This window comes from Serinus canaria, chromosome 1, assembly GCF_022539315.1.
Source record: "Serinus canaria isolate serCan28SL12 chromosome 1, serCan2020, whole genome shotgun sequence".
NCBI lineage: Eukaryota > Metazoa > Chordata > Aves > Passeriformes > Fringillidae > Serinus > Serinus canaria.
The window spans coordinates 84,580,388-84,868,745 of NC_066313.1; the positions used below are offsets into that span (position 1 = coordinate 84,580,388).

The window sequence follows — 288,358 nt, forward strand, 5'->3', positions numbered from 1 at the left end:
ACTGTTTCCTGACTGTCTGCATTGAAAACTGTGTGTGAGGTTGAACAAAACTTAATTTTGGTCTAGTTCAGCGTCTATGGTAAGTTTTGGTGGCAATCAGCCCCATTATTTTTCCTTCAATTTCAGGACCATATTCTTTGGATGGTGCATTCAGGTGTTCCTTCAGACATTTCATTTTAATTCTCAGGAATCTGAAATTTCAAATGCATTTCATCAATATAAAACATATTCTGAAGCAATTTATTCTGTTTTCAGACCTGTCACTTCAATGTTCAGTCTTGACAAAATGAGAAGTTCTGCACTGAGGTAATGCATGCAGAACAGAAGGCCAGACTCACCTGCCCAGATGAGTCTGACCTAATAAGCCTTATAGAGGGGTATTTAGCTGCTGATAGAGATGCCTAAATTTAGTTGAATGCAATAGAGATATGTCTATGTGAGCAATATATCTAAGCTTCCACTAGAGTAAATGGAAGTTTAGTCAACAGGGAATGGATCATGAAAAATCATATTGTTTGAAGGTAAATTCCACCACTTGCTTAGCTGAACTACCCCAGCTCCATTGACTGTAGTCTTTAGATCTCCACTGGCTATTGCAGAAGCCTAGGTAGACAGGTAGACACAATTTGGATTCTTTGAATGGGGAGCTGAAGTAATTATTTATTTCAGCTAAAGTCTATAACATTATAAATAATTAGTCCATGCTGGATGGATTTGGTATGTTTAAGAGTCTCAGATTTCCCCCACACCAGACCATTGCTCTTCCTTCTGTGAAAGGAACAATTTCTTCAGGAAAGCTCAATGCTTTCAGTTGCATACGGTTTGCTGTATTTCCTTTGTTACATCATCTGGCAGCTCCCTCCTTGGTACAGAGAGGACTTTGGCATCAGGAAGCCTGACCAGCTTTTGACAACCAAGTGAATTCCTGAGGTTGCACATAAGTTTTCTTCCTGACTTTGGAAGATTTTTTAGATCCTGGGTATTGCCTCTGTGAAAAGAGATACACTATGGCTATGTTTACATAAACAGCTTACAATTTCCAGATGTATTGCAGTTATTGTCTGAAAGTCTCTAATGCTGATTAAATCTCAAGTCCTGCATTCACATCTGGCTCCAAGAGGGCACGGGTGCAGTACCTGTAGTGCTAGTGTGTGGTACCATTTCAATGGAGAGTGTAGCTGGAGCCAAGGCTCAGACTGCAGTTCTTCCTCACTCGGTCAAGGTAGTGTAAACAAACTGATCCACCAGACCAAGATAAGGCATAGCATCACATACATGAGAACTGAAAGCAAACTCGAGTACACCCATGAAGACATGGCTGACTTTGATTATTACAACGAAAAATAAATACAAAGCAGCACTAGCATGTGTTTCTCCCTGAGTATTATTGAAGGACCAGTTTAGCTGATTGTGCTCTGCCCCATCAAACAGCAGGGGTTTCTCAATGCCCCATCTTTAGCAGCTAAAGACCAAGGGAGAGGGGTTTATATAATTTCACTGTGCTACATTTATCTTTACCTGGCAATGATTTTGTCATGCTGGCTGAGTGCTGCACGTTCTGTACCTCATCTTCAGGATCATGTCTCTGCATTTAGAGCTTTGAACATAACAATGTCAGATCTTCTGAAGGGAGATAAAGTTGTCTCATCCCTTTCCCATAAAACACATAGAATCATGTAATCTTTTGACTCAGGTCCCATGTCCTCATCCTTCAGCTACAGCATAATTCATCTTTCTTTTCCTCCTCTCTTGACAATTATTTGTTGATGCTTATCTGATGAGCAGGAAGAGATTTGGGGATGGGGGGAAATCTGCGAGCTGGGGAGGTGAAGTGACCTTCTGGTGACAATAAAGCAGCTGACTGAACTTCAGACTTATGCTGAAGTATCCAGGGCCTCAGCAAAGTGCTTACATCACAAGGTCACATCACTTCCCTGAAAGTTTTAGTCCATACCTCCTGCCAGACTTCTGTGCATCTCATCCCATCTTCTTGATCTCTCCTTTTCTCAACACCTCACATGTCCTTCAGTGGCCTCTTCAGCCATACTTCATGACTTGCTAATATACTGCCAATACCCTTTTCTCTACCTGCCTTTCCCAAGGCCTCCTTCTTAACCAGGCAGGAATGAATGGCTCCATGCCATCTTGCCATGTTGGTCGCGTATTGTTGCAATTGTACAACACACTCAGATTTCTGTTTGAATAGCAAAATGTTACTCAGCTTCCACTGTGAATAGTGGCTGCCTGGGGCAGGCATGCTCACAAAAAAAGATCTTAGTTCTCTATCTAAAAAAAAAAAAATCAAAGAAAGGCAGAAGTCAAAAGCTCATCATGCCCCAAAGAAATGTCTGTATCTCCATGGAAGAGTTCCAAGTATATAAGCCAAGCTGAAGTGGTAAGGGTAGTAAATTTTCAGATCAAAGGTTTTTAAAACATGAAGTTCTGTTTGTGTGATGCAGACCAGAGCTCTTTTTGTGCTTCTCAGAAGTAGCAAACAGGCCAGCACACTCATGCCAATAAAGCATTAACATCAGCTTTTGAAAGCTGAATGCCACTGCTGATTATTGCAAGAAGACCTGGAGCAGAGCTTATTTTAATTGAAATGAAGCTTTCAGGCCATTTCACTCACTCTCATAAACCAGCTGGAGATACTTAGGCACATCTTTGGAAAGGCATTTTTAGGCACGAGTTCAATATTTGTACCCCATGTCACTTGGCTTGGGGTTGTCAGACTAATCACAGGGTGGTGGCAGGGAGCACGGGCCAATGCTGCAGGAAAAAATGGTGGAAAACCTGAGAGTGGGCATCAGCTGGGGAATTTGGGGAGTTTTGTGGTTCACTTAGTGGAACCAAGTGGGAAATAGGTATCGGTTATGCTGGAAGTAGGAAATGTTGGGCTGAAACTTAGGTCATCACTGCTGGTTTTCTATAGTGCCATATCAATCTAACCTAGTAGTAGCGGCACAGATTAGATTAAATTTGTGAGATTTACATTAATACATCTAGCAAGGATTGCAAATGAAAAAGGAAGTGGGTAATTACGATATTTACAACCGATTTCAAGTAATGCAAACATCTCACTGCATCTTTAAGGGCAGGGAGGATATTTTTAAACAAACAGGCTTCCTTCCTGCAAGTAATAGATTGTAATAGCAACTGGCAGAAGGATTCATCTATTTTAGTTGTTCTCATGGTTTCATCAGTTTTAGCTCTAACAAAAACATTTAAAAGAAGGGAGTACATTCTATTGCAAGGAAATTGTGGAGGGATTTATTTATTCTATTCTATCCTGTCATACTTTTTTTTTTTAGCAAGTTTAGAACATTTTGAAATATTTCCTTTTGCTGTTCAAGCTTTCTGTGATTGATCCCCCTCCTCCCCCCGGCATGGTTGTTTTTTGCATACATACTTAAATATAGCCCCTCCAGAAATCTTGGAAGTTACAGTGAATAAGAATACATTTTCCATTTAGCAATACTCTAGCCATTGTTTTCTTTCAATACAGTGAAATATGTAGATAAATTAAGACAAATTTCTATTACTTTGGATTCAGACAGGCTATTTTATAAATAAAAGGTAGGTGGAACGAACTGTTCTTGAGCTCATGTTACTGAACTACTATGCATCTCAGAAGGTCTTAAAGACACAAGAGCCTGTGTTAGCAAATATTAGTGAAGGAAAAGCAAGAACACCATCATGCAACTGTACAGATTTATTGTGTGTGCACTTGAATTGCTTGTTTACACTACATGCAGTCCTGGTCCTCACCTTACAGGAAATACTGGGGAAAAGCATTCAGAGAAGAATCACATGGATGATCAAAAACACAGAGCAATTTCCATACTAGGAAAAGTGATGACTTAGAGGGAATATGCCATATGTCTATAAAACCACACAGAGGGTGAAGAAAGACTGATTGTTCTCCTTCTCGTCCAACCCAAGAACAAAAAGGTACCAAATAACACCAGTAGGTCCAAATTGAGCAAAACCAGATGGCTCTTCACAAAATGTATAGTTAAGCTGTGGGGTTCCCTGCAGGAAGATGTTGCTTATGGTGGTTACATGGGCATATGGGAAGTTCCTGAGCATAAACCATTGATGGCTGAGAAAGCACTCCAGGGAAGTGCATGCCTGTGCTATTCCTACTCACCTCCTCAGACTACTCTTTCTGGCCAGAGTTAGAGGCAGCATACTTTGGTCTGGCCCTGCATTTCTGTTCTTATTTTCATAATTGCTTCTTGATAAAACCACCTGAGTCCCTTTCTTTGCCCCTATATACATACCCAAACTCAGGTAGGAGTAGGACTGCTGTTGCAGATGTCTGTTTCTAACAAGGTGATGAAGTAAATGATTTACTAAAATACATGCAGCAAATCTAATCAGCAAACTGTGTTGGCATCAAGAACAGGAAAAGATTATAAGAGTGTCAAGAACGAAGCAGTAATTCAGTTACTTTAGGGTCTTGCAACAACTGACACTACAACAACACAACATAACATGTGAAAATCATTTTGAAATTGTTTTTAAAAGGAAAAGTGTTTCTCCATGTGAAGTGACAGCTATTGCACTTATAGATGATGCACGGCTCTTGTCTACAATCCAGCCTGGCAGAAATACATTCTTGACCAATGTTAGCATTAAGAATTTTGAGACTCACTCCTCATCCAAATCACAAAGGTGCTAACTTCCCCTTGGAGACATGCTTCCTACACAGATCCTATAAATAACCCTTTGGAAAATATTTTGGTCTATTTAACATTTTATTAAAAGCATTGTGTAAAATGTATTCTCTGTTACTCTGCACTGTTCATCTGCATGTAATACCAATGGTAATTGATTTTCTGATGGTGCATGAACTGCTAATGTAAAATGTCTGCAGAAGACTTAAAGGTGAAATCTATTCTCCCTGCAGAATGCCTTTATAATCTGGTTTTACACAGGAGAAGTGTATCTTAAAGGAACCAGAGGGCAATGCAGTTCCTGCATCCTACTTACTCCTCCAACCTATGGTGAGGAGGTAGGCACTAGCCAGCCTCATCCTAACCCAAGCAGAGGGGGCAGCATCAGCCAGACACTGGTGACAATTTAAAATCTTTCATCCAGTGTTAAATTCCTAACACAATTTTGCACCAGCAGCTCATTTACATGCATATTATTCACTTAGGCTGTGTGCTTGCATCCACACATGCCACTGCGTTTTCATCTCTGCACTCACCACATCCATTTCCTGCAAACCTTCTGGCTGCTCCCAGTGGCATGTAGAGGGAGGACATTGGCTGCCTCATTGGGCTGTCTGTGCACAATTGGTGCCACCACACTAGGATCAAGCCCTGCAGGCTGAAACAGCTCACTGCCTTCTCAGCAAACAGAGCTGGGGGCAAACACTATCTGCTGATGCTGGAACTCTGCAATTACTTCCGAAATATAACCTAATTACAGTTGCTGAAGAATTTTTCCCCATCCTCTCTGGCTCATTTACAGTTCTCCTACATTCTCCTTTATGTCTCCTTCCTTTGAGTCAATATTTACCTTTTTAACACTTTCTCTTCCTCTGCTTCCTTTCCTCCTGCAATGCTCTGTGAAAGGAGAATATCGCAGCCTCTGCTAGAAGCTTTATTTGTGCACTACCTGCTCTAGAGATGGAAGCCAAATGCACCCTTCAAGTTCTTACAGCCCCATCTCTGACTTTGCAAAATCAAGGGAACACCTGGTTTTGCATTACTGAAATGGTTTTGTTTGTATTTTGTCAGTCTCCTGGGGCAGTCACAATGAAATGAGAGCCACATTTGCATCAATATGAGGGTGAGGAGCTGACAGCCACAAAAAGGAAGAGCAGTTCATGAACTTGCCCATTTTCATTGACAATAGAGAAAGGACATAATCTAGCTTAAAGGAAAAAGTTTTCTGAAGTTTTGGGGTTTTTTAACAGTATGACTATGCTCAAACTAAGACTTTGAAACAGCAAATAATTTTAAAATGTGTGGTTTAATTTAGGAGGGGTTTTTTTAATTGTTACCAGGAATTCAGTATCTGAGCAAGGATGAGCCCAAGGAAGAACACACCTAAGGCCTCATTGACATCTAGTGCCCATGGACAGCAGTAGTTTAAAAGAGATTGAAAGATACAAAGAAGAGACAAATCTGATAACAGCACATAAATTCAGACTTCCACACTGTCTTGACATGATAGTTGTTTACTACTTTGAGAACCATAGATGACAGAGCTGAATATGTGTGGACAGATTCTATGCCCCTGAGTTTGAATATTTCTTTTTGTTTCTTTTGTTCTTTACTAAACTTCCACATTTAAATCATCCATATTTCTAGCAGCATGTGTTGTGACTAGCAATAGCATCATGAGATTAAGGTAGGTGCAAGAGCAGAGTGTCGCACAGAATCAAAGCAAGCTGAGATGAATTTGAAAGAGGGAGTGTGTGATGATGAGTAGTATAACTCCAAATATGTGAGCAAAATTGGTACCCAGAAAAAAAGAAGAGGGAGAGCAGTTATCAAGATTATTTGAAAAACTGTCAAATCCTTACTGTGATGATGAAATCCAGGCCTAATCCAGCTTCTGCTGAAATCACTGGAGATGGTGATCAGGCTGTTTCATGAAAGGAGAGAGGCAATGGTTCTTTCTGCTCATCAAGACCTTCTGCATAAGATAGAAGGTCTCGTAAAACTGGCCAGGAACTAAAACTTTTATACAGTTCCACAGGAATACATGCCTGCCAAAAAAGTACTAACACAGTGCAATAGTAATGTAAGATGTAAAATGTAATAACTATTAGCAATAGTCTTTTATTCTCACTCAAGATTAGGACAAAGATGCTGTGTTTGCATTCAGACTTCTCCCAGCTGTTCTTAATTCAGTTGTAGCACTACAACCCCTTATTATCTTCTATTTCACTGGGACTTCCAGAGCAAAAATAGCAGATCCCTTACTCCTGGGTTCGAGCTTGAGCTTCCTTTTCTTGAACAGCTCTCAAATCTGAACAAACTCCATCAGCCTGATTTGAGACCAGAGCCTTTTTCACAGGCACAGACATGCCTTAGTTTCTTATTCCTAATTAACCAGCACAGTCACACTGAAACTGGACGTATTCCCATGAGATGTATTCCCATTCTGTTAGGAGTGAACCAAAGGTCTTGTATGGGTGCACTGGCACAAAGACCCCTGTCAGCCAGAGGGTAAGAGGATCATCTCTTTCCCACACGAGAAGGAATTATTTCCACAGCCTTGAGCTTTGGCTCACCAGGCTGACACACACACATGCAGTATGCTCCATGGCAATTGAGTGCACACGTACAGCTCATGCTGTCTGAAAGTTCTTCCCAGAAAAGATGCAAATGCTCAGCCACAAGATTGCCAGCAAGCTTTAGGGCTTTCTGGGCACCCAGCAGACAATCTCAGCCCTTCCAAACCATTCAATGGTTTGCAACTAATTTTTCAACCCATACCTTCTTCTTCCCCACTCTTTGCAATAACCACTTAAAAGAAACTTACAACCCCTTTTTTGAATAAGCTGAGAAAGTCAAACCCTCAGGTAGATTGTACACCTGGCACTGTACACCTTAGTTCTTCCATGAAAACCCTGGCAATGGATTTTTTTTTTTTTCAAACCAGGTCTGACTGAAGTAAGTTCAAATCAGCAAATTCTCTCTTCTCTTGTAATAACCATGCAGAAAAACAAGAAGTTTGGTTTTCTAGGGGAACAGCTCCTGACGACCCATCAAACATGCTTGGGGCAGCAAGCCCAAGCATCCAGTGCTGGGGGCAGCTCCAGTAGGATGCATCTGAAGTCCATTTCACTGTGGAATCTCCCTGCTTTAAAGACTGTGCTGCTGGTTGATAAGTATGCACTACCTCTCCCTCCCTCAGGAAGCTGAAAGCCGCAGAATGAAAAATAATGCTGATCCCCAGAAGACTATTCGGCCCTGCAGAAATTTCTAACAAAATTGGTTACAGAAGTACATTACCCAAAGAAGGAGCTCCTCACATCTGTCCTTGTGCTCCCATGCTTGCCTCCCCCAGTCAGTCTGTCTGGAAATAAGCATAGAGCTCCCGGCAGACACAGCTGGTTTGACTTCTCTGACTAACATGAGACGTTAGATTTATTTGCCATTTATTTGTTCCAGTTGCTCTCGCTTTCAACGTGGAAGGTAAGAAAAATGGTCCAAAGTCTGTTGTGCCCCTTAATTAGTATGAATCAAATGAATCCTTGTCCATTTCCTTGCTTTCTTGAAAACTAAAGAGAAGAGTTTTAGTGGAATTGGTCAGGTCTTTGTGGGTTCTTTATTTTTTTTCTATCATGGTCCTCTGCCCTACAGTGCCATCTCTGACTTTTGCACCACTGCTGCCATTTATGTTGATTAGAGGATGATTATTTGGGAGAACCCTATTTACCTCTACACAAACACTAATCTGAATGTAGGCTTCACATTTAAATTACGGGCTGCAAATGGCATCCTGTTTTCCCACAACAGCTACTGGTGTCTGCTGAAAATTAAAAGCCTTTATATAGTACAGGCAATCAGAGAATCATCACAGAGCCTTTTGGTTTGAAAGTACCTTAAAGATCATCCTGCCATGGGCATCTTCCATTAGACAAAGCTGATGAAAGCTCCATCCTAGTTGGCCTTGAACACTGTGAGGATGGGGCATCCACAACTTCTTCGGCAACATGTTTAAGTGCCTCACCACCCTCACAGTAAAAAAAAAAAATAAAAATCACCTAATATTTCATCTAAACCTGTCCTCTTTCATTTTAAAGCCTTTATCCCTTGTCCTATCACTACATGCTCTTGCAAAAAGTGACTCTGCTGCTCTCCTGCGGGCCCCCTTTAGGTACTTGGGACACCTCTGCTTCCAGATTGTGGTGGCCAGGCTCTGACCCTGAAGCCAAGGGATGTCCAAGGTAGGTCTTGTGCCAAGGGTTACGCCTTGCAGTAGCAGCACCTCCTAAATTTAACTCCTGGCAGCAAGAGAAAGCAAACCAGCAGAGTTAAACACAGTGTGTCTGGGTTGAACTCACACCCAACCCAAATCCCTCCCATGGTCTTGCCACAATGGAGCAGCAGAGTCCCTGGGGCGCTGCAGTCCTCTCAGGCTCTTCCCCTTGGCCTTCTGGCTGGAAGACACCTAGCCTGTGGTTCACGGCCTATTGAAAACCCTCTTGCCTTGTTTCTGGGCCATGAAGGTTGGCCAGCCTATTCTAGTAGAAACAAAAGGGATTGTGTCTTTGGATCACAGGCTCCTGGTGTCTCATAAGTTGCTTACTAATATTTCATTATTATTAAAAGATTTCATTATTTAAAATTGAACGCTGGGCTCCTTGCCTAAAGTTCTTACGTGTAGCATCTAGCATAACCCTTTGGTTAATTTCCAACCCAAACACGGTATTGACAGTATTTGGTTATTTTCCATGTGTCACTGGATGGAGAGAAAGGCTTTGTGTTTTGAATGGCTGGTATTTCACAACGGGATTCAGGTATGAGCTGGGAAATGCCTGCCTCACCCTCAGCCGTTCTGCTCTTTGTTGCCCTAATTAAAGTTTACTCTGGTAACCTAGGGAATGAATTAAGAAACAAACCTCAACCAGTCTCACTTGTTCACTTGTGCAATGGTGTCCTTAGAAACTCACAGGGAAGATGTTAAAATGCAGCACGATAGATGCAATTTTGTACATGAGCCCCTGTGTGTCTCTGATTGCATTTCTCAGCCTGGTATTTTCCTTAAGGTACTTGGTTTCCCAGTTTCTGAAAGCACAGGGTTGGTTTGGGGAAAGAATTTTGGTAGGTTTTCAAAAGGACTGGAATATCAAATCACGTAGTGTATGTAATCATGGGAAGCTCTTTTTCTCTAACCTTACAAGGCTTGAAGATTTTATGTTATACTTCATTGTGCAACACAAGAAAAGTACCTCAGGAAAAGAAATGTCTTTTATTCCACTCCCCATGTATCTGATGCTTTATTCCCTCAGGCACTACTTGTTTGCCAAAGGATTGTTTAACCACTGTTTGACAATTTCCAAATGGGAAAAAATGCTGGGTTTCATCCAAAGGAAGGGAGGAGCTTTTTGAAGTTTTGTATTTAATCTTGGTTAAAAGTAAACAACTTTACCCTTTTGACATTAGTCATGCCTGTTGTATAAAGTATGGTGTAAAAGGGCTCAGCAAAGGACCACAACATTTTTCCATACTTTGTAGTTATTCACATTTGCATTGGGGATTGAATTGGGGATCAAATAACTAGCTCGATAACGGGCATGGCAGGAGGCGAACATCACAGTGGGGTAACTGGGTGAGCTGGGTGGTGGGGGTAGTAGGAGAAGCAGGACAGCTCCCCTCAGGGGCCAGGTAGCTGGAACAACCATCAGTCCACATGCTGCACCCATACACGCATACCCGGAGTGGGCAATGTTCTCTGCTGGTGGATATTTTGCGAGGATTAACACATCTTTACAAAAGGAGGCATCGGGGGACATGGGGAAACAGCGCCCGGCCAACCACACAAACTCTGCTGGAAGAGGCATGGCTGTGCAGTCAGGCCTTTTGAAAAGGACACAGCTTGCACCTCGATACGGGGGATTTCCCTCCCCAGCAAAACCCTCCTCTGAACATTAAAAAATACAACTCTCCCGAAAGCACATACAGTATCCCGGGGAGAAACTCCTTCTGCCCGTGAAAGAGCTGTCTGCCAGCAGTGCCAGCAAGCCCCGGATACACAGGTGGTGCGAGTGAGTCGGCGGGCAGGGGATAATAGCCAGCGAGGCCCGGGGGCTCCCGGGGCTGCGCCGCCGGAAGGCGCGGGGAGCGCGGCCGGGAGCGGCGGGCTCTGCCCGAGCCGTGCCCCCGCTCCCCGGCCACTTCTGCCTTCCGTGGGAAAGAAGGGCAACTCCGGAGCCGCCGCCTGCAGCCAGCAGGAGTGCCCGGCGAGGCTAGAGTAAAGCTCTGATCGCCAGCTCCTACCGGGCTCGAGCACACCGCCTTCTCTCTTACTGGCCACTTTGCAGGATGAGTATTAGAAGAAAAAAAAAAAAAAGGCGGAAAAAAAAAAAAAAAAAAGCAAAACAGGGAATAAAAAGAATGACCTACTTTGAAACAAGAAAAAAAAAAAAAAGCGCTCTCTGTCAAGGTTTTGCTCCAATTGCCTGTGCGCCGTTGCATAACCAGATCGGGAGCTCCTGCCTGTGCCCGGCGAGGCCGTGAGCCTGCCCCGGGGCAGCGCAGTGCCGTGCCCCGCTCCAGCCCGGTTCCTGCCGCCACCACCGCCGGGACAGCGGGCACGGACAGGGCGCGGGATCGCCCCCCGAAGCGGGGGCAGAGCGGGGAGGGCGTCCCGAGCCCGCCGAGCGGAGCCGCGCAGGGGTCCCGCCGGATCGCCCACGGAGCCAGGGCCGGGCACCGGGCGCAGTCCTGCTCGGCGGGGCAGGCGGCGCCGCCGGGGCTCCCGGGGTCAGGCTACCGAGCCGTCCGCCGGTGGGGAGCGGGAATATCGCTACAGACATATGTAAACGTGGGCACGCCGGGGTTCGCTCGCGGCGGCGATGTGAAACCATCCTTGATGCGGGGCTGGCTCTTTGGTTGAGGGTTTTTTTTCCTGCTTCCCCTTTCGTTCTCTTTCCAGCTTCTCCTTTTCTTGGATCCTCGCCTGTCTCCTCCCACAGAACGAGAGAGAGAGAGAGAAAAAAAAAAAGGTCACGTATGTTTGGAAAAATATGTAGGTCAGTGGAACATTCCCTGCACTTGTGCACAGGAGCCGGGGCGGGAGAGCTCCTCCGCAGCCCTCTCGCTACCCACCGCCCCAGCCCGGCCCTCCCGGCGCCCACCGTGGCTAGGGGGGCGCCTAGCGCCGGGGTCCCTTTCCCCCTGCCTGACCCATTTTGAGCAACAGTCTCGCGTTTGGGTGCCCCCCGGTCCTCACCCCCCCTCCCAGCTTCCCCCGCTCCCTGCCGGAGAAGGCGACGAGCGGCGGAGGAAACCGACACGAGAGATCCTCTGCCGCCGGTGCCGCGGCTGCGCCCATGGGCACGGGGCGCGGGGCGCGCCCCCGCAGAGCCGCCGGCTGAGGGCGCGGGGCGGTGGCCCGGCGGCGGGGGCAGGCGAGGGGAGGCGGCGGCGGGCGGCGATGAAGGGCCGGCGGAGAGGATGCCCCCGCCTCGCCCGCCGGGCTCCAACTTCGTGGAGAACTATCGACCCCGCAGCCCCCGCGCCCGCCCTGCCTCTCCAGGCCGCGCGTCCAACTTAATGCCCCAGCGGGAGCCCCAGCCAGCAGCCCCCCCGGCCTCTGGCCTCCGTACTCCCCCGCAGCAGCCCGGGCTCCCGGCGGCCTCCCGGTGCCGGCGGAGCCCCTGGCCCCGGCGCGCGTGGGTCCCGCGGCGCCCGGGGCGGCGGCAGAGCGGCATGCGGCGGCCCCGCGCACCATGAGACAGGGCACCGGCGGCAGGCAGGAGGCGGGCAGCGTCCCCGGCTCCTCGTCGGCGAGGAAGAGTTTGCCGGCTCCCGAGGCCGGCCTCCTGCGCGGCTGGAGCAGCGGCGGCCGCTGCCGCAACGGCACCGGGAGGCACCGGAAAAGCAGCGGCATCCAGCTCGCCGGCACCGGCACCGGCGGCGGTTCCCGCGCCCAGGTGGCCACCGCGGACAGCAGCAGCAGCAGCAGCGGTGGCGGCGGCGGCTGGGGCTTCCCCGCCGCGCTCCCGCAGCACCGGCACCCCAGGTAACGCGCGACCGTGCGGCCCCGACCCTGCCTCCGTCCCGTGGGGCGCCCACCGGCGACACCCGCCCGGGGGGCGCCTGCTCAGGGCACCCACGCGAGATGCTCGGCCACGCGTAACTCCCGCGGCGGCGGCCGGGGTCAGCTCCGCGGTGTCCCCGCGGGGGTCACGGACATGCCCGGTGGTGCGGGGTGGCGTGGTTCTGCCTCGGGAAAGTTTCCGTGGGGAGCTCGCTTATGTCCGGCGTGTCTGTCCTGGCCGGGCCGGCGGGGTCCGGCCGGGCGGGCCCCTCCGTTTGGAAAATAAGTTGCCCCCTAAGCAGTCCTCCTCGCCATCTCGTTTTGGTATGGTTGGACGTTTCCTGACTTTGGGGGTTCCTATGAGCTAGACTGGAACAGGGTCTGCGATTTGACCGGGCGCTGTTTGCGCAAGGAAAACTTCCCGTCGGACCAGTGGGGATTTTGAATGGGTGAAAGCTCCTGGGGGGAGCAGGGGTTGTGTGGTGTGCTGGGAGAGCCCTCCTGCTGCAGCGGCCCTGCGCAGAACTCCCCTCCCGCGTGTTTGCATCCGTGCGTGGAACGGGGCAAACCTTAAACACACGGCAGAACGGCAGCGCCGGATTCACACGGAGCTGTGCCGTGGTGTTTTCCTCTATGGTCACTAGCCTGATTTGGCAATTAACAAGCACGCTCATCCAGAAACTTTGCTCCGTACTCCCTAGCTGTCTACAGGATGGCAGCTTACTTTCACTCAAGTGACTCAGAAATAATTAGCGGTTATAAGCGTTACAGCCAGCAGAGGAACTTGGATTTTTTTGATGGCGCTAAACCTCCAGAAGGGCTGTAGGGATCTCTCGGATGGGCACAGCCAACCTGAGCATTCAGTTCAACAAGTGGTTGCCTCTTGAAGTGGAAAACTATCTAATTTACCTCAGTGTGAGGTGTTAATGCCCTAAACTGTGGGTTTAGTTTCTTTGGTGGTGCTAAATAATTAGAGATCACGGTGTCCAGACATAGCCAGCTCATCCACTGATCCTCGTCTGATTCTGAGAGCTGTCAGCTGGTGGAGGGCCCAATCCTGCATACATTTCAGTAGATGAATATGAACACAGGGTTGCTCTGCAGAGATGGCCAGGAGAATCTGGAGAATGTGATTGCCAAACTGTACATTATTTCACTAAAGATGTGAAAATGAAGGTTTTCTAGAACTAGGTATGTGACATCAGGGTGATTCCCTACTTTTGTGCCCTGCACCAAAGCTTGGAGAAAGTGAGCTTTCCTAAATTAATTTTCCATCCCAAATAAAGGTGCCTTTCTGCACATTTGCAGGGTTGAATCCACAGAATTACGATTTTTTTTTGCCCAGATCTCTACCCTGAAACATGCAAGAGCCCTTGAAGGAGTTGTTTTTTCATGATAGGCAGCGATGTTGTCTACAGTTAAAATTAGCTAGTGCTTTCTAGTACAATGCTGTGCTGTCAGGTGATTATGCATTTGCCAAGCTTAAGCCTAGGCTGGTATTTTGCAGTTCAGTGTCTGCTGAAGACAGACTGTCTTTGGGAACTTTCAGATTAAATGGTTTGGTTATTTCTGAGAACATGGTAAGACGAAAACTTGTTCTTTGACCATGTATTTGATGAAGATGGTTTAGGTTTACATCGTGCATTAGGAGACCTTGATTTATCTGGGTATCTGAATTTTTTTTTCAGTATGCTGAGAAACACTTTCTTTGAGACCTAAATTCTTGTGGCATCGCGTTTTGGAGGAGGGAAAAGATATTTTGCTTGGGATCATCTTGTGATGGGGGTGTGCCTTTTGTTGATCCTCTGAGAATCTTCCAGAATTTCTCTCCAGTATAATTTTATCACAATGCTCAGGGTGTGTGCTCTTGGGAGAGGACTTGTTGAGGGCTTGACCACTGCACTCATTTGAAGGTGCTCTCAGCACAAGGCTGAACAGCTGAACATCCCAGCACTGTTAGGAGCTGAGCAACTGCTCCCCTTCCTGGGAAGGATGAGAGCCCTCCAGTTGGTGGCTGATGGGCTGAGTGGTCTTTCCCCCCAGTTATTCTTTCAGAGTGTTGCTTCTACAGGGAGCACAGGAGGGAGAATTAAAGACTTTCTCAGCTGCATCTTCAGTAGCAGAGTGTGCCTGGTGATGCATTGGGAGGGTGAAAGAGGAAACTGTTTAATTCACTTGCATGGTGACAAGAAATTGTGGGACTAGAACTGTCCCACTTCTGAGAAGAAGTACTGGTGATGGATACATGGAGAAATTGAAGAGCAGAGAATTGAGACAAAGGATTTGTGGGGTCATAGATGACAAATCTTGGGAACAAGGTGCAGGGAACTGTAGATAGAGGTGGTAACCCCAGGTCAAGAGAAGGAATGGTGGAAAGAAGGAAGTTGACCCTTTTGACCCTTGCCGTGTACAGGGACAGGAGATCTGAGCATGCAAAAACACAGTGGTTTCCATTCTTTCAATAACCAGAGCATGATACTACTACTTTTTCATCCTTCTCATTTTCCTCCTGACACTGCTTGCTCTGCGTTTCAGCCCCTGCTTCTGCTTCTTTCCCTCTCCCCTGGATTGGTAAATGTCATTCAGTTAAAAATAACAGCCAAATACACATTTTATGTGCATTTAATTGCTTTTCTTTTCTGTGTTAGATGAACTTAGGTAACTTACATTTGGATTTATAGTTTTGTGTCTAGGCTCTTAGGGGATATGCACTTGAATTGCAGATTTTTTAGAGGGATCATTATCTGTATTAAAAAATAATTTTCCTGGATTTGGCTTAACTGTCAATCCTTGATCTTAATAAAACTTCTTGAAAAGGTAGGCTGAGGCCACGAAAATATTTGTATTTTAACAAATTTAATTCAGTAGGTAATCTACATCAGCTGATAGACTGATGAGTCTGACTACTGAAGTTTGAAAAGGAAGCACGTGTAATAGCATTTAAGCAGAATGCATAGGTGGTGGTGGATTTATTTATGCAGTTCTGCTTTTGGTATTGCTGTTTTTTGGGAGGGACTAAAGCCACTGTGACATGCTATGGGACACAGAATATATACATATATATATATATATATATATATATATATATATATATATATAATGTATGCATGTATGTATGGAAAACAGTATATTGCCAGCTGAATTCAAAATTACAAGAGCTGCAGGGCAGGAAAGGCAAGGGGGTATCAAGGGATGTGGGTCATGTAGGCTCATGCTCTGAATAAGGAGCTGAGAAGCTGCAGATGTGGTTCATTCTCTGCTCCTTGCATTCATCTCGTGGTGGCTCTGGGATGTTGGCAGATTAGATTGAGGGATGTAGGGGAATGGCTTTCTTGGCCTCGTCCCCATGAATTTGATGTACATTTTGGGGATAGAGGGGTAAATACTGGTTTTTATGCTTCTCTTCCTGTGTCTCTTCCCCCTGAAGGCAAACTATGAGGCGCAGCTCAGTCCAACCAAAACGTTGGTTTTAATTACTCTTTGGTAAAGACACTTCTGTTGCTTTATCCAAAGACCATGGCAGAAATCAGTGTTTATTGCAGGCTGCCTGCCACATTTGGGAAGAATAGTCTTATGCGTTCCCAGTGCTAGTTTTAATCCTGCTTCTGTCTGAAAATCCACCTGTGACTTCAGCAAAATAAAGCTCTCACAAAACTTAGGTCACTGGTGAGCTTGGACCTTTGTTACTAGGAAATAGTATTGCCATACTATAATAACAGATTTATAGTACCCCATCTGTCTGCTGTTTCTTGTCCTCTCCTTTACCTGCCAGCACTTTGAAGCAGGTTTGTCATCTCTCTCCTGTGTCATTGTGGCAGGTAGCAAGCCTTGAGCATCAAGATACTCCAAAAATGACCATGTAAATGGTGGGAACAGGGTGGTTATCTAACCTTCTCCTGCTTGGGCACAAGTCTGTGTAAAACAGCTGGGCTTTTGCTGGCCTGATTATGACAGAAGGTGTTTTTCAGCTGTTTTACTACCGTTCTTTGGGATCTGCATAAAATAGAAGATTTCTAGCCAAGTGGAATGATCATACAGGAAAAAAAAATTAGAGGATGTGTATGTACGTTTGAGATAAGAATTGAAATTTGGAAATTTGGAAATTCAGGTATGAAACCTCTAATTTCAAAATGTTCAGGAAGTGCTGGCGTGACAGAGTGTCATCTACTGGGATAGTTCAGTCAGCCTTTCTCCTTGAGTATCTCCATGTGATATAAATGTAATATGCATGTCAGTTTGAAAATAAATAGAAGAAAATATATCTATAATCAAAGAAATTATTTGGTACAGGTCACTGAAGGTGCCAAAGCTTAGACAAAAGCTTCCATGGACAGCTCGGAAAGAAAAAAATCAATGCAATGTGCAGGTGTGAGTTAAAAACCAAAGGGAACTAGAACATTAAGATTGTTTTTAAAAGGATGGAAAATTATAAAAAAGAATGCTCATTATTTCACTGTAGCAGCTGTAATGTGCCCTATCTTCAGTGTCCTGTGCTGTTGATTCCCCCACATCAGCGATGGATAATGGCGAGGGAGAAGGTTTGGAGGGACGTAGCAAAGGTAATCAGAGAAAGAGTGACTCCTGTCTCAGGAGTGACAATGCTGATAAAGTGGTGCAACACACATCTGTAAAATTAAGCAAAGCACGGAGAAGGCAAACCAGGAATGACTGATCACAGCCATGGCAGCAGAGGGCCCTGGGCAGGCAGTTGCAGGAATGGAAACAAAAGGAGATTGCTCTTCACATGGCATGGTCAGACTGCTGAGCTCCTCACCACAGGATGTGGATGCTGAGAGGTTACATCAGCTAATGAGGTGACTGGATGAGTTCATGGAAGAGAAATCCATCAAGGGCTATTAAATTTAAAACCACTGCCTCTGGCATAGGAAGTTTTGAGCTGCATATTTTGGAAGGTTGGTGAGTATCCTGAAGAAATATCATCACTGGTTTGCCTTGTTCTTGTACTTGCTCTGCAGCACATGTGTCTGGCCATGGCCAAGAGGGGCTGCTGAGCCAGGTGGTCTCCCTGTGTCATCTCTGCAAAACAAAGTGGACCAGCATCTGGCCCCCCTCAGTTCCCAAGGCCAAGATTCTATTGATGGCTTGTACCTTCCCTGCTCAGGGCTGGCCCCATTACAGGTCATCTGCCATGGGACATGCTGGTTGGGAGGAGGTAGTTGAAGTGCTCCAAAGAAGAGCCAAGGCATGGTCCAGAACTGTACCCCAAAAAGCAGTGTACACTGCTTGAATGCCCTCCTTGGTGTCCTGTTGTGGAGCTATGCAGTCATGGTGGGGATTATATTCTTGGGTTCAAGTAGGTTCAGAAAGCAGTTCATTCAGGGAAGCAATCCCACCTGAAGGCATTGAATAACGAGAAACAATGCCTGGCTGAAGAAGTCCCTGCTGGGAGACTGTAATATTGCTACATGCCTGACCTGCTGACACAGGCTTACCCAGCCTTCCCTGTTGCTCGGTGTCAGGGAGAGGATTTTGGCCAAGGTGGACATCTTCTCTGAGGAGGCGTTGCTGTAGTTAGAGTTTCATCTGTCTCTACAAGACCAGACCTTGACATTCTGTACTGAGAATTAAATTTCTTCAGTTATCCACTGAATTTAAGCACTGGTTAAAACAGAAATGTTGTGTTGACTGCTGTTTATTAACCCAGACAATTTGCTTAATCATCTGAAAGGCAGATTTTAGAGCCATGGATTGTATTTTTGATGGCTGTGCTAAACCAAAGTCTGTATTGCTGTTTACTTAAGCAATGGTCAAAGCACAGTGTAATAAAGCACAGCTCACACCGATGGCATTTTGCTGCCTTTTGGTTGAGGTCTGTTGCTATTAAAGCAACAAGCACCAATCCCAAACTCAGCAATGTCTTAAGCCCTTTTGGTAGTTTCCTAAACTTTCCAGACACTAACTGATACAGAAACTCCAATGCAGCGCTTAATGGAGCTCACAACTGCCTAGCTGTATATTTTTGGGCTACCTTATGTAATAAAATGGCAGGCCCTTGCACTGCCTGCACAAACAAGGTTGCATAAGCAGCCTGGGGAAACAACTGGAGCTCCAAGAGCCCTCCTGAATCCTGCACGTCTTGTTTGATCTCATTTAACATTATTTAATAAGCAATATTAACCTTTTCCTCTCTTCCCCCTTAAATTATCTAGAATCGGTGATACTGACTTAATTTCATGCACAGACCTCACTTTTTAGAGAAGTCATCAAACTTTCCAGTCAATTGAGCAGCCTGATGTCTGGATAGCCTTGAATTTTCTGTAATCAGCACTCAATCTAGTTAAAAATAAAAAGATGTTAAAAACAAAGCCTTGAACAGGAAAGTACTTGTTTTTCACTCTCATTTCTAATTTGGTAACCATTCCTAAAGTTCATCACTATGGTTTGTTCTATCAAGGGATAAACAATTTATTATTCAAGCAGCTTTGGAGTTTTTTCCTTTAAAAACAGACAGTGTTATTCAACCATTGGGAAGAAAACCAGCATAAGAGAATTGTAATCAATTTTAACAGGCTTGCAGATGGCAATGAATTTCTTTAAGCATAATGTTATTCCTGCAAACAGTAATAATTGAGTTTGATAATTTATTATCATTTTATCATCGATAAGCAGACATAAGCAGATGTTTTTCTCTTGATTCCCTCTATTAGGTGTGTCAAACTTTTAAGCTGGAGAACAGTTTTAATAAGGCAGCTTCCACCTGTAATCTCTAAATCAACAGGTGGATGTAACTGTGCAAAACCTGAGCATTCCTGGTTATCTGATTGAGTCAGCAGCTGAATAAATCTGACTTTGAACATGTCCTAGACTTATTGGTTTGGGTGGGACACCTCTCATTAATACTTTGGGAGAATTGACATATTTCCCATGTTATGCATAAGAACAGTATGCTTGCAAAATCTAGTCAATACTGTGTGCAGCATGATCAGCTAGAGATAGGATATTTCTCTGTTATTTTTAATTCTCATACAAAATATCTGCCTCTATGTTTTCATTGGTAATTCTATGGATTTTCCTTGTGGTATTTTGTCTGTTCCTGGTTTTGACATATAAAACAGGAAAAGGTTTTAAATTGGAGGCTTTGTATTAGACATACCCACATTCCAGTTACACTTCCAGCGAGGGTTCTTTTAGTTTATAATTTATAAAGGGGAAGACAGCTATATGATTTCTACATGGACCATTAAGGCCACTATTTACTCTGGCAAAATCTTTATCCTGCTCATCAGATAAACAAGGAGTTGTTATAATTTGCTTTATTTTTGGCTGTGAAGATGAGAAGAATATTTTATTCTCCAATCTACTTCTTAATGCTTTTTTTTTTTCATGTAGTAATACAATATTTGGGAAAAATAGTTTCACATAAACAGCCTAATCAAACAATAGTTCTGTAAAGCAGCTGGGTGCATTTCCAACAATTTCAGCAAGAGCAAGACTGATGAAAAATAAATAGGTCACTCATAGTCATTCCTGTATTTATATTTTTTTATAAGAAGGACTGAAGAATCTTCTTTGTTTTTGGGCTGCCACTGAAGTCGATGGAAGCTTTGCTGGAATAATTCTGGGCCTTTAATTTGATTGTTTGTAGAGTGGCACCAGTCTTTTTTTTTCCATCTTTTTTCTTTCTTTCCAGCACAAAGGACCCTATTGTCAGCTGACACATACTGATGTAACTCAGTTCGTTGTAGCAATTACATTTATACTGCCTGGCTTCTAACACCGTATTTATTAAAAATGCATCATCTTTTTCAACAACAGAATATCTTGTTATATCTTACTGTTATTCAAGTATAAGAAATGAAGCTGCATTTGGTGCCTGTCCTGCTGTCCTCATTAAGGCAGAACTCCCACTGCCATTAAGGCGAAAATCAAGAAGAGTTCAACTAACAGAAAATTACTGACCTGAGTTTCTAAAAGGTCTGAACTTTCTCACTTTCTGGGTTGATTTTATTTTTTAATTTAATTTTAAATTTTTATCTCACCTTGTATTCTAACTCTTCCCTCTCCTTTTATATTTCTGGTTTTGAATCTTTAACTTCCTTTACTAGGATCTTTTTTTCTTTTTACATCTCTCAGGTCTTAGCACCTTCTACTTTCCACCTTGCCCTCCCCTCCTTTCTTCTCTCCTCTTACTGTCTCACACTCTCTTTCAGTCTATTATTCTCACCTTCACTGACTACAGCACTGTAAAAAGTTGATATACATCATACATGTTTCCAGTAATTTCATTTAGCTTGTTTAGACCCCTTCTATGTACAGGTGCTTATTTTAAGGTACTTGCCTTAGGGCAAAGCAGCAGTTTGTAAGATTGGTGATCCAGGCAGAGATTTATTTGCACAATATTCATCTCAGTAATCCTTCCTCTTCTTCTGGGCAGAGAATTTCTTCTGAAGTATTGATGCAGGGTTTCAGTAAATTGAGTTTTGGACTGATAAAATAAACATTTGGCATAGTATTTCCGTCAGAAAAAAATACTTGCGGATTTTGAAGTCTGTGTAAAAGGGGTTTTGTTGAGGGTGACAAAACTGGAAATCTCCAGAGAAATGGGGTTTATTCATAATTCTTCTACTGTGCAATGTTATGAGCTTAGACCACATATATAATGCTTTCTGTGCATCACTTCTCTGATCTGTAAACTAGGACAGCTTTGCAGAGTATTGTAGGGTATGAACAATTCTGGGTGTCAGTCAAAACCAGGTGTCGGAGGGGGGCACGAAGCAGGGGGCTCTGGCATGCTAAACAGGCCATTGACAGGAAGAGGAGCTACAGTAAGGGGGGTTTTGGGTGTTGATCCACCTCTGTGGTTAGGATACATCAGGCAGTACCTTGTCATTTTGCTTCCAGCTGTGCAGCACCTGATGGCTTGGGAGTTCTCCCTGTATGTCCCGGCTCCATTGGTTTTCTGTACAGTGGCTCGGGTCCCCCCCTCACCCTGCTACCTCTTAATTGTTTGCATTTTCAGATGGAAAGCCTTTGGAGGGTGCCAGGTATTGTTATTTTCTTGCAAATCTGACTGAAAGTTGTGTTCTTTGTCACAAGACCTAATTCATGCTTGTGAAATAAATAGTAGGTATATGGCTTCTTAATGTATAGTGTAGCATTTCAAGCTAAAGTTACCAGCTTTCTGCTTCTCAGCATCTGGATCCCTGCAGACATGCTTCTTAAAGTAAAAGACATAACACTAAACTTGCTTATTCTCCCTTAAAGAAGCAAATACGTTTTGTCTTATGGGAATGATAAAATATAATTTTTCATGGTGCCCAATTGCCTGTTATTCTGGCAAACCTAAAACGAATCCAAAACTGCAGGCTATATATAGAGAGTAATGACAGTTAAAGAAGCCTGTCTTCTTTGATGCAATTTCTGTTTGATTTTCTTAAAACCCTCCTCTTCCCAAGACCCATTTCCACTACATCTGAACAATAGATTTATTGTTGTCAACTGAATGAGAAATTTGATAAAGATAGCTTTTCTATTTCCATTAAAAATAGATGATTTCTCTGAGGGCTGAAGGATGTAAGTTCAATTTTTAAGTCTGAATTTCATATTTCATTTGACCAGTCTGTAATATATATATATTTTCTAAGTCCTGATTGGCATTAGACATGGCATCTTTCTCTGCATATTTTTTCTTGCCATATTTTTTCAGTGTGAAGCTATTAGAGGGTCATTGCTCTGGTTAATGAAAGAGGGCTGACATTCTTTGTAAGTTGTGAGTGTTTAAATATTCCTCTATGCAAATTTTCCCCTTTAATGAAAAAGTTTAAAGAGACATCTTAAAAATTTTTATTTAACAGTGTTGAAAAATTCAGGTTACATTCATTCGTAATCTATGATATCCAGTGGTACGAGGTGATGACACATTTCAAATTTGCTACTGTATAATTAAGAGGGGATTCCATATAGGAGATGTAAGCATAAAAATCGGGTATGGCTCTTCATGATACTGCTGGTTTTGCTGCTGAATTCTTCAGTGGTTTTGTTAGAGTGTATAATCAGTTACGCTTGTGCTGATTTAATCAATTATTCTTGTGCACAAACAAACAAACAAACACACACAAAACCCAGCTAATTTCAGACTGTCTTTGAAACATCAGAGCTAGAGATTTCACTTAGAGTGAAAGAAAATATTATTTTCAAGCCCCTAGAATGATTTTAAAAATGGCAAAGATATATTTGGGAACTATCATACTTTTGGGTACCAGCAGCTGTATATCCTTATGCAAAAGTGGATTTGGCTGAAAGACCAATTCATAAATATTGTGTTTGAAGATTGCAGCAGGCTTTCATATTTTCAAGACATAATGTAAAATGTGCAACATTTTTTTCTTTGCTTCAAGAAGTTTGAGTTTAAACAGCTTGGTCTCCCAAGTCTAATGAATAATGGCCAACAAACAAAAGTATCCATGGCTTCTTGAATCATGGGGGCTGGAGACCATTCTGTCTGTGGAAGCAGAAAGGTCAGCCTGCTGTGGTCAGCTTGAACACCCTCCTGCGTACTGCCAAACTGTGAAGTGGCTTGGCGGCGGAAGATGCCAATAAATAACTTGACACTGGCACTCCATGACTTCACATCTTGTGGTCTATGAGCTTCCAGGCAAGCAACAGCCTGCTCCTAGCTGCATTGCTTGGAGAAACCAAGGGAGTCGGGGGAACGTCTCATTTTTCTGCTGGAAAGTAAATCTATTTTTTTTCCTTTTTTGTAGTCCTCCTCTGCCTTGATCTGCTGTTTGGGGAAGTGAGGGGTGTAGTGGGGGAGGTAAGACTTATCTTTGATCTGATGGCTCCTTTCGTTCTGGGCTGCTCTCCAGGAAAAAATTTTTCCCCCTTTGGGATACAGTGCTTTTCATGGCAGAGGCTCTGCAAACAGGAGTGCTGTGGAAGATCCTGACTTTGCCTGACATGCGTTTGACATTTTCGCACGAATTCAGCAGAGCAGCTTTATTCAGGTAAACACTTAAGCACATGCTTTTCATTACTCTGAATTTCATCTGAGTTTCTTTCCTGAATATGGAAAGACTTAAGCACATATTTAGGGGCTGAACAGGTCTCCAGTCTGACTCATGTACAGAGCAGCAAGGATGGGTTGGATGGAAAGGGAGCAGTCATCGTGGTAGCACAGCAGCTGTGAAGTAAGATGTACTGTCTGAAAATCAGAATGCTACAAAGGGGCCTTGTTCTTTTTGTCTGTGTATGTTCTCAAGAAGAGGAGCAGGCCTGAACTTTCTGCTTTTGTCTACCCATTTGTTCTTCTGTTTCTCCTTGTTTTGAATTACTCTGCATATGGCTTGGATGATGTGATGAAGGTTTATAATTAGAATTTTTTGGTTGCTCTGCAACCTCATGTTTGTCAGTTTTAAGATTCACCCATCTGGCACCCCATGAAGAGGACAGTGTTCTTTTGCAGAATACTTTTGGCTATCTGCATGTGAAGACGGTGCTGTATGCTAAGTCCTCTGAGGATTTCTCACGTTGCATCAGCCACAGAAGGTTTCTGAAATTTATTAAGTATTTGTCAACAGTGAACACATACCCAAACCTTTGGCTCTTTCTAGCTACTTCATTCATGAAAAATGTTTTTCACAGTTTTGTGTGCAAAACTTAAAGTGACTCAGGCACTGATGTAACCTTTCTCGCTTCTTTTGAGGATCTGAATTATGAATCTAGATTAATGTTTTGCAACACTGAGAAGGAAAGAGAAAGGCACTGCAGAGACAGCTCAGAAATGGCTGTGCAGGAAGGTTGTTTTGGTGAGCCAGATCTTGTCTGTTCTTAAACATCTTTGCAGATACTAGCACATAAGGTAAGGTGATAACTTCCTCTAACAGATATGTGTTATGTGCAGGTACTTTACTGGCGAAATGAAACTCTTTCCCTGAGCAGAATGAGCTATCCTAGCAAAGGAATGCTGCAGGGGAGCATAGTAGAGTTGGCAAAAAAATGTTTCCAGCACAGGGTCTCTTGAAGGTTCCTTTCACATTCCTCACTGACAGTGTCCCCCAAAATTCGAAATAGAGACTACACCTGAATAGAATATGGATAATGGGTTTCAAAACCTCAACTGATGAATAGCCTTAATTGTTGCATTTCTTCTTGCATGTTGACTTGAGCGTGACTACAGTAGAAGTCGCTTGTTTTGGGGGTATTGTAATGTAGGAAATGTCTCACTTCAGGCCAGCCCTTTTTTTTGCATTTTATTCTGGAGTTAATAATCTTTTAGAAGTTTCTTCCTAGTCTTGTTTCATAGCTAGTATGCAGGTTTCTTTTGGAGAAATAGATTTGATGTGAATCTCCTCTCACTCTGCTAAAGAATGACACCTCTTGCGAACAATTGTCTTAAAGAGCAGAGCAGTAACTGGGAGTCATAAGATGTTTCTGGCATGAACTCAGGCAGCACTGGCCGTATAGTGTATTTTTCCGTTTAGGACTGATTTCCCATTGCTTCTTCAAATCTTACCCATTTTGGCTAAACCCATAATTGCAAGACTGCTTTTATCCATTGTATTGAATTTGCATGGAAACGTTGTAGGGAAGGCTGTAGGTGTGTATTTTCTGAGAAACTGCTAGAAACTTCTCTGTCTGACGGAGCCAATGCCAAGTGGCTCCAAGGCAGAGCCACTGCTGGCCAAGACCGAGCCATTCAGCAAAAGTATTAATGATTTTGGGATAACATACGTAAGAAGGAAAAAACCAGTTATGGGCAGGAGTATCTGTGGCCAGAGAAGAGAGGAATGAAAATAAATGAGAGAAACAGCTCTGCAGACACCAAAGGTGCTGAAGAAAGAGGGGGAGAAGGTGCTTCAGGAGCTGAGATTCTCCTGCAGGCTGTGCTGAGGACCACGGTACGGCAGCTGTGCCCCTGCAGTCCTTGGGGGTCCACAGGGAGCAGATACCACCTGCAGCCTCTGAAGGATTGCATGTCACAGCAGGTGGATGTGCAAAAGAGGCTGTGAGCCCATGGGGAGCCCACACAGGAGCAGGCGTCAGGCAGGACCTGTGGATCCATGGAGAGAAGAGCCCATAGTAGAGCAGCTTTGCTGGCAGGACTTGTGACCCCATGGGGAACTCACACTGGAGCAGTCCATTCCTGAAGGCCTGCACCCTGTGGTAAAGGGACCCTCACTGGAGTGGTTAGTGAGGAACTGAACCCTGTGGGAAGGATTCCAGTTGGAGTTCTCCATGAACTGTCTCTGGTGGGAGGGACTCCACACTGGAGCAGGGGAGGGGCTCTTTTCCCTTAGGGGGAAGCAGTGGCAGAAGCAAAATGTGATGAACTAACTGCAGCCCCCATTCCCTGTCTCCCCATGCCACTGGTGGGTAGGAGTTAGAGAGTCAGAAATAAAATTAAGCCTGGAAAGGAGGGAGTGGTGGCAGGAAGGTGGTGTTAAGATTTGTTTTACTTCTCATGATCCTACTCTGATTTGATTAGCAATAAATTCAAATAATTTCCCGAAACTGAGTCTCTTTTGCCCCAGACAGTCACTCATGGGTGATCTCCAGTCTCTCTCTCCATCTTCAACTCTTGAACCTTTCATTACATTTTGTGTCTGCCATCCAGCTGAGGAGAGGAGTAATAGAGCAGCTTTGGTGAGCACCTGGCATGTCAAACCACCACATCCATGTACAGCTCTGCTGCTACTGCAAAAGATGGTGCTGCCTTACTCCCAACTCTAGACACCAGTGTGTCAGAGCAGAAAACTGATCTTGCTGAAATTCAGCCTTTTATTTATGTGGATGAGTTAATTGTCAGCTGTTGCATTTTCCTTTAGCTGGATTACTGTGCAGCCGCACAAGCTGCAGAAGTGAGAGGCAGACAAAGGATCTCCTTTGGAACCAGTGTGGGTTTAAGCCACTTTAGAGTAACTGCTGAACTTTTTACATTTCTGGATGAGAGGAGAAGTGGGGCTTGAGGGGAGCTGAGTGAAGAAATGGAGGCAAGGCAGAGACTCAGTTTGTGCAGGTCAGGCAAGGACATGATGCACTGGGGTGAAAAATGGACCAGCAGAAGTGGGAACAGTGAGCATGGATGGAGTTGAAAATGATGACCGGTAGGAGAAGGAACATGGACAGGGAGCAAGGGAGACAAAGAAATTTCAGCTGTAACCCATGGCAGTGAGGAAAAAGAAGAGATGGAAAAGAAGCCCTTAGTACAAGCTTGGCTAAGGAGGGAGTGGTGTGATCTACTGGAAAGAGAGGATGTCATGAAGGGAGCAAGTGTGGAGCTGAGCCTGGAAGAGGGAGATCGGGTGGAAACATGGGAGGAAGAGGTTGGAGGAGGAAGGTCTTTGCACTGAGAAGTCTGAAAGTGGTGTTCTTAGGAAGTACCTGGGACTTGGACAGCCAGAAATAGAGATGAGCATGTGCTCATCCTGCAGTGTATAACTGGGGTCAGGAGGAATCTGAGGTACAGAGGGAGGCATCAAGCTGACGGTCAGGAAGGACAGGCAGAAAAAGCTGGCCCATGTGGGCTTCTGAGCATCCCAGTGCTGGCAAATGTGCCCCTCTGTGGTGCCTCAAAGCCCAGCAGGAGACCCATCTTTTCCCTACCTCTTACTGCAGCCCATTGTCCCTTCCTGCAGCAGGACCCTGTGACTACTCTAGCTGATGCAGCTTGTTAGATGTAATGAGTGGAAGGCTGCTGATATTTTGGAAGTATCACAACAATGCCAAATAGTGAGGTTTTCCATTTTTTTAAAGACCAAGCAAAGTCACACACTCACAGAAACTGCCATGAATGCTAACTGCTATGGGTGCAAAGCTGAGCACTCAGAAGTGAAGAAATAGTATAATTAAGTCTGCCTGTGTAATTTTGACTTACTCCCTTCCTGTATATTTATTGTTATGCTGTACTTAATGGTTTAGTAATTACAAAAATCAAATAATTTTTTTGTTTAGTTGTGCTGGTCACTATAAGTCAGCTTAATTCACTGGCAGTTCACAATCAGTTCACTAAGTCACTTCACAACTACTGGCATGAGCTGGGATGGGCAGGGGAAGGATGAGAGCACTTCTATGCCAGCAGTGCTAGCTTAGCCTGGCCCAAACCAATACTCAAATAACAACATTATTCTCAATGTAGTTGGGTGAAAGCTTCAGATTTATTAAACATTGGCCAATTCAGGCAGATTTTTAAATGAGGATATCCTTGTTGCAAAGAGCACACACACCTGCAAAGCAAAGACTTAACTTTTCTCATGAATATATAATCTCTACTTCTTAACTCTTCTGGCTGAAAATAGGAATCATCAAAATTCCCAGGCAGACACCAGACTGCAGAATTTCAACCCAAGTAGTTTAATCATGGAAATATTCTGTATAACCAAGTGTGGTGGTTTCTTCTAAGATTCTTGAAACTGGAAGAACTAGGCAAGGCTTCCTGGCAGGCTGTGTCCCCACACTGCTCCCTAGAAAAGGCAGAAGCTGAGAGAGCTCCAATGAGGCTAGTCCTATATAAAATCCATATTTCCTGCACACTTTCTTGTTTGTTTTCAGGTGTTTCTACTGCTAGAAAACACTGGGTTTGGTATGTTTAAATCATCATCTTGAGATTTTAAGTTATGCATTTTATCTGGTATAAGGAAATCAATAAAGATTTTTCCTTACTAATAAGTACTAACTTTTATGACTACCTTGGTCATGCAATTTTCATTTTAAAGAACTGTGCACCATTTTTGTATCTTAGAAAATATCAGTTGCTCAAGTTCAGAATTATAAAAAGCTTTAACAGTTCTTTCTGATAGAAATTATTTCAAGATTGTCAGTATGTTACCAAACTCTTGAGATCAAACAGATTTTCTAATTAGTTTTTTGATCTTCTAATTGCATCTTTTAGAAGCAGATTGACAGGCATTAATGGCAGTTTTAATGTATATTTATAATTTATCTACAAAACCTTGTGTAGAAGTACTTTCATTGTCTGTCTGGATACTCCTTAAGCTAAGGAAACACAGTCTTTAAGAATCTTGCATTATCTTACTTGCTGAGCTAGAATTACGTTTTGTAATATACCTTTGACTAAAGGTATTAAAACTTGTGCTTAAGTTTGAAGCTATTTTTATTGCTAAAGTGACTTGATTACCCTCATGCATCAATGTCTTCAAGAGAGTAATAGGTCTTGTTTCTATCATATATTTTTACACTCCAAGCCTATATGTATGCAAAGTAGCATTCTTTAGTTGTGAGCTCTTTCAGAACAAAGCTTTACACCTTTCTGCTGTGCAAGGCTGGAAAACTCTGAAAAGCAGAATAATGTAAACAGTAAGAATAAAAACCTTTGTGATGTCCATATGTCACATCCTGTCAGATTGATGCATTGACTTGCCAGATTACAGGTTTCAGTCAGCAAAAAGCAAGGCAAAGTGGTGAACAAAAGTTTGACCTGGTTTTCCATGTAATTAAAATAGGAGATTTAAACTGATGGAAGGCAGTAGACTTGGCTGAAAAAATTGAAAGCAAATCAGTTACCTGTTAGATAACTCTTCAGGAGAGAATAATTCTTTCATTTATCTTGGTGTTTGGAGACCAAAAGCTCACCCATGGACTTCTGAGGGATCCAGTTACCATCTGAAGTCCATCTATAATGGCTGCAATAAATACATTGTTGTCATGGTAATACAGTGATCAAAGTCTGAGGGAAAAACTCTAGCATTTCTGTGGTTCATAATAAGATGAAAGAAAGACTTGACAAGAAATAAGACTGATTTTTTGCTTGTTTGTTTGTTTTCCTCTGAACTCACTTCAGCAGGCCGATGTCCTTTATATGTTGGGGGTCCCAGAGCTGAGGTCAATATTCCAGAGCCCAGTAGAGGGACATAATTGCCTCCTTTGACCTTAGTCACACTTCTTTTGGTGCAGCCTAGGATATGGTTGACTTTCAGGGCAGTAAGCACACAAATCTTTTTCCTCAGGGCTGTTCTTAATCCATTCTATGCCCAGTCTACGTTTGTGTTTGGGATTGCCTTACCCTGGTACAGGACCTTGCACATGGCCTTGTTGAACTTCATGAGACTTGCACAGACCCACCTCTCAAGCCTGTCCAGGTCCCTGTGGGTGGTTTCCCTTCCCTCCAGTGTGTCAGCTGCACCACACACCCCGGCATTTTTGGCAGACTTACGGAGGGTGCACTGAGTGCCACTGCAAAGATGTTGAACAGCACTGGTCCCAGTACTGCTCCCCAGGGAATGCTACTTGTCCACTTGCTCAGCTGGCTGTTGACCTCAAAGCTTTCAGTGCAACCATTTAGCCACTTCCTTACCCACTGAGTGGCTGACTTATCTTATCCGTGTCTGTCCAGTGCATGGACAAAGACATGGTGCTGGACAGTGTCAAACGCTTTGCACAAGCCCATGTAGATGTCATCTGCTCTTCCCTCATCCACCACTGCTGTAACACTCTTGCAGAGGGTGACTAAATTTATCAGGCACAATTTACCATCTTGGCTTATCAGTCACCTCCTTATTTTCCATGTGCCTTTGCATAGTGAGACTGACTGGCCTGTAGTTCCCAGAGTTGTTTTTTTTTTTATTTTTAATACATGGGAACCTTCCCAGAAAGATACTCTGAATTTTAATTTAAAATTAAACTATTTCAATTTAGCAGTGTAATCTTGCATAGTTACTCTGATATTGTTAGTACTCAGAAGGAATAATGCTGTCATTGTTGCCTGGGAAATGTGATAGTCTTCTTTCACAATACAATTTCTAGTTTTCATGGCAAAATTGACACAAACTCACCCAACTGAATCATAAAATCATTGAATCACCAAGGTTGGAAGAGACCGATAAGGTCATCCAGTCCAACTAAACCACTAACCCACATCACCCAGCACCAGATCCACACACCTGTTAGACACCTCCAGCAATGGTGACTCCGCCACCTCCCTGAGCAACCAATTCCAATGTCTGACAACACACACAGTCAGGGTTTTTCTTTTTTTTAATATCTAATCTGAATCTCCCGTGTCAGCTTACGACTGTTTCCTCTGGTCCTCTCACTGAAGGCACAGCAGAAGAGATCGGCCCCCACCTCACTACATTTCCTTTCAGGCAGTTGTAGAGAGTGATGATGTTCCCCCTGAACCTCCTCTTCTTGAGCCTAAACAAGCACAAAATTGGGCCTCCCTGCAAGGCCATGCAGGGAAGTTGCTATGATCAGCTGAGAGGATTCATAGTGATGTTCATACTGACAACTGGAAGATGGGGTTTCACAACAGACTACAACTTATTTAAGTCCACTCTACCACCACAAGTGCACTTTGGTGGAGGAGGACCCAGTCCCATTTATGAATGCCAGATTTCCCTCCCCTGTTCCCTGCTCCTAGATGGGTACTCCTGCCAGTTGCCTTTGCTGTCCTACCTAATGAGGCTTCTGAAGAAGCCCTTTCTCTATCAGAAAATAAAAGAAAAAAGTAAAGGATGGCTGTTTGTTTTTTGGGGTTTTTTGCCAAATTACAGAATTTAGTGAGCTCACAGAAGGAACATGGACCAGCAATAAAGATAAGCAGTGCAGGAGAAGCAGGACAATCAACCACGTCTGTTTGGTGGCCATAAGCCAACTTGGCTGGCCCACTCTTCATTTCTTTGAGCATTCAAGATGTAGAGCCTGAACTGCCTGCTCACCTAGCAGGCAAAATGCATGTCCCCATGGAAGCTCAGGATAAAAGGGAGCCTTTTCAGTGCCTTAGTGAGGGCTGTGCTTAGGGCCATCTGTAAGGCAGGAATTTAAAGCCACAGTCCCTATGCATTTATGCAACAAATCTTCCCCTCTGGGTTATTAGTCCTACAGAATATTACCCAGCTCAGATCACCTCAGAGGAATCGTCTCCTTTGCCAGCATGCTCACAGTGTGTTTCTAGCCCCAGTCCAATATTACTTGCTCACAGTGAATACCTCATTATTCCAAAGCAGTGTCCTTCACTTCAGTGGTGTAGCCTAATGGCGTATGCCCATAAATCCAAATAGATCAAGCTGTGCAAGCTTTAGTCCCAGTGAAAGGGGATGACTCACCTGATGAAGTGCTCACTAGTCAAAGCAAAAGTAGCACAAAGGGAATCTGAAGTGGCAAAGTAGTCTTTTGTCAACAGGGACAGATTCTGACCTTCTTAATCACACTGAGTGTATCTTACAAGCAGTCCCATGAACGAGCTGAGACTACTTGTAGAGTAATAAAGTAGCTCTCCTAGGAGAAAGGGCACTGAATTCCAGCTCTAGGTCATTAAACTTGTGTTAAAGTCTCAGTCCATTTTGTTGGTGTCTCATGGTTAATGTTCCGTGACAGCCCTTTAATACACAAGAAAACAGCCTAATCTGAGAGCGCCCTCCTGGCGCGTTATAAATTTCATTGCTATTGACGAGACTATTGAAATTCCGATTACGATAAAAGATGTGAAATGTCACACGGCATGGTGATGATCAAATGCTGAGCACTCCCCTAGCTTACTTCCAGGAGCCTAGAGTAGGCACAGAGCCCATTGCCCAAAACCCTTAGATAAAGGCATAAATGTGGAGCGAAAGGTGAACAAAAGGGGAAATGCAAAGGGGAAAAAGTGCAAAAATGAAAATGATAAATTGAAATTTAACTTCGAAAGAGCTTGATTGTGTGAACAAAATTAATGAGAATGTGAAAACCTCCATGCAAGACTGAGGCAGCTTGCTTTTCTTTTTTTTTAACATAAGCAGTACAAAAAACTGAGTGCATGTGAGCCATCATGCATAAAATCTGTATAAATACTGTGACTACTAATCTGGAGCCATTGCTGGATTTTTAAGACAATCCTTTCCAAAAAAGAACTGGTGACCTTAATATTTTATTCAATAGTTAGTATGTCAAAAAACAATTTAACTTTGCTGACAAATGATAAGGAGGTACTTGTATTGCAGATATTAACTGCCTCATGCAGTTTTCAACCTAAACAATGTAAATCAAAAAGTAGTTTTGTCTGAGTAAGGACATTATGATATGCCCCAGAGGAATTAAAAGCCCAGGAAAGGAAATAGAAAAATCTAGAAAATGTAAAAACTACAATTTAATAGCATGTTTAAAACATATACTTATTTTAGAACATGGGCTCAACGTTTTCCTTTACTTGGGTTTTTAAGATGTACAAGTAAGAACCAGATGATGCACATTACTAAATCACAAAACAAAGATCGATAAACATATCTGCAAAACTTGCATTTTTCTTGGACTCCAGCCTGGCTAAAAAAAAAAAAATTAGAATAGGACAAAGAAATTAAAGTATTAAATGCACTTTTTTACCTCCAAATAGACTGTAAATCAAGCCTCAGGCAGCACTTAGCAGTATAGAATATCAAGCATCTAAAGGAAAGACCATTATATCTGAGTGGCAGTTACTGTTCTCATTTGTACAGTTTACTGTAAATATACAGCAGTGAACACTAATGCTCTTTGGTTAGATTTTTAAAACACAAGGAATACTGAAGTCAAAGGGACATGCTCAGTCTGACAGTCTGTTAATTTTTTAAGAATGAACTCAAAAGGATTTTAGACACTCCTAACCCCTGAATCTCCACCTTAAGCTTTTACACTTCTGCTCCTGAGTAATACATTATCTTTCTCCCCGTGTCTGACAGGGCCATACAAGCAGAGAACAATGCCAAGCCATGTGTCTGATAGCATAGTAAAATAAAGGGTCATTCTATAAACAAATTAAAGTTGTTGTTTGTTTTTTTAAATGACAAAGATGTCTTTATTTTTCTTCAGATCATAGAATCATAGAATGGTTTCAGCTGGAAGGGACCTTCAGGATCACCTAGTTTCAACTGCGTGCCATAAGCAGGGACCCCTCCCTCTAGACCAGGTTGCTCAGAGCTCCATTCTCCTGTCCTTGAACATTGCCAAAGGATGGGGCATCCGCAGCTTCTCTGGGCAGCCTGTTCCCATGTCTCACCACCCTCACAGCAAAGAATTTCTTTTGAACATTCAGTCCAAAGCTACCGTCTTTCAGTTTAAAGCCTATGGAATATCATCACTCCATGCCTATGTTGAAAAGTCCCATGCAGCTCTCTTGTCAGGCCCCTTCAGGCACAAGACAGCCGTAAGGTCTCCCTGAAGCCTTCTTTTCTCCAAGCTGAACAATCCCATCTCAGTCATCCTGTCTTCATAGGAGAGGTGTGGAATGATCCAGCCCTATAATCATCTGGACTTGCTCCAAAAGGTCCACATGCATCTAATGTTGGGGGCTCCAGGCCTGGATGGAATACTCTCCTTTGGTGAGGTGTCACCAGAGGGGAATAGAAGGACAGAATCACCTCCCTCAACCTGATGTTAAGACATGGTTGTCCTTGTACATTTTGCTGCCTCTTCCTTACTGCTTTGTTGCTCCCTGAAGGATTTGGTCCTGGAACCTGCATGGTTTGGGTATTGATATACCAATGATTTTATTGGGGAAATAAGGACTGTTTGGTCATGTTGTCTGCATGTGTGTCTGTGTATTTGTGTACAGATATGTTTGTGTGTCTTGTGAACTTGCTGGCCTATTTGTCAAGTTTGAGAGAAAGATAGAGATCTTGAAATTGTTTAATTTCTTCAGCTTTTATTACAATAGATACCTGTCCGTGCAGACACCAGAGAACCTACTCAAGAGCTTTCTGACAGCTTCACTGCTCAAAATTCTTTTATTTTCTGCAAATAATTCCTTTTGAATCTGAATGCAGTGGAGGATTAAGTGTCTCACATCTGAAGTGACTTGGGCTTCGTTTTAAAAAATAAACATTTTAGAAAGAAAATATTGGCAACTAGGAAAGAAGTAGGAACTGGTCAGAAATTGGGAAGAATGGATGGTGTTAGGACCAAGTGTCTTGAAGTCCGGGTGATAGCAGTTTTGGCAGATGAAGGATTATAGTAGTGGCTGTTCTGGAGAGATTTTTGTGCCTTGACTGCACACTTTGTCTCTTCTGGCCAAAAAAGAGAAATCACAAGTGAGAGGGGTTATTAATGAGAAATGCTTTATTACTTTCCTAGGGATAATAGATGATGTGAGAGAGCAATTGTCATGGAAAGCCAGAATCACTCTGAACACTGCAGCATTTAGACCTGCTCTTGGCTAATTGCTATTCCAGAGACGTACAAAATAAAAAAAGCTAGAAGACATGGTGCTGTTGATTACATCAGTTGGATCCACTGATCTGAGCACTCATGTGCAGCCAGCTGGCTCCTCTTTGAACTTTCTGAGGCCAGCCTTGCCTTTGGCACGTGAGCTGGGTGCAACAAGAAAGGCAAACACCATGAAAAAGTGAGGGGATAAAGAGACTGCCTGCTGAGCACTGAGTTTGCTGCTCACAGGGCTGCCGATAAATATCACAGGTTTTATCTGGAAGGTCTGAGGTCTTCCCCATCATGAATTTGTAATTTTTCTCCTCCTCCACTCCTTAACATTTCAGAGCAAGCAGAAGCTGGCTACTCTGCTTGCCCTAGATGAGTCACTCCTCCAGATAAGCCTGACTGACTTCAAAACTGAAGTTACTCTGCATCGAGTTGAGACAGAAAAAAGCAGACTGCAAATGAGGAAATGCTCCTGCCAAATTCCAGTACCCATCACATAAAGTAATGCTATTTCATGTGTGAGGTGACGTGCTGTTTTGAACTGACTTCAGCTGATCGTAAAACAAAAATGATATTGTAATTGTCACATAAAGGCTCCTGACATAGCAGGGGAGAAGACTTCAATCTGTCACAACCTGTTCTCTTTGAGGAAGAAAAGGTGACTGAGAAAGTGTTATTTGGCACAGAACAGTGAATCAGAAGCAGAAATACAGTCTTCTTTCATTTTTTTGGATGCGTTTACACTTGCTAATAGGCCACTTGGTGCTCTTAAAAAACTCAACTATTGGCTTCTACCTGGCAGCAGACTGAGAATCTACATTCCTAGGAACGTGCCAGAAAAATATAACTTGTTCAGAACCAAAAGTTTCAGTCAAGCGTGCAATGCAACAGTTTAAAACAGAGAATGTTTCACTGACCTGTGGACAGGATGCTCTCCATGTCCAATGCTGTGGCCAGGGAATTCCTGCATGGCTCTAAGGCAGGAAGATTGCCTTTGTGCTTTCCAATGCCTCCACTTCTGAAAGAACTCAGCCCACTTCTAGAAAACTTCTTAATGTGGAAACAAGGCTCAAAAAAGTTTCAAAGGTGGATATTCAAACACTCAGACTTCAGCTGGAATGCCTAGTTTATCATCAGGGAGGCTGGGGAGGAGTGGGAGAATGTAAGCACAGAGAGAAAGTGAACCTCCCTTCATAGGAGCCTCCTGAAGCTGAGCAGTACTGCTTTGCAGCAGTGCAATCAGGCAGTCACCTCACCAAAAAGGGGGTGAGCCAGGCCTTTTTCTAAGGAATTCTTCGACGAGTCAAAAACTGTCAAAAAACATTTGTTTGATATTTTTGTAGAGAAGAAAGAAAAATGTTCTGTGTAAAAATATTGAAAAACTCTTTACTATTCTAATGAGCATAGCCATAACCAGACAACAGTCTATCATCCTGAACAGAGGAACTTTTAGGACATAGTACTAAATGAATCTCTTCCATCTCTGCTTTTCCTAATCCTGACATGGGACACCTGATGGGTGTGCTAAATGGCCCACCCCCAGCAGAGACTGAAATACCCTCATTATGCATACGTGCTGGTAGTAAAATGGGTGCATGTCAATAAGGAATACCAGTCTCAAAGCTGCCCTCAGGCCTTTACTCCACACAGACCATCTTATTCTTGGGTAGAGAATATGAAAACTGAGATTAACATTTGGGTAATTGCTAGCAGTCACAAGGTCAGGAGAATTAAATTATTACTACAAGAGTTCACTGGGATCACTTCAATACTGGATGATGAGAGGAAAACCTGAGTTTGAAGCCCAGCTGTGGAGGAAAGGAGGAGACACTGGGCAACTTTAATGCAGTGTTTGCGAAGGAGATACTCTTAAGGTTTAGCTGTGGGAATACTGAACAAGGAGAAATATTAATGGATTGCAGAAGAATGACCAGAAGGCCAGTGTGAAGTGAGCACTGAGAGGATCAAAAGCTCTAAGGTGAAATTTGGCCCCATTGGGTTTGATGTAGGACAGGTAAGCAAGCTTGGGCATACACATGAAGTAGGGTTTTGGGAATGGGCAGTTTAGTTTGCTGGTGGATCCTGTACCTGTAGAGGGAGAGGCAGACAAGGCAGGAGTCAAACATCATAAATTTGCTCTTCTAACTGTTACAAGTCTCAGGTGATAATTAAAGATATAATAAGGCTTAGGATGGTGGCTGCAGTTAAAATCAGGCAGAAGTGAGCTGCTCGCTCTACTGGGACAATCAGCAGGAATTGTTGGGTTGAACTGAGGGTTTGGGACATCTGCTGAGAGACAGATGCTTTGCTGAGTTTTACTGTCTTCATCTTGATTGGGGTTAAGGGAAATGGGATCTGAAGAGTTTAATCAATTTTTGGTCAAAGGCCCAGGGTGCTAGGATGGCAGCAGGTTTCCCCAAGGAGCTTAGAGAAGATTAGTTTTCATTTGAAATTTGGAAGAACTGCAGAAACTGAAGCACCCCAGATTTGGAGCTAAAATGAATCCTCAGTCATTGTCTCATTCTTCTCCCAGCCCTACAGACCCAGTCAGATATGAGACTTTTATCAGTTTAATCTCTAAACCTAACTTGCACATCAAAAGAAGTTCACTTGCTCTTCCTCACAGTACAGATAACTGCCTGCCCTTCAGCCCCAATTCCAGTCCAGTGACCTTGCAGAGGCAGTGCTATTAACACTCCTGAAGCTGCTGATTCCACTACCCCGTCCTTTAAACCTAGCTCTGACACTAACCCTCATCCTTGGTATATTTTAGCAGCCTGTATCTACTCCAGGGTTATGCACAAACCCTTTGCTCTGCTGGCATTTGTGCTCAGTCCAGTTCAGTAAGTTTCTTGAGACTTTCTGACATTGCTCATCGTCATTCCCATCACAACATGGACACTTCTGCTGGACCCAAGACAAAGAAGGTGCTGGCCCCAGCATCTGTGATGTGAAACCTCCAGCCAGAAGGGGGTTTTTATTAGTGAAATTGAGACAATTCCAGAAGACAGGCAAGAGCCCTAAAAATCTTTGCTGATGAACACATCACATGCAAATGTAACAAAGCATAGAAAGCTATAAGCTGCTTTACTTCTCAGATCATTGGTTGATGATCCCTCTTTTTCATTACTCAGAAGGAGCAAGTCACTGACCAGATGCTGTTCTTTTCAGCAGCAGAGACAGGGTGTCAAGAAATGGTCCTCTTAAATGTTTCTTAAGGGGGTATCTTAGGGTCTGCTGCCTTAGATGGTATTATTCCCAAGCTACCTGCCTGCCAATTCTTGTTAGGTTCTACACAGCCACAGCCAGTGCATGATAGGCCTTGGCTCAATGTTTCTGTTTGGCAAGATCGTGAAGCCATACATGTGCTCGGGTCACTTTGTCCTGGTTTTTTATCTAAGCTTTTTCTTATCAACAGCACTTTCATTTCAGTAAGCTAGTAATAGTCCTGGAAAAATTTGATGTATCAGCATAAAGGCATCCCATGGTTAACAATTGAATTTGGAAGTGTATGCTGCACAAGGGTGAGCAATGAGGAAGTTGATGTGTTGGCTCAGGCTAAGGTATAGCCTTGTGTTTGCTCAGGGAGTCTAGTAGTGAGGTTTTGCTGTTGTCCTTATCTGAATCATCAGTTAAGCTCTTTGAGATCCAGTAATGAACTCAGTTCTTTGGGTCCAAACTCTAGTTCTACACCAAGCCATTAAACCCCAGACCAACATAACCTAAAGCACTTTATTCCCACTCAGCCCTACAGCTGATCACACTTTACTCTGTTTATGCTCTTCTGAGTTTTATGATCTTCCCAGCAATAGCACCTGCTTTTCATCCCCATCAGTCCTTAGCCCCAGTCTTAGCTCCAGCAAGAGTATTAAGAGACTTGAGCAAACTCAGGTCTTTCAGAAGTCATGAATACCAGCCTAGATCAAATCACAGCCTTTCAGTCTCGAGGAGCCAGCCAGAAACATTCAGCTCCAGCTTTTCCAAAGACCGAGACACCAGCTGATGCCATTCCTAAACTTGTATTAGTGTCCAGGTGGAGCAGCCTGTGCTGTCTTTGAGCCATGAACCCCTAAGGCAGACCGATGCTTTGGAAGCACTCAACAGCAGAAATGAGCTTTGTTTATGGTATCAAACTTGTCCTTTCAAAATGCCAGTGCAAGGTGCATTTTAGTTTGCCTTTTTGCTATAGCCCAAGCACAGGCCCTGAAGAGTGTCCTGTTTTTTCTTCTAGTTTTCTTTATGAAGAAGTACAGCATTAATTGCACATATAAGTCGAGAAATGCTTGTTAATAAAGTCTGCTCCTCTCAAAGCCTCATTGTAAAATGGACACCTCAAAAAACAGACATGTATGTCATGCTGTTGTTGGTATTTTGGCATTGCTTTTGAGAAAGCTGGAGTGCAGTAGTTTAGTCAAGGTCATGAGAGCTGTTCCGTTAGGATGATGCACATTTTCCTGGGCAAATAATCACAGTGCTATTTATCTCCAAGCTATATTTTCACAATAGAGTAGAATCAATGTATCTGATTCCAGTTCACATACATTCATTTTACTTACCAGTGGAAATTGATATTACTAGTCTTTGATAAGTACTTAAATTAATTCCTTCTAGACATTTCATTTAATGCCTTTCAGCCTGATGGAGTTAGATTAGCAGGACTAACTACTTAAGAGTACTGAAAAGAAAGTAAAACATTTTTAGGATTAGACATTTTTAGGATTTGAGACAGGTTTACACATTAGTATATTAAATCCACGCAGTGCAGCTGTTAAAAAGGGCTTCAGTTACTCCCTAATTAGAAACAAACCTTTGATAAGACAGTGTGTGCATCTCTAGACATGAGTTTCCTGTGGATGGAAGAACAGCATCACTATGCACACCAAGCTGCCACAATTATTTTAAATAGCTCTGTGATGTCCCCTCTTCTAGAGAAGGTAGCGTTCTCAGAGTAAGTGGCAATTTAAATGTGTTATTTTCCTTGTTTTGTTTAAGAGCCCTGTTCAGAGCAGCAGAGTTGCTTTCACTCAGCAGGACCATATTGTTGTCTGAAGCCTGGGATCAAGCACCCACAGGTCTCCAGTCACACCAGGGAGGTCAGATGTGAAGCACCACCACTATATAATTTTACTTGGCTCTCTTACTAGAAATTGTAGATCAGTTTCTTATTAGAAATTGTTGGTGCCTCAGTGTCTCCTGCCATTTTGGGGGAGAAGGGCCACAAAAGCTTTCTAATTGAAAGGCATGAACTGCTGTCCCCAGCTGGTCTGACAGAATGGGAAACTTGCAGGGGCAGTTCATGTGTTACCCACATCACCTCCTAGATCAGGGTCTCAAGATGTGATTACCCAGTGTGGGGGAAGAGGCAACAGGTAATTTCAGAGTTTTTACTCTGGTGGACACGGCCTGCAAGTAGCTTATGAGTTATGTGCAAATGAAACACATCTAAGAAATTCTGGAATATTTAAGTATCTTCCCAAATGTTCTTACTTTTTATTGGAAAGATCAGAAAATCTGAATTATTTCTTTAGAGATAAGATGTATTCCAGTTTTCCATAGAAGCAATGTCCCAAAGATTTCTTTGAAAGATACACTAAGTGTCTCTGATGTTGGTTTTTTCCATGAAAATATGCCATTTTTCAGACAGAGAATGCTATATCACCTGTTTGTCAGTTTTCTCCTTAATTTATATTTCATTAATAATATTTTGCACTTGCATTTATTTAAATGTGCAAGGCCTAGATATGTGAAGATCTGGAAACAATTACTGAAATCTTCAATTAAAAAAAAAAATCTCTACTTTTTATTCCCTCCTCCTCTTCCCTCCACACTCTCTCCACCCCATTACCCCCTAATGCAAAGTAGGAAATACAAGCTTGGAAAACTTGGAAAAAACTTGAATTGAATGTATTTGAGAGATACCTTTTGTCAGAATAAGCAGGAAAACGCAGTGTTCATCTGCTGAAATGTCACCCTTCATAGTACTTTTCATGCAAAAAAATATTTCCAGTTAAGCTACTATGAAGTCACTATACTATGTTAGCTGTGTGGATGTTTATTTTCCAAACATTTCTTCCAGGAATATGGGTTTGTTCTGTGTGGCTTTGTGCATTATAGCCTTAAATCTGCTTACTTCCCATCTCTGAGTCTTATGGAATCTTCTTGTTAATTGCTCAGTGATAGTGGCACCTTCCATTTCCATCTTTCTTGTTATTTAATTAGTCTTTTTACTGCTTTACAGATATGTCAACTAGGGAGAAATGTCATTGTGCACATTACATCTGTGTCTTTAGGATTGAGCATTTTTGGTGCCATTCACAAGCCGGGATTTTTCCCTTTTTCTTATATCTACATCTGGCAGTAGTCTATGTGCTAACAAAATTTGGCATAATAGAGTTTTTATTCTTAGAGAAGTAAATAAAAATTAGTTCTGAAGTGAAACTGCTGATACTTCAGTTTTCCCCTAAAGGGGAAAAAAGGCAAAATCTGTTACATTTTATATTTACAGTTATTTCCAGAATATTTAAATCTCTGGGTAGACTACAGTTTTAGCAGAATTCAGTGAGATATCCTTGACTCAGGATGCAGGTGTAAAGTAAGTGTGAAATTAGGGAGGAAAGTTTGTGAACATGCTATTGCTTCTGTCTTTCACTTGTTTACTCTTCCTTGTGCCGAGAACCAAAAAAATGAGGGTAGGAAAGGTCAGAGAGAGGAGATGAAGGAAGTGAGTCTCAGGGTTTCTTTAGCTTTCTTTGCTGCTCCAGGAAAAGCTTTTGCAATTCAAAGAGCGCACATTCAAACAAAAAGGCAGACCAGCAGTTGAGCAAGCTTATTTCTCAGCCCTAAAAGGTGCTGTCATAGGTGTGTGTTGTGGGCTGTAAGCGTCTTCATTTTAGGAAATAAGTAATGCCAAAGGGAAAGTTCCTATATTGGAGCAAAGGCCAACCTGCTTGTGTGGATGAGAAGAGGTGGATGGTGCTGTAAGGCTGGATATGCTTGTGGGAGTGCTTATTTGTACTGGGCAGTGGTGGCAGCTGTGATGAATGGAGAAGAGGGAAATAAAGCACTTCCAGAAACATTTTGGTGTTGAAACTTTTTGCCCAATTGCTCAAGACAACATATTTCTAAAAACAACAACCCAAAACCAAACTGAAGATAATTGCATTTGTGCAACTTGAGTTAGCTTAATGCAGTACTGTGTTCTCCTAGGTGTGTGTCTCTGCTATCCTGTGAAAACAAAATGGTTCTGTATCTGAGCTTTTTGTTGTGTTCCCTCTTTTCTGACTTGTCTCTTGAGAGTCATTCTCCTTAATCTTCTGAAGTGTGATGAATGCACATCAGCATTGCACAGCAGGCTAAAGAAAATTTAGTGATAAAGGGAAAATGTGGCACTTTTGTCCTGCAGGAACCCTAAATTAAACAAGTATAAAATCTGGGGGAGGTGGAAGAAAGTGGTAGAATGTTAAAGCACTTAGTCTCCTATTCCTTCTTGAGCTCTTTACTCTCCTGCTCTTTCTGTTAAGCACAAGCATCTCTCAGATTTTTTGCTTTCGGAGAAGAGTCATGTCTGCATTTGTAGCTAAGGAGCATCAAACTTGGCTTAATCAGAGTATTTTACAGTAAGTGAAATGTTGCTTGGTCTCTGGTGCGTAGCACAGCTTTCATTTAAACTAGAGGCTGACGTCCAGAAGAAACTCAGGCCAAGCTGCTTCTGCTCTGGCTTCATTCTCTTCCTATGCCCTTGGTGGCTGGCATGAGAGCCACAGGCTGCCCTGAGGTCCAAGAGCTTTCTTGCTCACCATGCTGTGTCCCAGCCTTGTGCTGGCAAGTAGGTGCAACATCTGCACCCATGAATCACAAGCCTCAGAAAGCAGGGTGGGCAAAGAGGGCTTAGACTGTTTCCCTCTCTGTTGTCTTACAGTTTCCTTTAAAACTGCACAGTCCTCCACAATGGGACAAAATACCTCATTATTTCTCAGCTCTCCTGAGGTTGCATGTTCTAGTGATGCCATTTGCCACCCACATGACAGGAGAGAAGATACAGGCAAGGGACGCAGTGCTTGGATTAGCTATTGCAGCCACCAAAGTGGTAAAGTTGCTTGTGCATGCCTAAGTAATGACAATGCTGAGGGTAGTGGAGAAGAGTCCCCCAGGAACAGAACATGAACATTAATTATAGGGGGGAAAATATATTATTAACATCAGACTGCACACTACAGGAGATCCCAGTGTGACTATTAAAGGAAATTAATTACCACCTCTTTTTACCTTTCAGATCAACTCTTCTTTATAATGAGAATAATTCCTTCATTGTTACCACTAGTATTATCAACTGTAGGAGAATAATTCTTTCTTCATATTCCATTCACAGCTATTGTGCATCTCTGTGTTTTGAAAATAAAAACTTCCAGTGGAGGTATTGCATCCCCTTTAAGGGGAAATTCCCCAGGCTCAGCTCAGGCTGTGTAAAATGGGGCAGTATGCTAAAATACTCTTCCTCTGCACTGATTCTTGCGAAATAGTAGTCTCTGTTTAAATTATTTTCCATGTAACCCACTACACTAAAATAGAGCAGCTAAGGAGATACTCTTTTTTAGACTACTCCAGCTTCACAACGCTCATTTCCAGATCCCAGTGTATTTTCCAAATACATTATGCGTGAACTCACATGAGAAATTTTTTCTGGCAAAGTCAGAATTGAGGTCAAAACTGGACTAAAAGAAAGCTCATTACAACTTTAACATCTGTAATCCACCCTGAGGAGAGAAATGAATGCAGCGAGCAGGCCATGGATGCATTGTTTCCATTGTACTCTTGATTAACTTATAATTCACAAGTGAGGGACTGTGAAGGAGACTACTGACTGATGGAAGGTCACCAATTCCAAGAGGAAATAAATGATATATAGGCATCCCATTCATCACTTTATTTGTGTAACAGCATTTGGGACTCTGTCTCTGTAGAATAAAGCCCATTTAAAATCTTTTAATATTTTTGCAAAGGCAAGACTGGGGAGCTTGTTTAATCTCAGTGACAAAAGAACCGTATGTAGAATCCACATCATCCCAGGGCAGGAGGTGACTTTTTCCTTGAAGAGGGTGCTAATTCCCCAAATTCCTCATGATTGTCCTTGGATAGAGGCCAGTAATTTTCGTGATTTTTTCCATGCTGTGTGAAGATCTGCTGCCACCGTATTATTTCTAGTGTAATAGTAATTCTAAGCTTTGCTGTAATGTTCACCTTTGCATTACAAGAAGCACTCACTTCTCAGAAAATTCTTTATTATAGCTGTGTTTTTAATTAATGTCAGGTTCCCAAATTCAGGTATAATATGAAGATATGGCATCAGTTGATCACTTTCTTTGTAGAAAAGCAGATAGCCAAATATCTGCAAACATGCATCAAGCTACTGAAGCAGTATCTCCCTTTACCACGTGGAAATGGAAGCAGTGAAACAGGAGCTAGTCTAAGCCTGGAAGCAGTAGGAAGAAGTCAGGATACTCCACTTGTAAAGGCTATAGGGAGTTTGAGTCAAATAAGAAAACCAGAAAGTGGGTGGTAATACAGGCATCAGGGCCAGATGAAGAAAAGCCCTTTGCATATATATCCCTATTTTTTCTTCTGTTACATAATACCGTGGCAATAGGGCAGCTAGACATGAATGAAATACTTTATTTTCTCTGCAGTTTATTGCAGAAATAATAAATGCTGTGCTGCACAGACTCAAATTGATGTATGTGATCTTCTGTGTTTTTGGTGGCTAATAGAATTGCTTTGGAGCAGGTCAGTGCACATTCACACTTTCAATTGCTTTGGACAAAAGCAAACTAAGTGTACCATGAAAAATGTCATCACGTAACATGGCATCAAAAAGATGATGTATGTCTTTACTGTGATATTTTTATTATGCCTCAGAGAAAATCCACTTTAATGCACAGCTGCAAAAAACCCCACTGGTCTTAGGGCAAAAAAGACACACACTAACCAGAATGGACTAGCATTTTCTGTCACATAAATTGGCAGAACTGCAAAAATGCATGAGATGGGACATAAGCCACATCTTTCTGAGTGTTTTGGGGAGGATTTTATTGGTAAATTTGAATTAATGAAGTCTTAATGCTGCATTTTGTTATAATGCCTGTTTGGGAGGACTGAAATGCTAGATAAAGAAACAAGGGAAAGCTATAGCATGTCTGCAGAATCTTAGGGTGTGGAGGAATCAAGGCACAATATTAACAAAAATTTTTAAACAGCGGAGGTCTTCTTTGTTCAGCCTACTGTGCAACAAATCCGACATTCAGTATGACCAAAAAAATCTTTAGCCAAATTTAATCTCTGTCCTATGTAGAGCATGCAGCATGATTGGAGCTGTCCTGAGTGGGCAAATTCTCACCCAAACCACAACTCCAGTTAGCAGGAAACCTCTTCATAAAAGAGGCAGCTGCTGTACTTAGTCATTCTAGCTCCATTTCAGTGACTCTGTGTGTAGCGCTAGATCACAATTCCAGGTCAGCTTTACAGAGCTTTAGCTCCACACATTTCAAAGGACTGACTGTTGTTTCTCACTGATGTGAGTAAGAGCAGTGACTGGCCTCATTTCTCTGTCCCAGCTGATGTGCTGGAGGATGCCAGTAGGCAAACGGTGTTTCCCTGAACCACACCTGGATGGGGATGGCTGCAGGAAGAGGCTGTTCTCACCCGAGGTGTGAGCGGACAGGAGGGCAGGTTCATGCACCAGAGAGAGGGCCAAAGTCCAGGCTGAGCCCAAGGTAATAGGTTTGATAGTTTAGGAACAAGGAAACAGCGGATACCTTTGAATGCACGTTAAGAGCAACCAGGTCAAAGACTTGGTTTGTGGTGTTTAGGTTTTGAGAGACACAAGAAGCAGCAGCCTGTCTTCTGGCACATGGCGCAAAGCTTCAGTCTCCATTTGAATATTCTTTGGGTTGACAACCTGTGATCCTTCTTTCAGATGTGTAGTGTTACTTTTTTTCCTTCCTGTGGTTTCCACATGACAGCAGCTGCTTCGGTCTGCAGTTTAGTTCTTCAGGAGTAGTCTAGAGGAAGAAAAGTGTCTGCATCTGTGAAAAGGATAGTACAGGAGGTCAGAGCACATCTGTTTCCCAGGGAGCCTTCTTAATGTACTTCAGCACTGACCCAAAGATACATTGCAATCCATGATAGTTGGTGCAATTCCTAGCAATACCTGGGTTTTCTTCCAAGGTTTCTTACCCAGCTTTGCCCAGTCTGTTATTGCTTGTCTGTACAATCGAAAATCATCCTAGCAGCCAACACAATATAGTTGAAAGCTAGCTATGAATTTAGAAGCTGTGCTAGCAGTTCAGAAATTTATTATCTTTTTATTTCTGGGTAATGGGCAAGTTAGAACCTTTCGATATTTCAGCAAAAGAGCAGCAGAAAATACCCCTGAGGACAAGCTGTCTGAGCTCTGATCCTGTATCTGAAGTCCAGTACCAATGTTTTCTCTCAAGAACAAAGTAATTCATTCAGCTAAAAGAGAGTGAGATTGACTTTGAAAATTAAAATCAATGCTTTAATTCAATACACATACAATTACCAGCTGTCAAATGGCATGTAATGCACTTTTACTGAAAAAAACAATGGCACAAAAGACGAGAAAGGAGGCTTTGACAAATGTTAGGATTCTCATAATGATGTTTTTTGTGTGGTTTTGAAAGCAAGACTGCAAAGTTAAGCGCTGTAGATGATAGGGCATTATGCAGAGGGCGTAAAAGGACCAATGGTGTTTTTCAGAACACATATCACTGCTCTCTGTAATGCTCTGTTGTCACAAATACATGGTGATTAGCTATTTATCAGCGTGAAAGCACATCATAAAACATTCCACATATCATTGAGTTTCTAATAATCTGTGTCACTGTGAAGATTAATACATTAAGTCAGTCCACAAACTTCATGAAATACATTCCTCTGCCAAGATTTGTGTTGGGTTTGGCAAATGAAGGATGAAACACTGATGAAATGGGAACTACTTTTGTTGACTAGTCTGTGAAATAACACATTTGTTTTTTCACTCTTTGACATGGTTTTGAGGGGATAATAAGGGTGCCCCTGGTAGTGCTGTCAGCTTCTGAAATACCTCACCTGCCTACTCTGCTACTAAGTTGTCAGACTGTTTTGGGCTGTGACTTACCTATATTCAACCCCTGCAGACTTTTTTGCTCTCTGAGGGCATGATAAAGACCAGCACTGCATATCAAGGTCCGTATTTTCAATTGTGGATGTCAAGACATCAACACTTAAATCTGTATTTACCCATTGGACTAACTACCCTCCCAAGCATCCACACGTCCTTCAGCTCCAGATTTATCACTGCCTCTATTGTCACATGTACTTTCCCAGAACTCCACTGTGTCTAAGGATACCCTGAAAATCATGTTTTATCTAAAAGACAACCAGTATAATTACTGTTTCTGAAAACAAACAAAATAAGAAACTAATCAGCCTTAACATTGCAAAAGGGGAATTGTCTCAAATCACAGAAGAACTCTGAAAATCCATCCACATATTAAGATGGCTGAATATACTGCCATCTCTAGCTTAACACCATGTGTTTGAATATGTTGCCCTGAGCCCACTCAGTACATGATTTGGAATTAGATGAATGATGACTCCAAAGAAAATACAACTTTCTCAGGTTAGAGTTTGACTGATGACACCTATCTCCAGTTCAGGGGGGAAGGTGGAAGTTCATTTAGATTGATTTATTAATGTTTTTTCAAGACGCAGTAATATACTTGATAATTAATGGCACAGAAATACGAGTTCAGCTGAAAACCTTCATAAATTAAAAGTATTTAATTTAATAGTAATTTAGAGGATTTTACAAAGTGCCAGAGCAAGATAACTGCATTTGCAGAGGAAGTAAGATTGAGAGAATTGTCTCCTAGACTGATGCAAGTAATGCATCTTTATAGCCATGTGGCTCAGAATTCAGTAGCAGTATTACAATCCTTCAGATCAACATTTCCATGAAGAGAGAGAAACTGTATCAGGAAAAATATTCTCTCGCATTTCACTCCTTGCTCTTTAGCTGCCTAGAAATTTACTGTGTGCTTCGCACGGTACGCAGTGAAGTATAGTTTAAGACTTCTGATTATTTCTCAGGAAAATGTCAGTTTGAAAATAGCTTAGAACAAGACAGTGGAGTAAGTGAAGCCCAGCTGCAACAGCGTTGTGGTTCTTTCCTGTAAAATATTTCCGAGTGATAAAGAGGGAAGAGCAAATCTAAGGAAAGGGAGCCTTTTAGTGCATTTCTGTTCCGACTTCCCCTTAGTAACAATAGCTTAAACCCTTTTGGATACCCAAGCAGGGGCAGTTGGATGGCCAAGGCGTACATCAGGCTTTGGCTGTGGAAAGCAGTCATGTGCTTCCAGATATCCAGCGCCAACCCAGAAGCAGGGCCTCTGACTCAGGCACTGGATCCAGTGCACAGGAGGATTGCACTGGAGTGCAAGGAGTGGGGATGATGTGTGCTTGGGCAGGAGGAAGAAGCCCCGTGCCATGGTCCCCCCACAGTGGTTACTCTCGAGAGGAGAGGGTCCTGGCCTAGAGTGCCATGGACAGCTGTGGAAGCAGGACAGGGAGAAGCTCTTACTGCTGGATAGAAAGCCCATAACTGGGTTCCCAAAATGTAAGTTCCCAAAGTGTATGTCTATCAGCTTCCAGAAGCTGGACCAAGATAGCTGTTTTTTGAAAAAAACAGGGCAGTTAGAGATAAATGGAGCAGCATTGGAAAGGGTGGATGACACAGACAGATGTCAATGTGCACTGCAGACGTGCTTATTGAATTATCTGTGCAATTTTCCCATGAATTTAGGTAATATAGAGCATTTTGCTTAGGAAAGGTAGGTTTTACTTTTTTCTGCCCCATGTCCTTGCGAGGGAGGTGGTTTGAAACAGCAGGGTAATAATTTTCAAAGAAGGGAACAAAAGGGCTGAAATTTGGATGAGGATGTCCCTCTTTTTCTCATGCTTGTTTGAAAAAGCCCTACTTTGCTTTGGGGGATTTGAGTGACTCCCTGCAGCAGATTTTAGGACTGGAACATGTTCAATTGTGGTCAGAGAGGATAAAGTGTACTTAATTCTCTGCTCTTTAGGTGGTTTACATTGGCGCAGGCTGAAAGATTTAAAGTGCTGAAGTTTACACATTTTCAGTCTTGGTGTTCAGTTTTAACATTATGTATTTTTGTCACTTGGAAGTAGGAAACAATAGGAACCAGCAGAAAAGTTTTCTCAGTATGCAAGATACTTTTGAGTAGCTGAAGAAGGGAGGCTGAGGAGGGAAAAAAAACACCCACAGAGAACGAAAGATTTTTTGGTTTAAAAGCAAAAGATCCCCAGACCTGAATACCCCTGAAATAGTGTGGTGTAGGATGAAGTATAAATTTTTCTAAGTGAAGTGCTGTGACATCAAATTTTATACTACCTTTGGCACAGTTTCTATAAATTGATATCTTTTCACAGCACTAAAGTTGCTACAGTTTCAATAACCACCCTTGAGACTGCTTTAAACCTCCCCAACAAGGAGGAGCAATAGCATTTTTGCAAGTAAACTTCCCAGTCCATCCAGTGGTCCCGAAAACTGCCTTTGGGATTTCTCTTTTTGTGTGGTATTAATTTTTTTTTTTTTAAACAGGACATGGGACTTTCCCTTTTCTCCTCATCTCAACTCATTGCCCTTCAATTTGCCTCTCCCAGCTGCTCACAAGACTGTGAGCCAAAGGACCCAGCCCAACCCCAATCTTAGCTCTCTGCCAACTGCTTCTCTTTCTTTCCTCTTTCTCCCTCTCCCTGCCCTCCCCCAAACTGAGCTGCCATACACAAGCTTTTTTTGGTGACTTTGGTTAGATAATTGTAAAATATTTGTCTGCAAACAGACTAATAAAAAACTCCACTGGACCATTGCACCTGGGTGGTGGTAGGTGGGTCATAACAGAACAGAGCAGCAAATTCCATTCTGTCAGGGATTATAAACTTGACTCAGAAAATACAGTGTCACTGAAAAGTGTCACTTGCTGGCACTTTTCAGGATTCCAGTAAATTGAGGAGGCACCTTTCCCTGCTCACACACAGCCCTAATAATTCATGTATCCAGGCATTTCTTCTTTAATTGAGATTTCTTTTGACCTTTTCCCCCAGCTGCCACCTTTTCCCCTGGTCATCAGTTGCTGTTGGCCACCGCAGCATGGCTCCTGCTATCCCTCTATATCCCGCTTACCTATGGGACTCTTCCAGAATGGCAAAGTTGTCCTGTGCAACTTCCTGCTGCCTCCACCTGAGAGGTTTATCTTTCATGCAGTGGGTCACGTCCTCTGTTTACTTGGGAGGTGCACGTGCTCTTGTTGAAGTCCACATAAGGACCCAGAGTAGATGAAGCTCAACCCTTGGGCTGTTCAGGGAAAAACTTTTGTCTGTCCTTTCAGTGGAGCAGTGGTGTCGCTGACTCCTGATGGCAGCCAATATTCACAGCCTACTGCCATCCTGGCTTAGGGACTGTGCCCTTTTGTTGCCAAGAGAGGATATTGAGCCCAAGCTGCTGAATCCATCTTTGCTTTTCTTAATTTATTGTGTCTTGGGAGAAGGTGCACCTTCGAAGTGCAGATAAAAGGGAATGGAAACCCTCATTTTTCTTAAAAATAGTGCCCTGTGTAAATGTAAAGTTCAACATTATGGTTTTTGTTGGCCCAGTAGGAGAGGGATTAAAATGCTTGTTAATGGGATTTAAAAGCAGGAGTTCACTTATATTAGCTACAAAAATATAATTATCATAATTAAGATTGCAAAGCACTAACGAAGTTCTTTAATAATTATCCTTTTTCCTTAGACATTCATTTTGTAAAACCTGATTTGAATTTTACATCACGCTGGAGAAACTTTATCTTTGTAGAAATGGGAACCACTGGTATCATGAAGGATCTGAGAAAAGCGGTACTTGGCACATAGCTGGAGTATGGCTCAGTCTGAGACAGGAGGGACTCAAGGGCATAAATGTTCAAGATGGCACAAAATACAGGTGCAGCCTTGGTCTGATGCTGTAGCTGAACTCTTGGCAGGTTTATGGACTCAGACAGAAAACTGGGAGTCTGCAACTAGAGAACATTCCTCCCCAAAGTGTCATGCAATCAGGCAGGTTGAGTGTCTCTATCCTTGCTCTCTTTAGGCTTAGTGATGCCCAGGCAAACCCTGAAACCTTCTGCCTTGCTCTGGTCAGAAATGACCTTTAAACTCCATAGGTTGTGTTACCTGCCAGGGAGACAGCAAGCAGTCAGAGACAGAGTAATAATCTGTTGGTCACAGGCTTGCAGGGTCCCTTCTGAAAAGAAAGAGACAGCAAGTTCTCAAAATTAAATGACATCAAATTGTCCATTTAAAAATATCTCCCCCAAACAGCTTTTCATGATTCATCTCCCCAGATGATTAAATATTTAGTTCTGCTGACAGGGATATGATAGTTACTATAGAGCAGAAAATTTAGTGCAGTGTGTGACTTATAAGCAGATGTGTTATCAAGCTGTTTACACAAAAGTGATAGGATTATTTGTGTTGATATCAGTATATATTTTTGTAATATTGTATAGGGATTTTTTTTTCTGTCACCAGCAGATCTAGGTCACAGTTTTGGCTCTTGCTTGGGGCAGGGAAGTTGTCTTGCAGAGTCTCTGCCGGGACAGTCTCATTGTCCCCTCATGCTCCCCACCTCCAGCCCCATCAGTGGCAGAGCAGCTGAGCACCCATGGGTGTCACCATGCTGGCATGCCCTTGAGGATGGGGAGACCCAAGGAGAGCACTCACTGCCTGGCTCAAGTCCCAGTCAGCTCCTTGGAGCTTTGCCCTCCAGTTCTTACTGGTTTGAAGAAGCAAACAAATCTCACATGGGCAGGGAGAGGGCAAGGACACAGAGAGAGGTCAGCCCTTCAGCCTAGGTCCTCTTTAATAAGACAGAGATGCTACATCAGGATAGGTTCCTAAAACTCAAAGGAAATTTGATTTCATCTTTAGTTTCTGCTTTCCTGATGAAATCTCCACAGAAACATGTAGTCTCTTATTTCAGTACCTTATATATGGAGGGAATGATCACAGCTGGTGTAAATTGTGATGTTTAATTGAATAACACTGTCAAAAAATCAAAATTTATTTCTAGAGCAAAGTTTTCTGTTAGCAAAATTACTTCTAGATCCAGAGCCTTTTAAAAGAAGAGCAATTTGGTTATTGGTTATTTGAGAGCCATCCATAAACACTTAACAAACAAAAAAGCAGGGGGAGTAACACTTAACAATCAAAGAAGTGCGGGGAGTGAGACCAAACTATGTCAGCTCCTGGACATCTTGCTTTACCATACCTTGTTTAATCATATGGAAAGGGTTAAAATGATCTTATCAAAACTGTTGCTGACAGAAAACAAAGAGAATGACTGATAACAGTCCCATTGAAAAAGACTAATTTTCTGCTTCATTGGTGTTTCTCAGGTAGTTCATGTCAAGCAAAATAAAAATCCTTGCATTTTTGACAAAGAAATCTTTATGGTATTGTACTTGCATAGTTTGCCTGTATCAGCTGAGCATTTCACCATCAGAAGATCATAGGTCAAATGTTATATTATTCTACTTATTTTAGTATTTGCAGAAGAACATAAACAGATTCTTACAACTGTGAATACTTTATAAACGAGACCCTTTTCAGGAGAAGATTTCAGAGCTAATAATTGCAAAATAATCTGTGCAGTTCTACCTCCCCATTTTGACCTGGATTTTGCAGAGATACACATACATGAGGGCCTTCTTATAGCAGTATAGAGTTAAGCACATTTTAAAGTCTTTGTACATTCAGGACTTCTGATATTACGAGGATTAAAGTTTTATAAATACCTAAAACAGATTAAGAACATGAGAAGTAGAGAGAGAAGAAAAACAGGTTTTACATTCAAGGGCCATTTTCCTGTTAGGCTTTCTTCTTCTTCTTCTTTTTGATTTTTTTCCCCTAATTCTATCATAACAGGAATTTTTTAATTAGCATTTAGAAGCGGCATGATGAATACCTGACATAAGACACACAATGTCAAGATGTGTATCTGTTCATAAAGCAGGAGCAATGTCAATGTAGGGGAGACAGTTCATAAGCTATTTCTAGTACAGAAACCAAAAGCACAATAAAATATATTTAAAGAACATATATATAATATAGGAACTAATTCACGGGGACTGATTTGCTTAGGGTATGTAGCCAGCTCAGTAGATCCAGAATGACTGGACATTTCAGGTTGAAACTGAATTCAGGTTGCAATCTCAGGAGGTTTCCAGTCCAGCCTTCTGCTCAAAGCAAGGCCAGGTCTGAGGTCAGACCAGGATGCTCAGGGTTTTGCCCAGTCAGGCCTGCAGGGATGGGGATGGCACAGCCTCTCCAGGCAGTCTGCTCTGTTGTCTGGTTGTCCTCATGGAGAAAAGTTCCTTCTCTCTTCTTTAAACTTAGACCTGTTAGTTTTCGCTCTCCCATCCTGCGTTACCATGAGGAGCCCAGCACTGGTTCTTCACTGACCCCTTGTAGGCAATGAGAGGACTCTTACGTGTCCCCAAACCCATCTCTTGACCAGACTAAGTCAGTATGGCTATCCCAGCTTCTTCTCATAAGTCAGGGGCTCCAGGCAATACCACTGGGGATGCAAATGTCCTTCTGTTAGCCTATCTTTTCTGTCCTAGGAAGCCCCAGACCAGTCACATTATCCTAAATGTGGTATAACAGGTGCTGAGTGAAGGGACATAAACCCTTCCCTTCATCCGGCTGCATTTCTGTCCATGCAGCCCAGGGTCCTGTTGGCCATTCTTGTCACCAAGGCACGCCACTGGTTCGTGTACAGCATGAACCTGCTGCCTTCCAGAACTCCCAGGGCCTTTCCTGCAGAGCTGCTCTCTGATCAGTCCATCCCCAGACTGTATCAGAGTTCAAGGCTCTTCATTCCTAAGTGCAGGACTTGGCAGTTGGCACCACTGAATTTCATAAGGTTTCTTGTATGTCCTTTCCTTCAGTCTCTCAGTTTCCCCCATAACAACAGCCCTGCCTTTGAGCATGAAGCCAGCATAAATGACATCCACTGCTCTCCCTCCATCCACAGATCCTGTCATTTCATCATAACAGGCAGTTGAGTTATTCTTGGTAAATCCACACTGGCTCTTTTTGATCATCTTCTTCTCCATGTGCCCAGCCCTGTGCTCCAAGAGAACTCACTCCATGATTTGCCAGGAACTGAAGTGAGGCTGACTGACCTGTTGCTCCTTTCTTGAAGGCCAACATTTGCTTGTTTCCAAACATCAGGGACCTCCCACACCTCCACAGCCTCTCACAATAAGAGATCAGCCTAGTAAAGAACACCAGCAAGTCTTCCAGCACGCAATGAGGCAAGTAGTCAGTCCCTATCAACTTCCCCCAAGCTTCCTCAAGTTCCCTGAGCTGATCCTAACCTGTTGCTGGTGCTTCTGCTCCTCCCTGCCTCCAGCACGGAGGCTGGCAGACCTTGCTGCTGAAGACTGCCTTAAACCAGGCATCAGCCTCACCTGTTTTGCTGTAACTAATTCACCCCCTCCTCACACACCTCCAGTACTGCAGCAGTCCTGCACTTTCGTTGTTCAACCTTTTGCTACTGATGTAGCAGCAGAATCTCTTCTTGTTGCCCTTGTCATGCCCTGCAGGTGTCACTTGAGGTGAGCAAGGTGAGTTTTGGCTTTCCTGCCACCATCTCTCCATACCCAATGAAGTCAATGCAGAAAGACAATACCTCCACCAGGTGATTTACCATCCCTGGCCACTTTGGCTTATATGTAAGCTTTGACAAATATTTGGCCGTACACAAACTAGAAATAATTAAGCATTTAGCTGCCCTGTGCCTCAGTTTCCTTGTTGAAATGCACCCACTAACTCCAGTGCATCAGCCAGGTTTTGCCAAATCCCTGATCCTAGAACTGTCAGGTGTCACCATGCAGGGATGTGGGGTCTGAGCCATCTCATGCTCCCCATGACAAGCCCAGGTGCTTCGTCTCCTGGCTCATAGAGAAGGCGAGAGGGCTGCCAGCAGACCACTGCAGTCACATCCTCCTCCGTTCATCGCACGCAGCGATGTTACCGAACTGACCTACTTTCCCCATCCGCCCACGGAAGGCTAATCCTGTTTAGCATTGCTGGAAGGGGACAGGCACGCGGAGAAGCGCTCTGAGTTATACAGATGGCAGTCTTTGCTGATTAATGTTAGTTTAATTTGTTTGCCTTTCTGTTTCCAGCCGTGCGAGGGGAGAGCAGAGCAGCGGTTGAGCATGGGGATTCACAGCCTGTTCACTGAAGTCTGAGTGGCTGTAGTCATTCAGTAGGAATAACAGCAGTGAGGAGGATAATGAGCATGTATGTACTGATCTTCATCAGAGGTCCAAACACTGCACAAAACTTTACACGTTGCTCCCAAGCCAGAGATAAAAGATGCCTCTCACCCTGGCCACGCTCCAGCACGGCATTGCTGACGTCAGCCGTCTCACCCCTGGCTTAAACCGATGTGAATCACACTGCATCTACAGAGGGATCACAGGATGCACATCCCAGAATTCAGCTGGTACCAGGGCAGAGGGGACGTGGTCTAACACATGGCAATAGGTGCAAGGTTTCTGACATATGGAAAATAAAACCCCTTCCCACCAAACAGAGATACTGTAAAGAATAAAACCAGAATATGCTCTGAGCCTTTATTTCTATTTGTCATAATCTCTTACTACTCAGCTCTATCACCTATAACCATCTTCCTGTCATCCCCAATTCAGAAGAGGGGAGCATTAATTTCTGTCAAATTAATTCTTTTTACTGTCCACATGTAGATTGTTTTTAATATATGTTTTCTTTAAGCCTGTTACCATCTAAAGATTCTTTGTACACATATGTATGAAACATGAAACAGCCCATGAGGTTCATGAAGTCCAGTATTTCCTCAAAAAGTTTTCTTTTCTTTTTTTGAAGCATTTAAATATCTCTTGTGTAAACAAAATGTAGTAACCTGCTGAATGCAGGAAGACCTTGCTATACACTGTCAGGAAAAAACTCTAAAGTTGGTCACTTAACAATGCTTCTGGATTTTTTTCTTTACTCCTGAAAACAGTAATTCCCATAACAATCTCAGGGTAACATGACCCATGGTGACTCCAGACTGCCATTCTCCCACTAAAAAGCTGTGTATCTTTTTCAAATAACCATGTATATCATCAGGAAAGTGAATTTTTACTATCTTAAGGTTTCTAAAGGCTAGTCTGTTTATATTTTGATAAATCAATTTTTATTGCTATGGTTAGGAATGTCTCATACTTAATTATGGACTCCAGCATGTTCTTATAACAGTTCATAGGTTTATATCTGAAAAGAAGAGAATAGAGTGGTACAGTTCAGTTTGATGTGTCTGTGAATCTGTTGATTTGTTCTGATTTGTGTTCATAGAAATCCTTCTGCTGTGTGTTCACACTGTACCTTTCCTGGCGGGATATCTGGGTGCTTCATCCATGTTACAGAAACTTGAAACAAGGTGCTTAAAATGGTCAGATGGTAACTTCTTGCTTCTCACTCTGTGACCTTTCCTGCTGCTTCCCGTTTGCTGATTTTTCTCTTTGCCTTCCAGCAGGGCTTGGAAGGGAAATACTTCACTTGTTAGTGTGATTCATTTCAGAGCTCTGCTTAGCTGAGGGGAAGCAGGTAGAGTTCCTAGCCACCAGTGGTGCTCCCCATGGTGGGGAAATCCCATCTAACCCACGCTGTGGAACACCCATGGGATGATGCCATTGACCAACCACAGTGCCCATCAGACCTAGTTCATCATCCCTGGGCAGGGGATCTGGCAGCAATGCCAGCACAGTGACCAAGCTACACTCTCCCCTGTGCTAGTGGGTGCCTAGAAACTGTGCCCCTGGATCATGCCTAGAACCTCTCTACTCTCTTTTGGTGCTTTCTTCGTGTGTATTGGATCCTACTCACTAAGCACAGGATGCCATGCATGGCTGGATCTGGCCTTTGAATCCTGAGCCCCACCAAACTTACCCATGTGCTTCCTCTTTGCTAACAGCCATTTCCTCCCCTTCAAAGAGGGGATGGGAGAGTGGATGCCCTGTTGAGGCAGAACAGGAGCAATGCTGGGCAGAGATGGGCCCTGGAGGCTGAGCAATGTGTCTGGAAGGCATGGGAGCATGCCTACCCTGTTGTTCTGTTTCTTCCTCCTTCATAAAGACAACAGGTTTTGGGAAGGTTCTTCACATAGTTCAAGGTGTTTCATCCCAGCATCCCAGTTTTCCATACAAGCCTTGCCCATCCTTTGTCTTTGAGAGGATTGTTCTCCAAGTGCAGTATCATCATCATCACCTGTACAAACTTAATTAGGATTGGTTGTACTGTACCAGCATCCCAAGTGGTCTGAGGGTGAGGTCTGAGGTGTAAGGCTCAGGTATGTCTGCAGTGGGTGGGAGCATCCCTCTCCCCAGGGCTGACCATACCTGTACAGGAGAAGTGGTGGAATACCCAGGCAAACCTGTGGGGTGGTGGAGGTAAACATCCCACCTCGTTAGAGAGAGAAGAGGAGGAAAAGTCCAGTCTTTTCCTTGAGCTGCCAAACGTAAGGGCCAGGGAAGCACAAACACTGTGATTTCTGAGATTTCTCACGAAGGCTCCCCAGGCACATCTCGAACCTCTGAAAGAAATTTACATCTCTGATTTAATGCAGCTGAGTTAAATGAATATTATTAAAAATATCAGGCTGATTTGTAAGAACTATTAGCTGGCCTTGTGGCAACTTAGTGGGAAATACAACTGATAACCTACATTTGAGTGTCTGCAGCATATCCTTATGAGCAGTAGGGCAGGAAGGAGTGAAACCCACCTCATCAGCCCAGAAAAGTAGTAGCTTAGCTCAGTAAAAACCATGTTTCTAGCACAGGATAAGGTGATCAGTGCCAGATGATTTTTTATAGTGCAAGCTCTGTGTCCAGTGGGAATAGACTGTATCAAAATAAACATGTGCAACCTTTCTTCCAGAGAGTCCCTGGAGCGAGCTGGCACTCTGCCTGAATTACTTCTTTCCCAAGCAACTATTCATTGTATGAATGAGTGTGGGGGGGATGTTCGTGCTATAATTCTCCATCTGATAACTAAGCCAGGGGTACATGGTTAACAGCTTTAGCCAGTCTTTTGTTTCCACAATGCCATTCTTCCCCACTTGTGGATATGTGTCTTTCTGTGTGTTTGTATGAGTTCCTCCCTGATGGGAGTACGTGAGCTTTCTCCTCTTTTTTCCAAGTAGTTCCCATCTCTTTGAGTGATAGTCTTGACTCCTTGATGATAATGATGATTCTAATGAAGCTCCAAATGTAACTGTCACTGTTAAATACTCTGCCAGCAGGAGTTACATCATGTGGTAACCTATAGGTTTCCAAATTCCCTTTCTTACTGTGAAAGGATTTTTCACAGTTTGAGAAATACTTGTGCCACTTGTTTTTTTATGCCACTTCTTTGCAGGGGAACCATGGCACAGAGCTTTGGTATTTACTGCCTGCCTCCATCATTGCAATGAGTCAGAATTTTCTCCTAAATCAAGAGACAGTAGGTTTCCAGTTTGCAGTTTGGGACTGTCACAGCTGAGGGATTGGGAGAATAAAATAAAGCAAGCAGGTTGCACTAAGCACATACCTAAGCTCCTTGACATGGGTTTCTCTCTCAAGGTGTAAGGCAGTGTCTGTGGGGCTCTGGAGAAGGATGGCAATACTAGTTTGCAGCAGTTGTATACTCTGATGTGTCTATTTTGTTGAGAACAGTTTTAATTTCATATGGTACATATGTACTAGCAAACCCTGTTAGCAATGCTTATGATGCTCTAGAGATTTTGCCATGTGAGCAAACAGAAGCAAAATGACAATTAGATATTGTCTCATGCTAACAACAGCACAGCAGGTCCAGAATTTCATGTCAGTCACTGAGAAACCTTGTTTACTGGAAGCTGGCCATGAATTGCTTAACAGATCTAGCCAAATCCTTGGCAGAACAGACCAGTTTGATCTGTTTCTCTCTTTAAAGAGTAGAGGCTTCCTGGCAGTGTAATTTCTTCTTGATGGTTTCTGGGGTACAGCTGTAGGAAGCCCCTTTATCCATTAGGTGCATTGTGCTTCTCCAGAAGAGCCAGGGCTGAGCAGCACCAATACTGACTGTCTCATCCACCTCCATCCTTCCTCACAGCCACTCAGCACACTTGACCACGTATTCCTGCTTTCTGTTGGGAATCTGTTACAGCCAGGGGAGGACCTTTAGGGATTCAGGGAGAGCAACTTCTGCTGCTGATACTGCCCTGTTTTGATTGTCATACCCTAGATTCAACAAGTGTGCATGCAGCAGAACATTTTGTGCTGTGCTGTGCTGTGCTGTGCTGTGCTGTGCTGTGCTGTGAGGGTGCTGAGACACTAGAACAGGTTGCCCCGGGAGATTGTGGATGTCCCAACCCTGGTAGTGTTCAAGGCAAGGTTGGATAAGACTTTGAGCAACCTGGTCTAGTGCAAGGTGTCCTCCCACCATTGGGACTAGATGATCTTCATGGTCCCTTCATACCCCTTAACATCCTGCTGATAGTGAGCAAAGATTTAGCCAAGAAACTCTGCAAAATCGTGAATGCTAATCCTGCCCTTTAAACGATTCCCTCGGTACCTTGAATAGCATAGGTTGCAATAAGTGAGCAAATAACAACAAAACACACTGAATATTCTCACTGCCTTTTAGCCTGAATTATTTGAGAACACAGTGATTGGGATAACAGTTATATTATGGGACTAAAAAAAGAAACACCTAAAATATATGTAAAACACTGGTTAATAGAATTTTGCGGGCCTTATACATTTTCCTAGTCCAAAATATGGATTATGATATGGCTGATATGCAAGTCCAAAGTCATGGCTGACTGTGGCTGTTTTGCAAGTCAAAACAAATATCTGAAAAAACTCTAAAATCTATTTGGTATTATTTGTTATGTTTTTCTGTATAAGGGAATTCAGCTATTTAAATGCATCAGTTGTGACTGAAAAAAACTAGTCCCTTGGTCTTTATATTTCCTGTTTATCCTTCTCCAAAGAGCTGAGTGCCATTAAGTAGCAGCTTTACCCTCCAATCAGTAACCTGTAGATCTAATTTCTCATAATTCATTTGATAAAAAGTTTTGTGTTCTTAGCTAACTGTTGGGTAATGACCAGGTAGAATGTTGCTGTAAGAGAACTAGTACCAGAAGCACTGGTTTTACTATTGTTGCGTTTTCACTTTGGTTTGTTCACAAAATGTTCTTTAAACAGGCAAATTTCTGTGTGACTCATATGTGGAAAATAACATGGGCTTAAATAAAGCCTAGCAATTAACTTCCTTCCTCCTCCCTTTCAATTTTATTCATGTCTTACATGTTGAGGACTCATTAAATGAGAAACATTGATTGCTGAAAAAGAGTGTTATCATTGCCTATCACTGCACCACTGCTTTGAAAATGAGGCTTTGACAATATCCAGTGGCATTGTGCTGCTGTTTTGGAAAATATCTGTGTGGGATGCAACAGGACATGGATTTTGTACCCTAAAGGGGTGGCAGATGCCATGAGAGGTGCAGTAGCACAGGGCTTCCTTCTTGGGCTGAAGTGGTTACAGGTCAAGCATCACTGTCTCATAAGGTTGTGGAGCAAAGGAGGGTGGGCAGTGAGCTGGTGACAAGTGTTTCTGAGACGCTCAGCCTTCAGCTGGGCTGCTTTTGTATTTTTGCCTTGCCTACACAAATTTACCTAATTTACCCAATTTACCCTTTTCTCCTTACAGCTCACACTGCTGGAACAATTGTACTACAAAGCTGAGCTCACAACATTTTGGTGAAGATTAGCAAAAAGAGTGATGGGGATGGGACAGTCCCCATGCTTGGTGCCAGCATGGCTGGGCAGGTGGCCTGACTGGGCTGCAAGGGGTTTTTTAGTATGGCTTAGGCAGTGGGATTTATAAGTACACTTTGAATTTGAGGTGTAATTCAGTAGAGTTATTACCATCTCGTTTGGCTTTGTGTCAGAATCCACAGAGGAGGATGAAGAGCTTCCCAGTAGGAAGAGCAGAGAGGTCAAAGGCATCAGTGATGCTGGCTTTTGCACTGAAGATGCTTTTGGTGGGAACATGGGAGGCAGTGAAAATGCTTTTCAGCTTGAGAAGACCCCAGGCTCATCCAACCTACAAGTTTGCAGAGAGTAACTGCCACACAAAAAAATCCCCAAGAAGTGGCTGTTTTTGTACTGTGCTGGTGCACCATGTGGTGCCTGGGAGCCTTGATCCCTGGCTAGAGACCCTAAGGCTGGCATAATGCTCAGGAATAACATTACCCACAATGGATATTTCCTGAAATCAAGGACTGTGGCATAGAGCACTGCTGACACATTTATCTGACCTGGATATCATCACTTTGTTATTAAATTGAAATAGAGTGACTGTGAGATTAACCTGCAAATAGAGCTAAAAAAATGACAATTCATACTGATTCTTGCATTCCTTCAACAGAAAAAACTGCTTAGACAATCTAATGGATGAAGATGAGAAAGACAGGGCAAAGAGGTGAGTATCTTTTCTTTTATAACTCTCTGTGATGAGCTTGATACTGTTTGTTGCTGCAGAAACTGTTTTATCCATAATCAATTAATCAAAGAGCAAGAGAGTAAAATACAGTCAAATACAACTTGAAAAACTGCCATCTCACAGACTCCTACTCCTGGCTGCACTGTAAGAAGAAAATAACCTAGCAGTGTTTCCTGTGGAAAATGTTAAAAAAGCCAAGGCATTGATCATTTTCTTCACATGACTGCAGAACATCAGAACTGAAGCACCAGCAACATTCTTCTGCCACTATAATACATCATCTGAGCTTCCAGAGTGTACAAAAATGTTGTGGTTTTCTTTTTTCTTTAAATACCTTTTGCAAAAGAAAAAGAACAGGAAAAGTGGGGTTTTTTCCCTATTAGAATGGTCATTTATTCATCAATGCCTGTCTCACAGCAATGAAAACACCCAGAAGTTACCTTTGGAGCAGAGAAAGACCAGGAAAAGTCAGCCTTAAACTGGCACAAACCTATATTCACATACAGTCTGTACTCCATTGAGTGCCAGTTGGTGGGAATTCACAGTGAACCCTTTGTTGGGAGAGAAAAGGTGTGTTTCAAGGCAGAAGACCTGTGGCAATGAAACTCTCAGTAACTGTCAGAGCTGACCAGCATCTGCAGAAAAGCAGTTTGGAAGCATTCGAGGTTATCAATGCCTCAGCCCGCAGTTTAATTACTTTAGAGAGAGACAGAGATTGCCCACATTTTTCCCCTCGGTTCCTTCTAATGAGAGTATTTCCAGTCCAGGCACAAGCAGTTGATCCAGTTTCATCTCTTTTGATTCCTTCTCTGCTTCTTTCCCTCCCTGCAGCTTTGTTTCACCAATATAGGTCAGCACAGGCTGCAGCCAGGCTCAGCTGTTCCCCTTTGCTTCCTTTTGGAGGGTGCAGAAAGGAGCCCACCTTGCAGCACTGCTTCACCTGCTAAAGGCCTGGTCATCTTCAAGATATTTGTGTGCTAATTGTCTAGTAAAAGAAAAATTCATTAAATGAATGCATATATGTAAAAAAATAGGATAACACATATCCTCACTATCGGCAATTGTCATCACCATCTGGTATGGTTTTCATGCCGTTTGTTCCCAGAAGGAATTTTTGTCGTACCCTGGGGCAGGCCTCTATCAGGGTACATAAAAAAGTTATAACTTTCAAAATTAGAAAAGGAAACTGCTTCTTCAGATTGTAATTTAAGTTCATTTTGCTTTTTAGAAATAAAGCTAAAGTTGAAATCGAGCTTGAAATCATGAGATGCTTCATGAAGATCTGAAGTTAATACATTATACTGAAACGGTTCAGATTCATTTAAAAGCTACAGGTTTTCTTCCAGAAAGAGTCAAACTTAGGACAAGCAATATTATTAATATATGGCTGCTGTGTCTTGTAAACTGAGGACTCTCACCTGTCTTGTACCATAAAGGAAACGCTTTTTTTTTCCTTCTATTTGATATGAGGACTGGGTCCCTCAGGGCTGAGAAGCACCAGAGGGGATTAAAAAGCCCAGGAAATTGTTCTCTTCTTTTGTTTTCTTGGTTAAAAGTAGGTGAGACTGAAAATTTCTGGGCCTAAGTTTTTGGGATGGTCTCAAGCCAGGAGGTGAGTTTCTCAGGTTAGGTGTGTGTAGAGATACACATCCACACCATGTATATCTGCTGCAATTCTTTAGGCACGTACAGGTTGTATTACACAGACGTGAAAAAAGGATCCATCCTCTCCTGAGAAGAGGGACTTGCACTCTCACCCTTGTGCCAAGTGTTTAATATTTGGCCAAGATCAGGAAGAGCACTGATTAAATTGAGCCCTGCTCTGCAGCATCTGACTCTCTAAGGCACAACTTCACTCCAACAACCTGAGGACTAAAATGTGGGGATGATGGCACCACAGCTGGGAGCATTAAAGACCTGTGTGAGGTTTTCTGATCTTCTCAGAACAGAAGCCATAGTTTCATTTTCAGTTCTTTCATGCTAGATGAGGTTTATTTTGGTTGTAGATATTTATTAATTTTAAACAAAAGGTGTACTTTGTGCACTTTTTTCTCTATTTGCTCTTCCTGCAGTTTACTTTATTACTATATAATTTTAAAATACTTTTTTACAATTCAGTTGAATTCCAAATTCCAACCAAAACCAGCTTGAAGTGAACCATGAGAAAGTGAACCATGCTTAATCATGAAGACCTGCCATTTTCCACTGAAATAAAAAGTAAATTTAATAATCTGAATGAAGGTATGTGGTACAGTTACTTGCATTGGTGCATATATAACACACTCCACTGGACAGCCAGAAGAAATCTGAAATTTAGTGTAAAGTCACATTTCATTGTAAATTAGCAAAGTGTGCATCTAATACTCAGTCAGTAACTGTCTAAGACAACAAGCAGCATATATGTAAGCGAATAAAAATGGCTGTTAAATTGTTGATTTTGATCATTCTGGATTCAGGCAGTTCTGTACTACTTTTTGCTGTATTCACTAAAAATCCTGATTTTATTCATATTGTGTCTCCTCCTTTGCCTTGAATATGCTGTAAGCTTTGTGGAGTAGCAAGGAGGGAGGAGAACTGGTACAAGTAGTATGGAATTAAGACAGAGGTTGTTTGGGCTTACTGTAATTGTGTGCCCTAGCAGTGAAGTAAGCAAGGCTAGAAAATAATCTTCAGAGGGAAGTGATGAAAACTATGTTACTTCATGCATTTATAACTGTACTAAACAAAGTATTTTCAACTGTGCAGGGATAGTTTTTATCATTTTTTCCAATCTTTTCTCATTTTTTTTCCTTTTCAAAACTTAACTGTGATTATCGATTCATATCTTGGTAGAGTTATTTCCACTAGAGGAGTTTTTATATTTCCTTTGTGAATAAAATGTCAAGTGTTAAAAATAGATACTTTATATTTCTGTCAAGGCTTTTTTCTTTCTTTTTTTTTTCTTTTTTTTTTTTTTTAAGCAGCACATTCCCTTATTGACAGCTGGTGGTTTAGTTTATTTTCAGGGAAATCTGGACTCTTTAAGTTTAAAATGAACTGAGGATTGAATTATGAGGAAGTAAAATGTTGATATTCCTAATGTTGCCCTGAACTGTAGAGAATAGGATAAGGCTGGAGCTTTTCACATCTTGTTCTGACAGCCTTTTGCAGTGTAATAAGAGCAAGCTGAAATCAGTCAGGCAGTATCCACCCAATCTCTTGTGTTTGAAGCTGTAAAATAATCAAGCATTGGCTTCTATCCAGTGTATCTCCAAGTGTGTTCAGGGTTGAGAGCAAGACAAACAAAAATTACCCCTCTGTCAGTAGTAACATCCAGAAGCCTCTGTAGAGATTTCTCTGCTGAAAATGTTTATTGCCATCCTGGTCCTCACAGGGGATGTAGATGCTGGGCTAAATTCTGCTCTGATTTTCAGCAGTGTGTATCCAGAGCTGCTTTGAGGCACAACAGAGTTAGCTGGGACTGAGAAAGTCAGAGTGAGAACTGGCCTCTTGGCTTTTCTTTTCCATCTACATGTAACTAGATTTTTCAGTCTTTGCGTAATTGACAAGGCAAATCTCATCTGCTTGAGGACTTTTCAGAAGAATAAACAAACCTACTGGGCTATACTTATTTCTATTTCCACTTCCATACAGAAGTCCAGGTGGTAACCTCCAAGACAAACAGTTGTGGTATTCATTAAAACAAGTCAGAAAATGCGTGTGTACAGCTGGGCAAAGGGTTAAAAAAAAAACAAAGTGCGCATGCTGAAAAGATTATCAACAGCCTTAATGACAGTATTATGATGGTGCCAAAACACCCCAAATGAAATCAGATCCTTTCTTTGAGCTTCCTTTGAAACACAGCAGCAGAAGCAGGCTCTCTCTCAGGAATCTGCAATCCAAACAGACAAGAGTGGTGAAGAAAGCTGTCGAGTCTTTGCTTTAAACCTAGAGATTAGGGCACTGACACTGATTTTTCCCAGTGGCACACAGATTAAGGGCAAGCACTGCTGGCACTTCCAAGACCCCAAGTCTGGCAATGCATCCCAGCCTCAGACAATCCATGCTGATGCCCTCTCTCCTGCTTGTCATTGTGACCTCGGAAAGGAGACTGAACAAAGTGGCATACAACCAAATGGGAGCTGCAGCAACTTCTACTCAGGTCTCTGATCTTTATGACTGGAAGACAATATCCTGATTCTTCTCTGCCAGCCTGGAGGTAGGCAGAGCACCTGTGACCAAAGTGGGCAGGTCCTTCTAGATCAGCACAGCTCCTGTGCATCAGCTGCAGGACTGTTAAGACTGCACAGATGGGTATGATCCAGTCTCTACTCTTCTTCTTTATGGACAATTTTACTGTTGTCACAGTATTCCTATTTCTTCTCATTCTGAGTGCCTCCCCAGAGACTGCACGAATTTTTAAGTTCCTACATATGTCTGGAAGATGGACAGAGCTCCTTCAACTACAAGCTCAGTGCTTTCCTGATAAAGCTCAGACAGAGTGTCCAGAGGCAGCACAGAGGAGTGAGCAGAGCCTCCATCTCCCCAGTGGGTACTAAAGGTGGCTCAAAGACAAGAGCAGGAGGTGGGAACTGTTGCCTCCTACTTGCTTCTGCAGCTTTGCTGGAGTCCAGTGTCAATCTTCACACTCTGACATGTGCAGCAAGCTAATTTTATGTAGGTACATTGCAAAGAGCAGGTACATGATCATGTCCCTTCTTGCTCTGCTCATCCTTTGTTTCTTTTCCCCTGTCTACAGGGCTTCGCGTAACAAGTCTGAGAAGAAGAGGCGCGATCAGTTCAATGTTCTCATCAAAGAGCTCAGCTCCATGCTTCCAGGCAACACTCGCAAAATGGACAAAACCACTGTGCTGGAAAAAGTCATCGGCTTTCTGCAGAAACACAATGGTAAGATTTAGTGCAGCTCTTCATGCACTTGCCAGACAGTAACTGTAATATCCTGTTTCCTTCAGTGATTATCAGAATGGCTTGAGGGACCTAAAAGTGCCAACATAAGGTATTTGAAGTTTTTTCCTACCTCATCAAAAAAGATCATTTGCAGACACAGTGCTGCCCAAATCCATCTCCTTGTGTGCTCTTCATTTGAAGATGACTCTCAACCTGCTAGAGAAGGGGGCAAATGGCAGCAGCTGAGGGAAAGACAGCAACTGCATGAGTGCCCTGCAGCACTCATGAAGAAGACAGATGCTTTGAACAAGAGAGATTTGGGATCAGAGGGAAGATGCCCTTACTCGAAATTTGCAATATTCTGAGCAGAAGAACAAAGCATTTGCCCCAGTTTCTCTGCAGAAAAAAATGCAGGGAAGCAATCTGTTCAGCACTCCAGCTCCTCAGTGGACTGTGCAGGACTCAATTTTGCACAGTGAGTAGAAAACTCAGACCAGAAAGTGCCTCCTTTTTTGAAGCTGGCATCAGCAAATTGCATCCACAGATAGTTGACATGCTTCACCCAGTTTGCATAAGCAGAAGCTACATCACATGTGCACAGCATCCAGTTGCAGTAGTCAAGTTCAGCATCAGAAAGCCAGGAGTTCATTTTTAAAATGCTTGCACCAGTGACAGTTAAGTCCCTTGGAAATGTACCTTCACAGAGGGCAGAGGAGATTTCTGACCTTGCTGATCTGCTCTCTTTGGTCTAGTTTCTACTCAGAGCGGGGAATGTGCACTGTGGCCTTCCTCATGCTTTGACATCCACCAGTAGTGGTCAGCTGAAATGCTCCTCCCTTATAAATCAGGGCACTGGTTCAAAATGGGCTCTCCTGCTCTGCCCCTATGAGGAAGAGGTTTCAGTGGGTGACTGTGGGGAATGCCCCTGGTCCCAGAAAGCAGGAAGGGGTCTCACAAGATGGTGCACTACGTTGCCTCGCTTACGTTGGCTCATCCAGCACCTCCTTCCTGCACTCTCTGGAGAGCTCTGGGTGTAACAGGAAAGACCATTAAAACTCTTATATCATGACTTGCAACAGAATGGAGTCACAGATGTCAGTCTTACTGAGGAAATAATTATAATGGTTCTGGCATGAGAGTGCAGCTTCTCCTTAAATGATTTTTTACCACAGGCAAGATAGAATCGTATATTTGTTTAGGTTGGAAAAGACATTTAAGACCAATGACTCCAACTGTTAACCTATGGTTTGTACAGGAGCGAATGACCAGGACATCTCAAGGTTTAATAGTTATGTACACTTTTTTAAAAATTATAGTAATAACTTGCCCTTTTATTTTTTAGCTGCCCAAGGCACAGGAAGATGTGAATATGCTCAATTATAAAGCTGAGCAAAGAACAATCACCCGAGATTTGAAATAAGTGTACAATTGTAGCTGAAGGTCCAAATAATTTACTCCAAAAGATGCTTTTCCTTGAAAAACAACTAGATGAAGGAAAGCTAACAGCCACAGATCTTTCCCCAGCAATTGGGTCAAAATGTAACTGGGGTTTGTGCACTTACTAAAAAAAGCAAATGTTACCTATTTTTAAAGCAGATTAGTAGTCACAGAATATAATACAAAGCATCAGCATTTAAAAGTGTTGATTATCCTCAGCATACTTTGGATCTGGTTCATTGCATCATGTTCCCCTTCTGTTTGGTAGGCAAAACCAAGATTCTAGTTGTAACAGAGGAGAAGGCAAATTTTCAGATTTTTTCCTTCATAAACAGTCTCTTTCATTATAATCCACGGAATATCCCAAATCTCAAGGAATTGTCCCAATACTCACCATTTCAAGTACATTGGCTTTTCCAAGCTACAGATCTGCTGAAAGTATCCTGTATTCTGAAACTAATTCTAAAAATCTGATGGACTCTTTTTCTTTAGTCTGCCTTTCAAACCTGTGTGTAAAACCATGGGGGATGTGGAGAGTTGCCGTGCTGCCTGTGACCTCCCCCAGTAGTGCAGGAAGCAACTCAAATGAGCTGGTAGGAGCAAATGGCTGCATCTCCACTAATACAGACTGAACAGAGGATTTGATTTCTTTCTTGGTGACAAAATGCACTGGCACTTGTAGAAATTTACTGTCTTTTCCATTTGTGTTTCTCTGGCCAGTTTGCCTATGTGCTCTGAATACAGAGCACTGAGTGTTACATGCTCTGGAAGTGTTAATCAACAGGATTAATTTAAGTGCTAATCAACAGGAGGTGCTGAAAAGAGAAGATTCTGTGCTTGCCATTCCCTCACTACTAGACCTGAGCGAGGGAGCCCTCCTAGAGAAGCAGAGTGAGCAGCAAACTAAAGCAGCTCAAGTTTCTGTAAATTAGGGCTGTCCCCCAGAATCCTGTTTGACTCAGAGCTAACATAAGTGACTGTTTTTCAAAGGCAAACAGTGTTACCAGCTATCCAGTATGGTCCCCAGTTTCAGTGCAAAGCTGTGAGTTGTTATCCTGGCGTGTCTGCACTCCTCCATGGAAAGCCCTCCAGGAGCAAGCCCTCTGCCATGGGGTCAGGATAGGACAACAGGGGGGATGATCTTCTCTTGGGACCTTACGGGCTGGCAGCACAGGGGAGGACCCTGCCCTCCAGACAGGATTTGGATTGAGATGCTGGTACTCCATCCCTTCACCTGGGCTGCTCTGCACCATGTGGCTGACGGTAGAGAGAGGGTGGTGGCATTAGCACCGGGGTGAAGCTGCTGCAAATGATTGTGATTCGCTCTCCTTTTGGAAAACAGAGCAATAGCTCTGCAGTTTGGGGTCACAGCCCTTTGGGGCTCCTCTGAAGGAGCTTTCTTGCTATTCTGTTTGGCACAGAAGCTATAGGCTGAAGCCTCTCTAGCATCCTGATTTTGAAGCTGTAAATTGTAAATAGCAATTGGACACATGCTAATCCTTGCCTTGATTTTAATTTCATGCAAAGTGGTTTTATCTTTTGATCAATACCGCAGTAATGCTGCTTGAGGCCAATGGCCTTGTGAATACAAGCTCCCACTGAACTCAGTACAAGTTGACTTGAGTAAAAAATGTGGAAAACATTTCAGGTTTGAAAACTGCAATTTTTGAATACAAAGGTTATTTCTTTCTTTTCATAGTGACTCATGTGTAATATTTCAAGATAGAAGTTAATTTGAATTTTAAAGATGTAAATATTCTATTTGTCTAGAAGTCTCAGCACAGACGGAGATTTCTGAAATTCAGCAGGACTGGAAGCCTTCATTTCTCAGCAATGAAGAATTCACCCAGCTGATGTTGGAGGTAAACATGCACATGCACCTTTCCTGATTTTGTCTAGCACTCATGGAAATGCCCATGCATTTAGAACAAAGTGTCATCTGCAGTTCCAAAAGAGGAGGTTTTGGGAACTGCTGTATTTGACTATCAAGCAGAGCTGTCACCTGTTGCTCTTCCCTCTCAGCAGTACCATTGCGCTGTGCTGCTACAGCCTGCAGAACTGTGCAGCAACTCCCAAGAAAAGCAGTTCAGGGCGAAGATGCAAATCACAGGGGGTTTTTTTGTTTTTTTTTTTACAAACAGAGGTGAGGTAAAGGGCACATGGCTGTTTTTCTCCTGTTCTTGGAAGGCGTTGTTAGCATCTAATATTTATGCAAGATTAGCACCTGAAACGCAGAGGTGTCGCGTCCCTCTAGTGCTAGGTGCTGAACAAGCAGATAAAGCCTGACAGCTCCTCTTGGCTTGATACAGTTGGTACTTCCATTCTGATTTTCAATGCCCTTATCAAACTATATTTCTTATAGTTTTTTACATTTCTTCTTATTCTAGCACTTTGCAGTCATAGCTTTTCAATTATAGCTTAGGTTCCTTTAATGCTAGCTGGGATTTGAAGGGAGGCAATGCAATGGTGTTTATGTAGGTTCAAAATGAAAAGCAAATGAGTTGCTAGAATGCATTTTTCTCTCTCAGTAATAGCTAGAACTGCCTTTAACCAGGTTCTTCTCCTGTACTAAACACACAGATGTTGCATAGCCCCACAGTGTCCTTTGAGAACAAGCTTCTCCTCCCACAAATGATGTGAACATGGCACATGATCCAGGCTCTGGTGATGGGCAGGGAAGGATGTTGGGGAATAACTTCAGCACCAAGGAGTGGCATAAAGCAGGAGCACGTTGCTGGCTCCCAGAAGCTGGCAGTCCTTTGGCCATTGCAATTTCTTGTGATGAGACTCCCCTGGACTAGTTTTATAAGACACTTTGCTCCCATTGCTCCGACAACCGCCCATTTCCATCTCTGTGCACAGGAACTTAACACACATAACTCCTTCTGTCTGCACTGAAATATGCCCCTCAGATAGCAGTAAATTGACTGTTGTTTTGACAGGTTGGGTCTTTGTTGATTCTACTTGTATGTTGCACAATTTTAGATTAAAACAATCACTTTTGGTTTCCCAGCTTATAAATCACCTCCTTGCTACTGTGATTTTCCATGCCCTTCAAGATAACATTGGGTATTGGGATGTCCTGTTGTGACAGATGTTCATCATTCCCTGCTATTTTGCCTTTCTAATAATCTTATTTTATTAGCATTTGGACAAGACTGCTTGAAGTTTTTCCCATCCTGTTATTAAAAGATGGGTAGGGTTTTTTCTGAGCACTAATTCAAAAGACTCAAGGCATAATTGACTGCAGTAATATATCAGCTTTCCTGAAAATGGCCTTTTCTTACCACATTGAAAAGGCTGTCACCAAATTACAGTGGGCATGAGGCTCTGTCTGTCTAGGACTGATGCAATAGTAAAACCTTTGAAGATGAAAATGCTCTCTTAATGTTGGAATGTCCAGTTGCAAGTAAATAAAAACAGAGTGATATATGCACACATTAACTTGATTTTACCACAAGGTTCTGATATGAGTCACTGTGTGTAATTTGCATTGGATATGAAATAAAGACTTGATTTTTTAAAAACTAACAACCTTCACCATAGTAACATGCACAATCCAACTGCCTTGTAAAACCACTGCTCTCGTCTATGGGTTAACAGCTATCAGGCTTTTTTAGAAAACAGCTTGAATGTACTGCACTAAAGAAAAACATATTCTCTGCACCTAGATTAACAAAATCAAACTAACTATAGCAGCTGGAGGGTTTTCAGAGATGCTAAACACTCACTCTTCTACTGGGGTTTAAGTTATTGACTTGCTTTTCAAAGGATTGAAGCACCAGCAGATTCCCATTGACTTAAATAGTTGTGGGTGCTCAGCATTCTCTGGAAAAAGGAACATATGTTTGTGTCTTTATTCAAGGCTTTGTGTTTTCCTTTTTTTTTTTTTTTTTTTTAAACAATTAGCATTTTCCAGTGTTCTCAGAATTCTTTCCCTTATTGAAGTCAGTAGGGGGGAAGGATGTGCTGGGGCTTACAAGATCAACTGCAAGTCTGGCTTGGAGGCAGGCCTGGATTTGTGATATGATTTTGTAATGCCATGGCTCTCTGGTCAGGCTGTTTGCAGCACACCTGTCTCCTGAGCAGGTATGGCCACTGGAGCATTGTCAAACACTGCTCTGATTCAGCTGTGCTTGTAGTGTATTTGCTGCTCAAATACTGCTGGCAAAACTGACTCCAGAACATCAGGCAACTGACAGGAAGGACCCAGACTTGCCCCCCTTGAAGGGTTGGGAGCCTCACTGATGACTCCCTAATGACAATGGGAAGGTTCTAATATATTTTCTGAGCACCTATTGTTGTGTCTTAATTTTTTGAGATGTTCTCCTTACAGTGATCTAAAGATCATCTAGCTTTAGTTCACTCTGAGGAGAATCCCCCAAAAAATTAAGTTAATCTTGCCTTAGATCTCAAAATCTACCTAGGTTTAATTTTGAACAAAACTTAGATCAAAACTTGGCAGCTCACACTAAAGAAGAGACTCATTTTAAAGGTGACATTGCTCTTGTGCAGAGGGTGGGGATAAGGCTGACATTTCCCTTCAGTCCTAGGAGTGAAGGGGCTTACCACAAGATGGGACCAAAGTGAGGAAGAAACTCTGCAGAAGGGTGAATTTGTCTTGGAATGAGTAATCTAATACCATGACCTTTAAAATAAATCACTCAATTAAAACTCAGGCTAAGGATTATTTGATCATTTGCATTGCTTTTACTTACATGAAAGCCCAGTAATATACAATGTTACATTAATACAAACTGAGATTTATGGGGTTTGCAGAGAAGTACCATTTTGAGATAGGACTGCATCCTTTCATCGTCCTTTGATATTTACACAGAGCTCAAATGTTCATTTTAATAACTTCCAAGGGATCCAGTCTTAGTCATTTTACATTATTAAAATGTGTGATTAATTTAAAAACTGAGACATGAAATGTTCCTGTGAGCCCTTTGTTGCTTCAATAGTAGGTTTTACTAGACTACAAAGAGTCTTGTAAAAGTTAAATCAGACTGTAAAATCAGAGAATTACTGTTCTGCAACTTGAGATAACATTCCTACAACTTGATAACAATATGGTGCCGAAGTCAAACTGTTTTGATCAATACATGATGAGATGTCCTGTTTACACCACTCATTCCTATTAAAGCACTCTGCACTTGTCTGTTTTCCTTAGGCATTAGATGGCTTCATTATAGCAGTAACCACAGGTGGAAGCATCATCTATGTGTCTGACAGCATCACACCTCTTCTAGGGCATTTACCGGTGAGTAATTCTGGCATTGCCTTTTCTACTACACATTGTAGAATTGGGCACTGCACTTGTAGGAGCAGTGTAAAACAGTGCTGGGGGTGGTGTTTTCCTGAAAATGTGGTGAGGGAGTTTGTCCCTGCATTATGCTGCCTGCTGCTGTTGCTCAGCTCTGCACTCTCTCTGTGTGATTCATATCCTTCAGGTTTTTGTTGCTATGAGGCACTTTAGCTTGAATGGAAAAAGCTCTGCAGGAATAGTCTGGCCAGGGGAGGGACAGGGTGACCTGGCTGATCTTTTCCATCTCTGATTTCTAAGCTAGCAGAGAATAGCACCAGTGCTGCTGGCAGCCCAGTGAGGAGCTTGTTAAGGGCCTTATTCTGCTCCCAGGGAGGTAAAGGACAAAAGCCCCATTGAATTTGGAGTTAGCTGGAGGCTGCTGACAGCTCTCCCTGCAGCTCCCCTGTGCTTTCCCAAGGGGAGCACCCTGCTCCCAGGAGCTGCTGGTGGAGCCAATGCTGGATGCAACCCTACACCAGTGCAGCCGATGTTCAGCACATTGAGCTCCTTTTGTCTGTGTGCTGCTCCAGGAGACACTCCTGTGCTTTGGCTTGGGCTGGAGGAGCAGGGGAGAGGGACTGCTCCAAACCCTGCTCCTGTTGCTAAGGCTGCTCTAGGCAAAATGGCACAATAATTATGGATTAATCCTCACACTCATTTTTTAGTACCCTGGTCTCAAATAAATACATGCCCAGGAGAAAAAATTAGCTGCCAAATCATTATTGTACTACCCCCTGCCATGTTCTTAAGAAAATTACAATTCTCTTTCTCTCATTTAGTTTTTCACCGAATATGTGTTATGTTTTCCACCCAGACAAATGTATTTCACAACGTTACCTTGCTGGAATAAGCACAAAAATTATTTTCTTCTGAGACAGAGGGAACTTGATGAAAGAGCAGCTCCTGGTAAATGCAAAAATATTGCTATGCAACAACAGATTGAACTAAGTCTGTCTATTTCAGTTTTCTTTCATCCTCAACAGTTTAGAAGACCAGTACTTGACTATTTTCTGACATTTTCCTCACTTCAAGGGTGGGGAGAGCTCTGTTCTACACACAGGCTATGGGGTTTTCATACACTTACTGATTTCCATGAAATTTCCTTCTTTTTCATCATTTGGTGGTTTCTTTGGTATCCCTTTTAAATACTGATTCTTAGTGGAGATGCTAGATTTGCTGAGGGAAAGTATTCTTCTTCAGGAAGACACATTTCAGACCCTGTGCCTGAAGTCTGAAGCCCTGACTGAACATGGATAGATTCAGGTTTACAGTTCCTGAGTTACACCATCAGAAACTAAATTGGTTTTCTCTCCCAAAGACATGCTTTGTATGATAACCTGACATGGTATCCAGCCCAAAATAAGGATAAAGATGGACACTACTTTTTATTTGCATAGAAGCAGCACATTACAGTCCAAGTAGGAAGCATCCCAGAGGCCATAACTGAGCAAGGAATAAAGGCTTCTGCCTGACCCAGGTTGGCAAATCACTATGGCCATGGGCAGGGGCCCAGCTGAGGGTGCTCCAAGTGCACACTGGGTATTTTAGTCCTCTGTTGCCATTGTCATTTGTTTTTTTTAAGTTTTAAAACTGATCAGAGTGCTATCTGGAAAATCTATGTGGCTCATTTTGTTTACCTGGAGGACCTATTTGTAAGCTAAATTCAGTCACTGTTTGAGGGACAAAATACCAATTCTTTCTCTTCTGTGACAGCAGGGAAAAAATACTCTGAAAATCTTCTTTGAACAATGAAAGGAATGCAAAACTGGGCAGAATGCAGAGCGGGCTCTCTGAGGGCTCCTGTTAAGAAAACTGATGTATTTTCTTTCAATAAAATAATGAAAGTTCTAGTGCTGAGAACAAATATATCCGATTCTCTTTAACACAGCTTCCCATACTTCCATGGAGAATTTTCAAACACAAATTTCCCCTGTTGTAATTCTAAATTTTTTTAATGAGGTCTGGAGACTACTCGTAGGGTCAGTTGAGATGGAGAGGTCTAGCTCACATGATAAGGATGACTCTGAAGTGAACTCATTGAAATCTGACCACAACTCATAGCATTTGCAGTCAGATGATACACAATGACTCCAGGAATATGCAGTCTCTTGAGAAGGGTCCTCCCTGTCCCTTCCTGCCTGCTTTTCCAGAGGGTCCCTGGCAGGGTTGCGATTTCTCCTCAGAGGATGCCCAGTGAAATTCAAGGAGCTGCTCTGCTGTGTGGGGTGCTTAAGGTAAACCTCAGGATGGAAGAATCCAGGGCATAGCACCTTACAGTGTGCAGAAGTTAATCATGCTGTGTTGCTGTTACAGGGTAGCAGTGGGAATCAGTGCAGGACATACAGGGGGCAAATCCCAGCACACAAGTGCATAGCCATCTTTATTTTTTGTGTCGATGGGAAAGAAACCTGTCTCATTTGCAGTCCTCCACCATGCCTTTCCTAGTCACCATGTTTGCTTAGACCCTCTGATTTTTTTTCTCCCTGCAGCAAGAATTTTTCACATAACCACTACCCCCATCCTGCAGTAAAGGCAATGAAATTATGAGGAAGGAGTTCCATTCTGGAGTACAGCTGTTTTGTTGAAACTGCAGAAATATTTTAACTATGCGTCCCATTATTGCAGAATTTGATGTACTGTATTTAGAACAGACCAGCATCCATGTAGGCAAAGGTGTTCTTTGCCTGCCTTAGCTTTCCTGAGTAAATACTCCTAAGCTTTGCTTAGCAGGATCCATAGATTTGAAGATGCAGAGTAGATTCCAGGCTTAGCAGCATAACTATGCATTAACATAGTTCCTCTAACAAGTCTACCCACAGTCACTGTAGTTTATCTCATTCAGCATTCTGTCTCAGCCAGAGGCACAGAACTGCTCACTGCAAGAATAATTAGACAGAGCTGCAAACCATTCCCCTCTAATTAATCCATTTTTATCACTGATGGTCAAATTTTGTAAATAGTATCAGGTCAGAAAAGACCTGCAAAATCATCAAGTCCAACCTTTGACCTAATACCACCATGCCCGCTAAACCAAAGTGCAATGTCCACTCATTTTTTGAACCCTTCCAGGGATGGTGGCTCTGCCCACTTTCCTGGGCAGCCTCTTCCCATGTTTAATCACTCTTTCATGAAGAAATTTTTTCAGATGTCCAGCTTGAGCCTCCCCTGGTGCAGCTTGAGTCCATTTCCCTTTGTCCTGTCACTGGTTGCCTGGGAGAAGAGACCAACCCCACATCACCACAACCTCCTTTGAGATAGTTTTAAGAGTGTGATAAGGTCTCCCCTGAGCCTCCTTTTCTCCAGGCTAAACAGTTCTAACTCCCTCAGCAGGTCCTTGTTAGACCTGTGCAAGACCCTTCTCCAGCTCTGTTGTTCTGCTCTGGACATGCTCCAGCACCACAGTGTGAGATGAATTGAGCAGTCCAGAACTGGATACAGCACACAAGGTGTGGCCTCACCAGTTCCCAGTACAGGGGGCAATCAGTGCCCTGGTCCTGCTGGCCACACTATTGCTGATACAGGCCAGGTCACCATTGCCCTTCTGGGCCACCTGGGCACACACTGGCTCATGTGGATCAGCACCCCCAGGTCCTTTTGGCACTGGGCAGCTTCCCAGCCACTCTGCTCCAGCCTCTAGCACTGTATGGTGCTTTGCCTTGTTGGACCCTCATACAGTTGGTCTCAGGTCTTTCATCCAGACTGTCCAGGTCCCTTTGCAGAGCTTATCTGTTTCACCACCTATCTTTTTGCCATGGCATCAGATGTCTGCTCTTTGGGTCTGGTGCAGAATTAGCTATGAATAGCTTGCTTGGCATTTTCTACAGTTCCAGCGAGACAGTGGAATATTTGCTTCCGCCTCTCTGTTTGACTTAGCAATGTATTCTGGATTGACATACTGATTCAAAAGCATTGTTGAAGTCTTGATGTGTACAAGATCCAGAAGTTCTGTTCTGTGCACTGTTTTACAGGCCTGCCAAACCTCTGCAAGAGGCAAGAGTTTGGAATTGGAGTTTGGTCACAGTATACAGACAAAAGGTTTCAGTTAGAGGAGTGGTGATGGCTCACATCTAGTTTTCCTTCAGTTACTGCAGAGTAGATTGGAGACTAATTAACCTGGTGGCATCATTATCATTTACAGGAAAATAAAATTCTGAGATTGCACCTAAGCCTTGAACAGAACTCACCAGTGCAGTTTCCTGTTAAAGGCTCTCTTTCTTCATATGCACAAAAAAAATTACATGAAACAATGTCCTACATTTTGTGAAGTATAGTATGTGTATATAGAAGTGTGTATGTAGGTATTTATACATATATAAAAAACCTTCATCACATACTGTATCAGTAGGATTATTCACATTAATAAGATATAAACAAAAGCCACAAAAATAACTTTTGAGTATTCTTCACAACATATTCAAGTAATGAGCATATATAATACTTATAACTGAATCATCTAAAGCGATATATTCTTGTTAAGGTGTGTGTGATTTTTAAAGTCTGCTCCATGAGTTTCACCACTCTAAACAGGAATTCCCCACATAAAAGCTAGTATGAATAGAAAGCAGATGGAAACCAAAGCACAATCTTACACAAATAGATGATGGGTAATAACTTGCCAGTCTCATACAGGGCTTACATGTTTTCAGCAGGACTGTACAGTCTGATAGAAGCTGCTCTGATGACACACAAAGCTGTGTCAGTGTGCCAGCTCAGCCTGAGGTAGTCTCAAGTGGGACAGATGTAAGTCAATGCCATTGGAGGGTCACTTTATTTCAGGCTTCCTTTCAGATACACTCTCTTGGGTTAGTCACCACACTGAGCATAGGGAGACCTTCCTCTTGGCAGCCCATGACAGACTCGTTGTTGTCTCCACTCTGAGCCAGCCATGGCCTTTTGCACAAATCTGTCTCCTCTTTCTGTTCCCAAATCTCACTTCCTAGATATTGGATGGAGTTCAGGTTCAAGCCAGCTGATCATGGGGCTGGAGGCACATGGACATTCAGCTCATGGCTGGCCAGAGGGAGGGCTTGTGTTGGTGGTACTGTGAAGTCCCCCTCCCAGGAGACTAACTGCTGTAAAGTCATGTCCAGACGTGGAAGTCCCTTTCTCCCTGCTCCCACCTGCCAGGATGCAGGAAGTGGGGAACAAGACCTGCCACCCCAAGGGCATTTCCCAGGAACTGAGGGGATTCCCTCGGGAAGGGGCTTGATGTGGGACTGACCTGGCTGACTCTCAGCCTCACTGCTCCTGCAAGTCAGGCTCTGTCAGGGAAAGAACGAATTCCAGTGATCCACAACAGGCCTGTGCATGGAGCTTAGTAGCAGTGTAGGGAGCCAGACACCCTTTTCCAGCCCTCTCCCAGGTCTCATCATTGAATTGCATGGACATACCTGCTGCATCTAGTGGTCTCTGAGAAACATTAAATACTGCTGATTGCTGAGACTTAATCTGATGACCAGCCCACAGAGAAGTGGCCACTCAGTTTGTCCAACAAGTTCCCCCTCTGTTTTAGAGTACCTGGAAATCAGTGAGGAAGCTCCTGTCAAATGCCACAGGCTTTGTATCACATCTCTGCAAGTGTTGCTTGTTGTGATATTTCTGTTTGTCTCAGAAGGTATTTCTCTTTGCAGTGTGATGTCTTGGATCAGAATTTGTTAAACTTCCTCCCAGAACAAGAACACTCAGAAATTTATAAGATGTTATCTTCTTGTATGCTTATGACAGATTCTGCCTCATCCGATTACTTAAAAAGTAAGTTTCATTTTATTTTGTCTAGTAAATGAAAAAGCACAGGCAGGATAATTTTTTTTTCCCAGAAAGAGTTTTTTATGTGATGTGCAGTAAAAAAATTAGGTTCATAGCCTTTCAAAAGATCTTGCCACCTGGAATGACCCTTTGGTTCTATTTTTAAATGAAACTCTTTGCCTTTATTTTACTAGGCTAAGACTGCTTGCAGTTATGTTAATTATTAAATATCATGTCATTTGAGACAGCTAAGGAAAATAGGTTAGCTGATGGAAATTGAGAGTTCACCTGAGACAAATCACATCTTAATTGATATTGAAGCCTGTTCAAGTAAGATGTTCAGAGATCAGCTAATGTGGCATACCTTTGGTTTGCCTTACTCATACCTCTAAAACTATTGTAATTCTTTTTCCAATTGAAATTTGATTTCCAAGGAAATGTTTTTACTTCCTCAGCCTTACTCTCTCTAGGAGGTAAGATGCAGAAAACCAAAAAAGACAAAATAATGTAAGATGTACAGCTGCCCAATCTACTGTATCGTACAAAACCTGCAGCTGATAGCTAATATGCCATAGTTAATTTAATAGATGTTTTGAGGTAATTAAGCACAGTTTTCCAACACAAGATGTAGAATAGCTGTGAGTTGTGAGGAGCCTAAATAGAAAAAAGCAGTAAGTGAAGAACCCAGTTCTCTCTGTTGCTGCTCCGAGGCTGTGGCTGTGTAACTCCTGTGATGAGGTGGTGTCAGAGAGGGCAAGTCTCCAAAGCTGTCCCCAAGCTGCAGGCACACCTGGGCACAGTGCTGAGCAACCTGCATCCCTGCAAGGCTTTCTTGCAGAGGCTCTGCTCCTACAATGTATAGCACATTGGTGTTTAGCAGTCCTGAGTGGTAACAAGCTGCTCTTGTGCTGCCAGTTGCAAGATTGGGGTTGGAAGACGCCATTGGTTGTGTTTAGCTGAAATAGTATATTTATTTCTTCTTCTTCTTCTTTTAACAATCCAGCTGACAATGAACTAGAGTTTTATTGTCATCTTCTGAGAGGAAGTTTGAACCCAAAGGAATTTCCAACATATGAATACATAAAATTTGTAGGAAATTTTCGGTCTTACAGCAATGGTAAGCTTTAATTGTTGTATAAATGTTCCTTTAGCTGTGTAAAATAAAATATAAGTATTGCTCCATTGAACAAGACAGGCTTTTAACTGACAGAACTATTTTTAACATTACGGGATAAATTTTGCTTCTCACGGATCTCATGGCTGAGTTGCAATAGCTGGATGAATACATGTGATGAGTGAAATTGTGTTAGTTGCTTTTGTTACTGCCCTTCACTTGCAGTGATCCTGGACTCTGGGTAAGTTTGCAAACACTGACAGGTTTAGGTGAGGGTTTATTTGTGCTCACTGATACTGTGTGCTAAGACCCCACCTATTAGCAAAATTATAATCCTGCTTCCTTATCTGCTGGTTTACTTTAAACACAAATTCCATGCCAGAACTGATAACCTGCCAAATCTGTCTCCTTACCCTTTTCTGAAAAATCTTGGGGAAAGGCAGCAGTGCCACGTTTCATCAGAATGGCTGAGGACACTGCCACCCACCTCCCTCTCTGGCTGCCATTTTGCATTCCTCTCCATCACTGCAGAACTCAATACTCTCCAAAAAAAAAGGGAAGACACGCAGTCAGCATAGTCACTAATGCACCACAGTCAGTCCAGGGAAACCATCTTTCAAGGGGTGAAGAGCAGATTTCCACCTCACCCGTTCTCTAACAAACAGATTGCTGCACGGCCATTAGTGTCAGAAATGAAATATTCTTTTATTCCTTTCCTTCTCCTGCCTACCCAAGTTTGCTTTAGTTACTTGCCTGACTGAACTCCAGAGTGGCATTTCCAAAGTTGCTGGTATTGTTCCAAATAGGTCATCCTCTGCAAAAAAATTCCCCACCGTGCTTTCCAAAAACTGCACGCCACGCTGTGAAAAAAAATGTCCCTGTCCCCATTTAACTTTCTGCTTTTGCTCCACATGACTAGAATAGAAACCTACGTGCAGGATGGAGATATGTATTTCTTGTTTGGTGCCATCTGATTTGAGGCTCTATTTGTATAAAAAACTGTAGCTGCCTGTATGCTTTCTAGTTTGAATGAAGTGACATGCGCCTGCCTGACAGACGTGCACACCAAGCTGTTCTGTTTTCTAGAGCAGAAACCGGATTTCAGGTGCTGACTCATAAGGATACATTTCTACCAGGGGAATTTCTGATCCATTTTCTTCAAGGATTTTCAGCCCTTTATTTTGGTGTGACATTAATATTGCCCCCTTTCCAGTTAGGATTTCACATCCCAGCTATTTTATCAGTGGCTATTTCTCAGAAGAATGATAAAACTTACATTACAGCTATCTTCCCCAGCTTAATGCATAGAAACTAAATGGGGACATATTGATCTCAGAAGACACCAAAGCATTTTCCAAAGACCCCATCTTAATAGCTTTCAAAGAAGTCATGTGCTTTCTTCTTCACATTTTTCCCCCTTTGTGCCACTTTTTTTCTAGATCTTCACTTTATTTTGTCTCTTCCACTTTCTTCCCATCTCTGCTGCAGTCTGACCCTCTGGTTGACAGGGAGGGGCAGCCTTACCTAGCTCTGTGAGATGGTGCCTCCTGGCCCCCTTGCCGTCTGACTTTAGTTTCCCCAGTTCAGTGCAGAGCCTGATGGAAATGCCTCACCCCAGTGCATGTCCAGCACTGCTCCCCTTTGGCTGGGAGTCACCCCCATGGCTGCCTCCCAGCAAAGGTGGAAGCAAGTGCCCTGGACTCAGATGTAGCAGCAGCAAACTGTTTGCTTGGGAACTGATACCATTGGCTTAGAGGGTGAGCAGCCGGAGGAGGGTGCAGACCTCCAAAGAGGCTGTCCTTGGATCCACTGAGCTCCTTGCACCAGCCAGCTGCACCCTGAACTAGGCACAGGAGAATCAGCTCAAGTGAGCACCATAGGAATGCTCCACCCTTTGGGGAAGCCACCCAAGGGCTGGGGGCAAGCGCCCGTGCTTTGGCACAGGGACTTGTGGCACAAACAACTTCAAGCATGTGGTGGGTGCAGGGGTGGGCTGGATTCCTACTCTGTTTGGCCCACAGTTACCAGGCACCATCCCCCAGCCCATGTTCCTCAGGGTTGTCATCTGTTGGGCCAGACAGCAATTGCCCTCTTTTCCTCCTGTTAAATAAATACCCATTCTCTAGTCATCCGTCCTGCAGCTGTGAGGCCAAGTGGGCAAGGAAGAAGGTGGTGGAAGGGTGGTGGGAGAGACATATCACTCTGGGCAGCTATGCATAGGATCAGCTGGCCCCAAAGCCTGCTTTTTGGAGGTGTTTGTGAAGGAAGGATTCTAAGCTAAAGATAAGAAAAGAGTCAGCTGGGGGAGAAAGACAGAAATTGCAAATTAGGCTTAACTAGCAGGAGACATTCCTTATGAATGTATTGAAGAATGTTTTTCCCTGTAGCTTTTCACAGCAGTGGAAGTGTGAGCATGTTTTTACACATGGGAGACTGATACAGGATGTTCCTTAAATACAAATCCTGCCATTCCTTTTTAGCCACCCAATGCGAACTCCTATCTTTGTTTCCAATGGTTTGCTGAGCATACTCTGAGCCCACTCAGCCTGCATGTTCCTGCCACAAGGATGCCAGAGCCTCTATGGCCAGGGAAGTTCTTTTATCCCTGGGCAGATTATATCCTATCAGGATACTTAGCTATTCTGTTGTCATTAATGTAGAGTCATAGCAGGAGTAAATGTCTCCATTCCTTCTCATTTAACCTTTGCTGATGTTTTTAAGAACTGGTAGGTCCTACTTCACCCTCTTTAACAGAAATGTTACTATCTTTATTCTACTTCCACATAGCCTTTTATGTAGCCTCTTTTGAATTATCATCTCCTTAGGCTTATTTTATTATTGTTCATTGCTCATACAGTGTTGGTGCTTGGGGCAAGGAGGTCATGCATGTGAGTTCCCAGTCACCTTGCCCCCCTCCCTCCTCCCTCATACCTCCTCCCTCATACCTTAATCGCATTGTTGACTTCTGGCTGAGAACATCATATAGGGATGGGTTTGAATGGATTAATTTGAAGGATTGCAGCTTAGAAAGCCAGTTAAGGGCTTAGCTTCTCTCCCTAACTTTAATGGGAACTCTGAGGCTTTAAAGGCCATTGTACTGAGATGCCAAAGATAATTTTTTTCATGCTGAAGAGGGACATGCTGAAGAGGGACCTGATATCTGCCAAGGTTACTTGTCGCCAGAATTGCTGTCAGGGAGCCAGATCATATATAATCTACATTGAACCCATGCTGCTCACACAGAGAAGCAGTCACTGGCATCTTCACTGATCCCAGAAGAGGCAGGGACATGCATGAACAGGACCCGGAAATTGCGCAGGAAGGCTCTCACAGTTCACAGCAGGTATTCAGTCTTTCAGATCACTGTCCCTGGAGCTCCTAGGGTCAGCTACAGCTGTGGGCTAGAGGAGCTACACAGCCCAGAGTTAGCAAGAGCATGCACATTTTGACTGGTCCTGAGGAATCTGTACTCTGCAAACCCTACTGCAGAGCATTTCTGCAGCTCTGTCTGCACCAGGGATGTGACATGAGCTGCCTGCACATGAGTGAATCCCCATTGCATTGGCTGTGCCCAAGCGAGAGCAGCTGACCAGCGAGACAGCAGTGCAGGCTGTGCAGAGCGCCTGCATGAGTCACTGGCTGTGCTAAATCAAATACAAGAGATTTGATTTTCCATTTGGGAGGATTATATAATCATCATTAATTAAGCTTCAATGAGAAAAGCAGGACTGTAACCTGATGTGAAGATTCAGTAGTCCCGTGAGAGGAAAGGAGATGGCCCATGGGCCACTCAGACAAGGAAGGTGGAATTCCTTTTTGCTTCTGTGAGAAATGCCTACTTGCTGTCAGATCATCAGGGTTGTTTTTGTTTTATTTGTAAATAGGAACTCTGTCCAATATTTTTATATATTTCAGGTTCTGGATCTGTAGCCCAGATTTTAATGAGAGTCATGAAGGGAGCTCACATCTGAGGGAGCCAAGTGCATCACTGTACCTATTAACCAGTAGTGCCTGATAAGAGAGAGAGTCATAGCAGCATCATCAATGAATAATACAGTGGCTCACACCCAGTCTTGCCTGAGGGCTGAAGGGGAAGGCAAGTAGTAAAGGTAACTCTCCCCAAAAGTCCAAGGTAGTGCTCAGCTCCAGTATAAAATGTCAAATCGAGTGAGAATACATTATTTTACAATGCCACCTAATAGCTCACTCAGATAAGAAATGATAAGACAACTTGGATTTATTCCTCCTGTGAAAATTGTTTGTACATTTGTAAACACACAAAGATCTCTCATAATTATATATCCAAATGTTGTCTCTGGTATCCTCTTTCCGAAGGGACACTCTAGCTTAAAAACTCCTGAAAGGGACAAAACCAGAGTCCTCCCTTTCAAAGAGTTAATCAATATTAAAAAGGACCACCAGCATCTTTTAAGTGATAGATCTGTCCTTTCATCCAAAATCCCTGAAGCTTTTCTCTTGAAGAAGTAGATAAGCATTATGTGAAAAGAGTTCCTAATCAAGTAATGTAACATTATAGTGGAATTTAAAATTGTGCATTTTTGTTCCCAATTACATGGAAACTCAGGAAGTATCTGGTTACTAAATGCTAATAATAGAAGATACTCTACTGTTAGCTGATACATCTCTCAGATATAATAATAAGCATCGAGAAAATTACTGTGTTGAGGAGGAAAAAGTCTTAACTTCCAGAAAAATTAATTGCATCTGAATTGATTTTTAAAAGAAGTAAACAGTTCATACAGAAGATACATTGATCTTGAGCCTCCATAAGTATATGCTGAAACATCTGAAACAAGAATAACTCAATCCAAAATGAATGTTTTGATCAGAACCAACAGGCACATATTATTATTTGCTATTACCAATATCATAGCAGAACCAACAGGCACATAGCATCATTTGCTATTAACAAGCTACAGTAACAATATGCAGCACTCATGCTAGGCTCCCTCTGCAAAGAAAAGACACCATTCCTGTCCTAAGGAATCTACTTGGGATTCATATCAACACAGGATGGCCAGGGAGAAACAGCAGGAGGAAAGAGGAGAGAGAGTAGATCAGAGTGGACAGGTGATGTATGGACAGTGTCACTGATACTCATCTACATGGCTGCTGAGAGCAGTCTGGCTTGCCACCAGCACTTTAGATTTCTTCATTATATCTGTTAATTGGCAAATATTCTGTTCATCTGAGGCCTGAATTAATTTATATGAAACCATTTTGATTTTATTCTGGTCTGTTTGGCTTGTATTTTTTTAAATCTCTGTTAGTTTGCTTGACAGTAACTAAGACTGGTTCTTTAAACATTAACATCTCCTGACAAAGTAGGAAGGAGGGATTTCTTCTTTCAAATGGCATAAGCAGGAGGTTTGCTATCTTAGGAAGATTATGTTTTACACATTCCAAGTTGAATTAAGATGACCGAGCGACTGACTGCTGTACTATTATTAACTGAGTAAAGTGGCATCTGGGGTTTTTAAAACATGTTTTCATTCATTTCATATGGCATGATTTCTCTCCCTAAGGATAAAAATCCTTTTGTCTGCGACAGTGAAGGGTTTGGTTCCTTTTGTACATTGTTTATTTGTAGCATTCTGTTCCAAGTGTCCTGGTCTAAAAAAAAAAAAAAAAAAAAAGAAAAATAAAATTAAGATCTCCATATAGGTAAATCAGTTTCTTTGTGTCTTACGAGATACTTGCAGGTATTTAGTACTTCTACAAAAGAATTTTGTGGTACTCTAGGGGCAACAGGCATGATAGGTAACCACAAAAACAAGTAAAATTCACACTAAGGAGCATCAGCTAGCAGATATATATGAGGCAACTGTTTCACCTTTCTGATTATGTATTTAGCTTTGTCACATGACCTTCCTTACTCAGGATATTTTGTCCTGATTATTTAATTGTGAAACACACAGGCCTTCATTTACCCAAGCCCACCTGTTTCTGGCCAGCCTAACATTTTTGTTAGGCATCTTCTGACAAAAGCACTCCAAGCCTTATAATTGACTGATAAGTCTTAATATCACCATAGCCTCAGGCTTGATCCTATATTTTATGTTCCACTGTTTTTCTGTGGTGCTCTCAGGAAGTTCACTACTGAACTTTGCTACCTCAAGATGTTGTGTTTCTTTTGAAGAGACTCGGAGAGTCACAAGGTACGATTTTTCAGAAGGCTTTTTTTAAAGGTTATACCAGGATTGTATTTTTTTTTAAACATTCATCTAATGACCTCTTTTCTTAACTACACTTCAAAATTCATCAACCAAAAAAGGTTGAAATTCACTGACCAGCTGCAAAAGCAGAGCAAAGCAGGCTGTGCAGATAGAGCTGTGGAAAGAAAAGATACCAACAGCCAAAGTCAGGCAGCAAAATAATTCAGAAGCAAATGTGAGTGGTTTTTTTCCTTTCAGTTATTGTAGTTGTCATTTTCAGATGGAGATGTACTTGACAATGTAGTGGCTACCTGCCTTCATCATTGAGGCTTTTAATGCTCTGGACTTTGTCAAAGGCAGCTGAGTATGAGATGGCACAGTAGCTGTTCAAAGACAGGATAACATCCAGCCAGGCCAGCTGTGTCTCATCTCTTTGGGCTTATTCATTCACTGCTGCTTAAGTTCATCATTTCCAAATGTTGTGAGGAAATCCCAAATTACTGCCTAGCTGTCCTACACAATAATTATTACCCTCTTACTACTGCATTTACCTGTTGGAAATAGAATCCTATTTTGTAAATGGCACATTCAGGGATGTATTCTGCTGCCTTCTGGGAATATGTCTCAGGCTCATGGCTGTTTACATCCAACAGCTGACATAAAAGCCATCTGCTCTCTTTGGTGTGACTCAATCTCCACTTCCTTCTACAACTGGTGTCATTTGCAAGCCCATGGTTCACTAACTGGGTTAACTTAAAATACCTGTATTTCAGAGGCTAAATGTGTGTGCATTTCTTGTTTTCATACCTTAGAGCCCAGACTGCAAGAATTTGCTACTGAACTTGGCTCTTACAGAGAGAAACAGCCCCACTGACTTCCAGTGTCTCAACATACTACATAGCAAGCTCAGAAGTAACTTTTCACAGTGCCTGTAATGTGGGTTTATAGCATTCCCATGAATTCTTTAACAGGACCAACTACAGAAATCAGCAGACTTACACAAAATACTAATATGACAGATGGATCAATAACTTTTTACTTAGGCTACTTGTGTGTCCTGTAGAACTTAACTCTTCTTTTTTTCAACTTTTTGTGTTAATAATCACAAAGAAGCCCACATTATATACATATAACTCCAGGATCAGAATGGGAACGCATATTCCCAGGGAGTCCCGAGAGCACATGTGCTCTGCTGGTGAAAGGAGGAGAATTTTGCCCATAGTTTTCCTCCCTATATCCAGTTAGCCATGCCCTCCAGTCTCAACTATGAGAGAGGACATGATCTCTGGAGATGTTCAGATCTGTGCTGTCTTCTCAGATAAAGAACTTTTCTCTTCATTTTTGGTGTAATATATATTGTACATGCAGTGGCCTAAGCCACTTAATCACAGGTGTGAATTCCACTCAGCATACTTTCTTTTCTGTCTCATACCCTGTTATCCTTGTTACCAGTACTGCATCAATATTCTAAGGCTTTTAATAGGTTGAATTGGGTTCCAAAAGCACATGTGATCACTTGAGACTTCTTCCATCTCTGCAATTTGTGGTAGTGAATGAAATCCCAGTGTAGAAGCACCCCAGGATAAAAATGGCTTGTTATCTTTTCCCCATATAGATACAAAGCTCTTCAATTTCACAGTAATGCTTTGCCCTGTGCAGAAGAGCCAAACTGTCTGAAACTTCATGAAGGTGGATGTAGGGGCCTAATAGTAAGGAAAGAGTTTCATATTACCTTTAATCCCTATTAGCATGAAATTAGCTCATATTGCTGAACTCTGGCTGTTAGATAGGACCTTCTCTGCCCTCATGGGAGAAAGCTGGGCAGGGCAAGAATCCAGCCCAATTCTCACTGCAGCCTGGCACACTGTTTTCTTTCATAGCTGTGGGAGTGGGATTACCATCTCTAAACTTGAACTTGGAGGAATAATTTGCATCATGTCATTCATCCCAACATGGGACTGTGGGCTGGTTTTCAGCAACACATCCTTTTGGCAATGCATCTCTGTGGCAGGAGGTGCTAGTGGGCTCTCAAAGCGGCTGAAGCCATGCAATCCTGAAAGACACAGGTAAAAATATATACAAAATGTGTAGCCACATCATATCCAGTTTTTCCCTCTGCCCAGTGTTGGAGGACACAGCAAGCCCTCTGCAGACTCACCAGATGTGCCCATCTCTGGAGGCCAGTGCCATACACGGGGTCTCTTTTCTTCTTTAAAACAAGGAGAGCTTGAGCGTACTGGGGACAGTTCTTTCCATGCAGAAGGGGAAGGCATTCTTCAGCAGCCAAGAATCACAAGCATCCTCCTGCTAGTTTGATGAAGCCTCCCTGGCTGTGGGCCCCAGTGTTCTGCCACTGATGACTTGACGAACTCTCTTCAGCTACCTCCTTTGCCAACACTTTTTTTCACTGCATCATGGAAGTTACAGCACTAGGCATGCTGCAGCATGTTTTTTTTCCCTTGTGAGTGGTGAAAAAGAGCAATTGGATGCGTGGGGTTTCTTTCCAGAAAACTGGTTTATGCTCTGTAATAAGGTTTGGCCTTATTTTTATCAGGATTAACCTGTAAAATTCATTTTTGAAGTTAAGCTCTGATGCCTTTCTGCCTAACATGACTGCCTTGGATTTAAATATATGCATATCAGCTTTAAAAGCTTTTAGAGCACTTCTTTGAATAAAAATAGTATTAGTACACTTGGAGTGTGCAAAATATTCAGGGAGAGCAAATCTTATATGAGGCATGACTCCAGGTTCCATTTTTTCCCTAACTAGTGCCTAACTCCACTTGCAATGGCTTTGATGAGGCTGTCCCAAGGGCTTACAGAACATCCCCAGGAAAGCAGATCTGCTTTGTTGCAACTGTTCGTTTGGCAACACCTCAGTTTTTAAAGGTAAGTGCTCACCCTGGGTGCCGGGCATTTCACAACTTCACAAAACACTTTCAGATGGGGTAACACTGAAGGTTCTTAGTTTTGCTAATTGAATGGATTACAGGTATCACATTTCATGCATAAAAATTCAGTGAAGAGGATTATCAGTGCAAGGCAGGATCTGTGGAAGCAGTGTCACTTCTGTCCATGTTGCACAGGATACAGAAACTCTCCTTGCAAAAGGAATTGCAAATCACTTTGAAATTTGGTTCCTCATTGCTGCTTTCTGTTCCTGCGATGGGACAATGTACCACGGTCTCAAGGGTCTTTTCCAGCCTAGCTAATTCTGTGATCCTGTGATTTTGTGATACAGGTGACCACCAACACTTCCATTTGTGCTTCTCAGTGTGTTTGGTGGACTACTCCTTGTCTCCCTTCTCACAAATCCTGGAAGTAAGATAGCTGCTTGTGGTTATAAGGATAGACAGACCAAGCTTGTGCCTAACACTGCTGTTCCCTGATTGACAAATGTGAACTATTCCATCAGATGTCCTGTGCCCAGAGTTTAAGAGGTTTTTCTTCTGTTATTGAGATGTGACCAATATGAAAACACTGCTCCCTTGGCCTGGTTCCATTACTGCTCTGGAACTGGCAGGGCATTCTAGACTGATTCCTGACCCTGCAGACAAGTCATGTCCCTTCCGGGTAAGTGAGGACACTTCCCACGCATCTTAACCACAATAAGCATATTAGCAGAAGGGCTGGAGTTAAAGGTTCTCTGAGAACCTTAAAAGCAAATTCCTTGTCTTTGGGTAGCTAACATCTCAAAATAAACAGGGAAACAAAATGGGCTACTTGTGACAATGAGCTGCCTAGTGCTAGGGAGGAAGCAGCTGCTGAACAGCCCTGAGAAGGTTTTAACTGCCACAAAGTCCTGAACACACTTCAGTTCACCTGGGTGACTCACCTGACTCCCACTCTTGACTTTCTACTGTAAAATGAATAGAAAATGTTTATCTGACCAGCTACGGAAGACAGAATCAGCAGTTTGGTTGCACACAGCAGTGTTTGTACCTTGAGCTTTAGTGTATGATCTTGGCATCAGCATGGAAAATCTAAACTGGGGGAGAGAGGAATTTAAGGTGTTTGTGAAGCCTTTTGCCTCTGCACAGCTAGTGACTTCAAACAACTTTGTCAGCATTGATATGTATCAAAGAACTGCTTGATTGCAGCACACCTCAGCTTGTTCTCTGGTCCCAACAGGGTTTAAAACATCAGTGGTCTCCTCTGCCTGAGGGACAGCAGAGAGAGAAGCACTAGTGGAAATGATGGGAAGCTGTCACTGAGCCCACAGCACAGAGGGTGTGGCATCAGGAAGCAGGGGAATAGCAGCACTGGGGGCCAGTAGGCAGGCTGTCCTTACCAGTGAGGATGGAGACTCTCCCACAGGAGAGACATGAAGGACACAGGAGCCCTGGATGCCACAAATCCAGAATGCTGGTGCTGGGAAGTCCCAGGCAAAGAACCTCCAGGCTGACTCTAGGCAGCTTGTGGAGCTTCAAAAGCATCCAGTGGGAGAGGAGAGGTTGGCCGAGGAGAGTTTGGAGTGGACAGCGAGGTGGCCATAGGGCACACAGCCAGCCCCAGCCCATTCATGGGTGTGCACTGTGCCGCTGTCCTTCCTTCTTGCTTCCCACCTCCACACAGCAAGTGACCCCCACTGACTGCCTCCTGATCCTCATCTCTCTGGTGCAAGGCTGTCCTGCCTCACAGACAGCCCTGTGCCCTGCCTCACATAACTCACTAATTATCATGCTCATGAGCACTGAGGAGCTGCTGTGAATCTCGAGGGCCAGCTTGTTTCTGTGGCAGTGAAGTGCAAGGCAACACTGACCACTTAACCCACTGGACAGGTCCCTAGCAGGCTGGCTGCCTGAAAAGGCATTTACTCCTCTGCAGCTACTGAGGGAGAAGGAAAACGTCCCCCTTTCTCAGAGAGCTTGGTCGGCAGACATCCAAAAGGACCAAGGGTGGTGGGTATCTTTAGTAACACAGAGGGAGTGAAGCAAGATGTGGCAAGCCCTGGTGGGATCAGGCACAGGCTGGATGCTGGGAAAGCCCACGGCCATCACACCCCAGGCACTGCTTCAAAGCCAAAAAACTTTTAGCACCCTGAGGCATAGGCTCAGCTCTTAAGTATGTGTGCATTACAAGTTCTTCTCCCTACCTCCTGTAAAAAATGTTGGCATTAATAAATACAATAGTTTGCTCTCTGGAATGGCCAGAAAGTGGGTGAATCCTCTGTTTTCTCCTCTTATGCACCATGTATTTATAGCAATAAAAGCTAGATGAAGCAGAGGGGTGAAGCTCCAACTCTCAGTAAGTCAGTTTTCTCCACTGGACAGGAGATGTGCATCGTAGAAGAGCCTCTAGAGGAATTCACATCAAGACACAGTCTGGAGTGGAAATTTTTATTCCTGGATCACAGGTTGGTGACAAGAAAAGCCCTGCTGGTTGTATTTGGTGCTTTTCTACTACTGTTTCACAAGTACAGTTCTCTCAAGTAGTGTTCTGTTTCACATCTAAATCTCATGAACAGGAGGGCTGCCAGCAAAATTCCTACAAAAGCTGATGTTTACTATTTTGCATTTACTTTTGCTTTTATTTTTAATGGGCTTTTGAAACAAAAGGACTCTTATTTCTTCAGCTGAATTTGTGATTAGCTTGTTCTTCTTTCCTTTAAAATTATCAACAGACCAAAGTCTGTCACATGGCAAAATGAGCTAATTATTATACAGCTGCAGAAATCCTTCCTTCCAAATCCAGTCACTGATTGCGTGTGTGCAATTCCCACTGAGTTATGGAGGGAAAGTCTATGCTGGCCTGAGGCATCTGTGCTGGCAAAGGTACAAAGCAAGTGCCTCAGCATGCCACAGATGAGCTCTCCAGGCACCCAGAGGAAAGCAGCACAGATGATTTCCTCTCTTATCCCTCCCCAGTCCCAGCAGATGATGGCTTCCAAACACGTCCCCACGCATTTTTCCCTGTGTAAGGGCTGCAGGAGCCATCACAGAGCCCCGACCAAGCAGCAGCCAAGGAAGGACTCCCTCACAGCAGACTCCTGTATAAAGGTCCCTGAGAAGCTGCAGTGCTTTCCACCATCACATTTTCCCTGGAGAAGGGGTGTTGTCATAGTCTTGTCCTGGTGGGATGGTGCCTGCCGGTATTGCTGCTCCCAGCTGGGTATCCCAAGCTCAAGGTGGGGGAAAGTGAGGATCCAGCCCCCCTGAGGTGAACAACTATACACTGATAAGTGAAAGTAGATCTGGGCTGTTTGCATCTCTGCAACAACATTTAGAGTTGCTTGTTCTGTGTTTTACGGACTCCTGTTGTGCCCAACCGCAGAGCACCGCCCATTATCGGATACTTGCCTTTTGAAGTGCTGGGTACTTCTGGCTACGACTACTACCACATAGACGACCTAGAGCTGCTAGCAAGGTGCCATGAACACTGTAAGTATCACATGGCCCGAGTTCCTGGGAAGTCACTGGACACTGGGACTCCTCTTTTCAGTGAAAAGTTGTTTGGAAGGGGAGGTTTGACTCTGCCTCAGCCTGTGTATCTCAGCAGAGCTGTAGCAGACTGGGGACACTGCAGCTGATTGGCATCTGGGGCAGACTTACCAAGCTCTGAAAAATACAATTTTCCCTTCTATATCCCCAAAAGTAGCCAGTGAGACTCGCTGAATGGATAAAATATGCCAGATGTGACCCGTGTTCTATTAGTAAAGGATATGCAGAAATAGTTCAAGCAGTTCTTGTGGATTATTTCCCTTAATGTTGTTCACTGTGTATTTGGGATTAGCTGTGATTATTTAAATACAGTCTACTAGGATTTAATTGAAAAACTTTTTCACTAAGTAAAGAAAATAAGGCAATGCTTTTCAAATATTTGCTTACAGAACTGGCTTTAAAATCTCAGATTACCACCTCTGCCTGTCTAGAAAGTATCCTGTCAACATTAGTTTTTATATGTTGACATTGAAATATAGAAAGGCTAAATACGTGGATGTCTGGGAACCCCTTGAACCAAGAGGAAAAAGCAGAGATTAATTTGGTTATTGAACCTTCAAAACCTTCAGTACATCCTGGTTTACTGTAGTTTGAATTCTTGTTAGTCTGGGAATTTTCTTTCACATTTTGTCTTTGCAGAGTGTTATCTCATATGTTTACTTCATTCTAAATCCATCTGCACACAGTACTCATCTTTTCAAGCATTTTTATCCTGTACTTTTCTGCTCTAGAACTTAAGATGATCACTCTTAGAAAATAATCCCAGGTGTCTAATTAAGCAGTATGTGATCAGCACATAAAGCTGGGTAAGATCTGTGTTTAAATTGTAGAGGACACTAATTCATTAGTGTCCAAACTTAAGGTTAATTGTGCTGTATAGGAATGTACTATCCAAAGTGTCAGAAGAAGATACCTACTAATCATTATGATTTTTGTTCTGTCGGAAGGCTGAGAGGAGCACTTAACTCAGAATTGGTGCTTATACTCCTGTCTACCTATAACATATATTTTTGTCACTTTTTTTTCACATTTCATGTCATTTTCACGTGGGAAATTTGCCACAAGCTGTGTGTATTTTCTGCTGGCAGTGATGCAGTTCGGCAAGGGGAAGTCGTGCTGCTATCGGTTTCTGACCAAAGGACAGCAGTGGATCTGGCTCCAGACCCATTACTACATCACCTACCACCAGTGGAACTCCAAGCCAGAGTTCATTGTGTGCACTCACATGGTGGTAAGGTATGGAAAATCCTATCAACCGGCCGGGACATAAAGGACAGGAAGACAGGAGCATCATCATATCTGCCAGCATTTTATTTTAAAAATATAACATCATTTACGTAACAAAAAAATTAAGTCTGAAGTTTCTGAAGGAAATAGGGCAATTATAGAAAAATTATCAGACTGAACCTTAGTTTATATAAAGCTTATTTTTTCTTTAGGGGCAGATAAACTATGGCATTTTTTCATTTTGTGCAAAATTAGAGAATAGACAGATCCCTTAAATATTGACTTTCTCTTATCCTTACCTTGTTTTCAAAGAGATGTGTAGAAGCTTTCCAGTGAAGTCATAAAGTGGTTGTAGGATGTGAACTTGACCTTTTTATATAATTCTTTAATATGCATCTTGACTTCAAGATAGGAACAGAGCAAAACCTGAAAATTAAAACACTCTCAAATGTTATTCAGTAGCATTTGACTTAAGTCACTTTGCAGCTGTTCATCTAACCTGTAAAATGTACAGTAATTTGTCCCTCCACTCTCTTAAAGCACATTTTAAGAAATACAGCAATTCCATGTTGATACATAGAATCATATTTTCCATTCAGTTATGCAGATGTTCGGGTGGAAAGGAGACAGGAGATGGGCTTGGAAGAAGTGTCCTCAGAGGTGGTGTCCTCAGCACTAAAGGTACAATGAGAAAAGCTTTTTTCATGAATTCATTTAGTAATCACAACTTGTTCCTGTGTTAACGTCACTGAAGACTCCAGCATTGTCTTTCTCCAGTGTTGGTGGATTATCTCAACTTCAGAACTCATTGCTCATTTGAATTATTTTGACATAAATCAGGTGAGTTTAAGAAAGGATGAACCTGGAGATCAGTAACAGCCACAAATGAAGAGAAACATGGGCAGGGGCAGTGTGAGATATCTCACTTTTCCTTGGCAAGGTACTATAGTTTAAAGAGTCAATTGGACAAGTTCTGGCAATCAGCCCTCTTGGCTGCATCTCAGTCATCTCTGAGTCATCTCATACATGCTGTCTGAGGAAAGACAGCAAACCTCATCCCAGTGCACAGCCAAGTGTCTCACAGAGGTTGCAGTTGCTGTCACATTTAACTGAACACAAAAGAAAGATTCAGAAAAACATCTGAAGGCACAAAGTGACTATGGCAGTAGCCTGCTATTTATTTCTAGCTCAGTGATAGTTGTTTGTAAAATGCATTAGTTTGATGCTGTTTGGAAGGGGCATTGACACCTTTGTCCAGGTCTTCTGTTGGTCTACCTGAGATTAGTTCTGCTCAAGTCATTTTAGGTCTGCCAAAGAACTGGAATGCAACCATTACTAAATATCAAAATGCTTTACCTCTGTCAGATGCAATAGCTGTTCTCCTTTTCTGGTTTGTTTTAGGAGAGTGGTGCCAGCTTGGATCCTGAACAGCACTTTAATGCACTTGATATTGGTGCCTCAATCCTCAGCGCTAGTCGGACACCCTCGGTATCATCCAGGAGCTCGCCAAAATCTTCCCACACACCCAAGTCAGACCCAGCATGTGAGTGGCATTCCTGAGTTATGGAATTATTTTTAATTTAGCCAAGTTAAAGAATGTATGCTGATATACCACAGCTGCTAATTTAACAATAAATTATGAGGTATTGATGATATGCACTGACAAAGAAGTGCAAAAGCTGAAATGGTAATGTACAGGAGGGAAAGTTCTAACACAACCACCTAAATGCTGGAAGATGAAGAGTGGGATTAGACATGAAATGTGCTGTTTCAGTCATTACAAAAATGAGGATTTTGTCTTTAGATTTGAGGGTACCTCTGTGAGGAATATGAGACTTCTCTAGACTTACATGAGTAGTAACAGCCTGTGGGTTGATTTAGGATGCTCCAGTGTTGACTTGGGTATACTCTTTCTGCTTCCTGGTCTGGAAAAAAAGCCAATGAGCTAACCTAAATTTACAGTTTTTCGGCCCATATAAAGGGAGTTCCAGCTGCTTTAGAACAGTTCATGGGTCCTTTTGCACTGTTCATTGGAGCATAGAATCATAATCTGTCTCAATTACTTTTATCTTTGCCCAGACCCTCCTTATCAGTTCAGTTTTATTGCCATTGAAGTCAACAAGAACAGCCCTGACTCCCACTAGAATTTAGCCAGGCCATTACAATTTCTACCCAGGTCTTGTTGTATTACCCACTTCAAACAGGGCTGATTTCCAGCATGTAAGATCTCACCGGTACTTTCCTTGCAGCTACACCAACAAAGTTGATGACGGAGTCCAACACTCCCTTGCCGAGAACACCGAGCACACAGCAGGATTTATCTGTGCACAGACTCAGCCAGCCTACTGCTCTTCAGGTAACTTCACAAGGAATCATGGAAACAGGCAGAGGTGGAACAGCATGTGCCACATACGCAGCTTAGCAATTAAAAACAACTTACACAGAAGCCACGGCATTAGAAGAAACCTAAAATTTAAAGGAGCCAAACTTATAAATAAAGTTTTGGTTTGTTTTGTTTTTAACCTAGGTTTCTTTGCCTTCTCAGCTTCCATGTGAGCTTCTCCCACAGCAGTTGCTGCCTCAAGCAACTCTGCAAAATCAGCCTGCACCTCTGGCACAGGTTAGTTGGGGATTTGGAAGTGGAACAGGTCACTTGCTTATCTCCTGATACTTTCTCATTTTGGGGCTTTTAAGTTATCTCTCTAGTAACTAAAATCCCCAAATGCAAACTCTAAAACACTTAAATTATTGTGGGAAAGTAATCTGAATTGTACACTTGTATGTTTAAACATATAATGCATGCAGGTGTTCAGAAGCCCAGGTGCGTGTAGGTTCAGGTGTGCACACGTCTGTTTCACTAGAGGACAAAAAAACAGATGGAAAAAGAACTTCCAACTTTGCTTTTACAGAACCAGGTCCCTTCAAGATCAAATTCACAATGAGAATTAAAAGCAAAAACTAACAGACACCCAGTCCTGCTAAAAACATCTGCTGTGCTGATGCAGAACTAACCAGCAGTAAAGGACATGCAAATGCAACAACACCCATTTTGTGAGTGTGCCAGTAATGGTGAGGATGCCACTGAAGACAAATTTCAGATTCCTCCAATCTGTTTTAAAAAGTGGGTGATGGGGCCCAGAACATTACCTCAGGGTTACATTTGCAGTGGATTTTGAAGAAGCAGATTTGAGTACCATGTTCCCAGCACATTGTTTTTCCTCTGTGGTTCTGCTGTGATGATACACCCCATCATCCTCTGATTTTAGGAATGACAGAGTATTGCTGGACCTAGACTGCTTCTACCATTGATACCATATACTCACTCACAAGACCCCAGAGTTTATTTCTGTAGCACATAAAGCATATAAAGTCCTGAGGATCCTGGCTTTAAAATAACAAATTCTCATTTATCTTCATGTTTAATATTCTCTTCATGACTCCACGCCAGCATGCAGCGAATAAACAGCATATCAATTATCTGCTCTGAACATTCATTTTCTTTTACAGATACTTCTCCCCGTTATTCATTACTGCATTTTCAAACATCAATTAGTTTATGTATTATAAGTCTCTGTGTGTTTTGTTTGACTTTTTTCTACCTCCCTTTCTTCTCCATCAAAGCTCTTTGTGAAGAGAAGCTTTCCAGTTGTTTACCAAGACCCCTGCTGCCTCATCCCTTCCCAGCAAAAGGCTCTTACTGGCACACCAGCTCCATTTTTTTTTTTTTCTGACAAATCAGAGTGCCATCCAGTCACTGATTAAGCCTCTTTGGGCCACCTAAATCTTGGTGAAAGGAAGAGGGCTGACTCGAGTCTGTCTGCACAGGCAGCCCTCTGGCAGCAGTCACAGCAGTGCTCCTGGTGAAGCTCAGGATGAAGCTTGACATGGAGCATGGAAATAACACCAAGACATTGCAGCTCAGGCTGCTGATGTTCACACTCCATAGCAAAACTCCTGTAGAGAGTACTGAGTCTCCAAACACTTGTGTGATTTTCATAAACTGTTATGAGTGTTATGATACTACACTGTACGTCCCACTTTAAAATAATTAACATAATTGTCAGCCTACAGCAATATTCAAACTATTCAAAAGACAAAGGTGCCTGCAGCACTAGGTGAGTGAGGAACAAAACCAGGTGCATGTGCATCCTACCAGGAACGCTTTCTTGGCTTCCTAGCTGACCATTTCCCAGCAGTTTAGTGGCAAAACACAAGCCCATTGCTTGTAGAAATAGTGTGTGGCCAGGTGCCCTGCTGCCAGCTCACAAGGAGGAGCTGCACAGGTTTCTCCCTGCTGCCTTTCTGCCACTTGTCCTTAGCTGAAGGTGACTGATGGTGGGAGCTGGAAGGCCCTGGGTATCCTTGTGGCTAACATTTGGCTACAGGGTGGCAGCAGCAGGGAAAACATTGTAAGTGGCCACAACTGTGTCTTGCAGTGAGCAGCTAGCTGCTGCCTCAGGCACCATCTGCTTGAACTTTGAGTAGTTTTATTTTCAGCAAAGGCTGTGATGGTTTTGTCTCCACTGAAATGCAATTTTAGCTTGTGCCTTGCTTGTGTGAATGAACAGACAGCACAGTGTCACCCTAGATGTCACCTGAATGTAAATGGTTTACTTCAAACCAAGTACTCCCAATTAGAATATTTGTTTGCCTTCCTCATTGTCATAAATTAAAATCTCCTGCAACACAGCGGATGTTGATGACTGAATAATAATTAACACTAATAATCCGTTTGGGATTGAGCAGGTGTTATTCAGATGAAGAAAGAAAGAACAAGTCGTTCGGTGAGCTGCAAAACTAATGAAATCCAGTTTCCCAGGGGCTGTGCCTTGCAGGACTGGTGCATGGAGCCAGCCTTTCCCACATGAGCAAGTGATGGGTAGATCCTTCTCTCCTTTGCTCAGCTAAAGCTTTCATGAAGTTACAGCAATCTGGTATTTTTGACACTCTCACAACTCTGTTGAATGTCTCCAGCAAGAAGCATGGCTCATCTCTTGGGCCAGAAGAATTGAAAGTAAGTTGGAAGATAGGCAAAAAAGAAAGTTTTAAAGGAAACTGAGCTACAAAACAAATAGGGTCTCTTTTCTTTACCCAGCTACCTGTTGTCATGACACTTGTAGGAACAGATTGTCTTGGGACATTCATCTTTTTGTTCATCACATTAGAAATGAAGAAACATTTTGACTGACACAGGGGCCACAGTTCCCCACCCCTAGCTGCAGCCCCCCAGCACCTAGAGAGAGGGAGTAACCCTGGCACCGTGGGGTAGCATTCAGTGGAGAAAAACACCTCTCCTTGAGCATGTGGAGGAGAGGAATCACAGCCTGGAAGTGCCAGTCCCTCTCCCTGGGCTGTAGAGCCTCCCTGGACCGTACCCAGCACTAGTGCATCGAGCCCCTCCCTGTCAGAACATATGCTGACAGGATCCCAAATGGGCCACTTTATTTTACCTTTTTTTTTAAGAAATCAGACTAAAATTACTGCTGTGGGTTTTGCTTATTTGTTTTGGGGCTTTTTTATGCCTGCACTAACAAACCTTGATTAAACTGGTGCCTCTATAGAGGTCTCACATGTTTAGTCTCCCATGTTTGACTGTATCTAGGAAGATGACATTTTTCTGTGTATTACATGCACTTATCTAAGAATTCTGTAGACATTTGTAAATACCTAAGTGAGATGAAGAGCAGCTTCATCTGATGCCAATGGCAGAGTTAAAGCTGGGCAGTGTTTTCTGTGGAATGTTTTGAGTTAAGCTCTTTTAATTTATTATACAATTAGAGATTTCTCCCTTAATTAGTAGAGCAGTTAATGATCTTGAGATAAATACTCTCTGGAGCAGGTCAATCGCTGTTAGTGTCTCATTGTACAAAAACAATAGAAGCTCTGTAAGCACAGGGGTCATGGTTAGAGTTATCAACAATTTGGGGGTTAGAGTAGGAAAAGGAAAAAAGCAAAAGAGAAAGTTCCTTGTCTTCATCCATAGCAGCTTTCACTCCCGTATACCAGCTAATTGTTGATGTTTAGTATATTAATACAAAAGGCATGTGAAAGAGAACAAAAAGATGATATAAGATGAATACGCTAAATATAAGAACCTGCATAAAAAAAATTAAGGAATAATAATTTAAAATCAACAGTAATATATTCTTGCATGCAACTTTACAAAGCAAATTCAAATTTAAAACTAAGGCCTGAAAATGGATTTTATTTCTTTTTGAAGTATAAAGTGATTGTGAAATTACTTAGTGTAAACTTCCTTACATTGATCAGTTGAAGAAAATCAGGTTCCTTTCTCAAAGGGTCATCAAGGAATTTGAATTTGCATGTTAATCAAAAGTCTGCCATCACCAAGCCAAGCAGTTAAAATGAAGCTCTTTGCTAAAACTGTTTTTAATTCCTTTTCTAATAAGGATCCTTTTAAAAACTTAAAAGCAGTCCTCGCTAAAAGAGTTCATATAGAGATAATTAGATTATGAGTCTTTTTAAAAGATCCTTCTGTACAGGCCAGGTTAAAGCAGGAATTAGCTGCATCTTGTCTATGATGTGTTGCTCACAGCACCATTCCACTCCTAAAACCAGGATACTTGTGACTCTTCAGAACCAAAAGGTTGGGCTGCAACAAGGAGCAGTGGATTCCCCTTTGAATCACTTGTTCTTATTGCCAAGCATCTGAGGTCCCTGCTCAACCATTGTTCAGGTTAATTCTTTATACATGGACAAGAAAGAAAGAAGGAGACCCTGCTCTGGCTTCTGTAACACCAATTCCAAGTAACACAAACTTCCCTTTGGGAGGTTTGACACCATCTTCCTGCTCTGGGAGAGGAGTGGGTTGCAGATGATGGCACTGCAGTTTGCAGGCACAAGCACCATGAGTCACAGCAGGGCCGAGGGCTCCCATCCCCTCCTTGGGCAGACAGTGCAAGCGGTGAGTGCTCACAGATGCCTCTGGCAGCAAAGTGGGCTCTGTCACCAGCAACTGCAGGTGCCACCTTAGCAGCTCTCCTTGCCCCTAAGCAGCATTGGCTGTGAGACTGACCTCCACCTGGCCATCACTCTGTGCAGTGACCTCCCAGGCTGTGTGGGAAAGCCACCCTCTACCTGGTAAATGGAAATAAACCTTCTGAAGTTCTCGCTCTTTCTCTGCCATAGGTCATTTACTTGGAGATGTCAGCTTTGCTAGAGGGAATGTAAAGGTACTTTTACATACTTAACTGGTTTAAGGTGAACTAGTTAGCTGATACAAATCTGTTCTGTCACATTAAGCTTTCTCTACGTAGCCAAAAATTTCATCTAAGGAGGTGTACAGTGCTGCTAGCACCAGAGCACTCCTTAATTCCTGTCTTGTTATGTTTTTTTCTTCCTACTAAAAAGCCAGAAACAATGTAAGCCAGTGCACCATGGAGCAGGAAGGTTCCAGCAGCAAGCATTATCTCACCCACTAGCACAGAGCCACTGGAACAAATATAGAGACAGGGCAGCATTTTCAAGTCACAGCAATTTTTTTTTTTTTTTGCCTGTACACTCACAGCCCTGCGTGTTTTCAAGAAGATCTTGAATGCCTTGATTACACAAAAACTTAAAAAGATTTTTTGAAGGGTTTTGTTCTTTCTTTCAAAGACTGTTTTTTACTTTTGGAATATGAGCTTATCAAAAGCAATTATTCCAAAGCCTATTAAAATAATAATTAACTTTGGTGAACTTTGAATCATACCTGAAAGCATCAAATACTAGGGATTTATTGCTGTTAGTCCTCTCCACAACTCTTGAATTATTTCAGTTTTTGCCAGTATTGCTGCTATTGGAGGTTGCACCTGCTTCTTGACCTTGATTAATGATCTCCATTTTTTACTATTATTTAGAACAGCCTTTCTTTCACTGAGTTGAGTTATTCATTTTAAATCACATATAAAAATAACTTAATGAGTATTTCTTGTCATTTAAGTACTACTCAGCTGTACAAGTCTAGAAAATGTTTATTGTGGTCTATTGTGTGATGCCTTAGTAAGTCATCAGCAGAACAAAGCATTGCAGAACTGCTATTTCCGTTCTGAAAAAGGAAAGCATTAGTAAAACACATCTGGATTATACTGTTATGCCACACTAAGGGCTTCAAACTACAAGCTAATGAAAATAATGCACTCATTTGCCATCCAGTTAAGATCCTCTTGGTATTTTAAAGTAGCATACTCACAAGAACAATCCTTACAACAGAACATGGTCAACTGTAAGCAGATTATTCTAGCTGAGTAAATTGAATATATGTACATAACGCTGAAAATAGACAATATGTCTCTGTCTACATGTTAGTATATTACAAATACATTTTTATTTTTTAGCTGGGCTTTACAATCAAGAGACCAGTAACTCCTTACAGAACAATGTTCTACTGAAGCCTCATTGTAATATAATGACTGATTTCCCCCTCCCCTTTTTTTATTTCCTCCCCCCAGTTCTCAGCACAATTCAGCATGTTCCAGACCATCAAGGACCAGCTAGAGCAGCGGACACGGATCCTGCAGGCCAACATCCGGTGGCAGCAGGAGGAGCTCCAGAAGATCCAGGAGCAGCTCTGCCTGGTCCAAGACTCCAGCGTACAGGTGCGTTACTACTGGAAGGGACAGAGTCAAGCATCCTCTCTCACGTGACTCTTGATAGGCTTGGCAACTTAAAATTGCTCCAGAGTCCAGGATATCTGGACATGTGGAAACTAGCACATGAGAATTTTAGAGGGATGTTGCCCTCTAAAAGCCTCTTGAGTAACCTATGTCAAGAAAGGTTTAAGAGCTCTCTAGAAGAGGAGAAGGAAGGAATACCTCAGCCTTACGAGAAGGAGAATAATTTGGGTCATTTACAATAGCATTTTATTACTTTATCTAGCAGGTCTTCAGACTGAGCAGCTGTAGTAGAGAGAATGGTGGAGTTCAGACTTCCTTCCATTAAAACCCCCGAAATGCTGCTGATGTTCATTTGTTCAAACCTTGGAGGTATCTGAATTTTTTCTTCACCAGACAGGCTTAAGCCTTTAGGGTGAAGCTGACTGAGTCTGCTCTGCTTCTACCTTTGACACCTCCTACACAGAGGTAGAATTCTCTGATACAGTAAGTGCTTTGTACCCCTTAAGTCTACCAAACCTCAGAGATAATAGTAAGTGCAGTGTAGTAGATCACAGGTTTCCTTTAACAACAAATGGACAAATCATCCAGTTTTATGGAAGTTTTCTCAATGTGGGTGATTACTGCTATGTTCCTCATAATTTAACTATAAATGCCACCTTAAATGATCCTTGAAAGTAATGTGGCACTGGGGACTTTGTGAGTGTTATACTAACAAGATGATTTTAGAAGACAAGCTTTGTCACGGAAACAAACATCTCAAGAGTATTTTACAAACAGGATGGGACCTACTAAAGTCAGTGGGAATTTTGCTTGCAACTTCCACACAGAAATAGACTCTCACCCATCATCAGCATCTGCGAAATGCAGTTTCACACATTAACAAATTGGGATTGTATGTTTAGGTAATTAAAGAATCAGCAAAGCCAAATTAGAAGCTTTGCCACCTAAGTTGCTGCATGTGCACTGCTGTAAGATGACACAGCAGCTGTGGGTTCCCTGTTCCTGGTTCCATACAATTACACAGGGAGACCAAGTTTAGCTTCAGTGTGTTTCTTCTATTGGTTCTCTGCTGACTTTGATTAATGGGAAGAGAAAGTCTCTATGCAATTAACAGGTGTTCAGTTCAGAATCATGTCATATGTCTAAAAACTATTATTTTTATTATAAATATCAAGAGACATGATATTCTCACTTCCCCTCTTTTTAATTGGGTGACAGCCATTACTTTCTCCTGGTGACATCTTCAATAATCATAGCACTCTTTTTTTTCATCATTCAGGAAAAAATGGAATTTTAGAGCACATTCTTATATGCAAGAAACAGGTTTTATTTTTAGAAATCTGTCTCCTATAAGCATTAGGGTGCATTTAACAGCACAAAGACCATGGGACAGATTCTCAAAGACACTCAGAGGGAGCTCAGGCAGAGGCCCAGAGGGTAAATAAATGGTGGGTTGGTCTGTATTGCCCCCCCTCCCCCCTTACCAGTTTGTAGCTCTGACTTACACCTTCTGGGTGATGCCCTCTCCCATGAAGACTGCACCAGGCTGGACCAAGTATTTTCAGACGATTACAAGTTCTCTTGTGTCAGTACCTACCAATTCCCAGCTTACTACAGATGCAGTACTGAGAGGCAGGGAGAACAGAAAGAGCTTGGAAATGCAGGGGGCTGCATATTTGCCTTAAATGGCAATGTGGGATGGGGATCATCCAGCAGTGCTGGATGGAGAATACATCCTATTTTGTGTGCTTTTTGGTCTCCTCAGAGCAATCAAACAAGGTTATGAGATGCAAGTGGTCACACTGACTCCTGGCCAGGACCTTTTTCTTCTCCCACTTTCTCTAGGTAAAAAAACAAAAAACACACAAAGAAATGACTGTGTTGTTGCAGGGAAAGATTGAGATGAGGAATAATTTTTGTCTTACTTGGCTAGGGGCAATTTGAAAGAAAGCTGCACACTTTTGCATGCAGCTCTTTTGTGACTCACAAGCAGTGAGGAGTAAACTGTTAAATCAGAAATCCAACCACGTGTTTTGCTGCACAGATTTCATCATTCAGGGAGCTGGATGTCTGCAGACATTGATCTCTGTCTACTATCAAAGCTAAAATGCATAGTAACAAACTGGCTACTATCAAGCACATTTCTGGTGTCTTTATTACACTGCATAACAGAGCTGTAAGCGCGGGGGAGTGTTGTAGGCTGTGTGAAAAGGGGGAAGTGTTCCCTGCTTTTCCCTTATTAGCTGATTAATTAGCATATCATCCCCACTGGTTCAGTCCCTTCTACATAGAAGTGTACAGGTGGTTCCATGGAGAATTAAGCTTGATTTCCATTTCCTTCAGGGATCTTCAAAACTGAGTACGGCAGTCCACCAAGAAATGCTTTCCCAGACAGACAGATGTTGAGCACAGTAGTCTGCATTAGAAACTGTTTGCAGGAGCCTTGTGCAGAGAAAGATGAAACTATCAGGAGGGTTGCAGGCCCTGAATAAAAGTGTTCAAAACCCCATTAGATCCCTGTTACTGCTTTTCCTGACAATGAAGGACAAGAGCAGGAAGAGTAACCTCAGAAGTCTGAAGGATGCTGTGTCTGCTCCAGTTTGAACAGTCTAGCTAATGATTCACAGATCCAAGAGGAAGGCAGGAAGGCTGAGCCTGACCAGCTTGCAAGAACTACAATCAAGACCATCCACAGCCACCCATCATTTGCAAAGCAGGCTCTCTTCGAAGTCATGAATCTCAGCTTCCCAGTGCTGTGTTTCTCATCTTTATATATTTTACATAAAGAAATAGTCTTGATGCCTTTAATGATGAGCCCAAAAGCTGTAATCCCCTGATTATCCAAAGGACAGGTAGAGTCAAAAAGATATTTCCCTCAGGATGCCTTGTCAGTGTGGTTCAGCCATTAGCTGTAGGGCCCTTCTGTCTTAGAATGAGGGGACAGCAGTGTCAGAGGGTCCCTCCTCTCCCTTGCTGCTTTGCTGTGTATGTTAACAATCTGGCCAATTAAAAAATGTTTGTAAGATGCTTCACTGACCTTGCAGTCCACAAAATCACCAACGAGAGATGTCATTAGCAGCAATACAGTTAGGGGGCTGCTAATTTATCTACTTAGGGAAAGATTTTATTTTTTATGAAAAGGTTTTTCTTGTTATTTAAAGCTGCTGTATTTCAGTGTTTTGAGGGAATTCAGACAAGACTATCACAAAAGAGGCACATTACGGAAAACCACCATTAATTTTGTACAAATTAAGCTTTTAGTGTTAACTAACAGGTGGAAATTCCATGCTTCGATCCTCTGTCAGGTTAACTCTTGTTTTGATAAGGCATCTTGAGTTTTCAGTTCTGCAGAGACACGGCCACCATTGCTTCCTGCTCTAAGCTTGTTTTTTCCAGGTCATTTATGTCCAGAGGGTAACAATGCTGCTTTGGCCATTGTAATGGCAACAGAGGGTCCCCAGGTATGAACCACTCAGAGCCCTCTCGGGGTATGAACATATGAACAAATTAAATTGGCCTAGTGGGATAAACTTGCTTCTAAATTTATGGTGTGTTAGCTGCCAACCATTAACTGTGCACATTCCTACCCAGTGGCACCCTCTGGTAATTGCAAAGTAGGTTACACTACTTTCTTTGGAGGATAAACTCCTTGGCCTTCATCTGGAAGTGAGGTAAGCACACAGGGAAGTCCCTGCTAAATAAGTAGTCTGCTGCAAGTTCACACGCCACCTGAAATTCGCCGTGATAGATGTTGAATTTGCATTGGGGGAACTCTGTTTCTCCAGTGCTGTGTGCACATACAAGGACAACACTAAGCTAATCCTCCTAAAGGTCTTAAATTGCAGTGATCTGTCGAGTACCAGTGGGCTCACACTCCCTCCCCATCACTTTTTTCACATGCACCACTTGCTTTGCCTGTTCTGAATTTTATATAAAATTTTATATCAGTGGTGACCTGTCTTATGGCTAGGGCTAATCAAGTGAGTTCGTGTACTAAACACGTCCAAAACTTAGCTTCTATGTACAGAAAATAAACAAGAAAATGAATTTTCATTATATTTGTCTTTGATTTATTCATAATAAGACCTGTTTACTTGGCAGAAGTTGCAAGACCATCTGTCTTTCTGATATGTAATGGCTCCAAACTCAGTGAGCACTGTTTTTAAAAGAAAACACTCAGAGCTAGTTTCAAACCTGCTGCAAGCAGCAGCCCCAACCCTGTCACTTGACCCATTTATTCCTATCAGACATCTCTGAGATGTGGTTAGCCTACAGCACCTGAAACAAGCTGTTGCTTTTCCTTAATTGCCCCCCTCTCCCAGCTGATTAATATAAGCTTTGTCTGTACCTTTTTTCCTGGGTAAAATCTTGGCATGCATAAATTAATTAAAAATTTATCATATTTAAATAAGCTATGTTTTTAAAGCTAGATAAATAAGTACAACCATGATGGATCAAGCCATACTTTTGCAGAGAAAAGCAATACATTATGCTGGGCCTTTGGAGAAAGGTATGGGCTTTTTCCAGGAAAAATGAGAGGGGACATGATAGTTTAGGGAATTGTTAATACAGCAATAAGCTGCACAAAGGTGTACTAATTACTGGGCATACCTCAGATGTACTGCTAGGCATGAGACTGATGGATGAATAATGAAGAGAATAACTGTGATTCTGATTTCATTTAAAACTTAAGTAGCTCCACTTAAATAAATGGAGTTCCGGACATGTAGCAGTGGTGTGGAATCAGAATCAGATCCAAAAATTACGTCAACTGTGTGGGATGTGTATCTCCATACAGCCTTTGGTGGCAGAAAGGCTAGGTCTGAAATACTGCAAAGAGAGCTTGTGGCATTAATGATGCATGGTTTTAAAAGATTACTTTTCCCTCTTTACAGCTGTAATAAAAGAAATAGCCCCTAGAAGAGCAAAAATTCACTATAACTTTTAAAGAAGAAAGCTTCATCTTGAAATGCAAAAGTAGGGAGGACATAATTTACAGCAACACTAAGAGAAGAGCTGCTAGCTCTTTTGGACAAGTCAAATGCATGGCACAGTTAGGAAGAACACCAGGTGACAGTTACCTGATGGGAAATCAGATAAATGACAGTGACTGTCTGTTTACACATCCTGTCAATGGTAAGGACACGGCCATTCAGCTTGGACAGCTTTGGCCTGACTGTGGCCTCATTAAAAACATTTGACAACTCAGCTGGGTGTAAAGTGCCAAATTTCCAGATACAAATTCAAAGATAGTTCTGTGTGAAAGGCAGGTGGATTTTGTTGAAAGGAGAAACAAAAGGACCAAAAAGACATGGAGTTACTCTCTTCTCTGGTCAGGATGCCCTAGAACACAGTGAATGTACTGGGAACTGCTCTTACGAGGGCTGTGCCTGCCCCATGGAAAGAGGACTTGCACCTTCTAGACACATTTCACAAGTAATGGGTACACTTGCAGAACAAGAAACCAAGACAGTAGAGTTGTTAATGTAGGAATGATAGGTCATTTCCAACTAACAGTAAATGTGTTATGAATCCAGAAATGTGGTAATTTTATTTTAGAATATACCTTTGGATTTACTTCTGTCACATTCATTATTCAGAACATCTGGGCTGTATAAATAAACCCTCCCCTCTTCTTTTCCAGATGATCTTACAGCAGCCAACAGTGTCCCTGAGCTTTAGCAATACTCAGCAGCTGGACCCACAACAGCTACAGCAGAGGTCAGGGGCCCTTTCTCAGCAGCAGCTTGTCCCCAGTTCTCAACTTCAAGGGCAAATCACATCTTCACAAACAACGAACCAGCAGTCACTGAGAGAAGCAAGCGTGATATCGAGCCAGGTAACTATTTCTTTGAACAGAGCAGCATTTAGATGGAAAGGAGACACAGAGCTGTTCTTAACCAAGCGAGTAAAATCACGTCAGTCCTGTAACTATGCCTTTGCCTTTGCCTCCTGTAACTATCCCTTTCTTATTACTCTGTAAAAAGGCAGCCTATAAAAAAGGTTTCCTACAGCATTTACCTTACCTTAAAGCCTTTTTTTAAGATCTCAGCCAGGAGGGTTACTTGAGCAGCTGTTTCAGCTTGAAAATGGAGCAGAGGGGCATGCAAAATGTGTCGGTGACTTACCGGTCTTCAGGTGGTCCTGAAAGAAACCTGACTGATCACACTGGAAACTTGAAATAGTGAGACCTCTCAGAATACTTGCTCCTGGAGCCCAGTCAGACTCCACCAATGCAACAAAGCCTGTCTGCTGTGGTGGCACACAGAATACATTGAGATTCATTTGAGACCCTCAGGCTGTGAACGTTAACAGGTTCTTGCAGAGCAAAATAAAGTTCAGCCTGAGCAGTAACTTGAGATCTGTGAAAGCTATTAGATTTGACATTGTATTTTTTGTTCATACTGCTGGTTTCTCAACATTTCCAGTGTTTGCTCTTCCACCCACCTGTTGCACCTCCCCTCACAGAAAACTGAGCTTCTCTGCTACCTGATTGCATGGCAAGCATATTTCCATTACTGTCTTCTGAGCCCCCAGCTGTAGCATTTCACCTCCTTCATACCTGTGTTATTAATAATGACTCTATTAAAGTGGAGCGAGTATGTGTATAACGAATACAGAGCAAAGGGCAGAAAATGATGCCAAGAAAGCTCCACCAGAATATAAGGGAGAACTTCTTTGTCAGTGTGCGAGTGACCATGCACTGAACAGTTTGCCCCAGAGGGCGTGGAGTCTCCCTCACTAGAGATTCTCAACAACCGTCTGGATACGATCCTGTGCCATGTCCTCTGGGATGACCCTGCTAGAGGAAGGAGGCCTGACCAGGTGTCCCACTGTGCTCCCTTCCACCCTGACCTGGTTCCGTAATTCTGTGAAATGGGGGGGAAGGGGAGGGGCAAGAAAAAAAAATCCACTTTTTTTTTCTTTGATCTCTTCTTATCACGGGGGACTTGGCGGCAGTTCCTCACGCTTAACTTTGCTCCTGCCTTAACTGGGTAGTCGTTTGGGTTTGCCGGTCGGAGGGGACGGGCCCGGGGCAGCCGGGGCCATGACAGTCGTTTCGCGTACGGTGACAGCAGCCGGCTGGCGGCACCGCCAGGCACCGGTGCCGCAGCCGGGCTGTCTCCCCCCTCTCTCCCCTTCTCTTGCAGGGCCCGAAGGCGGCGCGGAGCGCGGAGCTGGCGCCGGGCGGCGGCCGCGCCCCGCCCCGCCCCGCGCCCGCGCCGTTCGCCTCAGGCGGCGGCGGCCCCGCGGCGCCCCCTGGCGGCCTGTCTCGCGGCGGCACCCCCGCGCCCGCCGGCTGCAGCCACGACCAGCAGCTCAGGTACGGGCGGGCTCCGCGCTCGGGAGGGCTGGGCTTCCAGCTCCGCCCGGCGGGAACAGCGGGCGCGGCGCACTCCGGTTCTTGGGACTGCAGTAAGGCACGGGTGGATTAAAATTCCCAGAGTGTAGCTGTCTCACCCCGTAGCGTTATAAAAACTGATACCTTGCTGCTGTCTTTGAAGAGCACAAGGTGAATTTCACCGAAGTTGTAAACTATTATTTAAGCATCTATATACTTAGCAGATAATAATGGTAAAAAATGTAATTTATGAGGTGTATGTCCGGCACCCAGATGACCCCAGAGGGCAGGCGCTGCCCCAGCCTCCGCCTCGCAGTGCCCAGGATGCCCAGGATGCGCCTACCACAGCCAGCAGCTGGGTGACACCTCCTCACACTCCTCAGCCGGGTGCCGTGCCTGTGAAAATGCCGTTTCTCTTTGCACAGTGTGGGATTTGTATGGTCCTTCTCTTCCAGCAATGTCTTTTTTTTTTTCCCCTCATGTGCCAGATTGTTGTTGAGCCAGCCTATTCAGCCCATGATGCCTGGGTCCTGTAATGCAAGACACCCTTCAGACCTCAGCATGGCGGGATCCCAGGCCAAGTACGTGCCTTGTCGAAGATAAAACATCAAAGTTGCTTTTGAGAGGAAGTAGCCTTCTTTTGTAAGATGATGAAGTAGTTATAAATATTGGAAATGTGTTACTGTGCTGGGCCTGCCTTCCAGCATCAGGGTCAGCCTTACCCTGCCGGGTCGTATCAGGAAGAGTGACAGAGAGAAGCACTGAGTGCCAGTGGTGCTTTAACAAGCCATGGCTGGGGGAATTTTTGTCCCTCACATGCCGCCTGCTTCAGCACTAGAACTTCTGACCCACCAAAGGTAAATGTGAGAAAGTCAGCACTGCCTCAGTTGAATGACTGGTGAAAATAGAAAGCCTCACCTCACTTGTTTTGTCTCCTCAAAACTTAGCTGAAGGAAGCAGAACATGCTGGTCAAAATATACCCCTTTTTTAAGCTGGTTTTTGTCACTGTACTTAATTATGAACTGATAAAATAATAAGCAATGTTTGCAATCATTCCTTTAAAAATATTTTTTTTACAAAACAGTACTCTTCTAATGTTATTTCAGGAACGTAGGTATTCAGTACTTCATGTTTTTAAACATCATTATTGTTGTTTAAGATTATCTTGAGTTAACATACAAGTGTAAATATTGTAGCTCTGCTTTTAAGCCTCTGAATAAAAGAGGCCTTATTTGCAAAGATGCATCTCCCAGTTCATGTAGACTTGACTCATGGGACCCCTTTATAAGAGCTCACATCCTCATACAAGTACCCAGACTGTAGCATTTCTAACTAAACCCTAATGTTGAACAGCTGTTGAGTGAACACAAGCCACACTATGATCTCATCACTCTTTACAGGATAAACAGAATTAGGGTTGGCAATAATTCCATTGTGGTTTTGCCCACAGCCTTCCACAAAACAACACATATTTAAGTTTTGCTTTGCAAAAGCAGAATGGCAAGAGAAGATCAGTATTTTGGTTCTGTCACATCCCTCATTCCAGAAGGTCTCTAGAGGCTTCTTCTGTTCCTAGAGCAGGGCTTATGGTGAGGGGAACTGCTGATCATACGTGGCAATATGTGTATGAGCAGCTTAGGAAGTAATCAACCCTAGCCGTGTGTCTGCAGGAGATCACCAACCCCCAGGCAGTCACAGGGGAGCACAGGCAGCAGGACAGGAGGTGCATTTGCTTCTCTCTTGCTGCAGTTCAGGGCTCAGCATATTAAAACAGAATCTAAGGCCATTTGGTTTAATGAGCCGGGGATGTGAATGCTGTGACTCAAGACAAGATGTGCATAAACCAGAATTCTTAATGAATCTAAAATGTGATCTGGATTTTGAGATGAGATGTTTTCTTCCTTTCAAGCCTGGCTCATGCACAGAGTGAGGGAAAGCAGTGCTGCTAGTAGTGCTCTTGTTCATCTTAGCAGGTCCCATGCACTGGAATTGTTTATTGGGAATTATTTGGGGGGTTTAGGCTGAAGAAGAGAAGGCGTGGGGAGACCTTAGAGCAGCCTTCCAGTGTCTTCGAAGGGGCTACAAGAGAGAAGGGGAAGGACTTTCTACAAGGGTCTATAGGAATAGGACAAGAGTTAGTGAATTTAAACCGAAACAGGATTAGATATTAGGAAGAAATTCTTTACTGTGAGGGTAGTGAGGCACTGAAACAGGTTGCCCAGAAAAGTAGTGAATGCCCTATCCCTGTAAGTGTTCAAAGCTAGATTGGTGGATGGGGCTCTGAGCAAACTAGTCTAGTGGAAGATGTCCCTGCCCATGGGAGTCTTTAAGGTCCTTTCCAACAAACAGCATGCTGTGATTCCATGATTTAGGAAGACTAGGGATTGCCATCCCCCTTCTAAGAGAAGACCTTTGTTTCCAACACTTTCTTCTTGATTGTTTTGCTTCTTTCTTCCATAGGTATTCTCAAACCCAACAAATGTTTCAAAGTTTGGAAGTGCAGACTTCCAGCAGCAGCTCTCCAATCGTACTGATGGGACAAGCAGTGTTAAACCAGGGGTTCACCACTACCCCTCCTTCCCAGCCATCCTCTTTGCCACCTATGCAACTCCAGCACCAACAGCATCAGCAACGCTACCTGCAGGTAGGACAAAGAGGATGATGTATAAAGTGTGCACACAGAGTAACAAGGTGAGTGGGCTGTGCAAATAGGGCCCCAGGTTTCTGCTGGAGCCCGGTCCTGGCAGAAATGTCCATTTAAGAGATTATGACTTCTGACATGTGACACACTGCTACAGTGGCCAGTACTAGTACAGCAGAGGGAGCAGTGGGAACAGTCAGAATATTTAAAAGGAAATTACTAATTCTGTACATTTAAAGCACAATCAGATTATCTTGGACATATTTAAAGTTTATTTCCAGGTGGAGAAAATCAATGCCTTAGGATTTGTTCTGTTCTCTTTATTCAGTATAAAATTTGCTTAGTTTACAAGTCAAAAGATGATTTTTAATTACCAGCATCAACATAAAATAGATCTGGATCAGATATCTAGATCCCTTAAGGAAACGAACATATTTTCTCAACTCCACAAGGCAAAGAAGATAAAGTGGAGCATGTTGCCTGGAAGAACCAGGTGATTTGAAGATGTAAAAATACTTATTTTTTGACCTAGTTCAACACATACTAAAGTAAAGGGGGGAAATGAGGTGTGTCTGTATTAGTTCAACAGGAGCTGTACTGAGTCTATGAAACCTGGTCACATATCCACTGGCATCACTGAAAGAGTATAACCAACCTCAGATGATTAAACTCTTGTTCTTGAAATGAAATCCTTATCATAACCTGAGAATTAATGAAAAAAAGTCTGGCAGATAGTGTTTCCAATAAAGCATCTGCAAAATTCACATCAACTTCAATACTGCAAGGTCAAATCCAACTGTAAGCTCAGGAAAAGGAAGGGCTAGGAGGGACAGCATGAGGCACATTAGAATTCTGTTTCATTTCTGCCACCCATCTGTGTCATTTCTGACATGTTCACCCACACGGTTCCCAAACAGGCTTTTCAGGATAACCTGCACATCCCAGGCAGTGCATTATTGTGAGAAAACCTTTTCAATGCCTAATTGCAGTGTTCTTTGATGCAATTTATGTCCATTCCTTCTAGCATTAGTTTAAGCTAACTCATGCCAAACAGCTCCAGAAATAAAAGCCAGCAAACCAGTAGTATTTTTAAGCATCCTGTAACCTGAGGACAAAGAGCATTAACGCATGAAAGAATCAAAAGGCCACGATAAATTTTATTGTATCTGTAGGTGCAGACGCCAAGTTCTTTGCACAATGAACAACCCGATTCTTTGCTCCTGCCATCTTACTCACCACAGCAAGGAAATGTGGGATATCATCAGACACAGCAGCAGCAGCAACAGCAACAACAACTAACATCAAGAAGAAGGAATAGTTTATCAGAATCATCAAATTTACCACAACCACTGCGATAGAGTCCCACCAGCACAATCAATGCACGATTAGCTTTAACCAATGGGCACATGGGGCAAAGGAGAATGACTTTGTACTTACTGTTCTGGCTTTTGCACAAGCATTTCTTTCCAAGCTCTGTGACAGAAGTACGCCCAGAGTGCAGACTGCCACAGACAGCGCATTCACGGCGCGCTGGCTTCCGTTTGCGCTGTGTTGTGAGCACAGGATGGACTGACAGAGCAAAATAAAAAGGAGCACTATCCTGTGCAGCCTCCATCACCCCTGGGAGCATGGGGAGAGGCGTTCAGTCCTGGCGTGACACTCTGGAAGCCATCTGGCAATTCCAAAAGACTGTCAACAGACTCATGAGGTACTTGGCCTTCACTGTTTCAGTTCTTCTTTTGTGTATGAAAAGCACTGCGTCAAAGGTCTATTGAGGAGAGAACAAGAGATTATTTTTATTATGATTATTGTTATTATTTTGCACAACTGCACAGATGAGAAAACTAGGCACTTTCTGTAAAGAGAAGTTTGTTTCTTTATTCTTGTGGCCAAATTAGCACATCCAATGGAGGAAAAAGCCCAGCCATTGGTGAAGATGGTCTACAGCTCATAACCCTTGATTTAGAAACTGAAAAGTATTATGCAGCTTACCCTAACTGTTCTTCATTACTAAAAACAAACCAACCAAAAAAAAACAAACCCACAACCCACACTGGACTGTTTCGTACATGAATTGTGATTGCAAAGGAGAACTCAAATTGTAAGCACAATCATGCAATTCTCCAGTAGTACAACATGAATCCTTCTTCAACCTAAACTCACCCACTCCAAGTCTCTGAGAAATATGCACTGTGTTTTGGCCCACTGACTTGGGATGCTGCAGACTATTACATATCTCTTTCATTATAACATTTAGGATTAAATTTTCCTTTGGAGGAAAAAAAACAAAAAGAAAATGCACTTTTCGCTTTTTTTGTATGTTTTCCGTTGATATGTTTCTAAGAAAGATTTTATGTAATTATTAAATAAAAAGTAGTGTATTGTACAGCTGTTGTAATAATGACCTATTTCTATATAAAATAAAATTATATGGAATTATGTGGAAATTATTTTGTATATGAAATATCAACTCATTTCACAAGTATAAAGATTGTGCTTGTGCTTTTTTGTGAGTGGGTATTTTGTAATAAACTAATGAATTAGAAATGTTTTTGTGAAGGGAACTACTGTTTCATGCTATATACAACTCAAACTATTATTTTTTTCCATTTATGATGGACAGTTGTCTTTATTTGTAGAAGAAAATAAAATAGCCAGAAGGCTTTATTGCAGGACTTGCACACATTTTCCTGTGACTGTTGAACTATGTGATTCACTTTAGACTTTTAATCTTAGCCACTGACTTGAATGGTGTTGGGCACCCAGTTAGCAAAACCAAGTATTTTCCCTTGTAGTTTTTGTCATGGCATAGACACTGAGAATGAAAGCTCAGGAAGTTTTATTAGCTGCAAGTGAAGACAGCTCATTTTAAGCACCTTTAAAGACCTCAGGTAGCTTTGTACTTCCAACCAAGTTTTACATTAGCACAAAACAGATGGTTTAAAGAACAGTTTGATTCAGCATAGGCCAGGGCTTTGACCCATGTCCACCTTCAGTGTATTAAGACACTGCTGTCCTGAGTTTGGGGGCACATCTCTTCTGGGTGGAGACTCTTCTGTAGACAGTCTGGTTTCCACTTCAGCATCCTTGTGCAGGCTTCTTTTTATGTTAAATTCAAACTGACTGCAGGATGAGGCAGCCAAGGTACAGGCTTGCTTTCCCTCTGCAGACATGGAGAAGCTCCAGCACAGACTGAGATGGGTAACTGAGTGCAGGAATTGTCTTCATTCCCCTCAGTAAGACTAAGTAAAAGGGGATGGCCCTCAGGGCAGCTTGCAGCCACTGGAGCCAGCATGAAGTTCAGCAAAGTGCACACATGGCCTTCCCTCCCTTGAGTACCAAGGATCACATTAACAGGGCCCATATGTTCTGGTTCCTATGCCATAGGGGAACAATAGAGATAAGCTAGGAGAATGTTAAAGTAAGCTTTCATAGAAATGAAAAAAAGCTTATTTGCCCTGAGTTCTGAAAAAGCTACAAATCTCCTAAAGAAAATCCATTGACAATATTACCCTTGTGCTTCAAATGCAAGATTGGGTGGTAGCACTGATGGGTGCATGCATATTTCAGTCCTTCATCCCTCATTGAGAGAAGATGAGAGAATCAAGTATTGGGTCTCTAATAGAGTGTTTTTAATGCTAAGTTTAGTTAGCAGGATGAATTAGCGCGCTCATCCCTTTAAATTCTTGTATTCAGTGAAGCAAGAGTGACCCCACCAGATGAAGATTGGAAAGCTAGATGTGAAAGTTTCCCTTAGTGTCTGAAGGAACCTCTCTTCTTCCATTAATGTAGACAAACCTAAGCAAAGGCCAATTGGCTAAGCTAGAGGCTGACTGCATACATCCCAGACACTCCTGGGAAAGGAGGGGACAAATCTGTAAGCCCAAAGTTCATGCAGGAAGAGCCAATGAAGGAATAGAAGCACCTCAGAGGAAATACCTGTGGAAGCAGCAGCTGATGGATCTCAACTACTATGACAGAAGACACAGGGAGGGAAAATTCCTTTAAGAATTTGTTCTACTCTCAAGGATTACAAACCCACATCTCTCCCAACTGGCAGTGGTATGTCCAAACCAAACTCAGCCTTGGAGCACACATTTAACTTTCTAAAGCAGTTAACAGGGAGATGCTGTAAATAGCATGGGGTTGCCTTCTTATGAGCTGGTTTAATACACCGTTTGGAAGGATACAGACAGCACTCAAGAGCAGATTTACGTCAAGACATAGTTTTTCATGTTCTTCCCCATACACACTTCAGGTTTGCGATTATTGTCCTTGTTCTCTGTTGCACACACAAGGTAATGCCACTCGTCCTGACAGAGCTGGGCTCTTCTAGTTCACTATCGGAAAAACCCAGCTTGTCCCAACATAATCCCTCAGCTCACGTCGGTTTCCGGGCAGGTGGGATGATTACATCAGGCTACTGCCTCACGTTGGGATGCCTTGGTTCTGTCTCAGGAACAAGAGCTCCAGATTTGCAAGAGGCAAAATGCTTCCTGGAAGCAAGCACTGCGCCGAGTTCCTCACACAGCATTCCAAGGAAAACGGAGAGACCCTAGAGAGGTAGCGAGCGGGCGGGCACCAAACAACTTCGGTACGGGCACACACTGACACCATCCCAAAGAACATCCCCAGTAAGGGCACACACCGACACCACCCCAGAGAACATCCCCGATCCAGGCACACACCGACAGCGCCCCAGAGAACATCCCCGGTCCAGGCACACACCGACAGCGCCCCAGAGAACTCCCCTGGCCTGGGCACACACCGACGCCATCCCAAGGAACATGCCCGGTCCGGGCACACACCGACACCGCCCCAGAGAACACCCCCGGTCTGGGCACACCCAGACACCGCCCCCCAGGTCAGCCCCTCCCCCCGCCGGCGCAGTCTCCTCCCAGCCTCCTCCCGGAAGAGCTCCTGTTTCCCAGCGTGCGCCGCGCGCTCCTTTCCGGCCGGTGCCCGGGCAGGGTGAGTGTGGGCCAGGGCCGGTCCCGCCGAATCCGCCTCCATCCGCCCCGCAGAGCCCGCGGCGCGGCGCGAGTGCGGCCCGGCCGGGCCCGGGGGGCGGCCCGGCAAGGGGGGCACCGGCTGGGATCTCCCGGCGCGTCCGCGTTCGGCAGGAATGCGGCCTCTCCCCTGCCCTCCCCTCGAGGCCTGCGGGACTCGTGGGACGGGGATACGGCCCGTGCTGTTGCTCCGGGGAGGAGCCGGTTTGGCCTCGTCATGTTCAACCCGGGACGAGCTGAGCTGCCCTCCCGGGTCGCCTTGCAGAGGGAGGGGGCTTGGGGCTGTCCAGGATGTTGATGCGAGGTGGTCGAAGAGTCTCGGATGTGCTTCCTGCTCTTCGCAGGGAGATGGAAGTAAAGCGTCTGTGTTGCTGGGGAGTTGCTGCGTGAAGCCTGCGACTGGTGCGACCCCGGGGGTTAATGAAGCTTGGGTTTAAGTTTCTGCATGTGGGATTTGTGCGGTTTGCAATAGGCTGGGGACGGCGGGAGGGAAGGGAACGGGGGATGTCCGAGATCTGTGTCTGATGTGTGCGCGGTGCCTTTTAGCGTCGCTGAGATGGCTCCCGCAAAGAAAGGCGGCGAGAAGAAGAAGGGGCGCTCTGCCATCAACGAAGTAGTAACCCGGGAATACACAATCAACATTCACAAGCGGATCCATGGCGTGTAAGTTTTTTTTATCAGCGAAATTTGCTTTCTGTGAAGTGGCATTTGGAAGTGGGTTCAGTAGGTTTTAAAGAGCAGAGAAGGACTTTCCTTAGAGCGTTGTGTTTGGTCCCTTGTGCCTCTGTTGTGTCGCAAGGTAGAAGCTCTGTACCTGTGCAACCCCAGACTTGGCTTGGGGCTTTCAGGAATAAACCTATGACTGTGACTGTTTTGGGACTTTAGCTAAAGTTAGATCAATTTACTTCTGTGCACAGGTTGTCATTCTTCCCACGCAAATGCCACTTCAGGCCACTGAGAAAGTTGCAGAAGTTAAATACTGCTGTAGTCAAATTATTGGTTTCATGTTTATCACAGAATCGTGTGAGGTGTAAACTAGGTTGTGATTTGTGTTAAAGGATATTTGTTGTGTGTAGGTAGGAGTAGCTTTTTAATTGACCAGATGCTGAAGCTCATGAAGCTGTAGTGGAGAAGTGCTTCAGAGGAAGCTGCAGTGCCCTTGCATTCTGTGTGTGGGCCTGCAAGCACATGGAAGATACCACCCAAATCCAAACAGTTGGTGCAGTGGCTGACATGCAGTAGGAGAGGAATGAGGCAGTGGAGCATTGCAGAACTGTGGCTGGGAATGGGAGGCAGTGGTAATTTGTCAATAAGATGTTCTAGCCTTGCCTGTCCATTGGCACTTCATTTTGTTTTAATGATGATGATCCTGCTGTCCACCTTTGTTTTTGGGCATGATATGCTAGAGATGAATGCTTTTTATTTAGTGCTTGTCTCACTTGGGATCAAGTATCCGCTTCCCATTTCCAGCACAAAGCATCAACAGCAGTGTGCACATGATATAACTAAATATAACCCATTGTGGGACCTCAGGCACTACTGGCACAGCCCCTGTTACAGTGTGGGTACAGTAAATATGGCAGAACACTCATGGTGCAGCTCTGACTTCTGTGAATGCCCATTCCTGCAGGACCTGGCCATAATGGGCATGGGACAGGCTGTACTGGGGGAGAAAAACAGTTTTGATGGTGGTGTTGGTGCAGTCCTGATAGTGTGAGAGAAGGTAACCATCAAGTACTGTTCAGCAGAATCTGATATTCAGAATAACATCAGTTTTGTTCTTCTGCTGTTTATTTCAGTACTGATACAGTTCTGTCTTGGTTATGTTCGTGTCAGTATTGTTGCACTGCTTTGCTTATAAGGGTTTTATTCAGTGTCTGTGACACCTCTGATCTCTTCAGTGTTACTGAGATATTCAAACGTCTTGACATTTAAATGAAGGCTTAAGATCCAGGAGATCTTGTGGTTGCAACATTTTACTGAAATTATTCTACCTAAGTGGTTTCTATTAAAGTTAGCATCTGCCTGCCAGGGTGAAGGTCTAGTCAGGTTGGTGCAGCTGTTTGCTGTTGAGTACAGTGCTTTGGGGGTTTTTATGTTGGGAGAACACATGCAACAAGTGTCTAGTGCTGACAGTGTCCTGCAGTTAAAGAAATGGCTCTTGTGTTTGTCCCAGGGGCTTCAAGAAGCGAGCACCACGCGCCCTCAAGGAAATCCGTAAATTTGCCATGAAGGAGATGGGTACTCCTGACGTCCGCATTGATACCCGACTGAACAAAGCAGTCTGGGCTAAAGGAATAAGGTGGGCTTTTGCAATTTTCTTTACTGGCTGAGGAAAAAAACAACATGAAGGATTAGGAAAAAATTGTATACTTCTTGCAGTATTTGCATTTTCTTGGCAAATGCTTCCTTCTTGTGGTGTACACACCAATCTAATCTGTCAGCTCTGTGTTCTGGTCAGCTGTCCTGGCATATTTGTAACAAAGCTTTGGTCAATTCTGGGATTGAAATAATTTCCTTCTACTTTTAATAAGAATAAAGCAAAGGAAAAATGGAGTGCAGGGAAGAGAAAGGATTGGGGTATTGTAATACTGTAGTACCTTGATCCCTGTTGCAGCAGATAGTTTTTATAAACCTGACCTTTTACTGATAGCTACAATCCCAGGCCGAGTGGGATTTGTGCAGTGTGTCTAAACAGGATTAGGTTTTGAAGCATGCTGAACGAATACTGCACAAAAGGAGGTCTATTTTCAACAGGGCCATTAATCTTTTCTTGAAAGTACAGATAAATAAGTAGTTTGGGGATCAAAAACTACAACTTCTGTTAAATCACTGCTACAAAGGCAGCTGATATGACATGTGTAAAGTGGTCCAGTAGAACTCCTGTGGGGAGTGGGACCTTTTAAACTGTAATAAAAGGTTAACTGATTGGGATTGATGCTTTGAGAGATGCACATGGGTTTAAATCATGTCTCATGGGAGTTGAATCCCTAAGTCTGGTCTATGACATCCATAGAATACTTTGCCTGGCATCGTGTTGCCAGTCCTTCCTTGAAAAGCAGAGTGGGAGGATGAGACTGAGTTACTGGGTCTTACAGGCAGGGGTTCTCTGTCCTCCCTGTTAAACTGCCCAGTTCTTAGGGAGTGAAGAAGAAGCAGTGGAACCAGGAGACAGCATACATAACCCCAGAGCTTTGTAGTGAGGCTGCTAACCAAGACTTCCTCATATTGACTGGTGCAAGTGCCGTCTGTGAAGCAGGGAGTCAGCACATCAGTCTGTCCAGTGTGAATCTGCAGTTTTTACTAGTTAGAATACATAATGTATGCAAAGTAAGGTATCTTCCTCTGGAAGGATCAGCAGAGGCTAAAATCACCATGTTGGCTGGTATGGTAGTCAGTGATCTACATAAATTATTGAAAAATGCTTTTGACTTTGACAGGAAGGGAATAAAACAGAGGCAGTTCCTGTGTCTAACTGCTATGTCCACCTGATGTAATTATGTTCTTGAAAAGGCTGTTCTTGCAGCAGAGAGGAGGAGCAGGTCCCTTCACATAGTACTCTGAGCAGGAGTTTCCTAAAATCTTGAGTTCAAGGTGGCAGGTTATGTGGAAAATGGTGTGGAGAAAAAATTCTGTGCCTCCCTTCAGAGCATATTTTGGTCATTATTAGGTGAGGATACTAAGCTCTGATTTGCCTATTAGGAACATAATCATTAAACAATTTAGTTAACAATTCCATGAGCTTTGTGAGGAAGAAATCATGATCAGTTTTGTGCCCATAAGTAAGATTTTGGTTCAGGCTTGATGCTCACTAGAATTTCCATGGCTTCTGGCATAAAGATAGGCAGTACTCTGACTTAACAGCTGCTTGTTTGCTGATCATGTTCACTTGCTGATCATCTTCAAGGTGTATTTCCTCAGTAGTTGACTGATACTGCACTTCTGACTTTATGCTCCTACTGGATTATGAATTTATCTTACTCGAGGCTCAGCTAAATCTTAACTACTAACTTGAATAAAACCAAACAAAACAGAGCTCCTCTAAGGCAAACAATACAGTCCCTTAAGGTGCAAGACTTTGCTCTTGGTATGCTTCTGAGAAAGAACTTTTCTCTGAATTCATGGGTTTCAGTACATACTTCACTGCAAATTAATCTGCTGTCTTCATTTCAGGAATGTTCCTTACCGTATCCGTGTGCGTTTGTCCAGGAAGCGCAACGAGGACGAGGATTCACCCAACAAGCTGTACACTCTGGTTACCTACGTACCAGTCACAACATTCAAAGGTGAGGAAGGTTCATGCATCTCCCATGCTGTGTGTCTCTGAACAAGAAGCAAAGCAGGACAGCTCCTCCTGCGATGCAAAATTCAGATGAAAGGCTCGCTGCATGAGTCAAACCACTGGCTTAACCTAGCTTCGCTGTAGAGAACAGGGCTCCCTGATCCACATCAAAAAGGAGTGAAATTATCATGTAAATTTTGAGAGATTGAAAAACATGGGCCATAGTCACTCGGGTGGTCACTAAGCCTGTCCTCTGCTGTCAAAAGCTGAGGCAGGTTAAGCCCTCTCTGCTTGTCATCTGATAAAAATCAATTCTGTAAATGCAACTAAGTTTTTGTTTTAGCATTTACAGAAATACTTGCCTAGTTAGCTAGTCCAGAAGTAGATCAGCAGACTACCCTTGAAAATACAGGTGTACTTTCTTGGGAAGACTTCCATGTATATTACAGGTGGTGATAAAATGTCTTGTTTTGCAGGTCTACAGACAGTCAATGTGGATGAAAATTAAATAGATTTTCATTACAATAAAAATATAAAATATATTCTTTAGTTGTTGTTTTTATTTTCTAGTCTTTTCAAGCTCTCAGCTGTGAAGCATTCAGGTGAACAGGTACCAGCCTTTTAAAATATCTTGCTTTCTTTGAATTTGAACATAAAGGTGTAATTTTCTTAATTAAATATACACTAGATTTCTGTTACATGTGAATGGAATAAGGAGGAGATTCAGATGTTCTTTGTGGGTGGCAGAGTTGTGGTGGGTTTGTTTTGTTCTGGCTATTAAAGAGCCTTTACACAGGTATTTTAAGTTCACTTTGTTTAAAAACACAACAAGAAAAACTCAACTGCTAGATCAATATTTCATGTGTGTAATCTCATGTGGATGATGTGCCCCACTGGCCTCTTAGGCAGACTCAGTAGGCTTCTCCCAAAGCAGCTCTGTGTACAACACAGAAACAGGGTTTTGATTAGTGAAATTACCATGATCATGCTACCCCAGCATATTTGTTTAAAGCAGTAGGGACTAAAGGCCCTTAGCTTCCCTAAACCAGTAAATACTGTCAATGCCAGTCTTGTACAAAAACGGTTTATTGAAAAGTGCATGTCTTCACAGACCAACATCAGAAGCACAGTCCATGTACATTTAACATTTCAGCAAGACATAAAAACTGGAATACAATCAAATATATTAAAATAGTTTCAATTCCCAGCATTGAAACAGTTTTCAATATTAGTGCAAAAAAAGGCAACCAAAACAAACTGTGAACAGCAGATGAAGGAGTGTTTTCCCCTGCGTAAAAAAAGACAACTGGAGCCAGCCTCTGCTCTCCGAATGCAGAAGAGGGCTTCAGTTCTTTACAATGTAGACAGATGTTTCCTTTTACATTCAAAACAAGAACATAGTAAGTCAATGGCACAAAACAAACCTACACACCCTTTTAGCTTTTAAAGCTCTTTAACTGAAAACCACAGACCAACAAATTGGATACCAGAAGTCCACTGCCAACTGAAAGCCTTTTACAGTATGTCCTTTGGCGTAATTTCAGTGCATTTCATTTTTGATATGTTTGCTGCTACTGCATGCTTGGTCTTGCATGTTCACTCCGTGACTGGCAGCTCATTCCATTTGTTCTGAGACTGTATTGATTCAGCTTTGCGTTCTCAAGCTTTGGTTTCAGTTCTAAGGGTTTTTCAAAGAAGTTAACTAATGATTGTTCAGTCAAGAGGGAGGCTAAAATATGTTCAAAAGAGACAGTCCAGTCCCCTTCAGTCTCAGGTGAAGGTTGAGAGTCTTTGTGAGGGGTCTTCACAGTGTCAGTAAAAACAGCATCCTGGTCTGAAGCAGAGGCCTCGGGCTGTAAGTCCTCAGTGAACTCGTCTGACCCGCTCCCCAAGCTGATGCTCCTTTGTCCTACTTCTCCAATCTGAAGTAACAGTGTGGTCACAGTGGCAATGGCTTGATACAAATCGTTCTCCTCTGGATCTTCATGAAACAAGCTATACAGCGTTTTGCAGAACTGAATGAACTCCTTCTGTAAAGGATGAAAAGCCAGCATCAAAGTCCTGAACAGCCACACTAAGGATCACTGCAGGAGTCAGGCAGGGCACGGTAGTGCAAAGGCAGGTGGAGTACTGTGTACATTTATATAGTCTTTTATAACTTATGCCTGCTTTTAAAAACCTGTAGAGAAAGGATTTCAACCCCCAGTGGTGCTAGGAAACCCTGTGCTGAAATCAAAAAGGGAAGAGGGCAGTGAAGTATTTTGATGTCCTGATGAAGGAAATCAGGACCTGCCAGATGATCTACAGGCAAGTGAGAGACAAGGCAAGGGAAAATCCCTTACTGCTGGCTGCTACACAGAGTGGGTCACAACCAAAGTAGCCATCCACAAGTTTCCCTTCTATTTCTTTCCCCTCTTTCCCAGCTCTTCTAAAACAATTCAGAGATCTTCCCTGCCCAGCTCCTTTTGTCTCTCCCTTGCTCACCCATTTCAGGTGGTTATCAGGCTACAGAGGATGTCTCCCTATATCCTGTTAGGAGAGTTGTGAGCCCTCAGTGAAATGATGCCTTGATGAGATCATGAACCCCTGCAGAGCTGACAGGCTAGGTACATGCCACCCATTTAAAACTTCATTTAGCAACACAAGCACAGAAGGGATTCTGGGGGCAGTCCCATCTTTCTTTGCACATCTGTACATTTGTTTTATTAGCATGGGGCCTTTTCCCTACAGTAACTTTCCTTATGCCAACAACACAGAAAGCTACTGGCATTAGGAAACAGATATAAGACTGTGACAGCCTTCAGCTGTCTTCCTGCAGTTCTGGTCAGTGTTTGGCTACAACAGGGCAAGTTCCAGGTGTGGTGGACTAAGAAGTTACTGCTTTAGTGCAGAGTGGGTATGGAAAAACAGAAGAAAAATGTTCTAGGGAATCCTTTGGCTTAGGAGGAGGCCTATTTCCAGCCTGCATGAGCCTGTTTGCTTGCATGTTCTGCTGCAGGTGAGGGTGAGTCTGAAATTCTATTCACTAGCCAGTCTGAGCAGAGGGAACTGCTAGGAAGGTGGTTTTTTAAAAGTGAAAGTTTTTAAGCACTCGCTCCCTGAATCAGAGGAGCCCAATCCTCAATGCTTAAAGGACTGAATTCAAGTTCAGGCTGAAGTTATACTTCATGAGAGAGAGACAAACTGTTAAATTCAATAATTTCATTTTGAATACACTTTTTGAAAAACAGAATACAGCCTCTAAGGAACATACCTGGCTCATTTTTGGCAATTCCTTTTCAGTTTTAGTATCCTTTTCTTTGGCTAGATCCTTCAGCATCTGCTTCAATTGCTTTTGGTAATCTACTGCATCACCTTTTTTGGAGCAGACATAAAAACTAGAATTCATTTTCACGTCACTGGAGTAAATTTACATTTCAAAATAAACCCCAGAGAGCAGAAATAACATGGTGGGGATCACAAGTAGAAAGTTGGTTATCTCATGCACTCACATGAGAGAGCCATTCTGGACATACCGTTTGATTTTCCAATGACCAGTGGTCTTGATGTTGACAGCAGAGGATTCTTTAACGGTGACTGGCTGTCTCGTTCATTTTCTGTGAGAGCTATCCAAGAAATGTGACAAATTTAATCCTTTGAATTAGACATGACATTTATTCTTCTAAAATCTGCATACTTGATGAAAGCGAAGTAATTGTGCAAAGATGTTTTGCAAACGCTTTCAAAGAACGTCATTAAATCATATTGTAAAATGTTCCTGTAAGACTGGTGCTGCACTTGGAAGCTTGCCAAGAACTGCACATTTAATTAATAACTTTGCACAGAGAAACTACCACAGAATTTTGTCACTTAATCAAAACTGGATCAAGATATACAAGGAGATCACTACTGTACATGGACTACAAGCCACTCAAAAATGTTATTTCTGTTTGTATTTTGTCTGGAAGTAACCATATAATTGGCTGCAAAAGATCTCTGAATGCAACAGATGTGTGAGCTTTGACATTGTAATCTATACAATCTATCTATATTTCATCCAAAAAGGTTCCATTTGTAATCAATAGAGTAATATGTAAAATGCAGTGAGTGTAACTACAAATGCACATCCTGTATGCTCCAAGCTGGAAGGAAGCAAGACGGGGTTCTTCATTAAGCAGCTTTTTCCCAAAAGCAGGAGATTTTTTTGGGAAACTGAGTTATTAATTTTCTTTCAGATTTCTTACCTGGTGGGATATGCAGCTTATAAAGTAACTTTATCTTTTCATTCATTTCTCCATTATACATAACATCTGTATGGAAAATAAAGAACAAGAAGGAAGTGAACCAGAGCATTTACTTCCACAGTTTAAAATAAATCAGGTATGTCTCTGTGCAGAAAGGATAATTGTTTACATGGACAATAAACATAAGGCCAGTGTATAACTTCAGGTTGTGCCTGTCAATGAGGAACAGCAGGTGACAGCCATCTGTTTTGGTCCTTGCTCTCATGAAACAGACTGGGAGCACCTCACCCTATGGAGCTTCAGCACCATTTAAAAATATCAAGGAGGATGGCAGGGAATCTAGTAAAGGCTGTTTGCTGCCATAGATTTACAGACATGTGAGCAGGAGGGAAGACAGATAATGTTGGGGACACCATACATATTCGTATGTATGATATTCTTACACATTCTTAGTATTTCTCCCCCTCAGCCCTCACTGCTGTTTTATAGAGTAAGCCCAAAGGAGGTAACTATTTCACATGTAATATAATTCACATTTTCAATGACCAGTAAATTTAAATTCTACACTTTCAAATGTACTCAAATACTGTATTAAAAGTTGTATCCCTCTAAGAATCAAATAAAAAGAGAATACAGGGTGCCTTAGTGTTCACATAAAAAATCTAAAAATCCTAAGTGCAAAGAATACAAAATCACTGAATTTTACTGAAGCTTTGAATTCAATTTTTTTCCACTTGAGGTCAGACATCAGTTGAGATCTGCCACTTTCTTCTTCAGCCAGATTTTGGACAGGCAGTTTCACCTATTAGGACAGCTGGTAGCCTCAAGAGCAGCCCTAGTATAGCCCTCAGTCACTGCTGGCCAGATTTTTTTTTTCTGCTTAATGCCAACACGCAAGGCAGGCAGCAGTCAGCTGTGTAAGGTTAAGTCTTCAAGAAACAGTTTCAAAGAGGCACATTGAGATTTCAGAGGTATACTCAGAGCAACAGCTCGGTAGAGAGGATTTCCTAGCATTCTGTGCAGACCCAAGTGTAATTCTTCACTCATACAAGATTTTTCAATAAAATTATTACTGTCTGAGAAATCAAATATTCTAATACAACATTCAATCATGTCCTCAGGCTGTCTTTTAGATCAAATTGACTTCAGATGATTGAAACACAAAAAAATGAGTAAAGGTCACTGATATGGCTAATTACAAGCCCTAGAAACCATCCTTTCTGCCCGTTAGGTGGCATTTTACCACTGCTGTCTCCCCCCGTGCCACCCCCAGCTCTGCCCCCGGCCCAGCCCGCAGCAGGCGATACCCAAGCAGCTGGCGAGCCCCTTGAACTCGATGAGCCGGTCCATGTTCTCGTCCAGCAGGCGGAAGGTCCTGTGGGCGAGGAGGTCGGTGTGCTCCCCGCAGGTCCAGGGCGAGAGCAGGCGGTACAGGCCGGCGAACTGCTGGACGTCGATGCGGTACTGCTCGGCGTACGGCCTGCTGGGGTCGTGGCGCTCCGGCACCGCGCTCCCGCTTTCCCAGTAGCACCTGATCAAGTGTTCCCTCTAGGAGAAATGGGACACATGAGAGCGGTTGTTGCGAAAGGCATTCACATCAAGCTATGCTGCAATGTGCTCGAAATTTGCTCTGTGCAAGGTGTCATAGTGATTACCAAGACCATTCCTGTGTGAAAAAGCAAATCTTTCATCAGAGCAGCCAGCCACTCTCACAATTTCCAGTGGATAATTAATAAAGATGAAGGGATACAGGGCAGATTCTTGAAAAAATTCACTGTGGGCTACTGAAACTGTTTAATCACATCTGAGCCAGGATGTTCCTTAGCAGCCAAAGGTACAGAGGGTCACCTCTGTAAAAAATAGGGAGTAAAGTGTAGGCTTGACCTGCTCATTTACCCTCTCTCAGACCTCCCCATTTGAATACTGTAGCATTAGTCTTCTGTTAGGGACAGGCAAAACAAAGAGTCTCAACAAAGCAAGATGTCCCTGGGAGAGCAAGGGGAATAACAAAAAAGGAACTCTCAAAAATGAAATTAGGGGGGCACGCACTAGTTAAAGATCAAATCCAGCAGTGAGGAGCAGGAGGGAAGCACTGAAGAACAAGCCCCAGCAGCATCATCTTACAACCACTAATGGAGGCAGGATACAGCTGCTCTTGGTGACAAAGCTGTGTAACACTAACAACATACCACAGTCATATTCTCAGTATTTATGGCTATGAACAGTACACAGAAGAAATGGTCCATTAAGGGAAATAATTACAGCTTGGAGCTCTAAATCAAGTATAGTTGTATAAGCATAGATGTCCCTGTCTCCAACCTTATTGTGTGTTTTATCAAACATCAGCTTGAGAAAAAGGAACTGGAACTGCTTTTAGTTTAAAAAAAAAAAAAAAAAAAAAAAAAACTTTTGAGAAAATTTGGAACAAATGGCAAGGATACAAGGTTGTGGGGGTTTGGGGCTTTTTTTCCCCATGGAGAAAAGAGTCTGCCTTTAAAGAGCATTTAGAGAACAGGATTTAAAAGCACTGCCAAGTTGCCAATGAGCACAGCTACATAATATTTAATTTATTCTGCATGTGAAAGTTAACAGAAGCTAGCTTGTCAAGGACCATGCCCAAGCAGAAAGTTAGAAAAAATCTTGGGAGCAGTTCTCTGAACAATCAGTACATTACTGTTCCTCTTTAACAACTGCATAACCACACAAAGGACAAAATGGCAAGATCCCACTCAGGGAGCACGGTACAGGCAGAGGACTGGAGGTCAGTGCTGCACTGCCAAGCAACAGCTGGAAGTTATGCCCAAAGAAGCCTCAATGATGTGCATCCCCTTCTTTTCAGGGAGACCAACCTTGAACAAGTCATATAATTCCTCTAAATCTTCAGGAAGAATTGAAACATCTGGGATGACAACTCTGAGCTTAAAAAGAAAGAAAATCATGTAAGTGAAATCACTGACACACACAGACTCACGAGCTGTCCTTAGGTTGAACAGCTGAAAACCACTATTAAAAAAATCTTTGCACTGTTTCCCCCTTCTTTAGGTTCACCAGTTGGACAGATCCATGAAAAGAGAAATCCCTCAAGGGCTATTAGAAACAAAGACAGGAAGTCCCTAAGCTACAGGTCACAGAGGCCTGGGAGGCATCATGCGTATGGGGCTGTCTCTCCTCTTCCCCAGGCATCTGCCAAGGGCTGGCCACAGTCACAGACAGGGTGCCGGGCTGGACAGTCCTGCAGTTGTTCAGAACTTTAAAGCCACCCTAAACTACAATAATGCACATGGCTGCCAAAGAAAAAGCATCAGCATCCCAGGAAAGAGCTTTTTGCAGAGTCAGCAATTATTTTCAAGACCTGGTGGCCCCTTTTTAAAAACTAAACCCAGGTGTCTCCAGAGGCAATGCTGAGCTACCTCAGTCAAAGCAATACCCTGCTCACCACGTTCTGCTTGGTTGTATCTTCGTGGCTCTGCAGGACACGGATCCGGTGTTTGTAGCGCATGCGCTCTATCTGTTCCACAGAGTGGTCTCCAAATTTCTGTAAGAGAGGAACAGAAGTTTATTATTTGTGTTGTATTTTATGACACCTGTATTAAGTGGAAATACACTTTCAAAGTGCAGTGAGACCTTGAAGAAAAAGCATATGCAGCCTCTAATTCATCTAGGTACTCATACTACACCTAGTCTTGTGCATGAGAGCACTCCAGTCATGGAATCTGTAAAGAAGTGTATTAACTTTCAAAGCTTGCAAAGTGAATCAAACCTTCTTCTTTAAAATTCTAACTTAACTGACTAAGAGATACAAAGAATTATTTTACCTCATAGGAGTCATGAATCAGGTTTGCTATTTCAGTCACTGGAGAGGGTTCCTGGTCATCGCTGAAGAATGCATGGTGATTACCAATAGGTGGCAGAGGGCTTTCCTCGTTTTTGACATGCTCTAAAAACCTGGAGAGAGGAAATGTATAGAACACAGATCACATTGCACCGTGCTCTTCTCAATTCAAATAGGTAAATAAGTCTTATGGCTCAGATTTAGAAATAAATTGAGTTTTGGGCAAGATAGACTTTTCAAAAATGCCCTTGTGATTACTCATTTGCGGAACAGTAAGCCAGCCAAAAGACTAAATGCTGCCCAAGGAAGAAAACTTCTGTCTCCTTGAAGTCTGGAGCAGGAAGCCTGTCAGTCCAGGGAAGGCACGGAGAGCAGCAGTAAATATTGCACGCTGACGCAGGCGATGCATGTCTCGGCAGTGCCAGGAAATTTCACAGGACATCTCGTCCAACATTCAAAGCCATTGTTTAAGGCAGACACTGCGACAGCAGCAGCAGCAGGGTGACACAGAAGGGCCCTGGTGCCTACTGAGCAATGCCTTTGTTTTAGGGCAGAAGAGCCTGAGATGAAAGAAGCACTCCTGTGTGGCCATACCTGCTCAGAATCATCAGGGCCTGCCCATCATCCTTGCTGTTACACAGATCCACAGCGTTGGCTTCCAGTATGGCCAAGCCCAGCTGGAAAATGGCTTTGATGCCATCATAGAAAAAGCAGTCCACAACATTCACAGCACTTTCCAGGGGCATGATGCTGAGGAAAAGGGTAAGGAACCAGGAAAGAGAGATGGAAGCTAGGGCTGTCAGATCCTTCATATGTTCAGCCAGCTCTGGAAGCTGCTCTTTTATAAGTTCTTCAAACACTGACTGGTCTACCTGAGCACCTACAAGTTATAAAGGAACAGCATTAGTCAGGAATGACACAGAAAAAAATTGGTTTTTAAGCTAATCACTGCTGTCAACTGTTAACTGCAAGACTTTCTTAAAATTTAAACAGGCAAGGTACACACACACATCTACAATGAAAAATGCCATTATCCTCCTGCTGTGATGTCAGCCCAACCCTTGTGTCCATAAACCTTACTGTACAACTTTCTGCAAAAAGTGTGTTAATTCTCCTAAGTGTCTTTAGGAGACCCCTAAAGGCACTTAGGGTTTTCATTGCACCTTTAGGGTGCAATGAAATAGCAATAGCAGCAGCTGTTGGTCTTGGCTACAAAAGCACATAATAATTAAGTGCTAGCAAAAGCAATCTTAAAGGATTTTATTGCTCCACTTGAGATGTATGCAGTAAAAATAAGACAGTACACATTCCTCTCTGATGTATGTACTCCAGCAAGTGGGCAGCAAAGGAATTGCTCTAACTTAGAAAATGTAGGATGGAAGTCCAGATATGCCTACACACAACAAGAAAGAATAATAATATTTACATGAAAGTACATGCAGAGATACAAATATATACTTACAAGCATATGTATCTACACATAAAGAACAAAAGATTTCTGCAATGCCCAGATAAAAGATTTCCTAACTGCCCCAACCAGTCTTTCCAAAGGAGCAGATCTGGGCTCTGGTTTAGCTACTAGTTCAGTTCTGCTTTGTCAGCAGCTGTTACAGAATCAATGTAGTTTCTTCTCAATGAAGCAGACTGTGTCTACAAACCATATTTGCCACATCAGGGCTTTGACCAAAGACACTGCAAGTTAAAAATATTCCTGAATACAAAATGCAGTTAACTTTTCAATTATTTTGTCTTTCTTTTCAAGTTTTTCATTTCTTTCTTATAGTCCATATTCTGCTAATATTAGGACACAATTTTAATTAATATTTCATTAATAATATGAAACACATATATCCCTAGCACTCAAAACTTCTGTTGTTCAAAAGCAGAATATAACCTGGACAATTTGTGGCAGAGAGCCAGCATCTTTTGGCTTCGCATCCAAATCATAGGGAAAAAAATAGCTATGACATTTCTCTGTCTTAGAACCTTTCAAATCAGGCCAAAAGAGCTTCAGCTGGTGACTGAACAAACATTACAGCACCACAAATCAAAAATAAAAGCCCATGGACATCCAAAAAGCTTTTGAGAAACACATTAAGCATCATGCTTTGAAGAAAAAGCTTCCCGTAAGATTGAAGAAAAGGAGAAAAACAGACTGGAGTTACTGAACAGAGGGCAATTTTTTTTTTTTTTATAAGCTTAATGCAAACAATTTAATAGCCATAGCCTACACAGACCCAAAAACCAGAGCTGGATTTAGAGGTATTTGAAGGAAGCCAGAGACAGATAGGCAAGACATATATAAATAGATAATTTCAGACTTAGAGATAGCATGAGCAAAACCAGAGCTTTAAGAGGAACATGCAACACTGCCCAGATCTTTCACAGATCTCCTTATAATAAGTGCTGCCACTGTAGATGAAAGTCAAGCAGATGTATTAAAATGGACTTTTCTGTCTATTTTTTTCATTAGGCTCCCAGAAAACATGAAATCTGAGCAAATGAATCTGTATTACAGCATGAGACCATAATGAGGTAGGAAAACACCAGGGCATGCATTTGAAAAATTATGATCTTAGATGCAAGATAGATGACATCTTCAGGACTGAAAAGGCAAATCAGAGAAATGAAATAAGGTTTTCAGTGTTTCAAGAATTACAGTGTCAAGCTGATGACAGTCTAACAGGTAAAGTGGGGTAAGATGCCCTGCTGGTTCATGCAGGGATGAAAAAGTCATGGTAATTGAGAATAGGATATGCCTGACCCTTGCTACCACTCTTGACCCATATACAACTTGTTTCTATCCTGCACCTATCTGCCTATAATTTCCTCTATGCATTGCAGAGAGAAGAAGGACAGAGGGAATTCCTGAAGGAGGAGCCCTGCTTGCAGGCTTTCCCCATTTGCAAGCAGTGAAATAATGAAAAAGCTTGTGAGAGGGGTCAGAGCTGGCAATGCTAAAGGAGGGAGATGAAAGTAAGAAGGTAGAGTAGGATTGAATTGCCTAAGTTTTGAAAGCAAAAATTCTAACTAACTAAATAAACCCACATACAAATAAATAGAAGATTTCCAAAGTCGTAAAGAAAAGGTCTGAGACAAAAGGAAGCTAAGAAGGCCTGCTATAACCAAGGTCATAAGTTTGGTAGCTGGTTGGACCGCAGAGATTACTGGCTGACACTGCAGAGGAAAAGCACAGTGACGGGTAGCAAGGTCAGAGATCACCAAAGTTATTGAGAGATCAAAATTTGGACAAACAGTATTGGCAGGGTGCACAAAGAGGAAAAGTTTGGTCTTGGAAGTGTTATACAGGAAGAAACAACACAAAGTTTAGACAAGAGCTGGTTGCAAATCAAAAAAGAAGGTCGACTGCAATGCAGAGCCAAGAACACTAACTCAAGCAACAGGAACCAGAGGAGGGGCAGGGTGGAGAAGATCAGTAGCACCGATTTGGGCACATTAAGTTCTAGGGTAAAGCAGAGCTGCAGAAATTGTGCTCAATAAAGCAACTATGCTGCAAAACTGCACCAGTGCCACTCAGCCAGGGAGAGCAGGGCAACTTCCGAACTGAATTTCTGGCTCTTCACACTGTGGTGAGCTATGGCAGTAGAGAGACACAGCACTCCTTCCTTGTGTAAAGATAAAGAGGGCCAGCAAACAGAGAGACGGGACAACCAAAACTTTCAGCACTTACACAGTGTAGGCTGTAGCCATGGCAAGTGACAGGCAAGATGCAAAGCACAAATCAAGAACAACTCAAGGCAGAGATATGGCTGGCGAGGTGAGACAACTCAGGTGAGTAGCAGAGAATGCTACTTAAGGGCAATAACCCAGCAAGCATCAGAAAGTTATGAGTAATCCAAAGCACGCTGTTGATATCTAGAAATGCTTGAGCACTGATAGAGCTGTGTTTCTCTCCTTTTATCAAGGAAGGAGACAGACAAACATGGAAGTCAGTAATCAAAACAGGAGTTTAAAGTCATGTCTGGAGACAAGAAGAAAAATTCTGACAAGTGGGACAGTTACAAAGTCCAGTCCACTAGCAGAAAATACCAATAGCATTCAAAGCACCACAAAACATGCTAACCATCCAGCTAAGCTTTGGAATAACTCAGCTTTAACTTACCTTTTTGCTAATTCAGAGACAAGACAGAAACTGAGCAGTGACACAGTGTCTAGAGGGAGGTATGACAACACCATCCTTCAAGGAAAAGACTGGAAATCTTCTCAAGTGTCTCTTTCCACTCCACAGGCAGCACAAGAGTGCCCAGACCATTTCTAGCTCCCAGAACCACTACTGCCAGGGACTTGCTTCTATCCTCACTTTCTCACACGTGACCCTGGTCCCTCTCTTTGCCACAGCAAGGTTGTAACAGCAAATGCTGCAGCTACAGACTAAGGTTAGCATTAAAAAGGGAAAAGCTATCAAACATTTCTGTAAGGGAAGGAAGTGACTGCAAAGAACAAATACTGCTTAGCCCCTCTCTTTCTGTGCATTAGGCAGTCTGCACAACAATCTTAAAAATAATGGCACTATACAGGAGCCACAGCACACACAGTGCATGGCAGAGGGACTTGTGTCAGCTCTCGTTACAAAGGGCCAGTGCAGATGCAAGCCTGCCTTGCTCCAGCAACCAGGCAATTCAGACAGTGCAGATCACAAAGCAGATCTTTCCTACATTCATCTTAAACAGCCTGAGTCTCTAACACTGCAAACTCCTAGCCAAGACCCACAAGCTCTTCTATTTATATAACAGCCAAAAGTGTCACCAACTTCTGACCAACAGGAAAGAAAAAAACAAACTGTGAAGTTGAGCATTTACAGATTGTGCAGCTCAAACCCTTCAGACTAAAACCAGCCCTGACTGGAATCTGAGCAGCCACTGCTGCTGTCCCTGCACACCACACATGGAGCATCTCATCCATGGGGTCTGGACCCCAGCTGACCCTGAGCATTTTCCCCACCCCTGTGCCACACGGCTGCCCCTTCCTAGCCTGCAGGACCACAAACACAAGCTCACCTATCACTCGGTGGTTGAAGTAATCCGGCAGCATCCGCTCACACACAGCAACCAGCAGCCAAAAGGCTTCTTCCTCTTTGGCATACAGCAGCAACACGGAGGTCAAAATATTCATAGACTTACAAGGGCAAAGAAGAAAATGGGATTTGTTAGTGACAGCAAATCCTACTGACAAGAGCTCAGCTGTGGCTATTTTTATAGAAAGAAAAGTAGCCCAACAGGATGTTAAGAACTAAGAAAAAAACAGCAAGAAAAAGAGAGAATACACAGCAAATATGTAATTGCAACCCACAGGCATAGCAAGTTTTCTAATCTTACATATACTGCTTTTTGTAAGAGCAATAGGAAACAAAGGAGAAAATCTTGGATTTGCCAAGATACAAAGCAGGTAACTGATACTGCAAGATGTTTTGGGGCTGCTTTCACTGCCCCCTATATTCCAGTATCAGGACCACTCTGATGTTAATCAGAATTCAGGGAGCTGACCAGCTAGACAAATGACTTTTATCATTTATCATCAGTTTTGGAAGAAAGTGGCAGAAAGGTTCATTAAGCCTGTGCCCCAGTGCACTACATAAAATCTCATCTGTGCAGGCCAATTTGCCCTGCACTGCTTCCAAGTATTGTCCAAGAAATGCCCTTTTCAACAAACAGAAGCATCAGAAACAATTTTTTCCCTTCCTGTAACTATAAATGCAGTTTGCAAAATGCCGAAGGAATATGAAGGAATATCACTGTTATAACAGAGCCTTTAGGTAACACTATGTAGTTGTTTTCCAAGGAAAAATGACATTTAATATCTAAAACTATGTACTTTTCCAACTAAAAGGTCTTTATTTATAAAAAGCGCCACTTTTCTTTGTTCTCCTAAGAGAACAACAGAGAGTGGGAAGAAGGGGAAGGAGCAGCAAGGGAGCACAATCCCGCTGGGAACGCCTCACCTGGCAGTATCCTATTTTGGGGTTCCTGTGGGCGTAGGCGGTGAGCACCCTCCTGAGGGCGGCTATGCCCATCTCGCTCTGGAAGGCCGGGTGCTCGGGCAGCGAGCGGTGCAGGTCGCGCTCAATCTCCTCCGTCGCCATACAGCACCTGCCCATGGAGGCCTCCACCAAGTGCGCGTAGTAGCCAGGATGCGAGGCGAGATCCGTCTGCGCGTCTGCAGGCGGCAGGAAGGGAGAAAGAGGAAGATGGGAGTGGATAAGGATGATGCTAAACCTAAGCGTTGTGGGAATTACTCCTCAAAAGGATATAAGCAAGGTGGTTTCCCCCAAGGTCTGTGAATATCCAGACCTAAAGGACAAAGTCCTAGCAGAATACACGTCTTAAAAACTAAGTATTAGCAAAGCTCACATGACACAACATCATTCAGAACACCTTGACTGAGCAAAAGATGTCTCCAGCAGAAAGTATTGGTTTGGGTTGAAAGTACTGGTTAAAGATCATCTCATTCCAACCCCCCTGCTGTGGGCAGGGACACCTTTCACAAGACCAGCTTGCTCAAAGCCTCATCCAGCCTGGCCTTAAACACTTCCAGGGATGGGGTATCCACAGATTCTCTGGGCAACTCCTTCCAAGTGTCTCACCACCCTCACATATTACTGGGAGAAACGTACTCAGCACTGTTCACATACTTCATGGAGGAAAAGCTCCACATTTACAAATGTCTGAATATGCCATATATTGGATTAAGGACTAAACTTGAGATCACACTGTAGGCACATTCTGGCTCTGCCATATCTGTCGATGAAATGAGTTGTTTTTTCCATCTCCAGTTTCTGTAAGCCCTGCCAACATTCAACAAGAAGCAGGAGCAGGTCTGCCAACTTTGAGATTGCCATTATTTTGCAATAATCTGATTTGTCTAGGGCTAACTCAGTATTTACGCTACAATCTAATTGCTGCTTGAAGATGAACATTGTTTTATGAAAACACGATGCTAATTTCAAATTACATAGATTACAAAGATGTTATTTTGAGTCTTCTGTACATCATATGATATCATTCTGAGGTAAAACTTTTACAGATCTACCCGTGTACTTCCTTGCATATATTAGCTCAGTTCAGATCATGTCTCTTCGTTAAGCAGTATCACAGGTTCCTTGTAAAGGACATTTAATTGCCTTTGAGAGATTTCTTGCCTACATTTTTTGCCATCTCCAGAATCAGATTATGCCTACAGCCAACATTTCTAAGCATACCCACCTGAGAAAAGCAGCCAGAGTTTGCCTCTTAAAGATTCAGGAATTCCCATAGCAACAAGTTTTCTGATTTTCTCTGTGCGAAACATGCACACGGTTCTGCCATACTCTACAAAATGGTCATCCCACAGGCTCTCTTTGATTTGCTCCCTAGACTGGGAATGAGAAGATATATTAAAAAAAAAAAAAAAAACACACCATCATGTGCATGTGAGACTTGGTAAACAAAAACATTTCACATATTGGAAATTCCACAAGGTATTCCATTACCAATGGAAATGGGAAGTCTATTCTAGGGACTTTGACTTTCCCCACTTTGCATATCTCATTCACCACACAGGGATAAAAATTAGAAATATTCACGAGAATGAAATGGGGGGAGGGAGAAGAAAAAAGTCCAACCAAATAAAAAAGCTGTTATCCTGTATCTAACTTTTCCAACTAATACAGACTGCATTTTACTAAAAACACCTATCTGTCTGAATATAACCCCAGCTTTTTAAAAACAAAACCTAAAACTCCTACAGCTTTCCCCAAATGTTACATACCTTTCCAAAATCAAGGCCTGGCATTCCTGACTGATGAAAGTCTGACCTTAGTGCTTCTGCACTGAGCAAGTAATTGTTCTCCTTTTCACATTCACTTCTCTCTTTCCCGTGTGAAGCCTCTGTTCCCAGACACGCAGGCTCATCATCCCCCAGCGCGCACATGGATCCGAAGGCAAGGCTGTTCTGCAATGCCAAATCAAAGTGGTAATGACAGAAAAGGCTAAGAACTACATCCTCAACTGTCCTCAAGACAGAGCTGGGTTACCCTTTGCCTTTTGCATCAAAACCTGTAACACCTTTCAGGAGGAAAGGTCTTACTCAAGACTTTATACAAAATGTCATTCATTTGTATGTCAGGAAAAGGGTTGTTACTTTAAAACAAAAGTTGTTAGCCAATTCTAAGTGTCCTTGATGACAAGCTACCCAACAGTCTTCTACTGTAATGATTTGAAAGACAAAATCCCAGAACAATTTAGGTTGGAGATGACTATCATTTTCAATCCCCTGCTCAAAGCAGGAGCCCTCAGCCCTGGTTGCTGGGCTCTGTGCCCAGTCAAGTTGAGTAGCTCCAAGAAAGTAGAGAGCACTGCTACTCTGGGCAGCCTGGTCCAGTTCTGCCTAACCATGAGGGGAAATCTCTCTTTATCTATTTAGATTTTTCCTTGCTAAACCTTGAAGCTATGGCTGCTTGTCTTTCAACTGGCATATCAAAGGAGAGTTTGCCTTTATCTTTCAGGTTGCCACTATTTGGCAAAGACTGGCTGAGGAAGCCCTGCTCCCTCCACTTCTCCTTGTAAAGCATGTGCTTACAGCCCTCCACTAGACTTACTCCAAATTATCAATGCTTTTCATGTGTAATTGAGCAGAGTCAAACCTGGACACAGTACTCCTTATCAGGCTCATAAGTACTGAATAAAAGGGAATATAACATTCCATGACCTGCTGGTTACAATCCTGCTAGTACAACCTGATATGGGGTTGTCCCTCTGCACTGTAAGAGCACACAGCTGACTTACAGGCTTGACTTGTTCATGACTCCTCCTCCACCTTTTCCACCCAGCTGTTTTCCAACCAGCCAGTTCCCAGCCTCTCCCGTCACATGGGCTTATTTTGCCAAGTTTCACATTAGCTTGTGCTGAACTTTGAGAGGTCTCTATCAGCCCATTCCCCCAAACTGTGGAGGTGGAAGTCTCTGTGAAGGGCAACCCAGCTGCCCATCCCAGTCCCTGCTCTCCCCAGCATGTCAATCACAACTATGCTGTGAGTGTCCTCTGTCCCACCAGCCAGGTCTTTATAGGTGGCATCAGATAAGCATTGGCTCAAGATCAATTTGGAGGCCGCCCAAAGAAGGCAGGACAGTGGAATAATGGACAAACATATTAAATTAAGAATAAAATAAAAGCTCAGTACCTGATTGTTATTTTGCAAGTTGTTGCAGTGCAACGAGTTGCTGGAGTTCACCTCTTTGAACCTCTGGAGCAGGTTCTCCACCAAAGTATCTCGGTCCTTCAGCTCAATGAACTGAAAGGCTGTTTTACTCCTTATGCTAACAATGATGGGATTAGGGAGAAGGCTTGTGTCCTCCATCTTCTCTATACCGATTACCTTTTCCAGAGACATTACAGAAAACACATCAGGCACCACATCCACAAAAACATATTCAAATTTTCTACATGTACCAAAACACAGCATTTCATATGCACGCTTTAAATGCGGTTATTCATATTGGCTTTCCTTGATCAAACACATTCTACTGCCTGAAGTTCATGGTCTCTCTAGAAACTCAAAGCAGATGCCAAAAAGTATGCCAGAGGTCTTTTTTTTCCTAAACTGCTTTGCATCCTACTTCTAAACAGCAGACTGAGGGAAAAGATAAGAAAGGGATGTATGGTTAAAAAAATTATTTATAAAAGGGTCAACTTGATCAATTTTTGGGTGTGAAGGAGGAAATTTACTTTCCCACCTTTGAAGATGGGGAAAACCAGTTGTTTTGTTAATTTTCATTAAGTATACAACACTGTTCTCATATTGTTTTCTGTTTCTGCAACAGGAAGGTAAGTAGCTATAGTTACGATATGATTTGGATGTTACTCTATTATTAGTCCAGGATGAAAGGAAAGCTTTTAATTAAGAGATCATAACAGCCTTGTATCCACAGCAGATAAGGCAGGTGTAAGCTGACAGCTTCCTTCTCCTGTTCTACTCCCACCACCTTCCCTTGTGCTCTCCCTCCATTTAAACTCGTATATTGATTTAATGGAAATTTGTCAGCCCATCACTGCATGCACAACATCCCCTCTTTCTCTCTGCCCTACAGCTTGGCAAAGCACCCACAGGTTTGTTGAAGGCTGTCTATGGAGGGAGAGCTCAACACCTGTGTTGATCCCAGGCAAGGATGCTTTTGCACTGCTGAAATGGGTCCAAGCCAGTCTCCCATCAACATCATGCTGGATGTACATGTTTGTGGATCTGGGACAGGAGCCCTGTCCAAGTCTTGGGCCAAGCAGACTCTGTTTTGGCAGTGTTCTGTCCTGCTGCATTACCTATCCGTACTTCAATTTGAGGAGTGTTTTGAATCACCCATATTTTTAGGAGCTCAGGCCCTAGTGAATCCCAGAACAAGCTCTACAACCATCCTGTAGGCAGGATACACACAATCATCCTACTCTTTTTCATCAAACAACACTTTGTCAAGGTAAGTCAAGTGGCAGCAGAGGCTTAGGGCAGAAAAAGGCAGATAAGGACCCAAAATCAAACAAACAAAAAACTCTACCTCTCTAAGTGGGATGATAACAGTGCAGCAGCCATTTTCTTTACTGGCAAAACAGATATAACTGTCTGAAGTATACATTGTCCCCGCTGTGTGACAGCGACTGAAGGGCGTCCAGAGAGAGCAGTCCACAACTTCATGCAGCTTCTCCTTCCTGGGCAATCTGAAGAAGGCCCGAAAGAATTCATTCTGTGCTCTGGCTTCAAGATCCCTTCAGAAAAAGCAGCAAGAACAAATCACAAGATCCTGAAAGTCAGGACATGTAGTGTGAGGTTAACTTTTCTTGTTGGCCTCACCAAGAGCTAGGAATAAAGAATAAAAACACCATGCACAGCAATCTTCAGTGCCTATGTGAACAGAGCACTGTACAAGCAACTTTCAAATATGTTTAAAGGAAAACATTATCAATAACTGCTTCTTTAACAGTAAGGTCAAAAGCAACTAGTACAGTAACTTGGAAGGGAAAGCACACTAATTTGAATCAGCTGTTTTGCTGGTTTGGGGTTTTTTTACATTATTTTTAAACAATGTATTTTCTATGGCTGCTGTATGACTTTACAGACTCCAAGAGTTACAAATTTCAGTGCCCAGGAGACAACTAAATCTTTCATCTGATGAACATATATTGAGCCAGGGAGATTAGACTAATGTTCCTTGTTTCCCTTCACAGCAGCATTACCAGCATCACCCCAGGGACTTGCACCTGCACCCAACAGTAATGCATTTGCTCAATGACTACCACCAAAGTGGTCAGTAATAGAAGTGTTAATGATGGTGGCATTTACTTGATGGAATCCTTAACTTGCACAAGAATCAGCCTCAGAGAGCCCTCAGAACAGTTTCAAAATGCAGAACAGTTTCAGGTCACTTACAGACTCAGGTGGGAATAACAGCACCAGCCACACTTTGAACCTGGCCTCCTTCCAGCCACCCATCTACATTTATGTGAGGGGAAAAGTTTAAATAAATGAAACTTTCATTACTGAGCCACGGTTATACAGACTTGGCTTTGGGGACTTATTTTTCTTCTCCTTTCTTAATGAAGAAGCCAGCAGTAATTTAGAGAACTATGCAACTACATTATAAACAGGCCATGGCAATTAGCTCACCAACAGCAGCTTGAGAAACATTAGGGCTTACATTCTATGATTTTCTTTACTACAAGTAAATTTTTCCTAGCATGATTCACCTTAGGGAAAAAAAAAAAAAAAAAAAAAAGGCAGCTTGATTTTGTGTCACTGAAAGAATTTAACGCGTGGGCTGAAGCACAGCAGGGAGTGGTACTTTGGTGCTGTAAATCCCCTCTCCACTCCTTCCTTCACCCATCTCTTCTGCAGACACCTTCCCTCTCCCCCAGCCCTGTTCCCTGTTAAAATATATGCTGAGACAAATGAAGCCACTGCCTCAATAAGTAAATAAATTATTTGATTGGGTTTTGGGTTTTTCAGTTTAGTTTAACCCACAGAAAAAGATGTAGCCACGTGAAACAGGGAGGAAGACAATCCAGAACAGAGATCTGAGAAGGGAGGATCTGTATCTGCGAGCAACAGAAAAGACAGAAAGCATTCAACCAGTGTTCAGCTTCTGTCTTCTTCTCAAGCATTATCTTCCTTAATAATATTATCTAAAGAAAGCAAACAAACAGTCTCCTGATTTTTCACAGAGAACAAAGAGGAACCCTCTTTGTGGAGAAAGACAAAAAGGTTGCTCCCAAGCTGAAATTCCACAGCGAGAGTAACTTTGATAAGTGCCTGCAGCGATCTACCATTGTGACAAAGCTGGATCAGGATATGCCTCCTAGTTAACTCACCACTAAAATATTTTCCATTTCTGCACAGCAGAGATGAATGCTGCTGATAGCATCTGCAGTCAGGTCTGGTAGAGCTGTGCTCTCCTGCTATTGTGCTGCAAGGTAAGAGCCCCCCAGCATCTACTTGGTTGTGAAGATTTCTCAACCTTTATGCTAAAAAAGGCTTTATACAGAAGAGAGGGACCTCTACTGAGGCACACATTGTCTGTTATTTAAGAGCTGACTGTTTCCTATGCTCCAAAATCTGAAGCTTCTGAGTTTTCAGGATTTTCCTGTATTTCCTAGGGCTGTGGGCTCCACATGCAGGGTCTTTCAGACAACAAACCACAGGATTCTAAGCTGAAGAAGAATGACATTAGTCACATCTGAAACTAAGTAAATTCACCAGCACTGTATCCACCCCACTCACCCGTGGAAGGCTGCCAATCCCAACATCCCTGGAACTGCCTGCCTCCCCATGACTCACACACAGGCTCACACAGGGACACCACAGAGAACACACCACAGCCAGGGCTGCCCCAGAAACAAGTGCTGAAATGGGCCAGCCTGCTTGGAGGAGGGATCCCGGAATAAAAAAGGTAGCAGAGGGACAAGATGCTGTCAGCACCTACCACTGTGGGCTCAAACTAGAGGTTTTATTCAAAAGTTAAACACCAAGAATATATTTCCTGTTAAGCAACCAAATTCTAGGGCTTAATGGTTTCCCTTCATAAACACAGCCAAACAAAATTAGAGTTGGTTTAAAAAAAACCCCAACCCTACAACTCTAAAAAACCCACAAATTTAGCTCCTAAAACAAGACAGGCAATTGTTTAAATATGATACAACAAAGATGGCCCACGTCACCAAGTCCCACAGCTTCCATTTAGAGTTTCACAAGACCTCCAACACCAAACAGAAATGCAATCTTTCTACTTGCACCCCTACCTGTTTGAAAATTTCTACTCTCACCTATTTCCAAGTGGGTTTGGTTTATAAGCAAATGCAACATACTGAGTGGTACTTAACTAAAAAAAGGAAAGCTATCATTATGTAAAAAATAATGTTTATTGAGTATTTACACAAGCATCAGAAGAATAAAAGGCAACAAGATGCAACTGCCTTGTTCCCTACTTTTCAAAAAACTCAGCAATTCCTTCTGAGTGCAGCTCCCAACTTGCATGTTTTGGGATCATGGACTACCTCCAACTCCAGCACTTCAAAGTGAATGGCAAGCCTGAACTGCAGGAACTCCTTGTGCATGACCCCCACATTACCTTCCAAGAGCTTTAAATTAAAGGAAATAACACACACAAGACTAACAAAATGCCTAAAAGCATCAGGAGGCTTAAAATGCTGTCCTCACTGACAAATGTTTTTCTGTGCTTTAAATCCAGCAGAAGCCAACTTGGCAAGATTTTAGCTCTGCTGAGTCACTTGTTGCCTATCTAAAATCTAAACAGCCTTGTTGACCTCTTGCTTCAAGAGACAGATTACTAGATTCTTCTTACTATTGAGACTCCAGAAAGTGAGATACTTTGGAAATAACACATCCAACAATATATGACTTGTTTTTTAGAAGAACTGCTAAATTCATGTGGGAAGAAAGGCTTCCTATAAGCAAGTCAGGAGATGTTATCTGAGAAGAGCCAACCTGGACTTGTCAGGGCAGATGTAAACTGAACATCATTCCCTTACACAGCAGGAACAGTAGACTTGTAGATGAAGTCTACTGGTAGACTTCATCTACAAGTTGCAATGAATATTTTAGCCAAAATTTATGCAAGTCTTGATATAGCCTCTCATGGAACTAATTAAACTAGAACTGGCAAACTGTTGTACCAAGACAGTTGCAAAAGAGTACCTCAAAACACAGCCCTTCAGGGCTTCCTAATAAATTAGAAGCTTGTATCAAGAGGACCCCCTTGGGAATCTGTCCTAGATTAGCTTCTGTCTTCATTAGCAACCTGTATGATGGATCAACAGCTTGTCACTAAACCAGCACTTGATGCAATGCTGGTAGAGGCTAATTAACATAACAACAGGATCAAATTCAGATTTATATTCATAAATTTAAGGGATGTTGTGGGAAAAAACCCACCGCAAATATTTTCAGCTGTACATCATAAGCTTCACAAATGCAGCACGGAGATGAACTCCACCAGGAGCCATCCCTTGGGGTTACATAGGAACACAAGCTGAACAAGAGCCAACAGCCTCATGCTCACAGGAGGAAGAGGAACACTGGCTGGGCTGCAGAAGTTCATGGCCACCAAGATGCAGCACGGCAGTCCCAGAACTGGCAAGGTTTCTGGGGCAACCCTATATCCCCCCACCATGCACCTGCCCCCACATGGCATCAGTGATGAATGCCCAGAGAAGAGTAACCAGAATGGCTAAAATTCACACTGATAAGAAAACCCAGGTGGAAGTAGGGCAGTGCAGCTTTAAAAAAAAATTTAAAAATTAAAAAAAAAAAAAAAAAAAAAAAAAAGAGAAAGAAGATACACATCAACCCCCAAACACACAAATGATTGCTCTAAGTGAGCACAAAGTGCTCTTAAGAAAGTGAGCATTTCTGATCTCTTCAATAGTACTGGGTAGAACAAAAAGTGACAGACCCAAAAAGTGTGGAAGATTCAAGTTAGACCTCAGACTTCTAAGTGACAGAACAGTGAAGTACTGGTATGGATCCTGATATGCCCATTACTGCAAATCCTAAAAAACACATTAGGCAATCACAAAGAGATAACCCAAACCCTACCTTTTGCCACAGAGATGCAATAAAAGGAAGTTTTTTCTAGTCACATTCTACTTGTTGCTCAAGGTTTAAAGCATTCTCAGATTCTCTCTCTGAAGGAATAAATGCAGATTGAAGTGACATTTATGACTCAGGATACTTCAAACAGTTTCCACTGGGCTTAGATCAGTGTTCTCTGCCTTCACATGAAGCAAAGTCATTCTCATTGGTAAGTCACAGTTAAACATGAAAAAAAAAAAAACCTGATGTGGTTAGAGCCTGGGAAAATATATCACACTGTTGAAACCTTACTTATACCAGCACTAAAGCTTTTAAATTGTGGGTTCTGGTCTAGAGAATTTCTCACTACATTTGAGAAATGAAATGGGTACTTTTACATCCTGAAAGAGATGGAAATTAGAAGTATGAGAAACCTATACCAGAAACTGCTACAGCCTTTTTTTTTTTAAAAAGAAAAAATAGTTACCATATATATTCCAGTAAAATTGTATGGCACACATATATGTCTGCAAGAAATGGCATTTGTAGGTACCAAATACATCAGCTTTACTTTGCTCTTTATGGCTTTACTATAAAAACCTCCATTGCCATTAATCCCTTTATAATTCACTGTTCTGTGCTTAATCATTTTATTAAACAGCACAAAAAATTGCATACCTACTTATTGGACTCTGGCCATGATACAATTTGTGTTACAAGCTATGGGCCTAATCCCATGGCCTCTCTGAGTCCCATCCCTCCACTGCTCAGCAAGATGACCCCAAGAGCCTCAGGAATGGCAAAGGTTTATGGTTTTCAGACTGTAGAATATAAAGATCATGACAGCACTGACAATGTATTGCTTTAAAAATAAAGATATTGAAACAAGCCTCTCAAAAAAGAAAGCCTAGCAAACACAAGACATCTACAACAGCTTCATTAATTTGTCAGAGCTGAAATAGTTCCATTGATGTGTGTGTCTTGTTTCCTTTTCATAGATTATTATTTGCTTCCAAATCATGTACAAGTGACCAGAATGGCTAAAAACAATGACAATTAGAGGGAACGTGTTGAGAGGAAAGTAATTGTTCTTGTAGTACTAAAACGGCTTCAAGAAAAAAAGCAGCAACCAAAACTTTCTACACCAAAAAAGTAAAACATCCACCCCAAAACATGTTAACACTAAAAACCAGTTTATCCACTATTCAAACTACAGTCTTGCTTAATCACCTTACATCAAAGTGGTTGCTGAAGTGGGACAAAGGGCACCAGAAATAGCAACTTATCCAACCACTACCTAATTCATGCAGAGGAAATGGTATTTCGAGTATCATCCATGCTATCCCAAGCCACAGCACAGGTTAGAGAACATCTTGACTTGTCCTTCCTTCTCCCTCTTTTTACTTTCTTTTTTCTTTAGTTGGACAGAAGGAGAGAGAGAAGCAGTTTGAATAAGTGTGTGGGAAGGCTTGGCTGCTAATGAGCACACTGCTTTTCAAAAATGCCACTGGGTACTTACAAGATAGTTCCCTGAGAGCCCCTTTTCATAGCATATTACTAAGCTTACACTTTTCTTTACAACTGTAATTTTACTTTCTTTCCATTCAGCTAGTACCCCTGATTCAAAGACTATTTTGGGAAATGACAATGACAAAAATTGGTAGATGCTGAAAAATATCTCCCCCCAGGTTTTTGTTACATCTCCTCTGGATTTCTCTTCTTGCATCTAACTTTTCAGCCCAGAAGCAGGAGGAATATAAAATGGTAAACCATGGAAAGGGACTGAGATACAACCTACCACAGCCATATTCTACACTAGCTAAAGCACACATCCCTACATCTCTTGAGCCAAAGGCCTACAATGTTAAAAAACCCAAGTTACATACATAGTGTAAAAGCAATGGTAGTAGCTCTTGTATTCCAAGAAAGCCTGGTTATTATAAAAGAGCCTGCAAATATGTTTATGGCTGCTCACCACTGTGTAACCTTAAGTGAATTATTCAATGATGAAATCCTGGTGTCACTGAATTTCCTTACTGTGTGTACATATGAAATTGCAGAGGAAGTCAAATTTTTTGTTTTAAACTCCATTATGAAACTGAAGTGTTTGCAGAAGTGTTTAGCTGAGATACAGGCCCACCAGTACTGTAAAAATGTCCCTCAGAAGCAATAAAATGGCTACTGATCTCTCTTTTTTGGGAAATGATACCATGCATTCCTTATGTTTTAGTCAGGAAGCAACACCTGGGTGATTCCCTTCACCTCCCTGGCAGAGGGAGAGGAAGGAAGAGCAGGAAAGGGCATGATTCAAGAGGAGATAACTGCTCCACAAACATCCCATTCAGAAAGAAGTATTTTAAATCAGCACCTTAACTTTGATGCCCCAGGCAAATTCCAGTTAGGGCTATTCCATCCTGCCCACCTAAAATTTCTCAGGGCAGCTTCCCTCCCCCTTTCTCCACAAAGCAAATAAAACACAGAGTTGTGTGTTGTGCTACCAGCAGACAAATGGCCATCAATCTTTCCCTGAGAGCCAAATGCATTTCTGTAGTGGGAGAGGAATGCAGGGATGTATTGCAGGGATGCAAGGGGTACAGCTGACAACAGCAATACCACAACTGCATGTTTTTTAAGTCCTGTAACTGCTCGCTAAATTTGCTATGGCAATCACACTAGCGGGAATTCCATGTTTCAGATATGATCAAAAGCAGTAATTCCAGAGAACTGAAGGCACTAGGAATGCCTACATATTACCAAAAATTTAAGCAAAATAATGCTGCTCTTCAGGGAAGACGGAAAATATCCCTTGCTGCAATCTTCCCTTCTATGGGAACAGTACTTTTGAAACTTTGCATTGTTTAAGGGAAGAATATAAAGTCAAAAAAATGTATATTGCATAAAGTTAAAACGCACCTTTGGAATACACAGTAACACACTATGAAGTCTCTTTTGCCTCCAATCAAACAAAGCTTTGAAATCTTACCCAGCTAACACACCAAACCATGAATCCCACTATTAAACACATTTAGCTTTTTACCTCTTGGTAATCTGAGTAGGATCCTGCAGGCCTGGATCCAGTTCAAAGATTTCATTATCCAGCAGCCTTCGGAGCGTCACATCTGCCAGCTGCTCCATGATCCTGAAAGCCTCAGAGATGTTGAGGAAAGTGGAGAAGTCACGCTCCTTGTTTGCTGTAGTGACACGGACTGTGTCCGTCATGAAGACATTGGAGGTTCTTTCCAGCTTCTGGACCTCCACCCAAGGAATGATAAGTTTCACTGCAATCCAAGAGAAGATCAAAAGTGGGTTGAAAACTTTGCTTCCATCTTTCAGATTTGGGAAACAATCAAATTCAGAATGAAATGTAAACCAAAGAGGAGGGAGAGAAATTTTTATGGGCAAGACCAAGCACATGCTGAAACGTCTGTTATGACTCTGCATTCAATCTCACCCACTCCAAAAGACATGTCTTTTTCAGAATCTCTCCCACAAAATTTTAACTATCTTCCCAAGAAATACTAGACTTGGGAGTGGTGCCTTTGCAGAACATCTGCCATACACTGTGCTCCCAACTCCTTTACAAGTCATTTCTGCAGCCTGCTTCCTTACCACAGAAAGAAACAGTTCATCTCCAGAATACAGAGATAAGAGGGCTTTGTAATCCCCTAGAAACAAAACAGTAGGCAGGTGGAAAACCAATCACATGCACAGTTACTTAAGCTTTTAAAATAAAGCTAACTCCTATCCAAAAAAAAGCTTTTTTGGAGACTGCTATAAAGTGTAATTACTGCTATAAACAAGACATTAAAAAGCTGTCTAGCCTTAGGGATCTTTCCATTTGGTTACTTTTTACTGAAAAGTTGCACAGGGCACATCTTGCCCTAAACATTAACCGTAGTCAGACTTGCTTATAGAGAACAAGAAGTGTAGGACACTGTTCTCTATACTTAAAGCAGTTGAATTATATAAATATAAGTGGCAAACAGAATCAGCTTATTTTACATAACTACTACAGGATGTTACTCGCCTCTCACACAAATCTCTGGGTAGAAATAAGGCTGGAAAGGACTTTAAAATAGATTCAATTTCTTCTTAACAACTGTTGGAAACTTCCCAGATTTCTCTGTGCCAATAACATCAAGACTACACCCCTTAACATCCCTAGCTGCTCTCCTGATGCCAATAAAGCAATAAAAAGGCAGTAATAACAAACATTGTCATATATATATGACACTTACCAAAGATCATTCATTACCTAAGGAGCTACCCTCAGCAAGTTTTCTGTACTACATGAACCACAGCTGTCAAGATTATTTACAGATTGCATTTTTCCTTACTTAAATAAAGCACAGCTGCATCAACATGCAGAGACTGTTGCAAATGATCATAAAATCAACTGTACCAGCCCAGCCAAGGGAAGAAAGATTAAATAAAGCTGTACCACCAGCACTGCTGTTCAGGCAGGTCAGAGTCACACAAGCTCTACAGTGCTGGTTACAGAAAAAGCTCAACAGCCTGTACAGGACTCAAGCCACTGATAAAAGGTACAAAGCCTTCGAAGTTTCAGAAAAACACAAATTTAATTAAAAATGTGAAGAAACCTTGGCACACCCTTCCAAGTTATCTGACTATCTAAACCTCTGAAATCCTATAAATACTTGGAAGCTTAGATAAAAGGGAACTTGTCCTGGAAAAAAATTTTCCAAGGAATTTATATTCATATAAACTGAAAATTAATTTTATGAGAATTTGAAAACAGGTTCTAATATTGCATTCCAGGTCACTTCAACACAAAATGAAACAAAAGAAGGGAAAAGACTTGCCAGAATCAGAAGACTTAACATTTTGCCTATAAAGAGATTTTGGTCTATGATTTGGGGGAATTTTTATAGAGGTAAAACACAATTGAGAACTTATTTTATTGCAACTCATATATTGAGTTTTTTTCTCTGAATAGTATTGAAGAACACAATAAATGTGATTTCTTAGCAATATTTTCAAGACCAGATTTAACCAGATTTCATTTGTGATTGCTGAAAAAGACAAAGGCAATGAATCACTTGTTCTGCATGTAATCAGCATCAGCTTCTCAAATAGTAACCACCAGAACTGTATTAAATCTGGATTATTCCCTGTAATACAAATATTTCATAAACATGACAAAACACTAGCCTAGAAACAGAAGTAATCTGCTTCATCACAGTCAAGGAAATGGGACTCATTTCAGCATATATGCTGCTTCCCACTCAGCTAGGGGAAGTTTGTTTAACCAAAAGAAAATTCAGGGGTTTTTCTCACATTTCCATGAAAATGTATGGGAACTCAAGGCACTGCAACTGCCTATATTGGTGAATGAAAGTGTATTTTCCATGGTCAAAATAAAAAAAAAAGTTGCAAACATGTAATTGTTAGTTTGGTTTGGGGTTCTTTGTTGATTTTCATAATGAATATCATTAAAGATATGAGAAGAAATCTCTTGAACAATACAACATGATATTATATTTCCATTATCATTTAACAATCTGTGGTATTGCATAAACAAAATTTTTGGAACCATATAAAGGGGTTTTCGCTCGCCCTCCTCCTCCGACTGTTATCTATCATTAATAAGTATCATTCCTGCTTGTGTGCTTTGGCAGACTGGCTATCTCAGATTTAATGAGAGAAAACCTGCAATGATAAGAAGAAATTATTGACAAAGAATATTATTTAATACTAACCAGAGAACAAAGAGATTAAACAAGAACTCACATATCTAGTTTATGAAGAAATTCCATTCTACTCTTCCCAGCATAACTCAACTTTTGTTTTTATAGTGAATAACAAACTTAGCTGCACATCAAATATAATTCTCCCATCTTCGGTGATAAAATAAGTGGCTTGAAATAATATAAGGGAAGAAAGGACCTCCAGCTCTAAGCATGTCTTGGAATGTTTTCAGTCTTAGAAATTACAAGTAACTATCTTTCTTACAATGAACTTCATTTCTAAACCTACTGCTATATCTCAATATTAAATCCACATAGAATATGGCAAAGTTTTCCTAATTGATCTAAATGACAAACATTGCTATATATACAGCAGAATAGGTTTCTATTGCTAACTTTGTTTAAGTTCCAGCAGGCTTAACAGGCCTTAAAAGGCTAGAGGTTTATGCACAATTTTACTAAACAGAGAAATGCTATAGAGTTTAAAGGGCTACATTCATTTTTACATCTTACATCTGTTACTTTTATTTTTACCTTCTAATATCTATTCTGTCAGGCTTTTCAGTCACACAATTCTTTCTCTGTAGAAGAACACCCCAACTAAATCCTTAGAACTTGCTGAACCATCTGAAGGGCCAAAAAGCCTCAGGATATGCTTCTTGTGACCTTTCTGCACTGCTATTCAGAAACACAAACAAATCCCTAAATTGCTGTTGTTTTTCCTTAAAAGCTCTGAATTTTCACTTGGTCCTCCGGGGCACATTCCTTTTATTTGTCCTGGGATTTCTTCAGGCAGGAAGCTTGACTTAGGCACCCCTGGCCCCAGCAGCCCTTCCCCTACCACCCTGCTGCAACGTGGTGACTGCTTCCCTGCCTGTGGGAGTGACCCAACCTTATTCACCATTTTCAGCACTAAAACTCCTCATTTCAGAACTTGCAGGAGGTCTGCTACATCTTAAGGTTGCTTCAATGCCAAAAAGAAAAACCAGGTAACAACTATGTCTGTGTGCTATAGCAGTATTATTTTTATTACTGGATTCATATTAAAACACAAAGGCTGAAGTGAAAATTGAATTAAACAAGATTTTTCACCTAATAGCTAATAACTAAAAACTCAGAAACTAAACTTCAGAGGTCAGCTAGGCTTTTCATAAGAACCCTGGCTATTCTTGCTTTTAAATGTATTTATATCTCTCCCCAGTATAAGATTTCTTATGCATTTAAACTTACATTCTTTGCCCAGGAAGAAGGAATAAAAACAGAGATGATTGATGCTCAAATAAAGCCATCCTTGCCGAGGAACTTTTCCTTTCCAACAGCAACAGGAGTAATAGGTGATCAACTTCTCTGCTTCAGGAAAATTAAATCTGGATTCAAATTTCACCAGGGCTTCTCGGAACTTCTCGGGGTCTTCCTCCTGCTCAGCGAGTTTGCTGCTCGTTTCCTCTGCAATCAGTGCCTGAGCCCAGAACAAGACCATATGTCAGCATAAAGCTATGGCACTCACACTCAGGCAAGCTGCTACAAGCTGCCCATTCAAATTCTAATAATGCAACACTTTCTTACAAAGAAATTCCAGTCAATTTGCAGTTTTCACAAATGGAGAAATTTCTCTGGCGCTTGCATCTCTCCCACATTTTGAATGCTCCCAAAGCAAGACTTTTGGGGCCTTCTTTACCTTATACATAGTTTTTTCAAAAATTCTGGCAGAACTCTATCTCTGCACTTTCACTATGGCTTATGATTGCTCTTATTTTGTATACACAGAGTAAAAATAGAGTAACAGTTGTGGCTACTGACCAGTACTATTTACCTATGAAGAAACAAAGCAGTCAGATGTGTCAACAACTTGAGACATGCTTGGAACAATTACAAACACCGTTTCAAGAACATCTACATAAATGTAATTAATGATTTTTAATAGTGGTATTACAATAAAGGAGTTAAGTAGCATTGCACCATGCAGACAAATAATCCATATGTTACAGCACCTGCTATAGTTTGTAATTACCAGTAGTCCTAACATGCTAAAAGTCTTCAGCAGGTGCAAGGGTCCAAAACCTGGATTTAACATTAACTAATGAAACCTGAAGAATTTTAGATATGTATTGCGCTAGGTAACAGGCTGTCACTTGTGTTATCAAGAGAGATTAATTGTATTTGGTATTTCAGTGCACTTAAGACAATATGCCTTTTTTTAAAGAAAGCAGGATAAAAACTAGGATTTGTACAGTGGTGTTTTGGTTTTGTCCTCTTCTTCCCCAGATTCAGAGCCCACAGAGCTCACAGCAGCAAGGCTGAAATTCACCCAATACATTATGTTCCTACAAAATTTCCAAACTGAGAAGGAGGCTATGGAGGGAAGAGCATCCCATTAAAAGTCTTAGCAAGTAAAAGCTTGTAGCAGGACCTGAGGTACAGTAGCCACCAGTGAACCCACAATCCCACCCAGACATCAGCAAGCTCCTCTTAGAGTATGTATTTCATCAAAAGCAGAGCTCAGGACACCAGGCTTTCTAAGCTACTCCCCACATGCCATTATTATTTTTAATCTGATGTATGGTCACAAAATTCCTTTACTTTTAAAATTTTTTAACCGTCTATAAGGATGCTCATTTCTACAACCCTATGGCAAGCCAGCAGCTTCATGTGCTGGCCACACCAGGCGCAAGAGCCACATAGAAAACAACTCATGTTTATATGGTCAAAACCAAGGACAACAACTTCATGACATCCTTCTAATAAATCACATGTAATTGGGCAGCGGAGGGTGAAAATGAGACAGCTGCCTTACCTTCACTTTCCCTTTGACAAAACTAACAATATCTTCTTTATTGTCAAACACAGACAAAGTATGGAGCAAGTTTTGTTCTAGCCATTCCCAGTGCTGGTTTATTTCTTCTGCAGTGGCACCTAGAAAAGCAAAAAGTAGTATATTGAAAGTAATCCTGCAATTTCAAAAATTGAAAGAGAGGGAGGAAAGTAATAAAATGCACTATTTCATAGATTCATTATGAGAAATTGAACTTTCAACCTCAGAATTCTTAGTAGCAAACAGGTCAAAAAGGTCTCATTCATAGCAGCATAGTTAGAGAAAAACAAAAACCTCATTGTTTTAGAGTATTAGTTTTAGGGCTTTTAGTTTTATCTTCTCAAATGCTCTCAGCCAGCAAATGCTGCATTAAAAGTCAAAGCATAAAAGAACATCAAAACTTCATCCTGAGCTGCTAGACTGCAGCTTATTCTGACATGACATTACTTAAGTGGCCACTGGAAACCTTTGATTTATGCCCCATTCCCAAAAGTCCCTGATCTTCCTCTCTCAATACACACAAGCACCCACCCCCCACACACAAACATATGCACACCCTTTGAGAGGAATACAAACCCCTCTATAATAAATAAAGTACCTAAGTTTGGTTCAGCAGCACCTAAAGGTTCTACAAGAGCACATTTTTATAGTGTGGGAAAGAAATAAAGCAAACAGAAATCTTTGACTAATACAGGTTTTCAAATCTTTAAAGCTTCTTTCTCTAAACATCTGAGGGGTTTGCTGGTTCTTTAAATGTAATCTGTTCACACTAACTCCAGAAATAATATTTCACTCACTACCAATTTGCTTTGGCTCCTTCTGCTTGAAACTGAATTATGTCTGCATGACACGATGACAGAAAAGTCATAGCAAGATGGGCATCATACAGGGCCAATAAGGGAAAATCTGAGCCCTCCAGACCTTACTGGTCAGTAATAGACATTAAAGGTAAAAAAGTAAAGGCAGTAATAGTTGCTTCTCCTAGTGACTTGCTCGTGGAAGAAAGAAGAGAAATAGTTGTATGTAAGAGAAATACAAATCACACATGAATATAATAATAAAATTAATCTCAAATAGAAGATCCATTATCTCAAGATTTATTTTGTGTGTGCATTAGTGATGCATCATGTTGCCTCACAACAACAAAAAATGATAAATTTAGGTGAGGATTTTCCATTTCCCTCTGCTCTGTTTTCCATGCAGAATGCCAGCTGGCAGGGAAACCTTCCATGCTTTAACTTCCCTGACAGAAAGGTCTTGTAATGGAACTCCTTAAATATCATTAATCAAGGTTAAATTTAAATTAAAAAATCATAAAATTAGAGACACTTAAAAGCCCTTTAGGTCAAAAAACCAAAATATATAAATGTTTAAGAACACCAGAAATAGAGTCATTTTATACTGAAATGGCTACACAAAGCAAATACTAGTTGAATTTTTATTTCTGAGTAACCTACAAGATACCAAGTGTATAGGCAAGCTGTCAGGCTGCCTCTTGTGAAATAAGCTGTGAGCAAGACCCCTTTCATAGTAGCATCCACACTGCTGGGGCTGCTCTGAGCCCAGGCAGCAGCTATACTCCACAGGGACTCCTGCAGTATCTCCTGCCTCTCTCCAGGGTTTCTGTTCAAATACCAAAAGACCATTTTGATCCTTTCATTTGGTCAGGCCAACTCAACTTTTTGAGTCCCTTCTTTATTTCTAATTTTTATTTTGTAGTTTAAAGTTGTTCTGATTTGACCCAAGCATTGCCAGTCTCTTATTTCCATTTCTTATTCCTCTGCCTGTGCTGATGTTCTGCACACCATTTTATTCAACCTTTTACCACCTTCTTCATCTGCTCATGTCAAGTGTTTTGGCAAAACACTGCCTCACTCCTCAGAATCTTTTCTTTAAACCCACTTCTCACCAAAACCTTTGCTCTCCCTCTCCTAAAACCAACTCTGCTTGACTGAGCCTTGAGTTTCTTTTTTGCCCATGAGCCTTCTGAAAGGAAAATTTCAAGTGGCTCTACACAAGGGGTGAGATTAGACTTCTTTTTTTTTTCCTGTACTGGTATAACATGATTAACCATTTGGATTAAAACATCTCTGCCAGAACAGCCATGCAGGGATCAGATTTCCTAGCAGCCCTCTGAGATTAGCAAAGGTCTGTAACAGACCTGACCCTTATGCATGTATTATCATTTAAGCCTATAGCTCCTGGAACAGAGGGCTGCCAACATACAGTGCAAAATGTCACTTTAATTAACTGCCTGATGACATGATGGCAATCCACAATTAAGTTACACTGGGAGACTGGGAGGAGTTCCTGGAACTGCTCCTTGCCCTCGCTATACAGCAGCAGGAACAGGCCACTTCTGTGTGGGGAATGTCCTTCTCCAGCTTCCCAAGAAGGGGCTGGGGTGATGCTCCTCTGACTCCTATTGCCAGCTCTCCCCTGGACACCCATGTCAGGGTTTCACAGCTGCAATATTATTCACAAACAGCTTCTGCTCCATGGTTCTTTAGTTCTGTGCAGCTCTGGCAACTGTGTATGTTCTACCCAGGCAGCACACAAAACAGACCCCTCTGCTTTCCGCTCTATTACTATAAATCTCATTTTCTCAGGAATGAGCATCCATTCAGAAGAGCCAAAGAGAATTTTAGAAAACATTAATCATGTAAGTTTGTCTCAACAAAATCCTTAGCCATTCCAACCCAGCAAGTTTGTCATTTGTAGTTCTTTCAAAAAATAAAAAAAACAAAATCAAAAAACAAAATCAAGTTCTGTGTGCAGTAAGAGTGTGGGTGGGGCAAGGATCAGCCCCAGAAAGTAGTATTGCATATGTTCAAATAATCAAGAAGCCATAAAAGCTTTTCCAGTGAAAGCTACCTGGTTTCATCACAGGACTAACAGAGTGAAGCTCTTAAATTTCTCCATGAGAGGGCATTATTTAAATATAAAAAGGAGGGGAGGAGGGATAGAAAGCACAAAGCAATTGCAAAACAAAGAAAACCTAGCCAAAACAAAAATAGCCCAAATGGAATTTATACAAGCTTTTTTACACACACATCTGGCCCAGGGAAAAAATCCCAGTATTAATGGGGAACATGCAGAGGGATCTCTGCTGAACCAAGGAAAAACTGCTGGATGAGCATGTAGAGAGGAAAGGATTAGGGTGAATATATAAACTTATGACTCTTCCACTTAAAGGACTACTATGTCAAACACTATCAATGACATGTCAACATTTACATTACCTATTTCATGGCTTGATCTATATAAGAAAGAACAGAATAGGATAGCATATTTTCATTTGGAAGGGATCTACAACAACCACAGCGTGGGAAACGCTGGAAGGGACCACAATGGGTCATCAGGTTCAACCTCCCTGGTCAAGTAAGGTTATCCCAGAACACATTGCACAAGACTGTGTCCAAATGGCTCTTGGAAGCTCCCAGTAAGGGACACTCCACAACCACTCTGGACAATCTGTTTATTTAATAACAGGCCCACATTATTCTTTGTTTTCCTTTTGTTATTGATACATTTCAAGAAGCTCTTCTTGTCTTCCATGAAATCCTGGGAATCATCTAGTCCAACTGCCTGACCACTTCAGGACAGACCAAAAGCTGAAGTTATTAAGGACATTGTCCAAATGCCTCTTAAACACTGGCAGGTCTGCTGGGACATCAACCACCTCTCAGAAGGAATCCTGTTCCAGGATCTGGCCATCCTCTCATTAAAGAGATGCTTCCTAATGCTCCCCAGTCATAGCTTTAAACCATTCCCAAAATAAAACTGCTGTAAATTTCAGTGCTAGGATTTTTTTAGATGGGAGCAGAAGAGAAAAGAACAGTCCTACTACACACTGGCCAAGCAACAGTGGGATGAATGGAACTTCAGATGGCTTTTACTGGGTCATGGCAAGGTTGCAATTCATGTTAATTTCATGTTCCTGAAGATGAGCTTCACTTTCAGAAGTTGCAGAAACATTGCAAAAGGGATTAGTCCATAACAGATGAGGAATTTGACATTCTCTCCCTCTCCAGCAACTTTAGTTCCGAAATCTTCCAAATGTTCCAGTTATATTTTCATTATAGCAAAGTGTGTGAAGATATTTCACAGTAAGCAAGTGAAGGACCAGGCTGGTGAAAGCCTAGACTGAGTAGCTTCTTGCTGTAAGGGATGATCACTACTGTAGGAAAAGATATGCACAGGAGCAGAACCACACTACCCTGCAACAGAGAAAATGAAAGCAGCAAACCACCCTCAGCTAAACAAGTTTTCCATTGAAACTTAATGTTCCTAGGCAACACTTTTTCAGCGATTTTAACCAGAGGTTATTTTGGTTGTTAAACAAGCTTTCCACACACACACACAACTAGCTGGGGTTACCTTGAGCTTCCTGGACATGCAGACACTGACCATGCTCAGAATCAGTTTGGGGTTTTCCGTCTGTGACTCACCAATAGCTATGGCCCAGTAAACTTCTGATCCATTCAATAACTCACCACATGCAATGGCAGAGTAAACCTGAGAGCCTGGAACTTGGAGTAAAATTCGAAATGGAGCAACGCGGGCATTAGAGTCTAACACAGCATCCAGGGCACCAACCAAGCGACCTGCAAATTAAAAAGGGGGAAAAAAGGATTAATGCCAGCTCTCACTTCTGTAGCCTGCAAGCTGTTTCACATTTACAGCCATAAAACTAAAATACAGAATGTAACAATAACAATTTCTCCCCAGTTTATGTTCTAATTTACAGGTGCTCAGAATGCAAAAGGCAAACCAGATTAGAAGATCAAAAGCATAAAGAATTCTCTGTGTTTCTGGTTTTGCCTCATATATATGAATATAACCACAGAACTGAAGTGGAAAGATCTGAGGGCATCTTAAGAAGTTACTGTTCCAGCCCTGCTCTGAAGTTGGATAAATACACCTATGCTGTAAGTGGTGTTTGTCTAACCTGTTCTTCAAAACCCGCCACAATCAAGATGCAACAATTTCTCCAGGTAGCCTCTTTCACTATTTTTATTAAATATTCTTACAGAAAAAAAAAAATCAAACAAAAAACCAAACCAACCAACAAAACAAAAATGACAAAAACCAACCAAACAAAACCAAACAAAACACAAAACAAAACCAAACAAAAACCCTAACAAACAACCCTACCCTAAACAAACAAGTCAACTACCACAGCCTTAAACTTTCTTGCTGGAAATTAATCTTGTTCCCTGGAGCATGCAGAGTAATTGGCCACAGGTACTTCTGATACTAATGTTAAACATAATGAAAAATTAACATCATGGTTTCCCACCCTTTAATGATTTCTCTATTTCTAAAGAAATCCAAATCACCTCATCTATTCCTTAGGGGTCATGTTTTTCAAACAGCTCACTGCTCTTGAACTTACACCGGAATCTCTCCAGCTTATCTTTAAGAAAGACACTCTCAACTGGACCTGATGCTCACTGCTACTGAAGTCTCAGCCACTAGCAGAACGGAAGATCACCACTTGTATCTTGCATACCTACCACTGTATCCAAGAAAGCTTGCAGCAGTATTCCACTGCAAATCACCACTTGATTTTAGTATAGACAAATTAATTTTGAAGAGCTGCAGCAATTGCTGACCCCAAAAAAGACTTCCCGGTCTGAAGGACACCTGGAGTTCCTGGAGTTTTTTGCTACCCATTCCCCTGAGCAGGTAAAACCAAGCTATCCATGAAAAAGTTATCTGAATGCCACGATTTTCATATGCAAGCTGGCATATTAAAGTAACTCAGAAGTGGTTTACAGTGCTTACAAATAGCAATTCAGGGCAGCTTTCTATTCAGTTTTCCTGTGCATTCTGCAGAGACACAATCTCCTAAGGAGAGGGATGGCAGAGAGTGAGGAACAGCTTTACCACGTATGTTTTATCCCTAGAGTATCTAGGAAGTTTTCTGCAATACTTTTTTTCGCTTTGCACATGTAACTTTTTAAACCTGTTGTATTTTAGTTTCTTCACCATTAACCCAACACAAAAGGAACTAATCTCCATCTCCAAAAGGTTTGCCAGCCCTTGGCACCACATGCTGTTTTAAATATGGCATTCTCCAGTCCATCACCCAAGTGATTAATGGAAATAATAGAGACCTACAAAGTCCTAATTGCCTTCTCACTTGGGTAACAAATGACAGCTAATTAATTTGAGTATAACATAACCAAACAGCATTTGAAGCACTTTCTGGTCTAGAAGCTGTAAGAAGCTCATATGGAACAGCATCAATAACCTGAGAGCAAAGAAAATTACATTAAATACTTCTTCCTTGCACACACACAAAACATCAATGATGCTTTCAAAGCCAAGCAGAAGTTGGAAGCAATATGTTTTAAAACTGTACAGTTAAACATTCTTCAACAGCAGTTTGCTTCTCACTTAAATACGTCACCAGATATTACACCTATCTATTTAAAATGGAGATCTGAATTTGCAGACTGATGACATGTAAAATATCTGAAATTGCTACATGCTCTCCTGTAACTACAAGAAAAAAGCATAAAAACTTATCCTAGTATAAAAGGTAGCAAATGAGCTGCACTAACAGAAAACAGTATGAAGAAAACTTTAGTGTGCAGTCTTCAAAACAGTAGGATTAAAGCCAGTAAGAGAGCATCAAATGATGCAGAGAACAAAAATAGGGTTTAACTTTCAAATTTCAGAAGAATTGGCCTAGGAGAAAGATTCTTTTTCATTTCACTAAAGTCATAGAAAAATGTCAACTAACAGCAAGTGCTACCAAAATCCCTAGAGAATTCTTAATGAAAATCTGATTTGTGATATATCTTTTTTTCCTTTCAGAAACCATGAAAAAAAACAACACATGAAAGCACAGAAGTAGCTGCAAAGTTTTGCTTTACTAATTCTTAGCCTGTGCAAAATTAATTCCTTTTTCTCTTCCTGAATAACAGACCAGAAAACCCAATTCCTCTTCTCACTGTTTACTTCTGCTTACAATTTCCATTTTGCTTACAAACTATTAAAAAGAAACCCATTCCTCCTTCAACTGTACAAAGAAATAATTATCTCCCTTTTCTAAACTACCCATAGCTAAAATATTAACTCAGGATGACAAAGAGTAGCCAGAACTAAGACAGAAAGGGAAGAAAAAGAGCGTGGCCATCAGGACACCTGCCAGAATAAAGCCCAGGTGACCTAGCCACTCTATGAGTGCTTTGCAAGGGAACAGCAACTCCACACATGAATCCTCAGCCATCCACAGGGTGTCCTGTCCTGTCCTGTCCCACCTCTGCCAGGAGAGGCTGCAGTGGGGTCATAAGGGGAGCAAAGGAAAATAAGGAACAAGTACTGCTTAAGTTGAGCAAGCACAAAGAGTGGGTCCCATCCCTGTGTTTGGGGACTCCTTTATTTTTTGGTTGAGAGACTGACAGAGGTAGAGAACAGGGAAAAGAGATTACTAAGAGTGCATTTGCAGAGGCATGAAAAGGATTCAATACTAATGTATTCACCCTGGCCAATATGATAATTTACTTGAAACTGTGGTAGCAAGAAAATTACAAAAACTAGAGGCAAATTTTATTCCAGTGTAAGTTGCCTCATAATTCATTCGGGGTAACTTTTGCATCATAACATTGAAAAACAACCAACCTAAAGATCCCTGAGTGAAGAAACAAACAACAGTACACAGATGTTGAAACCTATACTATGAAAAATACCCAGCTTGTGAGCTAACTTCTTCCTCATAACATGTCCAAACAGTTGGTTCCATGGAAGGGTCTCTTATAAAACAGAATCTGTTTAAAAAACAGAAAGGTATCTGGCTAGCAAGATAAATTACATTAAGAGCCTCTGGCTCACATATTGATGCATCAGCCTGCCTTCAGTCAGGGTGATACAGACCTCTTCCACATCATAGATGTAAGTGAAACCATTTATAATTCAGGACAGCAAAAAATGAAAAGGAAACAGAAGCAGAAGAGGAAAAGAGAACTGCTACCCTGGTTTTCTTCACAAAACTATCTTTTCCTTTTTTTTTTTTTTTTTACCCTATATGAGACAAGATTTTTGGGAGGAACTTAAAATTCAGAGTAGCTCTTCCCCTTTAATGAGCCACTTCACCAACTTCTTGCCCGTTTTCTGACCTCCCAAGACACAGAAATATTGCAGGAAAAGCAATTAACCATACAGTCACTGTATTATGGAAAGCTGCAGACATTGGTTTACCAAAGCCTTTCACGAAAGACACTGACAGAACATTGCAGGTTCCTCAAAAGGTGCAAGTTTCTTCATGCAGAAGGAATATTTTTAGGGCAAAGTTCATATGCAATATCTGGTGTAATATGCATACTTTTGACACATATGGAGAAGAAGACAGGAGAAGTGGAAAGACACTTTTCTGAAATTATACGCTTCTCAATAAATCTAAACACTTTAGCAGGAAGCTGGATTTCAGACAGAGGCAACATCTATCTATATTTTTCAGAAGCATATTTACAAAACATATCTGAAAAACTCACTAGAAATCCCATGCTTTACATAGTAGTTTTTATTTCACTGAAACATCTACTTTCATGCATATTTGGTTGTTTGAGTAAAGAAAGAAAGAAAGAAAACTGGATACCTTCAAGTATCAAATGTATGTGCATACTCTGGATACAATACAAGAAATAAATTTAAGTATAAAATTAGCAAGAAGCAATTTCAAATTCTACAATTCTACATGTAGGTACTGTCTCTCCTTTACAGAGGTCCACCTGTAACCAAATAGAACACAAAAAGGACATCAGGAACTATGAAGTTGCTGAGCATTTCTTCACACACATACAAAAAATTAATCAAGGATATTTCTATAAGGATCAGGTTCTCAAATGAACTATCAAAAGTGAATTCTTCATCTTTAAAGATATGGTTCCATCCCCCACTTAAAGATAAAAGATTGCATTAGAATTTCTCCTGTGTCATGTTCATAACTAATCTAGGAAAAGGAACATGTTTACAGTAAGTTAACTTTACACCAACTTCTATTAAATGTTCCATATCTTTCAAAGTAAAGAATGCAGGCTCCTTTTCCGAATCACTGTTAATCATCTATGTGGGATTTCTAAAATTGTTTTAAACTTCCAGCACATGGGGCAGAGGGTGAGTAAAGCTGAACTCCAACTAGAAACTCAAACTGAAAAACTATCTGTTATTTCCATCTTTTATGACAATATTTAAGAGGCAGTCCAAAAAACCCTCTACATACAGCAAGATGATTTCTACCTACCTCCATCATATATCAAAGGCCTTAAAGGGAAATTTTTGAGAACTACTCAAAAATGAGGTGGCCACTTCAGCAGCTAAACCATGCTGCAAGGCAGAGGGACTTAGGAGTCTGGGACTAATAAGTTAATAAAACCCACCCAAAACAAAAAGGGAAAAGGCCAAAACTGGTGGTTGGTTTGTTTGTTTGTTTTGGGGGGAAGGGGGCACTGGGGGAAGAGGGACAGGGAGAAGAAAAAAAAGGAGATTTAAATCTAAGTGACAAGGAAGCCTGCGGTGTCTCAACACTCAGCATTGTTACCCTTTCAGTTCTCCTTGGTTTTTAAGTAAGACACTTAGTCATCACAGCCAGGATCTTTTGATTAACATGAACTCATCCATCCATTACAAAGTGGGGGGTGAAAGCCAACGTAGTTCCAAGAAGCAATTACATGTGGTACCTGCAATTGGTCAGTAAGAAATTCTGATGGCACTTTTAAGATCTGGAGAACAGAGGGTTAGATGCACAGAGGCACCTGATCCCACACAGCCCTGAACTTCCCAAATCAAGCACTTACACCTACTCTACCAAAAGGAAAGGGGTGACAGAGAAGAGAGAGTCCAGCCTGCATCTCCAGCATCCTGGGGAACACCTTTAGTCACTGTACAAACAAATTGATTGCTGCAGAAGTTTGAAGCAGAGAGAAAACTGTCCTTTCACTCTCCTAAGTCTACTTTGAAACAAATAAAAAAAAATAAATAAATTGAGATTTCCACTGCACCTGAGACCAGCTCAGCTGGACAAATGCGCAACAATGCCTGACTGAAGAGTATCTGCCAAATCTAGCCATTCCAAGAAAACGGGCACAAGACCACCACCATACAAGGACCCAAACCAGATTGCCAAGATGCTCAGCAACTCCAAAGCTGAGGTTTCTCTCAGGTGCAGGAACCCGGCGCTTCCAAAGTCAAGAAAATTATGGCACCACATGGTCTCTAGGGACTGCAGTGGCTGATCTGCAGGGACATGAAAAAGAGTGGTGGTTACACTCACTCATATCATGCCAAAGCCATGTTTTAAGTACTCATAACCTCTTTTTTCAGTCAGACTAGGTTATTTTTGTAAGACAAAACCAGCAAGTTGGGGTATTTACAATTACAATCACAGAGCAGCATTGCTGCAGTGCAAAACCATGAAGAAAAAGGCATGCCTTCGAATTCATCCTTAGGAGCTCACTGCTGCTTGCTACATCTGCTCCACCAGAGAAAGATGGGGGAAGAAAGAAAAATAAGCCCAGCTGTCTGAAAAAAGCTGTACTCTTACTGGAAAGGAGAAAGCTCTTCCAGGAAGTGGAAAGAGCTAACAGTACAGGCTGCTTCCCAGTGGCTGCAGTTTTACAAGGAGAGTTAATAGCTTGAAGAATCACCCTAAGCTGTTTAGGCATGTGAATTGGGAGAAAAGAACAAATCAAACAATTCACATGATCATAAAAATAAAGGTGGAGTTTTTTTTAAGGACAGTGAAATTGAACAGCTTCAATAAAGCAGAATTAATCTTGGCTTTTTGAGGCAGAGAAGCACTTCATACCCTGAATCCTAATTACACTTCTCCACATAGCTTCCTCCATCCCGCAATGATTTGCAAACAATTAGTGTCTCAGAAGAGCCATGGTGAGCAGCAATTAGCCATGCTAGGGGAGGCAAGCAAACTGCCTGAAGGAACAGCCCACCACCAGGCAGAACACAGGGAGGGACACATGGATGTACCCATTCCCTACCCCTGCCATCCCTGGGATCCAGCTGGAACAGAAAGCTGCTTTTCACACCAACCAGGATAAGCTCAGCCGGGCCAAAGGGCACTCCTGGGACAGCACCAAATAGCACAGATTGCTTGCCTGGCTCTGTAAGGCATCTCAGAAGCTCACCCTGGAACCAATGTCCTTGCTGAGAGAGGGATGGAAGGACCATGAAGCTGATTCTCATCAGGCCTCAACCACCCCACCACGCAGGAACCCTAACTTGTGACCATGACCCCAAGGGTGGCCCAAGGCAAGACCCAGGGCTGACATGCAATGAGGACCACTGCAGTCTCTATCCTCACCTCCTATAGCCCACCCAGAGAGTGCCAGGCCCTGGGCATTACAGGCTAAGGTGGAAGCTTTGGAGCTGCACCAAGGTAGGATACAACCCAGGGCAGTGGTCATGAAGCTACTGTTGGCCAGTGGTGGCCCCCAGCATAAATGAGTGGGGACATCTCTAGATCTTTCATATCATTTGATTTCTCTAAAAGTTCAGAAATCAGGTTGTTGATTTCACTCAGGCCACCCTAAAATCCATGTTTTTGATGGATAATAACACCATCAGTTATGCAAAGCTGCTAATAACAACAGCTTAATGAAACCACACTGTCTTTGTTGAATTCAGCAAAATTGTATAAACAGGTTTTGATCCAGTACAGTACCATTCAAAAGTATTTATTACACTTCTACCACCAGAAAAAAAAAGAGTTGCAAAACTTATTTGGGTAAGTACATAAGAAAAAGGATGAAGGAGGACTCCTGCAACGGTTGTAGGAAGGCTCTGTTTCCCCTGAAACGATAAGGGCTCACCACACTGAAAGATAAGCACAGACAACATTAGATTTCAGCATAAAGACCTAATGCTCCAAGTATTTATTCACCCAGGAAAATACCCAACATCCAAGCCCTTGCATTACTTCTAGCACAGACCTTGCCAGATCAAACACTGCCACTGGGTAAATTGGTTTCTGTTGAATTGGGACTTTTTTCAAACTGGTACGTAGAAACAAATTGTAACAAAACACTTAATAATTATGGCTAGGTCCCAGTGCTCTGGGGGGAAGGTGGACATGAGATATGTGGGGAGTTCATGCATTTCCCTGTGGGGTCTGGTGTCCCATCATCCCCATGATTCCCCTATCCCTGGATGTGATGCTAAGTGCTTGTGTCAGACCCACAAATGCAGAGGGAGAGACCACACAGGAGGAAGAAGTGAGATGAATTATGAACTGTCTCTCTTGGAATAGTGGAAATGCCATCCCCACCCTGGAGCACTGATTATTTCTCCCCAGCACAGCTTCCCCAAGGGCTGTTTCCCCAGGTGGGCATGCTGCCATGGCAAAGCACTCACAGCTGCTTATCTCAGTCCTCTCCCATCAGTCCAGTTCAAGCCAAGCCTATTTTTATAACCTTGAAGGCTGCTGAGCCAAATGCTTTGGTTCTCATGTTACAAGTAAAAATACCTGAAACTGTTTTGCACCTGAAAATGGACAAGAAGATGGGATATATCAGTTGCTGCTGCAGCCCTGTAAATTATTCAGACATGCACCAGTACTCGGAGGAATATAAAAAAATATCGTTTTTGGTAGATGCTGTAAATAATGCTGAATAGACCAAACTAGTGCTACATTAACTCACCCATCACTGACATGTTCATTTATTTTATAGGGAAGAGATTTTTTCCTACAAGGGTGGTGAGACACTGAATCAGTCTGCCAAGAGAAAGTGTGGATGCCCTATGCTGGAAGTATTGAAGGCCAGGCTGGACAGGGCTCTGAGCAACCTGCTCTAGTGGGAGCAGTCCCTGCCCTTGGCAGGGGGGCTGGAACTAGATGGTCTTTAAGGTCCTTCCAGCCCAATTCATTCTAGATTTTCCTGCCTTTTTCTGTGCCATTTGGCCTCCACACCATGAAAACAAAAAGCCGCTGTAGGTGTTTACTGGATTAGTCTTGCACAAGGTAGTGGTCAAGTCCCTGTGTAGACACAACCCAGCCCCTCCTTTTCCAAGCATATGTACTTCCTCACCTTTAATTCTGGCACTTAACACACTGGTAACCCTTCAACACAAGCACCTGCATTTCACCTTAGCCATCTCAGCACCACAGTAGTGCTCAGGAGCAGGTAACTCACCCCAGAAAGGCAAACAGAGGGGGCCAGAGGGGCACACACAGCTCAGGGGGCTCTGAGGTCGGGAATTGGGGTGCCCAGCATTGCAGGTAGTAGCTTCGCACCCTGCTCCTATCCTTCCTTCCAGATCATGCCTCTAGGCCAAACACTGTAACAGAGAAGCCATCCTCTTGGGAAAGCACTTTAAAGTATTCATTCTCCTTAAAAAAATGTTACAGTAAAATAAAGAGAGGAAAAAAAGGAAAAAAAGCTTGCTGATCTGAATTCCAGTTGTGGGCAAGGCTAGATAATGTTTTGACAAGAGTCCAAGCTTTCAATAAAGTATGCATATTTCTCCTTTTCCTGTGCAAGGCTTCAGAGAGCTCTTCCTTAAGGAAACAAAACCATGAATACTGACAGTAACCACTACCAATATCCTCTATTAACATCAGTATTGTGGCATCTTCCTCTCCTCAAACAGCTTAATTTAAAATGAAAGTGTACTGTTGGGTTTGGGGTTTTTTTTCATTTGTGCTCAGATTGAGACTGACTTATTTTGGTATCCTGAACATATATTAAGACAAAAAAGTAACAGTTTTCTGAAAATTGTATTGGGATAGGCCTTTTAATATGATTCTATTTGATAATGAATAATTATTATATTTTTGATAATTAATACTGATTATGATAATTGATAATGAGTAATTCATTTAATATGAAAGGCTACTCATTTTACCTTTTACATCTCCAGAAAGTAAAAAAAAAAAAAAAATACTATGGGGATTCTTATTTGCATTCCCTACTAAAAATCCAAGTCTTCAGGTATTTTGGACCCTCTTCTGCTACAATGTAATGAACGGGGGCAATCTAGATGAATTCCCCATCTGAGCTGCAGGAATCTTCATCCACTGTGGTCCTCCTGCTGCCTTTCCCAGAAATAGACTCCATTATGAAATTATTTACTTCAGACCTTGGGAAATGGGCAGGGTCACTAAAAGCTGAGCTATTGACAATGATTACAGGACTGCTTGGACAGTAGAGTATGAAAGAGCAGCAAAAGATCTTCTAATTTTTCATTTCCAGGAAAATTTTCCAGAGCTTATCAGTAACCATTTCTCTAAATGCCTTATAAAAACTAACACCCAAGCAAAGGGAAAATAAGGAAGAAAGCTCTTATCACACAGACTAGTCAGTTCTCCACTCACAACCAAGAGGTACCTGGTAGATGAGTTCAAAAACTATTGCCCTGCAAAAAAATTATTTAAAAGAAAAAACTAAATCCTAAGATGGAGCTTGGAAATGTATTTACCATGCCTACCCCATTTATATTTATTAAATCAATAATTAGGTTTAGAGTCATATACAGAAGATGCTTTTTTCTGCCAGTCTATTATATTTAAAGTTGTGAACCAAAAAGCTTTGTAAGAGCTGAAAAATAAATTAATTTCCTTTTAAAATATTAGTCCTCTGCAAGTTTCAAATGATGCAAAACTATATCCACCTTGAAAGGTGCCCTAAGCTGAAAATGAAAGCTACAAGTGTAGAGAAAAATATCATCGCTAAATTAAAATCATGGGTAAAACAAGAACAAAACATATTTTTATTGATCTACTTCAAGCAAGAAGTTAAAGAAGCACTGTATCTCAACCAGACAAAAAGCTGCTTGAAACAAGAGTTCATTTTAAGGTCTTATTTAACCTTATTTATAAAGGGAAAGATTCACAAGTGTTGCTAAGTGGGTTTTTATATGCTAAGAGTGTGCAATGTGAAGTACTGTATAAACAAAAACTTCAACACTAGTTGCTTGGGAAGAGTGAAAGACTACCCTCACTCCAGCACTCGTGATAAAATCCTTCCCAACATATCCCAGAACAAGCAGTTTTGCTGTCAAAATGCAGAAAGCTAATCAAAGAGGAAGGTACATGAAGGTTTCAATATCTCTTCCTAAAAATTAAAGTAGTGATTAATCTAAAGGCTAAACCATCTTGCAGTATTTACCACAAGGCATTTGACAGTAATTTTTACTACTGCCATATCAAGTTTATAATTAATATGTAACCTCAGAACCAAAGACATCAGTAAGTATTAAATCAAACTTTGATCTGAATCATGGCTACATCACAAATCTTTTCCTGTAGAGATCACTACAGTGCTCTTCTATTAGGCAAAGAAAACCCCAAAATTAATAGATATTGATGAGTTAAATAATTGTTTAAATCTATAACTTAAAATTAGTCATTAGTTAAAAAATTACAATTCAGATTTTTGAAGTACCTCTAAACATTTTCGATTTTCTTATTTAGTCTCTGACCAGCAGAGCTGTCAAGAAGAGATCCAGGTAAAGGAGCAAGTTAAACATTTACTTGAAAAAGCATATCCCTAAGGAAGACAAAAACCAGAATGAGACTGGTCAAGTAATGAAGAGTTAAATACAACCCCCATCATTGTTTGTACCCTCTGCTGGCAAGCCCAGTGTGCACTAGGGAACTGCCCTAGGACACAAATTAAATAACAGTGGGAAATAGAGTCTCTCACTCACAAACATCTGCTCAGCGTCTGACAAAAACACAGTACACAAAGAAACACAGATATGGGGGGAAAAGCACTTTTGTGCAAGAGACCATCTTTAGTGCATTCTTCAGGAATTAAATCCACATAAAACACACCCCCCAGCTGTGCTAACTTACTCTTACCTAATAGTTAAAATGCCCTGGTAAGAACAAAGAAGCGTCCTAGAAGAAAGAGGCAGGCAAATATGAGAATTGGGCCATAAAACAGATGTCCTCACACAGGTTCAGTGCAAATACCATGCTGCGGCAACATGCACAAGGGCAACTCAGGCATCACACCCTTCCACCCTGCTGAAAGCAAATTATGTCACAGGGGGTCAGCTGCTCCATCTACACTTGTATGTAATCTAACATTCTCAGAGTTTTGTTCTGGTGATCCTACATAGGTCTAACACAGCCTCAAGATATGCAGCCTCCTCCTCCCTGCAGGAGCTGAGATTCTCTTCAGCCTCCTGCTCCCTGCAGGAGCTGAGATTCTCTTCTGCTGCAGCACCTATCTCATGTACCGAATCTTCACATCTTTGAAACTTCTTCCTTTTCATAAAATGTAACTGCAATTGGCCAGGAATCAAGGTATTAAAGGGAAAACAGATTTGGATATTGTTCTCACTTAAGCTTTGCTTCCCCAGTAAAACAAACAAAAACTTCTAGCTTTTGGCTTTACCACTTGGTAAACCATACTCTGAAATGTGGCAGAGCTTTATTTACTGCCCTTCTGCCAGCTTGGAAAAGACAGGTACTAATTAAGTGTCTCTATAGTCATATAAAGCAAGAAGCAGGAGCTAAGTTTTGCACTGAAAGCAAACACACACCAGCAAAGCCTTGCTGTTTCTCAGCACTCATCTCCATTTCCTTCACTGCAAGTAAAAACTGGGGAAAAAATTACACTGTCTAACCCCAGCCATATCTAATGCTCTGTAACTCCTGCATTTTGGTTTTAGGATTCAAATTCTTAAGCCCTTTTAAATACAAACGTTTCCAAATGGTTTAAGAGACTATCAAAATCTACAGTTCCCTTGGAAAATGTGCAAGACAGGAGTGGCTTTCCTTTGCCAGCCAAAAGAGATTTGAGCAAGCCTGTGCACTGTAGATTCAGCAAAATGATTCACCTGAAACTTGACCAGAGAGAAAAGCAGTTTGTTTGGTTTAAGCCTGCAAATTTCTGTAGTGAAAGCTCAGGCATAAGGCAATAACATTCGTAAAACTGAACCTCATGATTGTCCTGGACCTAAATCAAGCAGCTGTAAACGGCTATTTTTAACTCTGAAAATTAATCCACATCGTCTTTACTGTCACAAAAGAGCAGCTTGACTTCCAAACAGGCGGGCAGAAGAAAATAGGAGGTTAAGTGTTTTAACTCGCTGGCAAAACTTCCATTTCATTAGTGATACATTGACAGCACGCAATCTACCAAGCCACTGTTCAAGTTTTGTGCACTTTATGGACAGGTAGGATAAGATCCAAGTAAAAAAGGCAACAATGCAGAAAGCAGTATTATCAAATGGCAAGGGTCAGCAGTTCAGGAAAAAAAGGTTTTAATAAAATAAATACCGAATGTGGTAATGCAGCTTCTTAAACTCCACAGAAAATATTGATTTTGAAAATACTTGACAATTCTTTCAAATATATAAGCTACCATTAAAACTTCTCACTTTAAAATATTCAAAACAGCCTCGGTTGCTTTTCAGTAAGAACTACACTGTTAAACGATATTAATTCTCCAAAGCACTGTTTATTTTAATTCAGTTGCTGCTGTCTTTGAACCAAAAGTTTGGCCCAATTTCCCTACGTTACAACGTCAGTGCAGCCTAACACATCATTCTCGCTGGAGTTATTCAAGGATCCACACTGTTGCGAGGGTAGAGCGTGATCCTTCTGCGTGCATATCCTTCACTACACGTATCTGGAGTGCCACATGGATATAACATGCCCGATCTACAGCCACCATAACCCGTAGCAGAATTCATGCAAAAAATAAGACAGAAAACACTTTACCACAACAGTGAATTCACAACCCTCGCCCCTTTACCACAATTGTGAATTCACAACCCTCGCCCCGTAATGTCATGTATCGTCCAAAAGCCAGGAGTCCTACGTGTACTTAATATAGCTCTCGTTATAGGAAGTGGAGGCGAGCCGCAGGTCGCGGACGGTCCCGGAGGGGCACGGGTATCCCATCCCACTGTGTGCCCCTGGCATCCCTGCACCTCTCAGCGCCGGCCCCAGGGACCTCCGCAGCGTCCCGCGGGCTGCAGCCCCGGGCGGCTCTCCCCAGCTGCATCCTCGGGCCACGGACACCGGCTCCGCTCCTCCTGAGGGGCTCCGCGCCCGCCCTCAGTCACGCCGAGAAACCCATCGCGAGGGGAGAGCGGGGAAGTAACAATAAAAGTGGCTTCGGCGGTGCCCAAGGCTACAGAAACGCGAAGCTGCTCCCCAGGCAGCTCGAGGGGAGCCGGGGCGGCCCCCACCTCCCGGCCGGCGGCCGCCTCCGCACCGCCCTTGGCGGGGGGCCCGCGGAGCCCCCGCTATCGCCGAGCCGGGCCACCCGTGCACGGCCCGAACAAAGAGGCCGCTCCCGCTTCCCGCAGCCCGACCCGCCGGCGGGTGCCCCGGCGCGGCCAAGTTCCCGTGGGGCAGACGCAGAGGGGATCAGCCATCCGGCCCGGCCCGGCGCCCCGCCGACCCCCCGCGCCAGCAGGTACCCGTGAAGCGGCCGCCACCGTCTCCGTGGCCCCGACGCCGCTGCAGGATGAAGTAGCCGCTGCTCTTCTGCGTGACCCACAGCTTGAGGGCGTTCTTCAGCAGCACCTCCTCGGGCTTCAGCCACATCTTCCCCCGGCTCGAAGTCCCGCTGTGTCCCCCCTCCGAGCCCGCCTGCCCCGCACGGCACCGCACCCGGCCGCCCGGGTCACATCGCCCCCCGCGGGCTGCGCGGCGCCGGCCCCGGCTCCCTCGGCGCGGGCCCGGCCGCCGGGGAGGGGCCGGGGGAGGAGCCCGGGCACGGGCCGCCCTTCCCGCGGAGCCGGGGGCTTTGTGCGGCGGGGCTGTGCTGCTCTGTACCGTCGGAGGGGACGGCGAGGCGCTGCGGCCGGAGGGAGAGGGAGCGGAGGGGAGGACCAGGTTCGCCCTTTCGGGAGTCGCGTGGCGTCCCGAGCCCCACATAGAGCCCACTGAGGCTGCCGCCGTACCCCGGGGTCCTGGAGGATGCCCTGACGCCGGGACCGCAGCCGAGCGTCTCCCGCTGTGTTTTACAGCGGCTGGCTCCGTCCCCGCACCCCCGGCATGTGCCCCGCAGGTCCCCGCCGCGGAGCCGTCAGCAGTGCGGGAAGGAAAGGGTGTCCTGGGCTTGGAGAGAGCTTGGGGGGATGGGGGTGTCTCTGCCTTCCTATTTCCTTCTAGATCTAAGCCTAAAGCGCGAACCCGCAGCTGCTTTGGTATTTAAAGGCCGATGCTTGAAACCTCGTATCGCAAAGGAAAAGTCAGAATCTTAATTTTGCAGTTCGGTCTTTTTTCTCATTTTAAGAAATAATCCGTCGTTGCTTGCGGTTGATCTATTGACAGGACCGTTTGTGAACCGGCACAAATGGTTACTGCTGCAGCGCATTATGTTTGTAAACCTCTGACACTGTATTTTACATTTTTATTAGCACAGATTGTCATTAATGAGGGTGGTGAGATACTAGTACAGGTTGCCCAGAGAAGCTGTGGATGCCTCATCCCTGCAAGTGTTCAAGGACAGGTTGGATGGAGCTCTGAACGTGATCTAATAGGTGTCCCTGCCCGCGGGAGGGGGGTTGAAACTAGATCTTTAAGGTCCCTCGCAAGACAACTCTTTCTATTATTCTATGATTAAAATATGACCACCGTATTTTCTTTCTGTCACATTCCTTTTCCAGTTAACTGCAAATATTAAATAATTACTTTACAACAACTGAATTAGCAGGCTGCAAACCCTCCCTCTTCTAGATTAAAGACCTCAGTCTCTGTGGGTTAAATCACACCTAAATTTCAGCCAAGATCCCTCTAAGTAGAGAATTCGATTAGGGATAAAGACCTTCACTTTCCCAACCTCTGCCTATGGTTACACGAGTTGTGTACCAGCTTTTTGAAAGGTACCAGTGCTGCAGTGCGCTACTTAGCACAGCCAGCAGTAATTATTAGCTGGGAATTGGAAGGTGGCCATGTGGACTGCTTTTGAGTTGCCAGTAGGATCATTTAATAGTCAAAAATCTGTATTCAGCTGCAATCTGGTAAACACTGTGTAATCTGCGTTCTTTACAATTTCTGTGCAAAGCAACGATTTCATTTCTATACATAGAATAGCAAGCAAGCACTTTGTCTGGTATAAAAATAAAACTGTCAAAAGGAGAAGATGGACATCCACATAATAATGTATTAAAAATTAATGAGAACTTAAGGATAAATTACTTTAAATGCTCTTGCAGGATAAGAATAGCTCAGAGATGTCCCCTGCCCCCAAAACTATCCTGAAGATATATAAGTATTGAAAGTTTAAATGCTTGGAAGTGAGTGAGTGAAGTGAGATGGTGAATATTTCTTCCCTTTGCAGATATTTGAATATAAATTTCAGTTATTGATTTTGGGGCTTTTTTTACATTCAGTCTTCGGTTTTGGGCAGCTGATTTGAGACACAATTTAGAAGAGAACCAAACAAGTTGCTGACCTTTGATATCCTTTTGAGCTTGAGAGTTAGCAAAAGAGAAAAGCAGTTGAGGATCCAGTGTCATGCATACCTGCCTGTGTTACTTACACCCTGAGACAAGCTTCTCTTGGACCCCACCAACAGGACTCCTTCAGAGCCATGGGCTTTGGAAGCACATCCAAGCTGGCCCAACAAATGTTCAATCAAAATGGGAGCGCTCATGCTTTTTACACAGCTTTTCCAACACAGAACTGGTGGCATATAATTAAAAATGAATCTCTGAGAAATGGCTTCAGAGAAGCAAAAGGGGGATGGATGAGGTGAGAGAAAATTTATTCAGGATGACAGAGTAAAACAAAGCATTTTTGAATATATATTGTGATAAATGCATCCACTGAATGCATCTACTTTTTTCCTAATATGGCATTGGACATGGCAGTCCCTGACATCCTGAGGCACAGCTTATACCTGAAAACTAGACAGTCTTTGGCAACAGCTACGAGTAAGTTTATTTCATTAAGAAAGTCCTACAGTAATGTAGTGACTATTTTCACAACCAGTATTTGAACAGGATTTGGATGATCTGAGGATCTTCTGAAGAAGTCTCCTGTGAAGCAATAGTTTTAAAATGCTGGTGTCTAGGAAGGTACATAAAACCAAGGAGGATGGGAATCTAGTAGATTATGAGAAAAAAATCAGAGTGCTGTGAGAAATTATATACCTTTTTATTTATTCTCTGATAAAGTCCAGAAAAGATAAGACTATCTTACTCATTTTCTTGAAGGTACTGAAGGTTACTAGACTGAAGAAAAAGAGCTTTAAAAAATAAAGATGTATTTGAAAGGAAAGAGAAGAAAGAAAATGAGGTTTCTGGCCTTACACCACCCTAAGCACACACTCTGAAATGACTGTTTGCGTTATTTATGATGCTATGTATCTTTCTTAAATTTCAGTACTAGTAGCACAAGGCAGTCTGCCATTCAGATTATATTGGAGCATCAGTAATACCCAGAATAAACTGCAGAGATTCTGAGCATCCATGAAACAGAGTATAGACAGCATAGGAAACAGTCATAGGGAAAACTTTGCTTTTCCTTCTTGCCTTTGTCACTGGCTGCCTTCCCAGCACTAGTCATGCCCTTTAACTTCACACGACTTCACCTTTTTCATCCATCAAACAGATATATAATTTTTATTCTGGATGTCACTGAGGTGCTCAAGGAAGGCAAATACGTCCTGTGCATAAAATGAATGATGGCAGGAAAGAGTCAGCTGTGGTGCTCTGGGCCTCCTGCCTGGCTGGCCCTCTGCAGAAGGTACCAAATCCTCAGAGGGGACTGGCAACACTTGAACAAACTTGGGAGACTGTGAGTGTCCAGTGCTCTAGGATAAGTTCCAGGGCATGCAGGTGCATGATTGCAGCTGATGCACATATGGGCTGCCACAAAAACAGGCTGTCCATGCTCCCTCCCTGACTCCTGTCAGACTTTCTGGAGTGAATGGCTTTAACTAGTTAAACTAGTTGAAAACTTTCATTTATTAATGTGGTTTTAACTAGGTTAGTTCCTTTGTCATATTGTGACTGCTGGAATTTGGTTATCATTCTGCAGATGCACAGTCCAATCATGTTTCCAACCATGTTTCCAGTTTTGATTCTTTAACTTGTACATTTATTAGCGTCTGAAAAGCCCTGATCAGTGAGCTGATTCAATTGCCAAGAAAGAGTTGCTGAAACTGTCAGATGATCTTGAGTTTGGACATATCAGAGACAGCAGTGGGTGCAGAGTAATAATGTTTAGGATGCTAGGGAAATAATACACATTTGTGAATATAACACTGGAAATTCTGACTGTTGGCTAATGCATCTAGGAGAAAATAACTAAAACATACTTCTTTCAGGGGACAAAAACAAAAAAAAAAAAAAAAACAACAAACCCACACCTCACAGAAATTAATCAACAACTGCTGTTTTCAACCCTTTATGTTCTGCTGCCCCAAAAATATTCCACTGCAGCTTCAGCCTCCTGGAGACCAGTTTGATTGCAGGCATCAGTACATTTACTTTTCTTTGTGGCATGTCCCCTTGAAGCCATCTGGCAATGCAGAGATCGACAGCCACCGGGCTGAAAACCACTGAGCACTCTGAGAGCAGGGAAGGGATTTTTCTGAGGAAATGAAGCCACAAGTCTTCAGAGTCACCATATTGAAAAGACTTTATCTCTCACCTATACCTAATAAAGGAGAGATGTAGTGATACATTGGGTCAGTGCCCAGTGGCAGCCCTAAGCCCTCTCAGCACGCTGCTCCAGGCACTGGCTCACTCTTGAAAGAACTCTCAAGATCCAAAATACCCCACTGCCCAGACTGCCAGGCTTTCCACATAATGTAGGATTATATTTCCTGCATGGGGCAGACAAATCCCTATCAAAGACCAGGTAGATAATAGTCCTCCTCAACAAAAGTCTGATATATCATATTAATTTCAGACTACTTCAGTATTTGAAAAATGTAGATGTAGTGGAGAAAAGACAAGGACACCGGGAATTATTAAGGGTTTAAGGCTGACTTGTGAACTCACACTGCTGTGGTGTGATATATGTGTAGCTCAGCTGAAAGTGACAACTGAAGTGAAGCACAAAATAGCTGCCTACAACAACCTGTGTGTTAAATACAAAGACGATGATGTATTTATTGCATTTAAAAGGTGATTCACTAAACACACCATGAGAGGTTTGGGGTTTGTTGCTTTTTAAAAAAAGGGAAGATTAGATTAAGTACTAAGCTTCCTAAGCAAATCAGATTGATCTGAAAGTTTTTTACAGTGAATAGCACTCCAAGGACCAGACTAGAGACATTTTAGAAATAGTATAAGAAAAATAATTTAATATATGATGGCGTTACTCTTTGATGTTAACTTTGTAATCAGAAAGATTAGGCAACCAAGCAAGATACCCTCTGCCTTTTAAGCCCAGGTAATGACTTTTTTCTCCACAAGAAATTCCCTACAAGAGGGGATTTTTTAAAGATGCTTTGAAAGGCTCTTCTGCAAGGTTTTTTCCTGTCAGACACCCTCCCAGATATTGTGCTGTTGGAATGGAGCCATGTTTGCTTCTCACTCACAGAAAGTCCACTTCAAGTTTGGCAGAGATGAGAGGGCCCAAAGGGAAATCACGGTAGCTCACACGCAGATCCCAAATCCTGGCAGCATGCCTCCATTGAAACAGGACTGCAAAGACCCCTCCTGCCAGACAGATCAGACCCTAGGAATTTGCAAAAGCAGTTCCTCGAGCTTAGATATTTGAATAGATTCAAACACAAGGTAGTTTTTGGTTTGAAAGGGTCACAGAAATGTAGTAGTCAAGGTCTTCTACACTGAGAACTGCTGAGTTTCAGAAACACTGAAACTGCCTGAGCATTCTCAGCTTCATCTCCAAGTAATTTAATCTTCATTGTCTTTCTCCTGTAATGGCTAGATTGCAAAAGCCAGTTAATGTTTATAGGTCCATATGTTTTTGTCTTCCTGCCTGTTCTAGCAAAGTAACAAAACTGTTACAACCTATAATTAATTCTAGAGGTTTCATTCATTATCTCTGATTAAATTAATGCCTGTGCAATAAAGAAGATATAAGAAGATATAATACACTGTCAAGAGCAAGTGTAATTAAGTTGTAGGCAACACTGCAAAAACATATCAGAAGTCTTGACTCACAGTTTTATGCAATAATATTTCCTGGCTTTTTCCCTGTTAATAACATTATAATGTGCATTTTTATATTTCAAGTACCAGCAATAGAACAGCAATATCCAAAATGATTATGTGGCTGATTCCACTTCTTATTTTACTTCCAGCATCACTTCCTCACTTCCAGTTGTAAAACCCACTTCTGCAATTTAGCACTGGCAAAGCTCTTCTGGGAACCACACAATTACTGTGACACTGGAAAGGTCATCACATTTTAAGGCGTTTAACAAACATTTCCTATGAAAACAGCCTCTCTCAGGGCACATGATTAAAATAATACATACATGCGGTTTAAGGCCGTAAACTCCAGCTTTTTCTCATCTCACTAAACTTCCAGTTCTCCAAAACATTGGATGAGAAAAACAATCCCTTAGCCTTTTACTCATAGAGAGAAGATCCCTGCAGAGCACACAGGTGATAGAGAGGAACACAAGGCAGGAGCTTCAATGGTCACCATTTCTCCAAAGAACAGCAAGGGAGTGAAGCCTTGTCTTGCCCTGCATACTACTTGACACCTTCTCCACCAGTGCTCAAGAATGTGTCTGCACTCAGCCAGAGCTCAGTCACACCAGCTTTCCTCCCCACCTTCAGTAGGTGCAGAAGACCTCTGTTCAGCACAGTGGCGGTGACCCCAGGAAGCTGGGAGGAGATGTAAATTACTTGAGTTATGATGGAAAGAAAAAGGTATTTCTAAGTTACTGCCCAGGATACCCTCCCTGCCCATCCTCATTTTCATTCTCAAGATATCGCTATGGGTAGACCCCATCCTCTCAGGATTCTTATATACAACCCTGTCTGACACTGAGATAAGACACTAAAATTATTCTGGTACAAAAGAAGAGGAATTGTCACAGACATGTTTTATGAAAAATCCTTTCCTCAGGATTTTTTCTCCTGAGAAGCTGAGAGGCCTCAGGAACAAAATGTAAATAATGATTATCTGCTGCTGTAGAATGCAACAAGTAGATCTGTGATTGGTCTCATGTAGTTTTTTGTAATTAATAGCCAATCACAGTCCAGCTGTGTCTCTCTCGTCAGACACAAGATTTTGTTATCATTCCATTCTTTTTCCTTGCTTGCTAGCCTTCTGATGAAATCCTTTCTTCTATTCTTTTAGTATAGTTTTAATATAATATATCTATCATAAAATAATAAATCAAACCTTCTGAAACCTAGAGTCAGATCCTCATCTCTTCCCTCATCCTGAGACCCCTGCGAACACCACCACAAGGAATGGCCAGCCCTGTATAAGAAACTGCATTCCAAGAATACAATTTATTTCTGGCTTGGCAAAAGTCCCTGCAGTGTAGTGGGAATGGAAGAGCTGGCCTCCTAAAATGCATTTCTGCTCTTTAGGGAGAATGAATCAGGCAGCCAGTGATTTTTCTACCTTTTGGTACATACAAGACCTTAAATAATAGAGCAAATTAGCAGAGACAGGAACAAAGGAGGCAGAATCAAAAGCAAAGGTGCAAAGGCTCCATAATTTGTGACAAGGTGAAAAGCCCAGAGCTGAGAGGACAACACCTCTTGAACAGAGGTTGCAACCTGCCCCCTTTCTAATTGCAGCTTTCTGTAGAGCAATGGTCTTTCAGCAGCAATAGCAAATTACCTTGATAGGAAAAAGGTCTTGCTGCCCTAACATGCTACCAAAAATGCAGCTGCTGGCATTCACTTGTGCCAGGCAGTCTCAAAGGAAGCCTGAAGTGGAATGGCTTCTGTTAGCAGCAGCTTCCTCCAGCACTGTTTCCTGATCCAAAATTCCCATACTAATTTATCTTTCAAGATCAAAAGTCTCCAGGAGTTCAGCAATACTTTAATGATTTGGGGAATAAAAAATCCCAAGCCTAAACCACCTCCAAAAGTATGCCAGCACTGTTTCTAGTGCCCCATCTTGCTTCTGCATGAAGATGGGCAGTGGTTTTCCTACCATAGCTGTCTTTTGTTGGATTTGGGTACAATTTGCCTTAGCTAAAAGTATGGCCTAGGAAACTGGAAGAATTTCCATTTTTCTTGGCTGCATTTGGAACCAGAGTTTCTTGTTAGGAGCTTATCCTGTTCTTCCTTTGATCCTCTGGAATATCAACTTGTGTGGACAGTAAGGCCTTTTAAAATCATTAACTGTGCCTTTTTCTCAGTCAGAGATGCCTCACAAGAGCTGCATAACAGAAACACATGAAAGCATATTAATTCCCTTGAGGTCATGATGGTCTCTATCCCACCTGTATGCCACAAGATGTGACACCGTTCTCCATGGGATTTGTCATAACACTGTGCACACAGGGACCCTACAACCAGTTTGAAGCTACATAAAGCTCTACTGTTTTCCATTTTTTGTGAATCCTGCCTGCCTGTCTGGCAGCTGCAGACAGTTGGCACCTTTCACCAAGGGTGGAAGCACCACATTATCACCCAAGTGGCATCAGGGTGAGTGTGCTGGGACTGCCTGTGCTGCCTGTGCTGGGCATGGTGGTGCAGCAGAAGGTGTAGGGAGGAGCCACCACTTCTGCTCACCTTCTGAGCATTTCAAAATACCTGTGGGGAGTTCCAGCTGCAGGAGTGGAAAAACTGTGTCACAGCACAAGCCTGGTTGTTGCAGAAGTGTCAGCACATTGCGACAAGTTTTAAAATGTGTATGTGAGTGCCTTTCAGGCACCTTTAACATATTTTTTCTGGCAACCTTTTCCTCTTTTTTATGCACTGGGGATCCCCAAAGAAGCATTCCTGTTGTGATTCTTACATCTTCCTACTATGACACTCAAAGCTATGCTGAACTGCATTGCTGATTTTGCTGGGTAGGAATCGTGCTGCACATGCCTAGGACTGGGTTTGAACTTGCTGTCTTTGATCAGCACAGCATTTCTGCTTCTACCTGACTGCCATATTCTGTGTGAAAGCTCCATGATCTCCTTTTGTTTTGCCTGCTGGCTAATTTAAATGTGACACCTGCCATTCTAACAGAATTTGGAGGCTTTTTCACCACTTATGTTTTTGCAGGTAGGCTAACAAGATGTTAGTCTTTCCATGGCCACAGAACAATTCAAATTGGGAATGCATGATTCCAAAGAAAATAACTACACCTCTCTTTCCCTTTTTTATTATACTGATATTTTTTTTTTTCTTTTCTAAAGAAAAAAATCACCAAATCACCAATTACCGAATCACATGGTTTCTGATGAAGTCCTGTTGTTTCTTCACTCAGTGAAGCTGGTGACTACATACACATTCATGTTTTCTATTCCTTTCAGGGATAAAATATTCATCACACACTTACAGAAATGCACCCAAACCATCTGCCTAGTCTTTATGGGAGATGTAGAAAGATTTGAAAACATGCTCTGCTTCCTTTCCCATTTGCACAGAGGAATGGATTTTCTTGAACTCTTTTTTTTTTTTTAATCTTTGTTTTACTTTGCCTTTTCTCTAAGTGTCTTAGGCCAGCAAAGTCTTTGTTTCCATTCTTGCCATAGTGCAATAGAAAAAAAATATTTTTGCATATCTATTTCTCTCATGAACCAGTTTCTCCTTACACACCTTGGGAGAACCCAAAAGACCTACAGAGCCTAAATTTCCAAAAGATATTACTGCTTTTGAGTGTGCATGTTTAGACCCAGCTTTGCAGAAGTAAATAGCAATGATGATTAAATATAATCAACATTGATGACAACTGTGAAATCAATTCCTTCAGAGGTTTGATGCTGAGCATCAAGGAGGGTTCTTAAAAGTAGTTTCTGCTTTTGAAAACTTTGGACTTGAGCCAGAGCTTTCATCTCCTTATCTGTGAAAATGGAATACAGCTTAAATACCTGTCCAACAGCTCATGAAGGTTCATTAATGTTTATAAATCCCTTGGAATTGAAAAGCACTGATAACTACTGTTTATTTATTAATTCCTGTTGACTTGCACCTTCACATTCCTTTCACATGTCAAAGAAGAGGATTTAGCAGCCAGCAAAACCAACAAAACCTCTAACAGCCTCTGCTCACCTGCCCCTCCCTTACTATAATAGTCTCCCTGTACCCTCTCTCCATGTCCCCATGGTTGCCTTTACATCTTCAGTCCCTCCTTCCTGCAATGCTTCCTGCTTCCCCTCCTCCCAGCGTGGTTCAGACAATCTCCCAAAGCCTCCCTGGTGGGGCCAGCTGGTCTGACACAGCTGCAAAATGGCCAAGAAGTGAGAACAGGAAAATTGGTTAGAGTTGAGAGAGCGGGCAGCAAAACTGAGGGCAGATTCCATGGCAGAGTCCTTCCCCTCCACCAGGTCTCCAGCTAATGGAGATTTTACAGCTCCATCTCTTCCAGGCCTCTATCCCTCTCTCTCCTTTGGTTGAAAATAGCCACAGGTTTAAGAGTTACTGGGAATGGGGAGGTTGGTACAAGACTGTGTAAATACAGAGTGGTTTCTTCTTTTGTTGATCAAGTAGACATTTGAAATGCTCTCAATGTTCAGATCATAAATAAACCACACTGAGCAAACTCAAATTTTCCGGTTGAAACCATTTATGTAAGCACACTATTGACATTTCTCCATGCTTGTTTTTGCAAGGTTATACTCACCTTGGTAGATATATGAGAGTTGCTCATGAGAGAGTCGCATGGTACAGACTAAGTCTTCTGAAAGACACAGTGGCTTGTCACACAAGTGTCTATGTTGTCCAGGAACAAGACTCAGGACCTCAACAAAACAGCATTTCCTGAAGTATTGCCTTGCAATCAGATTATCTTAAAGTAGCTCTCAGTCTATCTGCCTTGTGCCAATGGGACATAGAGTTTACTCTGACCTGGCATGGTCTGTGGAAGCTGCAGCAACTGCTTCTGGCCAGATGAAGGATGTTGTAAACTGAGGAGCCTGCTCTAGGGCATGTCATCTTCTAAAGACGAAAACCCTACCTACAAAAGTACAGGAATGTGCACATCCATACAGGTACTTTGTATACCTACAAGGTGAAACCAGTGAGCTAATGGAGAAACTGAAATCAAGGTGGTAGTGTTATTGCTTTGCCCTTTTCTCATTGCAAAGCAGCCCTGGGACTTGGGAAACTTGATGCTTTGCTTTCAGTTCTGCCACACAAGTTTTGCCAAGTTATACTTCTGCCCATTTCTTGCTGTAAGATTTACCTTGGCTTACATATGTGGATGTGGATATCCAGACAAACCCAACATGCCCAAAGGCACACATTTAATTCACAATTCTAGATGCAAGTCCACATGAGGAGTTCTGGGAGAGTGGCTAGGACTTCAAATTATCACCAGCATGAAATACCTAAGGAAATGTTTTTCCCCCTGTGCTGTGGAAAGACGTGTTTGTTTTTCCTCAACCCCAGCTCACAGACGTTCCTAGTCCATTATTAAACGACTAAAAATAAAGTACTTCTGATTCAGCTTTTTGTCTCCTGTCCTCTCCAGCTGCTGCCCAGGCATGGATACTGCACCATTGAAAGAGCTGTTCCTGTTTTGGACTGTGATGTTATTTCAGAAGGATGCACACAGAAGGCTCTGACCATGAAGGGCATTTCAGCAGTGGTCTTTTTTAACCCTTACTTGACAGTGATGAGTCCTGGCAAAGAAATTATGCTGCTTACGTTGCTGAATGTTGACAGCTGTTGTTTACATCAGGCCTTGCCAGCTGAGGTTTCTGGTGCTGCAGGGTTGTGAAACTGCATCAAAATCTAGAGCAGGGGTGATAAGCAGCAGCTACAGAATTATTGCATAGGGAACTCTGCCCCCTTGGAGTCCTCTGAAGACCTTGATTTGACCCAAAACTGCTGTAAAAAAACAGAGAGAGGACCTGGTGCACGAACAGGTCACCACACTAACCAGGAGATGGCTATGACAGGCTTAGGTAACCATTTTTGTGTTGATTAGACAACTTCTAATGCTGTGATAGGAAGAAGTTTGTGCTGATGCCAAACCACAGGCTCCGGTAGCTAATACATGTGAAATAGTAGCTGGCTGAGGGAGAGTGCACTTTTCCAACTACACTGACTGCATGTGTCTGTCCTTGGTGTGATCTCTGCAAGAAATGCAAGAACAACTGGCATTAAGGGACACAGATCTGCAGATGGTGGCTGATCACAGGGAAACATTTATGGACACAAGCATAGGATGCATGGAACATGAATCAAGGATCCTGAAGAAATCTAGGGTTTCCCCTTTGGAGAAGGGACTCTAGTTATTTCTGACAGTATATTTACAAATAGAAAGACACTACCCATTATTACTTTATTTACCCCACCTCACCATCTTCTTCTGTCCTGGCATGTAAAGTTATATGCTGAGGATGGATAGGAAAAGAAGGTTTAATTATATATTAAATATTTGCAAAATTATTTCAGTTGCTGGAGGAAAAATTGCTCAGCCTTCAAACTTGTTTGGATGTCTATGTGTTCTGGGCCATTTGTATTAACAGCACTGCACTTTCACACCTTCTGTGAGGGCATCAATTAAGAATGTCAGTCTTTGGAGATAGGCAGGGAGAGCAAGAGAAATCAAGGATGTCACAAGAATGTCACACCTCTGTCTCCCCACCCCTGAAATACTGCCAAGTAGCCCTACCTCTGCACTGCAGGTGACATGTTTGTGCACACCATACACTTTGTGAATATGTCCGGAAGATGTTCATGATGTAGGTAGTTCTTGTCTCTTCTTTCTTTCCCATGAACTCCAAGTCCAACTGCATCTTAAAAAAATTGGACTTGTGCCCAAAATCAGTAAGCACCTGCAGGAGAACAGGAACTTTTATCCCCTCTCTTTCCCACTAACAGGAACTTTTATCCCCTCTCTTTCCCACCACTCCCCCACCCCCATTTCAAGAGATTCTTGCTTTATCATCTTATCTAAGAAGACTGTATTTTTTTTTTTGTGAAGTTGAAAGGGGAGAAGAGAATGTTCTTATTTATTTTGCTCATCAGAATAGGGTCATTGCTTTTTAAAGATTATATCATCTTTATCCATTAACCTGTTCTGAATCCCTTCCAGACTCCAGACTCAGGTACCTCAGATTTAAGCTTGAAAGAATTTGGCAAACAAGTAGCTGGGGTTTTGTGAGGAAGAGTAGGACAACTGAAGTAAAGGCATGTTACCAATACTGTTTTAAGTGTATTTTTAGAATATTGACTTGCTGGAATTCCCTAACAGAAGAAGCTACTTCCCAGACCTATCACAAGAGACTTATCCCTTTGTTTAAATGTTATCTGCTGACCAGCATATTAGTGAATAGGAAGGAACTTATGGAAGCTTAGTCTCTTAAATGATCTTACCAATTTCTCCACTAAAAAAAAAAAAATCAAACATCACAGTAAAGATGTTAGGAAGGCATTAGTAGATGTCAGACTAAGTTGGAGGAGCTGTCTGAAAACCAAAATTGCTTTTCATGTCCCTTCCTCTAGCACTGGCTTTGCATTTCTTTTTTACCACGTTCCTTGAGCCACCACTGAGAAGCTCCCCAGATCATGACCTTAACATTCAGCACCTTTGGGGTATAAAGAAAACCCTAAAGTGTGCTATGCCCTCTGCATCCCACAAATCCCACAACTCCATTCCTTCCCGTCCTTTCTTCTTTGCCACCATATCTCTCTCCCCACCCCTGAAATATTGCCAAGTACCCAGGAGAGCCTCTCCCCAAGTACCTCTGAACTCCCAGCCCAGTGACTGCTCTTCTTCTACTTTCAGGGGGCAATGGGCATCATGTGGTGTTACAGCTATGCCTAAGGTGACAGCCCTTTGCTGCCCACCCACTGAATTCAGCCAGAACTGGCTTCTCCCATGAGGGAACTGATAAGATCTCTCCTCTGGCCCACCCACTGATTTTCATAAAACTTGTGTGCATTTAACACTTTTGAAAGAATTTTGTGTTTCTTTCAGATCTGGCTGGAAGAAATTAATGGTGAGAAGTTGATGGGGAGAGGGAAGGGGGGAAGGGGGCCAATTTGATAGACAGACAAATAGACAATGTGATTGCATCAGTCTCATTTCCTTAGGAAACTGGGCTAAAAATAAAAGTTTTTATTTGCCCCTGGGAATAAAGAAGAATGCCTCTTACATCTTTACAAAACATTTGTTTCTATGTATACTTATAAATAGGATAAGAGAGGAAGTTTGCACGGGATTTTGAGCAAAGAATTAAAAGGAAGAGCAGGAGGTGCGTGAGTTGCACAATCTGGGATTCTTTTAGGCAAATGAGAGCAGAGCAATGAATGCAGGGCCTTGTACGCCAATGCCACGTTACCCAAGAGTACACATCTCTGCCCTGCAAACCAACTGCCCATTGGGCAATTTTTCAGAGCCCCACAGAATGCATGCAGCTTTACTGCATCAGTGATGGATGATGTGCTTTAGATCAAACCCTTGGTGCACTTTATGGTCAGCAGACTCTCTCGGGTTTAAGTGAGCAACACAGAAATTGCTATATTTGTTCAGATTTTTGGTCTAGTAATTCCTGTCGGATGGTGACCAAGACAAGTTACAACAGAGAAAATAATCCCCAAAAAGGTCTCATCCATCATCAAGAGATTGTGTAAGATGAAGCACTTATGCACCTTCTAAATTTCTCCTTTCCTGAATTTACTCTAGATAGTTTGTTATCTTTGAAAATGTCATAGGCCTCCTTACAACCATGGCCTCTGTTACAGTCTGTAGTAGTAAATTCTGTAAATTCTTTATACGCATGCTGTATATAAAATGCTTTTTGTTTTTGAGATTTGAATTTACTACCTTTCAGTTTCACTGAACTGGCAGGGCTGAGAACTTGGGCTTTTATAGTCATCGTTAGTAGACAGGGAACAAAGTAGTTCCACATCCTCTAGAAACTTCTGATTGTTGTCAGACACAAGTGCCAACAAGTAGGAGCCACAGGAGACTTCCCCCAGGGTAGGTGGACAGAAAGCAGAATTTGTATTATACACCCCCTTTGGTTTTCCACTGCCCATTAGTTTTTGCTTCAACTGCTTGTGCATGGAAGCCCCTTCTTCCCGAGACATGCCAGAATTTCCATTGCAGGGGTACTGCAATTACAGTCCCAGAAATTGCTGTTCTGAGGACTGTCACTAGAGGCAGTCCTCATCCTGGAGAATTTAAGTTTAAAATATGAAAAAGCAGCACAGTCTAGGGAAAAGGGATGCAACACAGCACTGGAAGATTAGAAAAGCAGCGAGTATCTTGCCTGCAGGTATGACTGGGGCTCTGACCAGGAGTTAAACCTCAGCTTGGTGTCAAACTTGATCTTGCTGCTCCAGGGGATGGGACTCATCTCCTAACTTAGAGGTCAAAAATGAGATGTCTGAGGTCGTCATTCTACAATCCCTCCACCATCAGCCAAGAGAATTAGTTTCTTCTGGAGACTGTTCATGGAACTTATCTTAAATAAAAGGTAACAGTAATTTCTTCTGTTTTCAACTATATGCATAAAAGATTTCTTCTCTGACTGGTTTACTATCCATGCCCCACTCTATTGCTTTTAGCAGAGTTACTTACTAATATCACCACCTATGCAAGGTATATGAAGATGGTTTTCTTGCTCATTTCTTTTCCTAGTTAGAATAGTCTCTGGTATGAACAGAAATAGAGCTAAACTTCCATTTTAACAACAAAACATGTATATGCCTGTCTTAGGTACCTTATTTGATAAAGTTTTAAATTTTTAAGTAACCTCTCAAAATTTTGTATCATAATTCCAGTCTAAGGGGCAGTCTGGGAATCACTAATAATTCAAAAAGCATCTCAGACTTCAAAATCACTTACATAATCTCAGAGAATTTTATCCTGATCTTACTTGCATCATCTTCTTGAAAAAACCACAGGATTGAAAAAACATCTGAACAAAATGATAATGAAAGCAGCTGATTTTTTTTTAACCTCGATAGCAAAACCCCTGCCAAATTATATGTAATTGCAATGAGGTCTGAGTCATGACTTGTCATATGATCCTCTTATTTGATGTGGCTAGAAAATCAAAATATATACATTGGGAAGGCAAGCAAACTGAAGACCTAACAAAAGCATAGGCCTTCCTTGTTTCCCTGGTCCTTTGCTTTTCTCTCTTTCTTTATGTATTACCTTATGTTCAACGAACCCACAGAGCAGCAGCTGTATTTCCTAAAATTGTGACAGTGTCATGCTCATTTATGGTGCTGTGCAGATGATTGATGGGCAAAGAATATGAATGATGCTGTGAAAAGACAGAAGGGAAAGGTGTAATGACGTAAACGTGACCTGTATTCATTTTTGATAAACACACTCTGAAAAAAATATGTCACAGTACTGGAAAATGAAGGCATTTACATATAACACTAGGAAAACATATTTCCAGTAGAGCCTAGCAATGCTGCTGTTAGTTTTATGTCCAAGTAGCCACACACACAGGGTGGTCAGGACAGTGTATGGCTGCTTCACATCTTGCTTGCTGACTTCTCAGAAACCTTTCCTGGAAACAAAACTCTTCATATGATTTAACTACTGAGTTATTCATCAAAAGGCAGCTGCTATCTTATGCTGATGTGTATGTTTGCTGATGGCATTTTTTCTCTTTGTGTTTGTTAGTTCACCAAGTGAGCGTGAGAACTGTCTAGAGGGCATCTTTGGGCAGTTCACTCCAGAGCTAACTCATTGCATTCTCTGGCAGCACTCACTGGACGTGGATCATTAGTATCTTCATTGTGATCAGAACAGATATGCAAAGCTGTGTCTTGATACTGAAATTTTGTGGTTTTCCCTTTTATTTTCTTGTACCAAGTATTATGGTATGAGAAAATAAAATTATTAGTAGTGTTACATGGTTTTCTGGGGTCCCAGGATGAGGGAAGAGACGAGACAGTTGACTCCATGCATCAGAAGGCTTGATTTATTATGATATGATATATAAGATATAAAAACTATACTTAAAGAATAAAGCTAGAGATTTCACTACCAAGGCTATCCTAAGAATAGAAAAGAATGTGTAAACGAAAAGTCTTCTCAGCCCGAGACACTGGACAGGTGTCCTGTGATAGGCCCCTAACTGGAAACAGTCCGACGGGGCCAATCACAGACCTTCCCGTCGCATTCCACAGCAGCAGATAAGAATTGTTTACAGTTTGTTCCTGAGGCCTCTCAGCTCTCAGGAGAGGAAAATTCCTAAGCAAAGGATTTTTCATAAACTATGTCGGTGACATAGTAGTATTATAACTTTTTTAAAAACACTGAAAATCATATATTTCCAGTGTGGATGATTGCCAAAAAGATTGCAGAAGAGGGGGGGGAAGAGAGTCAGGAAATAGAGAATGTGACTTTTTTTAGTAGAGACATATTGTGTTGCATTTGCCTTGTCTTTGAATCACATTAAATATACACACTGTTAAAAGGCTATTGAAATGTTCAAATGTCAGTGTTTCAAATGAAAATCAATAGCATGCTATTAGGCTCATTATATTGCTGTTATGCATCATTAAAACACATTTAAAAGCTTTTAGCATAAACCAGGAGATGGGATGGATAACAAGACACTTTGAGAATGTGCAACATACTTAAAAGGAAATGAAGAGGCAAAAGAGAAACTTTGTAGGCACTGGGATAGAAATCCCTTGAAAGAGCTCACTTTCACTTGAAAGCTTTACTTTCACTGGGTGTTAGAAACATACATGAACATGAGAAAATTAATGACATGGAACTCAGGATAGAGGCAAATGTGTGAAGCTGTGCCACTGAAAGTATACTACCAAAGAAAAGAGATTCCTTTCTAAATTTTTAAATTTTCTTTCTAAAGGGAAAAACTGGGAAGAAGTGACTCTACCAATGGCTGGGAATTTAAGAGGGCAAGAGGGGCAACAGATTTCTAGTCCCTCACACATGCATTTTTATGCTTTTACACCTGATTGCTATAGTGCACATTTGCCTTGTTCCTGGAGGAGGACTACCACACAGACCACCCACCATCCTGAATGTCACACTCCATTACATCCATCAGATCCTGCTTTTTCTCCCTTCCTCTTGTGGTAAATCTTTAATGCCTGTAAACAAAGCAAAATAACTTCAGCCAAAGGAGATAAACACTCCCGTCTACTCCTAATAGCCATAGTCTGGGCTGGAGTTTAAATCCCTGTAGGGAGAAAGAAAACCTGAATCTCCCACTTCCTCGACAAGAGATTTCTAATCAGTTCAGAATTATTGAATATTCTTTCAGCAGGTGGATTTCAAATTTGTAGCTAAAACAAAAGCACTTCCTCCTGCAATTTTATCTGCATAAGTAAAGATTCTACTGAAATTGATTTTGGATGAAAACAGAACCATAAGGCATAAATCAAGTCATGGAGTCAGGGAATGGAAATAGTTCCATTTGTATTAGATATGCAATTGCATAGCTCAAATTAAAAATGCTGAGTGCTCAAATTAAAGTTCACAGTGAAGACTTCCTGAGCAATGCACAGACTGAATGTTTCTACACAGAACATATGCTTAGATATTTTTAAATTACAAATGGATTTCAAAAAATTCCTGTCAGAAAAAAAGAGCAAGAAAAAAGGACAAATGAAAATATTATTTTGCTTTTGGTTTTTGGAGGAAAAAGTGTTCCTAAGCAATCAAGAAAGGGTTCCCTTGTCAGAAGACGAGCCTATCCAAAGACACATATGCAAATAGCTATACTGTATGCTGCTTTAATGTGCCAATATGTCCCTGTTGGTGTTTCACCATAAATCAAACTGAGCCAAAGCTCTGTCTCTTCTGGGAACATCTAACACTCAAAGAATCAAGAGAGTGGACTAACATTAATTTACAGGTGTGATCATGTGTGGCTTAAATGCAGAGACATCACTAAAACTCACAGTAGTTAAAGAATTCAGCAATGACCATGTTTATTTCTAACCCACACAGTATTCAGCACTTATGAAGCCATTCATGCAATGATATTTTTGGTGTTTCTTAAGTGCTTTTCAAGCTGTATCCAAGATACCTTGGCAGCTTAGAGAGCTGACTAACAAGTGAAGATGTGTTCTCATACAGTTAATCAGGAAGACTTTTAGGCATTGTTAGCACGCCAATATTGCTGATTACTCCAGGAATAACAAAATCTGTTTCTGTATTCGTGGTCCTGTCTTGTATTTTGAATTGAAAAGATGAACTAGGAAGAAAACATTTAACTGTTGCTAGAAAGATACACATGAAGAGATGTATACAAAATGCCTCTTCTCCTTCCTTTCTCTGATATGCTGCTATTTAAAATACACTGTAGACAGGATGGGTCACTTTAACTACTATGGAAAGGAATGTGTGTACAAGGGAGAATTCTCATGAGAATAAACAGAACAATCTGGAAGCGCTTTAATTCACCCTTTGACTTTAAGGTGTGATTGAATTCCTTCCTACTGTGTCCTTCCTAAATGAACTGTGGGGATAAAAGGTAGGCTGTTGGAAGTTGTTTCCTGAGTATTCAGCCTCTTTGCTAGAAGAAACGAAAATACTGGCTAGATAGTTCTTTAATACTTTTATTGCTCCTTCCAAATGTTGTCTTTTCCCATCTATCCTTCATTAGGATTCTTTTTATAGTACCTGCAATGTAGTCTGTGTTTCTTATGCGTCATCTAATATACAACAGTAAACAATACAAAATACAATAGTAAATAATATCATAAATTCTAAGAAGGAAAGAGAACTCCTACAGTTAAATTGCATAGCCTTGCCCTTAGCTCAGGAAATCAAATCTGATTCTGTTCTCCTTTGGTTGTGAATCTAATTTTCCAGTAACAATTACAATTCATCAAAAGCTGATGTTCTTTTAAATACTACACCAATTGCATTCTAACAGCCAAATAATTTTTAAAAGCTTATTTGTATTTGCAAAGGGTAACCTGCCAAACTAGATTGCCTGTGTCACTTTTAGTCTGGGATCTCTGTGTCCGGGCTAATATGTATTAGCATGTTTGAGCCAACAGGCCAGGTTACGCAAAGGGGCTGAGAATCAGAAATTTAAATACAGCCCAAATCTCTTCATCTCTCTTTAAGAACTCAAAGCATGATTTTTACTGAGGTTCTTCCTTAAAGTCAAACATGAAAAATAACAGGTGTATTATATGCTTGTATTGACCATTTAACAGCTATTCAATAGGCCATCTATAAGAAACAGAATATGCTCAGCTTACTCCCACAGGTGTAGTTCTGCAAAGGGAGAAAACTGAAGTTTTCATTTTATACCATGAGATTGTGCTACACTGAGGCATCTCCTGCAGAACTGACTCCCCCGGCCCACCAAGGGAGCTAAGGGCCCCAGCCTTCCTCCCTGAATGTAATGCAATCCATTTCAGATCCGGCCAAGAACTCCTTTTATTTGAGCCTGCACTATTACCACACACTCTTGCTTCTTCATTACACAAGTTTTGAGCCCAAGAATGTCTAACACACTCATGTGTACACAAAATCCATTGCCCTGTGCAGTCACTGAAACACTATTTTGCTTACTGCACTTTCTGTCCCAAACGCATTTTACCCTCTTTTTTTTTTTTTTTTAAGATTAAGATTTCTCCTACTCTGAAATGGTAATCTGTTTTAAAATCCTTGTGACTTCAAAATTCCCTTTGTCAACTGATGCTTGGGCCCATCCCACTTCCTATTAAGTATTCCATGTTCTAAACTGTTAGCTTTCCTGTTCTGACGAAACCTTTTAATTTGCATTGAATGCTTTCATATGGCTGCATTAGTGAGCACATATAAGTAATACATTTTTCTTGCTATCTCAGTCATCAGGGAAACTTTTTACTTCTCTAAAGTCCATTTCTGCAGTTCTGCATCCATTATTCCAGTAAGCACAATATCAAAGAGTGAATTATGATCCTGAAATCTATAGGAAAAGAAAAAGCAGCTTTCTCTTTCTAAACATGTTTCTTCTTTTAGCTCTGCTGTCTTCAGCAGAGTTTGTTACTAGGAGCAAACTGTACAAAAAAAGACCACCTGGACAAAAGCATTAAAGGTTTGTTTGGGTGCTAATCCAGCCAGCAAGCCATCCCTCAATATAAGGCACAACTTTAGATGCAATAATTTCTAACCATAATCTTCATGCCAAAAATGAACAAGTGCAACTTTTGTCAGCACACCAGAAACAGAAAACCTGCTGGTTGGTCTGAGGCCTGTGCCCTCCCAAGTTTTCCATCTAGCCCTACCACACACACACATAGTTTACTTCCTCAGCTATTTGCCATGCTTTCACCTTCTTCCTAAATCTTACAATTAAAGTCCTTGTTGCAGTTGTTAGTAAATTCTAAAATGGCCTGAACTTCCAAATAATGCTTTATTTCCTTGAATACTCTGGCCAGCTCAGGGAGCTCACTGGTATCCTCTTCCACCCGCTTTATTCTTCTGGCAGTGTATGTTGCAAGCAGACTTCTCACTGTGATCCAGTCTGCTGGTAACTTCTCTACCAACAAAGCTTTCAGATCTTGCCTCACCTGGCTGTGGACCTTGTTTTCCTCAAAGACCCATCCTTTTTTAACAGCTCTGTATGTACATGAATCCTTTACGCCTCTGGGATCTGGGTTTCTTTGCCATCAGAAATGTGAAATAGGGAACATATCCATTACTTGGTCTATATGCAGACCACAAGCCTTCAATTTATACTACTTTAGAAACTGAATCCATCTCTTACACATGTATTGCTCTCTGGAAATTCAAGATCCTTAGGCCTGGGTGACTTGGGAGGAGTACTACTACTAGAAGGATCAGTGCCTGCTCTCAAGACTTCCTAAGCTCTTCTCCTCTCAGCACATTTGACAGAAAGCCCTTCCTCCAGGCCACGACCTCAGTCTTTCTTCTGGTTAAGCCAGTGGTTTGCTGTCCCATGAGATGCACTACCACAGGATGAGCCAATGAAGCAGATCATCACACTTCACAGGGATGTGCTTCAATCCCTGACTCCCAGACACACGTTACTGCAGCTTACCACCCTCCTGCTCTGCTCAGAGCCCCACCAGCAAAGTGGATATTCTCAACTGCACTAGACCATGGAAGATATGGATGAACATCAGCCCTTCAGAATCACCGAATCAATTAGATTGGAAAGGATTTCTGAGATCATCAAGTCCAACCTGTGACTGCACACGACCTTGTCAACTACACTGGGGCACCAAAGGCCATTTCCAGTCTTTCCTTAAACACTACCAGGGACAGTGACTCTCCCACATCCCTGGGCAGTCCATTCCAATGTCCAATCATCCTTTTTGTGCAGAAATCCCTAATGTCCAACCTAAACTTCCTTTCGTGCATCCTAGGACTGTGCCCTTTTGTCCTGTCGCTGGTTACCTGGGAGAATAGTCTGACCCCCATCCGGATACAACCTCCTTTTAGGTGGTCCTATAGAGTGTTAAGATTTCCACTGAGCCTCCTTTACTGCAGGTCCAGTAACCCCAGCAGCCCCAGCAGCTCCTCACAGAACTTGTGCTCCAGATCCTTCAGTGGGCCCAAACTACTCCGCCGTTAAACGGCACGGCCACGAGGTGTTCCTCGGCCAAGAGAAAACCCCCGGCGCACAGCCGGGCAGGGCGCGGGAGGCGGCGCGGGAGGCAGCGCGGGGCCCAGGCGCAGGCCGGGAGCAGCCCCGACCCGGGAGGCGCAGGCCACCCCGCGCCGCAGCCGCCATCGCGCTGCTCCCGCCCGGCACGGGGACGGCGCAGCCGGCACCGCGCGCCCCCTGCCGGCCCCCGCGGGAGCGCGCGCAGCCGCTGCCAGGACCAAGGGCCCGCCCCCGTCGGGCGGCCCGGACCAATCCCGGCCCGCCCGACCGCGCGCGCACCGCCCCGCAGCCCGGGCCGGAACGCCCCCGACGCCTTTCGCGGCAGCGCCGTAAAGCGCTGCCGGCGGGGAGCGCCGGGGCCGGAGCGGCGGCGGTCGCGGTCGGATGCCCGGGGGCGGGGGCAGCCCGGCGCCCGGCACGCAGGGGGCAGCGGAGGCGGGCGAGGCGGCGGCGGCGGGCGGCAGGATGAGCCTGTCGCCGAAGGAGCTGTCGAGCCTGCTGAGCATCGTGTCGGAGGAGGCGGGCGGCAGCACCTTCGAGGGGCTCTCCAGCGCCTTCCACCACTACTTCGGGAAGGCCGAGCACTTCCGGCTGGGCTCCGTGCTCGTCCTGCTGCTGCAGCAGCCCGACCTGCTACCCAGCCCCGCGCAGCGCCTCACCGCGCTCTACCTCCTCTGGGAGATGTACCGCACCGAGCCCCTGGCCGCCAACCCCTTCGCCGCCGTCTTCGCCCACCTCCTCAACCCCGCGCCCGAGCGCGGCGGCGACGAGGCGGAGCGCACCCCGCTCTCAGGTGTGTCCCGGCGCGGCGGGGAGCGGGGCAGGCGGGGCGGCGCTGGAGCCCTCCTGGAGAAGGCGGTGGGAATCCGGCACTGCCGGCGTCTCTGGGCTTGGGGTCAGCCAGGCCGCTTGCGGGGACCTCGTAGCTCTCTACAACTGCCTGAGGCGGCTGGGGCTCTTTAGCCTGGAGAGGAGGAGGCTCGGCTACTTTTCGCTCTCTACAGCCGCCTGGAAGGAGGCTGTAGCCAGGTGGGGGTCGGCCTCTTCTCCCAAGCAACCAGCGACAGGAAAAGAGGACATAGTGTAAAGCTGAGCCACGGGAGGTTTAGGTTGGATTAGGGAGTTCTTCACAGAAAGGGTGATTAGACATTGGAAGGGGCTGTCCAGGGAGGTGGTGCTGTCACCGTCCTTGGAGGTGTTTAAGGAAAGACTGGACGTGGCACTCAGTACTCTGGTGTAGTTGACATGGTGGTGCCCAGTCATAGGTCAGACTGGATGATCTCAGAGGTCTTTTCCAGCCTGATTGATTGTGTGATAACACTGAATTTTCTGGGGGAAAGCCATCACAAAAAGCTAGAGGTGATAGGAGGCTTCTGACAGCCTTAAAGCTGTGAAACAAAACTGTTAGAGAGAAATACATTAAACACTTTTCCCCTCTTCAGTAAATATGACACTACCAGTGTCAAATAAATCAGTTTCTAGAAAAAATAACCTGTTGGAGAGACTACAAGAGAGGATCACCAAATTGTTTAGAGGGCCGGAGTGCTGGAACAGACTACCCAGAGAAGGTGTCGATGCTCCATCCCTGCAAATGTTCAAGGCCAGGCTGGATGGAGCTTGGAGCAACCTGGCCTAGGGACGGGTGTCCCTACCTCTGGCAGGGGGTGGGAACTAGATGGTCTTTAAGGTCCTTTCCAACCCAGGCCATTCTCTGATGCTGTGAATTGCAATGTCAGGTCATACTGAATGGCTCACTTTTTGTCTGGATTGGAAATTGTGTGAATGAACTAGCATGAGTGACTTAGCATCAGCTGTGGCATGTTGTGATGTGTCATACTGATCACAGAGTGCTGTATTTTGCATTAAAACAGTTCTGTATGTGTCACACAGACTCTCCAGCTGCACCTACCTTGCTGTAAATAACAGATCAGTTTGTCTTAGTTTTGCTTATTATACATGAAGAGTATGGAAGCTGGTAATGCTCCCACATTAAAAATCATGGATTATTTTTCATTGTGTCTCCACAGGCTTCTTACCTCCCATAACTCCTCCAGAAAAATTCTTTCTTTCACAACTGATGTTGGCCCCTCCTAGAGAGCTGTTCAAGAAGACTCCTCGGCAGATTGCTGCGATGGATGTGGGGAACATGGCCCAGTCAGTGGACATCAGTGGGCTGCAGCTGGCATTAGCAGGTAAGGAAGGTTTGTGGCTGTGGTGCTCTTAGGGATGGAAGCTCTCATTGGAATGTGGCTGTGGGCTACCTGAGAACACCTGTCTGTCCTCAATATGGAACAGTTTGAACTATGCTTTAAGGTCTTCAAGCCTGTGTTTAAGCACTCAGAGAAACTTCAGGCAGAGATTACATCCTAGCTTTTTTATCCTCTTTAACAAGTAGTTTTTAAGCATATATGCAGTTGCCTTAAATACAAGAATATTTTGTAAGTATAGGATGATTTTAATCTAAAGCTATGAGGAATGGTTTTTTTAGGGATGGATTTTTTTGGGGGGGATGGTTTTGGTAGGGTGTTTTTTTTGTTGTTGTTTGTTTGCTTTGTTTCAGTTATTGGTGGGGTTTTTTTGGTTTTTTTTTTTGTATTTTCATCCTTTTTCACCCTTTGCAGTATTTCTTTTATGAGAGAACCAGCATAACTGTAATGCTACTATTACATGCAGTGCTTCAGCTCTACCTGGAAAATTGAGTACTACAATTATATCTTTGGTTTATTACAAAGTCAGGCCTTGCAGTCTTAGCTCAACAGTTGGAAAGAGATCCAGTTTTACTGGATTGAAAAGAAAAGCAGTGTGATGCTTATCCTTTGACCAGAGAATGGGAGGAGGGGCATGACTGTTCATGTCACATCTGGAGTGAAGATAAAATATGTATTGTTGGGAACAAGGAACCAGTTTAAAAACAAAAAAAAAATAATTTTTCCCTCAGTAAGTTGCAGTAAATCTTGCTTGAAAACTGATCATCCTATTTGTGCCTCTGTACAATGCGATTCATTGCTCTGAGGTTGGGCACCGTTTAGATTTTCTGTGTCCTGCAGTTGTATCTTGGTATTGTCATTTTTTTTCTGTGGACTCTGACATTGACTGGTAAAGCTGTGATACACTTGTGTTCCTTGTTCACAGTCTACAAATGTCTTAGGGGGTCCTCCTTAGCTGCTGTTTCCAGACTGGGATAATTTGAAAATGCAAATTGAACACCCTATGCCATTGTGGGTGAGACTTTTCTGGTCCTTCTTATGTTCATCCTGTCTGTGTTCTGTAGAATACCTTAGCAAATTAAAATTTTGCTTGGATAACTTGTCGGTTTTAGTGCAAGGCATATGTGATGCCTTAAGAAGCCTCAAGGTGCTTTTATTTGTTTTCCACTTGGTACTGTGTTTGCCTTCTGAATAGTTTGTTCCCATTAAAAATGAAATAATTGAATCACAGAATGGGTTGGCTTGGAAAAGACCATAAAAATCTACTTCCTCCTTCACCTACTGTGGGCATGGACACCTTCCAATAGACCAGGTTGCTCAAAGCTCCATCCAGCCTGGACTTGGACATTTCCATGGATGGGGATCCACAGCTTCTCTGGGCAGCCTCAAAACTGTGGTTGGGTGAATGTGTGCTCTAGGCCACATATTTTATTTTAAAATAGAAGATAATGATGGCTGAAAGTAGAATGCAAAGTCATTAATGGTGCTTGTATAAAATTTATATCATTGTTTACATAATCTAGTAAAAGTGCACAGTTGCTTACAAGCAGTTGTAGAAGTTATGTAACAAAACCAGCTGCATCTGAAAAAGCTCTGTGCTGTCTTTCTCAGACTTCTTGCTGTAGGTCCCCAGAGTTACTGTCTGCTTTCTAATAATTTTCTTAGAAAATAAATATTTTACTTATTTTAAAATCATAATGCTTCTTCTTTTTGTTGTGTTTTGGAAAGTGTATGATTTTTTCACTTGTCTTCAGTGTATTTGTCCTAATGATTCAATATGCAGGATGAAGCTGGTGCAGCATGATGACACTAAGATGCAATGTTTCAGGTGTTTTGTTTACACCCTTTCCCCAGGATGTACAGAATGGCACAGCTATAACACTTGGTAGCTTTTCAGAAGTATGGTCCTCTATATGAGTTCAGAGCTGTTCAGAGCAGGATGATTTTTACTTGCTTTAGCACATACCTGCAGACTCAAGTGAAATAATTTAGAAAGCATTCAGTTTTTTCTGTCAGTTTATCTCCATGTTTATAGAGATATCTATAAATAGAGATATCTATTTCTATCACTTTATATCTATGTTTAGTTTCATCTGGAACTTTTTCAAGGGATTTCTTGTGTGGTACCAGCAATTTTGGACTTCAGATTGCTTAAGGCATAATCTGCTGCTTAGTGCTCTCTGTTAACAGGGTGGAGAGAGGAATGTTAAGTGGTATTCTGTTGTGGGGATTTTTCTGCTTTTTGTCCTTTGGAGTTTGCTTTGCCAAAGCAATGGAAAACAGGATCTTTCAAAATAGTACAGAGAACACGGAAGATCAGCCATTAAGTCTCCAGATACAGAAGAGCAATAGGTTATTGACAGAAGGGCACATAAAAAAGTGATAATGCAAGCAGTGAGGCCCATATTTTCCTTTTTGGCCAATTTGTTCAAGTCTTCAGTTGTATATACACTAACCTTAATGTTATTTTTCTGCAACTTGTTTATGCTCTGTAATTTGGCCTCTAATGGGACGATTTTAGCTCCTTTCAGGTTTGCTTTAATGATGATGTCTGTAGAATCACATAACCATTAAAATTTCGTTGTTTGCCACTGAAGCACTGATTCTGGCTTGACAGCAAATGTACAAGGAGCTCAGGCAACCCCACAGAAATGTGTTGGGTAAATTTGAATTGCTGACTTCAGGTCTAGTATGACCATTATTGTCTGTAAATGGATCCGTGTAGATCTTTCACTTTCCTTCTCTGAGAAGTGATTACAAAACCAGATACAGCACATGAATTCTTTGAGGAGTAGCATGGGAACCTACTAATGTGCTGCTTTTAGATGTAGATTACATCAGTTACGTGCCTGTTCTAAGGCCAAGACTACATTTCAGATTAACATCTATTTCTTCTTTATCCTTGCTGCATACCCTCTGTCCTTGCCTGTCAGCTGGCACTCAGACTGCTGACTGCCCAACTGTACTAAGTTTCATGTTGATATTATCTGTTGAGTTTTTTTTAAGCCAGTTCTTTTCTAAATCTGCTTGTTTCTCACTACTTTTAGTATTCCAGGCATCTCTGTTACAATTTTATGGTTTAATATTCCTCTTTCAGAACGTCAGTCTGAGTTGCCAACACAGAGCAAGGCCAGCTTCCCCAGCATTCTCAGCGATCCTGACCCAGATTCTTCCAACTCCGGTTTTGACAGCTCTGTTGCTTCCCAGATCACAGAAGCATTAGTGAGTGGACTAAAGCCTCCTATAGAAAGTAGGTGCATTTTCACATCTTTGTTTCTGTAACTCACTACATACTGTGTTATACTTCAGATAAAATGTAATGGAATTCAGAAATATTTTCAATACATGAAATGGAAATTAAGGTGAATGGAAGTGTGAAACTGCATCAGGTTGTTTCTAGATCAGAGTCTAGTGTTCACATTTGCAGACTTCTAGAAATCTGGAGTCTGTCTTCAAGCCCTTCCCCATGTCACCTGTTGAACAAGACACTAGTCCCTGCACTGAGATCTGCATTGGCTGGTAGCGCCTCCCAAGGAAGCTCTTACTGTAGAAGGGAAAAAGACCACAGGATCAGTAACAGACTGATCTGAATCAAGAGGAGAAACAAGCAGATGTAATGGTATCACTAAAAATCAGAAATAAATGTTTTTCTGGGAGGCAAATAGGATTGTAATGCTGTTCTCAGTGTTATCATAGCTTAAAGAAATAGGCACTTTTGGGGTGTCTTCTGTTTTTTACTGATACAGAACTGAATACTCAAAGCTTAAGCAAACATCTCCTATTGTTGCCTTTGTAGGTCACTTTCGGCCAGAGTTTATCCGACCACCACCTCCGCTCCATATATGTGAGGATGAATTGGCATGGCTAAATCCAATTGAACCAGATCATACAATTCAGTGGGATAAGTCAATGTGTGTTAAGAACAGCACTGGAGTTGAGATAAAAAGAATAATGGCAAAAGCTTTTAAAAGTCCTTTGACTTCCCCACAGCAAACACAGGTAAGGATGATGCACTTTCCATCTAAAATTATTCTCTAAGAAGCTGTTAACTGCTGTGTTTTTAAAAAGTTTGAACACTTTAATTGATCTGTGTTTGCATCCAGGAGACTTTTAAATTGTAAAAATCCAAAAATTTTGACTTGGGTTTGTCTGATTAAGGAAGATAATGTTCATACCATTGACTTGATGTAGTTACAGGAGTGGCACCGACATTTTTCTGTGTGGAAAAATCTTTGTATAACTAAGTTGCTCATGCTCCTATGACAGTTTTTTGATAAACAGTTACTTCAGAAATATCAACAAATTTTTTTCCCCCTCCATTTGATAGTATTACCCCTGATTTCAGTGGGCTTTTGTCATAATCATTATGCTGGCACTATAGAAGAAGCTTTATTTGCACTACTCTTTCTGCCAAGTGAACTTGAAATTGAGATTTCCTTCTACTGGACAGGAAACTAAAGGAGGCTGAAACTTTCTTTTTTTTATATTTCCTCCATAAAAAAAAATTCATCATGAAATTTTTAAACTCCCTTCTTTGCCATCTACTGATGAAAGACTCCTAAATGCATTAGTTTTATGGACACAGTTGCCTGTGTCCACTTTTGTGGCCATTAGTTTTATGGACACATAAAAATTTTAAAGTAACCCTCCAGTGCTTTTCAATAGAGAAGCCTAAATCTAAAGGGCTATCAATCTCCTGGATCTTCGATGTGTTATGACAGCTTTTCAGTTTTTTCAAGCAGTAGCATGAATAGTTGAGGAAAAATCAACTGAGGATTTTTTTTTATTCTTTTTCACAGCTCCTTGGAGAACTGGAAAAGGACCCCAAGCTTGTTTACCATATCGGTCTCACTCCTGCCAAATTGCCAGACCTGGTTGAAAACAATCCTTTAGTAGCTATAGAAATGTTGCTGAAACTAATGCAGTCTAGTCAAATAACAGAGTATTTTTCGGTCTTGGTCAACATGGACATGTCCTTACATTCAATGGAAGTTGTAAATCGGTGAGTACGATCTCAAATCTAGTAAGGTTTCACTGAGTGTGTAAAATGAGCAGTTTTGTTTTATCAGGATATCTGGAAATGTTTATTTTGATCCTTCTTGTGTGAGAGATAGAAAACTACGGTGGGACAAAGGGCATTTATTGTGAGAATCCTCCGCAAACAGTTAATGCCACATGGCTAATCTGCTTAATTGCAACTTGTATTCTTGATGCAGCTTAAGTGAACAAAAGGTGCTGTTGTTAGACAGCTGCTCTGCTGTACAGTCATGTTCTGGTTTCATTGAGAATAATTTCTGCAGATAGGTACAACCCATTTTCTTAACAGAATGCTAGCCCTTTAAATGGGAATACTTTTCAGACAGCTAATTCCCACAAATTTACGGAAATATATCTCTCCCACTTATTTTCTTCCATTTCTTGGCAGTTACTGAATGTGAACTACCAAATAAGCCTCAATCAGCAGTCCCTTTGAGGTAGAATTGAATAGCACCTTAAATATCTTCTGATTAAAGAAACAGTTCCAAAATAAATGCCTCCCTGCTGGTGTAGACTGATGGCAGTTACTGCCCTGAAGTGGGGCTAATGATTGCAACATGGAGAAAGAGTGGTGAGAGTAGAGCTTTTACCTGTGTCCAGGAGAGCTACACCACCAGTCAGGCATGCTGGTTCTCCCACAGCATAGCTACCACAGAAACAACTTTCATCAAACTGCAAAGTGACTGTTGGTGCAAACAGGGGGAGACACTGATTGTTAAGGGAAATAAGACAAAAATTGAAACTGCACTTGAAACTAAAACCTTCACCTTTTTCCCTATTGTCCCCCTTTCACTATTTGAGATAGGATTGAGTTACTTTGCTTAGATTCTATTGTAACCTTGTTACAGTTCTCCATTTAGTGCATGTTACCTTAAGAGAGTTGTATTGCTCTTTCGGTTAACAAACAGTGGCAACTCAAATGTCAGACGTACTGGAAACCAAGCTGACTTAGTTTCTGTACTGTCAGAGTTTAAAAAAGTTTTACTCTTAATTTAGAAATTTAAATTACTAGAAATACATCTGGAAGCTGTAAAAATCAGTTCTGTATTACAGAACTGGGAATAAACTCATATAACAGGTCTAACTGATATTTGTTTTGCTATGGAAACACTCAATTTATGGCTTCATAAATCAGTGAATATCTTTTATTTGAACAGGCTTACTACTGCAGTTGATCTCCCACCTGAATTTATTCATCTTTATATCTCCAATTGTATCTCCACCTGTGAACAGATTAAAGACAAATATATGCAGGTGAGTGCTTCAATAAATTGATTAGGAAAACATATCCCATGTATTGCTCTGTGAAATATGTGCTATGATTTTAGTAAGGCTGATAGCATTAAGTTACTCTGTTTTACTGCTTTTTTATTTCAAAGGCATTTTATTTTTTTTTCTTAACACTCTGCTTCCCAAGTCTGTCCTACTTGAATGCTAGTAGTAAGGAAGTTGTAGGCACTCTAAGGATCCCTGACTAGGGAGGGTCAGGGGAAACCTGAGGATATTTATGCCCTTCTACAATTCAGAGTTGTCTACATGCTGTGTGAGGTACTTCCTTTTCCTAACCTGATCTGTTTGCTTCACCAGGTGTCCAGTAGAACTTTTCTTGAGTATGTCATTGGTAAAAAACATTTCTGTATTCAGTTTCTTCAAGGCTTTTTGAATCCCAAGTCCTGCCTTAGCTTTTTCCTCTTTATACTGAAGGACTGCAATGTCCTGAGTCTCTTGCAGCAAGACAACTGTTCCTTTCCCATTAAGCTTTTTTTGGTGTCCTCTAGTACCTTCTCCAGCTCTATTGTGTCCTTCAGCAACAGAAACGAAAGCTGTGTGCAGTGCACTGAATAGGGTTGCAGTGTAGTTTTAGATAGCAGCAATTCCCCCATCTTGTTCTCAATGCCATTCTGATCATGACTGACCATGTGTTATCTTTTGGTGCTGCTGATGCTTCTCTGCTTTGTGGTTATGCCAGACACACAGGGGTGACTTGATCTGCTGAGTAGCTCTGCCTATTGCATTTGGTAGTGGAGTAGGAAAATAGCAGCAGAGAGAGGCTGCATATCCTGGGCTGCAGCTCAGAATATGCCCAGAATGGGACACTGTGCTCAGAGGGGCTGCTGAGAGCACATAGCAGCTGTACTTCAGGCACACAGGGGACAAAAAAGTGCTCTGAGGGTCAAGGAACATACACTGATTACTAAGCAGCATGCAGAGCTTTAGATCCAACATTTTTTTAAGTGTATGGGGCCTCACAGCAGCTGAGACACAATATGTTTTGTTTACAAAGCATGGTACAAAATTACTATTGGAAATGATCCTCAAAGACTGGGAGTCAGCCAGTAATCTTGCATTTGTTCTTTTGCTGAGTTTCATGCTCCTGGATTATTAAAATTACTCATGTAACTAATTTGTGTTGCAGAGAAAGCATGTGATGCCTTTTGATCACAATGAAGGAAATAAGTTGTTCAGTCTCTGAATTCTCTCATTATAAGTAGCAAATTTTGCAGTAGTAAGATTAGTTCCTGGAAAAACAGCTGATATCTGATTTTCAGTTTCAAATAATCTGAAATGCTTTGGACACTTAATCTGTCACATGCTTCAGTTCTGTCTGATAAACATCAATTCACATACATAATTGCTTTTAGAGGAAGAGTTGAACCCAAACCTTTCTCACAATATGAAGTGTGAGAGCAGTTTAATGACAAAGACTTGGTTTTGTCCTTGGGGAAGAATATGCTCTGTGTTAAACAGATAGTTGGTGACTGGACCTATGTATGGCAGATTTTAAGTGCCAGTTCCTAAGCTTTCCTTTCCAATTCCCATTGTGCTCTTCAAGGTGTTGCCTAAGTAGCTCTTAAGAAAGAGGAACACTTTTAAGATCCTGTCTTTTCTCTGGATCAGGCAGGAAATGAGCTGTGAGTTCTTGGATTAGGTGTCCCTGGAATTTTTTTCCTTCTAATATAGAGCAAAAGGGTTACCTGCTGATTCGGTAACAGAGCGCAGTCCATAAAAGAAGTTTGGAATCAGTTTGGTTGATGTCACTTCATATCTGGAGCTCCTTGATGATGTGGTCATAAGATACTTTAAAATGTGAAAACTTGTTCAATTTTCTTTATGGTGCTATTGTAGAAAATAAGACTAAGCAAAACTCAAATGTTGACATCATCTTCAGCTATTATCTGTTCTTTGCCTTTATTCAGAGATTACATAATAAGTACGGTGGATAGGTAGATCTGGTGCTTCATTTGTGCATGGGATTAATCCTGAGAAAGCTCTTGCATCCAGAAGTACAAGAACTATAAAGCAGTCAATTTTTAAATGTAGTAGTAGTGTGGGATATGGAAGAGAAGGGGCAGCATGTACAAAGCTTAGGAACATGATAACTGCTGAAGCTAAACCACCTCACTTGTACTGTTGAGGGCCAACAATTGTTTAACTGACTTGGTTGCAAACATTTAATTGGATTATTAAACCATTTCTCTTACGTTTCAGAACCGCCTGGTCCGTCTTGTTTGTGTCTTTCTTCAGTCTTTAATCAGAAACAAAATTATTAATGTACAGGACTTGTTTATAGAAGTGCAAGCATTCTGCATTGAGTTCAGTCGGATACGAGAAGCAGCTGGTCTTTTCAGATTGCTGAAGACACTGGACACTGGGGAAAATCCATCAGAAACAAAAACATCAAAATAAAGTGACTGTCAGTGGCAAAAAAAAACCTCTTGCTAGTGTTCTATACCAATTAATTGTACATTTTAAACTTAAATCCCTGGATTAATTATGTATTATGTTAATTACATTATAAATAGCATTTTATGCATTTGAACAATAAATAAGGCTTTTTCTGATACACGTTTGATTTTGTGAAATGTGTTAGGCCTTACACTATTTTTCACTATGGTTAAAATTTGTATGTTATATACATATCCTGAAATTCAGGCTCTAGTTCCAGAGATAATATAAATGATACTTAGCATTCACAGCAACGTTAAGCATTAATCTGGCACTCACTGTCTTTGGGTCCAAATTTGTTTGTATATAAATAAAGTCAACTTGTATCAAGGTAAGTAAGTTCCTTGTTTTGCCTTTTGTTCACTGTGTAAGGCCTTCAAGGATCTGGTTAGAACACCTAACAATGTATTCCAGTGACTAAGGGAAAGTCTGTATTGATATCTAGAAACAGCTAAAGGCTTATCTTCACAAGGCAGAAATGAAGTTGGGTGCTGTAGGCTCACAGCAATATTCTCTCCTATCAAGACCACTGAGTATTTTCAGAATCATGCCAGCAGCAGTTGAAATACTATACCTTACATGCTTTTAAAAATCTTTCACTTAGGAAAGAGGGTCACATTTCTTCCATGAACTTCTCACTTCCAAATTTGCACGGGCAGTTGCTATGTATGTTCCAAAGTTAAAGAGCCTCTTACTTCTAGAGCACAGAGGCAGAGTAGCTTTCATGTTAGATGCCAGATATTGGGGAAACTGGAGAGGGAGTCTGCTAAACTATAATTTTAAACTGATAGTAGAGTAGCTGCTGTTATATTTAAGCCCTGAGACTGAAAAGGAAAGTTGGAAAGAAACAAGTTCTAATTTAATGCTGCTTGCTAAATGAAAGTTGTTTAAATCTGCATCTGCTTCTCAAATTTTTAGGAACTACGTGACCAATAATGCAAAGTAAATACAGTCTTTTGGCTTTTTGTTTCCAAGAAGTTTGGGATATGAAAGTGCTTGGATTGATAGGATTTTCAGTCTCTTGTCTCACTTAATACAATCTTTCAGTAAGTCATATGAGAAATGTTCTGTAGTCATTAGGGCTTGGACTTGTGCAGCTTTCCAGTTAAAATGTATCAGGTGAACTAGAGGAACACTTACTTAAGATCTGTTCCAGTTCTAGACATTACTTCCAAACCCAATATATTTGTTATCAGGCATTTTTAGTTGCAACACTTAGAGCACAAGCTGGTTTAAAATTAGACCTTAATGTTTTCTGTCTACTAAAGCTGAAGCCCAATTTGACTATATGCTGTGTAGCAGTACTCCTCTTTAAAAACATACATACATTTGAGACTAGTGTCATAGACTAATGTCATAGTGCTGCTATGATATTACAGCCAAAGTCTAGCTGTTCTGCATCTTCGCTGTATTTGCTCGAGTTGTACTCATACATGGACTCTTTATAGTTCTGTGACAAATCCAAGGATGAGGGACTTACCAAGAAATTTTATGATTTTATCATAGGTATGTCTGAGACATTAATTTCAGAGCCCTGTGGTACTGGGGAAATGCAGGGTGGCCTTTGTGAGAAGAAGGCTGCCCTGGTTCCAGGCCCAGGCAGGACAAGCTGGCACAGCAGAGCCCTCAGCCAGGCTGGTGACAATTCAGTGGAGTGGTCTATACCTGATGGAGAAGATCCACACTGAAGGAGCTCCTAAAGAACTGCTGCTCCTTGGAAGGAGCTCAGGATGGAACAGGGCAAAAGGGTGAGGAGGGAACAGCAGAGATCACCTGTTACAGGCTCACCCCCCCTGCCCCCTCAACAATCCTGCCACCATGGAAGGGAGAAGTGTCAGCTTATACAGGGGTAGTTTTAGTCCTCTACTACCCAACTCACAAACTAATTTATTGCCACTTCAAAGAAATCTTCATGAAGTCACATCTCTTGTGCCTGTGATGGCAATTGGTAACTATTTCTTATCTTGACCCACTAGTTCTTCCATCAATTTTCCCCCTACTGCCAACGCAGCCAGCCAAGGTTAGCCCAGCCCTCCCAGGTATTGGTGACATGGGGAAAGCACCACATGCTGAAAGGGGCTCCCCCATAGCTAACCAGCATCAAATTAATCTTGTTTTGTGCCATGCTAGTGGTGTGTGTCTCAGATCCATTTCCTAAGTGTACCAAAGAACAAAAAACCCTCCAACTTCACAGACATTGCTCTTTAAAAGGTCTGTATAATTTATTATGGAATTTCAGCTTTTAGCCATTAAGTTACAACAACAATGCATAACTTGACATTCTTACAACTGTACATACACAATGGAAAAGACAAGTGCTTAATCCAAACAATGCAACCAAATTAGTTCAAGGTTACAATAAAAGACTGTTGTGAATAGTTTTTTACAGACTAGCAAATTCAAATAGATCTCTGCAGGTATGTTTATGTTTCAAAGTTTTGGAGTTAAGCTTCAGACTAACAAAATGATGGAAACTTACTCTGCTCTTCTGAATTAAGGATATGCTCATTTAAAAATGCAGTAACATTACCATGTTTCAGATGGTGAAAAGGAGCTTCAGGTCCAATGGAAGTATAATGAACAGTCTCAGGCAATGCACTCTTCACACAAATACATGCAATTATAAAGGCATTCTACTTTAAAAACTTTCTTAAATCAAGTTTTGCAATACAGTAGGATATCTGAGGAGAGATCAGGACCCATACTGAACAAAACCAAAAGCCTTCAGCTTGATTTGTGCACTTTTAATCAATTCCAATTCTCAAATCTTCACATATCACCTGTGAGAGAAAAGAACATATCCAGTAAAGATCAGTCTCAAAGACAAGTTACAATTTTTTACAGGCATTCAGTTAAAAAAAAAATTAAGCTGACATATTCCATTTCAGGAACTGTAATTCACCATGGCCCTATTATAAAACTGCAACCTTTCAACTTACCCAAGGGGACAGTCTTGTTGGACTCTGCCCAACTACAAATGGCTGGTTGTAGAGGAACTTTGCAGGACGGCCAAAAAACCTCAATGACTATTCCCAAATCAATAGGTAATTAAAAAACAGCTTTGCACACTTGACAAAGGTGTTGCAATAGTGTTTCTCTGTGCCAGTTACAACCTAAACAGGACCGGAATTCCCAACAGGCCAGCTTTGGTAGGAATATACTGGTATGCACTTCATTAAGTCAGCATGGATTAAAGGCATTTCCACTGTAGATAAATTATCCTACAACTCCTCCAATAGACCTCCAAAATCTAGCCCTAATTACTGGCAACAGGCTACTGGACTACATTCACATACAACGTGGGGGTAAGAGGCAGGGAAAAGGAGGTACTGCTATCCTATCAAACTTGTCTAGTACATGCCAAGAATCTCCTCCAAGCATTGCTTAGAGCCAAAGGATCCAGTCTAGCAGTCATTAGCAAAAGAAAATCCAGACTTTCCAGTTAAATTGGTACTGCAAGTAATTAAACCATGAACATGCTTTTAGATCTGAAATGTCTATGGTTCATTTTTGCTTGCTATCAAGTCTGAAAGACAGTTAAGACAATTATTTACTACCAAGTTTTTTCCAGTTTGTTATATGTAGACTATTATTAATAAACTAAAATTTCTAAACAAAGAGAGACCTCCAGTTTTTCTTTAAAACAGCAACTCATTTTGACATGTTCATAGCTCCTTTTGTGAAAAAAAACCAAAAAAACCACATTAAATCACTTAACTTCACTAAATTTCTCCCTAACAGAAACAGCAGCTGTAGCACAGCCATACCAATTAACACAACACTAATAAAACTTACTCCACCAGCATCCCCTAGTTCTGCTAGGGATTTTTCCCAAGGGATTTATTCAGCATCACTATTGAGGGGCTTTAGACTTCCTGTGGGCTCTGTAATTTAGCATTTGTATAATGATACCACAGGAATGCCTCCAATAAGCAGCACTCTGCCTGATTACAGCAAAATCAAACAAAGGGACAGAAGTGTCCAAGATAAGTTCCTGCATGTTTTACGTAAACTGTGCAGCTAGGAAGAGAAAAGTGATGAGGGCAGGGGGAGCCAGCAGGAGCCCACAACACACACAGCTGCAGCTCCCACTAGGCAGGACATGGCTGAAGCAGCAGTGGTGGATTATAGCTTTCCCAAACGGAAGGGAAGGGAGTCAGGAGGCACCTATCCTACAAAAAGGGGTGAGGGGATGAAAAAAAACACTCATTAGTTCTGACCTTCATACAAGCTTTTAGTAGGTAAAGTGTCAGAAACTAGCAATACCAGTTTGATCCAATTTAGTGGGGATCCAGATCAGCAAACTCTGTGCACCTGTATTTACAGCAGCCTATACCCGTTTACTCAACATAATAGATAAGCTGGAACAGCAGGTCCTATGCTTCTTGTTTCTAAGCTTCTCTTGCTACTGTTTTAAGCTCCCTGGATTGTCTTTTTCCTGCCCTGTACTTTTCATCCTACCTCTCTTTTTACTAATGCATGTCAGCTCTTTGACTGAGGTCAGACCAGTGATTCGCTTCGGATGATTTTTGTCATTGTGCTTCCAAGGAGAGCAAACTGCTTGCTGGAGGCACTGCAATTCGGCCTTTTGTCATCACTCCTCAGCAGCACAGCTGGCCTCACAAGACTTAACTATATCAAAGATCAACTATCTGCAAATCTATTTGACTGAAACAACTGTAACTATTTTTGTGAATGACTGAAATGAAACAGGTGCAGTGCCAGCATGTGAAACAGACCTCAGGAGTCTTCACACTCAGATATTTTAAGTCAGCACACACCAGATTTTATAAGCACACTTTTCAGTTTGCAGGTTCCTTAGCTATTCTTCCATCTTTCTGCCAGATCTCAGATTTAATTCTTAAGAAAAGCTTTTGGTTTTATAGGTATTACATAAAAGCTCAAGTACTTACCACAGTTCTCCTCTCCAGAATGAATACTGTGCTGTAGGTATCAGCAAGACACAATCCACAGACTGACAACACTTCTCTTGATAACTTCTCTTTTGGTTCCTCCTTGAGCTAGAATTTAAACCCTCTCAACATTTACTACATCAATGTTCAGTTTTGTGTTAAAGAAGAGGGAGAAGACTTTTTAATATTGAAGAGATAGTTAAAAAGGCAGTTCTGGAAATGTTGATAAGCTTCTTTTGGAGACGTAAGTGTCCCTACACATTGTCTGCTTTAGTTGTGGGTTGTTTATTTATTTGTTCAGTTTTGGAGATGGCTGGTCAGTCATATTCCATTCTCATGTGCTTCTTGTAAGATAAAGGCATCACAAAAACTTGCACCTGCTGGTGACATCAGAACTACAACCTGACAGTTTTCCAGTAAACCTAAAAGTTATACTCCTACAGGGAAGAGGCAGACTTTTTTTTTAAGTTAGCATTAACAGGAATTTTTTTGAAGGAAATTTAGGATGAAACATCTGCTCTGCAAAGTAGAAGTTCAGATTATATTTCCCCCTCTGTCATTTCTGGAACATTAATTTTAAAATTAAAAAAAAGTTATTGCTTCTATTGAAGCTCAATGTAAGTTAGAAAAAGAATTGCATATTTTCTTAAAAACATTCCAAATATACATTTTAAAAACAAAATGCACTCTAAAACAAATGTCTAGTGAAAGACACTGTTTTAAGCAATCTGTAGCAACAGCTTTACAAAAGAAAATTGAGGAATGTAGCATATTATTTATAATATGACAATGCTAAAATCCTAAACAATTCACTTAACACCCTTAAGTAATGTTTTAAATATACATATTTCTTTACAAAACAGTTTAGCAATTCCTTATACCACTTACAGTATATAAATATTTGAATAAGAGGTCATAATGGGAGATGCCAGGGTTTATATTTACTCTCAGATGCTTCAGATTTCTTAAGTGTTTTACTATAAGGCACAGTACTGCTAATCTAAAAGAAAGGAATAAAAGCTAACTGCAAACCCAGTCAAAACTCCTAATGTGGAATATCCAAGAGAATTCCAGCATCTCTATGCAAAGGAAAAGAAAAGCAAAACAAACCCAACCTTTGTATTTCTTAAGAAACAGTTTCAATTTGTACATAAAGTGGGTCAGGATGGGAACAGGAGCAAGAAGAAATTATGTAAATTCTTATAAATAGACTAATAAATATATTTTAGCCATAATTAGCCCTTTACCTCTGTTTTAAGATTGAAAGAGGTAACCATGTGTGCATATACTAAATGTCTACATGCTCAGCACGTGAAGACCACCTAGCACAACCTATTACTGCCAACTTCAGTATAGAAAGCTAGCAAGATGGAGAAGGTTTCCTTTTCTCAGCATCCACTCTGAGTAGAACACATTACAAGACAGAATAAGTATTTGTTACATGTTGCAACCAGCAATTTTTCCATCACAAGAAAAGGATATGCAACATATCCATTAAGTTATTTGATTCCTTCAAGGTAATGTCTTTTCTAAGAATATTCATCTCCAATTACAACAGTTCAGAACTTTCAGAACATTTTAATAATCATAGCTTGTAAGTGTTCTTCGTGTGTACATACTGAATGTAAATAGTGCATCCAAAATATTTAATCATTCTACATTATTTTCACTGCCTAGTCTTCATCTTTGTTACAGCCCTCTGGAACACAATGACATTGCAACAATGCTTACAGAAAAAGGGTTATTGCATTTTTTTTCTAGGATGAGACATCCAGAGGAGATTTTATAAAATCCTCCTGTGTACAAAATTCTTAGTTATTAGCCCTTTTGGAACACCAGCTAGAAAAGTTTGAAAGGAAAAATAATTTACATTGTTATTTTTTCTGTTCACTAGACAAAAGTCCATACTAATTAAATAAAAAATAATAGTTCTTCAACAGTCTATTCAAGAGATTTTCCATGAAGCAGTTCAGTGGGAATTTCCATTAGATAGATGTTCTCCATGCCGGTTATTACTGGCATCCAAATCTAGAAATCAGGAATTAAAAGAAAAATTGTTTGTTGCTTTACCATTTTGATATGCTTTATCTGTTACATTAATCCATACTCTGGCTAAAAACTTCATACTCATATATATCTCAGGTTCTTGAGATTCTCTGGGTAATCCTCTTAAGACACTGCTTACATCTTTCCTTTCCCCAAGCCCAGTTATTTCCAGCTCGACAGAGTTCCTTAAAAATCTGCTTGTATTTTTTGATGACCAGTAGTGACACCACTCAGTCTGCTCCGCACTGCAGTACTAACTGCTCACACCAGCTAGAGAAGGGCTTCTAATGCAATGTCTAGTGCTAAGATTTGTCCAGTGAAACATTGAATTACTTACCAAGCAATGCTGTGGTTTCCCCTGCATCCTCTTTTAAGCTGGTACACTGCAATACAGACTCATTAGTGGAGGAAGCTGACAATTCGCTTACTTCGTTTCTGTCATCATCTTGCAAAGCAATACTCAGACTTCCGACTGAAACGCTGCCACTTATGGATTCAGGTATTGGAACTTCAAGTACATCTTCAGGGTCCCCCTTCGAAATTAAACATATTTAACTGTCACTTTTGTCTACCATCAGACATCAACATTTCTCCATGTCACCTTTTGTAACCTCACCTTATTGAAAAAAAGACCATTTTTTTAGCTATTACGTGTGCACTCCTGAGAATAGTGTTGATATTGTCTACTTTCAAGGTTATTGTCTGACTGCAAGAAAGAAAGCCAACCAAAAGAAAAGCCATTTCTCCAAAGCCACTGCAAAGCCAAGAGCAGGAAGAGTCCACCCACTCAGCCTTTTGGATGGATTACTTCAACACTGTAGCAACAGTATTGCTGAAGGTTAGGAGCAGGCTCAGCACATACAAAGTCCCCATCAAGGAAACCTATTAATCCTTTTGAGTTTGCAGAAGTCTCCAAGTCCTGTTTTTTCACTATAGTAGTTGGCCAAGTTTTTTTTTTTTTACTAGGTTGCACAAACATCTACATCAGAACCAAATTCTCTCCTCCCCTATTTCCAACCTAACTTTAAGTCTGTTCCAAAAACACAAAAACACTGGCTTGTCACTTTGCAGGAATGCAACATCTGCATCACAGGCAAAGGGATCTATTTCACCTATTGTATAGCATGAGCTATACAACTTGGAATTAATTTTCAGAATGGATCAAATTCCTATACATACAGTTCTGTTTCTACAATTAAACAGACTACCTTTACTGCCATGGATATACTGATGTAATTATACATAAGCAATTATACTGCAGTTTAAGTAGCTATTCTTTTTGCTTACTAGCAAGTATTTTTTCCTTCCTCAAACAACTAGCAAAGACCCATCTTAAAATTTAAGAAATTTTGGGCTGATTCTTTCATTAACATCAAATCAGCATAATTTAAAACATACTGAATTTTAACGAGCTATAGACATGATACAATTGAACATAATCTTTACATTTGTAGACGGGAGGGGGCATTAATGATTTGGTTTCCAAAACTTAAACAGTTAAATTAGCACTGTAACTACAAAATTCAGTAATGCTCTACAAAATCAGTCAGACATGCTGAACTGCAGTTCTTTCTCTCATAAAAAATAGCAAAATGAAGAAGTAGACCACTGAAGTCTGCTCTTTACAAAAGCCATGTCATAAGACTTAGCGCCTTTTTCCTACTTCAAGCCTTTAAAAATGTAAAAGCATCTGAAGTATTTGTTGTCCATAACTGAACCAAGCCTTGAGCCTCTCTGCAGAAGGTTTAGTATGTTTCTATAAGGCTGTACATTCTTTTCTGTAGGTTCAGAGCGCAGTGCTGAAAGAAGCTGCCTTGCTCTTTGCACTTCTTTTCTTCACATCAGTAAAAAAATTCAGGCAATCACTCCACAGACTAGACTGGGCAACCTGGATCAACTGAAAATTAAGCTTGAAGAAAATTCCTGAATGGTTTCCCACATTATTAGGTTCAGTGAGACTTGAACGACTGATGCAAACACAGGATCCATTTGCCTCATTTCATTAGAAAAATGAAGTGGATTTCTCTGTTTAACATAATCCCACTCAATCTGCTTTCCAAAAATCATTTTAGCCAAAAAGCAGAGGAGTTATTACTGTTCCTGGTTGGGCTTAGTACCAGTATCCTCTGCTACAGCACAAATTCAGGGAATATAATTATTCTAAAGGTGCCAGTATTTCAGTTTCCAGCCTGTATTCAAAAAGGTAAGTCCTTCTGCATATAACACAAGATACATCAATCCAAAGAACCGAATGTGAGCAGAAACCAAGCTGCTAATATAACAATCTTAAAGTAGCAATAGGTATTCCACATGACGAGATTGCAACTCCCAGGTAAAGTCTGACTTAACTCACAGAAGCATCAAAACATGCTATGTTACATAGCAAGAGTATTGTCCCCTTTAACAAAACATAACAGTAATTTCTAACACTCTTCCACAGATCTGGTAAGTCTCTGCAATGAAGTAAGAGAAAAGGTAGTCAAAACACAGATCTAGTGTATGAAAGGAAAGGCCCTGAAACCAAAAAACCAGCTTTATTTTCTAGAGATCTCTGTAGCTCAGTAGGAGATAAGAGAGGTACATTCTTGCCTATAGTATTTTAGTGGAGCTCAAGACTATTTATCAACAGTGACTGAGTAACCTACCGCATGTGTCTTCATCTCTCTTTTCTGGTGCTGTCAGAAAGAAATGAGAGCACATCATTTTCTCTACTTAACCCATTTCTGATGAATGTCTTTAGGAAGGTTTTAAGTACTGGCTCATTTACAGGGATAAATCATGGAGCATATGTGGAAGTACATAAACATTCTATGTAGAAAAACTGTAATTTCTTCCTCTGAATCACAGTTCTCAACAACATCAAATGTAAGTTCTAAATTTATTTAATTCAGTTATATTTTTGCTGCCTGAGCCAACAGTCTCACCTCTGCTTCAAATTCCTTAACATCATCAGCTGGAGATAGAAAAAACTGGTTATCAAAGAAGATTCATAAGCTGCTCAATATATTTAAGCTCTTGCCCATAAAATTCACTTATTTTCTGGTTTTCATTCAATTACTCTTTGCATCTTTGCCCAGCTTCTCAAGTCTTGACAAATAACAGCTGCTCTTATTATGAACAGTTTCCTGAAGTTTGCTTCCTAGACTGTACTTCAGCTTTGAAGATTATAGTAATGTGCAACATACCCAGTATCCCAGAGCTTTGATAACATCTAGTTTACACATTGGACAAGTTCGGTGGTCCAAAAGCCAAGGATCAATGCATGTTCTATGGAAGATGTGCCTAAAGAAAAGAAATGCTCTTTAGAACTTACCATGAAAGCCACACACCCCTCCTTCAAACAGTGTGCAAGTTAACACATTAAAAATAAACCCTTCCTTTATAATCTTTATAAACCCTTCCTTTATAAACCAATTAGCTGCTGCTCAATTTACTAGTACAGACACGGTTCTGGAAACCTTTTTGTTCATGCCAGCTTTCTGAAGAGGAGATGCTAATAACCACAAAGACACCATGCAGTTATCAGTTCAAGTGTACAGTTCTAATTTAAGCAAGCTCTACTTCACCCCTACAGTTCTCCCAATTGCTACCTTGCCCCCACATACATATGAAGTGCTACATGGTCTCACAGTGTCCTTCAACATTTAACAGCCATACAAATTGCAGCTTCAGGTCTGCCACCAGAGGTTCAGAAGAATTTATAGGAAATTCATCTCAATTCTTCAGAAAAACATGCTAAAGAGTAAAGAATAACTATGACAACTCACTTGCATGGCAGAATTCGGACAGTGTCCTTCAGTTTGTAGTTCTCAATACACACAGCACAGTTTTCCACATCAACATCTAAACCCTAAATATGACAACACATTTAAGTGTATTACATTCACACTCATTACAGAACGAGCTTTGTGTAATAGCTAGCTTCAAAGAATGAAAAATATATTAAATGGTATAGCAAATTAAAAAATCTACCTCATTTAATTTGAGATTCTATCAAGAGGTGATTTGATCAAGTTATCAAATACTAAAAGCAGCCAAACCCAGATTTTCTAATTTAAATAACCATACGTGGCATCCTAAGTAATTCCATAAGTCTCACACATTGGCTTTGTTCATGGGAGCACAGGAATGTTTCAGTGGAAGGTAGCTATAAGATGAAAACATTTAAAGAAATCAGCACAAACCAAAGCACACAAACTAATTCTGAATTAACGGTCCCAAAGATTTCCAAGAGCAGGAAGAGATTTTTGGGGTTGAATACTGCAAACCTCTTCTTCACCTTTTTCCTTCTTCTACCACATCCTAGTAGATATTCCTTCATAGCCAGAAGAGAACACAAGTATGCAATTTGGGTTTAAAACCTTTCTCCAAGTTCACACTAGACAGAACATAATTTCTCCACTTCTACTTTTATCTAAGGGTTAAATATCTTTTCTAACAGGTCTTCTAACATGCCTTCTTGAAGCCATGCTTAGAGTTGCAGTGTAAATATGATGGATAGCTACAAATACAAGAAAAATAAACCAACTTTATTTGGGCTGCATAAATTCTAGAAGAACTGACGGAGGGAAAACTCCTCTGCTTTCATTCCCCCAAAAATTAGTATTTTTGATTTACAACTTAGTAAAGCACTTCAGTTTCAATACAAACATTTAAACTAATTAGTTCTGCAAGGAAACTTTCAAGTTCAAGGCCAATATTTCACTCCTTTGCATGCTATCAATTTACACAATTAATGCCTTAAATTCCCAAGTAAATTACGTTAAGACTGTTTTTTTACGTAAGCAAAGATAAGAGAAGTGCTTATTCTATAACAAGTTATTTTTTATTCAGTACAAGAGGCAAAATCTAAGCACACCATATGTAGCACATACTCAAATGAGTGTCCATTTTACAATAATCCCATAAGCTTCTCAGGAAAAATCTACATGATAGTAAATACATTTTTAATATATGACCTATTTTTAGTTAAATATCTCAGCCTCAAGTGAGAATAACAAAAGACTGTTCTGCATCACAATCAAAGAAACAGACTCTTTAAATGGCTGAAAGGAAATATTTAAAATGTTTAAATATTTAAAAATATTTAAAAATGTACATTTACAGAGTAAGACAGGACAAATGTCCAGACAAATTTATAAAAATACCTCTGCATCAGTAAGCTACATAAATTTGCTGATAGCAGGTTGATTCAAATCACATTAATGATATCTACCACACACAAATGCTCTATTTTAACAGAGAGATTTTAACCTTATCTCATTCTATTCTTCTTAATGAACATGGCACTCATAGGAATAATCAACATAAGGTATAACAACAAATTCCCCCATTTTATTTACTTTAGTCAAGGGTCTATTTATTGGAAGGAACTCCCTGTATACTGCAAAAATTGCACAATACAAATCTTATTTGGAGGATTTTACTGAAAAACAATTTTAAAAGCTGTTAACATCTTCTGTGTGGTTTTTAACATGGGTTTCATCATGACCCTTCTACGTCCCTTTCTTCCTATGCTGACATTATGCTTTGATAGTGCTTTACACAAGCTTGGGTTCAATTCTGGCTTTCTTGATCTCTAACGTCACCATCGTATGAATTGAAGTATGAATATCCCTCTTCATATTTGCTAAACTCCATCAAAAAATAACCTAATTAAAAGTAAGAAATAGTTGTAAAACACAATTTAAGCACGTTTGTAAAGCACAATTTAAGCATAGAAGGAAAAGGCAACTGAGTGCAAAGACACTTTTAGGATTTTTTAAGTTTCAAAACTGATTTACTAAATGAAGGACATATCCTCTGTAGCATATGACCTGAACAGAACAGCTTCTGCTAGACTACTGCTTTTAAAGGTTTTACATATCAATGTCCTTTCTCACTTTGATTTTATTCATAGACTTAAAAATAACCTAATCATTGTTTTTCATCTCCAAGTAAATCAGACCTTAAATAAAAACTCAGCAAGTAAGACAAGGGTTGAGGAGAAAAAAAATCCTATGTAGCAGCAGAAATCTAGTCAGAAGCTAATTTTGCATCTAGGATCAGCACTGTTGAAACTCCAACTAAAATATTTTCTTTCAAAATGTTGGCTTTTTCTACTTCAGTTATTCTAATACAGCTGAGTTTAGGCCGTACGCTGTCAAAGCCAACTTCTTAAAAGGTACTTTAATTGTTAGATTAGCTTAATTTCAGAACATAGAAATGTATTTTAAAAAATTTATGCTTCAGGTTAAGCCTACAAAGCTCCTTAACCTATTATAAATCAAAAGATGAAACAAGTGTTTTATTTTTAAAAGCTTTTTATATTTTTAAGGCCTTCTGATCAATAAGGTGATGAATGTTCTTTTAAGAAAACAGAACATTACATCAGCTGTAAGAACTGCACGGAAGTATTTTGCAATTCACTTGTTGATGTTTTCAAGTGCTGAAAAGATAACAATGTTTCCTCATCTCTATCTTACCAGTCCCCTAGACATTCCACATAACCAGATATTATTTGCAACAAAGTAGCCTTAATTTCATGAGAGGTTCAAGTTGGACTCCTTAATTTTAAATTCTGCCTTTTAAGCATTGGCCCTGACATAAGCCTAGAATCGTATGTCACACTGCAATTATGTTGTGGTAATTTTAGTTTTAAATTCTTTGAAAACATTACAACCATTTTTAAAACTTACAGCAATAACCAGAGACACTGAATTACCTTTTCTCCACGTTTCACTGTATGCAGCTGAAGCTGGCTGATGGCTCTCTTGGTTTCTTTCCTATGTCCCTTGAAATAAGATTTTAAGTGTTAGTATAGACAGTAGTTTCAGGAATTACATTTCCAAGTTTTTAAATACTTTCCACGTGGATTACTGAGTCTTCTAAATGTGTCTAAAAATTAAATTGATCTCTGGGCAATGAATTAGTTTATAAACTATTTCCAGGCAGCAGATGTTCAGTAAGTTGTGCTCCTGAGGCTCTGTAAGCACCCTGCTCGCACGAGCAGCCCCAGCCGTGCGGGGTTAGCTGAGCACACCGGCAGCCGCAGTCCCGCATCCTGACTGCCCTGCCGGCATTAAAGCCCTTCCCACACAGGAAAGCTGAAACCCGTGCAGGCTTTAGAGGCAAGCAGAGCTGTAACAACAGCCATATAACCAGACCTTCCAGTTAGGCAAGCCCATGAGCAAGCACACTGTATGTTTGGCACCAGCCTGGGAGAAGGTGGAATCCTGCCAGGTAGCCTACGCTGACCACCAGGTCAAAACGCTGCTTGTAGCTATTAATACTTCCCCCCAGTTAAACACTGTCTCCTGCACTGGACAAAGCTTTGCACTGAAAGGACACATTATGCAAAGGAGATGACAAGAAAGGCTTTACAGACATGATCCACCATACTGGACTTCTATGCAGTATAATTATGCTCAGAGGGGAAGCAAGAAAAGAAAGCAGTACTGTAGTCCAAGACAAAGTGCTAGCTACTGCAAGAAACTGAAAAACTAAACACTCCCAGTTGACAGATGCTGACCTGTCTAGCAGCAGCCCTCAGCAAAGAAATATCATAAAGGAATAAAAACCCCAAACCCATAATGGCATCTTTTCTCTGTAAGAATTATGACATATATAATTTTACAAATGTATAGTACTGAAAATTGGGATTTTTAAATTTTTATGGTGTTAAAGATAAGTAGTCTGAAAGGTCTCCCAGAAATGACAAAACAAGCAGCAGAAGCCTATTCCACATTCTCAAGGTTTTCTGCACAGTCCTGCTTTCACCTTCAGAAGCAAGGACATCTTCTGTAATTTTACTGCTAAACTGATACTAGAATAAACCTTAAGATACTCATCTTCATCTTCAGTTGGCAGTTACACTTGAGCTTGCTTTAAAGCATAACATATTTAGTTTTAGTTTTAATTGAGTCCGTAAGCCAAACAAAACAAGATTTGGGTAAGAAAGTGGCTTTTGTTTCCAAAATTTCTTTAAGACTCTTAATAATACATCTCACCTAATATCGTCAAAGCATTTTCCAACTTTGCATTATTTTTATTTTCAATGGCTATTTTAGAAGAGAAGGAAATGAGAAAAGGGCATAACCTTCTAATGCTAGACAGTTTCATTTAAGAGGCATTCAGATGACAAGCACTTGCAAAATCTAATAGCATTTGGATGACAATAGCAAAATCCTATTAAGTGTCTGTGGCACAAGTTTCTTAGAAACATCACATTCACATCTTTAAAACTAAAGCACATCACATGATGCTTCATAAAGCATGTGAACTTTCCTATCTGTGAACTATTTAAAAGGCAACAGGAAGAAGCAACTTTCTTCACCAAACAACTGTTACAACAGAGAAACACATCCCTTTTCCTATAAATGCTTCTCAAAAATTTTGTTTTCCCAAAAGTATTCTCAGAAAGTAAATGCTAAGTTTTAAAGCTTAATAAAAAAGATTCTAGGAAACCAAAATTTCAGGGAGACCACAAGGTTAACCAATACAGAAATCCTGTGTGTTATCCTCAGTTATTGAAAAGAGAAATTAAGTATTTTCCTAGAAGAGTCCTCTAGGCCCTAAACAGAATTCAGACTTCTGAAAGCAAACAAAAATCCCTTCCTTTCTCCCCCAAAGCTAGAATCTACATTGTCAAGGAAAAGGCAGGAGAAGTCCACATTCTAAGCACTAGCTGAAGCATTTTTTTTTTCCTGAACTGAGGATTAAAAAAAAAAAGAAAGAACCTGCAAATGGTAGAGCTGCTGATGATCATGGAAGAAACCTATCTGCACTAGCTGAAAAGCAGAGGTAAGTGCCATTCTAAGGTATTTTCAAAATTCAGATGGACTTGCATCCTCAACAACTCCATGTAAGTCGTCCTCTTGATTGCAGGAGTCCAAAGGTCCCTTCCAGCCTAAACTGTTCTCTGATGAAGTACTTTCCTCAGGGGAAAAAGGTAAAGCTAGCCTTTTTTTTCTTGTAAGTGAGAAGGACAAATAAGGAGCAATATTACTCCTTCCAAACATCCTCAGCACTCTCACTGTTCTCAGTACCTTGAGTAGCCCAAGAGAGCTGAATCTCACCACACATGCACCTTCTAGACTGCCATAATTCAGTAACTCTACAGTGGATTACTGAGTCTTCTACAAGTACCAAAAGTAGTTTTCATAAAGCTCTAGAACTAAAAATTCTACCCTGAAGAACTTGTGGGTTTTATAAGAAAATAATAATAAAAAAAAAAAAACCAAACCAAAAAAAAAAAAAAAAAACCAAACCAAAAAAAAAAAAACCAAAAAAACAAAACCAAAAAAAAAACAAAACCAAAAAACTTACCAAAGTCTCTTTCCATTATAAAAGTCTGGTTAGTGAAGTTAGTACCTTCAAAATGAAAATTACTGAAGAATGAAAATAACTTTTCATATCAAAAGGAAGGAAGTTCAGTTAGGTGACAGATCACATAAGAAGCTGTTGTTGACAAGTGGCTAAATGTATTTCTCATTACTTCATATGAGCATCTAATAATTATAACTAATCAAACTTGTGATGCCAATTAGCATAGTGCTTATTAGCCTCACTGACTGTTGCCGAGCAGCATTCACAGTTAGCAAAATAGGAAGAAGGCACAGATCTTCAAGAATGCTCCAATAAACAATCAAAGGTAGACAACTGATTTGACACAAGGAGGAGGTAAATACTCTTAAGTGCCATTAGCTCCATTTACCTGGTTTCCAAACTGTGATCCCGTATAGAGGAAACGCTGTATATAGTAAAATATGAGCCAAGCAAGGGATATAATCATCATGGTGATGAAGGCGATGGCTACAAACACAACTGATTGACCACTAATGTATTCTTGCACATGTCGTGTGCCAACAACAATACTCATTGTTACTGGGATCCCTCTTCGTACTGGCTCCAATATCTCTATTCCTTTTGGATAGCCAACCATTATCACCACTGTATTTCCTGTTCCTGTTGGAAGGAATAAAAAAAGAAAAAAAGTCAGTAGTCACAGTGAAAATGTAGGCATTCTTGCTTGAGGGTAATTTGGCCTCTTCAGTTAAGATCAGCAAGAAAAGCTATAGGAAAGCCTCCAGTGCTTTTTTTCAGGCACAGCAGAATTGATATAAAGTTTACTGGTAAAGAATCCTTTATTTACTTTCAAAAACTCTCAAACACAAGATAAAGTTCAACAGATGCATCTTTACTGTTCAAGGCCTACAGTCATCAATCCACACTGAGGTAAGATGTGGAACCATGCAAAAAACCAGACAAGTCACACACAACCCATCTCAAAGCAGTTTAAGTTCTAGCTTGCAGCTCAGGAACAGCTGGTCTTTCATTTGTCAGCGTGGGAATTTTAGTTGCAGATGGAGACAGTATGTGAACACCACAGAGAGACACTTCAATTAAGTTAGAATCTGAATCTATAGCCCAATTACACTGGATGTATAAACAAAAGAGAAAAAGATTCATATATTTAATAATAAATTGAATAAGAAATTATTTTAAAAATTGAAATACTTACAGATTCTTTAATACTAAATATTCAAAATGTAATGAGACTTCATGACAAGGACTTGTCACGAAATACTTTGTGACTCTTTCAGGAGCAGCGAACAAAAGGATTTTTCTAATGCATTAGAAGTCTAGAGCTCTCAATTCATATGAAAGAAACCTAATTTCAAAAAAAACCCCAAAACCTTTAGGCAACCCCTTTAGGCAACTGCCACCAAAACTAGGAAGATACTTACAAGACTAACAAGCAAAATCCAAAGGCCTCTGTGACTGGTGTTTTACTCCATTATTTTTTCTGGAAGAATACCCAGTATTCTCAGAAATATCTAGCCCAAGTATTACAAAACAAATTATAGATAAATATACTTATTAAAAATGTCATGTTTTCACTGTTCTATTTCTATTTGAATAGTTCTTACTTTGTGTGTACCAACACTGCTGCCACCTTGGTAAGTCACAGCTTCATAGTTCACTTTGCTCTCCTACTTCTGAGAAAAAAAAGTGAAACTAGTCTTGATTCAGAGAGAAAGGAAGAAAAAGAGAGGGGTTTTCCTAGCTGAAAATCTAAAGCTGTAATGTTACAGCTACCTTTTCTAGATTCACAAAAGACTACCTACCTGCAACAAGACCTCCCCCTGAAGGGAGGTCTTTTTCTCTTCTGGCTGTGTTAGATTCCTTTTGGAGAAGCTATGTCAGAAAGAAATGGCTTCCTTATTTACAGCATTACATCAAATGGGGATTTTCAAAATTCAAAGCTACATTCTGGCCTCAGCCACCTCTGCCTACTAAGACAAAGAGTTATTTGCCTGAACTATTTAAACCAAATTCCTTTATTTGAGGAAGGAAAAAAAGCTGTCAAACTGCGACAGCTTTTCAATCTGGCCGCTCTGCTATCAAGAAGTTTGCAGAAGTTTCATTTTTGTATGTAGAACTCTTCCCTCCATAAGACATGTACAGTTTGGTCTGGATGAAAACTAAAGGTTCCAGGCATCAGCTGAATAAACCTCCCTTCTCAACTTCACCTTAACACAACCATCCCACCTCTGGTCACCTACTCTAAGAACCATTACACCTGTGTCTGCCAGATCCTGACCCAGCAAAAAGTGGATTTTCCTAATAGGGTTACAGTTACACCAACTTGTGCCTCCCCTCAGGCACCCCACTCTGCTCACCAGCAACACCCACCCCACCTATGCTGCCTTGCTTGGTGGGTGTGCTTGGAGACACAAAGCAGTGAAGCTGAAGACAGACAGACAACAAGCACCCAGGCTCCACTAATCATTTCCGCTCACCAACAATGTGTTGACCCACATGATACCCCAAGTCCAAGCATACAACAACTTGGTTAATTGATATTGTTCTTCTCTCTGAAACAGCACAAAAGCACCACCAGAGAGCCTCATGAAACTCAGAGAAGAGTGTGAAACACTCTCTGCTCTCTGACCCTGCACAACTCCACAAGGAGCTAGCAAGAAAAAAACATATGAAAGTGGGAATTTATCTTACATTGCAAAGAACTACTATCCCCATACCTAAATCAAGAAATTAGGTCCTGTGTCCTTAATCAATTTTAAGAGTTACAAATAACAGGAGGGGTGCCTGAGGACAGCCAGGGAATGGTACAAATGTTTTGGAAAGATTTATGTTGTTTCATCCAAGCTTAAGGAAGAAAAGGAAGTTTCAAGATTAGAGGCAGCCTGGATTTTTAATCAGTAAATTTCCACCTCAGTCCTGAAATCTTAAGTCAGTTTAATCCTGCTACCTGATTCTCTGCACTGTTTCTAATGATGAAGTATTTAAAACCCCCCCACAACAATAACTATTGTCCTTCTCTGCTTTGTCAACAGAATGCCCAACTATCAGACAGTTATTTCCTTGAAATGAAAGTCAGGCTACTTTCGCACAATGGCTGCTAGACGGTGTGACACCTTCCACTTTTGGAATTAACATAAACATACTGTACATTTTTAAATAAATACCCATTTAAACCATTTTAACAGTTTTAAAGATTTGGTGATGAACCTGCCGTAAAAAATACATGCAACTAAACAGAGGCCTTGAAGGTCATGAGACAGAAGGGGAAGAAGAGAAGAATAATTGCAATCCATGATTACAAAAGGAACAAGAGCAGTCCCAGAGAAGCAGTTGCCCTGAGCAGCCTGTAACACTAAGGCTTTTAACTCATTCCTTGCTAATTTTAGCCTGCTGTTCTGAAACTCATTATTCAAAGACTGAAATGATGGTGAGTCATTCCATCACCTTCTTCAACTGCCACACAACTCAGACACCTCAAATCACATTTATAAAGAAAACTTCAAGCGTCACCTATATGCATCTACTGAAAGCATGTTGTATTGGCTTTGCCCTTCCATAACCTTCTAGTTTTACAATAAATAATCACATTTTTACTCTGCTAAACTTTTTTTTCTAGGTTTGATTGATGCTTCCTTCAGTGAAATTGGGTCCACTTTAAATTTGGTCTGTGCTTTTTTAACATTACCAGGGCTAGCAGATCCTTCAGATACTTGCAAAAAAGGGGCAAATTTGGAACTCTGAAGATGAAGGTATGTTTCCTGCCAGTGTAGACAATTTCACTGCTACGACTCCCAGTATTTTCTTGCAAAAGGAAACCAGCACTCTACTGATGAGGAAGAAGTAGGACAGGTACAGATCTTGATTGCAGGCACACCAAACTACCTTTATTCCCATTCATGCTTAGAGATTAAGAAGATATTTTTCTGTCATCCAGAAACTGATCACAGACACACCCTACTTTCTGTCCTCCTGAGAAATGTCAGAAAGATCCCAGAGTTTCACCATCTTAGTAGAAATGTTTAAGGTCAGTCCATTGGTTTACTTAAGCACAAGCACCCTACTAATGCTGCCACAACTAACATCAAATATTCTTTTTAGCTCCTGTTCCAAACAAATGCTAACAGTACACTAACAATCTCATAACAAGCTTTGTCTTAACCATCTACCCCAAACTCACCTAATCCCTGGTGCATTGTATTTTCACCTGCCTCAAGGAGGATATATAACCACTGGTACACATACTCTTTCCACCTGAGTTCCAATACATATGCACTTTTATCTATAAGACAGATATAAGCAGTTACTCCTGCTTCTTCAGAACAGCATTACTAGCTCAACATCATACAGTCATGTGTTACTAAAGCTAGCCACTGTCCTTTCAGCAGTTACAGTACCAGAAACTTTCAGTAGAAAAGAGCCATAATACAGAAATTATGCACCACTTGAGAATCCTGAGTAGTCCTGGAAGCAGTGTAACAAAGAGTTGAACTACATGCCAAGATAACTCCAACTCTGCTGCTTTGGAGATGCCAAGAACTTATAGAATTGGGAGCACAAAGTAATTTGCATCTGTATTGTTCAATACATGTGCATTTAAAAAAACACGACAATGGAGGAAAGAACTAGTTGGATGTATGTTGGCAATCAAAGACTATTTTCATTATGTAGCCAGTCATACACTCAAATTAAGTCCCAAGCTTCCCTTAAATTCACAAACCATGAATTAAAGCCCTAATCCAGACCTACCTCAAACTATTACAGCCACTGCCTCCCATCCCTGTGTGTCAAGCAAAACCGCATTTCATTCCACAGTCTACAATAAGGTGACTTATGCTCTGATCAGGATCACCAAATCCTAGCTTGGGGGGGTACAGAGGTGGTTGAGTGCCCAGCATGAAGTGGAACAGGAAAACTACAGAACCAGAAGACCTTGTTTTCTTTCCATTGCAATATACCTCTGCCTCCCCCTAACTTCTGAACCAGAACTGAGCCTCTGACTCTCCTTAGTCTGGTCTCTACAACACTCAGCACTTTGCCTCTCCAGATTCCTCTCCAACCCACTCCCAGCTAATATTTAGGTGCAATATTTATTTTGGCTTTGGAAAGCAATTTGAAGCTTCTGTATTGTATTAAGTTCACCATCATCACCAAAAATGAACAGAGTTAGGACTGCCTGCCAAGTCTGTAAAACTGAAGTCTGAATTTATGCCATTCAGATTCAGTAAATGAAGTACAACTCCCCAAGCCATTTAGGTAAAATGAGAGGCTTTCAATGGAAAAATCTTCTCAGCCACACATGAAATTGTGTCACTATTACTTTCCTCGAGGAGAGGAGTCATCCAGCATTTTGAACAATGTAATTTGGACAGAGAGCAAAGGCTTGAAATGAGACACATCAGTAGAGTCACATTTGCAAAACCTTCTTTTGGAAGAAAGGGCAGGATTTCAAGGCTACACATTGAAATTCTCGACTCTCTTATTCCAAAACTTTAGTTAGAATCCCTACTCACTGCACTCATGAAGATTACAAGGTGAAAAATGCAGATTATTTGAAACATTTGTCCTTTTTCAAACACTTTGACGCTAGCTATAAGAAATCATTTCTTCACCTAATCAAAAACCTTTCTTTTTACTAAGGGTGAAACATGCCTAAAACCACCAAAAGACAACCAAAAAACCAGCACACATGTATCACATACATCCCAGAAAATTCAAAGGGTAGGTTTTCCAGGAGGAGAATGAAAAGATGGCACTGAGATCACAAAAGCTGTCTATCACCTTCACATAATTTGGGCTGCATCTCTGCCAGCCAAAGCCACTGTTCCATCTCACATCATTTTCAGTGCCACTAATTGCAAATGCATTAAGCGGATTTTACTTATGCATGTAACTCCACTCCTTAGTAACTGCACTGCAGATTTTCCAGAGTATTTATCCTCAGCACTCCTCCCAGAAGGAAAGCTTGCTTCCTTATGTGCCAGTTCACAAATCCCGTCATAGAAATGAAAATGTAGATCCTGTTAACTACAGCTTTACCTTGCACATTCTTCCCTGCCAGTCTTCCACAGACCTTTCCATCATCTCCCTTCAAATAACCTAAGATTTAAAACACTAACAGTGTTTATTCCCTTTATTTCCAAAGTGCACTGAAAGTGTTTAAACATTTGCATGTCTGAAAGTGTCAACCATGAAACAAGTATTTATGACTTCATCACAGCTCGTAATTATATTGCAATATATTATAATCCTATTCAAACAATCGTAAGGTCAAACCTGCATTTATGAAGTCAGTATAAATACAAATACATTATTGTACATTATGCACTATACTAAACCACACTCTCTACATAGGTTGAACTTTCATCAGTAACATTCTGCCAGTTCAAGGAAAAAAAAAACCCAGCAAGCAGTCAGAGAGCACTTCTCTTTAGACCACTGGCAGATGTAACCATACTAATGAAGTCCAAAACTGAGGATTAAGCCCAAGAAGGTCTTCTGTAGCACAAACATAACAGCAGAAAAGAGAATTTTTTAAAAAAATATATAAAATAAGCAAAATGGGAGAAGCAGGAAAAAAATTCAACAAAAGAGCAAATAGTATTTATGAGATGTTACAATAGGGAATGGAGAAGAATGAGGAAAAAAAAAATTCTACTAATTGGCCAATACAGGGTGAAAACAAAAAAAAAGAAACTGTTTCAGATGAAAGCAGTATTACACAACAAAGTATCTTAATCACCACCTAGGACCAAAACCAAAGGTTCATTTTATCTAGCATCTCACCTCCACTTTCACAGGGAACTAAGAATACGAAATGGGCCAGGCTGATCTCAAGCAAGCAGTAGACTAAGAACAATAATCATGATTCCAATCCCCCAGTTGGTGCCACTGGGTATTCCAAGAGGAGAGACCTGTTTTCCAATAGATAAATCACACGTGCAGTAGAGCAACAGCTCCCTAGCCGAGATTTTCAGCTTACTACACTAAGAAAATAAGTTTGTTTCCTTTAGAAACACATTACGGCTTTACTTCATTCAAGTCCTTGCTCCTTCCCTTCCTCACAACTAGCAATCAGAGCCCGGGCAGTAATAAACTCATTGTAGCAAAACCATGTGAAGCACACAATTCCAGAATTTTTTACTTAGTTTGCCTTGTCTTCACATCCTCCTCTGAAGACCTTCCAGTTTCTCAAGAATCTACAAAAGCAAACATTTTACTGCCAGGTTTTGAGGATTTTTTCATCTCTTTGATTTAAGCATGTAATATTGTCATAACCATAAAAATTCAGCAAGTCTTTTGTGTCATAGCCCAAACGGGGACCGTAGTGACAGAACATCTGGATTCCTATCTCGACAAAAATCACAGAACCTTTCTGCAGGCTACACAGCAGCTGTAGTACTCTGAGACAGGCCAACATCCTTTTCCAGGATTCAGTTTTCCTAATGCGTTTGCGAGCGTTTAAGGATTACCTGATGCTTACACCTCTCACTCGCAACAGACCTGCGCAGGAGAGGACGATGAAGCTAATACAACAAAGCCTGTTCTAAAGATATCTTCAAATAGCTAGAGCTGTACACCTTCAAAAGCACCTGAAGGCACCTTCGGGATATCTGGTGAGTTTCCACACGGCCTGCAGAAAGCGGCCTACCTGTGACCGCTGTAGCCATTCTGCCAGAGGGTACCAGGCAAAAAGGTATCGCTAAAGGAAATCCAAACCCCCCACCCCAGTCTGCCACACGACTGCCGGTCCCGATGGCTGTGCCGCATTTCCTCCCCAACGCCCGGCCCGTAACTTGGGAGACAGAGGACGGTCCCGGCTTTTTCCCTAGCGTGGCTTACAGGAAGAGAAAACAAAATCCCGGTTTTCTGTACGATTTTTACAGGGATTTCTGCCTCCCTACATCCCCATTCCACACCGCATCACCGATGCGGGCCGGCGTTAGACAAAGCGATCCCCCCGACCCCCCGGCGAGCGCGGGGAGCTCACCCAGGTGGGACATAGAGACGGTGCTGTTGCCGAATCGGGCCTCGTTGTAGATGACCACAGCGGCCGCCCGCTTCCGCGCCGCGTTGGTGACCTTGTCCTTGAAAGTGCAGCCGCCGCGGGCCACCAGGGCGATCCAGGTCGGCGGGTCGCCCTCGGGGGGCCCGCGGCCACCGGGAGGCAGCGGCACGTCGTAGTCGGTGTCGGGGGCGCAGCCCTCCATGTGGCGCGGCGAGGCGCCGCGGGGAATGCCCACATGGCCCCGAGCGCTCTCCTTGGGCGAGCTGTCCCCGTAGCGGCCGCTCTCCGTGCTGCCGTGCACCGTGCGGTTGCTGAGCGGCTCCACGTAGGCCGTGCTCACCCACGCCGTGTACCACTCCAGCGCCCGGGCGCCCGCGCACGGCGGCGGCGGCGCCCCCAACGCCACCAGCGCCGCCGCCACCAGCGCCAGCCGGGCGCGACGCACCATGGCCCGGCCGCCCCCGCCGCGGACAAGAGAAGCGTGCGCAGGTCGCTCGGCCACCGCCGCCGCCGGCGCGCTCTGCGCCGCGGCCGCTCCGCGCCGCGCAGGTACCCGCGGTGCCGCCCGGGGCGGAGCCCGCCCGCCGCGGCTGAGGGTGAGCAGGGGGCCGGGCCAGGCCGCCCCGCCCCGCGGCATGCCGGGAGAGGGGGGGCCGGCACACTAGGTAGGCGGGAGGGGCTAATCGCGGCCAGCGGCTTGAGGCCGCCCTGGCGTCAGCTACAGGGTCTGAAAATCAATTAGGTTGGAAAAGACCTCTGAGGTAATTGAATTCAATCTATGATCGAGCACCGCCATGTCAGCTAGACCATGGCACTCAGCCCCACGTCTAGTCTTTCCTTAAACACTCCTAGACCAGGTGACTCCACCGCTTTCCTGGGCAGCTCACTTCAATGTCTCACACCCTTTCTGTGAAGAAATTCCTCCTAGTATCCAACTTGAACCCACCCTGGCGCAGCTTGAGGCTGTGTCTTCCTGTACTGTCGCTGGTTGCCTGGGAGAAGAGGCCGACCCCCATCTGGCTACAACCTCCTTTCATGTGGCTGTAGAATGGCAAGGTCTCCCCTGACCCTCCTTTTCTCCAGGCTAAACAAACCCAGCTCCCAAAGCTGCTTCCCACAGGACGTGTGTTCCGACCCCTTCACCAGCTCCACTGCCTCTCGCTGCACCAATTCCAGCACTTCCATATCCTTAAGTTGAGGGGCCCAGAACTGGACACAGTGTGGTGTGGCTTCACCAGTGCTGAGTACAAGAACTGAATTACTTCCCTAGCCCTGCTGGCCACTCTATTTCTATTACACGCCAGGGTGCCATTGCCCTCGGTCTGCGGGGGCTGTTTAAGGAGCACAGCTCGGCTCCGGCCTCCTGCACGGGGCTCCTTCCTGGTGCCCACAGGGATCAACCTGAGGCACCTCCTGCCCGGAGTGGGCACTGCCCCTGCCTGGCACCCGCCTTCCCCCGCCATCGAGCCCTCGGGGGCTGCTCGGCCTCGGACCCTGCCATTGCGGGCGGTCCCGAGTCCTGTACACCGGCCCCGGCAGTGACACGCGTCAAGTTAAATGAGTCACCACCGCACCCTGCGGAGCACACCTCGCCCTATTCGAGGGTGCAGCATGGCTTCCCGAGGAGTGGAGGGAGGCTGGAGCACCAGAAGCAAAGACACAAGGGAACAAGAGGTGCCCGGAAGCCAGCAAAGAACACAACGGTGCACAGACGTGCAGGGGAAAGGGAACGGAGCTACGAGCGGTCAGATGCACACGGTGCCTGTGCTGGCGGGAGCTCATTCCAGAGCAATGAAAAATGGTGACAGGGTCTGTACCGTGTCTGGAGGAAAAAGCATATAAGTACAATTAAGGTATTAAGGTACCGAATAGACATGATCATTCTATGGACTTGTTTTCCCTTAAATAGAAGTATTTGACATACACCTCTTCTTGAATAAACTCAGAGTCTTCCCTGTTTTTTTCATGGAACACATCTGTATCTTTTCCTAGCTTGTAAAATGAATCACTTGTTTCCACCAGCTATGAGCCTTTTTTGAATGGTTGTTTTCCTTCAGAAGACAACAGTTTTGTGCTCCTGCACTGTTACCCATGTTGTCAAACAACACTGTCAAATTTTGTTGATGTCCTTCCTAATCATGATTATATGTTGTGGGTGCTGACACAGGCAAGGCCTAATAGAGCCTGGAATAGTTTGTGCAGAAGATATCATTGGAAAAAGCCATGAGCTTGATGAACTGCCCTATGCTGTGTCAGCATCAAGGCCAATATGTTCCCATTTTTGTTCCAGAGGCAGTGTTTCAACCAACAAACAAACAAATAGCTTCAAACCCAAAGTATTCCTTGAAACTGCTCTCTAGCATTCTCCCAAAATAAGACTTGTCAATGCTAAGATCCTATCCAAAGGCACTAAGTATCATGACAAGGAGATTAAAGTAGCAAAATCAAGAAGACAAACAAAACTGAGCAGACAAAGTAACGTGGAACAGGCTGTGGAGAACTTGGAAGCTGAAGGAAGAAGATAGAAAAATTAGAGTAAATAAAAAAAATAGGGAAAAGAGGAGAAGGAAACAGGAGCTTCTAGCAAGATGTTAGATGGGAGAGGGCATGTGGAGGTGGTAGCAGAGAAAAGGCAGGTAAAAGGTGAGCTTTAGTGAAGGATGACAAGCAACACAATTTGGAAGAAGTGCAAGTTCAGTATTTAGCAAAAAGAAGATTAAAAAATCCAAGTACTTAAGTGATTCCAAAATGTTCAAATTAGGGTTTGGTTGTTTTTATTTTTGATTTTTTGTTTTGTTTTGATTTTTATTTGGTTTTGTTTGGTTGGTTTTTTGTAAATAAAGACACTTGGTGTAGTCAGAATAGACATCACTCCTGAAATGGGCTAAATGTAAAAACAGTAAGTAAAAAGGAAGAAACCAGCTGCAGGAAATGTTCTTTTAAAAATACAGATTACTGGAAATAAGAAGCTGGTGTTGACTGAGATTTGTGCAGGTTAGGGAACTGTGGTCACAGTTCTTACCGTAAATGCAGTCCAATCTGTGGCAAGTGAAAGATTTGAAGTGTAAATAGGAAACACAGGCTGTTATTCAATCCTAACATAGGCTGTTATTCTATTCTATTCTATTCTATTCTATTCTATTCTATTCTATTCTATTCTATTCTATTCTATTCTTTATTGGATATGAAGTGGGAGTTTTAGTATGAGAGCTTGAATTTTGTTGAAAGGAGATGGTGTGGGAAAACAAGATGAGAAGGTAAATTGTCAGACTTGGCTTAAGAAAATGCATCAGAGGAAAGTGGAGAGAAGAGAACAAGCTGTAACAAGAACTTGTAAGAGCAAGGCTGGCAAGGGAAGAAATAGCACTGAGGAAACTTCCAAAACACTATTAATGCACACCTAAGAGATGAGTGCTCAGTTCTACATGCAAAAAAGAAGAGTGAACTTTAAGAGTGACATTTAACTGCTACAGTGAAAGCAAAGAACACAATAAATGAGAAGATGAAGGAACGATAAAAGGTGCTTGGTTAGACTTTTCTCCCCAGAGAAAAGGCAAATTGGAGTCTCAATTTCCACAAATATTTTGAGAGAAATTAACTTGGTCCAGGAAAACTCAGGGAGAAAAAAACAAAACAGATGTTCAGATCAGACAGAAATTGTAATGATTGTTTGCACAATGTGGGTTACTCTGGCAAATGCTATACTGAAGAATATCCTTATATAGTTTCTGCTTTGAAATTTGTTTTATTTACATTTCTTCTTCGTGGACATTTTGTTAACAACTTTCAATATTTTTAGAAATCAAAGTACATTGCAAATTGCAATACACATCCAGAAATGAGACAGGTTGCATTTCAACCACTGAAGTGATGAAAATTTCATCAGAAACAGAGCTTTCTTTGGTTAAATAAGAACAGCAGTTCAAAATAACTGTGCCTAAGTCTTGTACCTGCATTTCTTTTGCCCGAATTAGCAAGAAGTGAGAACCCAACTTTTCAACTTCATTTTTCTTTTTTCAAGTATACAGAAATGACTAAATATATCTTTTAAATATTCCAATACCACAGGTAAAATTTTAACCATATTGCATAAACTTTTTTTGGGGAAGCTACAGAAACAAGGAAAACAGAACACAAGGAAAACAGAACACATGGAAATTACACATCAGCTAGTTGAAATGCTTAATAAATACATAAGAGCATATCCAGACTTATGAAAATGCTTGTTTGATCCAATAATTACAGCTCAATAAATAAATGGGATTTTTGATATCGACTTTTACTGAAGCAAAATCAAAGTCTACAGTCTTAAGGAAGTATGGTTTTATTGTGGTATTTCAGATAAAACTCTGGGTTAAAAGCTTCAATAAACATCACTTACCATGTGATGACCAGTATTACTCGAAACATTTGTCTGTTTGAAGAAAAATTAGAACCAGCCTATAAATAATATAAATAATATTATAAAGCCCAAATAAGCAAACTACTGTCACCTCCTTTTTTTCTTTTTTTTTTTTTTGTTCTGGAAAATTCCACTAAAATCTGCAGGTTGTATTTTTATGAATTTCTATAGGCTTTCAAGGACTCGCATTGTAGTTATTCCTTGGGTGAAGGGAGCATGAAATGAGAACAGGTGATATAAGATAACATTTCTACATGAGGCACCTTTTGTCACCAGCATTTAATTTTTTAAGGTTCTGTCAAGAGCCTCACAGCAGGTCCATACAGAAAATCATCTTGATTAATGTGTCATTTTACAATACAGAAGCGACTCCAATTAATTTGTGAGTGCAGAGAGGCAGCCTATAACAAGTAGTGTGTTGTAAATTCAAAACCTTTCTTAGTACACACTGACTTCTTAAACCATTAAAGCTCTTTTGAACCTTCTTGACACAACCCCTTACTGCTTATCCATTAATAAGGTAATGGCTATTACATAGGACCATGTCACTGTTGCCAGGGGATGTGAATGTGAAATTGAGAGTATAGTAACATCAGCACTTCTAAAATTCTTCCTCCCTTCTTCAGTTTGTTTAAACATTAAGATTGTACTCTGGATTTGCTTAATCTGTGTGTATTTATGAGTGGGGGACAGAATGGGGGTTTCAGGTTTCTCTGGGAATAGTAGTGAACTGGGATAAGGAAATATGTAATTATACTTTCACAGAAATGTTACACCTGTGAAATTCTCTTACAAGAACTGGTATTCTTCCTGTTGAACTCAGTTTTAAAATCCTATTAATCCTAATGCACAAAGTAATCAAATCCATAGTGGACAAAGATCTCCATGGCAAAATTATAGGAATCGAGGAGGATTTCACTTGATGGTATTCTAAAAATCTGTATAGGACTGGCCATCTTGCTTCAGTATTACACAATGCAAGATTAGGGGCAAACTCAAATGTGAAAATGCAGCTCATCTGCCAAGAAAAAAAAAAAAAAAGGAAATAGATTCAGGCAGGACACTTCCTCCTTTTGTGTAATTACCTCTGCAAAAGATCTGCACAGCTAACAAAGTTGCGGGCAATGAAACAAGAATAAAAAAGCTTAGTGAGTGTCTAAACAAAGTTTCCCCCCTCATTTGCCTTGGCTTCTTAGAGAATATCAGGAATAGTAGTGATGCCTGGGGGCTGGGACTCGCCCTAGGGCTAAGTTGGGCACCCTGGGGCCCCTTGTAGTTATGCCAGCATGGTGCCCAGCTGTTCTGGGAATGAGTGTTTCTCTCTCCATGCCTGAGCCAAAATAAGCTCAGCTACACTTAATTGGCTTCCAGCTGATCATAGCTCATGCAGCTGCCTCTGAGCTCTGCCCAGGGATTAACCTGGACAAGCTCAGGGCACTCACCCAGGCACCCAGGCTCCTCCCCAGCCCAGATGTGGTGCAGGCTGATGACCAGAGCTCAAGTGCATTCCCAGGGATGCTGGAAGACCTTCCCCACAGGCACATAAACCCCATCTCAATGTGTCTCCTTCTTAATGTAACAGGGAGAACAGCCATATAATTTTCAAACTGTGTGGTGATTTGCCTGGTTAGCCATGGGAATTTTCTTTCTGTGATACCCTTAAGAACTGCAGAATACATTTTCCAGGAGGACATCTAGAGAAAGAGCTGACAGTGATTAAAATCCCTTTGAACTCTTTTAGTATTACCACATGAGAAGCCTACACATAATGTGTTTGCAGCAAAGTTTGCACTTTCCACACCAAGAAAAACAGTTTTCATGGCCTGAAATACTTACCATCTTTAGGCTTCTTTAAAAAAATAAATGCATGAACGAGCCCTTTAAATCTTGGTGAGGAAACAGAGTTAAGGAACAGGCTCCACCCTTCAGTGAGTTAGTGAGGGCTTACAAAAAAATCAGTTGCACAAGCCAGTTAAAAATAAAGCAGTGGCTGGAGCAGGGAGGCAAAAAAGAATTGGGACTACAGGCTATTAAAAATACTTTTCCTGTCTCAACAGGAACAGGCTAGCTGAGAACATTTACTTAAATTCTTCTTAGGAGAATGTTTATACTTGTATTGAGATAATCCTTGTGGGGCTGATTTGATTTTGGCCTTTAATGTGTTTAACCAGATTTGTGTCAGAGACAAGTTATATGGAGCTGTGTTGTTTGAACTGATTGCATTTTTTCTGCTAAAGAGAGAAGTTTTACTCAATTTCCAAGTGAAACATCAAATTATCTAATTAGGGAAAAGCACACATAGAAAAGAGAAGTTAGCAAATGAGGACAGCTTTAGCAAATAATTTGTTTTTAAACTTAAATACCTAAATTTGCAGCTATTAGGTTTCTCTTAAAGTACTTACAAATCAAGGGAGACCAAGCAGCAATAATACCTCCACAATACATAGAGGGTTCTGAGTAGGCAATTTGCATTTTCTGCAATTCAGAACATTATATTTAGCACATAGTGTAGTTTCCCTGTGGGTGCACAGCAATAGAAGTCAAAACAAACAGATACAAAGCGTTTTAAAAACAGCATTTCAGATGACGCATTGCCTGCTTGAAATGACAAGTCTGTACATTGCAGGGTAGGGCTAATATCTACCTCTCCTTTATAATTTGAAAGTCTGTGCTGATTTATTTTCACTCTGCTCCATGTGAGACAGGGCTATTTTGAAGCCCTTTGGGAGAAGAAGAAAAATATCACTGTAAAGAAACCATCTACCATGAAATTTTAAAAGTGTTTGGAAAGGAAACTTAGGAGATTTTTATCTCAAAGCCCATTCAATCATCCTTTATTTGGAGCTGCTTTTAAATACTCTTCTACTGCAATGGGAGAAACTTCTCCATACCAGCTTTGAAGCCAGATGTGTTCAATGTTCATTTTCATGAAGAACCACTCATAGCTACGAGGCCACTTTCTTACCACTGGGTGCCTGGAAGGACAAAGAAAAGCAAAAAAAAGTATTAGAAGATGTGCCAAAGCATATGCATAGTCTGCTTTTTTCTTCAGCCTGGTGTGCTCAGCCAGAGTGAAACCTGAGATATGAGAACACCACCATTCATCTTTTTGGCCCTTCCTTGGTGTAAGCTTTATGATCTTCCTCACCCCAGTCTGGGGAGAACTGCAACACAGGCAGCCAGCAATCACCACCTTCCCCCACTGCAGAACCCTATCTCTAAAGATAGAAGTTGTTTGGTTACTGAGTAAGTGAAAAATAGAGAAGACTCTTTGAATGTATGTCAGGGTTGTGCTTGTACCTGTTTAAAGGAAACAGCATCCTGAAAATACTACATCTTTGGTAGCACTTGTGGTGCAGAGGGAGGGCTAATAAAACTGGGCAGAGCATTGTCTCTGCAAGCTGTCACCTCCGACAGCCTTCTCATCCTGTATTTTTTTTTTCATTTCTCTGGTCTCCCTTACAGCTAGGTCACACAGATTCTCCCTGACTGGGTGCAGATGTCTGCTCCCCAAGCCCCAGCAAGTGTAGCTGTGGGAAGCTCAGCAGCGATGCACAGAGTGGATACCACAGTTCAAGTCAGCGTTCACAGGAACATGGGTGGGAAGTGGTGCAAGTCTGGGCAGGGTTGGCTCACTGCCCTCTGCTCCTGCAGAGAAACCTGCAGCAAAGGTGCCTGGTTTGGCAACCTCTTGGTTTCCCTCTCATTGAGAAAATGGTGTTTCCTACCATGTTCTGAGTTCTCCCTTTGAGCACCTATGATTCTGGGGTTGGTAAGTGGCATCAGATGTTGCCACTGGATGTGGCCCAGCAGCCCTCACTTTATCCTTCCAACTCTTGCACCCTGACAGCAGAGCATCCTCTGCTGAGGCACTGGTGGACTCTGGATCACATGGAAATCTAATTCCTGTGAAGTTTGTAAAGAAAGCTTGTGTGTCAATATGGCTCCATCTGTTCATGGTCCCATTTTTGCTATTGGTGGCACACACTGACAGAGTACCACCCTGACCCCGTCCTGTAGGTCAGAAGGAATGCCATCTCTGGGCTGTTTTGGATCCAAGCTCATCCCAGTTTCCCAGCAGTATTTGATTGACCAGGCAAGGTGCACCTGGAGGACAATCCCTGGCAGCCTGTGTAGGAGGTGTGTGCCCCAGCTAAGGTTTAGGCTTTTCACACCTGTAATTCTGGAAACCCACTGAAGGGCATGGGGGCACAACCTGTGTGTGTGCTACACACCTGGGTTGTGCTTGCATCTGTTCAAGGGAGACTGTTCAGTCAGTACTATGGCTTTGAAGCAGCTGGGGCATTAGGAGATGTAATTAAATTTGTAAGATCCACCCTGAAAATGTTTATAAAGGCAGCAGACCTCTGCTCTGTCTCTGAGTCCACTATCATGGATTGATAGTGGATTATCAATCCACTATCTGCTCTGTCTCTGAGTCCATTTTAATGATTCTACCCCACCTATCATAAGGTGGGGTAGAATCATTAAAGATAACAAATACACCATGGAATTATGGAATCTCTCCTTGGAACCAGGTGACATATCTTCATAATCCCCAGATTATAAACCATGTGCCTTACCAGAGTCCAATGCGAACTGCATTTCCATATTTCATTTCCTCAAGAGTTAAAAGGTCTGTCATTCCAAGCCACACAGAAGCCAGCATGATTCACAGCCCCAAAGCAAAGGTCAGGCTTGTTATTTCTCAGATTTTCTATACCAAATGGCCACATTTGTGTATTTGTCTCAAACCCATGGGTTGCACTCTTCTACGTGCCTGTTAGATACAGACCTGGAAAACATTGCTTGCTTGGCAAATTCTACTTCCTCTGGAGGCACCGTGACCATCTGTCCCGTGAGAGTCAGCCTGGCGCACCTTGGATCCTCTGGATCAATTACATTTTTTCTGTGCACAGAGAAAATTGCTCATGAGTAATAGCTTGCTTGCTTTCTTAAGGGTTTTTGGAGAAGTGTGGACTCCTGCTCACATATAAAAAGCTTTGTCAAGCCTTGTGGGTCTTCTCTACTCCCAGCTATACTGTTTGGTGGAGGGGGGAAGTCTGGAAGGAACACTTGACTGACACATAGCTCTGCTGTAGATAGTTGATTAATCTTCATTTATGCTCACAAAAATTGGATTAGTACATATTGGATTGTAAAAAAATGTGAAAATGGCAGTATTCCCAGACAGATGTACAGACCTGTGAAAATGGCAGTATTCCAAGACAGATGTATTCAGGATTCTGAGAAGAAGTAGTGAGATGGTTAGTCTGTGCCTATGCCTAGAGAAAAGAGCAAGATTATGTGTATCTGTATGTAGACATAAGGTCTTTTCATTGTGCTTATCCCAGAAAATCAATCCTTGTTCATTTTTTACCCAGTTTTCAAATAGAAAAGTTCTTGAATTGCTTTCAGACCAAGGCAGGGAAGGTTACTTGTTACTTTTTGGCTCTTTGTATATAGTAATAATAAATAACTCCCATTAGTAACTGCAGTGCAATTGCTGACTCTGACATATACAATACAAGGATATATATAAATCATAAGTAAATCTACCAATTGCAAAAAAAAAAAAAAAAATAGTGTGTGAAATGACTGCAAAGGCTTGATCCTGGCAAATACTGAGCAGCCCGCAGTCCTGTTGCTAGCAGTTTGAAACTGCTTAGTGTCTCAGGGAACCATGTTCCCATGTCAGCCCAAGAAACTACATTAGGAAATGAAAGCTGCATTTCTTCTTCACTGTGTTTTAATCACAGTAAATTACATCTCATCCATGTACAATTTTACTTAAAGATCTTGGCTTGAGCCCTTTAGCCTTAACTGTGTGCAATCTGCAATGGCTTCATTTTTGGTTATATTTCTCAATGTGTGTCTAGTGTATGCAGGAAACATATGGACATCCTCCTGCAGCTAATTTAACACCTGCAGATTCTCCACAGATGGTTATGAGAGACTGTGTAGCTCACTAGATAAAATAGCTGCTTTTCTAAAGAGGGTCATGAACCCCTTTGTAAGGAAGTACAGGAGGCTGATTGATACTTGACTATGTCCGGTAAACACTTGCCACTGTCTGCAGCCTGACCTCCAAAGTGCCATTTGCAGTCACATCATCACAGGGACACTATTTCAGTGTCCTGTTCAGTCTGGAGCAGCAGTTGTCTGTGGAGGATGTTCGATTTAACAACTTTTGGACAAATTCCACTTGTATTTGTTTTCCTCTCCCATGCTTACTGATGGGAGGAAGGGTCAAGGCCAAAGATCAGGCTCAAACTTTCTGTTCACATCAACTTATAATGGTCTAATTTTCTCTAGTAAAATCTTTTAAGTTACAAAAGTGGTGCTCTGAGTAGCCAAAAATCTGCATTCCCTGCCCAGGCACATGGGTTTATTTCTATGAGTGTGTGTGCAGAGTACAAACTTGTCCACATGATCACCCTGGTACACCATAGGATCCTCAGCACTGACTCCTACTGCCTGCTGAAGATGTCACTTCATGTCTGGGTTCCAGCATCCTGAAAGTGCTCTGTCCCTAAGGAACACAGCTCCATGCCCCAGGGACACCCATAGCTCCTGGGATTCCCTAAGGAACACAGATCCATGTCCCAGGGACACATGTAGCTCCTGGGATTTCTTTTGTGTGGGCTTTGGCTATTTTGTGGCTACCCAGCATCCATGGCCCCATGAGATGCTCACCCACCAAAACACAAATGAATTAAGGCAAATACAGTGAATACAGCTGAAGAGAAAGGAGTCAATCCCACATGCAGAGGGTGTCAGCTGAGGGTCTGTGTGTCCAGCAGCCAGGGCAGTGCACATTCACACTCTTGCAGCTGTTGGCCCTGGATGATGAAATGTTCAAGTTCACTTGAAGTAATCTCCTGATCTATTGTTATCTTTTATGCTTAATCTTAATACTGTATCCAAAGCCCTCTGCATATGTTTATATATTCAGTATATATTTAACATTTCTATTATGAAGGAAAGGGACTTCTTGCGTGCAGAAATTCAGTTCAGAAAATTGCTTTAAAACAACTGTGCATTTGAATATATGGTACAATTTCCTCCACAGCCAAACAGTATCCTAAAACAACTGAAAAGCCAGGAAAAGCAGGAATATTTTCAGGTGTCTTTCTTGCACACAGCTCCTAGGTAAAATGTGATTATTTACTTTAGGAGAAGATTTTGAAAGAGATTGTTATTAAAAGATGTCTGTGTTTCACAGAGCATATTGAGGTGATAGATTTTGGATGTGATCAGGAGCAGTGAGAAGTTTTGGTCTGACCTTCTCAGATTACAATTATTTGGTGGTTTAGTGCAAGTCCATGTTTATTCTGAAAGCATAGTATTTGATTTTGAGTAGGCAATAGAGCTGATGTAGCTGTGGTTAAGCAGTGAACCCTGCCTGCCTTTGCTGAGAAAGTTTTGCCTAATAGGACTAGTGTCTGATGTGACTGTTCCACAATTGACATGAAAAGCTGCTCTCCACATATTTGGCTGACAACAAAGCCCACACACTGTGCATCCATAGCTTGAAAAGATTTTTTATGTTTTGATTTTTTTCCCCCTGGCTTCTACTGTTTACAATTTTCTGTGCATTCTCATGAAGTAGGTTGCTACACTGATTGACACACTTAATACTATCTTCACAGTAAAAATTACTCAAACTGAATTTTGCATATTGGAATAATATTCTGGAGGGTCAGTTTGTTTTTCTGGGAAAAGAAAAATTATTTGTTGAAATTTGTTGAGATTGTGTTCGGTGAAGTTTTGGAAGAGCTGAACAGGGCAATGATACATCTGAGTTCGGCACACTATTATTACTTTCTTGGTGTTGCTTTCAGGCCTGCCTCTTATCATAAGTTTTTTGTTTCAGATTAGGAACCTTGTATTCTAATCTTACATTAGCATTGGTATTTTCTTTTTCAAAGGAACCCTTCATATTCTGAAGTGAATCTGCTTCTGCATTTCTTTTTTTTGGCATAGTATTTCCCTAATGATGTTTAATTACTTTTATAATTCTTAAACCATCAAAATCCACTAAACTTACAGCTACCATTTCTAAATGTTGTGAATGGGTCTTCAGTTTTCAGTGTTGTTGCCAGTGCAACTAATACAAATGCAGGATTTGCTTCCTTGGAGCAAGGTGACATAGTCAAGGATTTATGTCATGATTTTACTAAAGATATTAAAGGGATATTTACTAAAACATTCCTCACTTGCATCTGTAGAGGTCTAGTCATGCATTCACTAGACATTTCTTCCCTCTGTATAAATACATATTCAGCTCTCAGTCCCTGAGTTCCTCTCATCTTTGCTGGCACAAGAACAAGTAGATGCAGAGGAGCAGCTTTATGTAAGGTTTGTGGGCTGCTGACTGGGTGTGAGGGGGAGGCAGAGTCAGGGGTAGAGATGGTGACACTGTTGCTCTGTTGAGGAAAGGTGGTTTCTCAGGTGGTTTGTCTTTACCAGAATCAAGCTCTCTGTTTCCATAGAGAGGGCTTCATGAATGCCATAGTAAAGTATGAACTGAGGGGAAGAGAAAGCAGGTAACTGTGAAAGAAACCCAAGCAATAGGGAACACATTCTTTTTTTCATGCTTATTTCAAATACATAGGCTTTGTGGCAGAAAATTAGGAAGGCCAGATTAAAATGGAAGAAAGATGTGGTTTATGCATTTTATAAGAAAACAGTGCATTAAGAGATATCATCTTAATTATTCATCTGATCTATGAAGACAGAAGAATTAATTGATTGTTCCTGTTCTTCTGCTTACAGTGAGCAAAGTAGGTATGCCGAGTTTGACCCAGTCCAGGCAGTTTTCTTCCAAGTGTGTGAGATGATATCACCCACAGAGGTGCCTGCTTTACCGAGCTTAAGGAGAGGCCTGCATCCGAGTAAAAAGTATTTCCCAACAGAAATGCAATGCTGCAAAGCACACTGCTAATGACCGTGTCCCACTTATTTTACTGTGCAACACTTCCTTAATTTCTGGGTCCTGGTTCAAGAGTGGTTCAGAGTAAAGAGTGCCACCTACTCATTAAATTGTTTACTACACTAGCCATCTCTTGGAGTTTAATTAGAAGGTTTTTATACAGCAACTATCCAAGTCCAGGTGTCATGAACCTTTACTTCAAGCTGCTGTGGTTATATTGGCACATAAGATGATATGTTGGGACTTGGTTAGGATTCCCTTTCACAGTTGAGATCTCTGCTTTGACTGATGATGGTTTTGATGCTTTGACTCTCTCCTGGTTTCTGACCAAAGTATCCCTCAGTATTACCTTCATTCTCAGCCTTTGCAATCCATTAGTGAGGTGACACTGATCTGCCACAGATCAACAGGAAAAGCAAATTAAGAGTTTGGAAGGCACTTGGGAAGGAAGGCCAAGTACTCCCAAGAAAGAACTGGTAGGAAAAAGGCAGGAGGGTTCAGTACTGTTCCAGTCTGGGTGTGGAAACAGGGGTCTATGCAGAGGAATCCTTCTCTTTTTCTTCTTCCCCAGCCTCTTTTTCCCACAAAGGAGCTGACATCCTTCTCCTCCACTCCCCGAGGAAACAAGACATTCTATCCTCCCTGGGAGGATACACATATGTCCCCTAAACACATTTCTCACTGCCGTGTGAGAAATCACTGTTCTTATCCCTCTACTTCTTTAGAGTTGAAGAGAAAAGAAGTTGGGAAAGAGCTTTCTCCTATTGCAAAAAAGAAGAGACAGAGAGCCAAGAAGAAAGCCCCAAAAAACTATTTCCCTACATTTTTTTCTACTTTAAAGCACACAGCTCATGAGTGGCATAAGGGCAATGACTGCTTCCACACATTCTAAGCTCTCCTATAATGGTAGCAGTCGTGAAAACCCATGTAATTAGGAGATGGGGATTGGCTGCTGACACAGCTTATCCCTGTCACCTCTCATGGATGCAAGGTAGGTGACTCTGTCACACCCTGCACAGGGCTCCTCTTCACACAGCCTCAAACTGGGCACAAGGTGAAAAGGCAGTTATTTTCTGCCATATAAAATGCATCATAGGATTTTTGTCCCCAAAAATTTACAAAAAGGAAGGGAGGGAATGCTCAGTCCTTAGAGAATTACTGTAAAGTAATTATATAATTTTGATTCATAAATGTGAATAATTTTGAAAAGTAAATTACTCTTCTCATTCATTTCATTTGTTCACCACTAACTACCAGAGTCTCTGAAGCAGAAAGAATGTATTGGTGCTGCTAATCTGCATGGCATGAACGTCAAACAAAATCTCCACTGAAAGCAATTTCATAATCTGAAAAGCTGTTGCTGGCTTTCAACCGGATATGGCTAGGCAGATCTGCCCTGCTCTGATTTTCACAAGAATTTCTCTATCAGCCCTGTTTGGGAGCCAGCAAAGTTACTTAGAACATCTCTGCTTTTGGAAGAAGTCTTCTGTTCTGAATCTGAAGTCAAGTCAGGGAGCTAAAGTGTATTGGTGTAGTGGCTATTCTATTCATCTAAGTATGCCTGTGCTCCTAGTATATGTGTTTTAATATGTTAATGATAATTATAGTTAATGTGTTTTAAATAATTTCATTCTTTCTAGAAGATAATCTTTCGTAAAATGTTTTAATTACAGTGTGTTACATGAAGCCAGTCTCCCTCTCTCCATTGACAATAACAATGCATTTCTTCAGCTGAACTCTGTGTTTCAGACAGGAAGCTTTTATATAGTTTAACCATAGACAATTCATGCAGAAAAAAAAAGAATCACAGCATCAACTGTTTCTGTAAACAGAATCAGAGAAACACTATTTCACGAGAAAAGGGATTTTAGGAAGTTGGTTATTTAAGAATACAGGAAAAATAGTAATTTAGAGCTGTTTTGTGTGCATTGGGTCATGATGATAGTCGGTTTCATGTTTAACTTTCTAATTTGGTACGTGCATTTCAAATTTTTTTTAAATACAGATTTTTTTAAGTACAGATTTTTCAGGAACAACTACTAACATAATTATTTGCATATGACTAAAAAGGGCCTATATAAATACCAGAACTAGAAATGTATCTGTGCCACTGAATCAGGAGGTGGATCTCAAAAAATGATGAATGCTTGAATTCAGCCTTTGTCTTCTGCATGTGTAATTTCTCATTGTGTGAAGGTACAGTACCAGATTTCTTTGTTATATTAATCCTTGTATTAACAACAGTGACTCTACAGACCTAGCAGTAGTTATATGTTTAGTGGCCATATGACATCTCAAAGGTTGTACCTTCCACCCATGGCAGCCTTATTGTCCCTCAGGATTGCCCAGGGAATGAAGCTGGATGTTTGTGCATGCTGCTGATCCACCACACAGCAGGAAGCCATACCCACAAAATTCCTCTTCTCTTCCCATGGCTTGGTGGCTCAGCGCTTCTTGCCAACATTTTCCATGCAGCATTTAGGAAGCCTACAGCATCAGTTTATGTCCACTGAAGACATCTGCCTGATCATGCTAATCTGCTCCCTAAGCACCAGATGAGCATGGTGGCTAAAATGGCTCTGATGGAGATCATAAATCAGGAGGGAATCCGAATTCATGAAAATCACTCATGGTCTGCAGTGTGGATTTGAAATACCATCCTCAGCTAATAGCAGGAAAAAACCAAAGGTGGACTGACTCCAAAGCTCGCTGCTTTTCCCTTGTATGAAAACGAGTTCATGGCAGCCATGTAACTGCTCCTTATCTAAGAAAGCTCCAGTGTGTCCCTGTGAATGTGCTGAACCTGATGTCAAGGAGGTGACACACGTTTAAAATTAATTGCCTGTTTTCCAGGCTGCAGCTGTAATGAGGCAGACTGAGGAGCTTACTTGGAAAGAGGAATCCTCTGAGCAGCCTGTGTGTTGTGAAATGTGTTTAGAACAATAGCTGCTCTATTCTTTAATGTCGGGCTTGGTCTTGCTCCCTCTGAAAACTGCAAGAATGGAACTCAATCTTTTCAGCTTGTCAGTGGCATAGACATACCAGTCTATTTATAGCCCTGAACCATTTAATTTTTCTTGCCTCTATTATCCATTTATCAGCCCTCAGATAAAATGCTGTGTAGTTACTAACAATTGCTGTCTCTATCCTGGCCATCAGAGCCTTCTCAGAGAGGGGCAGCCCATCTCCCTCTGGGAAATTATAATCTCTAGGTCAGAGATGAGGGATCCAAACTGTAGCTGCAATACTAAAATGTCTTGCAATTAGTTCCTTAGACAGATGCGTTGCAGCTCTCTTTCCTTCAGTATTAAATGTTATTTTTCTTATTAGTTTAGGGGTTTCAAATTTTCTCTCCAGCTGATTAAATATTGAGGCTGGAGCACCATAAAGGCCAACCTGTATTCCACACATCCTTGAAAGGGAAAATATTCATTGTCAGGGTTTGGAACTTGAGTCTGTTCTGAAACAAAACAAATGAAATTTGCTACTAAATAAATTTAATATCAAATTGGTGTACACAAGTCACTTGAAACTCATTAGGTACACGAAGACATTGAAATGTCAGCTGTGTTTTCTTTCTAAAGGCCAGAGATTTCTTTTGCATGCAATAGGTCAGAAGCATTTTTCAGGAGAGTGCCAAACACTCCCAGGAGCATTGGCTACAGGCACCGATCAGCTTTCACATTTATTTTGATTCTTGCAACTCAGAGTAGAGTAATAATGGAATTCTAATGAAGTTCCACATGAAAACAAGCTACAAATGCATTGCTGGCATGCAAGGACATGAACTTTCTCACATAGAATATTACTCATTTAGCTATTTTACATAATTATTTTGAAACCAAAACAATTAATGATGTAATTGAAGAGAATGTCTGACAAGAATGACACTTTCCTTTGCAAAGAAAACCTCACAGATACCATTTTAATACTAGCAGGACCTGAGGTCTCACAGAGGGAAAGGTCTTGCCTCTCACACAGTGCTAGAAAAGAAGACTTTTGCTATACCAAACTTGAGCCATCACATAAAGCTTTGCACTGAGGATGCTCTGTGCTGTTTGCATGGCACAGCCTGTCTATCTCAGCTGGTCAAGTGCACACTGGAGCTGGGGACAGGCCACCCCAAGAAATGGCAGTAGGGCCTGGACACCTTGTTGTTTTCTTCAGCGTCGCACTGCACACAGAGGCCCTTTTGAGTGGGGTAACAGTGGGGTGGTGTGCTGGGCTGCAATTTCAGATGGTGCTGCTTTCAAATGCAAAAATCACTCATGGTTTCCTAGTTTAAAACACACATTAATTTCTGACCCTGGTAATAGGGGAAGGGAAGAGAAGAAAGGTAAAGTCCATTGAATACATCCTTCCTCGCTGAGAGACAGCCTCAAAGCTTGCTCACATTTTCTTACCATCAAAACCAAAAATTGTAGCTGAAGTAATGACACAGCTTTTCATTGTCTGTGTTGTTTGTCTTTGCACTAATGCAAGCCAACATCTGTTCCAGATGGGAACTTCAGAAATAATGAAAAAGAAACTGAAGGTAAAAACAAAATAAATAATGCATGGAACACTGATCAAACTCTGAACCTGTGTACTCAATTCAGTAGTAAGCTCAATATTTGGAGTATGGTTACCTACTAAAATGAGAATATTCTATTTTCCACCACCTTCTCTTTTCCTTTCCCCTCTCCTTTGCTCTTCTCTGGCTCTTGAGGAGCTGATTCAAGTTACTAAGACAGTAGAAATCTCATCCAGAAAAAAAAAACCCAAGAGGTTTCTGCTGGGTTACTGAGCAAAAATAGGCCCACCATATGGTCAGCTGGAGGGTGGGGATGGGATTCCAAGGCCAGAAGCAGTACTGGCCACAGGATGAAAAGAAGAAGGATCAGCAGAAAAACTTATTCTTGCTGTCAGGATAATTTTCTTCACATTCATGTTTCAGCTCAGGCTGAGGCAAATCCCAGAAGTGATGGGGGCCGGGTAGCACATGACTGGTGGTAGGGAGGGAGAGAAGGGATGTGGCAAATGGTAATTAGTTTGGACTAAGCTGTTTTGGAAATCCAGGTTTAGCTTCTTGGCCCAGAGAGCTCTTCTCACCAGAGAGCACAATCTCAGGCTGCAGAGGGGACTGGAGAGTCAGGTGACAGAATCCAGGTTTCCCTGGCTGCAAAACAAGCAGCAGCAAATATCTGGCATACTGATCAAAAGCATAGGGATTTGGAAATTAATAGTGATGTAACAAAAAGACATCAAATAAATATCCTCAAAGGTTTGTGGTGTATATGGATTTCATATTTCTGTAAATCATGCAGCATTTCTCTTCTGTTGTGAATTGGCGCTTCCCAAACAGGTAAATAGGGCAGTGATGTTGCTAAGCCATAAGAGGCAAAGACTTTCAAGAGTGACTGTTTAAAGTTAGGGATCAAAGGCCACACTTAAGTGCCTAAGTGGGTGTGTGGTTTTCAGAAGTGCTCAGCATTACCACATCATCAATGGAAGCTGCTCTGAGTCTTGGGCCTCTGAAAATAGGGCATTGAGTAGTAGGGCATAGGACTTAAAATACATTTTTAAGCACTTGGTCTGGATAGTAAGTTAACTACTAGACTGAATGAAAAAGCTCAGAAAGCAGGAATAAATGCCATTAAGCCTGCAGTGAAAGAACGAATATGTATATTTTATAAATTATTAATACAAAATATTTAATGGAAATATTTAAGCAATAAGCAGAAGCATTCCAGTGTTAACTTCACTACTTCACCGACCTCCTCAAGCATTCAAGACTGAATTACCTTAACAAATGTTGGTGATAGAAGTTTCCTATTAGGTGTTAGACATTGTAAGAGGAAGCTATGATTTCCATTCCTTGTGAATAGGATGTCAGCCTGAAATTACTTGTACTGCTTTGGACTAAGAAACATTTCATTTTTCCACCATATAATTCTCTAGAAAACAATATATTCTGAAGACAGATACAGATAAGTGTAACAGTAATGTTTTATATTTGTCATTCCCTGCTTTTCCCAGGGTTCTTCACAGCTAGCAGACTTGAGAGGTGGGATGATACTCAAGGCAATCCTCAGCTGGGGAAATCTAGTCTTAAGATAAAACCTCTCCTTCCCCAAAGAGGACCTTAAGTTGGAATAAAAACTGTTGATGCCATTTCTTTCTGAAGGAGTCTGTTCTTACCAGTTCTCTCTCTCTCTCTCCTTGGAATGTTGGCTAAGACCTGCTTTGGTAACAGCGTTCTGTCTGACACAATTTCGGTGTCATGTACCTCGTCACGTAAAGAGGCCTTTGCAAATAACACTTCACACAAGGCTGACCCAGCCAAGTTTGCCACATGATTGACTGTAAACAAACATATGGTAGAGATATGTCTTTTTCAAGGAGACAAAAAATGGAGGGGAAAATTGAATCATCTTTGAGGTTACATAGATACATTTTGCACACCTAAAGCTTTGGGGATCTGAAGTTATTCTTTATATGCAAAGAATGGAATGGAGCTGTTGGAGCAAGTCCAGAGGAGGCCATGAAGATGATCACAGGGTTGGAGCACCTCTCCTACAAAGACAGGCTGAGCAGTTGGGGTTGTTCAGCCTGGAGAAGGCTCCAGAGACACCTTACAAGCAAACTTCCAGTACCTAAAGGGAGCCTGCAAGGAAGCTGGGGAGGGACTTCTCACAAGGGCATGTAATGGCAGGACAGTGGGATAAGGGAGTTGAACTAAAAGAGAGTAGGTTTTGGTTAGATGCTAGGAAATAATTCTTTGCTGTGAGGGTGATGAGACCCTGGAACAGGTTATCCAGAGAAGCTGTGGATGCTCCATCCTGGGAAGTGCTCAAGGCCAGGCTGGATGCAGCTTTGAGCAACCTGGTATAGTGGAAAGTGTCCCTGTCTGTGGCAGGGGGTTGAACTTAGAATCACAGAATGGTTTGTGTTGGAAGAAAGCCTAAGGGCCATCTAAGATTCTATGACATGATTAGGAAGAAGTCAACTCACTGCTGTCTCTAGAGAGAAGCACTGGGGATTGGATGTAGATTGGTAAATTTCAGATGTGGATTTCTCTATTTGGAGGGTCATTTACTGACTGTTTGTGATATACAAGGTGTAAAAAAGTTGCAAAGATATCACATTCCAGCATATTCTCTGAAGAGGTGGAAATCAGACAGAGGCCTGAGCATATAACTTGTGAACTGAGAGCCTGAGATCCTCTTACAGAACCCAGAGAGCTGGAGCCCTGTCAAGGCATTTAGCAGGGCATCCAGAGTTTTCACCAGAGCAAAGATGTGAATTGGATAGCCTCTAAAACTCTATGGATTTTATTGACTAGATAACTATAGACTATTCTAGGATCTTGAACAACTAGATTTTATGTAGGCACATCCAAGAAGAGATTAAAATTTAGGTAAGCTAATGTTCAAACCAAAATCCACTCCAGCTGTTGATGCTACAATATACTTCAGTGACACCTCTGCTTTTCTCAACTATGTTTTACCAGGGGAATTTACTGGGGAGAAAAACAAAACCAAAAACCAAAAAAAAACACCCCACCACATAGGAAGAAGCATGTGGCTGATTGTGAGAGTTAAAAATAAATGCAGGACTTTGAAGGTGGGGACCGAGCATTCTGTTCTGAGGTCTCTGTCTCACTGAAAGTGGTAGGAGGCAGATAAAACTGTTACCTGCAGAAATTTCCATCTGCCTCTGGAAGGGTCAGAGAAGCCATGGGATTCTTCAGAAGATCTGTCACAGTGTTATCCTTTGGTGTCACATAAAAGAAAGGAATTCCAGTGCTGTTGTTGATGGGACCATCACTGAGAAGTAAACAGTTCCCATAGGGCATACCTTGGATCTGCAAAATCAAAAAAAGCAACTGGTTACCTCTTTGCACATGGACTGCTTTCAAGGTGGGGGGTTCCCTCAAGGGCTCTGGCAGAGAGGACAGCCAGCCCCATTGCTCCCACTTTCTGTTATCATCATGAGAGAACATTTCTTCTAAGTTAGATATATCATGCCACTTTGGAAACAGATCTCTCTTCTATTTCTTCTCTCTAGTCCTGTCCATTACACTATCAGGAACATTTGCTCTTACACTAAGCTTAAAGGAACTACCAAATTAAAAATGTTTAAGTGCATTAATATATTTTTTTTCTGCCATTGATGCCAGGAAATGCTTACTCTAAACCACTGCTGGTTTCCTTAAGCCCAAAAGGATATAGAGCCTAATTTAGCCTTGATTCAGCCTGCTTTTTACTCTGATAGTGCCTCCTCTTTTGGTTTTTGCAGTGTGATTGCATGGGTTTGCAAAAACAAGAAAGCATTTGAGTTAGAATTGTGTTTGAAGTCAAACTGGACATCAGCTCAGCTTCCTGGGCAGGAACATCAGACTCCTGATGGGGGGTGTGTCTCAACTACCAAGCCAGCCAAAGTAAAACCTCCTCTCATGGCAGAGAAGGAACACTAAGGAGCTAAGTTTTCAAAAATATTTTCTCCCATACACTGCCCTATGTACACACAGTGGTTATAACGCATGCAAAAATGTCCCTGCCCAGTAGTGACACTCATTAATATGCTTCAGAATGACATATACTCCTACTATGCTTTCATCCAATTATAAATAGCAATGACAGATATTCAATTAATTACTCTTTTTTTTCATGTCTTCAGATATTTTTCCTCATGGTCTATTGAATGTTAAACAGTAAAATTATCTTTCAATACATTAAATCTTTTACAACTAAATAAAATTAAATATGAATAGTTAATAAGAAAGCTCTGGATGATGTTGTTACCTGGGTAGCATGCTTTCTGATTTTTAATGTTTATATGCCTTTAAAATTTTAATGCTTATAGTGCTTATAAATGGTCTTTGTTGGCTTCCCTTAGAAATAATGCTTTAATGATATTACATAACTTAGAAAATACAAATCCTTGTTTATTATTAAGAGTTACAATTAAAAAAAAAAAGCTCTCAGTAATATTGCAGGATGTGTTCCCATTGCTTAAAATACTAGGTCTGTCATACAAGGTTAATGTTACTATGGACTCTCAAAAATAATTGTGATCACAGGCAGCATAGTTCAGCATTCAAAGCAGCAAACACCACCCTCCAAATTTCAAATTTAATTATGAATCAGATTTTTCTTTATTACTTCTATGTTCTGTCTGTTCTGGAGGCAGATAACTGCTGACTATATTATGGCTATAATTCCACCGAGGGTTTCTGGTGAGAGCATAAACCAAGAGTTACGATCATATGGTTTAATAGGATTTCCAAAAGCTGATGTAGAATTACAGGCCTCTTCTGTCTGCATACAAATTCATTTAGTGGTATCTTTTTGTCAATCTGTTACTTTGTATATCTCAATAACATTAACTGCCACTAACCCAGCCAAGCTTCCTGAAGGCTTACGTGCTTCTAAATTTAATTAAAATCATAAGCTAATTAATCTGTGAATACTTTCAACAGAAAGTTAAGAATGGCTTTTAAATTTTATTTTTTAAAATTTCTCTTTTTTTCCCCTTTTGTCTGAGTGGTACTGGATATTGTGTTTCATCCGAATGTTTCACTTTTAAAAAGGAAATATTTTAAAGCTGGAAAAAATAATGACCCCAACAGCAGACCAGCTATCTTGTTTATTGTTCCTGACAGAGAAATCCTCCTTTAAGCTGGTATAGCTGGACGGACGGGTAGATTTTGTTGTAGCCCGGCAGGCTCTCCTCCTTCTCCTCCTCATCCTCCTAAAACAGCCCCTTTCCAAACCCTGCGATACAGCTGTGCCTTCTGGCCTTGAGATTTTGCTTGTTTAGGTGTCTCTCTGGTGCGGTTTTTAGCGTGCATCCTCCCTCCCTGAGCTCCGAGCAGGATTTCTCCTCCGCACTTTGCGCTCGTCGGGCGGGTAACGCGTGCCGCGGGTGCAGTGGGCACCGTACCTTTCCTCGGGCAGCCCGCGTCGCCACGAAGCCCCAGGTGTTGTGCTGGGCGAGGAAGCGGGCGGTCCCGGCGCGTCCCGGCGCCGCGCCGCCCTCTCGCCGGTAGGAGAACATCCTGGAGGGGGCGGCCCCCTGCCCCGGCCGCCGCGCCGCCGGCCCCGAGCCCAGCGCCGCATCCTCGCGGTACGCCGAGGCCGGGTAGCTCTGCTTCCAGAGGCCGCCCGCCTCCTCCAGCAGCGCGGGCAGCGCCTCCTCGGTGGAAGAGCTGTGCAGCTCGTCCGCCGCCGCCCCCGCCTCGGGCAGCGGCCACGACACGGAGCTGACCACCACGTACCCCCCCGCGCCGCCGCACAGCAGCGCCGGCAGCAGCCAGCACGGCCACGGCCGCCGCGCCGACATCTTCTGCGGCAGCGCCCGCCGCGCCGCTCCCGCCGCGCCCTCCCGCGGCCGCCGCCGCCTCCCGCAGCGCCTCCTCCAGCGCACGGCGGCCGCCGCAGGTCCCCATCGCCCCGCAGTCGCGTCACGCCCCGGGGGCCTGCCCCCAGCTCTGGGGACCCTCGCTGGTCCCAGCCCACGCGGAGCTCCCTGCGGGGCAGCCCTGCCTTTGCGGGGGACCTGGGAGACCGCTGGAGCCCCTGGTTCAGCTGCACTGTCCAGCAGGTATCTCACGTATTAAGCTCTCTACGCTATCTCGCGTAATAAGTTCTCTACACGCATCACAAAACCAAGAAGAGCTGTCCAGAGGCGGTGCGACCTCTCCGTTCATTAAAGAAGAGACTATCCACGACGGAGAGTGTCCATGTGAACACTCCGGTTGCAGGGAAAGCTTCGTTTGGGCACTGGGGGTCAAGCCGCAGCAAAACCCCAAGTCCGAAGTGGCAGGAAGCGTTAGTGTGGTGCTTGCAAGTATGCGGTTTTGATATGCAAATTCAGGGAGCTGCTATTAAACGATTTCCAGGCAGGGTTTTAATTAGGCAAAGATTTGCATGTATATGAGTGTATATCAATATCTCAATTTAATAAAGGCACATGTGCATCCAATTCCTTTCTTGGCAATAGACCTCTTCAATATGGCAATGCAAAGCTGAAATTCTTTAAAACATATGCTTGTAAACTTCCATTGCATTCATGCAAATTATTTAAGGAACACAGGTTCATTAAGAGACAGGGAAGAATGAATCTCTCAGAAGCCTGTGCCTCAGGTACATCTAAAAGATGTTCTCAGGTACATCTTACTTTTTCATATCTGTGAAGAACAGATGATCAGTCTATTGATACAACTTCTGCCTAATTGTGCCATGAGAACAGGTATATCTAATCTAGAATCTAAACTGTTATAAATAAAAATGGACTGGAGAACACTGAGTATTTTTAGCTTATATTTTTTCCTACACTCCCTGTTCCATTTTTTTCCTCCACTATAAAAATCTAAGGAATAGTGTAAATGGATATAATGGGCCTTAAGACCCTAATATTTTTTTCTGATTGTAAAGATACTTCCCAAGAAAATACAATTTTGGCACCAAACTCTTAATCTTTTCTACAGAGTTGAATACATGACTACCTTTTCCTTTAGCACATGGCCCTGTCTACATCTGCTGCAATACCACACTTTTGAAAATTGATTCCCACTTCAGAGCTTGAGCTGAGACAGAGGAATGGAGATGCAAGCGGAAAATCAATGCAAATTTCCAAACCCAAAATGAGTGAAAGCTTCCCAAGCTCCTGACAAGTGCTTTTCTCTGATTCAGGGCGCGTCCCTTCTTAAAATATTGAAGCAGTTGTCCCTTCTTGAAATAGCAGCCAGGCACAGACAACTCACTGCAGGCATGCTCTTCAAAAATAGCTAAACCCCCATTTCCATGGTATGGTGTTTCAGGGAATTTCCTCACACAACCTGATGCATGCAAGATATAAATCTCATCATTTGTATTTACAATTTTCTATGAATTTATGCCAGGGTTTCTCTTTATAAATGTCTTTGATTGTACTCTACTTACAGAGCAAGCCCAAACAACCTAGTTTTGAACATAGTAAAATAGTAACATTATATACAGCCTATTTTATTTTGGTTAATAGAATTATATGTGAGATACTGACTCTCGTATCCTGCAGAAATGGTAAACAAAACAGGAATTTCTAAAGACAGGAATTAGTGCTAGGTTTTATGTTCAATAAATATAAATTTTTAAATTAAACATGTAGACACAAAGCAACATTAACACAGAGTCATTCATTTATGCTGTAGTTTCCAGATAATTTACCATGATTACCTCAGGTAGGTCTTCAGCTTTACTGACAACAGAAATATACAAGAAATACATAAAACCAAGCCACGAGTACTTCACCTTTATCTTCTGAAGATTTATTCAAATAATACAAATCAAATCACATGACCATTTAAAATAATTGCATTGCTAGCCCAGTTTTGCATTTCTTATTAAAAAAAAAAAAAAAGAAAGCTCTTTAGTGTAAGAGAATGAAAACAGTATTTCTTAAACTTTTATCAAAAAGTAAGAATGACATATCATATAGAATGCTACAGCCAGGATGCTTTTCTCTGAAGATTTGCTGTTCATTGGAGGCAAAGAAATATAATTTCATCTTTTTGAGTAAGAAATGTTTCCTTTCCAACTTGAAGATCCAACTTAGTACATGATATAATAATTTTCTCTTCCTAAATTATCTGGATGTGCTGAAAATTAGAAAAGAAACATGGAAATGTTTTGACTGTAGGAATTGTAAATCATTTGTTTCTCCCTTCATTGAACAAAAAAGTCTTCCCTATTCTTACTTGCTGAACCTGTGGTATTTTATAGATATCCAGCCTTATTTTACATCAAATAAACCCAACAAGAGGAAGCACACATTGGGGTTCATCATAGATGGCAAAGGTCTGACAGAAGGGCATATCCCCTTTGAATACATCATTCACACTTCTCATACTTTATTTGTTTTGAAAATGAATAGAAGGGCTTACAGCTGACACACAGTCTCAGCCTCTCTCCTGATGGGGACTGCTTTTTCATGCTGAAATTCTGGCTTTCTTAAAGTCAGCAGAAGTTTTGACACCGAATTCAAGCAGGGTCATGTTTCTGCTCTCCTTTTTTGATCATTTTAGTTAATGATTTCACTTGATCTCTGTATCCTGGTTTATACAGACCACTCAGATGAACACTTACCATTCCTACAAGTCAAGTAGTTAACTATGTCCTATTTTTTTCTCCCTTTTTAACAAACCAAAGTGTTTGATTTGCTCTCTGCCAACAGAGCTAGGAATAGCATACCCTCAGTATCTTCGTGCCCTGATTTGCAGTATATTGTATGTTAGGAAGGTGTGGAATTGGATTAAAAGCTACAGCACAGTGCTCTGCAGATGAACCCACTGCAGGTGTGCTGCTTAATAGGATTTTAATTTGTAACAAGTGAAAAAAAAGCAGAAACCTAGAATGAGATTTTCTAGATGAAAAAAAAAATGCTATTCATGCTGAGAGAAAGCAACTGCAAGCTCCGTGATAAGGAATAAAGATCTGACCAATTCTTTCTGAACTGCACTTTTATAGATTATGGCTTGTTCAGAGCATCTCTGTTACTGCCACCAGTTTCATCAATTTTGAGTTCATACTAGGTGTGTTTGGCTCTATAACATTTCATCTGCCACACTTCCCTGCTAAGACAGTGTGTACCAATCTTCTACTATCTTGCCCCCTGCCCGCTACGTTTTTATTCATATGAAACCAGTGTTTTCCCTGGGAGATCCCACCAACCTGGAATGTATTCTGTTTGCAAAAGTATTAACTCTATTTATTAATTCTATGTATTAATCATTTAAACTATATTTAAAGATAAGATTCATAAATGTACTGCGCTGTTCATAATAAATGGGAAAAGATAGTCTCCCTGCTGAGGAGTCTAATTTATATTCAGCATCAACTAGGAATGGAAGACTAGAAACAGATGGAGAAGGAAGAGGAAGAATAAAGGTGACAACTAAAAGATCAGGAAAGGATCTGCTAAGCCACACATATTGGTGCTGCTGATACCAGGGAGATTCTTTTCTGATTCGTGTTACCAGTCTTCCCTCATATTTTTCCAGGGTTTTGTAGCAAGACCAAGTGGTTAGCACTAATTTCAATGAGCTGAGTGGGGAGGTGTGATGAAGAGATTTTTTTTTCCACAGCATAACAGGCTGTAGAGAAGGCATAGAAATGACTTGTGGAGCAGGATTAAAAACTACGGAGGTTGGGTGATGCTGGCAATGGATGGAGTGGAGGATGGGAACTGATGAAAAGCTCTGGGTTACAGAAAGCTACCAAGCCTGCCTAAGGTGAAGGAATTAAAAGCAAAAATTATGAAATAAACCTGAGCAATATGTCAGGCAGCAGAAATGTGGTCCAGGAAACAGCAGTGTGGCTGGTGGACTCTGCTATGGCTGCTGAGATACCCAATAGAATGGGCTGTGGCCAGAGGGGGATTAGTCAAGAGCAGGGACAGATGGGTCCTTGGAAGCATGATGATGATTTTTGGTGATCAAAAGTCACAGAACAAACATCCTCATGCAATGGTAATCTTGTCAGAGGAACTACAGAGATGACAATACAAACAAAGCAGTGGGTGATAGAGATGCTTTTGCAGCTCTGCTTTTCAGCAACCCATGGCATCAGTGTGGATATACAAAAGAAAGAATCTGCAAAGCTCAAGGTAGGAGCACCATCCATCTGAAGAACATGAGAAGGCAAAAGTGATCACTCACTCTCTCACAGCTCCTGAACTCTTTTGAGCTCCAGGTTCAAGTTTTTTGACTCCATCACAAACTGTAAGCACTTGAATCACAACAAGTACTTGCTAGAATATCTTTTTCATCCCAGTTATAGCATCTTGCACATGGACTGGTAGAATCCATCATCTCTTGGGTTATTTGATGTCTAAACTTCTACACTTTCTCAGTCATTCACTGTGTTCTTCCCTCATCCACACCTTCTCCCAAGTCCTCATACTCCTCATTTCACAGTTTAGACTCTTCCCCTCTTATTCTGAAAGGGATGATTCCTCATCCCTCTCTCTAATCAGCCTTGCTCTGTTCTTGTGATCAGGTACAAAAATTCAAAACATATTCAAATACATATTTATAAGCACATCACTTCCAAAGGCCAAACCTGGGTCAAGCCCTTGTCTGATGACCTCTGCAAAAAGCATTGCAATGGGCATGGGACATACAAAAGGCAGCACAGTGAAGAGCACAGGAAATGGTCAAGTACTGAATAAAATTTCTGGTGGTTCATTTCCTCATTTCTGACCATCACTGATTTAGAGCTCTCTTGCAAATTGTCAGCACCCAGCACAGTTTACATTTTGACATAAAGGTGGTATGGCAGGATGGTCTTTATTTTACATTTGAAAAATAAGAAAAGCTGTCAAACATGCTCATCACACGTATAAATCATTCTTGGTTTGTCCTCTGTGTGACTGCTTTCTCCCCTCCAATTTTCTTTGCTGAGCTAGTCTTAGCATACTTTAAAAAAATTTGGGTCCCTTACAGGGCCCTGTAATTAATAAAGATTTTTTAAAACAGTCAATTTCCACTCCTGTGCTAGTGTATGGAAAATGAATACCGCTTGGGAATAAAATAACTATAGTAGTGTCACCCCAAACACCTAATTTTCTCTGTGAGTTTGGGCCATTAACATTTTTCTTTCATAGTTTTCTGAAAAACACAATGTTCTCTGCTCTTACTGCATGGAAGAGAAATAGGAAAACAGCTGAATGTCTAATTCATCACTTGCATTAACCACAGAGTTTTGATCCATATTCCCATGTGTTCTTGTATTTTAGCCTTGTATTCTAGAAGACTTGGAGTCTATCTTGATTTCTACCTGTATGTCACACCTTATGCTAATAAGTTTGGAGCATTGGACTGACTACAAGAAAATCAAGGATTTCATATTTCTGAAGATATTTCATATCTTTTGATAAAAGTAACTTCTAATTGGAGGGAAGAGAGCCTCTCAGTGCTTCCAAAAGTGAGGAAAGACCACACTGTGCCTTCTCTTTTTTGATTGATAAACACATGCAGTCTGTCACCTAGCCCATGGCCTGCTCCAGCCCACCAGAACAGCACTGCTCTTCCTTAGACAACATTTGGGGAATCAGAAGGAGCTCCTGATGTTTGCTGCAAACCTAAGGAAAGAATGTAAGTAACCTGTGGTGCTGGGGAGGTGGGTGATGTTGAGTTTACAATCCAATGATATCATTGTGGAGTGGGGGCAGGATGTGGAGGATGCTTCGTGAGTTGAGGTTTCAGTGACATTTGACACAGCTCCGTGCAAACCTGGATTTCATTAGTTCTACTTTACATGCAGAAAATACCCCAGTCAGCCACACACCTCCCAATCTGTCCTAATTTGCCCAAATTATAACATTTTCCCCATCATTTTCTTTTAAGTTAATGTGAATTTCACCTTGCTGACAGTGGCCGTGTTCACCAAACAACTCAGAACTCTGGAAAGCATTGCTTAATCCGAAGTTATTCTGGTTCTGCATCACAAGAGCTGTCTGTGGAGCATTGGCCTGAGGCTCCTCCTCAGCAAAACAGGCTGAGAGATGGCTGGGCTCGTAAACACACAGAACAGGGACCTCATTTTGCTTTGCAACCAAGGCATTTCCTTCTTCCTTCTCCTCTTCTATATAGGACTGGAAAATGTGAGCCGCAAAATCTACAAGTAGCATATTCAACAAAAGCCAGGATCCTAGGTTAAAAAAAAGCAAAGATAATTATGACAACCTCTTCATTTGCATATGTTTATGATGTGTTCTTTCATTATAGTAATAGGCTAGACAAAGTAATGGACTAGAACTCCTCAAACAGTACTTACTTCACTTTCCTGTTCAAGTTCCTCCTCCCCACTCACTTCTATGACAAGGCTTATCAATAGCCACATCTTATCCCCGTCTCCCCTCAGACAGATAAATCATTCCACCTCTTCCCAAGCAAAACCTCCTACAGACATCTGTGTGTGTTGTATCTATGACATTAAATGGCCCACCTTGCAGCTTGGACCATAAGTGATAAAAGCCAAGAAAGACTCACTGAAGCCATTGGCTTTTGAATCACACCTTGGTTGAAAGCCCTTACAGTAAAAAGTAGATCTTCCATACCATAAATCTGTGTAGGAATTCATTAAGCTCTGCATCCCACAAACTAGTTTATATGGACATCAACAAGGACACATAACAATTTATATTAATGACCACAGTTTACAGAGCTTTAAAAATGAAAAATGCTCTCTTTTGATGTTATATGTGTCTAAGAAGCTGCTGCTCTGCTGTTCATCCTTTTGAGGATCTTTAAACTAGGAAAGTAGGAGGAAGTGCTTGTTTACCTATGGAGCAAGGAAAGGGATTTTTACAGTTGGAGTTGAAACTATATTGATTTGTTAATAGTAGTTCAAGAGTGTTTCTAACAGGGCTCCTCTGATCTCCCTTGGGCATCACCCAAGTGGGGGCTGTGCTGGAAAAGGGTGAAAGTCAATCCTAAATTGGGAGGTGTGAGTATGCCAGTGTATTATGTCTGCTGGATGTGGCAAGCTAGAAGGCAAGGGGTCAAGTCAGAAGTAAGATTTGTTTTGGTTATGGATTAACATGACACACATTTCCCCAGGTAATTGTGTTTTCTCAGTGTGGATGCTACATAGTTCATATTTTGAAGAAATGCTGAGATTTAAGACATTTCTGGAAAGCAATGTTCCCAAGTACAGAACTTTTACACCAGATGGCTTGTTAACAGAACTGCTTCAGCCTGTCTGCTATAATTCAGTGTCCTAAAGGAATAGAAACATGCAAAAAAAAAAAAAAAAAGGGGGGGGGACATTGATAGATCAAATACAACATCTTAAGGAGTAAAGAAAGATAATAATGACCACATTATTGAAGTATCATGGCAAAATATTTTTAACCCTCTCATATTTGAAATAAATTCAATTTTAGTGTTATTGAAGTATAGTAGGAAAACTGTCATAAAATGGGTGAAAATGTAATTTGTAATTAGTTTAACGAAGTTTCAGCAGACCAAGAGATGTGCTCCATCCATTGTATCCCATCCATCCCATCCATCAACACAACTGCAGAACAGGGAGGGGAAGGCAATTCATTAAACTCTTCTTGTGGTGGAAGGAGAGAAGAGGATTTCATTGTCATAGGGGATTTCAATAAACATTATACTTCCAGTGCAGTTCTTGGAATGCATTCTCAATTTATTCATTGCCAAAAATACTGCATAGAACATTGGAGAGTTTTGTGCAGAACTCCTCTGGAGAAAGGACTGATTATTTTACTGTAATGCAGCAGCTGATGGACGAGGAACCCTACTGTGTTATGTTCCCTGCAGACACAGAACAAAACTCTGATCCTGCTCCAGACAGTTTACAAGTACACAGAAAGCAAAAGGCAGCAGCTTGATGCAGAAGAAGAGTGTGTTCATACATGCACAAGCACAGGCATTAATGGGAGAAGACTACTGAAGAACACAAAAGGCAACAACTTTGACATACCCCTTTGTTAGGTATTTATAGCAAACACATGAAAGCATGGTTTTGAAGGGGCATTTCAAAGAAAATAATGGGATTTACTTTGGCTATTTGTATGAAGTTGCATCCAACAGAAGAGTTAAAAATATGAAGGTGCTCCTTTGAAAATCTAGAAGGCAGTTAATACAGTTTGGGATTAGATGCAACTTCACAGGAGACAACTCACAGGAGACAGTCCATTTCTGCAGAAATGGCACCTTTGCAAGGTGTTACAAGTGAAGAGAAAGGCACTTAGGGTAGAGATTGGACTGATTTAAGACATGTTTGTATCACTTCAAGCTTCTTTGAGTGAACACAACTCACAGCTCCTTCCCTTCTCCCACCTTGCACTGGTGTATGATGGATTTGATGTTTGACAGCTCAGAGCCTTAAGTGCCTTAGACCCCTAAGATGGAAAGAAAAAAAACCCAGCTAATTTTCAGTCCATTTTTTAGGCTATTTTCAGGCTACTTTTCAGTCAGTTCAACACCTTCAACAGGTGTGCTGCTGGCTAAGCAAGAACTTAGGTCACTGTAAGACATTAAGTAAGACAAGGATATATCTCTTGTCAGAGAACTAGCTGATTTTTTGGCAACTAGTTATTGCAGTGGCTCTGCTCTGGCTGTATTACACAGAAAGAACCTGGAGGACTCAGAGCTATCACTTGAGATGTCTGGAATGCTTATGGTTTGGAATATTAGTGGCCCCAGATCTCCAGCAAAGCATTTTGCTGTGGTGTGCAGCTCTTGTACGGAGGGAAAGCAGAGGCTCTCACCTCAGGCTGCTCTTCCCTGTTTTCCCACAAAGTACAACTTCTGCCAAAAGAGGGAGTCCCAGCTTTCCTGCCATCTACAGCTGCATGCTCCTACTCTCCTCTCTTATGCTCATCCTAGAGTTTTGCCCAGAGAACCGGTTTGGTCAAAACCTAATCATTTCATTTCCCTGACTTGTCTAGCCACATCACCAGGAGAATGGTGATAAAAGGAAAGGAGTAGGAGAAGAGATGCCTCTGTTAAATGTTGCATGCATTCATGTCAGTTAAAATCATAGAATCACAGAAATGCAGAGCAGTTTGGACTGGCAGGGACCTTAGAGACCATCTAGTGCCAACCCCCGGCCATGCACTTTCCAGAGGTTGCTCAAAGCCCCATCCAACCTGGCCTTGAACACTTCCAGTGATGAGGCATCCACAGCTTCTCTGGGCAACCTGTTCTAATGCCTCACCACCCTCACAGTAAAGAATTCCTTCCTAATATCCAGTCCATACCTGCTCTTTTTCAGTTTGAAGCCATTCCCCAATTGTCCTGTCATTACATCACCAGCCCTCATTGCCCCCTTTAGGTACTTTTGGATCTGTTTCCTCTTCCATCTCAGGTCAAAATGGGGCATATCAAATTGGAGTCACAAAGATCCTATTTACCAAAACTGTCTGTCCTGTTGATGGTCAGAATCTTGCCTACATTGCTCAGTAGGAGGTTCCATTTCAACATGAAATCTGATGCCTGCTCTTTAAATGCCTCTTTACTCTTGCTCGGCTGCAGATAAAGAAAAAAATTGGTTCATGATAAAGTTGCTTAAAAGAATTCTTTTCTGTGTGTCAGACCATTTTCCCTGTACAAACTGCATACAAAGGTGAAGAAAGCAACAAGTATTTTTTTCTATTAGAATCCTAAAATGTCTTAGGTTGAAAGACATCTTTGGATATTACCTATTCTGATGTCCAAAGCATGGCCAGCTTAGTTCAGGCCTTGTCCAGCCAAGTTCTGAATATCTCCTGGATAAAATTCTACAGACCTTCCAGGTAACCTCTTCCTATGCTTAACTGTTCTAATGGTAATTTTTTGTCTTTGTATCTATTGGAAATTTTCTTTGCTGCAACTTGTGTCTATTGCTTTATGGCCTATAACTGTGAACCCCCTGGAAAAGTCCCACTCCATCTTCTCTATACCATCCCATCATGTAGTTGAGGCTTATGTAAGATGGAGGCAATACAGAATTGCAAAGTACTATTCTTTATTTAAAAAGAAAAAAAAAAAAAAAAGAGTAAATAATTAAGCCAAGGAAACACAGTTTACTCTGCCTTTTCAGAAAGGAGAAAAAGCCCCAAACACTAAGTACCACCCAAACCCAAGTTAATGTTGTGGTAACCAACCAAATGCAGCAGTACCAACATGGTGACACAAATTGTGAGTCAGTGAAGGTAGAGGGGTGGAAGAGCTGGCAATCTATTGAAAGGTGCATGTGTGAGGATGGTCACACTTGAATCTTTCACAAGAGCTAGGGACTTTCTACTAGAAGTTCTTAGTACTTGCTAAAAGTCAACAGCTTGGTGAAACAAGGATGTAAGGAACCATGAAGTGTTCTTCATTTATACCAGCATATTACTTCTGAATTTTGGTTTATTAGGGGCCATGATGATACGTGTATATGAAATCAGAGCAGATACTGAAACCACTAAAGTGGATATGGGCACAGAAATATGCTTGCAGTTGTTTGCACAGATGGAATTTTTGTATGTCAATTAATTCTCCCCTTTTCCACAGCATGCATAAATTGTATTTATGCAAATCTGCAGTCTGGTCAGGTTGTTAGCGTGCAATGTACCTCCTGCAGACTAGTGACAGTCAGCATGGAGCAGGGCAAATGATGTGATCACTCCTTCTATGCTGAAATTATTAATTTTATACCTTAATAACAAAAGTCTGGAGATCTGAAGACAAACAGCTCAGGAGATCCCGAATATCTGTGGAAGATGTCAGTGAAGAAATGAAGTTCTTCAAACCTGTGAAATACAGAAGGGAGATCATTACTTGAAGTGATTTGTCTGCCTTTTGGTTTGTTTCTGCAGTTTTAAGCTTTTTTTTTCTTTTATCTTTACCTTAAAATAGATTAAGACATCTGTTTCTAGCATTTTGATTAATATACCATTTCTTTAGTGAGGAATAGTACCCCACTTTGAAATCAGTCAACATTCATATGTATTTCCATTTCCAGCTTAACTGCACTGACCTAGTCATCATGGCAAAGGTGGCAAGAAAAAAGCAGTTCCAGTGAGAAAGCTGGAATTTGGTTAGAGGCAATACTAACTTATTTATCTGAGATTTTATGTGATTGAGAAAAAATATCTTGGTCTCGCTATTGAAGGGGGGAAAAATTTAATACAAAGCAGAAATGCAGAATATTCTGTAGACCAACAGAAATATGAATAGTGCTGCCACATATCAGAGCAATTGTTCCCCCAAAATTTTGGCACCTACCACCCAATGCCAAAAGGTAAATTACACTTCCCTGAATTTATACCCGTCTAACTGAGACCTCTTCCTTCAAGAAAGCATATGGATAAGTTCAGTGAAACCTTGCTTGTTATAGATGACAGTTTGGAAAAGCAATGAAAACAGAGAATTCCATAAAACCACCTCAGGACGACTAAGAAAATTGATAAGACAACAGAAAATGTAATTAGTATGTATATATATATATTATTGAAATATATATATTATTGAACCATCAGGTTCTCCTGATGGTTCTGTGAAGCAGGCAAGTTATTACTCCTACTGAAAGCAGTCACAGAAAGTCTGTGACCAATCCCTTGTCAGTGCATGAGTCAGTGATGGACCAGGAACAAAGAGCTGAGGTTCCCCCGGTTCATTCTGTGCACAGCCTAGTCCAACTTGCCTGTATCTTCCTAATATTTTTAATGGCAGACTATAAATCTAAAAATTAGGTTGCTGTTCTATTCCTTTTCATTAATCTGTCAAATCATTATGTCACAGCTGCACACAAACTGTGTATTTTATTGTTTACAGCACAACATTGGTCCCACAGGCCACAATACAGCAAAAGGACACCAAAACTAAAAGGCCTTGTCCAGTTCAGCATACAGTTTTTTAAAATCTGGCCACAAGAAATGATTTTGTGTGCTTCAGGTAATAACAGAGGAATGTGCAATGATTGAAAATATCTTTCCTGTCAAAAGAAACCATGAAAAAATATCCTTGCTTGTCAACCTTCTTCTAGGAAATACATAATTCAGTAACACAAACCCCACTCCTGCTGTCAGAAAAAACTTTAAGAGAGTCAGAACCAAAAGCCTTTAACTCTTATAGTTTAAAGTTAGGAGGATATTACCTCATGCTTGATTCTCAATTTTACTGCCTATTTTCTAGCCCTTCAGGTTACAGGAAGAGTGTAATTCCCAGTAAGGCAGATGTCATGAATAAACAAGAGGAAATGCTGGACCTTTAACAATGACAACCTAGTGCTTAAGAGGAAAGACAATAAATAGCAACAATTAATTACATTTCAATTGTATGTTTTTCTGCCGCTTCTTTGGATTCCTAAACTTCTCTTGAAAGAGGTCTTTGGTCACATCCAGAGATTTCTCATTGAAGATGGCATGCAAGCCTGATCGCAGAACAGTGACTGTGCTGTTGTTGTTCAAGAGTGCCCTTACTGTCTGGACAGAATAAAAAAACAGTTAATGCCTTTCATTTTCTCAAGCCCTTAACTCAGCCAAATAAAGGAATTGAAAAAGGAAAGCTTCCCTTATTCAATACTAGACTTCATATGACCAACTCCAAACTGGGGGTATGGGGGGTATAGGATCAAAGGAGATAAATCTGAAGTTGTCTTCAAGAGAGTTTTGTTCTGGGAGATGTCCTTTTCAATGATGCTCTGTGTTGTCTGTGATGGAGCAGACAAGACTAACATATTTGAATTATCTGGGCAATTGCCTGGGCAATTGGCTTTGCCTAGAGTTATTATAATTACACTAAATAATGACATTTTGTTTAAAGCATGGAATGGTGTATCAGGGATTACTTTCCTTCAGTGTTGTCTGTCCTTAATTTGTGTTGCAATTTAATTGTTGCAAGTTTTCTCAAATTGCTCAAGCCTTTGAGAGAGTAAAAATAACATTAGAAATACGGTATTAGTTAAAACAGTATTAGTTGGTATTTTATCCCATTTATCTGCTTATGAATCATTTGTGAATGAATCTGTCTTCGTATTTGTCTCAAAAAGTATTACAGAGATATTGCAAACAATTTTCAGGCTAACATTTATCATAATCTCTTTACTTTTTTAGTTAGTTGCTAATATCACACAATATTCCTTAAGATTCTTGGTGAAACAATGAAAACAGTCAAGGAAACTAAATCTGAATCCATTAATTTAGTTAACAAATATTATATTATTATTTAGTTTTTCATACTGAAATCAATAGGATCCTAAAGCCTTTTTTGGGCTTCAGGCTTTTCTGTGAATAACCCTTGTCCAGTTGGGCTTTTCAGAGGAAAAATATGTTTTGTAAAATTCCAGAAAACTCCAGGATTCATACATGTTTTAACAAATCCCATCCACTAGGAGCTTAACATGACCCCACAAGCAGCAACGAATGCAGCTGACCATTTCTTTGCAAAAATTATCAATACAGCTATTTTTCATCACTCTCCTAGCTTTTTTAAAATACCAAACTCAATCTGATTCTCACTTAGCAATCTCCTTCATAAAAGTTAAAGACAAAGGCATTCTTCTTATTTGACTTGGAGCTTTCAGGGACAGAAAAAGAGCCTGCAAAAAGAATTCATGACCCAAAGGCTGGGAACTGCCAGGGCAGCACCTTCAGTAGGCTGCTGATACCTGACTCCAACACTTTGTACTGATCCCTTCAGCCACTGGATTTCACTATACTAAACATGATTCTCCAAATTGACTGAGAGCCAGCCCTCTCAACATTCAAATACAACTTACCAGAGGCAGGAATTAGCCCCAGAAAATGACAAGCATCACATTCACATGCTTTTCTCACAGGGAATTTGCACCTTTTTATGCTCTAATTATTTCTACATGTCCAGGTAGTAGCAGCTGTCAGCCTGCTTTATCTGCACATGATGGGAAAGTTACCTTTTTTTTTGAATGTCGACCCTGCCAAAATTGCTCTTACTTTCTCACCAGATGGCTGAATTATTGTGAAGTGCTCTACAAGGAATGATGTGGTTACAGCGATCAGAGGTTGCAGCTGCACAGTGCCTCTGTAGCACTTCTCATCAGGAGCACTGTTGCCTGCTCTGACCATCAGTCTTTAATTGAAATTCCAGATGCATTTTATACAGAAAACTGAGAAGGTTGATTAGAAATATCAAATTACTCCTGTGTGAGAAGATGAGATGACCTTCAGAGAAAAATAACTGAGGCAGGATGTGATGCAGGTTTGTGGGAAGCATTGCTTGAAGAAGGGTAGAAATTTTAAAATAATGAAAGAAAGTATTTTTTCATACAACAAATAATTAAACCTTGGAACTCACTACCCCAAAATGTCAAGTACAGGGAAACTCCTTTACTTTTCCCTTGTGTTTTGAAGAGGCTCTAAAGAAGGTACAAACAACTTTTTCTTGTGAGAGCTAGAAGTATAAATTCAACCCTGATTCTCTGGTCTTCTGTGTTCAATTTGTGTGAGTTAAACAGTATAAAAGGGATGTAGAGCACCCTTGTCCTAGAGAATTCCCCCCAATCGCTCAAATTCTCTTGCCCTAAATCTTGAGGGTGTAAATCCAGTTTTGACTCTGCAGCTTTTCCATACATTAAGAATAGGGAGGGAAGACTGAAAGAGCCACAACCAGCCCTTTGACACCATGGCTTGAAAACAAGAAGGATGATTTGAAGTATGCAAATGAAATGCAAATGTTTGGGAATAGGTGACACTCATGATCTTGCTGGATCATGCTCTTCAATGCATAAGAAGACCTGTTTAGAAGCACATAAAGCTGAGATTTTCAGGTATTAGTATCTCCAGGGACTGCTGCAGTTAGTGGAAACTATGAGATCTCAGTACTTCATGGAAGTCAACTTTTTGTGTGGGTAGGTGCCCTTATGCATTTCTGTGCTTCTTATTTTTTACCTTTTTTTTTTAAGTAAGAGGAGGGAGTGTTTTGTGTGCTGCTGGTGATGAAGTTTTACCATAAAGAAAAGCTACATTTAATGGTCCAAGAAGCTGCAGTTTCTCCCATCCCTCCCTTCCTCCCTGACTTGTTTTCTCCTTGCTTCCCTTCTTCCACCTCAGTAATGATTCAAATCAGAGGACATGTTGGGAAAATTTTGTACATGTTTGAAGGAGAGAATATATCCCCTGCTCTCTTTTCCTTTCTTCCCTATTTGTGACCTTCCTTTTTCTGACAGACCACCTCAAAACCCAAGGATTTGGGAGGTTCCAAGGGCATCAATGGAAGGCATGCTCCAGCATGTGCTCTTGACTGACTCTGGCATGGATGGGCAAAGATACTGGAAACTGTCATCTGACCCTTCCAACTACTGTGTTCTCCTCTCCATGGGCTACCATCAACTACATCTCAGAGGCTTTCAAAAGAATCCAGTGAGGAAAATGTCCCCTCAGCATGCTTAACAGAGAGGGAAGAGATGGGTAGGAGTGTGAGCATGACATGGTCGGTGTACAGTTAAGAACATCCATGAAGCTGCGCTTGTTCTCCAATGGAACCTGTCAAAACCAGTGCAAACAGCTCACAGGAATGAGATTCCTGGCTCTTTTTTTTTTCATGAATTCTGGAACATACCTTGACCATGTTGCAAAGGTCTGTCTGTCTCCTGAGCCTTTTTACAAACTCTTTAGCTTCTGTTAAAGAAGAAGAGGCAGATGTTTCACATCATTAATATTTTACAGTCTGAAATACATTAATGAAGACATATTTTAAGTTAGAAAGTAGTTCCCTGGGGGAGATTTGGAGGGTGATGGAGGCCACAGCAGGGGCACTGAGCCAGCATTATGGGATGGGCTGGGGACACTTGCAGTCAAAACTTGCAAGGAGAAGCTGCCCAGCTCACCTTACTTCCTTCACTGTGAATCTATTAATCCCTGATGTGCAGGAAGAAGTCTTTCAATATTAGCTTATCTTCATTTAATACTTCCTAATTAATGCTCTGTCAAGCATTCTAATGTAAGAAATGCCAAAATTAAGTCTGTCTGCAACACTGAGCATATGAATCCTAACACAAACTTTTGCCTACACAGCAGCCCTGCTTTACCTCTGTGGAGTTGGTCTTCTCTCAGTGATCAACTGAGCAACACAATGTTTTAGGTATAAATATGTGTATGTGTGTAGATATTTATGAGCACACACATATACCACAGCTTTGTAGGGAACAGATTTTTTCCAATTGTCTTCTAATATCAGTCATATTTTCCCTATGTTTTCCTTTTATATTGGACTGCTACAGCCATTAGTTAATTTATCAGCATAGAGCCACTTGTAAGAGAAAGAGACACAACAATATCTGAGTTTCAGAGGGCATTCTGCATATTATTGGTCATCTACACAGCCAAAGCAATCACAGCAAGAGACAGATCTGTAAAAGGATTTAAGTACATTTCAATTTACCATGAATTGGGAATACTTTTGGCTTAAGTTTGTTCTCACACATTATGCAGGACATTTATTTTTAACTGTATCCCAACTAACTCTAATTGTTGCTACTATCACTGTTACATCAGCTAAATTATTTTAAAATAACTTAAGAGTTTTGTAATACAATCTTCTCTGCAGTTTAACCAAAGACAATTTTTGAAAATATCTCTCCTACTCAAACCTACCATTAGACTTGGATGTTTGGAGCAGTAATGGAAAACCTCCCAACGGATTAAGCATCCAGCATTTAACATTTTCACTGAATGATCTGATTGAGTCTATGTGTTGTGCAGGCACCTCCTCCAGGAAGTCAGGAAGTAGGATATTCTCCAATTCCTAGAATACAAATTCATGCTGCTGCACTTGACTGGTGTACCACAGATATTTACAGCAGCATGAAATAAAATTATATTGATAATTTAAATGTAAGTGTAAAGAAACACATTTTTTTCTTTCAATCAAGCAAGAGCTAAGCTAACTTTTAAGTGAAGGACAAAGATCCTAAGAGTAAACGTTGCTACCTTAATTAATTTCTAGACAATACTTAATGACCTGCTGGAAGTAAGAAGCAAATTATTTTTACCAGAAAACTGCATATTTCTGTGTGGAAGGTTACTGAGAAATGCAGTAGTGTTCTCAAAGGAAAAGTAACTCTCATAATCTAGAAAATCATCATCAGTTGAAATTTCAGTCACATAACCTCATGCCAGAACCACAGATCACATTTATAACAGCCCACTCCACTGATATTAGGAACTGTCAAATTAATATATAAGAGAAAAATGAAAGCCATCCCAAATTCTACTGTCTCCTTTCAAAACCAAAACCCATACTGGGCTGTCTCAGAAGAAGCAGAAAGATAAGAGTTGAGGAATAAACAAAAATCCCATTGTACAGCACAAAAGAAAGAGAGGGCCCTTCTCCTTAGAGCTACCAAAAAGACACAAAAACATAATAGCATAACTACAACGAGGAAATGTGTGTGCAAGTACCTTGAATAGATACCTATCATAGCTTTTTAACAGCTGGCACACATCTGGCAGGCACATCAGTTCTATTCTTTCAGGCTGCAGAGATGTCCAGAATGACATGATACAATCTTCCACCTGTCACACAAAGCCCTTGATGAATTTTCACTGATTTTACACTTGTGGAATGTGAAGTATCATTCAGTAAGACAACACACAGACACAGAAGCAATGGAATGACCATGGAGATGGGCTCTTTGCCTGGGCCCATCCTGGCTGGCCTCCAGTGTAAGTAGAAAAGTGCTGGGGAAGCAGCAACAAGCTGAACCTCACCAGGCAGTGTACAAAGAGGAAAGAAACAATGAATTGTGCCATGGATATGAGGATGTTTTAAAAGATATGTATCCATGGCTATTGTAATGTGCTCAGCTCAGACTTATTGGTGCACCAGGAGGGCTCAGGATATACATACAAACTCAGATTCTTTGAGCATGTTGTGTTCACTCAGAGTTTTAAAATAACTTGACTGAATCCTTTTGTCCATAAATCATCATCTACCTTGGCTGAAACCATCAAGTAATTAATATACACAGACACAATTTTGCCCTTACAGTTGTTTGCTGTTGTCAGAGTAAATGTTATTAAAGAAAAAGCATACCTTGTCAAGCTTGGTCTCTCTCACCATTTGTAAAATAACTTGACAATAGTTGTAGTAGTCATTGGCAAGCAGTGCAATCTGTTACCAAAAAGAGGGTACAAAATGATCTCACAGGAAAAGAGCTAATTTGTTTTATGGCCATGTACTTTCCACGTACCAGTTCATAGGGGTATGTCTCACTTTGTGCTTGTTCTCCAAAGAAGAACTGGTTGAAATCAGGAGAAAGGTAATGAAATGTCTCTTGTTCAGTCTTCAGATAAATGACAGATGGATAATACTGCAAATTCTTACTCTTGATGCATCAGAATTTATTTTGGACAATTAAAAAAAAAAGATTGCAATTACTTTGTCAGTTTGGTTAAAGGTGTTAAGTATTTTCTTGAAGTTGTAGGACATGATTTCATAATAAGATGTATTTCTTTAGAGAAATGCTGGTCTTTTTTTAGAAAATAGGGGTGGGTGAAAAAAACAAGAAGGGCTGCCTAAATGTTTAAATCCTAAACTGAACATGAATTTCTATTAAAAACCAGTAAATATTTAATGCTAGACATATCTTCCATATATATTTTCTATAGCACTCGTGTCACACTTGTAACCCTCTACATAAGGCTGCAGATAGCTGGCTGTGCCGTGGGGATGACAGAACATTTCCCACTGGTTGTCATTGTCACAGCACTCATTACTGCACCCGAGCACTCGGTGGACGCAAGTCACACATCCAGCCTCTCATTCTTTCCTCACTTTGGTCCACAAAAGTTTGTTACTCATGCTCTGCTGGCTGACATCCAACAAGCCTGGTCATCCCATGACAGGTCATCCCATGACTGCTTGCTGAGGGGAGAACTGCCACAGGTTAGTTTTGCATCTGCCCTTTTCTGTGGGCAGGGATTCTGCTCTTTTTTCTTAATCATTTCCTAGTACTTAAATACTTCTCGTGACAATAAACTCTGAGCATGCTGCTGTCGTCGTTGAGTAAGAAGTGACATCTTGGAAAGACACTGTCTCAACAGCATGAGGGTCTGCTACTGTGGGCCTCAGGCAAGGAAGGCTGTGCCCCACTAACTCCCCTAATATTCAAAACCTGATCTGTCAGCCACAATTTCTGCTCTCAGTGCAGAAAAAATTATTTGAGCTGACATTAAGACAACAAAAATATTTAGCTAATGGATGAAATAGGAGTAAGGGAACTAAGCATGTAGTGAGATTACACAGACCAAGATTATTTTGAGGAAGATGGGCTAGCTGTATTTCATCAGAACATATTAGATAGAAGCAGTAGTTAAACACACAGATAGACATTTTGTTATGTCTAATGTATCTGAAACTCACTGTTCCTTTTTTTTGTCTATTCTTCTTGTAATCAGCTGCATTTTCAGAACTCCAGGAACTTCTACTGTGATAAAATAAATAACAGAAAAAACCAAACAAACATTCAAAAGCTCACTGATTCATTCTGTATTTAGTAAAAAAAAGAGCTCAAACTGGATAGACTACACTAGATTGGAGAATTGTATTTGGGAAACAAATCCCGCTCCCTTTCCTGTCATTTGGTAATCCCGTGATTTTCTAACAAAATCTAGGACCAACTTCTGAATTTTAAGATTAAATTGAAACCTTCATTTTAATGACAATTGACCATATAACAGTGCAATGTCTTTGAACTTCTTGCACCAGAACCGTGGGTTTGTATTTCTAGTTGCAGTTTGTTTGGAATGGTAATAACTAATACAAATATGAAAATAACAAAAACATTATAATCCTTCTGCATAGGTTTCACAGTTATTACATTTTCTGCATCATCACATCTGAGTTGAAATGGCATTTTGTTTCTGACTGCTTCCCATTTGCTTTTCAAGTGGGCCATGGTTCCTCACAGTCAGAATTTACCTAGATCTGCAAAGGCTTGACCACTGGCTTGTTGCTGAAAGCAGGCACAACAGGCTGCTTTCTTGCTGTACTTTTTCCTAGCTCTCTCCCTGCCTGTTTCGTTGAGGCTGATGGTAGCAGAGGGAGAAGCAATGTTGCTAGTGAAAGGGATATGCTGCAAAAAATGGATGTCTCCAGTCAAGCCTCCATCTGCTGCTGACTCCTGCTCACTGTCTATGAAAGCATTTCAAACTCAAGGGTCCTGCTGGACTTGGCTGGCTGGAAGGATGGCAGGCTGTCTAATCAGAACCTGGCTACTGGGTTTCACTGCTGTGATGCATTACAAACCAGGGTACCACCATACGCCCTGAAGGGACAGAGGACAAAATGTAACAACTTATTCTCCTGTAAACTCCAGCCGCTGAAAATGCTTCCTCACCACTCTCTGCCATCCACAGGACTGGCCCTTGCCACCTTTCCCCCTGCTCGACTCTGTGCCATGAAGGCTGTGCTCCAGCAAAACAACCACTTTGGCTGCCCAACAGGGCACAGCATTCATGCTGAGTATGTTTGGTAGAGCTGGTGACTCTTTTGCCCAAACATTTTAGAAGTGGTGACTGGACAAAGCAAACACATGCAAGTAGAGATGTTTTATAACACTTCTTTCAAAAAAGGTCCTTCCTGAAGATTTCTAAAGCCTCTGAAATAAAATTAATGAGTATTTTCCAGCTCCTGCTCTCCCTGAGAAGGCGGCCAGCTGTATCCTCTGCTGCTGCTACTATGGCAACACGTATCAGCAGGGCTCACACCCAGTGCCTCGGTTCCCCCTGCAGCCTGGCTCCCCACTCCCCTGACACAGCGACATCCAGAACAGACAAGGAGTCCTCTGTGCCCCAGCAGCCAGCCAGGAGCTCAGTGCTGGTTAAGTGCAAACCCCTATGGAACACTAACAAACAGTTCTGTGCCCTCCCACTGTTACCACAGGGGGCTGGGACTCACCTGGTGCTTGGCTGCACATCAGAGATGCTCACTTCCCCCGGAGAGCAGTGCCTGGGTAAAGACAGAACACACAAAGGAGGAGGTGGGTGGGAGAAGGGGAAAATGGGAGACAAAAAAAATCACAAGGAGTTTCACCACCTCTCTTGCAGAGTTTGGGCGATGCTATGGTGTGGGAACTAAAGCTAAAATGGGAAATACAACAATGGGGATGAAATAAAGAATAGCAGAGATGCAAATGGGAAGAAGTAAAATGAAAGAAGGGAAGGTGATGAATGTGCATGCTGTTGACTGTCAGATTACACAGAGATTAGAGAATTTGCTAGAAGCAAAATAATTTTTTTTTAATGAAAAAATAGTACGTTTGCTTCACTGGCCAGTCAGGAGTCTAAACCTTGCCTATTACTAGAATCAAAAAACCAGCTCCTACAGAACCAGAATTCAATGACATTTTTTTAAACACTGCTGTACTCTGAGCCAGACCAGGTACCATTTTAGGGGGAGCTTGTCCTCAAAGCTCCCATTCCAAGAGGGAACACATTCTGTTGTAATACAAATCAGTAAATACCATATTCCCTCATGTCTGTAACGCATTTGCAGACCTCATTGACTACAGCTGCATGTATTTACACTATTTTCATAGCACCATCACCAGAGCAGTGGCACACATATCTTCAAAGCATTGAAGATTTCTAAATGAATCACAGATGCTGTGTAAGACCATCCTCATCACCCCTTATGTGGATATGTTCCAACCCTGACACATCCGAGGTCCCACCCACCATCAAAATGCAAACACCTTCTTTGTATTTAAAGGCAAACCATCATAATCTTATTGCCATTTCTGTGACACCCACAAGCATAGCTCCCAGGCTGTCAGATCCTTCAGAAGCCCAGTTCCTCAGTACCAGCACCATGTCACTTGCTGGCTATCATGGTCAAGAAATATCCTTTGCAGTAATTACAAAGAGTCCACAGTTTTGGAGCCATTCTTTTCCTTGCCAACCCCCGGGCTGGTGGATGCTGTGGTCTCTCAGCTGGGCTCAGGGATGCCCTTTCCTCTCTGGTAGGTGTGACAGAAAAAGCATCTGCATGTTGGATTTCATTCAGGCATGGGAGGGCGCAGTAGCTATTTAGGACACCTTCACTGAAACAGATTTCCCCAGCCTCTGCCTGAGGGAAGTGGCAACAAGCCAGAGAAGTTATCCCATTAGAGGGGTCTGGACAACAGACTGGCACTGGACTGCACTGAAATGCTACATTATAAATCTTCTTCACTCTGATTTGGAAATTTCCACACAAATACACTCTCAAAAATTTACATTATTTGTCATACACCCTGCTGTGTTTATACATATGATTACTTATATGAGAACACAATTTCTTTTTGCAGGTAAAAGAATAATTAAGTTTTAATTACTTTGTCAAAATTTCAATTTTTTAGGTAAAAAACAATCTAGACTTTTCCACTGCTGGTTTTATCAGTTTTACTGGATCATGAAAAATTAATGGTGATTTCAAAAAGTACTGAACCCTACTGATAGGACAGCAAAGACGAGTTATTTCCTCCATTACTTAATTGCAAAAAAATTACAAAACTCCACACAAATGGAAACTAACTCACTTATTTGGTTGAAGCAGATGCTTTTTTAGTATGTGACCTAATTATTTCTTTCAGAGTCGTGCTACTCATCCTTCTCTGGCTACATTTTGTGCTTTTCTATTGCTTTCTCTCTGTTTTCTCCTGCTGTGCTATATGAGATACTGAGAAGTAATTGTGACACCCATCTGCCCAGGTGTTGTGGGCCTGCATGTTGGCTTGGGAAAGGGACATGTAGCTGAATTTAGAGTGGAACCTGTTCTAATTTCAGCTGTCTGGCTTGTCTCAACATTATAGTGTCTTCTTAAAATTGTCTTTAATGAAGGAAGCATCAGACAAGATAATTTTGTAGTTAAGAGATTTTTCTACTGCAGCTAGAAACATGATCTTTGTCTGAATATGATCTTTATATTTTGATTTTTTTTTTTTAATCTGAAAAGTTACAGAATCATAGAGTAGTTTGGTTTGTAAGGGACTGTCAAGGATTATCCAGTCCAACTGCCAAGGGCAGGGACACCTTCCACTAGAGCAGGTTGCTCAGAGCCTCATCCAGCCTGGCCTTGAACAATTCCAAGGACGGGGATCCACAGCTTCTCTGGGCAACCTGTCCCAGCACCACACCACCCTCACTGTAAAGAATTTCTTCCTAATATCCAATCAAAGCTACCCTTTTTCAGTACAAAGTCTTTCCCCAGCTCTCCTGTTGGCTCCCTTTAGGTACTGTAAGCTTCTTTAAGGTCTCCCTGGAGCCTTCCCTTCTCCAGGCTGAGGAAAGCCAACTCTCAGCCTTTTCTCAATAGGACAGGTGTTTATCTTAAGAACCAAGATCAAGATCCGTTGGTGGCTGGTTGATGCCAGTCCTTTCTCTGGAATGTGCATCCTATTCCTTGCCTTGGCCAAATTCAACACAGTTTTTTAGGAGTAGTGTCTGGCAGGCACCTCTGCAGCTGGTGGAGAAGGAGGAGAAGGCTTGGAGCAGCCAGGGCAGCAGCTCCCTGTGGTTAACATGACCTTCAGGGTGCTCCCCAGCCCACAGAGGAGATGGCTCATTTCCATGAGGAGGGACAAAGACAGAAGCTATGCTGGCAGATGTGGGGTGTCTGTCTCCCAGCAGTGGCTAAAGTCCTTTCTGCACCTGCCCCAAACTCAGCTAACATTGCTTCTTGGGGTTCCTCCTACTTTATCATTTTTTCCCTCATGTTTCTACACTGGGAGGAAAAAGAGAGCAACAATTCAAATAATTCTGTTCTCTCTCAGCTCTCATATGATCAGAGCAATCAGCTTTCCATTTATGCCCATCAAAATTGCCATTTTTAAGTGATGCTGCAGGGAAGCACCTTTCTTTCCCTGAAAAGGAAAGACCAGCAGAAACTTAGCCAGAGACCTGCAATATCCCTTAAACAGTGGACAAGACCTTTCAGCATTGTGGATGTGAAACCTTAGGCCTGTTCTGGGTGTACTGGGTACAGAGGAAGAGAAGGATATCCCTTCAGTAAGCGTGACACGGGAAACCAGCCTCAAATTTCCTATGAATAATTTGTTTAGTCTCACAACAACAGACTGCCAGTCCATCATCTACAAAACCTGATCCTCTGTCCTGTCCCAACATTTATCCTTGTCCCTCTATGGACTTCTGCAACATTACCTGCCATAAAACCTGTGAAGAAAGGCAACAAACCTATGGGTGTAATTTTTCCATGTTCTTCCAATGCATGCCCTCAATTAAGTAAATATTATACAAAATATCACTGAAACACTTTCAGCATCACCAGATATCTGGGTCCTTATAGACTGACTTGTATGCCCCTAGCATTCATGCCACAGAATAATGATGTATCTCCAGATTAAAAGATGAAAACCTAATTACAGAATTTACCCATATACACACTAAACTAATGTACAATACTGTAAGAGAATGAGGATATAAACCTGGTCTTCAAAGTCCAAGGCATAGGCCTGTAGTTTGTTTTTCTGAACCATGAGCTCAACCATGAGAATTCTTCCTCTCCTGCCCACAACATGCTCCTGTCTACCCTTTAACCTACCACAGTATCTTACATTCATTTTAGGATTTTAGGCTTTTAAGTTTTGCAATCCATTTTTATTTGTCTTACACATTTTCTTATTGATGTTTTCTTACAAGAGGTGATTTTAAAATCTGATATTTTAAAACCAAGTGAATGAAGTATTTTTGAAGTACTGTTTCAAGCAGTAAAAACCCAGATAACAAGATTGTGTGTAGGACCCTTCAAAACAGCACAGTCATTTATACTGTAATACATTTCTCCAGCCTACTGTTTAATGAGGAAGGTGATAGAATGTCAAGAAGCCATTTCAATATGATGTTTTTTTTTTAGCTCCCATTTAGAGTCTTAACATATTAAGCTCTTCTTTTAGGTTCAGCATGAGTTCCTGCTCTTAAGATCTACATGGCTAAAATGTCCAATTTTTGGAAGTCTAATTAGGCAGTGTGTTTCCAAAATGCAGCTTGCCTACTAGGGCACAGCACTTAATGGCACAGCACTTTTATAGTGTTTATAATGAGAAGAAAAATAAAATGCTACTGTCAGTGTTCAACAGAAGATTTACAGATTTCCATGGACAGAAAATATATAGACAGTCATGTGATATTTTTTTGATTAAAACATTTTTAAAAACAAACCTGAGATAATTTTGTTCATACAGAAGACAGCAAAAACGTGCATAAAAGGAAGACTCCTTCTTGATAGCTATTCCATCATAATGATATCTAGAAAATTAAAGAAATATTAACTGTATGATTTTCAACAAGTCAGCAAATTCATAATCCCCTTTTGAAAGCAGATGATCATACTGTTTAATCAAGAAAAGAACAAGTAGAAAAAGCAATATTTCTTTTTTAAATTCTTGTTTTTTCCCAAACAGAAAATAATTACACAAACTTTTTCCAAACTCCCTTTAACAGTTTTTGTCCTGCAATGATACCTTCTTCTAAATGAAATAAAACTTAAGCCAGTGGAGTGCCTCAGATTTGTACAGGACAGTTAGTGAAGTCAGGAAGCAGACTCTTAGCAGGCAGAGGTCCCCATATCCCCACGGAATTTGAAGGACTTAGTGCAGCTGTTCCTTGGCCATGTACAGCAGCTCAGTGACTGGATGGCCCATCAGTGCCATGGCAAGCTAAAACTCAAGGAAACTGCCAGGCCCTCTGTAAGATTTATCTGAGCTCAGTGAGACACAGAGCCACCATCCCTGCTGCCAGGGTGCTGCCAGCTGGCTGCTCCCAGGCTGGGCCAGCAGGAGCCAGGGGAGCCGTGCCCTACTTTGGGGCACCTGCAGCCAGGAGCAGCGAACCTTCTGCTGATGGGAAGGGAGAGCATGGAGGCCACCAAACACCATCCCAAATCCTGTCTGCTGTGAGCAGGAGCCAAGGAGTGGCTGAGGAGAGGCACTCCCAAAAAAAAGGATCTCCTGGCTCAAGCTGATAGCAAGCCCAGACTTGTGGAGACAAGTCAGGGCATCTTGTTCTCAAAGCCCATACTTGACAGCTACACAAAATGCTCATAAAATTATTCCGCCTCAATGAGCTTAAAACATCTTTTTTTCCTAGTCTGGATATTCAGTGTGCAAGTATAACTTTGGATATGAAAAAGCACCAAACTCTCTGTGCTCTAGAAGAGAGGGAAGGGAAAAAGGATGTTTAGGAGGAGGACCTGAAGTTGTCTGATTTAAATGGTTTGAAAGTGTACAGTGTTTCCACTGACCATCAGTATGTGCTGGGTCACTCCATGGATGTGTACAAGGACAAAAAGCACAACATAGACATTAATCATTAATCATTAATCATTAATCACAACCCCTGTGCATCCCAGAGCCAGTCTTTCCTGGCCTAGAGATGCAGTATCTGAAGAGCTCTCAGTAAGGCTGTGATGTCTGGCAGATGCTTCATGCAAACCATGCTGTTAATAGCCAATACAAACTGGAGCACTAAGGTCTTTTAAAAAGCAGGGCAATCTACCAAAACAGATGTGATGTGGTGGTTTTCATCGAATTAACTCTATTTTAATGCCCTTGGTTACACCATGAATGACTCTGGATGTTGGGGTGTGTTACAGACTTGCAACCAACAATTCAGCTGCCATGTTACAGTGCTGGGGCTGAAAAGTCAGCCACTTTAAAATTTTATTAGAATAGTTATAAATAACATTTTCAAAGAAAGGACAAAAACCCAATACCTGATACTCCCTGCTGTGGTTCTCTTTCTTGTCACCAGGCCTGGGAAGACTAACTGAATAAGCTGTATAAACAAACAGAAAATTAGAGATACTTGGCAAATTCATTCAAAGATGCAAAAATGTATCTGGCACACTTTTTTGCCTTTAATCACTTTGTTTACTTCTCATAATTTTCAGGCTAATACCTGTTCTTACATACCTCTCAAATGGTAACTGTTGAACAAAACTCAATCTGGCATTTGTGGATCCAAGGCTAAACAATTTAAAGGATTACCTCTCTCAGGTAGGAATTTTTTTTATAGTTTGCACTAGAAAACAGTGCTCACACCAAGACACCCCCTGCAGCCAGGGCAGGATCAATCAGCTGGGGAAACCTGAAGGTGCCCTGATGGTCCCATACTCTGCCAGACGTTCAAGCCTTACTCATTTAAGAAGGACTTACACAAGGCTTCACCTACCCACTTACTCTTGGAAGATGTACTGACAGGATAGGGCCAGACTTATCTCTCTTTAAAGGACCTGAATCATCAAGCTGCAAAGCCACCTTTTGACCACTGTGGTGGTGTGAACTGAGGTCATGCAGCATCTGTCAAGGCTGGGCTCTACAGAGTAATTAGATACTGTCAGGGTTATAATCCACTTCACCATGGTTATTCTGCATGAGCTGTCCTGAGACTAACAGAGACTAACTCAGACACTCTAATATTCCCAATATAGCAGGAACAGAGGATTTACTCCATGTCAGCGAGGAGTGAGGAGAGTCTCCACTCAGCAGCACAGAGCTTGGACTCTGCACAGTGTGTTGTTGCTCCAAAGCCCTGATAAAGCACTCATCAACACACACTTCTAGTTTTTATGGTGGACCTGTTCATTGCATGTTTCTGCATGCACCCACCCCAGCTGCTCCCTTTCTCAAATTGCTAGCTTAGCATAATCCCATTTTTCTGAAAGGACAGCCTATGAAACTGGGGCTTTTGTGGCACAAGATTTATCCTTCCTCCTGCTGCTATTCCTTACAGAGACAGTGATATATTTGGGCAGAGGGATAGATAGGGCAGATGAGATTAGTAGTGTCTTCAGCCACCATAGTTTTATCCACATGGGACTGGACTGCAAAAGCCCTTGTAGTCCACACACATGGAGCACAGTCAGGTTACTACAGCTTGGTAAATTATTAATAGCTCAGCCCATTATAGGCTGTGGTAAGTGATTACACATGCACTCAGATTAAACCAGGATTGCTGCAGCTCCTGCTCTCTCCTCAGCTTCTTGCTACAAGGTCCATTCTCTTGCTGCAGAAGGCCAGACCATTTCAAGGCACTGGGGAGCTGCACCCCAGCTTGCTGCTTTGGGATGTGTCAGCTTGCACTGCAATGCACTGGGCTGGTTGAGGCTGTGAGCAAATAGTTGCAAGCACCAGCCCACAGCAGCTCTGGCTGGTCAGCTCTTCCATGTGACCAGACTCACGCTTCATCTGTGCCTGTCCCAGCTTAAAAGTCAAAGACATTAAAGTAAACCACACGAAGGCTTGGCTTTCAGGTGGTAACTCAGCCGTGCTGGAGCACTGCAAGGGTACAGGCAGGATAGGAATAATCTCATCTACATGGCTACAAGGCAGAGAAGTCCAAGACAGCTGCTGCACACTACATAGTCACTGGGAAAAACAAATGGCAGGTCTGAGGCCCCTTTCATCTGAGCTGTCTGAGGTGACTCATTTAGTGTGAGGAAATGTGTAGCTACTTATTTCTCTCCAGTGGATATCTAGAGATTTTTAAGGTGACAAGCTTCATGGCCAATGTCTATGCTGAGCCAGGCAAATTCTACCCATGGTCTTAGCTGATGGGTGATGATCCATTACTGTGGTAATAAATTACACCAGATTATTCACTCAAATATTAATTTTCAGCAAAAGTGACTTAACTTATCCAGTAAAAAAATTGGATTCAACTGAATTGAGATAAATTATTCATAGAATGGGGTTAGCCATACAAATGAAATTGACTTCAGGTACAACTTGTACTTAAATTATTTCGGGCTTGTGTTAAAACAATGCTTAGTAGCTCTTACTATGGGAATTAACAGAAAGTTAATTAAGAAAATAGGAAGTTCTGAAGTCTGAATAAGAAGTCTTAAACAATAAATAATCACAACATCTTCCTTAATTTGTTAAAAAAAAGGTGTTGCTATGGGTGTTGATTGCAATTTGGATTTCTAAGTGTCAGTTGTTCCATGGGTTGTATCAACATCTATGGAATAGAAAAGCGGAACTGTTAGAAGGAGATTCAGTTCCACATCTGCATTTGTTTTCCTTGGATGATTCCGTCTCAACTTTTTAGGGTATGTTTGGAGCAAAATCTCCTCAAGTATACTGAAAAGGGAAAGTACAAAATTATGTAACAACAAAAGGTATCTTTTAAATACAGAAGAATCATCTTCTTGGAATGAGTTGCATAACTTTCTGCTGTTAAAAAAAGAAAACTGTAAAACTTTCTAAAATATATTGGCAAAAGGAATCTTTGCTAGTGTATCATGCACCAGTTCCCTGAAAAAATAAACTCCATCCCAAACAACACTCTTTCCTCTGATATAAATGCATCTACATGAATGCTTAGCAGAAATTAATTAGAAAAAGCACAAGCATAATTCATTACATATTCCTTCTTCTCTGTTATTGAATGTCGTTTGATATGCATTGTGTAAAGTTGATGATCAGGCCTCCTCTTTAGGCATCCCTACTTCTTATCTTATATATCCTATCTACTCTGTACCTTTCCAAAGGTGGATGGATGTACTTGAATCTTGAAATCTGGATTGCAGGTTTCAATATACAGCTCATATAGTAGCCGACAGGGTACAGTGCATCCTCCACACAAATAGAAATTATCAGCTAGCCTTTAAAACAAAAATCATCAATTGGTTTATGTCAGAGTTAGAAGAAGGAATTGTTAGATTTATAAAGTTCATCAGATTTACAGTGAGCTCTGTAAAAGTCATTCTGGTTTTAGAGAAGCATAGAATCAAAAAGAGCTACTTCCTTTGTATTATTCTGTATCCTGGGAAACAATATACTTTTTCATTTATATATATATATATATATATATATATATACACACGTATACTCTCTGTTTATTTTTAACTTTTAAAGCCCTATTTTCCTTGTTTTCAACATGTAAGAGAGGTCATGTGAGATTCTGCTAAGAAATTAACTAGTTCTCATTATTTTTAAATTAAAACAATACAACTTAGTGATACCATTATGACATTAACACCAATACAGACAGTATTAGAATTTCTCATATGCAAAATGTTGTTATATCAAAGGATCTAACTTCACTCTTCTAAATAGAAGGGTATCCACTATACCAAAAATAATAATTTAAGCATTGTCCCACCTAAAATGTTAAATATGGTGTTTTGGGACAGAGTGCACAAACTTTAAAGGACCACATTCTGTCTTCACGATTTTAGGACAAGTTTAATAGGAGAACAGAGTTTTAATTCACAGTTACTATATAACAGGACTGCCAGAACTGAAACAGGCTTAGGTGTTTAAATATCCATCCTTTTGCCAAATCCCTGATTCATCCTACTAATCAGAATGGTCTTAGTCAAGTAAATGCAACTACTCGTGTGAATAAGGTGAGGGAAATGCAAACTTGGTTACTTATAAGCCTAAGATATTATCTTCACCAGGAAAAAATGATCTTTAATTATAAAATAATGCCACTGGTTTTGATGTGAGAAGATAACAGGCTACAGTACAAATACAGGAGCAAAGCTGAGTCAAAGGAGCAGAGGGATTAATTTACAAAGCATGACACACTGCTCGTAACACGGCGCTTTCTTGCTCTGACTCTGTTTCCGTTCGACCAATTATTTATGCACATTGAATTAATTTATCAGCTGAATGCCAGTGCAGCACAGTGCCAGTTACTCACTGTGTATTTACTGACAATCAAGTTCATTGGGAAAGCAGACTTTTCAATTCACTGGGTGTGATAAGTCAGATGGACTTCAAATCAGCATCCTCTGCTTTAGTACCCTGACTTCAGGCACCCCAGTTGTTTGTCTTAGTTGCTTTGTCAGTAGACAGTGGATAAGGTCTACAGCAAATTGGCTTGCTAGAACAGACTGAGCAAGCAGCTGATGATGTTTACCTCACCTGTTATTTGTGCCTCCTCCCCTCTTTCCATTGAAGAATGCTATCTGGTTCCCCCAGCTTTCCTTCTCCCTAGCAAATGACCCCCAGATGCCTCACCTATACCTCCTTGAAGACCATCTCCTCACCCAACAACCCAAGAGGCTGTGCTGGGCTCCCTGCCAGCTCCTCACCACCTCCAGCTCCACCATCCAACAGCAAAGGCTTCATGTCTAGACCTGAGCAGGAGCCTGCACCCAAAGATAGGGGATCTGCTGCTCTAAGGGGTATTTCCCATCATCAGGCAAAAAGGTAAATGAAATTCATTCTACATAAGAGTCCTGCCTCCCAGCAGGCAGAAGTGCTTTTTCTTCTAGAGCATCTCAAAACTCTTCACAAATGAGCAGTCTCAGAGGAGATTAATCTTAAGTTCAAATTCATCCTTAATATAACATCACAAGAGTCACTGGAAGTGCATCAGAAATTAATTCATGCTCCAGTAGCTGGTTTCTGCCAATAGTTTTTCCTCAGCATTTAACTAAGGGACAAAGTATTTGGGAAATCCATTTTGTGATTTTTTTGTCTATTAAGCTGCCAGTCTTTTTGAAATAGTAAGTCAAACACCCTCTTAGTGCTGACACATAATACAAAAATATTTCTGTCAGGAAAGCAATCTGCACAGAAAAGAGCACAGCACTCCTCTTGCTTATTAGCCCCAAGGTTTTCAAAACCTGAGTTTTTATGGCATGCATCAAAACAAAACTGTGAAAAAAGACCAAAAAAAAAATCAAAATGAAAGTGTGGTAAGGCAGAAAGGTAGAGGTTAAAGAAAAAGCACAGGGGAAAAGACCTCCTTCATTCATCTACTGTCTATCTACACACTGTGTAGGGTTTTTTATCATATTGATTTTAGGACCTTGCATAGACTCTGAGTGTTTAGGGTTTGCCATCTCTTCTATGTGAACCCTTAGCAGCCAGGCCATTATACAGGTTGGCAAGTCTGCTGTTAAACCATTTCTAGAGCAAAATCTGGTTTGCTACTGGAAATGTACCAACTGTAAAATGAAGCTGAACATTCAAAATTTTTCAAAACATGAAAAGAAGGTTGTAATGATGAAAATAATCATAAGTTCATCTTTTCAAGGTTTGCTTATGATTCAGTTTTATGCTGTGTCTCAGACCTGTTGGATGAATGACCTTGTATGAATCTCATCCTTCAGTCCTTTCCAAATGGGAGCAGTGGTATCTATATACAGGGAAAACACAGACTAACTCCCACTGCTCAAGTATGACTGATGGGGGGAGTAAAATTGTTTAAGATCACTTGCTGATAAGTTAAAAGTTTGTATGTGTTGTCGCTATTTCACAAAAGCTTCAACATTATTTATGAGCAGGACTCATTTGTGCTTGAGGAGACAAGTAAAGTAATCCTGGTTTCTCTGTGGCTGTCTCATGGCAGACGATGCTCTTCTCAAAGCCCAAGAAAACAATTGTGTCAGCCTTCCTCCACTACACAAAGTGTCTCACTAAGGAGTTCAACCTTCAGCTCAAGAAAAAATAACCTTGGAGAATGTCAAACACCCGCATCACCCCGAGTGCTAGTGTGCCACCTGCTCGCAGCCACCTGTGTGCTCCAAGAGCCCACCAGGCAGTAGAGTAAGTGGCAGACCCAGGGAGATCCCCGACAGCTGCCCTGCAGCATCACACCAAGTGGATGGCTGCCAGGGGCCAGATCCCAGCCAGTGGGCAGGCTGAGACAAAGTCCCGTTTCCCCCATGTCAAACCACCTCCATATCACCAAGGCTTGTGGCACCAGGTGGTCTTTTGGGAAAATTTCCCTGCTTGCTTGGTATGGTTTATGCATCACCATGATGACGGGGGGCCTTTGTAGCAAACCACACTCTTGCCCTACGAAACCGGGAGAAAAGTTAAAAGCGGGACTCCTACACTCCCCGTGGCAAGGCAGCTCCTGCGAGGCCCTCGGGAAAGCAGAGACAGCCGCGCCACCTCCCCGCTCCATCCTCAGCCCCGGCCCGTGCCGGGCAGCGGGCAAGAGGACAGCACCCACCACTGGAGGACGGGGAGGTAGGTGAGGGAGGTGGGGCCGAAGTAAGCCATGTCGGCCGGCTCCGGGACGGGCTGCGGCTCCGCGTCGTCCATTGGGACCGGGATGGTGGGGCCGGGGCCGGTGCGTACCGGAGCCGTCGGGTAACGGACGGCGGGTAACGCCCGTCCCGCGCCCGTCCCGCGCCCGTCCCGCGCCCGCCCCGCACGGCCCCGCACGGCCCCGCACGGCTCCGCGGCGCTTTCCGCAGCGGTGTCCGCGCCCTGCGGACAGGTCGGGCGCCACGCGGCATTCCTGGCGCCCGCCCACTGCTCCGCCGCCTGATGGGTTTGGTTTTTTTGTAGGTGTACATGGCCGATCGCGCTGCGGTACTTCTGGATATCACAGTGGCAGGAGAAGAGGGAATAGCTTCAAACTAAGCGTAGGTTTAGATCATGTGTTAGGAAAGAATTCTTTACTGTGAGGGTGCGAGGTGCTGGCCCAGGTTGCCCGGAGAAGCTGTGGATTCTCCGTTCCTGGCAGTGTTCAAGGCCGGGTTAGATGGGGCTTTGAGCAGCCTGGTCTGGTGGAAGGTGTCACTGCCCATGAGAGGGGAGGTTGGGACTTGGTGGTCTTTATGGTCCCTTCCAGCCGGGCCATTCTATGATTCCATGCTTCTGTGATCAAAAGTGCCATCCTAGAAGGTTTTGCACATCTTTAAAGCTTTACTTTCAGAGTTTTCAACAGGGATGCTGCAAACTCCCATAATTGTTTAATTTCTCTTTGATACAGATAGATGAAAGGTCTGTCTGCTCTGCTGAAACCCTGTAAGCACTTTTCCATCACAAGTATCCATTATGCAAAATGAGCTTTGCTGCCATGTGACTGTCAAACATAAATTATGTATGGCTGCAGCATCTAAAAGCGTGCTAGTCCATGGCTTTGGGTTACATCAGAGCTCAGCTTCTCAGAAACTCCCACAGCTCTCTCCTGTTAATTAGCTTCCTGAAATCCCCATGTGTGACACAGACTGGCTTGCTTCCTTCGTTATGACAGTATGACCAAAGCCAGCACGTTGGTAGACAGCAGTATTAAAGCGGGGGTAGGGAGCACAACGCCGGCAAAGGGAATTTGAAGTGGCAGGTTACTGGTTTTGTGGTCCCTTGATGTCCCTTGTTTTTGAGGAGCAGTGCACACAGATGTCATGTATGGTATAGATTGGTTTGAATCTGTGAAGCCTCATGCTGTGTTGAGAAGCCCATGGGAAGATGATGTTCACTCAAGGGCCCCCAAACCAAAACCTTGAAAATGCTGCCTGCCAAAAACACAGGTTCGTGTTAGTATATGCATTGTAACCAGTCCAGTCTGCCATCAATAATTGTGCTTAATGGCTGATTGTGGGAGCTTCTCTCAGTAGCTGCAGGTCTTGATTATGTTTGTCTGCAGCCTACTGACCTCCTCTGTGGGACATTCAGACAGTGAATACTCCTGCAAATACTGTAGAGCAAAAGCTTTCTCAGGTTGAAGTAGCTGTTGTAAGGACTAACAACAGTGATACTGCAGCAGCTATGAGGCTCGTGTGGTGTTGCCATTTAAGGATGCCTGGAGCTTCTGCAGCAGGTCTGGCAGTAGATGCTGCCCAGGACATTCCCTGCCAGTTCAGTTGTGCCTGTCCCTTCTGCACTCAGAGCAGTGCCCATGCACCTAAGGAAGAGGACACCCCATCTCCAGTTTCCAACAACTGGTTGGCTTATGTGTTTGCATGTGCTTCTTAGTCCCGGTCTTACTTCACAAGGTTCATCACCAGCAACTGACTTTTTGGGACTGTCTGAAACTCTACACAGGGAAGTTCCCTAGGCCTGAAAACGCCTTAGCAGGAAAAATCCCAAAAAACATTTACAACTCAGCTAAAACTGAAGAATGATAAATAGACTATTACCGTGGTAACAAACTGAAATAATGGAAACAATACAGACCATAAAGTCCCTGGACAGCACCTCATACTCAGAAAGGTTTTGATGAAAAGAAGCAAATGCTGCACAAAAACCCCCTGTCAAGTTACTGTCCCTGGCTTGAGAGATACCAATTAGCATTTTTCCTGCCCAGTTTGCAGATAATGAGATAGACAGATCTGTGTGCTGTTCAGGTCTTGACATACTTTTATTTGATTAGGGATTTTCCATTTTTTTTGTCCCAAAAATGACTCTTTACCTCTCAGATAGTTCTAACATATGCTGCTTTTTTTTGCCTTTTTTTTTTGTTGTTGTTGTTGGGTGTTTTTTGGTTTTTTTTTTGGCAGGAGGGAGAGTGAGTGGGAGAGAAGGGAGATTCTGACTTGAAATGCCAGGCTGTTAGAAGAATTTGGTTGAAAACCTGAAATCAGTTTCTTCAGCTTAAACCAGTCAGATAGGACTGGTGGATATAGATTAGGTCAAGCTGTAGTAAGTCTTTATTCTTGCATAAGCT

At 41.8% G+C, this 288,358-nt stretch overlaps 7 protein-coding genes and 1 non-coding gene across 11 annotated transcripts; 3 read left to right on the plus strand and 5 right to left on the minus strand.

Annotated features, from left to right (window-relative positions):
- The first annotated feature begins 12,633 nt into the window (after positions 1-12,633).
- NPAS2 (neuronal PAS domain protein 2) lies at positions 12,634-115,635 on the plus strand. The gene is made up of 21 exons (XM_050971510.1): positions 12,634-12,717; positions 61,413-61,466; positions 66,226-66,374; positions 69,582-69,673; positions 72,985-73,074; positions 78,750-78,870; positions 79,868-79,981; positions 88,925-89,043; positions 91,428-91,510; positions 92,428-92,534; positions 93,683-93,830; positions 94,421-94,502; positions 95,223-95,364; positions 96,071-96,177; positions 96,349-96,441; positions 102,272-102,418; positions 108,081-108,275; positions 109,588-109,760; positions 110,267-110,359; positions 112,240-112,423; positions 113,593-115,635. Exons 2-21 carry the CDS (start codon positions 61,435-61,437, stop codon positions 113,776-113,778), a joined length of 2,457 nt encoding a protein of 818 aa, XP_050827467.1. The 5' UTR covers positions 12,634-12,717; positions 61,413-61,434; the 3' UTR covers positions 113,779-115,635.
- A 1,653-nt stretch (positions 115,636-117,288) lies between these two features.
- On the plus strand, positions 117,289-122,253 carry RPL31 (ribosomal protein L31). Of its 2 annotated transcripts, none has more exons than XM_009085411.4 (5): positions 117,289-117,391; positions 117,976-118,092; positions 119,606-119,731; positions 121,603-121,715; positions 122,188-122,253. In XM_009085411.4, the coding sequence occupies exons 2-5, from the start codon at positions 117,986-117,988 to the stop codon at positions 122,217-122,219; spliced, it is 378 nt and encodes a 125-aa protein (XP_009083659.1). In that variant the 5' UTR covers positions 117,289-117,391; positions 117,976-117,985; the 3' UTR covers positions 122,220-122,253. The 2 variants fall into 2 exon arrangements, with proteins under 2 accessions (XP_009083659.1, XP_009083661.1); XM_009085413.4 differs by lacking the exon at positions 117,289-117,391 and adding an exon at positions 117,673-117,831.
- A 526-nt stretch (positions 122,254-122,779) lies between these two features.
- Positions 122,780-171,980, minus strand: TBC1D8 (TBC1 domain family member 8). Of its 3 annotated transcripts, none has more exons than XM_030234338.2 (20): positions 171,755-171,980; positions 157,846-157,956; positions 153,332-153,450; positions 151,768-151,996; positions 147,867-148,107; positions 140,304-140,511; positions 138,941-139,135; positions 137,531-137,713; positions 136,987-137,137; positions 135,726-135,940; positions 134,785-134,902; positions 130,361-130,646; positions 129,750-129,879; positions 129,371-129,469; positions 128,784-128,852; positions 127,242-127,482; positions 125,935-126,000; positions 125,227-125,316; positions 124,965-125,065; positions 122,780-123,741 (listed from the first exon to the last, which is right to left on the minus strand). In XM_030234338.2, the coding sequence occupies exons 1-20, from the start codon at positions 171,879-171,881 to the stop codon at positions 123,283-123,285; spliced, it is 3,438 nt and encodes a 1,145-aa protein (XP_030090198.1). In that variant the 5' UTR covers positions 171,882-171,980; the 3' UTR covers positions 122,780-123,282. The 3 variants fall into 3 exon arrangements, with proteins under 3 accessions (XP_030090198.1, XP_050827417.1, XP_050827412.1); XM_050971460.1 differs by having other exon boundaries at positions 140,304-140,463; positions 157,801-157,956; XM_050971455.1 differs by having other exon boundaries at positions 157,801-157,956.
- Positions 171,981-194,262: 22,282 nt separating this feature from the next.
- On the plus strand, positions 194,263-205,014 carry CNOT11 (CCR4-NOT transcription complex subunit 11). The gene is made up of 7 exons (XM_009085714.4): positions 194,263-194,719; positions 195,954-196,118; positions 199,231-199,383; positions 199,930-200,132; positions 200,933-201,135; positions 202,328-202,424; positions 204,660-205,014. The coding sequence occupies exons 1-7, from the start codon at positions 194,311-194,313 to the stop codon at positions 204,855-204,857; spliced, it is 1,428 nt and encodes a 475-aa protein (XP_009083962.2). The 5' UTR covers positions 194,263-194,310; the 3' UTR covers positions 204,858-205,014.
- Positions 205,015-207,097: 2,083 nt separating this feature from the next.
- RNF149 (ring finger protein 149) lies at positions 207,098-229,735 on the minus strand. Its single transcript, XM_030233953.2, has 8 exons — positions 229,149-229,735; positions 221,550-221,800; positions 218,559-218,627; positions 215,623-215,705; positions 215,041-215,137; positions 212,193-212,388; positions 209,810-211,837; positions 207,098-207,676 (listed from the first exon to the last, which is right to left on the minus strand). Exons 1-7 carry the CDS (start codon positions 229,612-229,614, stop codon positions 211,779-211,781), a joined length of 1,221 nt encoding a protein of 406 aa, XP_030089813.1. The 5' UTR covers positions 229,615-229,735; the 3' UTR covers positions 207,098-207,676; positions 209,810-211,778.
- On the minus strand, positions 209,390-209,502 carry LOC115484897 (small nucleolar RNA SNORD89). Its single transcript, XR_003945631.1, has one exon. It is a non-coding gene; the product is annotated as a small nucleolar RNA SNORD89 (small nucleolar RNA).
- Positions 229,736-235,857: 6,122 nt separating the features above from the next.
- Positions 235,858-252,829, minus strand: CREG2 (cellular repressor of E1A stimulated genes 2). Its single transcript, XM_009085716.4, has 4 exons — positions 252,431-252,829; positions 250,180-250,349; positions 238,364-238,477; positions 235,858-236,543 (listed from the first exon to the last, which is right to left on the minus strand). Exons 1-4 carry the CDS (start codon positions 252,827-252,829, stop codon positions 236,396-236,398), a joined length of 831 nt encoding a protein of 276 aa, XP_009083964.4. The 3' UTR covers positions 235,858-236,395.
- Positions 252,830-255,078: 2,249 nt separating this feature from the next.
- RFX8 (regulatory factor X8) lies at positions 255,079-286,008 on the minus strand. Its single transcript, XM_030235161.2, has 16 exons — positions 285,917-286,008; positions 282,479-282,602; positions 279,711-279,772; positions 278,159-278,245; positions 273,900-273,950; positions 272,364-272,427; positions 271,192-271,326; positions 271,035-271,112; positions 270,401-270,514; positions 269,594-269,744; positions 268,560-268,618; positions 265,291-265,447; positions 263,679-263,773; positions 262,412-262,526; positions 258,889-259,176; positions 255,079-255,125 (listed from the first exon to the last, which is right to left on the minus strand). Exons 1-16 carry the CDS (start codon positions 286,006-286,008, stop codon positions 255,079-255,081), a joined length of 1,719 nt encoding a protein of 572 aa, XP_030091021.1.
- Positions 286,009-288,358: the final 2,350 nt, after the last annotated feature.

Bases quoted from the DNA above. Each gene is read 5' to 3' on its own strand.
- NPAS2 (XM_050971510.1), top strand. From the start codon at position 61,435: ATGGATGAAGATGAGAAAGACAGGGCAAAGAG. The intron at 69,674-72,984 runs GTAAACATGCAC...TGTTTTCCTTAG, and splicing joins TCACCCAGCTGATGTTGGAG to GCATTAGATGGCTTCATTAT. The intron at 96,442-102,271 runs GTTAGTTGGGGA...TCCTCCCCCCAG, and splicing joins AGCCTGCACCTCTGGCACAG to TTCTCAGCACAATTCAGCAT.
- RPL31 (XM_009085411.4), top strand. From the start codon at position 117,986: ATGGCTCCCGCAAAGAAAGGCGGCGAGAAGAAGAAGGGGCGCTCTGCC. The intron at 118,093-119,605 runs GTAAGTTTTTTT...TGTTTGTCCCAG, and splicing joins CACAAGCGGATCCATGGCGT to GGGCTTCAAGAAGCGAGCAC. The intron at 121,716-122,187 runs GTGAGGAAGGTT...CTTGTTTTGCAG, and splicing joins ACCAGTCACAACATTCAAAG to GTCTACAGACAGTCAATGTG.
- TBC1D8 (XM_050971455.1), bottom strand. From the start codon at position 171,881: ATGTGGCTGAAGCCCGAGGAGGTGCTGCTGAAGAACGCCCTCAAGCTG. The intron at 157,957-171,754 runs GTACCTGCTGGC...TTTAATTTGCAG, and splicing joins CGGTGGCGGCCGCTTCACGG to GTCGCTTGGTTGGTGCCCTG. The intron at 130,647-134,784 runs GTGAGCTTGTGT...TATAACTTGTAG, and splicing joins CTTCAACCACCGAGTGATAG to GTGCTCAGGTAGACCAGTCA.
- CNOT11 (XM_009085714.4), top strand. From the start codon at position 194,311: ATGCCCGGGGGCGGGGGCAGCCCGGCGCCCGGCACGCAGGGGGCAGCG. The intron at 194,720-195,953 runs GTGTGTCCCGGC...GTGTCTCCACAG, and splicing joins GGAGCGCACCCCGCTCTCAG to GCTTCTTACCTCCCATAACT. The intron at 202,425-204,659 runs GTGAGTGCTTCA...CTTACGTTTCAG, and splicing joins TTAAAGACAAATATATGCAG to AACCGCCTGGTCCGTCTTGT.
- RNF149 (XM_030233953.2), bottom strand. From the start codon at position 229,614: ATGGTGCGTCGCGCCCGGCTGGCGCTGGTGGCGGCGGCGCTGGTGGCG. The intron at 218,628-221,549 runs GTAAATGGAGCT...TCTTATTTCAAG, and splicing joins GATCACAGTTTGGAAACCAG to GGACATAGGAAAGAAACCAA. The intron at 215,138-215,622 runs GTGAGTTGTCAT...TCTTTTCTTTAG, and splicing joins GTCCGAATTCTGCCATGCAA to GCACATCTTCCATAGAACAT.
- CREG2 (XM_009085716.4), bottom strand. From the start codon at position 252,829: ATGTCGGCGCGGCGGCCGTGGCCGTGCTGGCTGCTGCCGGCGCTGCTG. The intron at 238,478-250,179 runs GTAACAGTTTTA...CTCTGTGCACAG, and splicing joins GCAGATGGAAATTTCTGCAG to AAAAAATGTAATTGATCCAG. The intron at 236,544-238,363 runs GTCTGTATCTAA...TTGTCCTTCCAG, and splicing joins AAGCAAGCAATGTTTTCCAG to GCACCCAGTGGTAAGAAAGT.
- RFX8 (XM_030235161.2), bottom strand. From the start codon at position 286,008: ATGGACGACGCGGAGCCGCAGCCCGTCCCGGAGCCGGCCGACATGGCT. The intron at 282,603-285,916 runs GTGGGTGCTGTC...TTTGTTTTAAAG, and splicing joins TACCTCCCCGTCCTCCAGTG to GCTAGCTGATAATTTCTATT. The intron at 270,515-271,034 runs GTATGCTTTTTC...TTTGTGTGACAG, and splicing joins GAGAGACCAAGCTTGACAAG to GTGGAAGATTGTATCATGTC.